The sequence below is a fragment of the Salmo salar genome, chromosome ssa17 (assembly GCF_905237065.1).
Source record: "Salmo salar chromosome ssa17, Ssal_v3.1, whole genome shotgun sequence".
NCBI lineage: Eukaryota > Metazoa > Chordata > Actinopteri > Salmoniformes > Salmonidae > Salmo > Salmo salar.
Window position 1 is genome coordinate 57690065 of NC_059458.1, and position 288358 is coordinate 57978422.

Consider the following 288358-nt stretch of genomic DNA (forward strand, 5'->3'; position numbering starts at 1 on the left):
GAAAAGAGAGAGAGAGACAATCCCAAAAAATCAATTTCCATCCAACCATGCATACAGATGACTAAACAATGTATCATCTCTGTGCTTACAGAGCATGTGCTACGGATTATTACTCTACTACACGTGTTGCATACATAACATGTATTCCCATACAGAAGCAATCGTGGCAGCATAATGCACTATTTCCGTTGACCAATTGTGTCATGCATACGAAAACTATAACAGGGCAGGTACATGATTACTCATATTCCTATAGATTGGAAGGGCAGGACATCGGAAAAGGTGGGGTGGCGCCTGTTTTGTGGCTCTATCTCCCAGGTGTGCTGTGTGGGGAGACGGAGAGGGATGGGCTCCCTGTGTCAGTCTCTCCCCGACCAAAGTGCCTGGATTTTGGGTCTCCCTCACGCTTTGTCCACCCCTCCATTGGGACTTCATTCATCCCTCTCTCCTTGCAACTCTGCCCTGGCATTTTTGTGTTTCGCTGGCGCACTGCGGAGACAATATTATCTCGGTTGAGAGGGACAATGGGTAACGCTATCCCACCCGTCTTTGCCCGCTTATGGAGAGGTGGCTGAGAGGGGTGAGTGGCGCTTGGGTTACCCACGCACCCATTCACCAGCTGGGGCGTCCCTTTCAGAGGAATGCCCTCCACCGCCCCAACTCTGCTCTCTACCTGATTAACACCCCTCCCCCTTCCCTATTCAATCACAACTGTGGTGGGCAATTGATGGTGCCTGGCTTTAAGCTCAGTTAAAACCTTTATATGTTATAGATAGTTGTGTTTCTGTTGTGGACTAAGCTAGTGAAAAGCGTCAAAGCGTCCATTTAGAGTCTCTGAGCGGTTGTTGGGATGTTTGTAGATGTTTAAATGCACGCAGTGGTGCATTGTGGGATATTGGGGGTATGTTAGGGATGACTGCAGGGTCTTAAGTTAATCTGAGAAGCTGTTCCAGCGAACGCGTAGAAAGGTCGCTTAAAAATAGTCCCTCCTTAAAGACGCCAAACAAATCCCCCCTTAGCCTAAACTTATACCTCTCCCTCTCTCGCCCTCTCACTCTGTCGTTCCTCCACCTCTCTTTCCCCGTCTTCCCTCTCTCGCCCTTGTCTACGTGTTAATTGAGTATCAGAAATATGCTGTAAGTCTCTCTACACAGGAGGAAATCCATTCTTGGAAGCCTTGACATTCCATTCAAACAACTGCAACCCTCCTCTAACCTAAGTGTGTGTGTGTGTGTGTGTGTGTGTGTGTGTGTGTGTGTGTGTGTGTGTGTGTGTGTGTGTGTGTGTGTGTGTGTGTGTGTGTGTGTGTGTGTGTGTGTGTGTGTGTGAGAGAGAGAGAGAGAGAGCTTCCTCCCTGAATGAAATGTGTGAAACATAAAGACACATCTTTGTGAGAAAGGTAATACACTGAGTGCACAAAATATTAAGGACGCCTTCCTAATATTGAGTTGCACCCCCTTTTCCCTCAATTCGTTGGGACATGGACTCTACAAGGTGTTGAAAGCGTTCCACAGGGCTGCTGCCCTGTGTTGACTCCGATGCTTACCACAGTTGTGTCAAGTTGGCTGGATGTTCTTTGAGTGGTGGACCATTCTTGATACACACAGGAAACTGTTGAGCGTGAAAAACCCAGCAGCGTTGCAGTTTTTGGCCCCCTTAAACCGGCACACTTGGCACCTACTACCATGCCCTCTTCAAAGGCACTTAAATATTTTGTCTTGCCCATTCACCCTCTGAATGGCACACATACACAATCCATGTCTCAATTGTCTCAAACTTAAAAATCCTTCTTTAACCTGTCTCCTCCCTTCATCTACAGAGATTGAAGTGGATTTAACAAGTGACATCAATAAGGGATCATAGCTTTCACCTGGATTCACCTGGTCAGTTTATGTCATGGAAAGAGCAGGTATTCTTAATGTTTTGTGCACTCAGTGTATATTGAAGCTAGAAGGGGTCAAGAGAAGTTTCATATTCTCTTCACACCTGGAAATTGTCCTTGTAGAATGGTGAAGTATTGAAGTTCTGTTTGTGTATGTTTGGTATGTGTAGGAAGGAGTGTGTTAGAGGGGGGTTGGAAGTAGAATGGTGAAGTATTGAAGTTCTGTTTGTGTATGTTTGGTATGTGTAGGAAGGAGTGTGTTAGAGGGGGGTTGGAAGTAGAATGGTGAAGTATTGAAGTTCTGTTTGTGTATGTTTGGTATGTGTAGGAAGGAGTGTGGTAGAGGGGGGTTGGAAGTAGAATGGTGAAGTATTGAAGTTCTGTTTGTGTATGTTTGGTATGTGTAGGAAGGAGTGTGTTAGAGGGGGGTTGGAAGTAGAATGGTGAAGTATTGAAGTTCTGTTTGTGTATGTTTGGTATGTGTAGGAAGGAGTGTGTTAGAGGGGGGTTGGAAGTAGAATGGTGAAGTATTGAAGTTCTGTTTGTGTATGTTTGGTATGTGTAGGAAGGAGTGTGTTAGAGGGGGGTTGGAAGTAGAATGGTGAAGTATTGAAGTTCTGTTTGTGTATGTTTGGTATGTGTAGGAAGGAGTGTGTTAGAGGGGGGTTGGAAGGGTGAAAAGGTCACACTTGGAGAGAGAAGAAGACAGGGGAGATGTTTTTGAGTGGGGAGATGAGTTTCTGGGTGAGAGGTGTGTGAGTGTGTGTGTGTCTGTGTTGTTTGGGACTGGCCTGCTCTAAATGGAGTGTAGCACTAACAAAGGCGAGGCAGAACCATCTGTCTGCCAATAATATTTACACTCCAAACAAACAGGCTGTCAGACATACCCTGTACCATTAACATGACACACACATTACTCTTCATAAGACCTGTGTGTGTGTGTGTGTGTGTGTGTGTGTGTGTGTGTGTGTGTGTGTGTGTGTGTGTGTGTGTGTGTGTGTGTGTGTGTGTGTGTGTGTGTGTGTGTGTGAGGGTGTTTGTCTGAAGTCTGAAAGATGGAACATTTTCATGTTTTTTGTTTATGTGAAATTTTGGAAATCGGTGTGTGTGTGTTGTGTGTGTGTGTGCAATGTGTGTCAGTATGTATGTGCGTGTATGTGACATGAGTGGAACAGGCGTCTGGAGATTGAAGAACATAACATCACTACTCATTGTGTGTGAAAGCACTTTCTCCCACCATGACGATCAATCACTCAGACAAGACACTACACAGTACATCTCTGTCTAGCCTCAACACTAACATGCTCTCTCTCTCTCTCTCTGTCTCTCTCTCTCTGTCTCTCTGTCTCTCTCTCTCTCTGTCTCTCTTTCACTCTCTCTCTCTATCTCTCTCTCTCTCCCCTCTCTCTCTCTCTCTCTCTCTCTCTCTCTCTCTCTCTCTCTCTGTCTCTGTCTCTCTCTGTCTCTCCCCTCTCTCTCTCTCCCTCTCTCTCTCTCTCTCTCTCTCTCTCTCTGTCTCTGTCTCTCTCTCTCTGTCTCTCCCCTCTCTCTCTCTCTCCTCTCTCTCTCTCCTCTCTCTATCTCCCTCTCTCTCTCTCTCTCTCTCTCTCTGTCTCTCTCTCTGTCTCTCTCCTTCTCTCTCCTCAGTACTTTGGCAGTCTGTTGGTGATCTTCTGTGTAGAGTTGGCCAGTGGGGTGTGGACGTATGACGAGGTGAGTGCGGCACTGATTTTCTATATGCTGTATCTCTATGCTTTAGCTCTATGCTGCAGCTCTATGTGTGGGGGCTGTCCTTATAGGCTGTCTATATTTTGTTCTGTGCTATGAATAAACATAAATGCCAGTCATGTTTTGCTCTGTTCAGAGAGCTCGCCTCTTTCTCTGCTTACTGGGGCTACCCAATAAACAACATGACCAGTGCAGGGCACAGGTCAAAGAGCACAGGGAAATGGTACTGGTGCTATATATGAACAATCAAAAAATCGAAACTGAAAGAAACGTCCAGCGTCTCAAAATTCCACAATGTCCCTAAAGCGATGTTGGGTGCAACCAGGTTCCACTGCGTTTTTTTCATTGTTCTCCTCTAATCAGGGACTGATTTAGATCTGGGACACCAGGTGGGTGCAATTAATTATCAGGTAGAACGGAAAACCAGCAGGCTCCGGACCTCGTAGGGTAAGAGTTGAATACCCCTGAGATAGGGTATAATTGTGTCCCCCGTTCCCATCCCTCCTCTCTCCCTCCTACTCGGGGTGTGGGTGTTTGAACACAATGGGCAGGGCTCTCTATTACAACAGGTTCTCCCCTACAGGGCTGCCCCTCCACTGGGCCAGGGACTTATCTCTCCACCATGAAAGAGCCCACAGTGGCTTTGATGTCCCATCACAGTAGGTGGGACTCGCTCCAACCGCGCAGGAGTGTTTGTGTCTGTGTGTGTGCAGCACCTGGTCACTGGCTAGAGCAGTGTGTATGGCAAACTGAGAAAGGTGTGTGTGTTTGGTACTTGGCTACAAGCCTGAGGATGTGTGTGTTTTTAGCACTAGCACCCGGCCTTTGAGTCCACAGTGCCACCCGCCTCCCTCTGTGTGACATACCTGCCATGCCGCAGGGGGGTTGTGGGTATTGTAGTCTTTGTGCCTTGTCCTTTATCAGAACCCTGCTAGGGTAGCACCAAGGTAGCACCAACCTGGCCTCAGGGGAATTCTGGGTAACCTGGGTCATATTATGCTTATCACAATCTCATTACAAGACTAGAGGAGAGAGGGATAAAGAGTGAAGGAGAGAGGAAGGAGGAGGGGAGGGAGGCCCAAGGGTGAGTTAGGTGGATGTTTTATTGGAAAGGAGAGGAGAGGAGAGAGGGATGAGTTATGCATGCTAAGTGTGTCATACTGTGGGTCTGCGGAACAGCTCTGGTCTGGTTCCCCAGAGCCCAGACAGGGGTAATTGTTTAGACAACAAGCCGTTGTCAACCTCAGCAACTACATACTGGAGTGTTGGAGGCCTGAGAAACACTAGAGGAGAGAGTCAGAAGTTGTGTGTTTGAAAATATTTGAGGTATGGTGAAAGGATTGGACTATATAACTAGGCTTGAAACAGAGAGCTGGTAGCTAAATATACAGCACTGTGACTGTTGCTCCAATATGGTTTCAGGGCTTTCTGTTGAGTGTCTTGTGACAATAATACATGAGCTGTACATGAAATGTTCTCAGCTGAAGTTGGGTTTAGGGCTGACCCCATTTAGAAGACTGGTCGATTGTTTGGTTGATAGGCTGTTGGTCGATCGAGATTTCTTTAGTCGAGCAGTAGCAAAAACAAATATCATGGTGTACAAGACACCTGTCTGATTCACGCCTGTCTGAGTGGACTGATCCATTGTGGAGGTCGTGGGGATGGTACAGTCCGGCACTCTAAGACATGTGCTACTGAAATTGTATATGTTTATATTAAGTAGGAACAATGGTGCAACACTAATCAAAATAATATCATTTTATAACAAATTCGGTTTCTCCCGTGTTGGATAGTGGTCGCTGTTCCCGGTTCTGAAACAGATCAGTGTGCTGTTGTCGCTATGTGCATAATAGCAAAGCTAACCAGCTTATTGGTGTTGAGAACAATGGTGTGGAGGCAGAGAAAACAGCCTTTGCCTTAATTGTCTAAGAAAAGTGAGGAGAGAGGAAATCACAACTTAATTAGGTCTATAATCAATAGCCGTTATAATACGCTTTATAAATCATCCATATATATTTACAAAAATAATACAGATCCTGCTTATATTGCCTGTTTGAGTGTTTGGTTAATAGCATACTGATTCTGTGAGCACCAAGCCTTCCTGAGCACCAACCACAACATGTCTGTTAAATCATTTAACAAATTGGCTGTTGTTTAATCTTTGCTATGCTGTAATAAAGGCTTTACACTTTTTTTATCTCGTTAAATCCGCCTCTCTGGTATTATTTATAATAAATTTAGTGTTGTTTACACTGTTCCAAATGATCAGACAAATTATATTTATTATAATAATAATTACCCTCCTTTTTCCTTGATCTCCTTCTTATTGTTGGTGTTACTATTATTGTTCTGATCATCGTTAGTATTATAATAAGTAATGTCATTATCATTAGTAGGCTTAGTATAGTAGCCTTGTATAACCACCATCGAGCTGCAGGCCTAAGAGCGCGTCCTGTTAGGACTTGATACCGTAACTTACTTAGGCCTATATTTCAATACTTATATAAGCTATAGTACTGTATCAATCAATCAATCATTCATTCGTTCATGTCATCACACAGCAAATGAGTCATTCATGATTTGAAATGCAATCAAGCATTTTCATTTTAAAATAAAATAAAGCGAACTTTGAATACTTAGCATAAACAATAAATAAACGGTTCCATTTTGGAAATTACAACAGACACTCTGTTCTGCTTATAATTTATTTAGTGTCGTTGACATTGTCCCAAACGGTCAGAGAAATGATATTGTAATCTAACAGCTCCAGTTTGGCACAGATAATATGCACACACAGCTTGCTCCTTAGCGTCTTCTTCTTGATCTCCAGTATTTTCCACAACTAGTCAAAATCATTCCACCCATTTTTTACCTCCTGAGTAACCAGTTAACATTCCCCCGTTTCGAGTTTACTTGTCACGTTCTTTGCATCCATTTTGCTGTCACGTGTGTTACAAGGGTTGAGAGAACCGGGACTGTTTTTCCTAAACAAATGAGGGATTTCGGTAACAGAACTTTTCAGTCAGAAATGGCTGGAATTATGTTGCCGCTTCAGCAACACGGACAGTGCGATAAACACTGTTGATGTTATGTGGTGGTCCTGCAGCAGGGAGAGAGAGAGTAAATAAACACTGTTGATGTTATGTGGTGGTCCTGCAGCAGGGAGAGAGAGAGTAAATAAACACTGTTGATGTTATGTGGTGGTCCTGCAGCAGGGAGAGAGAGAGTAAATAAACACTGTTGATGTTATGTGGTGGTCCTGCAGCAGGGAGAGAGAGAGTAAATAAACACTGTTGATGTTATGTGGTGGTCCTGCAGCAGGGAGAGAGAGAGTAAATAAACACTGTTGATGTTATGTGGTGGTCCTGCAGCAGGGAGAGAGAGAGTAAATAAACACTGTTGATGTTATGTGGTGGTCCTGCAGCAGGGAGAGAGAGAGTAAATAAACACTGTTGATGTTATGTGGTGGTGCTGCAGCAGGGAGAGAGAGAGTAAATAAACACTGTTGATGTTATGTGGTGGTCCTGCAGCAGGGAGAGAGAGAGTAAATCAACACTGTTGATGTTATGTGGTGGTCCTGCAGCAGGGAGAGAGAGAGTAAATCAACACTGTTGATGTTATGTGGTGGTCCTGCAGCAGGGAGAGAGAGAGTAAATAAACACTGTTGATGTTATGTGATGGTCCTGCAGCAGGGAGAGAGAGAGTAAATAAACACTGTTGATGTTATGTGGTGGTCCTGCAGCAGGGAGAGAGAGAGTAAATAAACACTGTTGATGTTATGTGGTGGTCCTGCAGCAGGGAGAGAGAGAGTAAATAAACACTGTTGATGTTATGTGGTGGTCCTGCAGCAGGGAGAGAGAGTAAATAAACACTGTTGATGTTATGTGGTGGTCCTGCAGCAGGGAGAGAGAGAGTAAATAAACACTGTTGATGTTATGTGGTGGTCGTTGCAGCAGGGAGAGAGAGGGTAAATAAACACTGTTGATGTTATGTGGTGGTCCTGCAGCAGGGAGAGAGAGAGTAAATAAACACTGTTGATGTTATGTGGTGGTCCTGCAGCAGGGAGAGAGAGAGTAAATAAACACTGTTGATGTTATGTGGTGGTCCTGCAGCAGGGAGAGAGAGAGTAAATAAACACTGTTGATGTTATGTGGTGGTCCTGCAGCAGGGAGAGAGAGAGTAAATAAACACTGTTGATGTTATGTGGTGGTCCTGCAGCAGGGAGAGAGAGAGTAAATAAACACTGTTGATGTTATGTGGTGGTCCTGCAGCAGGGAGAGAGAGAGTAAATAAACACTGTTGATGTTATGTGGTGGTCCTGCAGCAGGGAGAGAGAGAGTAAATAAACACTGTTGATGTTATGTGGTGGTCGTTGCAGCAGGGAGAGAGAGAGTAAATAAACACTGTTGATGTTATGTGGTGGTCCTGCAGCAGGGAGAGAGAGAGTAAATAAACACTGTTGATGTTATGTGGTGGTCGTTGCAGCAGGGAGAGAGAGAGTAAATAAACACTGTTGATGTTATGTGGTGGTCGTTGCAGCAGGGAGAGAGAGGGTAAATAAACACTGTTGATGTTATGTGGTGGTCCTGCAGCAGGGAGAGAGAGAGTAAATAAACACTGTTGATGTTATGTGGTGGTCCTGCAGCAGGGAGAGAGAGAGTAAATAAACACTGTTGATGTTATGTGGTGGTCCTGCAGCAGGGAGAGAGAGAGTAAATAAACACTGTTGATGTTATGTGGTGGTCCTGCAGCAGGGAGAGAGAGAGTAAATAAACACTGTTGATGTTATGTGGTGGTCCTGCAGCAGGGAGAGAGAGAGTAAATAAAAACTGTTGATGTTATGTGGTGGTCCTGCAGCAGGGAGAGAGAGAGTAAATAAACACTGTTGATGTTATGTGGTGGTCCTGCAGCAGGGAGAGAGAGAGTAAATAAACACTGTTGATGTTATGTGGTGGTCGTTGCAGCAGGGAGAGAGAGAGTAAATAAACACTGTTGATGTTATGTGGTGGTCCTGCAGCAGGGAGAGAGAGAGTAAATAAACACTGTTGATGTTATGTGGTGGTCCTGCAGCAGGGAGAGAGAGAGTAAATAAACACTGTTGATGTTATGTGGTGGTCCTGCAGCAGGGAGAGAGAGAGTAAATAAACACTGTTGATGTTATGTGGTGGTCCTGCAGCAGGGAGAGAGAGAGTAAATAAACACTGTTGATGTTATGTGGTGGTCCTGCAGCAGGGAGAGAGAGAGTAAATAAACACTGTTGATGTTATGTGGTGGTCCTGCAGCAGGGAGAGAGAGAGTAAATAAACACTGTTGATGTTATGTGGTGGTCCTGCAGCAGGGAGAGAGAGAGTAAATAAACACTGTTGATGTTATGTGGTGGTCCTGCAGCAGGGAGAGAGAGAGTAAATAAACACTGTTGATGTTATGTGGTGGTCCTGCAGCAGGGAGAGAGAGAGTAAATAAACACTGTTGATGTTATGTGGTGGTCCTGCAGCAGGGAGAGAGAGAGTAAATAAACACTGTTGATGTTATGTGGTGGTCCTGCAGCAGGGAGAGAGAGAGTAAATAAACACTGTTGATGTTATGTGGTGGTCCTGCAGCAGGGAGAGAGAGAGTAAATAAACACTGTTGATGTTATGTGGTGGTCCTGCAGCAGGGAGAGAGAGAGTAAATAAACACTGTTGATGTTATGTGGTGGTCCTGCAGCAGGGAGAGAGAGAGTAAATAAACACTGTTGACGTTATGTGGTGGTCCTGCAGCAGGGAGAGAGAGAGTAAATCAACACTGTTGACGTTATGTGGTGGTCCTGCAGCAGGGAGAGAGAGAGTAAATCAACACTGTTGACGTTATGTGGTGGTCCTGCAGCAGGGAGAGAGAGAGTAAATCAACACTGTTGACGTTATGTGGTGGTCCTGCAGCAGGGAGAGAGAGTAAATAAACACTGTTGACGTTATGTGGTGGTCCTGCAGCAGGGAGAGAGACAGTAAATAAACACTGTTGACGTTATGTGGTGGTCCTGCAGCAGGGAGAGAGAGTAAATAAACACTGTTGACGTTATGTGGTGGTCCTGCAGCAGGGAGAGAGAGAGTAAATAAACACTGTTGATGTTATGTGGTGGTCCTGCAGCAGGGAGAGAGAGAGTAAATAAACACTGTTGATGTTATGTGGTGGTCCTGCAGCAGGGAGAGAGAGAGTAAATAAACACTGTTGATGTTATGTGGTGGTCCTGCAGCAGGGAGAGAGAGAGTAAATAAACACTGCTGATGTTATGTGGTGGTCCTGCAGCAGGGAGAGAGAGAGTAAATAAACACTGCTGATGTTATGTGGTGGTCCTGCAGCAGGGAGAGAGAGAGTAAATAAACACTGTTGATGTTATGTGGTGGTCCTGCAGCAGGGAGAGAGAGAGTAAATAAACACTGTTGATGTTATGTGGTGGTCCTGCAGCAGGGAGAGAGAGAGTAAATAAACACTGTTGATGTTATGTGGTGGTCGTTGCAGCAGGGAGAGAGAGAGTAAATAAACACTGTTGATGTTATGTGGTGGTCCTGCAGCAGGGAGAGAGAGAGTAAATAAACACTGTTGATGTTATGTGGTGGTCCTGCAGCAGGGAGAGAGAGAGTAAATAAACACTGTTGATGTTATGTGGTGGTCCTGCAGCAGGGAGAGAGAGAGTAAATCAACACTGTTGATGTTATGTGGTGGTCCTGCAGCAGGGAGAGAGAGAGTAAATCAACACTGTTGATGTTATGTGGTGGTCCTGCAGCAGGGAGAGAGAGTAAATCAACACTGTTGATGTTATGTGGTGGTCCTGCAGCAGGGAGAGAGAGTAAATAAACACTGTTGATGTTATGTGGTGGTCCTGCAGCAGGGAGAGAGAGAGTAAATAAACACTGTTGATGTTATGTGGTGGTCCTGCAGCAGGGAGAGAGAGTAAATAAACACTGTTGATGTTATGTGGTGGTCCTGCAGCAGGGAGAGAGAGAGTAAATAAACACTGTTGATGTTATGTGGTGGTCCTGCAGCAGGGAGAGAGAGAGTAAATCAACACTGTTGATGTTATGTGGTGGTCCTGCAGCAGGGAGAGAGAGAGTAAATCAACACTGTTGATGTTATGTGGTGGTCCTGCAGCAGGGAGAGAGAGAGTAAATCAACACTGTTGATGTTATGTGGTGGTCCTGCAGCAGGGAGAGAGAGAGTAAATAAACACTGTTGATGTTATGTGGTGGTCCTGCAGCAGGGAGAGAGACAGTAAATAAACACTGTTGATGTTATGTGGTGGTCCTGCAGCAGGGAGAGAGAGAGTAAATAAACACTGTTGATGTTATGTGGTGGTCCTGCAGCAGGGAGAGAGAGAGTAAATAAACACTGTTGATGTTATGTGGTGGTCCTGCAGCAGGGAGAGAGAGAGTAAATAAACACTGTTGATGTTATGTGGTGGTCCTGCAGCAGGGAGAGAGAGAGTAAATAAACACTGTTGATGTTATGTGGTGGTCCTGCAGCAGGGAGAGAGAGAGTAAATAAACACTGTTGATGTTATGTGGTGGTCCTGCAGCAGGGAGAGAGAGAGTAAATAAACACTGCTGATGTTATGTGGTGGTCCTGCAGCAGGGAGAGAGAGAGTAAATAAACACTGCTGATGTTATGTGGTGGTCCTGCAGCAGGGAGAGAGAGAGTAAATAAACACTGTTGATGTTATGTGGTGGTGCTGCAGCAGGGAGAGAGAGAGTAAATAAACACTGTTGATGTTATGTGGTGGTCCTGCAGCAGGGAGAGAGAGAGTAAATAAACACTGTTGATGTTATGTGGTGTTCCTGCAGCAGGGAGAGCGAGAGTAAATAAACACTGTTGATGTTATGTGGTGTTCCTGCAGCAGGGAGAGAGAGAGTAAATAAACACTGTTGATGTTATGTGGTGGTCCTGCAGCAGGGAGAGAGAGAGTAAATAAACACTGTTGATGTTATGTGGTGGTCCTGCAGCAGGGAGAGAGAGAGTAAATAAACACTGTTGATGTTATGTGGTGGTCCTGCAGCAGGGAGAGAGAGAGTAAATAAACACTGTTGATGTTATGTGGTGGTCCTGCAGCAGGGAGAGAGAGTAAATAAACACTGTTGATGTTATGTGGTGGTCCTGCAGCAGGGAGAGAGAGAGTAAATAAACACTGTTGATGTTATGTGGTGGTCCTGCAGCAGGGAGAGAGAGAGTAAATAAACACTATTGATGTTATGTGGTGGTCCTGCAGCAGGGAGAGAGAGTAAATAAACACTGTTGATGTTATGTGGTGGTCCTGCAGCAGGGAGAGAGAGAGTAAATAAACACTGTTGATGTTATGTGGTGGTCCTGCAGCAGGGAGAGAGAGAGTAAATAAACACTGTTGACGTTATGTGGTGGTCCTGCAGCAGGGAGAGAGAGTAAATAAACACTGTTGACGTTATGTGGTGGTCCTGCAGCAGGGAGAGAGAGAGTAAATAAACACTGTTGACGTTATGTGGTGGTCCTGCAGCAGGGAGAGAGAGAGTAAATAAACACTGTTGACGTTATGTGGTGGTCCTGCAGCAGGGAGAGAGAGAGTAAATAAACACTGTTGACGTTATGTGGTGGTCCTGCAGCAGGGAGAGAGAGAGTAAATAAACACTGTTGACGTTATGTGGTGGTCCTGCAGCAGGGAGAGAGAGAGTAAATAAACACTGTTGACGTTATGTGGTGGTCCTGCAGCAGGGAGAGAGAGTAAATAAACACTGTTGACGTTATGTGGTGGTCCTGCAGCAGGGAGAGAGAGATAAATAAACACTGTTGACGTTATGTGGTGGTCCTGCAGCAGGGAGAGAGAGAGTAAATAAACACTGTTGACGTTATGTGGTGGTCCTGCAGCAGGGAGAGAGAGAGTAAATAAACACTGTTGACGTTATGTGGTGGTCCTGCAGCAGGGAGAGAGAGAGTAAATAAACACTGTTGACGTTATGTGGTGGTCCTGCAGCAGGGAGAGAGAGAGTAAATAAACACTGTTGACGTTATGTGGTGGTCCTGCAGCAGGGAGAGAGAGAGTAAATAAACACTGTTGACGTTATGTGGTGGTCCTGCAGCAGGGAGAGAGAGAGTAAATAAACACTGTTGATGTTATGTGGTGGTCCTGCAGCAGGGAGAGAGAGAGTAAATAAACACTGTTGATGTTATGTGGTGGTCCTGCAGCAGGGAGAGAGAGAGTAAATAAACACTGTTGATGTTATGTGGTGGTCCTGCAGCAGGGAGAGAGAGAGTAAATAAACACTGTTTATGTTATGTGGTGGTCCTGCAGCAGGGAGCGAGAGAGTAAATAAACACTGTTGATGTTATGTGGTGGTCCTGCAGCAGGGAGAGAGAGAGTAAATAAACACTGTTGATGTTATGTGGTGGTCCTGCAGCAGGGAGAGAGAGAGTAAATAAACACTGTTGATGTTATGTGGTGGTCCTGCAGCAGGGAGAGAGAGAGTAAATAAACACTGCTGATGTTATGTGGTGGTCCTGCAGCAGGGAGAGAGAGAGTAAATAAACACTGTTGATGTTATGTGGTGGTCCTGCAGCAGGGAGAGAGAGAGTAAATAAACACTGTTGATGTTATGTGGTGGTCCTGCAGCAGGGAGCGAGAGAGTAAATAAACACTGTTGATGTTATGTGGTGGTCCTGCAGCAGGGAGAGAGAGAGTAAATAAACACTGTTGATGTTATGTGGTGGTCCTGCAGCAGGGAGAGAGAGAGTAAATAAACACTGTTGATGTTATGTGGTGGTCCTGCAGCAGGGAGAGAGAGTAAATAAACACTGTTGATGTTATGTGGTGGTCCTGCAGCAGGGAGAGAGAGAGTAAATAAACACTGTTGATGTTATGTGGTGGTCCTGCAGCAGGGAGAGAGAGAGTAAATAAACACTGTTGATGTTATGTGGTGGTCCTGCAGCAGGGAGAGAGAGAGTAAATAAAAACTGTTGATGTTATGTGGTGGTCCTGCAGCAGGGAGAGAGAGAGTAAATAAACACTGTTGATGTTATGTGGTGGTCCTGCAGCAGGGAGAGAGAGAGTAAATAAACACTGTTGATGTTATGTGGTGGTCCTGCAGCAGGGAGAGAGAGAGTAAATAAACACTGTTGATGTTATGTGGTGGTCCTGCAGCAGGGAGAGAGAGAGTAAATAAAAACTGTTGATGTTATGTGGTGGTCCTGCAGCAGGGAGAGAGAGAGTAAATAAACACTGTTGACGTTATGTGGTGGTCCTGCAGCAGGGAGAGAGAGAGTAAATAAACACTGTTGATGTTATGTGGTGGTCGTTGCAGCAGGGAGAGAGAGAGTAAATAAACACTGTTGATGTTATGTGGTGGTCGTTGCAGCAGGGAGAGAGAGACAACAGGTGCTAGTCACTCATTTTTTTAAGACAGCGCAGAAAGTCTGAGCCCGGCCCGGCACACTCAAATAAATTGCAGTTGGACTCCTTCTAGTCATTTGTGTGGCTTAATTATTTAATCAAACAGTGCGCTTAAAGCATCAGACAAGCTCACTGCATATACAGTGCATTTGGAAAATATTCAGACCCCTTGACTTTTTCCACATTTTGTTACATTACAGCCTTATTCTAAAATGGATTAAATGTTATTTTTTCAATGATCTACACACAATACTGCATAATGACAAAAAAAAAAGGTTTTTTTTAGAAATATTTGCAAATGTATTAAAAATAAAAAGCTAATATCACATTTACATAAGTATTCAGACTGTTTACTCAGTACTTTGTTGATGTCACGGTTGTCGTAGGATGAAGGAGCGGACCAAAGCGCAGCATGTGTATCGTTCCACATTTTCTTTATTAAACTGTGAAACTATGCAATACATACAAATAAACTGAATGAACAAAACAACAAACAGTGACGAAGTGTTACAACATACACTTACTCAAAACAATCTCCCACAAACCCAGGTGGAAAAAACTACTTAAGTATGATCTCCAATTAGAGACAACGATGACCAGCTGCCTCTAATTGGAGATCATCCCAAAAAAGCCCAACATAGAAATACAAAAAATAGAACATAGCAACATAGAAAATCTAAACTAGAAAAAAAACCTGTCACGCCGTGACCTACTCTACCATAGAAAATAACAGCTTTCTATGGTCAGGACGTGACAGTTGAAGCACCTTTGGCAGCGATTATAACCTTGAGTCTTCTTGGGTACGATGCTACAAGCTTGGCACACCTGTATTTGGGGAGTTTCTCCAATTCTTCTCTGCAGATCCTCTAAAGCTCTGTCAGGTTGGATGGGGAGCGTCGCTGAACAGAGGGGATGGTGCAGGTTTTCATCAAGAATACCTCTATACTTTGCTCCGTTCATCTTTCCCTAGATCTTGACTACAGTAGTCTCCCAGTCCCGGCCGCTGAAAAACATCTCCACAGCATGATGCTGCCACCACCATGCTCCACCGTAGGGATGGTGCCAGGTTTCCTCCAGACGTGACGCTTAGCATTCAGGCCAACGAGTTCAATCTTGGTTTCATCAGACCAGAGAATCTTGTTTCTTATTGTCTGAGTGTCCTTTAGGTGCCTTTTCAGAAACTTCCAGCAGGCTGTCATGTGCGTTTTATTGAGGAGTGTGGCCACTCTTCCATAAAGGCCTGATTTGTGGCAGTGGTGTAAAGAACTTAAGTAAAAATATACTGCTCAAAAAAATAAAGGGAACACTTAAACAACACATCCTAGATCTGAATGAAATAAATAATCTTATTAAATACTTTTTTCTTTACATAGTTGAATGTGCTGACAACAAAATCACAAAAAAATAATCAATGGAAATCCAATTTATCAACCCATGGAGGTCTGGATTTGGAGTCACACTCAAAATTAAAGTGGAAAACCACACTACAGGCTGATCCAACTTTGATGTAATGTCCTTAAAACAAGTCAAAATGAGGCTCAGTAGTGTGTGTGGCCTCCACGTGCCTGTATGACCTCCCTACAACGCCTGGGCATGCTCCTGATGAGGTGGCGGATGGTCTCCTGAGGGATCTCCTCCCAGACCTGGACTAAAGCATCCGCCAACTCCTGGACAGTCTGTGGTGCAACGTGGCGTTGGTGGATGGAGCGAGACATGATGTCCCAGATGTGCTCAATTGGATTCAGGTCTGGGGAACGGGCGGGCCAGTCCATAGCATCAATGCCTTCCTCTTGTAGGAACTGCTGACACACTCCAGCCACATGAGGTCTAGCATTGTCTTGCATTAGGAGGAACCCAGGGCCAACCGCACCAGCATATGGTCTCACAAGGGGTCTGAGGATCTCATCTCGGTACCTAATGGCAGTCAGGCTACCTCTGGCGAGCACATGGAGGGCTGTGCGGCCCCCCAAAGAAATGCCACCCCACACCATGACTGACCCACCGCCAAACCGGTCATGCTGGAGGATGTTGCAGGCAGCAGAACGTTCTCCACGGCATCTCCAGACTCTGTCACGTCTGTCACGTGCTCAGTGTGAACCTGCTTTCATCTGTGAAGAGCACAGGGCGCCAGTGGCGAATTTGCCAATCTTGGTGTTCTCTGGCAAATGCCAAACGTCCTGCACGGTGTTGGGCTGTAAGTACAACCCCCACCTGTGGACGTCGGGCCCTCATACCACCCTCATGGAGTCTGTTTCTGACCTTTTGAGCAGACACATGCACATTTGTGGCCTGCTGGAGGTCATTTTGCAGGGCTCTGGCAGTGCTTCTCCTGCTCCTCCTTGCACAAAGGCGGAGGTAGCGGTCCTGCTGCTGGGTTGTTGCCCTCCTATGGCCTCCTCCACGTCTCCTGATGTACTGGCCTGTCTCCTGGTAGCGCCTCCATGCTCTGGACACTACGCTGACAGACACAGCAAACCTTCTTGCCACAGCTCGCATTAATGTGCCATCCTGGATGAGCTGCACTACTTGAGCCACTTGTGTGGGTTGTAGACTCCGTCTCATGCTACCACTAGAGTGAAAGCACCGCCAGCATTCAAAAGTGACCAAAACATCAGCCAGGAAGCATAGGAACTGAGAAGTGGTCTGTTGTCCCCACCTGCAGAACCACTCCTTTATTGGGGGTGTCTTGCTAATTGCCTATAATTTCCACCTGTTGTCTATTCCATTTGCACAACAGCATGTGAAATTTATTGTCAATCAGTGTTGCTTCCTAAGTGGACAGTTTGATTTCACAGAAGTGGGATTGACTTGGAGTTACATTGTGTTGTTTAAGTGTTCCCATTATTTTTTTGAGCAGTGTACTTTAAAGTTGTTTTTTGGGTATCTGTACTTTACTATTTATATTTTTGACAACTTTTACTTCACAACATTCCTAAAGAAAAGTTTGTACTTTCTCCATACATTTTCCCTGACACCCAAAAGTACTACTAACTTTTGAATGATTAGCAGGACAGGAAAATGGTCCAATTCACGCTCTTGAAGAGAAAATCCCTGGTCATCCCTACTGCATGTGATCTGGCGGACTCATTAAACACAAATGCTTCATTTGTAAATGATGAGTGTTGGAGAGTGCCCATGGCTATCCGTAAATAAATAAAAAAGAAAACAAGAAAATCGTGCCCTGCTGGTTTGCTTAATATAAGAAATTTGAAATGACTTATACTTTTACTTTTGATACTTAAGTATATTTTAGCAATTACATTTACTTTTGATACTTAAGTATATTTAAAAACAAATACTTTTAAACTTTTACTCAAATAGTATTTTACTGGGTGACTCACTTTTACTTGAGTCATTTTCTATTACTGTATCTTTTACATTTATTCAAGTATGACAGTTGGGTACTTTTTCCACCACTGATTGGTGGAGTGCTGCAGAAATGGTTGTCCTTCTGGAAGGTTCTCCCATCTCCACAGAGGAACTCTGGAGCTCTTTCAGAGTGACCATCGGGTTCTTGGTCACCTCCCTGACCAAGGCCCTTCTCCCCCGATTGCTCAGTTTCGCCAGTCGGCCAGCTCTAGGAAGAGTTTTGGTGGTTACAAACTTCTTCCATTTAAGAATGATGGAGGCCACTGTGTTCTTGGGGACCTTCAATACAGCAGATGTCTTTTCCTTCTCCAGATCTGTGCCTCGCCACAATGCTGTCTCTGAGCTCTACGGACAATTCTTTCGACCTCATGGCATGACTTTTGCTCTGACATGCACTGCCAACTGTGGGACCTTATATAGACAGGTGTGTGCCTTTCCAAATCATGTCCAATCTGTTGAATTTACCACAGGTGGACTCCAATCAAGTTGTAGAAACATCTCAAGGATGATCAATGATAACAGGATGCACCTGAGCTCAATTTCGAATCTCATAGCAAATGGTCTGAATACTATTTCAGTTTTTTTTATTTTATATACATTTACATAACAAATCTAAAAACCTGTTTCCACTTTGTCATAATGAGGTATTGTTTGTAGATTGATGAGAAAAAATAATAATTGAATCAATTTTAGAATAAGGCTGTAATGTAACCAGATGTGTAAAAAGTCAAAGGGTCTGAATTCTTTCCGAATGCCCTGTAGTTGATTTAATTAAAACACATAGGATGTGCCTATATATGGAAAAATCGATTGGTCGAAAGAACAGACGACTCTCGGTCGACCAAGATTTTTTTTAGTCGGGGACAGCCCTAATGGAGTTACACTGTTATGTTCTGTCCAAGCCCTCAGTTCAGAGGTCAGATATGATCAGTCTGAAGTCCAGGATGCCCAACTTTGGCCTGCAGCGTTACCAGTGGCTAACACACACCTGGAACACCTTCCAGACTGAGGTGAGAGGTCACTACCCCAGAGGTCACACACATCCTACACAAACACTTAGTGGTTTTATATCATAACCCAAGAGCAACATTTTAATAAGGTATTACATGTATTTATGAGAGGTTATTAGTGTTTTAGTGCTTGAATATGCAAGATTGCTAGTTATAAAGGGTTGCTAATGTATGTAAACTTTCTTTGACTGTGTGTTCCCCAGTTTAAGTGCTGTGGGGTCATCTACTTCACCGATTGGCTGGAGATGACAGAGATGGAATGGCCACCAGACTCCTGCTGCTCCTATCAGTATCCAGGATGTGCTCGCCACGCCCACTACCGTGACCTCAGTGACCTTTACCAAGAGGTGAGTGTCCCCAGGAGTGCCCCAGTGACCCTCTGACCTCATAGTAAGTGTTAGGTTGTGGCTTGACCTCTGGTGAACTGTTCACCTACTGAACCCTCTGACCCCACCCTGAAAAGGGTTAGGATCATTACAGGTGATCATTACGGCTCTCTGTAGTCCCAGGTGGATCTGCCAATTGCCATTGACGTACCTTCCCCTGTGACATCATCAGAAAGGGACACACAGGCTTATGTATTCCTATTCACCAACTGAGTAAACCTGTTAGTTCAGAAGAGACAGAAACAATAACAAGAAACTTTTTGAAATGGGTTACTTACATTTTTAATGGAGTGGAGATGATTTTCTTGGAGTTTGAGTTTTCCACTTAATACATTCACAACAACCTGTATCCAATGGGATGACTATTTGCAGCCTGAAATTACCTGCCGTGTTCAATGGTGGAGAGAAATCCATACAACTCAATTAGAGCCAATCACAGGCTTGATAGCATAGTGTGCCTTCTGGCTGCTGCGGTTGCCAGATTGTTGAGACAGAGTGCAGCTATTACGCCTCATCAAGCCCACCAGGGGACAAGGTATGCTGTGGTCCGGGGCTGAGGGGAACACACAAACAAAGTCTAGTAGGGGGTGAGGTACGCCAAGCAATGCCAGCTAGTCTGCCAGTAGGATACAGAGAGAATACCAAGCAAACTTTCACCCTAGAGTCTCTCTCTCTCTCTATTTCTATTTTAATATCTTACCTTTCTCTCACACACCCACACAAACACACAGGCAGGCAGGCAGGTAGGTAGACAGGCAAACAAGCAGGCAGGTAGGCAGGCAGTAGGGCAGGCAAACAGGCAGTCATGCAGGCAGGCAGGCAACAGGCAGGCAGGTAGGTAGACAGGCAAACAAGCAGGCAGGTAGGCAGGCAGTAGGGCAGGCAAACAGGCAGTCATGCAGGCAGGCAACAGGCAGGCAGGCAGGCAGGAAGGTAGGGCCGCACACACTCAGTCTTCTTTCCTCAAGGGGAAACACCCTCATCTCCCCATCTACAGCTCAATCACTGTCCTGGTCTAACCCCAAACCATCCCTGTCCTTTATCCAGTCTGACCACCTCAACATGTCTGTCTGCTGTGTTTAGTCAACACTGTTAACCCTAGCCTTAGCAACAGTTCCCCTCCCCATGGTCCAGGCCAAGTGGTGTGGCTCTAGCAGGGTTCTAGCAGGCCCGGTGTGCCCGGCGCAAACTGCCAGGCTGCCCATTGTCACCTGGGTGAGAAGTGCTGGGTGAGCAGGCTGTTCCTGCCTGACATACACATACAGGGGCTTCCAAGTGGCGCAGTGGTCTAAGATGCTTCATCTCAGGTGTCACTACAGACAACCTGGTTCGAATCCAGACTGTATCACAACGGGCCGTGATTGGTAGTCCCATAGGGCGGTGCACAATTGGCCCAGCGTCATCCAAGTTTGGCCGGTGTAGACCATCGTTGTAAATAATAAACAAAAATACACACCTGGACAGGCATGCCTGGGAAAGAGGGAGGTAGAGGGTGGTGAAAGGGGAGGTTGTGACACTGTAAAAAGAGAGGGAAATGGGGGTGGGGGAAAGGGAGCAGGAGGTAAAGAGAGTGTTGATACAGGAAAAGGGGGAGAGAGAGGCTACTAATTGTGTTAAATGTAAACTCTGAGAGGTTCTTATGAAGTGTGTGTGCTGCTGCTACGCCTCACTAAGTAGAACCAGGCATACAGAGGGACAAAGAGTTGCTGTGTGTAGTGAGGATGAGTCAGTCAGTAGAGGAGGGAGTCAAGGGAAATGTATGGAGTATCCTTTCTATCTCCTGTCTGTTTTCCCTCTCTCTCTTTATCACAGCCTCTCTCCCCCCACGTTTACTACCCTTTCTCCACAGGACTTTCCTTTCCTCATACTTTTCTCTCTCTCTCTCTCTCTCTCTCTCTCTCTCTCTCTCTGGCAGCAGTAAGGTGTAGAGCAGCTCAGTCTGGTATGTAGCACCACAGAGTGACTATCCCCCAGTCAGGAAGTAATAGACTGGCCTTTCTACACCTCCACTACTATTCCCTCTCTTTCCACACTTCTCAACCGTCTTCCTCTCTTCCCCTACATCTCTTTCTCCCACTCTCTCCCCCTCTGTTTCTTTCTCTCCATGTACATGTTGTCCATGTGATAGGATGAGAGAGCGTTTTCATTTTGTTCCTACAGCAGATGTACAGCTCACAGACTTAGTATGGGAGGTCTGCCCCTGTCGAGACAGACAGACTGAAACATTGAAACGACATGAATATTACATGAATGTAACATTAATATAACATGGATCAAACGTATGCCATATTTCAACGTGAAAAAGGTCCAACTCTTGAAGGACAAGCCCTTATTGTGTTCCTTTGTCTGTGTGTGTGTGTGTGTGTGTGTGTGTGTGTGTGTGTGTGTGTGTGTGTGTGTGTGTGTGTGTGTGTGTGTGTGTGTGTGTGTGTGTGTGTGTGTGTGTGGTGTGTGTGTGTGTGTGTACTACAGGGCTGCGGGCCGAAGATCTACAGTTTCATCCGGGGGACTAAGCAACTGCATGTGCTGCGTTTCCTGGGTGTGTCTATAGGAGTGGCCCAGATTCTGGCCATGACCCTGACCCTAACCCTGCTCTGGGCCCTCTACTACGACCGCAAGCGCACCGAGCCCACCCCGCCCGAACCCCCCCCAGGAACCGACCCTGGACCTCTAACCATCACCCACCCACCCCAAGGGGAGGCTCCTAAATCGGGTAACACTCGCCCGGCTGAGGCCTGGTCCAATACTGCGACCACATCTAACGGACATGGACACACCCAGTTTGAGATGGAGACACTGTCCTAGCGGGGGAGGGGGGGGGTACACTGTCCACCCATCTGCCCCTCACACCACCCCTCACCCCTACTTCGCAGACACTGAGAGAGGGAAAGAATAAGGGGATGAGGAGAAAGTGTGAGACTGGATGGGGGGAGAGAAAAATAGGGTAGGAGCCATGAGAGAGATTGGGCACAGTTGCAGGAGAGTGAATACCCCCCATGCCCCCCATGTCTTTCCCATTGGACAACATGACAATGACATGCTGGACTGTGGGACTTTTTAGGACTATTTTGTCACAGCTGGGATTGGAAATTGTCACAGAAACGAAATAACTCTTTAAGTCGAGGCTTGCACCTGTAGCGTCACCACTATCCGGAAGTGAGGAGGGGAGGGAATCGTTGTAGTTTTCCCAACATCCCTCCTCCTCGTTGGGAATGTTTGGGAATATCACCACTAGCACGGACTGGATGAAACCTGTTCACCAATGACAGCTGTAAGGACATGTCAACTCTTCATCTCACTCAAAACACACCGAACCAAGGAAATTGAGTTCACCTGGACATTTGGAAATATCGTATGTCTTCATTTCACAGACCTGTTGGAATCAACAAGAACCACTCAGCCATATTCATGAGCGTATGTGCAGCAGTCAGAGTGTATTATCGTTGTCTACTATAAATGGAACATGATGTTGGCTATTTATCTCTGGCTCTGTGAGAATAATGCATTTCAGCTCAAACAATAATCTGTGCATTTAATCGTTTAAGAGGGGTTGTGAAATATACTGTGTGTTTGCCAAGGAATAATAACACAACTGAGTGTTTGTTCTCTGATACAGATCACTGTCAGCATGACACTTAGGGATGAAAAATAAAATGTTCTTTCATCGCCACACAGCACGTATGCAATGGGTCCTATGTGTGGCTGGTGTAGAGAGTCAGGCGCAGGACAGCAGATATGAGTAATCAACGTACTCCTACTCAAAAATGTCAAATATACAAAGTAGCAAATACACGCACACCACGAAAGAGCGAAAATACAATAAACAATCACTCACAAAAACCCATGGGGGAACAGAGGGTTAAATAATGAAACAGTAATTGTGGGATTGAAATCAGGGTGTGTAAAACAAAGACAAAACAAATGGAAAATGAAAAGTGGATCAGCGGTGGCTAGAAGGCCCGGTGACGTTGACCACCGAACGCCGCCCGAACAAGGAGAGGGACCGACTTCGGCAGAAGTCGAAACAACGTATCATACATTTGAAGTGAACAGAATTCATTCTGGGAGAACTATGAGAATGATATGTGGAAGAGTATGGTCTTTCATTTTGAAATAACATACCCTGCTTTCAGTGGAGGCTGCTGAGGGGAGGATGACTCATAATAATATCTGGAATGGAGCAAATGGAATGGCATCAAACATATAGAAACCATGTGTTTGATGCCATTCCACTCATTCTTCTACAGCCATTACCATGAGCCCATCCTCCCCAATGAATGTTCTATTGATAATCCATAGCATTTATTGCTAGAAGGGCAGTCGATAAACTGCAGCTGTCATCACCTACTGAATGTCAGAAACTTCCCCTAAGATCCTTTAAGGCACTGGTGATTATATTTTGTGTTTGCACTCTATCTACGTGTCCCCTTGCTGTGTGTCCCCTTGCTGTGTGTCCCCTTGCTGTGTGTCCCCTTGCTGTGTGTCCCCTTGCTGTGTGTCCCCTTGCTGTGTGTCCCCTTGCTGTGTGTCCCCTTGCAGTGTGTCCCCTTGCAGTCCCTCATCAAAGGACTCTGGTCTTCCATGGCTTTCAGCAAGGATACTCCAGAGGTGTCACGCTTAAATGCAGCTGGTCCCAACCTAAGGGTTCCTTGGGGACAGAGATGTACTGTATGGGCAGGGTGAATGAAGGTAGCAGAGTCCCCTTTCAAACTATACCCTTCATTGGAGAAGCAAAGGCCGATCCCAAACTAACCCCTATGCCCATAACTATAGGCCATTGACTCCTAACTGATGCACTAAAAGTAGTAGCGAGGATTAGAAAGGTATCAGCAGTATAGTCCCAGCTACACCTAGCCCTCCAGGTTGGCAGCTTTCTGACAGTTTCACTCATTTCAGATCAGCAAGGACAAACCTGAAAGTGTGTATGGAAGTGGTTATGGGTTGGTTCAAGGTCTCAAAGAGACAGGCGAGGTGGCCAGCGTATATTGAGTAACAACTTTCTTAGATATTTTTGATGGAGGGGGAGAAAGTGCCTGTTTAGAAGAAGAGGAGGATGGATGGATGGCCCTGCTGTCTCTCTCTCCCTCCCTCCTTCTCCTTCCTCCTTCCCTCGCTCTGTTTGCTGCTTGACAATGTGAAAGATATGATTTATGAAAGAGGGAAAGGCGTGTAGCCCCGCTGTCACAGTGGGTTACAAAAGACATATTGTTTTCTTGCTGGTCGCTCTCTCTCCCCTCCTCTCTGCCTCCTACGTCAATTCACTTATTCATCCTAGTGGGATACGTCTGTCTGTCTGTCTGTCTGTCTGTCTGTCTGTCTGTCTGTCTGTCTGTCTGTCTGTCTGTCTGTCTGTCTGTCTGTCTGTCTGTCTGTCTGTCTGTCTGTCTGTCTGTCTGTCTGTCTGTCTGTCTGTCTGTCTGTCTGTCTGTCTGTCTGTCTGTCTGTCTGTCTGTCTGTCTGTCTGTCTGTCTGTCTGTGTGTGTGTGTGTGTGTGTGTGTGTGTGTGTGTGAGAGAGAAACAGTGTGGTGTACAGACAGTAAGCTTCTTCATTCCTCTTGTCTAGCACATACAGTACCAGTCAAAAGTTTGGACACACCTACTAATTCCAGTGTTTTTCTTTATTTTTACTATTTTCTACATTGTAGAATAAGAGTGAAGACATCAAAACTATAAAATAACACATATGGAATCATGTAGTAACCATAAAAGTGTTAAACAAATCTAAATATATTTTACATTTTAAACTCTTCAAAGTAGCCACCCTTTGCCTTGATGACAGCTTTGCACACTCTTGGCATTCTCTCAACCAGTTTAATGAGGAATGCTTTTCCAACAGCCTTGAAGGAGTTCGCACATATGCTGAGCACATGTTGGCTGCTTTTCCTTCCCTCTGCGGTCCAACTCATCCCAAACCATCTCAATTGGGTTGAGGTCGGGGGATTGTGGAGGCCAGGTCATCTGATGCAGCACTCGATCACTCTCCTTCTTGGTCAAATAGCCCTCGCACAGCCTGGGGGTGTGTTGGGTCATTGTCCTGTTAAAAAACAAATGATAGTCCCACTAAGCGCAAACCAGATGGGATGGCGTATTGCTACAGAATGCTGTGGTAGCCATGCTGGTTAAGTGTGCCTTCAATTCTAAATAAAGCACTGGCAGTGTCACCAGCAAAGCACCCCACACACTATCACATCTCCTCCTCCATGCTTCACGGTGGGAACTACACATACAAATCTCACATTTGGACTCATCAGACCAAAGGTCAGATTTCTACCGGTCTAATGTCCATTGCTCGTGATTTTTGGTCCAAGCAAGTCTCTTCTTAGTATTGGTGTCCTTTAGTAGTGGTTTCTTTGCAGCAAATCGACCATAAAGGCCTGATTCATGCAGTCTCCTCTGAACAGTTGATGTTGAGATGTGTCTGTTACTTGAACTCTGTGAAGCAATTATTTGGGCTGCAATTTCTGAGGCTGGTAACTCTAATGAACTCATCCTCTGCAGCAGAGGTAACTCTGGGTCTTCCTTTCCTGTGGCGGTCCTCATGAGAGCCAGTTTCATCATAGCACTTGATGGTTTTGCGACTGCACTTGAAGACTGCACATTGACTGAACTTCATGTCTTAAGGTAATGATGGACTTTCATTTCCTTTTGCTTATTTGAGCTGTTCTTGCCATAATATAGACTTGGTATTTTACCAAATAGGGCTATCTTCTGTATACCACCCCTACCTTGTCATAACACAACTGATTGGCTCAAACGCATTAAGAAGGAAAGAAATTCCACAAATGTACTTTTAACAAGGCACACCTGTTAATTGAAATGCATTCCAGGTGACTTCCTCATGAAGCTGGTTGAGAGAATGCTAAGAGTGTGCAAAGCTGTCATCAAGGCAAGGGGTGGCTGCTTTGAAGAATCTCAAATATAAAATATATTTTGGTTACTACATGATTCCATACGTGCTATTTCTTAGTTTTGATGTCTTCACTATTATTCTACAATGTAGAAAATAGTAAAAATAAAGAAAAACCCTGGAATTAGTAGGTGTGTCCAAACTTTTGACTGATGCTGCAGATATATCAGGCCTACATCCCTTTCCCTCTGTTCTTAGTATCTGTATAATTGATACAGATCTATGATATTTTGCTCTCTGGATTTAGTTTTGAGTAACAGTAGAGAAGTCATGGAGAAAGCACTGTCTCAATCCCACAAGTCTCTTTGGAGACAAGCGGGTCACTGCTTTAGGACAAATTCACAGTTGACATGGGGACAGAGGGATACAAACACATACTCTCCCTCCCCTCCCTTTCTCTCTCCCCTCCCTTTCTCTCTCAGTGTACAGTAAAAGGAGCCAGCGGCAGAAATAAAACCATTAACCTCTGACCCCTGTGTAAAAATAGCAGGGGCAGAAATAGTCTGTGTGCTGGCATGCTGCTTGGGTAATTCCCGCTTCAGTTTTCCCCCTGATGCATGTTATCTGCAATGCACCCAGGGAAGCTGATGGGACCATACATTCTCCCAAAACATCTCAATTACCAATTACTAACTCCCTGATGAGAAATATGGTAATACAGATAGACAAATATGTGCACACACACACACACACACACACACACACACACACACACACACACACACACACACACACACACACACACACACACACACACAGGCCAACTCCCTTATGAGAAATATTCTGATACATTCACAGTGCAGAGAGAAATTACCCTGGGAGATAGACTCTCCTGCTCCATATTGTATGGCTAAGATTGGACAAGACTGCACCCCCTCACCCCATCATGTCCCCACTCACAGCTATAGGACTATCATTATATAGTGTCTTCAGAAAGTATAACACCCCTTGACTTTTTCCACATTTTGTTGTGTTACAAAGTGTGATTAAAATGGATTTCATTGTCATATGAACGATCTACACAAAATAACTCTGTCAATTGTGCGACATTTGATTGTACAACATTTGCCATTATTCTTTTCGAAATTCTTCAAGCTCTGTCAAATTGGTTGTTGATCGTTGCTTGACAATCATTTTCAGGTCATGCCATAGATTTTCAAACAGATTTAAGTCAAAATTGTAACTCGGCCACTCAGGAACATTCACTGTCTTCTTGGTAAGCAACTCTAGTGTAGATTTGGCCTTGTGTTTTAGGTTATTGTCCTGCTGAAAGGTGAATTAATCTCCCAGTGTCTTTGTGGAAAGCAGACTAAACCAGGTTTTCCTCTAGGATTTTGCCTGTGCTTAGCTCTATTCCATTTCTTTTTTATCTAAAAAAACTCTACAAGCATACCCATAACATGATGCAGCGACCACTATGCTTGAAAATATGGAGAGTGGTACTCAATAATGTGTTGTATTAAATTAGCCCCAAACAAAACACTTTGTATTCAGGACAAAAAGTGAATGGCTTTGCCACAGATTTTGCAGTATTACTTTAGTGCCTTGTTGCAAACAGGATGCATGTTTTGGAATAATTTATTATGTTCAGGCTTCCTTCTTTTCACTCTGTCAATTAGTTAAGTATTGTGGAGTAAGTACAATGTTGTTGATCCATCTTTAGTTTTCTCCTGCAGCCATTAAACTCCGTAACTATTTTAAAGTCACCATTGATTGGCCTCATGGTGAAATCCCTGAGCGGTTTCCTTCCTCTCCGGAAACTAATCCATTTTAAATTCAGCCTGTTTACACAACAAAATGTGGAAAAAGTCAAGGGGTGTGAATACTTTCTGAAGGCACTATACATAGTGTATCAACAGCAATATGTGTTCTTTGGTGCAGAAGGTGGGTATACAACCTAGCGTATAAGCAGCAATACAGTACATTATATTGGTGAACAAAACAGACCGTACATTGACTTTGGAAACATTTAAATGTTGATGTCAAAAGAAGACAACCACTTATATAAGTATTTGAATAGGACAATGATTTATTCTATTTACTCAGACACTGCACCGGACGAAACAATTGAATTTTATTTTTTTAATATCTTTTCAATAATTAATATACACGAGCTGTAACAGATCAAAAGTAATCGTCATATAATTATCATTTTAATTTCCTCAATTTACATAATCTCATGTACAAGACCCAAGTACACTCCTTCACCCCAAAGGTTTTTCACTTAGCCATGGAAACTGAAAGACAGAGGCTGTGTCCCAAATGGTACCCTACTCCCTATATAGTGCACTACATTTGACCAGAGCCGTATGGCCTTATGTGCCCGGGTCAAAAGTAGTGCACTATATAGGGAATAGGGTTGGATCTGGGTGCATCTGGGATGCACCCAGAGACAACGCCTGTCCTTGTGCAACACTAAACTCAAAGTTCTCCAGCAAACGCATGCATTTTCTCAAAGAATCCCTTTACAAAAATATTAAGCCCGTTCTTAAAATGCAGTGGAGCAGAAGGCTAACTAAAATAAGACACTAGAACCTTCGGTGTAAATGATTTTTAAAAACGACTAAACCATGATGATTTTTACTACACCAAAGAACAATTTACAGCACATGTGCACTAGCAACAGTTGTAATTCTTTTTTTTCTTTTTACATGAAAAAAAAGACAGTTATAATTTTATCATTTGATATTTTAAAAAATATGTATTTGCGTTTCTCTATTGCCGCCCTCCCACTCTCTCTCCCTCTGATACAAAGCATATCTTTACCAACAAACAAAAAAATTGTTGCATATGTCACCTCATCGTCAAGCAGTGATGGTGGAGTGGACAGGCTTGGGGGGCGGGGCGGTGGGAAAGGGGCGGGGTTGGAGCAGGGGGTGTGGCATTCGCTTCAGCAGTCTCAAGAGCCACGTTCAGTTCACCGACGTCAGCCATCTTGGAAAACATAAAAGCGTAAAGAAAAATATCCATCGTCATTAGGAAAACGCCAAGTTCTCGATTAAACCTCTCGAGATCTCACAGCTGAGAAATAGAATATTGTTAAATCAGCTCGCTGGATATTAAAGTGTCATTCAATGCATTTGCATTGATTTCGTTGTACTGATTTGGAATGGTTACAGGATTCCATCCCCGCCAAGCGCTGAGAGGGTTCTAGCTACGATGATAGCTGAGCCCTATCAGTCACGACAAGATAGAATTATCATAGAGCGTCAAACCCCAACAGCCCAATAAACACTTTCAGTCAATCATGTTTGGTAGACTGGTACAGGAGCTTTCTTTACACCCCATTTGGTGGGGGTTTGTGTGGTACAAATCAGGAACAAAACAAACTTCATACTGTCTGTAGCAAACCAACATGCACTTCAAATGAACAGAGACCTTCAAAATAAAAGTCAAATCACAGTTTTATCCCCATATTCAGAAGAAAATCATCTTTGTATCAAAATGGAATGGACTCAAATATCTGTGTGTTCATATAAGACCTCTTCTAGTCCCCTCAGTCAATCTGCTTTAGCATGTCCACGCTGCATAAAACAAGACAAAACACAACATTGGAGTTTGGATAAACTCATCGATATATCTATAAAAACCTCAATAAACCCTCAATAAAAGAAACAATAAACCCATTTCAAGGTCAGGCATCATGTAGGTGCTGCTTTGAACGATAAACCACGACAAATGAAGTAGTCAACTCTGGTGGAGAGAGGATAGTTTCAAAATGGCAGCAAAGGTATTCAGTATTCACAATGGCCATTCGGTTAGAGAGGACAGGACGGACAGGAGAGGAACTATCATCTCTTTCATACAAGTAGGTACATAAGTAAGTCAGCTCTGAGAGAAAGGGAGAGTGTGATATGCTAGATCACCAATATATACAGCACACACACTGAGGACTCAACCCTTATTGCTCATGCGAATGTCACACATACGCATACAGGTGAGAGCAATGGGGTCATACACACACACACACACACACACACACACACACACACACAAAGCCCTGCCCACATACACAGTAGCCCTCCCTATTTACTTTACTATGCTTGTGGGGACCAAACCATTGATTCCCACTCAAAATCCTATTTCCTCTAACTCCTAACCCTTAACCCTAACCTTAACACTGATTAGCAATATTCAGACAGAGCAGAACGTTGCAATAGGTCCGTGCAACCCAAGGTTTGATACCAGCACAAACAGAAACCCTCTTAAACCTAACCTTAACCTGAACCCTAAATGTAACCCTAAACCTAAACCTAACCCTTAAAATAGCCTTTTTCCATGTGGGGACCGGCTAAATGTTTCCACTTGTCCGAATGTTCCTTGTTTTACTATCCTTGTGAGGACTTCTGGTCCCCACAAGAATAGTAAACTAAAAACAAACACACACAGCCACACACAAAATCCTAACCCCAAACCTTAAACCTAACCCTTAAGCCTAAAATAGCATTTCAGCAAATTCAGGACATGAAAAAAGTCCAGATTTTCAGAAATGTTCTTGTTTTCCTACCTTATCAGGCCATTCTGGTGAATTGTTAGGACATTGTGATCCTGATAAGGTTGGAAACCATGCACACACACACCCACACGCACACACTTTTCAGGACTTTTTGGGGAGTAAAATTGTATTCCAATTCAAAATCCTATTTTCCCTAACCCTCATTCAGAGTATGTGAGCGGAGTTGAGCGGTAGGAAATCCCGCTCATCGCTCATGGAGCTTCACATCCATTGTCAATTCCATCAGAAGCTAGATAAAGGTTTCTGCCATTCAACTGTATTAGGGCAAAATATTGGAGTGACAGTGGAATCAACCAATCACATTTTGACTTAAGGGGTGGGACCGTTTTTCCAAAATGTATGGAAACTTCTGCCTTCTTGAAGACCCAACAGGTTAGCACATTAGCGAGCAGTAGTTTTCCCACAGTCTATAGCTAGCTAGCATTTGTTGTTGGCTAGTTTGCAGCAGCTGCAGCAGGTGTTATCAAAGAGGATGTTGTTGCTAATTTGTTAGCTTCTCTCTTTTCAAGAATAACTGTCAACAAGAAGCTAAGTTTCAAATGATCATCATCTGGTGAGTGGAACTGTGTTTTTTATTGCAGCGTGTTTGTGGTGTTAGCCATCTTTGAAAATAACTTGGGTGTGTGAAACATTGCTGCATTTAAAGTGGAGCTGACAGCATTTTAGCAATATGAAATCTTATTCAAATCTGTTCATCTACACAATAAGGAAGAATGACACTTTTTAAAAAACATTTTCTGACAAGCGATCACATTTTTATAAATTCTTAGAATGTTTGGGAATTATGTATACTAAGGCATTTTTTAAAATTCTATAGCATTATAGAGTGGGAAAGTGGCTGTGCATTTGGACAATGCAGTAAATAAAAAAGTAAATAAAACTGAATAAAAACATCTGTCTTGTCCAGGACCGGAGTCTACACAGGCCGGTGCGCTATAGACAATCAGAGCTACAGTAGGCCTTTAAACAAACAAGCCATTTGTCACATGGGCCTGCCGTCATTCACCTTGAACTGGACTGTGTGTTTACAGGCAGTTGCAACAGTGTGACTTCAGATCATTAGAAGGCATTCGCCAAAAGCCACAAAATTGTAGCCTCCTCGTCCTTCTACAGCTTGTCTGCCAATGCATGCTTGTCCCAACCAAGCACCAAAGCTAACTGGTTAAAGTTGTCTAGCTTGCTAGCTAGCTACTTCCAAACACATATGAGAGAACAGCTCACTCTGAGCATTTTACTCACCGTAGCAGAGCTAGTTAGGCTGTTTACATGTTATCTAGAGTGTTCTTGACTAACTATAATTTTTTTTGTCTACGTTTACTGACACTGGTCATATTCAGCGGGTGTTGCGCGTTTGTAAATTAATCAGTTGTTCTACGCTCTGGCACACTCAGACGAGAGCTCTCTTATATTGGAGTAGATAGCCAGAGTGAATTTGCGAACGCAAGAGATATGCTAACTGGGTAACACTCATTCAAGTTCTTGCTAGCTAACCAAATGACACCTGCATCTCTAGCTGTGTATAGCCACCGATATGAGGAGAAAAAAGTCAGTCACTCACCCACTCCTCCAATGGCATGACATCCCGCTAGCAGCTAGCTATCTAGCTAACTTTAGGCTCCGTGTTTTTAGCCTGCTACATAAATAGATATGCTAGCCTATTAGCCATGTTATGACTGACTTGAGACAATTGCCCTTGCTAGTTTGATTGTATTGACATTCCCAGAGTTACATTTGTCCATTTTTGTCCAGAATATTGAGTCATTGAAACTGAAACAGTGCATCCAGAATGGAGGCAGCGAACAATGTACCAGGACAGCTGTGATTTACAACCTAACAGCAATATGTTTTGGACTACCAAGAAATGTATTGGTGAATTATATTAATCATGCATTGAACTGCATCCATATATTCTGCCAACAATGCCTTACTCTATGTCATGGAACGTTGATTCAAATTTAAACTATTTATAAAATATCATATAAAGTTGGTTTTGAAGCATAAACTATTTTTGACTGATATTATGATTGTCTGTTGTCATATATCTGCAAAGTAGTTCCAACGCTGTTAGTTCCACTTTAAACTTTAGGTCACCGGGGCTAAACGTGAAATGTTTGTTGCAATGGGAGGTCATAGTTGTACATTTTGATAGGGAAATGCTTAGTGGTTGTGTTTTTGTATTCTTATGATTGGGACCTACTGGTTTATTATGTCCGAGTTTATTGACTGCTTATCCTTTAACGTCATGCTGTGTGTGACTGCTGTCTTTCCAAACGGCCTGCCTAGCGAAGGAAAGGCACCCTGTGTGAAAAACCCTGTTTCCTATGTTTTTTTAATGAGTTTCCCATAGATTTATCAGATTTTCACTCAAAATCACACAATTTTTTTTTAAATAGAAAATATACTAAAATGTGATGTTCTAAGTCCACAACAATGCTTAAACCACATCAATCTGATTGGGTGGGCCTGTCAGGGCCTGGTTCCCCATTGGGTGGTCCTATGTCCACCCAGGCTCATCCATGTCTAGCCTACTAACCAACACCTTGGATTAAACTTTTTTCAATACCTGGTTTGCATACCCATTGTTGCCTTAGTTAGCACTTACTGGTAGAAAGTTGAAACGTCTTTCCTACCCTACCGGCTACCGATGTCATTGTTCTGTGAGCTGCTCCATGCCAAAACCAGTTGAGAGCTGCACACTTTTGCTGCCTGCAGATAATATTCTGCTGAAACTAGGCTATGTGTGCTGCGCGCATGTGAATATATTTCACGTGCTTTGCGATTATGTGGGCTACTTTATGCATGATTTCTCTATTGTACTACGTAACTGATAAGTCGTATACCTCCACTACACTACTTTGATACGCATCAGTAGGGATTAAGAAGTCAATAAACACAATGCCCACTGAAAAAAAAGTGTACATACGGTTTATACCTGCGTATAGCCTCCACTACACCACTGGCCCTTTGTGTTTTACTAAAAGTGCTCCCTCTTACATGAGTGCGCTGGTATTACGGTTCCTTTCAGAATCACCAACCTGTCACACACTGGAGACCTACAGGTTCACCACTGTACTAACCTGTCACACACTGAAGACCTATAGGTTCACCACTGTACTAACCTGTCACACACTGAAGGCCTACAGGTTCACCACTGTACTAACCTGTCACACACTGAAGACCTATAGGTTCACCACTGTACTAACCTGTCACACACTGAAGACCTATAGGTTCACCACTGTACTAACCTGTCACACACTGGAGACCTATAGGTTCACCACTGTACTAACCTGTCACACACTGAAGACCTATAGGTTCACCACTGTACTAACCTGTCACACACTGAAGACCTATAGGTTCACCACTGTACTAACCTGTCACACTGAAGACCTATAGGTTCACCACTGTACTAACCTGTCACACACTGAAGACCTATAGGTTCACCACTGTACTAACCTGTCACACACTGAAGACCTATAGGTTCACCACTGTACTAACCTGTCACACACTGAAGACCTATAGGTTCACCACTGTACTAACCTGTCACACACTGAAGACCTATAGGTTCACCACTGTACTAACCTGTCACACACTGAAGACCTATAGGTCCACCACTGTACTAACCTGTCACACACTGAAGACCTATAGGTTCACCACTGTACTAACCTGTCACACACTGAAGACCTATAGGTTCACCACTGTACTAACCTGTCACACACTGAAGACCTATAGGTTCACCACTGTACTAACCTGTCACACACTGAAGACCTATAGGTTCACCACTGTACTAACCTGTCACACACTGAAGACCTATAGGTTCACCACTGTACTAACCTGTCACACACTGAAGACCTATAGGTTCACCACTGTACTAACCTGTCACACACTGAAGACCTATAGGTTCACCACTGTACTAACCTGTCACACACTGAAGACCTATAGGTTCACCACTGTATTAACCTGTCACACACTGAAGGCCAACAGGTTCACCACTATACTAACCTGTCACACACTGAAGACCTATAGGTTCACCACTGTACTAACCTGTCACACACTGAAGGCCTATAGGTTCACCACTGTACTAACCTGTCACACACTGAAGACCTATAGGTTCACCACTGTACTAACCTGTCACACACTGAAGACCTATAGGTTCACCACTGTACTAACCTGTCACACACTGAAGACCTATAGGTTCACCACTGTACTAACCTGTCACACACTGAAGACCTATAGGTTCACCACTGTACTAACCTGTCACACACTGAAGACCTATAGGTTCACCACTGTACTAACCTGTCACACACTGAAGACCTATAGGTTCACCACTGTACTAACCTGTCACACACTGAAGACCTATAGGTTCACCACTGTACTAACCTGTCACACACTGAAGACCTATAGGTTCACCACTGTACTAACCTGTCACACACTGAAGACCTATAGGTTCACCACTGTATTAACCTGTCACACACTGAAGGCCAACAGGTTCACCACTATACTAACCTGTCACACACTGAAGACCTATAGGTTCACCACTGTACTAACCTGTCACACACTGAAGGCCTATAGGTTCACCACTGTACTAACCTGTCACACACTGAAGACCTATAGGTTCACCACTGTACTAACCTGTCACACACTGAAGACCTATAGGTTCACCACTGTACTAACCTGTCACACACTGAAGACCTATAGGTTCACCACTGTACTAACCTGTCACACACTGAAGACCTATAGGTTCACCACTGTACTAACCTGTCACACACTGAAGACCTATAGGTTCACCACTGTACTAACCTGTCACACACTGAAGACCTATAGGTTCACCACTGTACTAACCTGTCACACTGAAGACCTATAGGTTCACCACTGTATTAACCTGTCACACACTGAAAGCCTACAGGTTCACCACTGTACTAACCTGTCACACACTGAAGACCTATAGGTTCACCACTGTACTAACCTGTCACACACTGAAGGCCTATAGGTTCACCACTGTACTAACCTGTCACACACTGAAGACCTATAGGTTCACCACTGTACTAACCTGTCACACACTGAAGACCTATAGGTTCACCACTGTACTAACCTGTCACACACTGAAGACCTATAGGTTCACCACTGCAGAAACATGTATATTATAGATATAAAGACTGTTAACATACTGTCTTAATGTTTCCAGAAAGGAGTGTATATATTTGGCCTGGTGAAGCGGTTTTATGTTCTGACTGAATGGAAGCTGATAATTATGATTGTTTTTTACTATGCTGGTCTCGGGAAGAAATTCTGAGTCCTCACTGTCCTAGAACAAGTCAAGACCGAGTACAAATGTATCCAAGACCGATGAACTCGAGACTCGAGTACTACAAGACTGATACATATTCTAAATAGGTCAGGAGCCAGACATGGAGACTAAGAAGAAATGGAAATGAATTACTTAGGCTATATTAGTTCAATTATTTCAAGGCTATAGCCTACAAAGAAATACATTGTGAAGCATTTGCGAGTGCTACCCACTAGGCTGGTAGGGAGCCAGGGACATTAAGCGCTCAGCATTTAAACAATATTTTGTTGTATTAAATCATTATAGTCTATAAATTTCGCATTTCGACTGTGACTTACTTAGAATTAAATACAAATTCAATGAAAAATGCTAATCAAAACAGAAGGCTCCTTGAAAGTTGGAATATGCCAGGCCTATTGGGACAAAATCAATTGTGTTGTATTGTATAGATAATAGAGCAAAAACTTTTAGGAGATCTGATTTTTAGTTGATAAATACTTTGCTACAATGACACACTTTAATTAGTTACCCACCTCGTTCCTTTCTTTTAGCATGTGCCCGTAGTAAGTACACCATCATGCTTTCGGGACATGTGTCTTTTCAGATTCCACAATGATTCTTTAGTTGTGGACACTACATCACTGCACTCCCTCTCTTGATCTTGGTCCTCATCTTTGTAAGACACCTTGATTTAGCACCTGTGTGTTTATCAGTTTCTTTACAGAAATATTTTGCGAACTCAATGACAGTAGTTAAAGCAAGGGGCTTTAGCAGCACACAAGTAGACTACAAATGCATGCTGGGCCAGACATGACCTGAGTTCATGAAGTGAGCGCTACTGGAGTGAAATTGAAGCGGGCGAGAAGGATGATGCTCCAGCCTTTGGGAATCTCGCTCTGTGCTCCAGTCAAATTGGGCACTCTGCTCCACTCCACTCACATACTCTGCCCTTAACCTAACCTTAACCCTAACCTTAACCCCAAACCTCTAACCCTGAAACCTTAACTCCTAACCCTAACCTTAAACTTAACCCTAAACCTAACCCCAAACCATAAACCTAACCCTTAAGCCTAAAATTGGATTTTAACAAATTTCGTCCTGACTTTTCAAACAATTTCTTGTTTTCCTACCTTGTCAGGACATTTTGGTGACTTGTCCGGATATTCTGGTTCTGATAAGGTAGGAACATATGTACACACACATATGCACACACAGTGCATACACCCCTTGCTCTCCTTTTTGTCAAAATATTTTAAAAGTATTTTTCTTTTCTCTCCTACTCCACACATTTCAGAACATACAAATATACATCTCCTGTAGTCAAAATCACGGCCTTAACAAACAATAAAAACCAAAACAAATTCCACCTCCCCCATTTCAGTTTTAAGACATCACATTTAAAGACACACAATATAGAAAAAATAGTAATGGTGAGTTTTCTCTTGAAGAGTGTTTGGAAGGAGTAGCTGCAGTTAGTTAGCCAGGTGGCTAAATGCTCTCCATTTGTGTGTCCGTTGCTAGGCGCTAATCTCAGTCGCCATGGCAACACAGTCTCTTCCCCACCAACAAATCCAAGGCGGGGCTTTGTGCTGCAGCTTTACACTGCAGCGTTATTTCACCAAAAGAACAGACGTGTAGGGTCCTGCAGCCTTAGTTTGCCCCCTCTAAACTGTCCCCCCTAACCACCACACCTCCCCTTACCCCTTCCCCTCCTGCAAACGCCGTTCTCTGATTGGAGCAGGAAAGGATCTCGCTTCTCTATCTCTTTCTCTCTCTCTCTCCATCTTAGGATTGCCATGATGATGATGGTGGGGGGTGGGGCGAGGGGCCTAGAGGGCGGACACCCTGACGATGTTGGCCTGGGAGTAGTCTGGGGAGGAGGAGGAGCCGTCGTCCTCGGGCGTGGTGACGGGCGGCATGGGCAGCGTGATGACGGCCGCCGTGATGTAGGGTTGCTTGCAGTTCAGAGGCACCGTCTCCTCAAACTTAGCGTTTAGACTGGAGCGACTGGAGACAGAGAGGGGGGGAGGGAAGGGAGGGCGGAGAAAATGTGGACAATTGAGAAAATAGGGGATGACAAACAGGAAGGCAGGAAAGTACAGAAAAAGATGGAGAAAATAAGGCAGACATAGAGGAGGAGGAGGAGGAGGAGGAGGAGAGGTGAAAAAGACAGGGATAGAGAGAAAGAGAGGACGGCCAGCCAGAGAGAAAGTGGTCCAGTGTTTAGTAACACAGAGAGAGAAGACAACTGTCAATTCCATGGCCAGGGTTCCCAGACCAGACCAGTCGGACCACACATACACGGACACCATGCCACTGCTGGACATAGCCAGCATACCAACACACTGACTCACCATGGGAAGAAACTTGCACAGTGTGTGTTTGTGTGTGTGTGTGTGTGCCCTGCTGCCATAGCAACCACTATGAATGCATATTTGTGTGTATATTATGTGATCTATGAATATGTATAAAGTAGATGTGTGTGTGTGTGTGTACCTGTTGTCGATCGGTCCTTCATTCTATTCGTGAATATGTGTATGTGTCTGTATACAGTGTGTGTGTTTGTATACTGTTTAGTTAAGTTTATTAGGATCCCCAGTAGATACTGCAGATGTAGCAGCTACTCTTCCTGGGGTCCACATAAAACATACATCAACAAGTACAGAACAGTTCAACAAGAACATTAAATACAAATAAATAAATACATCAAATAAATAATATGAAACCAAGAGTTTTAGATGGATTTAAGGCCAATTTATTGTTAATTACTCATTCTGATACTGACTGTAAAGCCCTGCTAAGAGTCTCAGTGAGCTCGCTCGTTGTAGGTGCTGATGTGTAGCGTGTGCAATCATCAGCTTACATAGTCATTTTAGCTTCTTGTAAAACAAGTGGGAAATCATTTGTAAAAATAGAGAAGGTACTGTTCATGTGTGGGTACACTGCATGTATGTCTGTACCTGTTAGTGATGGGTCTCTCTCTGATGTGGATGGTGCTCAGCTCCTGGATGCTGTTCCTATGCCCTCCAGTCATGTTGGAGTTGGGCACGTTGAAGCTCTTCCTCTTGTTGCGTCGCGAGCAGCACGACAGGCCTTGGGAGGAGGAGCCAGAGGAGAGGGAGGGGGAGTGCTTCGCCATGGAAACCTCCAGTAGGCTGGTCTCAAACGTTTGCTCATCCACAAATTCATGATTCTGAGGGAGAGGGGGAGGATGGAATGAGAGAGAGAGATAGAGAGACCACATGTTACTTTTGTGGACAAGGATCAAGCCAAAGCAAAAGTGCCAACTACGGCATCCATATTAGGAGTTTTGCCTGAAATCTGATGACTTCCTAATATGGATACCATACTCTACTCTTAATTAATGGCTTCTGCTTTCATGAACATAGATAGATAACAGTAGTGGATACATCTCCAATTCTCCACCACAGTCATTTCTAAAGCATTGTTCTTACCGTGGTCTTCTCCAGGCAGTGCAATAGGTGATTGTGGTGCGTATCGAACATGGGGTTGGCTTTGCACACCAGCGCCTGGCCTGCTGCCTTTGATGCCTTTTGGGCACAAAAACAAAGATGGATGCATATTAACACTTTAAACAGACTACAAAACATGTCCCTCCACGGGGTAGACAGCGGACCAACCAACCAGAGCAGGAGACAGAGAGGGACGGGGCTAATGCTCTCACAACGTTATTGCAACCTTCTGCTGTGGCACAGGAACAATATGAGAACATTAGGTCTGTCCATCTCCATTGATCTCCCCCTCCAAGCTCAATGTCCTCCCATTGTTTTTGATGAATCACTCAATGGTTCAAACTCAGCCTTTCAACAACAACAAAAACATTTCAACACGTCTGTTGTTGATGTGTATACTGGTAGGCCTATTTGTCCTGATGTTTGTGTCTGTCTTTCTGTTTTTCTGTTGGTCAGTGTTGACTCAAGCCTCATTTGACCCACGAGAGACACCGTAGCCTTTCCATACTGGGCCGGATTCAATGAGACGCAGGGGAATGAACCAAGGAGAATGTCTATAAAATCCTGTTCTTCGGACATGTGGAATTTGGAACTCAGAACTTGGAACTTATGTGTGGGACATCGTCCTCCAATAAGCTTCACTGCGTCACTTTGACCCCGCCCCCGCATGTGGCGTCAGTCGCTGGCTGATGACATGCATCTCATTCCTCCATGTGATGGTAATCCATGACGCGTTCTGATGATGTCATACCCATAGCGTGCCAAAACGTGGGCAATCCAAAATGCATGTGAGAACAAAATAAACACATGGAAATGAAATAGCAGAAAAAGGAGAAGAAGACAAAGAAAATCAAGAGCAGAGAAGTAGAGATGAGGGTGGTTGCAGAGAGACCCGTTTCACCATTCGAAGGTGATGGGAGGTCGCTCTCTTCCCCCCACCCCCACCTTGGGGCCAAGCCTCATGGATTGGGTGCACTGACACCGGTGAGGAGCGGAATATGAGCCGCAGCCATTCACCCCCAGTTCCATTAGTTGGTACCAGACCCCCAGGGCAGTCTTGGTGGGGGTGAGAGAGAGAATAAGAGAAAGAGAGAGAGTGTGGGTGGTAAGTCGTGAATAGTGACGTTAGAGAGGTGGGACACCATGGAAGACGCAACAGCTCTGAATGAGAGAGAGGGGAAGGGGGAATCCCCTTGCCCCCATCGGGGTTTCGGCATGCACTAACCGGCATCTCACGGACCCCCCCCCGCAAAAAAATAAAATAAATAGAAGAAAGTTTAAAGAAGTAAAACACCACTCGGCGACGGTTACGTATCCACGGTTACCTCGTTGCTTTTATACTGCAAATAAGCGTTAGTCCCTCCACTCTTCCTTGCGGCAATTCTAGCAAGCTTGGTTTTCTGTTTGTGAACAAAACCACATGTGCATTTAGCCTGCCACTGAATGTGTGTGTGAGTGTAAGTGTGTGAGTGTGTGAGTGTGTGAGTGTGAGTGTGTGAGTGTGTGTGTGAGTGTGTGAGTGAGTGAGTGTGTGTGTGTGTGTGAATGAGTATGAAACAGAGAGACCCATAGCTCTTGAAAGACAATAAAGATGTCCCCCAGTCATAGATGTAAATTCCAAGCCTGTAAATCCCACTATCTGACAGTGGCTAGATGTAAACCTTTGTATTGCAGCTGTATTCAAACTGCTTTTTATACTGTTCAACATACCTTGTGTCAATTGAAGCTTATCCTCAATACTGACAACTAAACTAATGGTGTTTTCTAAAGCAAGAAATAGACCTCTGAACCATTCACCTATTACTACCTGTCAGGGCAAGGAGATTGAGGTTGTAACCTCATAAATATTTTGGAATTTTGATTGATGATGGCCTCTCTTTTAAAATGCATATTCAACAATTTACAAAAAAATTGAAGCTGAAATTAGGATTTTATTTTAGGAATAAGTCCTGTTTTTCTTTTGAAGCCAGAAGGAGGCTAGTATCAGCTACATTTATGCCTTTACTAGACTATGGGGATATTTTATATATGAACGCTTCCGTTCAGTGTTTGAGATCAATTGACACCCTTTAACATGGCACTTTGAGATTTATTTTAAACTGCAAAACCCTTACGCACCACTGCACTTTATATACCAGGGTTGGCTGGCCTTCTCTAGTCACTCGTAGGCTCAGTCACTGGTATACTTTTATTTGGGTTTAGCCAATTTGGGTTTACTACCATTTTATTTGGGCAATTTTATTGTTCAGAAATGTGGTGGGTACTCTCCTCGTTCGCGGAACGTTATCCTGCTAACTGTTCCAAATGTCCGAACTGAATTTGGTATAAGGGCTTTTATGTACTCCGCCCCATCGGCTTGAAACGCCTTACAAAATACTTTTAAACTGGAAGAACTTGTCCCGATTGGGGTTTTTAAATCACGGATGAAGGATCTTGAGACTGATTCCCTGACCTGTCAATGTTTTTAATTTGCTGTTTTATGATTTTGTTATACTCTTGTGAATTCTATGGTTTTTACTAGATTACTTGTAGTTTTTCATGTTGTTTGTCTGTAATTTTTGTAATGACTTGGCGCTGCCTATCTTGGCCAGGACGCTCTTGAAAAAGAGATTTTAAATCTCAATGAGCCCTTCCTGAATAAATAAAGGTTAAATAAATAAAATAAATAAATTCATCCAAGGCCACTCTCTTTTATGGTGAGTGTTGGTGAATAAAATAACTTGGTATCCACTATGTACAGACAGGCACATGCATGCGCCAGCACAGCTAGAGGACAACACAGCGAGGTTCAGTAGCGCACACACAAGCTATCCCTGTATCTCTGTCTAACATCCATGTTTCCATTCAAACCCCAGAGCTCAGTCATCATCCCTCCTAAATGGAATAACAGATTGTTGTTCTTGGGAGGGAGCTACTTACTGGACGCACAACAGGGGCTAAGTTATCTTCCTTCTCCCCCTCTCCCCCCTCTCTCTCATTCTCTCCTTCCCTCTCTCCCACCATTCTCTCTCTCATTCTCTCCTTCCCTCTCTCCCACCATTCTCTCTCTCTCTTGCTCCCTTTCTTCTCCCCTTTTCCTCGTGTCTGTCTGTCTGTCTGTCTGTCTGTCTGTCTGTCTGTCTGTCTGTCTGTCTGTCTGTCTGTCTGTCTGTCTGTCTGTCTGTCTGTCTGTCTGTCTGTCTGTCTGTCTGTCTGTCTGTCTGTCTGTCTGTCTGTCTGTCTGTCTGTCTGTCTGTCTGATGAAGTCTCCTGTGTGGATTTAGCGATCTAATTTAAAGTCCTACTCCAGTCTCCTTTTCACCTCATTTACTCAAGGGGACTGAAGAGACCGAAAAGATTTGACATAGGCCCTCAGATCCTCAAAAGGTTCTACAGCTGCACCATCGAGCGCATCCTGACTGGTTGCATCACAGCCTGGTATGGCAACTGCTCGGCCTCCGACCCATCTTTTACGCTGCTGCTACTCTCTGTTTATAATCTATGCATAGTCACTTTAACTCTACCTACATGTACATATTACCTCAATTACCCCAACTAACCGGTGCCCCCACACATTGACTCTGTACCGGTACCCCTTGTATATAGCCTCGCTTGTTATTTTAGTGCTGCTCTTTATTTATTTATTTAATTACTTTTATTTTATATTTAAAAAACATGTACTTATCTATTTTTACTTAACACTTATTTATTTTATTTTCTTAAAACTTCTTAAAGCATTGTTGGTTACGGACTTGTAAGTAAGCATTTCACTGTTGTTTTCGGCGCATCTCAATCTCAATAAGGCACATCGCAATAAGTGGTCCAGGTAAGTCATTACACAAGTGGAGGGGGCTTTCATCTTTTGTTCCTATTGCTCCTGTATTGTTCCTCAAGCAAGGGTGGAGGTCGATGACATCACAAAGTCACCATCAGACCGACTCCTGGAAGTTTGCAGTTGTGTCTAAAAGACACTAAACACATTATTTTTTTACCCTTTAGTGTGTGTACTTTTACTGTATTCATACTTGGGATAAAGGAAAAGTAATAAAATGACTGGAGGACGTCTTTAAGAGTGAGGGACCATGAATTATCTTGTAATATGATGTGTGTAGCCCACTCCTTCACACATAGAGACGTCTCTGTGTTGCTCTAATTATTGATGTGGAAGTCGGGGTGGTCCCGTATGGCCCATTACGGTTAACATACCAGAGGAAGCACACAGACACACAGACACACACACATGACCATACACTATCCCACATACACACTGAGTTTGTACACACACACACAAACACAAAAGCCTGGTTATCTTCCATGTAAACTCCACTACACTCTGTGTGTGTACCCCAACAACCCACTCTCTGCTGTTTCCATCTCTGCTGGAGTGTGTACAGTATGTATGCGTGAATAGCAGCATGTTTGCGAATTCCATTCCCTTCTTAGACCCACACAGACATCGCTTACAGCGAGAGTGATTTTTTTCCCCCTAGGATCACGCCGCCACCACATACAGCTCTGTTGGACCCTTCCAAGTCAGAGTTCATGACCTTTATGGCCCAGGACCTATGGTGTCACGGCAGGCGTGAGGGTGGGACATTGTTGGTTACCTTTTGGGCGCGTCTCTTGTCTGCCCGCTGGCTCTGGTGGTAAATGCGGCTGAAGTTGGACACGATGACGGGCACGGGCAGAGCGATGACCAACACACCGCTCAGGGAACAGACAGAACCAACGATCTTCCCTACAATGGTTTTAGGAACCATGTCTCCATATCTGTACACACAGAGAGAGAGAGACAGAGAGACAGAGAGAGAGAGAGAGAGAGAGAGAGAGGTTAGGGCATAAGGGTGGGGGTTTTATGCACATCCAAAGTGATGACTGGAGCTGGACAATAGTTATTAAATGAATAGAAAAGAAGGGACTGTCTACGGGGGCAGCAACACTGAGCATACAGGACCCATCTCCAATCAGAAAACCAACACACTTACTCAACATTGAGTGTGTCATTTTAGAGAACAGTCAACCATTTCCTAGTAGGCCATTGCCTGGTCATGGTAATCTTTACCATGCATAGATTAGAATTGGTAAACCCAGATACAGTACACTATACAACCACTTGATGGCACTAGAGAGCTATAGAGCACCCACCCCTGGCCTGCACATTATACATGATGGAAGATACTGTAGATATGAAATGTTATGATTATGGCTTATTTATTACTTATCTTATGTTTGCTGTAGTGCTGGGCTATAATGCATTGCCCCGTGGGAAATACTTTTAGGAAATTTCAAAGAGGAAAACTTCTGAAAAGGAAGAACCCACTTCATTTCAAGGTCCAAAATGACACAGAAAAATGCCAGGCACAAACCTATCTGGTGAATGGTCTCTTGGCCTAGTTTCTATTTTTCTATATCATCTTCCCTTTCCCCTCCTCCCTCTTTCTTTCCCCCTCTTTAAAAACATGTCTCATTCATTATTGGACATCTCCACGTTCCCTCCTTTCCTTTTCATCCTCTCATTCAGCCTACCTCCACTCACTGTATTCCCATTAGATGCAGGGACTCCCGAGTGGGAACACAAAGTACCGGAGTGTTTCTTTTGGAAGTGCCGGAATGTTCTTTAGAGCGAGCCTAATGACAGAGTAGCACAGTCACAAACCAACAGAGAGCCTCTAAACCATCTGTAGACTAGCAGGGAGAGAATATTTTTCTCCATCTCCCTCTTTCTCACTCTTTCTCACCACAGAGCTGTTAGAATGTGCTTAGTCAGGGATTTTGGTGGTTTTGGCCTCTAGACACTGGCCTGCACTCACACATGCTAACTAACTAACATGCAGACACACACACACGCATACACGCAGACACACACACACACACACACACACACACACACACACACACACACACACACACACACACACACACACACACACACGCAGACACACACACGCAGACACACACACGCAGACACACACACACACTCCCCTGCATGGTCTCCATAAGCCCTCTCTCTCAGTAAATGTAAATGGGGTTTCAGTAGTCTCAGGGGTTTCAGTATATCCCACCACTGTCTGTCTGCCCTCCGCTCAGTGAGTCAGCCCGCCGATTTACAACCACGGCAACCCCTGAAACCATGGCAACACACCCTCACAGCCGGGCCTGGAGACCTTCAACACACACAGAGGTTCCTGTTTGATGAGTGATGTCATCACTGCACGATCCTGAGGGTCAGTGTCGAGGTGCTTGGATATGAGTTTGTATGAGCAGTATATGAGCTCAGAGTGTGATTAGAGCCCTCCATTAGACATGACTTTGAATGAGTTTAAGAATGAGTTAGAGTCCCACCTCCTTTAGGTATGAATTTGAATATGAGTATATAGTAGGACTACTCCCCCTTTAGATACAAGTTTGAGTTTTAGATATGAGTTTTAGATATGAGTTGTAGATATGAGTTGTAGATATGAGTTTTAGATATGAGTTTTAGATATGGGTTTATAGCGCCCTTATTTTTTATCATATCTGTAACTGTTAGAGTATGAGTTTTAAATATGAGTATGATATGAGTTTTAGATATGAGTCTGTTATGAGTTTTAGATATGAGTTTTAAATATGAGTTAGAATATGAGTTTTAAATATGAGTCTGGGAGTATGAGTTTTAGATATGAGTCTGGTATGAGTTTCAGACATGAGTTTTAAATATGAGTTAGAGTATGTGTACGGGTATGAGTTTTTGATATAATTAAGGTTATGAGTTTTAGATATGAGCATGGATAGGAGTTAGTTTTAGATATGAGTATGAGTAATTAGGTATGTGGGTATGAGTTTTAGATATGAGTTCTAGTACAAGTGTATCTCCTTGTGACTGTAATTGAATTCCTAAGAAGAGCTGCAGGGCTCATCTACCCAGCACATGAAAGACTGTACCATAATTGCACGCACACAAAGAAGTAAAATTCTCCCATTAAGTTACTGTAATTAACCATGAAGAGAGAGAGAAGAAGAAGGGGCAGAAGGGCAGATTTTTCCACCTTGCCAGCTCGGGGATTCGAACCAGCAACCTTTCGTTTACTGGCCCAACGCTAGAGGGAGAGCGAGATAAAGAGGGATGAAAGAGAGGGGTATAGATAGAGAGAGAGAGGGGAGAGTGACGGAGATATATACTGTATATACACTACCATTCAAAAGGTTGCGGTCACTTAGAAATGTCCTTGTTTTTGAAAGAAAAGTACATTTTTTGTCCATTAAAATAACATAAAATTCATCATAAATACAGTGTAGACATTGTTAATGTTGTAAATGACTATTGTAGCTGGAAACGGCAGATTCTTTTTTTTAACGGAATATCTACATAGGCGTACAGAGGCCCATTATCAGCAACCATCACTCCTGTGTTCCAAGTTTATCATTTTAAAAGGCTAATTGATCATTAGAAAACCCTTTTGCAATTATGTTAGCACAGCTTAAAACTTTTGTTCTGATTAAAGAAGCAATACAACTGGCCTTCTTTAGACTAGTTGAGTATCTGGAGCATCAGCATTTGTGGTTTCAATTACAGGCTCAAAATGGCCACAAACAAAGCACTTTCTTCTGAAACTCGTCAGTCTATTCTTGTTCTGAGAAATGAAGGCAATTCCATGCGAGAAATTGCCAAGAAACTGAAGATCTCGTACAACGCTGTGTACTACTCCCTTCACAGGACAGCGCAAACTGGCTCTAACCAGAATAGAAAGAGTAGTGGGAGGCCCCGGTGCACAACTGAGCGAGAGGACAAGTACATTAGAGTGTCTAGTTTGAGAAACAGACGCCTCACAAGTCCTCAACTGGCAGCTTTCTTAAATAGTACCCGCAAAACACCAGTCTCAACGTCAACAGTGAAGAGGCGACGCTGGGGTGCTGGCCTTCTAGGTGCCTTCTAGGCCAGCACCCCAACTCTACCTATAGAGTTTTCACCTGTATTTTTCATAGCTGTTTACATACCACCACAATCAGAGGCGGGCACTAAGACAGCATTGAATGAGCTGTATTCCACCATAAGCAAAGGAGAAAACGCTCACCCAGAGGCGGCGCTCCTAGTAGCCGGGGACTTCAATGCAGGGAAACTAAAATCCATTTGATCAAATTTCTATCAGCATGCCTTTACTCCACACACAGAGATGCACACAAAGCTCTACCTCGCTCTCCATTTGGCAAATCTGACCATTATTCTATCCTCCTGATTCCTGCTTACAAGCAAAAATTAAAGCAGGAAGCACCAGTGACTAGATAAATAAAAAGTGGTCAGATGAAGCATATGCTAAGCTATAGGACTGTTTTGCTAGCACAGACTGGAAAAGGTTTCAGGATTCCTCCAATGGCATTGAGGAGTACACCACATCAGTCATTGGCTTCATCAATACGTGCATCAATGACGTCATCCCCACAGTGACCGTACGTACATACCCCAACCAGAAGCCATGGATTACAGGCAACATTTGCACTGAGCTAAAGGGTAAAGCTGCGGCTTTCAAGGAGCAGGACTCTAAACCGGAAGCTTATAAGAAATCCCGCTATATCCTCCGACGAACCATCAAACAGGCAAAGCATCAATACAGGACTAAGATCGAATTGTACTACACTGGCTCTGATGCTAGTCGGATGTGGCAGGGCTTGCAAACCATTACAGACTACAAATGGAAGCACAGCTGAGAACTGCCCAGTGGCACGAGCCTACCAGACGAGCTAAACTGCTTCTATGCTCGCTTCAAGGCAAATAAGACTGAAACATGCATGAGAGCCCCAGCTGTTCCGGAAGACTGTGTGATCACGCTCTCCGCCTATAGGGAGGAGGTCAGAGACCTGGCTGTGTGGTGCCAGGACAATAACCTCTCCCTCAACGTGATCAAGACAAAGGAGGGGATTGTGGACTACAGGAAAAAGAGGACCGAGGATGCCCCCATTCTCATCGATGGGGCTGCAGTGGAGCAGGTTGAGAGCTTCAAGTTCCTTGGTGTCTACATCACCAACAAACTAACATGGTCCAAGCACACCAAGACAGTCGTGAAGAGGGCACGACAAAACCTATTCCCCCTTGGGAGACTGAAAAGATTTGGCATTGGTCCTCAGATCCTCAAAAGGTTCTACAGCTACACCATCGAGAGCATCCTGACTGGTTGCTTCACTGCCTGGTATGGCAACTGCTCGGCCCCCGACCGCAAGCCACTACAGAGTGCAGTGCAAATGGCCAAGTACATCACTGGGGCCAAGCTTCCTGCCATCCAAGACCTCTATACCACGCGGTGTCAGAGGAAGGCCCTTAAAATTGTCAAAGACTCCAGCCACCCTAGTCATAGACTGTTCTCTCTGCTACCGCACGGCAAGCGGTACCGGAGCTCCAAGTCTAGGTTCAAGTGGCTTCTAAACAGCCTCTACCCCCAAGCCATAAGACTCCTGAACACCTAATCAAATGGCTACCCAGACTATTTGCATTGCCCCCCCCCTCCCCCTCCCCCTCTTTTACACTGCTGCTACTCTCTGTTGTTATCGTCTATGCGTAGTCACTGAAATAACTCTACCTTCATGTATATACAGTTGAAGTCGGAAGTTTAAATACATTTAGGTTGGAGTCATTAAAACTCGTTTTTCAACCACTCCACGAATTTCTTGTCAACAAACTATAGTTAGGACATCTACTTTGTGCATGACACAAGTCATTTTACCAACAATTGTTTACAAACAGATTATTTCACTTACAATTCACTGTATCATAATTCAAGTGGGTCAGAAGTTCACATACACTAAGTTGACTGTGCCTTTAAACAGCTTGGAAAATTACAGAAAATGATGGCATGGCTTTAGAAGCTTCTGATAGGCTAATTGACATAATTTGAGTCAATTGGAGGTGTACCTGTGGATGTATTTCAGGGCCTAACTTCAAACTCAGTGCCTCTTTGCTTGACATCATGGGAACATCTAAATAAATCAGCCAAGACCTCATAAAAAAATTGTAGCCCTCCACAAGTCTGGTTCATCCTTGGGAACAATTTCCAAATGCCTGAAGGTACCATGTTCATCTGTACAAACAATAGTACGCAAGTATAAACACCATGGGACCACATACAGCTCAGGAAGGAGACGCATTCTGTCTCCTAGAGATGAACGTACTTTGGTGAAAAAGTGAAAATCAATCCCAGAACAACAGCAAAGGACCTTGTGAAGACGCTGGAGGAAACAGGTACACAAGTATCTATATCCACAGTAAAAGGAGTCCTATATCGACATAACCTGAAAGGCCTCTTAGCAAGGAAGAAGCCACTGCTCCAAAACTGCCATAAAAAAGCCAGACTACGGTTTGCAACTGCACATGGGGACAAAGATCGTACTTTTTGGAGAAATGTCCTCTGGTCTGATGAAACAAAAATAGAACTGTTTGGCCATAATGACCATCGTTATGTTTGGAGGAAAAGGGGAGGCTTGCAAGCCGAAGAACACCATCCCAAACGTGAAGCACGGGGGTGGCAGCATCATGTTGTGGGGTGCTTTGTTGCAGGAGGGACCGGTGCACTTCACAAAATAGATGGTCATCATGAGGAAGGGAAATTATGTGGATGTATTGAAGCAACATCTCAAGACATCAGTCCAAATGGACAGTGACCCCAAGCATACTTCCAAAGTTGTGGCAAAATGGCTTAAGGACAACAAAGTCAAGGTTTTGGAGTGGCCATCACAAAGCCCTGACCTCAATCCCATAGAAAATTTGTGGGCAGAATTGAAAAAGCGCGTGCGAGCAAGGAGGCCTACAAACCTGACTCAGTTACACCAGCTCTGTCAGGAGGAATGGGCCAAAATTCACCAAACTTATTGTGGGATGCTTGTGGAAGGCTACCCGAAACGTTTGACCCAAGTTAAACAATTTAAAAGCAATGCTGCCAAATACTAATTGAGTGTATGTAAACTTCTGACCCACTGGGAATGTGATGAAAGAAATAAAAGCTGAAATAAATCATTCTCTCTACTATTATTCTGATGTTTCACATTCTTAAAATAACGTGTTGATCCTAACTGACCTAAGACAAGGATTTTTTACTAGGATTAAATGTCAGGAATTGTGAAAAACTGAGTTTAAATGTATTTGGCTAAGGTGTATGTAAACTTCCGACTTCAACTGTATTACCTCAACTAACCAGTGCCCCCACAGATTGACTCTGTACCGGTACCCTCTTGTATATATTCTCGCTCTTATTATTTTACCGCTGCTCTATAATTACTTGCTACTTTTATTTCATATTCTTATCTGTATTTTTTTTAAACTGTATTGTTGGTTAGGGGCTGGTAAGTAAGCGTTTCACTGTAAGGTCTATTCCTTTTATTTGATTTGATTTACAATATTAACAATGTCTACACTGTATTTCTGATCAATTTGATGTTATTTTAAATGGACAAAAAAAATTGCTTTTCTTTCAAAAACAAGGACATTTCTAAGTGCCCCCAAATGTTTGAATGGTAGTGTATATATATATATCTTTTGAGAGGGAGGGAGATAGAAAGAGAGAGACTGGAGGACAGAAGATAGAGGCATAAATACAGAAGGAGAGAGCCGACAGTCTGGGTAATGTCTGTGTCTGTAACCCTCCACCCCAATGTTCCCCCTATCAAGGTGCCACAGTTGCCTTGGACAACCAGAACAGACCGCAGTAGCAGTGTCCTTCCCCTCGCTCCTCCTTCTCTCACCCCTCCTCCATCTCTCTTCCTCCTGTGTCTGTACTAAGGCAGCATCCCTCCCGTTCTCTGGCAGCTTGCCATGCCTTTATAAGGACCACTAGGATTTGTCCTATCCTTACCACACAATGTATTCTTTAGAGAGACCATTACCACTCCAGAACACTCCACAACATGTTCTTCATGAAGACCGCCACCACTCCAGAACACTCCACAACATGTTCTTCATGAAGACCTCCACCACTCCAGAACACTCCACAACATGTTCTTCATGAAGACCTCCACCACTCCAGAACACTCCACAACATGTTCTTCATGAAGACCGCCACCACTCCAGAACACTACAAGAAGTATCGAGGGCATGGTCATTATCGGAGCCAGACAAAGGCCCCTGCCTAAGGTGGTCTAATTTGGGCTAATTAGATTTGTATTCTTACTGAATGTGTATCAGCTGCCCACTCTGTGATAACATAGGTTTGTTCATAATGAATGACTAATGCTTGATTACCTGTTAAAATGAGTCCCCGCTTCTCTGCTTCTCTGCTCTAAGCTCAATGGATGAATCAGATAGGTTCGATATTACAGTGCTGTGTGTGTGTGTGTTGGTACTAATCTCTCCCCTCTCTCTGTTGTCTGTCTCTCTCTGCTCTCTGTCTCTCTCTGCTCTCTGTCTCTCTCTGTTCCCTGTCTCTCTCTGTTCCCTGTCTCATTCTGTTCCCTGTCTCTCTCTGTTCCCTGTCTCATTCTGTTCCCTGTCTCTCTCTGTTCCCTGTCTCTCTCTGTTCCCTGTCTCTCTCTGCTCTCTGTCTCTCTCTGCTCTCTGTCTCTCTCTGCTCTCTGTGTCTCTCTGTTCCCTGTCTCTCTCTGCTCTCTGCTCCCTGTCTCTCTCTGTTCCCTCTCTCTCTCTGTTGTCTGTCTCTCTCTGTTGTCTGTCTCTCTCTGCTCTCTGTCTCTCTCTGTTCCCTGTCTCTCTCTGTTCCCTGTCTCATTCTGTTCCCTGTCTCTCTCTGTTCCCTGTCTCTCTCTGCTCTCTGTCTCTCTCTGTTCCCTGTCTCTCTCTGTTCCCTGTCTCATTCTGTTCCCTGTCTCTCTCTGTTCCCTGTCTCATTCTGTTCCCTGTCTCTCTCTGTTCCCTGTCTCTCTCTGTTCCCTGTCTCTCTCTGTTCCCTGTCTCTCTCTGTTCCCTGTCTCATTCTGTTCCCTGTCTCTCTCTGTTCCCTGTCTCTCTCTGTTCCCTGTCTCTCTCTGTTGTCTGTCTCTCTCTGTTCCCTGTCTCTCTCTGTTCCCTGTCTCATTCTGTTCCCTGTCTCTCTCTGTTCCCTGTCTCATTCTGTTCCCTGTCTCTCTCTGTTCCCTGTCTCTCTCTGTTCCCTGTCTCTCTCTGTTCCCTGTCTCTCTCTGTTCCCTGTCTCATTCTGTTCCCTGTCTCTCTCTGTTCCCTGTCTCTCTCTGTTCCCTGTCTCTCTCTGTTGTCTGTCTCTCTCTGTTGTCTGTCTCTCTCTGTTGTCTGTCTCTCTCTGTTGTCTGTCTTTCTCTGTTGTCTGTCTCTCGCTGCTCTCTGTCTCTCTCTGTTCCCTGTCTCTCTCTGTTCCCTGTCTCTCTCTGTTAACCTGTCTCTCTCTGTTAACCTGTCTCTCTCTGTTCCCTGTCGCTCTCTGTTCCCTGTCGCTCTCTGTTCCCTGTCTCTCTCTGTTCCCTGTCTCTCTCTCTCCGTTCTCTGTCTCTCTCTGTTCCCTGTCTGTCTCTCTCCGTTCCCTGTCTGTCTCTCTCCGTTCCCTGTCTCTCTCTGTTCCCTGTCTCTCTCTGTTCCCTGTCTCTCTCCGCTCTCTGTCTCTTTCTGCCCGCCGCAATTCAATATGACAGTGTGCCAATTAACCCTGCGACCCTGGCAGTTTTAACAACAGCGCAGTGACAAGTAGACAGGCGGATGGGCGGACAGACGGCCACGCTAACACAGCGGCGACGGATCAGCGCTGCTCTGCTCGCCGCGCCAGAGAGGACAGGCTCTAGCCCTTTTCCGTTTTCAACCAACAAAAGCTGTTTACTGACTGAGAGGACAGAGGAGAGAGGATTAGAGGAAAGGAGAAATGGACGACAAGGGGGAGGTGAATGGGACTGGACTGGCTGTGCGCGTGGTGGTGCTTTAATGAGGTAAACACAAAGGAAAACACAAAGGTGACCACACGCACTCTAGTGAAGGGCTCTGTCACATTGCGTATGACTCAGAGAAGATAGAGGTAAAGTGTGTGAAATTAGAAGAGGTGGACTAATGAGCGAGCACACACACACACACACACACACACACACACACACACACACACACACACACACACACACAAGGTCAAGAGTAATCTCCTTCCATTTTCCTGAGTGGTGGGTAGAGGGTGCAGCTCAAGGTTTTAGGGCGGTGACGAGGGAGATCGCTCAATGACACTAAGTTTGCCTGTCACCTTGACAACCGCACCCCCCATTACCCACCAATCAGGAGAGGAGACAGGTCATCAAAATATGCCCAATAATGCCTCTGAGAGCTCTCTGAAATAAGACTAGACACAGACTCCAAAGTTAGCTCCCTGTCTCTACAAGGATGGAGTGAGAGAGAGAGAGAAAGAGAGGGAACAGTCGTAAGCTGAAGTCAAGGAGAGACAAAGACAAACACACTTCCTGCATAGACTATTCCTAGAGCTTAAGTCTAACACCTACCACATCAACGCCTCCACAACACTACCCACAACTCTCATCCTATCCTCTCCCCAACCTCTCTCTTCGTCTCCTCTCATCTCCCCAATCATCTCTTCCCCTCTCCTCTCCTCCATGACACAGTGAGAGGGTGATTTTTCTCTATATTGTGTGAAAGACAAATCTAATCCTTCCACTGTTTCATACAGCTGCACTCTGTTTGATGCTTCTATAGCTGTTATTCTATTATGTCTGACCTTTGGCTGACTCACACGTTTTCAGCCCCATTTTTCCCCCACTGATTGTCGTACAGTTAAGAGTCTATAGCCAGTTAATAGGAGTGGTGTTGGAGTGTTTGATGATGAAGCTGTATTGAGAGAGCTGGAGAGAGAGATGAAATGGCCTTAACGATGATAGCCCTAACGATGATAGCCCTAACGATGATACCCCTAACGATGATAGCCCTAACGATGATACCCCTAACGATGATAGCCCTAACGATGATACCCCTAACGATGATACCCCTAACGATGATACCCCTAACGATGATACCCCTAACGATGATACCCCTAACGATGATACCCCTAACGATGATACCCCTAACGATGATACCCCTAACGATGAGAGCCCTAACGATGATACCCCTAACGATGATAGCCCTAACGATGAGAGCCATATTCAAAGTATGGACAGTCAGAAAGAGTTCAGGCCCAGAAAAGTGACCGTTGCATTTAAATAATTACACATAGATACACTGGCACTCAGTCTCTCTCTCTCTCTTTTTCTCCCTCTCAGTCTTTCTCAGTCTTTCTCTTGTTTTTCTTTACGTAAGTGGGGGTGGCCTTACTTAATACAAAGGAGAAAGAAAAATTAAGAAAATGACTGCAAGAACAACTCACCCTGGAGTCAGATGTTAATAGTGTAGTGAGATCTGTGACAGCCAGAGAGACTTCGTCGGCTTAACCCAGTGGTCAGGGAGAGAAAAGAAATAGGGGTTCTTTTAAAAATAAGTAGGCTTTATTGGGCAACCAAGCTACTGCAAAATGTAGTTAAATTACTAGTTGAATTACATGTAGTGGAACTACTCCCCAACACCGAGTAAAACACAGGTAGGCGAACTATGTTGGCAAGTAAATAGAAAAGCAGCAGAATGAAGAGACAGACAGACACACAACACATGGGCAGACAAGGAGACATGGCGGGTCCCTTGGCTATGCGGTATAGGGTAAAGTGCTGACCAGTATCTGTCAGTGTCACTACCCTTGTCACTGCCCCTACTCTCCTGTTTGTGCTGACAGAGGACACACACACTTACACACATCTCTGGAGACCTGGCCGGTCAATACAGTGTGCGTGTGTGCGTGAGTGTTCACGTGTTTGGTCAAACATGGAGATCTCCTCTTGATGTGTTCAGAAAGGAAACTCGGAGTCCTTGCCGATCTTAAAGTCAACATAACCTTTCTCTCTGAACCAAAGACAGGGCTGGAAATGACTGCCGTATCAGTCCATGCATTAAAACTCTCTGCATCCACCACACAATTACCTGGCAAAGAAGCACCAGAATCGAAGCCGGTGAGTAGAACGTCAGTCTTAGTTCACAGTGACAGCACAATGCCTGTTACTATCCGCTCAGTTAGAAAGATCAAATAATCAGTCCAGATCTCCACCCACACACACACACACACACACACACACACACACACACACACACACACACACACACACACACACACACACACACACACACACACACACACACCCTGCTGAGGAGGTGCTAAAATGAACATGTCCACCCCCCTTCATTTGCTGCTCTATCAGACGTGCTCTCTTGTACTGCAGTGTCTCTACGTAGTAACAGTGCTGGGTCTCCATATTATACAGAGATGATATTAGGCCTAGTCATTGTGTTTGGGAAGCCAGAAGGAGTCGTAACACAGAGACATTACCTATGTAGCAGACAACGTAAACCGTGAATCACCACGTATTATCCCATTACAATCTGTGCAAATGCAATCTGGGCTGTGTCACATTGAGAATGTCTGGGTGTATCACATTCTATTGAATATGTGGTGCTGGTGCCATAGCACTGTGTGGATGTTAGCAGGTGTGTACTGTGTAGTACATTGTGTTACGCACCGGCACGGTTGGCTGCTTCTGCTGTAGTAATCTATACTGTTTCAGCACAACGGACAGCATTGTGAACAGCCCAGTGTCAGCACCATGGACAGCACCTATCAGACACCTCCACAAAGAGAGGGAACTGGGAGGCTAGCCAGGAAAGGAACACAGATGCTGAAGGGAAAAAGAAAAGAGGATTTCTAACAAATAGCTAATCAACATTGGTGGTGTGTGTGTGTGTGTGTGTATAACATGTGTGCATCTCTGTGTGTGTTAGAAAGAGAAGTGAGTCATTCAGTGTATCTCGTGTTTTTCTCAGTAGGGGGACTGTAGTGCTTGTCATTGGATTAGCATAGCAGAGAGACGGTGGTAGAGGGCCACTACAAAACATATTAGTCCCAAAAGGAACATGATTCCTTATATAGTGCACTAACTTTGACAAGGAAATAGCATTGCACTATGGTAATAGGGTGTCATTTGGGAAGTATATGTCGTGTAATGGCTCTGTATGGTTTAGGCCTATGCTCAAAGAGCCATAATATTATAATGATAATAATCATTACTTGCTGCCTCCATAATTCTCTGTTGGTGCTGCATGCCCCAAAGTGGTTTTGTTTTGGTTGATTGGTTTCTCTTCATGGGGGTTGTAGACAGCAGAGAACTCAGAATGATGCTTACAGAACTATGATTATGACAACATTGGGCCATACTGACCCTCTCTGGTCATATACTGTAAGCATTAGAACAACTACAGTATGCACACACACACACACACACACACACACACACACACACACACACACACACACACACACACACACACACACACCCATTCTGGATATCCACATTTCTATACAGCTAATCACCATATTACCCATCATCACACTGAGCAACCCACTAGGCTCAGAACATAGCAGAGAGTTATCTAAGCACCCGTGACAGGTGTGTGTGTGTAAACCCCGCACAGGAGCACATTAATGCTCCTGGTGTTGACACGGCATGTATAACTTTCATAAACGGAGTCCATGTGGTACATTCATCACTGACTGAAACATTTCTCTCTCTCCCTCTCAGGGCTATTAGGAGAACATGCAACCCCTCTCCCCCTCCACACTTCCATTCCAACACCAGGGTGTTTAGCATTACCCAGTACATAACATGTACCTGTGTGTGTGTGTTTCTGTGGGAGATTGTGTGTGTGTGTGTGTGTGTGACAAGCATGCTAGTGTATTGTGTGTGTGTGTGTGTGTGTGTGTGCGAGCGTCCACGCTTGCGCGTCACGTATGTGGGTGTGTGTCTAAGTGTGTGACAGGATGAGAGTGGGTTCACGACGAGTGACTGATCTAGACCTGTGTGACAATAACGAGACGGGCAGGGAGGATTTGACAGGGTTGTATACATAATGAATGGCATTTGGTCACCGCTCTCAGTAAGAGGCTGTCACCTGATGGGGTTTACACGTTACCGCGGGAACAACGGCGAACAGAATGGAAGGGAACAGACAACAGAGGAAATAGTAGGCTTCCATCTGTTATGGGATCACCTGAGACCACATGCTTAGGCTCAAGGGATGGACGGATGAATGAATGAACGAACAAACAAACAAACCAAATGAATAAATACACCAACCCATTCATCCAGAGGGGGAGAGAGAGAGAGAGAGAGAGAGAGAGAAAGAGAGCGAGAGACAGTATCAAGTTTTAACTTAGACGAAGTGATGGAGGAGAGACTAACATTCATACATTCATACTGTGCATGAACTTGTCAGAAAGTCTAATCAAAATACAACCACCGCACCATATCACTGAGTCAAGCAGGCAGTGACTGATGTATCATATAAACTGGTCTTTTCAACAGCATGGAGCCATAGCGTCTCCCTCCACAGTCAGGAGAACCGGCCTTTTCTACCAATTCGATATTGAATGAAAACAACCCTGGGAGGTGAGTGACTGATTGGCAGAGAAAATAAAGGAGAAAACACATAAAGAACCTGAGAGACTTTCATTCATCTGTCTATTTATAAACATGTCAACCAACAGACTGGAGCTGCCAGGCGCCCCATCTATCTTTTACTGCAAAGGCAGACACACACGCACATGCACACACTGCCAGACAGCAGGGTCCACATTAGACACGCATCCATCACTGAGTCGAACACACACACACACGTACGCACACACACACGTACGCACACACACACACGTACGCACACACACACGTACATACACACGTACACACACACACACGTACACACACGTACACACACACACACACACACACACACACACACATGGCTGTGGCGGTCACAAAATGTTGTCAGCTGGTGATTGCCAAGCAAATAACTGTCGGTCTCACGGTAATTGACCGTTAATTAACATAAACACATTTAGCATCTCCTGGCTTCCATCAGCCACTAACGTAGACATTTGGAACATCTACTTTTTAAAAAGTCGAATAAATCCATGTAATATAGCCTACACCTTCATAATAAATCAATTATTTATTTTAGACAGGTCTAAAGAAGCATCATATTTTTGATTTATTCATATTTATTTAACCTTTATTTAATTAGGCAAGTCAGTTAAAAACAAATTCTTATTTTACAGTGATGGCCTACCCCGGCCAAACCCGGACGACACTGGGCCAATTGTGCACTGCCCTATGGAACTCCCAATCACGTCCGTTTGTGATACAGCCTGGAATCGAACCAGGGTCTTTAGAAGCTGTGCCACTCGGGATATGAAGAAAATGTAGTCTATTTCAGAAGAACAGAATAGCATACTCTGAGTTGTCCTTATGTTAGGTGCTGATCTGGCTATGCCAAATGGTTGTCGGCTACACTAGTTATTTTAGCAGACAAGATTTGCTTAGAATTCCGTGGCATTATTTTATAGTATGAAGAATACAATTGAACAAAGCTGAATAAAATAGAAAGGATATTTTCTCCAAACGATTTGAGGGAGTGCGCACAAACGGCTATTCTGTGTTGAGCGTTTAACAAAGAAATAGGTATTGCTATACACTTAATTTAGAGTTATTAATTAATGTAACTTTATTTGTTCTACAAACGGAAGAACTGTCCACATTTACTTTTCGTCATCCAACAATATGAGTAGGCCTAACAAACAGCAAAAGCACTAACGAACAGTCAATCTGCTATAACCCATAGTACAAAGGTCCCAGGTATGCTGGGCATCATTCACAAGAGATAATATATAATTCACAAGTGATAGGCTAATATTGTCACCCATCAGACTATTCCTGATTTACTCTTGTCTTTACATCTACTAAATAATATTATTTTCTATTATATTCTATGCACTTAAATATCGAATGGAGGACGCTTTTCCCCGTAGTTTATTTTCATTCCAGCCAGGTAGGCTATACTCCAATTGTAAATAGAAGCAATGTGCTTAATATTAGGAAAGTTGAGAAATAAATATAGTAGGCCTAGCCTGTAGAAAGCTGATGGGATCCTCCTTTTTTTAGTAGAGGCCATCACTCCGTTTTCTCGCGCAGTTGCATACCCTATAGAAATGTTGCGCAACATGAGCTCATGGGCTCTCATGAAGTGTTTGATTATATTTTCGATTACATTTGCATTGATGTCAGAGTAATTAGAGGGACAATAGAGTGCTGAGTACCAGGCAGTTAGCAAGTTTGGTAGGCTACTAATGACCATCCGCAGCATCAGAGCTTGGAGAAACCTAATTACTGTGACTAAACGGTCACATGGAATTTGACTGCCTTCATGACTCATGACCACCGGTGTGGCGGTAATACGGTCACCACAACAGCCATAAACACATATTTTTGTTTTACTATCCTTGTCGGAACCAAACAATTGATTCCCATAAAAACCCTATTGTCACGACTTCTGCCGAAGTCGATGCCTCTCCTTGTTTGGGCGGTGCTCGGCGGTCGACGTCACCAGTCTTCTAGCCATCATTGATCCATTTTTGATTTTCCATTGGTTTTGTCTTGTCTTCCTACACACCTGGTTCCAATCCCATTTAATACATGTTGTGTATTTAACCCTCTGTTTCCCCTCAGATTGTTTGTTGGTATGCTCGTGATTTATGGATTGGTGCGGGACGGGTTCTTGTACCCAGGTTTATTTTATGTACTTTGGTTTTGGAGTTTTTATTTTACGTTATTAAACTACTCCATATATACCAAGTTCGATTGTCATGCGCCTGACTTCCCTGCCACCTACACACACGACATGACAGCTATTTTACCTAACCCCTAATCCTGAATTTAACTCCTAAACCTAAAATAACCCTAATTGTAACATTAACCCTAAATGAACCTCTAAACCTAAAATAACCTTTTTCCTTATGTGGATCGGTGCCCACGCACATTGACTCTGTACCGGTACCCCCTGTGTATAGCCTCATTATTGTTATTTTACTGCTGCTGTTTAATTATTTGATACTTTCTTTTTTTCTACTTTATCTAATTTTTACTTAACACATTTTTCTTCTTAACTTCTTAAAGCATTGTTGGTTAAGGGCTTGTAAGTAAGCATTTGATTTGATTTGATTTGAAATGTCCCCACAATTTTCCTTGTTTTGCTATCCTTGTGAGGACTTCTGGTCCCCACAATAATAGTAAAACCAAACACACACACACACACACACACACACACACACACACACACACACACACACACCCAACCCAAAACCCCTCTAGACGTAGATTACAATCTAATCATCACAACGCAACGTTGCCTCCAGATCCCACACGTTCCCCCACTGCTTTGATGTGCTAAACAGACTGAGATACAATAGCGCCACATATTACACGCCTCATCTGAAATGAAACACATATACATTAAATTAACTTTGATAGAGAGAGAGAGGGAGAGAGAGAGGGAGAGAGTATGAATGATGAATGCAGCTATTGTTGAGTCTTATCTGGGTACATCTCCGGCAGAGCATCGAGAAGGGTGAGGTATAGACCACAGAAGTGACTGGGTCTCTGTGACATTCTGCCATATCAAAGTACTCTCCTACTCTCCCATGGGCAGAGCATTAGATAGGACAGACACTGGAGGAAGATAAAAGAAGGAAGCTACTTGTAGCCCCTTTGATCAGGAAAATGAGGCTTCTTCAGAATACCACCGGTGGAGTGGAAGAGAGTGTGAGGCTTTGATATGTCTGCTTTTGAGTAGGGTAGCATGTTAGGACACAATTCCTCCACTAGGGGTCTGGATCACACAACCAGGATGGTAAATCTGCCATTCATGCTACCAGGAACTAGACACAAGTCTTTTATGCAACATGTATTCAACCCAAAACCTTAAAACTCTAATCTGGGAAAAAAAAAACACAGAGAATTGTTACTGTGTGATTCTCTGGCAGACATGGACTGAGTCCATCTGGTAACGGGGTGAGTCAACTAAATGAAAGATTTGTCTTTCTCTTTATTCCTCATTAGACGGATTGGACTGCAGATGGAGAGAAAGCGAAAGAGAGAGAAATATGTCAGAGGACAAAAAAGTGAAATGTGTGTGTGTTGAGTTCCATGACTGGGATTGAGATGAAGATGTAGCAGCCATGTAGCAACGGCTCATAACAATGGCTGGAACGGAATGGCATCAAACACCTGGAAACCATGGAAACCATGTGTTTGATGTATTTAATATCATTCCACTGATTCCGCTCCAGTCATTACCACGAGCCCGTTCTCCGCAATTAAGGTGCCACCAACATCCTGGGATTTCATCACTACCTCTTCCTATCATAGGGCTTCATCTGCTAACAGGAAATGACTGTACAGTATACTGTGTCAATACGGTGGTAAGATGCCGTGGTTATTTCCATATACTCTTCTACGGTCCTTTTTTTTGACAAAGCTCGTTTTAGCTCAAATTGTATGGCTTATTAAACAGATGTACATGAGATTACTGTCCGTTTTCAATGTCACATTATTATTTCCGGGGGCCCTCCTCTCCATCGCTCTCTCACTCTCTTCCCTCTGTTCCTCACCTCCTTTAAATGTCATCACTGCTGTTAAATCATTTAGGCCCTGTGCTGTAATGGCGGTCCTCAATGTAGTAAGGTTGAGTGACTTGATGAGATGAAGATGGTAAATATTGTATATATACAGGTGCTCCTCCTTCCTCCTCCTTCCTCCTGTCCTCTCTACCTCTTTTAGACACTCCTCCTTCCTCCTTCTCCTTCCTCCTGTCCTCTCTACCTCTTTTAGACACTCCTCCTTCCACCTTCTCCTGTCCTCTCTACCTCTATTAGACACTCCTCCTTCCTCCTTCTTCTGTCCTCTCTACCTCTATTAGACACTCCTCCTTCCTCCTGTCCTCTCTATCTCTTTTAGACACTCCTCCTTCCTGCTCCTCCTTCCTCCTGTCCTCTCTACCTCTATTAGACACTCCTCTTTCCTCCTCCTCCTTCCTCCTGTTCTCTCTACCTCTATTAGACACTCCTCTTTCCTGCTCCTCCTTCCTCCTGTCCTCTCTACCTCTATTAGACACTCCTCCATTCTACCACATCCTTAACTCCTCTAACTCACCAGAGGGATATGGCGAACAAACCTGCTCATTAGAAAGTTATAAATGGCTTCAGACAGTTCACGTCTCCACATCACAGCAGTCTCTCTCTCTCTCTCTCTCTCTCTCTCTCTCTCTCTCATCACTTCATCCTCCTGTGAGAACCTGTTGCTGAATTAACTCTCAGTCTAATTAACACTGGCTGGTGTCTACTGGAATCAACTTACTGTCCTGTCCTATAAACGAGTAAGTGTGTGCGTGTTTGTGTGTTATGAATAATGAATCAGGTGGCAAACCTGTGGCAGAGCATATGAACAGCAGGCGTCCTTATGGTCTATCTACCGCTGGGACCACAGGTGATTTGACCCACCTGTGTGTGTGTGAGTGTGTGTGAGAGTTTGTATGGATATATTTAGATCTCTCAATACATTACAGTCGCTAGGCTAGAATCATTTATACCTTCCCCCCTTCCCCTCTCTCTCTCCCTCCTCTCATTTCCATCTGTTGCCAGAGGCTGTCTGCAGGTCTGGGCTGTTTCTGGAAAGCCCTACTTTTACCTGCTCCTCCCAGAGGAAAGGAGAGAACAGGAGAGAACAGGAGAGAATAGGAGAGAACGAGAGCGAGAGAACGAGAGAGAGAGAGAGAGCGAGAGAGAGAGAGAGAGAAGTGAGAGAGAGAGAGAGAGAGAGAAGTGAGAGAGAGAGAGAATGAAAGAGGGAGAGAGAGAAAGAGAGATAGAGAGAGCAAAGAGCGAATTGAGAAACACACACACACACACTGAAGAACTTGGCCTACTTTCACTCTGAAAGGTTCCTCCAAAACTTACCACACACACGAACCCAATGACCGGAGTCCAATACACACCACCATAATGAAGTCCATAGTCTTCTCCCATTTATTTACATTTTTATGCAGTTATGTATTCCTCATCATGTCTCTTGGCAGGGCTTCATTTTGGGTCTCTCCTTTGATATTTTTATCTAATGTGGGATAATAGCTATGCTGATTGAAAAGCTTGCCACTCCAAATCTGTGGCTGGGGCCTAATGAAAGCCCCTGAAGGCCCCCAATAAATTATAACAGTAAGGCAGCAGCCTGACGTTAACTAATATGCTTCCATTCATTTAAACACAGAGGCGCTTCGCACTGCACACTCAATGAGTCACTCTGGAGTTTAGAATTTTCCACGGGCAAAACATTTCAAATGAATCTTACCTTGAAAAAAATTGAGAGAGATGGTTGGAGAGAGAGAGGGGGAAGAGAGAGAGAGAGAGAGAGAAAGAGAGGGGAGAGAGACACACAAAAGAGTAAAGAGAGAAAGGTCTGGGAAGAGATTGAGAGGGAGAGCAATCTTTTGTCAAATGAAAAAACATGGTTTGAAGACAAGCCGTGTTGACACCCTAGTGATGCATGGAGGAGGTGGTGTACAGGGAGAACACCACAACACCTTATGCTAAAAGATGCAGTGGAGATTAATCTCTGGGGTGACAGACGAGACAAGATGCGGGACACCATACATGCATTCATGAAAAGCAAATGAGCTACATCTGAAAGAGTACAAAATGTACAAAAAGTAAGAGTACAAGGACTCATATTAAGTATTCTCTTTCCCAATCTGTCTGGATGTAAGCAGATCTGGGATCAGCATTAGGAGATCTGACACTGGGGACAGCTATATCAGCTGGGCGGATACAGGTGTACCAGGAACAGTGTTAGAACACTAGCTACCACACTTATCTGATAGATTGAGCTGTGCTCTTTACACCACCCCTCCTCTTCTTTCTCCCTTCCTTCCTCCGAACATAATTACTCCCTCGCTTCTGAAGAACAGCCTCGTGGCCCCTGATAAGAACCATCCTTCCTTCCCTCCATGTAAAGCGATCCGCTCGCTTCTGTCCTTATCTTCCAGATAATACCACACCTCTATCTTACCACAGCTTAATTACAAACCCACACTTCAATTAAAAGAGCCAGCACATCTCTTGACCCCTACATCCCCAGAGAGAAAGAGAGATAGGGAGAGACGGGGGGTTGGAGAAGGGGGTAGGTAGAGAGAGAGACAGAGAGAGTTAGTTAGAGAAAAAGTGAGGGGTGGGGGAGAAAGAGAGAGAGAAAGAGGGAGAGCAACAGACAGAGAGAGAGAGTGAAAAAGAGGGAGATAAAGAGAAAGTGAAACAGAGGAAGAGTGAAATAAGGGAAGAGAGAGGGGGGGGGGACCGGGATGATCAGAAACCATTTATCAACCACAGTACCATAACCTAACAGAGAGCTAAGCCATCGGCTCTGAAACTAATGAAAAACTGGCCCTTTTCTTTCTTCCATTCAGATTTTTGAGTGGTAGTTGTCCCCAAAGTTCATTCCAGAATAGAAAAGATAATTGAATGCTGTAAGTGCCACCCGGTTGAAGTGTACTATTTATCTTGTGCCTCTCTAGCCCCTGTTAAAAGGTGTGCCTGCTGCCAGGGAGGAACCCAGGGCCTAAAAAGCAATTTAGGAAAAGGGGATACATCTTTTATCTAAGGGAGAGTGAGATGTCTCCGTTTTAATGAAGTCTGAAGCATCTTTGCTGTGCTAAACTTCACCAACATAATAATAAATTGTTGTCACTTAGTGTGGAGTTTGATTGAAAAGTGAACTGTACAAGTAATCAACTATACAAGTGTACGCACACACACATTCAGTTCAAATGAGGCCGTGCAGACTGGCAGACTCACCTGCTGATGAAAAGCAGAGAGAGTCTTTGAAAAGATCGGACCGGGTCCATAAGGGGACAGGTCTTGTTGTCCTTTAGGTCGTTATTATTTTAAAAATGTATTTATCATTCAGATTATTCCAATTCAATCAGTGCTTAGAGAGTGATTAGAGGGACAACCTCTTCACAGGAGGTGGGTGAGATTGGTTTGGTATACCAGACTAAAAATAAATCAGTTTTATTTTGAAAATTGAGCTTCCTTTTAGAGAATTGCAGTTTGTTAATAATAGCAACCCTTTCAGACCACACCTCAGAACATCAATGAGGCCAGACCACTCAATACACACACACACACACACACACACACACACACACACACACACACACACACACACACACACACACACACACACACACACACACACACACACACACACACACACACACACACACACACACACACACACACAACCAATTCCCATTCATAAAACTGACAACAAATCCATTTACTTACATTGTCATTCATTCAGATAGTACTGATCTACGCTGACTGATATCTGTGTGTAATAACTCCCCTCTTAGCAGTGCTGGGTAAAAGCCCTGCGCTACTATAGCCAACAGTGCCAATTTACAGAGCCCAAGAACACTGCCAGCGCTAACCACTTCATATCTCATCTGGTCGATCGAAATCCCACTGACAACTCAACCACGGCCGAGAAACTGTGGCTCCAGAGCCAAAATGGCCACCATGAAGTATCTCTGCCAGGAGTAGTAGAGTGTTAATGGAATGTTGTGTGGACTATTACTTTATCATCAGGGACAGCTCTCTGTCAATAGGGATGAAGGGTAGCCTGCTGGAGGTTACTGATGCACTGCCTGTGTGAACAACCTGCTAACCACAGGGCTCTTAGTGGAAAACCTATTAGGAGAGAGGAAGAAGGAGAGAAAAAAGAGAGAAAGAGGGTTAGAAAGAAAAAATGAGAGAGAGAGTGTGAGAGCAAAATTGCAAGATTATGTTATAACGCTGTAACTGCATCAAATGGTTGTTTTATGCAACAGAATAGAGGGTTCTTATAACTCTATTGTGTCTGTGTGAACTGAAAGTGGGCCTCTGGGAGAGTTAACACTGACAGAAAATGTACGATGTCTTTTGGGTGATAAAACCTAAAGAAACCACATTCCATAGCATGAGTTAATGTTTCTGTTCTGTAAGGTACCAGGGAGAGATGACCCCAGGGCCAGACCCTGGTCCCTACACAATGAGAACAGTTTTTACAGCAGATACTGTCTACTGTGAATTATAAGTATCTTTCATACTAATCTTAACCTTGTGACCCATTCCATACATCTGTTGTTTGTCATGTAGATTGAAGGGGGTGTATCTTGGCTATAAAAAGCTATTTATTTGTACTTTTATCTCGGTGATTTGTCGACCAGCCATCATTAACGTAGAGCACTCAATCTATTCACTTTATATGTGTGTGTTGTATTGACCTGGTCCCTTATTAATAAGTGAATAAAGATTTCATTTAACTTCTTCGGGCTAGGGGGCAGTATTTGGAAGTTTGGATGAATGAGGTGCCCAAAGTAAACTGCCTGTTACTCAGGCCCAGAAGCTAGGATATGCATATAATTGGTAGTATTGGATAGAAAACACTCTAATGTTTCCAAAACTATTACAACAATGTCTGTGAGTATAACAGAACTGATATGGCAGGTGAAAACCCGAGGACAATCCATCCAGAATTGTCTTTTTTTCAGCTCACCCTTGATTACTATGGCTGTCAATGGGAATATAAAAGAAAGACATCCCAGATTGCAGTTCCTAGGGCATCCACTAGATGTCAACAGTCTGTAGAAAGAGTTTCAGGCTTGTTCGTTGAAAAATTAGCTAGAATTTGTAGTTTTAGTAAGTGGCTCCCATTTTGGCTGTAGTGTTTGTTGCGCGTTCCGGTGAGTGCACGTACTTCGTTATTTATCTCCGGTAATGGTCTCCGGTATTCTCCGTCTTAAATTTGATCATTTATTTACATATTAGGGTACCTGAGGATTGATTAGGATCGTTGTTTGATATGTTTGGAATAAGTTTATTGGTAACTTACGGGATTCATTTGTATGCATTTTGAACGAGGGAAACCGGTGGATGACTGAGTCTAGCGCGCCAATGAAACAGACTTTTTTGGGATATAAAGAAGGACTTGATCGAACAAAAGGACCATTTGTTATGTAGCTGGGACGCTTGTGATTGCAACCAGATGAAGATCTTCAAAGGTAAGTGATTTATTTTATCGCTATTTCTGACTTTCGTGATGCCTCTGCTTGGTTGGAAAATGTATGTAATGCTTTTGTGTGCAGGGCGCTGTCCTCAGATAATCGCATGGTGTGCTTTAGCCATGAAGCCTTTTTGAAATCTGACAATGCGGCTGGATTAACAAGAAGTTAAGATTTTAAATGATGTATGAGACTTGTATTTTCATGAATGTTTAATATTACGATTTCTGTCATTTGAATTTTGCGCTCTGCAATTTCACCGGATGATGTTGAGGTGAAACACTAGCGTCCCAATGATCCCTAAGAAGTTAAGTATAACTATGACTTGTATGATAAGTTTGTCTCTCCTCATTTGATAGTAAAGACATTAACCACCACGTTTGGCGATGAGGATGGGATGTGAATCTTCTCTTGGTGACCACTCCTGACGACCTGGGTAAATCGTGCAAGAGGGATCCCTCAAACTTGGGATCACAGGGAGACCACACTTTAGGAACGGAGCAGATAAACCCACCCATGACCTGAAAGGCTGCGAGCCGAGTGGATACCACATCTCAAACTTAGTTTAAAAAAAATAAAATAAAAGTGGTGAGCGAAACACGCAAAGTCGAGTTTTTAAGAAAAGCTACGTAGGCTCTGAGTGTGTATTCCTGTACATGTGTGTGTGTGTGTGTGTGTGTGTGTGTGTGTGTGGGGGGGGGGTGCACCTTGGAGGCGTAAACAGGGCCGAGTCAGTGGAGGATGATCTGAGAGTTAGTCGACTCTAAGACACCTATCACTGGTCGGTTGCGGGCGACTTAGAGCCGTCCTGACACTGAATTGATCACAGTGGGGATTGGTGCGGTTTGTAGGGGTGAGGGGCCAGGGTGACTGTGGGTTCTGTGTGAAGCACAGTACCTGGTGAAACCCTATTGGAAGAAGGACCTCATTCTGAAAAGTGTCTGTTTGACCGTCTAAGTAACCCTCAGAAGTGGTGAATTCCAATTATTTTAAATGTGCTAGCCAGGTATACCCTGGGTTTGGTCATTTAGTGTTAAATATCTAGAATCTGTGTGAACTAGTTTTGGCCCTTTAACATTAAAACATGTGTGAACTGGATGAAAACTAGAATCTATGTAAACTAGTTAAGACCATTTATGATATAGTATAAGATAGTAAGGTGCACCTGTAATTGTTTTAAACCTGTACCCAATTTTAGAAGCTTTGAAAGACGTAAATGTATGAGTTGCATTATCCTAGGAACTAACCTTGAGATAGAAATTAGAAAATATTCCTGCAGGTTAAAAATAAATTATTGTCGAAAAACAACTAAATGATTAGGTATGTTTGGGAATAGCATTGTGTGACTGTGATATGAGGGTTGTGTGAATGTAGAAATGAGTCTTAATCTGAAGTTGGGATAGTAACATATAGAAATATGCTTAATAGGCGTCCCGTCAGCGGGACACCTGTCAACAACATCCGGTGAAATTGGAGGGCACGCAATTCAAATAAATAATCGCAATATTAAACATTTATGAACATACAAGTATCTTATATCGGTTAAAAGCTTAAATTCTTGTTAACCTCTTACATCTAGATGTTCTGCTAGCGGAACACCTGCTCCAATATCCAATGATAGGTGTGGCGCGAATTACAAATTCCTCAAAAATACAAAAACTTCGATTTTTCAAACATATGACTATTTTACAGCATTTTAAAGACAAGACTCTCCTTTATCTAACCACACTGTCCGATTTCAAAAAGGCTTTACAGCGAAAGCAAAACATTAGATTATGTCAGCAGAGTACCCAGCCAGAAATAATCAGACACCCATTTTTCAAGCTAGCATATAATGTCACAAAAAACAAAACCACAGCTAAATGCAGCACTAACCTTTGATGATCTTCATCAGATGACACACCTAGGACATTATGTTATACAATACATGCATGTTTTGTTCAATCAAGTTCATATTTATATTAAAAAAACAGCTTTTTACATTAGCATGTGACGTTCAGAACTAGCAAACCTCCGGTGAATTTACTAAATTACTCACGATAAACGTTCACAAAAAACATAACAATTATTTTAAGAATTATAGATACAGAACTCCTTTGTGCAATCGAGGTGTCTGATTTTAAAATAGCTTTTCGGTGAAAGCACATTTTGCAATATTCTGAGTAGATAGCCCAGCCATCACGGCTAGCTATTTAGACACCCACCAAGTTTAGCCCTGACCAAACTCCGATTTACTATTAGAAAAGTTTGATTACCTTTGGTGTTCTTCGTCAGAATGCACTCCCAGGACTGCTACTTCAATAACAAATGTTGGTTTGGTTCAAAATAATCCATTGTTATATCCAAATAGCGGCGTTTTGTTCGTGCGTTCAAGACACTATCCGAAGTGTAAATAAGGGTCATGAGCATGGCGCATTTCGTGACAAAAGATTTCTAAATATTCCATTACCGTACTTCGAAGCATGTCAACCGCTGTTTAAAATCAATTTTTATGCCATTTTTCTCGTAAAAAAGCGATAATATTCCGACCGGGAATCTGCGTTTAGGTAAAAAGACGAAAGAAAATAAAGCATGGGGTCGACTCGGGCACGAGCCTGAGTCTCACAGTACTGTGACCAGCCACTATCCAAACGCGCTACTTTTTTTCAGCCAGAGCCTGCAAAGCCACGATTCAGCTTTTTGCCGCCTTCTGAGAGCCCATAGGAGCCGTAGGAAGTGTCACGTAACAGCAGAGATCCCCTGTATTGGATAGAGATAATCAAGAAGGGCAAGAAATTGTCAGACAGGGCACTTCCTGCATGGAATCTTCTCAGGTTTTGGCCTGCCAAATGAGTTCTGTTATACTCACAGACACCATTCAAACAGTTTTAGAAACTTTGGAGTGTTTTCTATCCAAAGCTAATAATTATATGCATATTCTAGTTTCTGGGCAGGAGTAATAATCAGATTAAATCGGGTACGTTTTTTTTCCGGCCGTGAAAATACTACCCCCTAGCCATAACAGGTTAATCTAACTGCATTGTCCGATTTACAATAGGCTTTACAGTGAAAGCATACCATGCGATTGTTTGAGGACGTCGCCCCACATCAACATATTTTTCAACCAGCACTGGCTTCATAAAATCACAAATAGCGATTAAATAAATCGCTTACTTTTGAAAATCTTCCTCTGGTTGCAATCCCAAGGGTCCCAGATATAACATGAATTGTCGTTTTGATAGATAAAATACTTCTTTATATCCCAAAAACTCTGTTTTGTTGGCGCCATCGATTTCAGTAATCGACTCGTTCAACATGCATACAAAGGAATCCAAAAAGCTACCATTAAACTTTGTACAAACAAGTCAAACTACGCTTTTATCTAATCTTCAGGTACCCTAAAATGTATATAAACTATAATATTTCATACGGAAAGAAGTATGTTCAATAGAAAAGTAAAATTAGCAGGCATGTGAACAAACTGATTTTCCACTGAGACTCTTTGTACCAAAGAAACAAGCCTGAAAGAAACAAGCCTGAAACCTTATACAAAGACTGTTGACATCTAGTGGAAGCCATAGGAATTGCAATCTGGGAGCTAGAATTGCATAGGACCCACAGCGTTCCATTAGAAGAGCCTGGGACCTTAAAAAAAATAAAAAATAAATCTGGGTTGATTTTTCTTTGGATTTTCACCTACCATACCAATTGTGTTATAGTCTCATACATTATTTTAACATTTCTCCAAACATGAAAGTGTCTTCTATCCAATGCTACCAATTATATGCATATCCTGGCTTCTGGGCCTGAGTAACAGGCAGTTTACTTTGGGCATGTCAGTCAGGCAGAAATTCAGGAAAATAGACCCTAGCCCTAAGAAGTGATCAGTGTACCGCTGGCGGTACAATTTCCGGTCAAACTGAAGGGCGCGTAATTCAAATAAATTCTAATAGTTATTATAGCGGTTAAACATTTAGGTACATATAAGTGTCTTATATCGGCTGAAAGCTTAAATTCTTGTTAATCTAACTGCTCTGTACAAATAAATTCTGGTTGGTTTTTCTTTAGATTTTCTCCTACCACATCAAGTGTGTTATATTCTCCTACATTACTTTACTTTAATATTTCTACAAACTTCGAAGTGTTTTCCATCAAATGGTACCAATAATATGCATATCCTGGCTTCAGGGCCTGTGCTACAGGCAGTTTGCTTTGGGCATGTCATTCAGGCGGAAATGGAGAAAAAGGGGCCTGATCCCTAACAAGTTTTAAGACAGCCTACCCTTAGTTAAAGGCAATTCCCTCTCCTTTTCCCCATTGGTTCAAATAAAATATGGCTAAGAACTATAAACTTCATTATAATGATCAATTTTACAAATGAACTTCAAATCAGAATTACAAATGACCTTAAATTCATCATCCAAATGGCTTTACAATGAGGGTGATTAAACCACACTGAAAAGTCAGGACAGAGGTCAGAGGTCATAAACTCAGCAAAAAAAAGTCCTCTCACTGTCAACTGCGTTTATTAACATGTGTAAATATTTGTATGAACATAACAAGATTCAACAACTGAAACATAAACTGAACAAGTTCCACAGACATGTGACTAACAGAAACGGAATAATGTGTCCCTGAACAAAGCGGGGGTCAAAATCAAAAGTAACAGTCAGTATCTGGTGTGGCCACCAGCTGCATTAACCTGTCTGGGCTAGGGGGCAATATTTTCACGGCCGGATAAAAAAGTACCCGATTTAAACTGGTTACTACTCTTGCCCAGAAACGAGAATATGCATATAATTAGGATAGAAAACACTCTAAAGGTTCTAAAACTGTTTGAATGGTGTCTGTGAGTATAACAGAACTCATATGGCAGGCAAAAACCTGAGAATATTCCATGCAGGAAGTGGCCTGTCTGACAATTTGTAGCCCTTCTGTTGCATCTCTATCGAAATTACAGCATCTGTGCTGTTACGTGACACTTTCTAAGGCTTCCATTGGCTCCCTAAAGCGTTCAGAAAGCGGAATGACGTGTCTCCTGTTTCTGGGCAAAGTACAGCAGCAGAGTTTGTAAGTGGCCTGCCTGGGGACAGTGAGACTGAGATGCGCATTCACGAGAATTCTCAATTTTTTTCTTTCAGTCTTTGAATGAATACAACGTTGTCCGGTTGGAAAATTATCACTATTTTACGAGAAAAATAGCCTAAAAATTGATTTTAAACAGCGTTTGACATGCTTCTAAGTACGGTAATGGAATATTTGGAATTTTTTTGTCACGAAATGCGCCTGCGCGTTACCCTTTGAATAGTGACCTGAACGCACGAACAAAACGGAGGTATTTGGATATAACTATGGATTATTTGGAACCAAAACAACATTTGTTGTTGAAGTAGAAGTCCTGGGAGTGCATTCTGATGAAGAACAGCAAAGTTAATCCAATTTTTTTAATAGTAATTCTGAGTTTAGGTTGCCCCAAACTTGGTGGGTGTCAAATTAGCTAGCTTGTGATGGCCGAGCTATGTACTCAGAATATTGCAAATGTGCTTTCGCCAAAAAGCTATTTTAAAATCTGACATATTGTTTGCATAAAGGAGTTCTGTATCTATAATTCTTAAAATAATTGTTATGTTTTTTGTCAACGTTTATCATGAGTAATTTAGTAAATTCATCACATGCTAATGTAAAAAGCTGGCTTTTGATATAAATATGAACTTGATTGAACAAAACATGCATGTATTGTATAACATAATGTCCTAGGAGTGTCATCTGATGAAGAGCATCAAAGGTTAGTGCTGCATTTAGCTGTGGTTTTGGTTTTTGTGACATATATGCTTGCTTTGAAAATGGCTGTGTGATTATTTTTGGCTGGGTACTCTCTTGACATAATCTAATATTTTGCTTTCGCTGTAAAGCTTTTTTGAAATCGGACAGCGTGGTTGGATTAACGAGAGTCTTATCTTTCAAATGGTGTAAAATAGTCATATGTTTGAGAAATTGAAGTTATAGCATTTTTGAGGTATTTGTATTTCCCACCACGCGATTCCACTGGCTGTTGAATAGAGTGGGACGCTAACGTCCCACCTAGCCCAGAGAGGTTTTAAGTACTGCAGTGCATCTCCTCCTCATGGACTGCACCAGATTTGCCAGTTCTTGCTGTGAGATGTTACCCCACTCTTCCACCAATGCACCTGCAAGTTCCCAGACATTTCTGGGGGGAATGGCCCTAGCCCTCACCCTCCGATCCAACAGGGGATTGAGATCCGGGCTCTTCGCTGGCCATGGCAGAACACTGACATTCCTGTCTTGCAGGAAATCTCGCACAGAATGAGCAGTATGGCTGGTGGCATTGTCATGCTGGAGGGTCAAGTCAGGATGAGCCTGCAGGAAGGGTACCACATGAGGGAGGATGATGTCTTCCCTGTAACGCACAGCGTTGAGATTGCCTGCAATGACAACAAGCTCAGTCCGATGATGCTGTGACACACCGCCCAAGACCATGATGGACCCCCCACCTCCAAATCGATCCCGCTCCAGAGTACAGGCCTTGGTGTAATGCTCATTCCTTCGACGATAAACGCGATTCCGACAATCACCCCAGGTGAGACAAAATCGCGACTCGTCAGTGAAGAGCACTTTTTGGCAGTCCTGTCTGGTCCAGCGACGGTGGGTTTGTGCCCATAGGCGACGTTATTGCCGGTGATGTCTGGTGAGGACCTGCCTTACAACAGGCCTACAAGCCCTCAGTCCAGCCTCTCTCAGCCTATTGCGGACAGTCTGAGCACTGATGGAAGGATTGTGCATTTCTGGTGTAACTTGGGCAGTTATTGTTGCCATCCTGTACCTGTCCCTTAGGTGTGATGTTCAGATGTACCGATCCTGTGCAGGTGTTGTTACACGTGGTCTGCCACTGCGAGGACGATCAGCTGTCTGTCCTGTCTCCCTGTAGCGCTGTCTTAGGCGTCTCACAGTATGGACATTGCAATTTATTGCCCTGGCCACTTCTGCAGTCCTCATGCCTCCTTGCAGCATGCCTAAGGCACGTTCACGCAGATGAGCAGGGACCCTGGGCATCTTTCTATTGGTGTTTTTCAGAGTCAGTAGAAAGGCCTCTTTAGTGTCCTAAGTTTTCATAACTGTGACCTTAAACTCAGATAAGAAAAACTTTTTCCATGTGTGTGTGTGCCCCTTTAAGATACCTTGGCACAAAAATAAATGGAAAACTCACTAAACCCAAATTAAATAGAACACTTACAATAAAATCAAACATAATATTTTAAAAACACCAACATGTAGTCATAACAAGCATGTTTTGTGTGGGTATTTGCAAACCTTAAGGTAAAAACAAACAAAAATGTTTACAGCCTCAATCTCATTCACTGCTCTCCCCAAGACCACAGCCCCGAGAAACATTTCAAAGAGAGACAATGAAACCCCCATTTTCCCAGAAAAAAACACTAAACATTTTGTTAGCATTCACTATACTACACCGAATCAGCTACCGAAAGGTTTGAAACTACAAACAAAACCTGATAATAAGTCCACTATACTCCCTCAAATCATTAATTGCTTGTTTTAATGTACTTCAACATTTATGTGAGCTTAATTTAGCATGTGTTACCTCTAGACACAGCATAATGTGAGTGTAACAATTCACTACCATGTTATATTATATGACTGGTCTCTCTTTTCCATAACCATATAACATTATCCTGGTACCATTACTAAATGTAATACTTATTTTCTGTCACAAATGTAGTCAATTTCTCAGCGTAAGGAATCAGTGATATTTGATTCCAGGCATCTATTAAAAAGTTGTTTGAGACGTGATCTCCTACTTCTACCTTAACATACATACCGTATGGGACTTCCATCAGTCCCGGAAGGAAGAATCCTACTCAAATCACATCAGATAATACAGTGTTTCTTTAAGTGGAATCGACACCTAAAATAAACAATAAACAAAAGTGTAACCCCTTTCCAGTAATCTAATCATTTCAACCTGTTACATTAATTTAGCAAAAATATAAACCTGTTGTTTAACAAATCTAGAACCTTTAAAAAGTTGGTGCTGTCTCATCAGCGTAATAGTCAAAACTAACTGTCGCCCACTCTTAGCTATGATGTGGGCGTGCCCCAAGGGTCAATACTGTTCAGCCTGTACATTAATGATCTGCCTTCTATCTGTACTGGGTCTGTAGTTCAGATGTATGCAGATGATACAGTGATATATGTGCATGCAAAGAGAAAACGACAAGCTGCACAAGAACTCACTACTGTAATGGTCCAGGTTACAAAGTGGCTCAGGGACTCATGTTTGCATCTCAATGTAAAAAAAACTGTCTGCATGTTCTTCAAAAAGAGGGCAACTGATGCCGCTGAGCCAGATGTCTATGTGTCAGGGGAAAAGCTTCAGGTGATTTTAAGTACCTTGGCATCATACTTGATTCCAACCTCTCTTTTAACCTAGCTAATTTACGATATATATATAGAAAAACTGTACTTCAAATCTATGATACTCCCCCACTTAACATACTGCTTGACTAGTTGGGCCCAAGCTTGCTGTACAACATTAAAACCCATTCAGTCTGTCTGCAAACAGGCTCTGAAAGTGCTTGATAGGAAGCCCAATAGCCATCATCACTGTTACATCCTCAGAAAACATTTACATTTACATTTAAGTAATTTAGCAGACGCTCTTATACAGAGCGACTTACAAATTGGTGGATTCACCTTAAGATATCCAGTGGAACAACCACTTTACAATAGTGCATCTAAATCTTTTAGGGGGGGGGGTAGAAGGATTACTTTATCCTATCCTAGGTATTCCTTAAAGAGGTGGGGTTTCAGGTGTCTCCGGAAGGTGGTGATTGACTCCGCTGTCCTGGCATCGTGAGGGAGCTTGTTCCACCATTGGGGTGCCAGAGCAGCGAACAGTTTTGACTGTGCTGAGCGGGAACTGTGCTTCCTCAGAGGTAGGGAGGCGAGCAGGCCAGAGGTGGATGAACGCAGTGCCCTTGTTTGGGTGTAGGGCCTGATCAGAGCCTGAAGGTACGGAGGTGCCGTTCCCCTCACATGAGCTCCTGAGTTGGAAAAATCTTGTGCAATACACCGACGCATGTCTTGTATTCAAGATCCTAAATGGCCTGGCTCCCCCTCCACTCAGTACTTTTATTAAACAGAAAACCGAAACCTATGGCAGCAGATCCACAAGGTCTGCCATGAGAGGTGACTGTATAGTTCCCTTAAGGAAAAGCACCTTTAGTCAATCTGCTTTCTCTGTGAGAGCTTCCCATGTCTGGAATACCCTGCCATCAGACACACACAACTGCACCACCTATCACACCTTCAAAAATAACATGAAGACATGGCTAAAGGCTAATCAGACTATCGAAAATAATCCTTAGCTGTACATTGCCGCTTTCCACGTTGTCTGTAGCTGGTGAGGCGTGGAAACACTTTGTTGCTTTTATGTATTTTTGTTTTGTTGCTTTTTTCGTGCTACGTGTTGCTTGTTCTATGTTGCTCTGCATGTGCTCACTGCTCATTGATTGTCTGTATTGTTATTGTAATTGTTTTTAATAACCTGACCAGGGACTGCAGTTGAAAATGAGCCGGCTGGCTAAAACCAGCACTTTTACTGAAATGTTGATTAATGTGCACTGTCCTTGTAAAAAAATAAAACTCAAACTCAAACCGCAATCCACTTTAATGACCGGACATTGTTCCACGTAATGGAAACGGATTATAATGTTTGAATACATTAACTTCCTGCTCAAATTCACTCGGGTTACCTAAACAATAAACCCAGCAACAGTAATCAGAAATTATCACAGAACGTTTCCGATTCAACTATCCAGACTTAAACTGCAAATGTCCCACTGAATCCCTTACAACCCGATATAGCCCAGCGAGCACGACTCACTTTCACCAGCTATTGTATTCTTACCAGTAGAAAAAAACGATATATTACCCATTCTCAACAACGTTCAGCGCTTATCTCTATCGTAAGGTTAAAAACAAACTTGACAACTCTCTTATCTTTCGACTTCACACTTATGAAATGTCAAAGCCTTTAAAAGTAACATGTAATATAATTTATACATTTATAAAATACATCAGTCAATCCATAAGAAAAAAAACAAATTTCGGGGGGCACAATACTACAGCCATTTACTACCCACAACTTCGATTATAGCCTAGTTTTATCATGCAACAATTAATACCCATGTTTTGTTATCAATTAGGATCAAGGGCACAGCTCTATCGCAATTACCTATCCACTATTATTAGAATTCATTAGATTTAGGTAACTGTCTCTTCTTTGATTCAGTTATTTAAATACGACTCCATTCTCAATATGTTATTCCAGCAGACCATTTAGGCAACAGACAATGTATTACATCGAAATCGCCTTGCTATTTATGTTGAATGAATTTGCCTTTCAATTGGAACTAAGCAAGCTGTTAAAACGTTTAGTTTATATCTTAAACAAACACTGGTGGCCGTATCTGTCCAGGCAAAACATACCAACAGTTGAATTACAATCCGAAACCCAGATTTGAGTCAATACCATAGACCCAATGCTATTGAAATGATGAAGAAATCCCGCAAATAACCCAATTACGAGGTTTGTAGTCTTAACATCTGGCACATAATAACGACACAATTCCCAGAAAATAGCCTCAATAAAAGGTCCAAGCGTTTCTCTGCAGAGATTCTCACATGCGCAAAAGAAATCGATTAGCAATCAACGAGTTACATCGACATTCATTGATTAGGAAACAAATCTTGTGCTTTTTAATAAAAGCAGATTGTTTTCTCATGCAAAATATTTAAATTGCTTTACTACATCACATTAATCCCGCAATGATAATTAGTTTGATGGATACCCAAGGCTTTGTACAACGGTATAAGTTACGTCAAGATTACATCTTAATTCGCACTAGCTTTATGGAAAAAGGTTTATTCAATAAATATAGCAACTCCTCTAGGACAGGAAAAATAAATAATTTCAGGACTTAAAACCTCTTCGGGCTAGGGGGCAGTATTTTCACGTCCGGATGAAAAGCGTGCCCAAAGTAAACTGCCTGTTACTCAGGCCCAGAAGCAAGGATATGCATATAATTGGTAGATTTGGAAAGAAAACATTCACTCTAGTTTCTAAAACGGTTAAAATGATGTCTGTGAGTATAATAGAACTGATATGGAAAACCCCGAGGACAAACCATCCCCCCCCCAAAAATGTAGCTTACCTCTATTTTCTATGGCTAGTACTATAATTATAAGCCCCTGTCCTCCCAAATTGCAGTTCCTAGGGCTTCCACTAGATGTCAACAGTCTTTAGAAAGAGTTCATGCTGGTTTTTGGAAAAATGACCCAGAAATTGTAGTTTTTCTAGGTGGCTCCCATTTTGACTTGTAGTGTTTCCTTGCGCATGGACAAGTGCGCGTTCTTTTGTTTATCTCCAGTAAAGACAATAACGATTCTCCGTCTTAAATTTTATCATTTATTTGCATAATAGGATACCTACGGTTTGATTATAAATGTTGTTTGACTTGTTTGGAAAAGTTTATTAGTAACGTTTGGGATTAATTTTGTATGCATCTTGACGGAGGGAAACTGAGTGGATTTTTGACTGAAGTGCGCCAGCTAAACTGAGTTATGTATATAAAGACGGACATTATCGAACAAAAGGATCATTTGTGATGTAACTGGGACATTTTGGAGTGCCAACAGAAGAAGAACATCAAAGGCATTTTTTATATCGCTATTTCTGACTTTCGTGTCGCACCTCCCTGGTTGAAAATGATTTGTTATGCATTTGTATGATGGGACACTGTCATCAGATAATCGCATGGTTTGCTTTCGCCGTAAAGCCTTTTTGAAATCTGACACGGCGGCTGGATTAACAACAAGTTAAGCTTTAATTTGATGTATTGCACTTGTGATTCCATGAAAGTTTAATATTTATAGTAATTTAATTTGAATTTAGCGCTCTGCCATTTCACCAGATGTTGTCGAGGGGTTCCGCTAGCGGAACGTCTAGCCGTAACATTAAGGGCAGCTTTACTTCAAATGTAGAACCCGGATGGAGAATATCCAATAAGCGTTTTATAGTTACATAGTTAGGGTAAGTTTTAGTTTCTGAGACAATTGCTTAAACATCACCTTTATCAAATGATCCATTAAAGAGACCAACTCAAAACCTACGTACGTCTACATATAGGTTGTTTAAGTTGCATCTCATTATATTCCCAGTATTACTTTATAAAATCTCTAGTAATTGATTATACACACATAGAATTTATCACATTTTCATATCTTCACATAATCCATATAAAATGTAAGAAATTCTTAGGTACTCACATCAACCATTCCATTTGCATTTTCAAGGACTCTCCACAGCTATGAAGCAGCTCTCCAGTGGAAGCACAAATTTACTTTTGCTTCCCGGACAATGACCGGCCCGTCATGGGATCCTTAATGGTTCTCTAACCTTCCAGAAACCACGGCAAAATCAAGCCTCTCAGGAACTATAGACCTTCCGCTGCTTTCTAAAATATCATCCCACTCTCAATACCACCCTGTGATATTATATGATGGGCAGTGAAGGAACGGAACCCCAAGATAACGTTATATCAAATCTTATTATCCAAATGTCAATCATCTGATTAAGTCTATTTTACTATGACCTTATGGCAACAATTATTTTTCTTTATGGAGTTATTAAGGGTGGTGATTCTAATTCGATTTTATTATTTGAAATTATTACATTTTATTTTTTGACTAGTAGTAGTGTTTTTTTTTTTTTACACATTGCTCACATTGTGAGTCATGTGTCAAAATGGGGGAGGTAACAGACCTCTGAGGTTTTGGAATGAAGTTTACATGCCTTGAGTGATATGTAGGAGTGTATTGAGTGATATGTGAAGGAGTGTATTGTTGTGTTGTTTGTGTTGTTTGTTCTGTTCTGTTTTGATACAAATCTCACCAGATTAGGTCTGCTGGATTGTTGGGATTTCTCCCGATGGGTGATCCTGTGGCTCTGCGATGAAGTTGACAGTGTGATGGGGAGTATAAGCCAATATGAAAAAATTGTTTCAATGTAATGTGTTGTTATTCTCTTTGACACATGTTTACACATTGGTATTAAGAATAATTGGTAAAAGTAATAATTTATCATATAGTCAATGCTTGTCTGGATTTCCTGAATCAAAAATGAACTGAACTAAACTGTTGTTCTGATCTGTCCTCTCTTGAGGTTATCATGAAAGGTGATGTCAGTCGGTGTCTTAATACATGGAAGAGATAATTGGACCGAACAGTATATGCTCCAATTGGAGCTATCAACTGTTTTTCTCTCATGTATTTTCTCTCAGGAGTGTGAAAGGAGTCCACGTGGAGTGAGCATGGGGAGAAATCTGTTCCAAACTTCTCTTATGTTGCTGGTATACTGGTTGACAAATGGACAAGACATAATGGGTGGTAAAGGTGATGGCGACTCAGGTGAGACATTGAAATTGGGACATTATCATGGGTCACCCACTTTGAACTGTAAAGCTATCTGAAGAAGACAATGAAGAAGACGCCAGAAGAATCAGTGCCTGAAAGGTCACTACCTGGATTTGTCCAACAAGATATGCTAATTTTAGTTTCTGGGACCACCATGCTGATCCATTGGAGTGTGATAGATAACTAAAGCTTATTTTATAAAACTCCATTGTTGCATACACTGCATTATACATTACATATTTGATTTTCACTGTCTATGAAGATATAGCTTTGAATCATGTACTGTATGCATCTTTTGTAATTCTTCATGGGCTCGTGCAGGTGGCTGTATCATGACCTCCCCAGACAAATTGGTAGAATGCTTAGAATATGTGTTGGAGGTTGAAATGGGAGCAAGTGCTAAGTTTCTGGGGAGAAGGCTGAGCATTGCTATAGTAGCCAGTCACGTGCAGGAACCCATGCAATGAGTTACTGCTTTTTATGCTTCTTGGTTTATGAAGAATGTATGCATTTTCTGCATGTGAATGAATGTTTTTAAATCTTGATATTTTCTTTTAAGTTGAGAGAACTCTCAAAATGGGGGAACGTGAGAGCAAAATTACAAGATTATGTTATAATGCTGTAATTATGCTGTAATTGCATTGCATTTTATGCAACAGAATAGAGGGTTCTTATAACTTTATTGTGTCTGTGAACTGAAAGTGGGCCTATGGGAGATTTAACACTGACAGAAGATTTAGGATGTATTATGGGTGATAAAACCTAAAGAGACCGCATTCCATAGCATGAGTTAATGTTTCTGTTCTATAAGGTACCAGGGACAGATGACCCCAGGGCCAGACCCTGGTCCCTACACAATGAGAACAGTTTTTACAGCAGATACTGTCTGCTGTGAATTAAGTATCTTTCATACTAATCTTAACCTTGTGACCCATTCCATACATCTGTTGTTTGTCATGTAGACTGAAGGGGGTGTATCTTGGCTATAAAAAGCGATTTATTTGTACTTTTATCTTGGTGATTTGTCGACCAGCCATCATTAACGTAGAGCACTCAATCGATTCACTTTATATGTGTGTGTTGTATTGACCTGGTCCCTTATTAATAAGTGAATAAAGATTTAGTTTAACTTCTTCGGGCTAGGGGGCAGTATTTGGAAGTTTGGATGAATGAGGTGCCCAAAGTAAACTGCCTGTTACTCAGGCCCAGAAGCTAGGATATGCATATAATTGGTAGTATTGGATAGAAAACACTCTAATGTTTCCAAAACTATTACAATAATGTCTGTGAGTATAACAGAACTGATATGGCAGGCGAAAACCCGAGGACAATCCATCCAGAATGTTCTTTTTTTCAGCTCACCCTTGATTACTATGGCTGTCAATGGGAATATTAAAGAAAGACCTCCCAGATTGCAGTTCCTAGAGCTTCCACTAGATGTCAACAGTCTTTAGAAAGAGTTTCAGGCTTGTTTTTTGAAAAATTAGCTAGAATTTGTAGTTTTAGTAAGTGGCTCCCATTTTGGCTGTAGTGTTTGTTGCGCGTTCCGGTGAGTGCGCGTACTTCGTTATTTATCTCCGGTAATGGTCTCCGGTATTCTCCGTCTTAAATTTGATCATTTATTTACATATTAGGGTACCTGAGGATTGATTAGGAATGTTGTTTGATATGTTTGGAAGAAGTTTATTGGTAACTTACAGGATTCATTTGTACGCATTTTGAACGAGGGAAACCGGTGGATGACTGAGTCTAGCGCGCCAATGAAACATACTTTTTTGGGATATAAAGAAGGACTTGATCGAACAAAAGGACCATTTGTTAAGTAGCTGGGACCCTTGTGATTGCAACCAGATGAAGATCTTCATAGGTAAGAGATTTATTTTATTGCTATTTCTGACTTTCGTGATGCCTCTGCTTGGTTGGAAAATGTATGTAATGCTTTTGTGTGCAGGGCGCTGTCCTCTGATAATCGCATATTGTGCTTTCGCCGTGAAGCCTTTTTGAAATCTGAAACAAGAATGAGAGAAATAAAAAGAGAAATATGGAGAGAGATTTAGAAACAGATCCAGAGAGAGTGATAGAAGGAGAGAGAGAAGAGAGAAAGATATGGCAAGGGGTAGATAAACGGAAAGGTAAAGGAAGCGAGAACCAGCCAGTAAGTGACTCTCCCAACACCCTGACAGCCTTAAACAGAGCTGACCACTATGCTCCTACACTGCAGCTCCACTATGTCCCTGTCTGTCCCCTGTGGCAGCTCTGTCATTGTTCCACACTAGTCATTTGTCTCCTCTGACTCCTGCCATCACTCCCTCAGGTAGCTCACATTGGGTCACCTCAGAGAATCAATTTGAACAGCCGCAGACATATCTATGTATAGAATGACATCAATCAGTGGTAGATTTTTATCCAAGTCCAATGTCCTAGTATAGACACACCGGGTGACGGATAGGGGGGTAAATACACGTAATAATGGAAACACCTGAGTAAATGAGGGATACAAAGTACATTGAAAGCTGGTGCTTCCACACAGGTGTGGTTGCTGAGTTAATTAAGTAATTAACATCCCATCATCCTTAGGGTGATTTATAAAAATGGTGGGCAGGCCATTATTTTGGCTACCATGATTATGCCCCCATAGGATGACAATGCCCCCATCCACAGGGCACGAGTGGTCACTGAATGGTTTGATAAGCATGGAAACAATGAAAACTATATGCCATAGCCATCTCAGTCATCAGATATCAACAGGTACCCAAGGTGCACTGAAGCTGTTCTGGCTGGTGGTGGCCCAACACCCTATTAAGACACTATGCTGGTGTTTCCTTTATTTTGCCAGTTATCTGTATATGGATGGGTAAACAACATGGTACTGTCGTACCATTGTAATCCTCCCTGATTGAAGTACGTCTTTCGGACTCGTTCCATACTGTGTTTGAACAGAACAACGGTATGGATTATTCCACGTTGGATGCCTTTCCTCAGCAAGCTAATTATTCTCCTCCAGGTCAGTGACTGTTAGCTATCCCGTCTCTCCCTCTGGCCTGTCGATCGCCAGGAAGACGCATGCCAGCTGGCCTGCCTGTCTGGGTGGGTTGTGTGTCGATCGATAGATGATATCGACCAAGGCGAGCAGCAGTGTTTAAATGAGGCCCCAGTGAAACCATAAGGAGAGCAGGAAGTGCTTGGTAATGTCCTCCCTCACTTCCTGCCCACGTATGTCCTTCCTAAGGGTGATGTGTCATCCATCCATCACCATCATCCTCAGGTTGCAAGGTGTGTGTGTGTATAACATGATTAGTTCCCGCTGGTTAACATCTGTAAGGTTTTAACCAGTGTGTGTGTGTGTGTGTGTGTGTGTGTGTGTGTGTGTGTGTGTGTGTGTGTGTGTGTGTGTGTGTGTGTATATGTCTCATAGAGTTCTGTCATTACTTGGTGCCCAGGATCTCTGTGGTTGTACAAATACAGTACACTCTGACTCTTTTAGCACACACACACACACACACACACACACACACACACACACACAGGAAGAAAATCGACTATTACAGGCTAAATACAATCTAGGTGAGCAGATTGCCTCCTGCTATAACAACATAACCCAGATGGAATCTGTCTGTTAGTTTAGGAGTCTGCTCCTATGGCCTCCAAGGTTGTCTCACAGAGCAGAAATGACATCTGGGATTGACTCAGATCAATGTGGCTGTCTGGGTATTTTACAAGGCCCATCAATTCACACCCTTTTCTGATTAACTCCAATCTCCGGGTGAAATACAAAGCCGGGCTGTAAGGGAGTATAACATGGGAGTAAGTCAGTGTGTGTGTGACTGTGTATGTGCGTGTGTATGTATGTGGCTGCGTCAGTTCGGTTTGTGTGTGTGTGATGGCCATACGTACGGCCCTACTAGAAATGTCCTGCCTAACGTGAAACTATTCCTGTTCGTCCCTGATAAGATCTCATTCATCAATGTCACCTCGTCCACTCAGATTTGTCACAAACAGACACACACACACACGCACAGACACAGAAACACAACCTCGGAAAATCTCCTCCTATCCTCCTATAGGCCCCGGGGATGGGGTTACACACGGATAGTATCAGGGGTCCATGAATACTGTCACTGAAATGTACACAACATGTAGAGTGCACTGACTCAGTCAATGGAAACGACCCTCTGCAGACTGTCAATCCACGGGCTGTCAGTTAGGTCAGGATGGTGATGGTGTTGGGGAGGATGAATGGGGAGTAAGAGGTAGGTCTTCCTTAGTAATTGTCATATGATACTATCTGCCATGAAGCTGCCTTCTTCTAGGAAGAATCACCTGGGACTGCTGTTTCAGAGAAAGGGAAAAAAGAGATTGGTTAAAGAAAGAGAAATGGGAAGCAGGCAGGAGAGGAGTGCCAATGTGTTGCCCTTTAATTAGGTCTGAAACGTGTATATGGCAAGCTGATACCTTACTGTCTAGGCAGCAGCTAAACAAGAGCGCCTCTGTGTGACAAAAGAAGAGGAGAAATCCTCAAAGGTGGTCTGCACACACACACACACACACACACACACACACACACACACACACACCCTGAAAGTTTAATCAGCGCAGAGAGTAGTCATGTTAATGCCTATAATCTCCCAGCCATATATTTTATTCATTAGGCAACACAAAAGGAGTTTTATGTATTTGTACGCCGTCAAAGTGTAATAACCGGAATTACTTTCAGATGTTGGCTGTGGGTTTTCCATTTTTGAGAGCCTGGTCGCAAACAGTCAAGTGCTGTAATAGAATGAAGAAACATGACCGTATGGCATTATCAATCCACCTCCTCGAACACACCATGATGTCTCTCTGCTTTTATCTAAATGGGCCAGACTGAGACGTAGGCTGAAGACAGAATGTAGCACAGCCGTAGCTTGTTTAAACGTCTCAAACTGACACTGACGTTGCCATGGTAACTCTCTGGTAACACTGGGAGATATTTGGGAGACATTTTGGGGGCAAAGAATTGTGTTTCCCATCACTGGTGGGTTGCTGCACCACGTGGGGGAGTGGGGGCTTTGAGGCTTCCTAAAACCAAACAATGAGACAGATCATTGCAAGTAGGCGGGTTGTCTGTGTTTGGAACCAGACCCTGGGTTATGATTCCCTGGCCCTAGTGACTTCCCTGGGAATGTGAGAGGTGTTCTTCAGTGTTATAGGTGTTACATCACCTCGCCTGCTTTCCCTGGAGCACACACCTGACATCCACCTGGGTAACACGGCCCAAACACACCAGGGGTCCTGGGGATCCAGGAGGAAGATGGATCAATGTCTTACCTTACGGAAAAGATCAGTAGGAACCTGTAAGAGCTAAGCTCTGGTGTGTGTGTGTGTGTGTTTTAGTAGGATTACCATGCATTTGTTTGGCTGGAGTGCTATGGGATCAGATGTGGTGATTAGCTTGCCACTAAAGGCCTTTTGGCTGCTTCATCTCTTGTAAGAGGGCCAAAGCTGGTCTCTGTTGAACAACTAACCGCAGAGGTAAACACACGCACACCGACACACATACACACACCCATACATGCCCATACACACACACACTTCTTGAATACATAAAGGTCCCCATAAAAAAAGAAATAGCTGCAGTCCGAACTCTGCACTTTAAAGCCGGCTAAATCCATCCCAATCTGGTCCTGTCTGGTCGTGCTTGTGAAAGTCTATGGGAATAACACAACAGAACATTCACTATTCACTCAGTAAGCCTAAATTGCCAAACATTGTAAGCCGCTGTATACAAACATGGGAATTACATTTCATTATAAGCATACAAGATGCCTGCTAATGCCCTGCATTATAACGTCCTTTCAGCTCAACGTCACCAATGTCAAATGTGCCTTACCAAGGCCGAAAGATCGAAAACAGGCTGTCCCTGGATCAGTTGCATTGTCATGCATCACATACTGCCTGGCTGCGAGGACGAGGTCACAACAGGTACAAGATCTGTCATATTGGAGCTGGTGCACAGCAGATGTGTGTGGTTAGAATCAATGAACTGTGAGGTGAGCTGAGCTAAACTAAGAATCAATGATGTAATGGATAGTGTGTGTGCGCGTCTGTGTGTGTACATGTGTGTGTGTGTGTCCGAGGTGTTCTGACGCCACATGGTGGGTAAATCCAATCAGTTTTTCCCTGGCCATGGGCTCATGGGTGCACTGATCTGGAAAGTTCATCTGCTCCCACATTGTGACATTGAGACGGGCCTGGCAGAAAAGACAGAATGTGACAGAACTGCTCCCCCTGACTAGTTCTGAGTGAATTAGAGCCTAAATGTGTGTGAACACTGAGTGAGGGTTATGTGGTGTGAGCAACTTGGTTTGAAATGGAACAGAGCTCTCGCTACACACTCGCCGACCTTGTACAGAGCTCCATTCCTCTCTCTAACCCCTCTCTCTCTCTCTCTCTCTCTTTTTCTAGCTGTGTCTCTCCCTCTCCCCCTTCTCTGTCTCTCCTCCTCCTCTGTTTCTCCCCCTGCCACACCCTGATCTGTTTCATCTGTCTCGTGCTTGTCTCCACCCCCCACCAAGTGTCTCCCATTTCCCCCCATTTTTCCCTGTGTACTTATACCTGCGTTTTCTGTTGGTCTGTTGCCAGCTCGTCTTGACAAGTCTTACCAGCGTGTTTTCCCATTTTCCAGTATCTCTAGTTTCTGTTTTCTAGTCCTGGTTCTGACCATTCTGCCTGCCCTGAGCCTGCTGGTCGTTCTGTCCCCGATTGATGCTGCCTTGGATTACTGTCCTCTGCCTGCCCTGAGCCTGCTGGTCGTTCTGTCCCCGATTGATGCTGCCTTGGATTACTGTCCTCTGCCTGCCCTGGACCTGCTGTTTGCCTGCCCACTGTTTCGTAATGAACATCCGAGATTCGAACTGTCTGCCTCCTGTATCTGGGTCTTGTCCTGAGTCGTGTTTCTCTCTCTATCTTCCTCTCTATCTCTCTTCCTCTCTCTTCCTCTCCTCCCCCTCTCCAATTTAAGGGGCTTTATTGGCATGGGAAACATATGTCTACATTGCCAAAGCAAGTGAAAAAGACAATATACAAAAGTGAAATAAGCAAAAAAAAAATGAACAGTAAACATTACACTCACAAAAGTTCCAAAAGAATAAAGACATTTCAAATGTTATTATGTCTATATACAGTGTTGTAATGATGTGAAAATAGTACAAAAGGGAAAATAAATAAACATGGGTTGTATTTACAATGGTGTTTGTTCTTCACTGGTTGCCCTTTTCTTGTGGCAACAGGTCACACATCTTGCTGCTGTGATTGCACACTGTGGTATTTCACCCAATAGATATGGGAGTTTATCAAAATTGGATTTGTTTTCAAATTCTTTGTGGATCTGTGTAATCTGAGGGAAATATGTGTCTCTAATATGGTCATACATTTGGCAGGAGGTTAGGAAGTGCAACTCAGTTTCCATCTCATTTTGTGGGCAGTGTGCACATAGTCTGTCTTCTCTTGAGAGCCAGGTCTGCCTTCGGCTGCCTTTCTCAATAGCAAGGCTATGCTCACTGAGTCTGTACATAGTCAAATATTGCCTTCATTTTGGGTCAGTCACAGTAGTCACGTATTCTGCAACTGTGTACTCTCTGTTTAGGGCCAAATAGCATTCTAGTGGCTCCATTTTTTTGTGAATTCTTTACAATGTGTCAAGTAATTATCTTTTTGTCTTCTCATGATTTGGTTGGGTCTAATTGTGTTGCTGTCCTGGGGCTCTGTGGGGTCTGTTTGTGTTTGTGACCAGAGACCCAGACCCAGCTTGCTTAGGGGGCTCTTCTCCAGGTTCATATCTCTGTAGGTGATGGATTTGTTAAGGAAGGTTTGGGAATCACTTCCTTTTAGGTGGTTGACAAATTTAACGTCTCTTTTCTGGATTTTGATAATTAGCCGCTATCGGCCTAATTCTGCATTATTTGGTGTTTTATGTTGTAAGCGGAGGATATGTTTGCAGAATTCTGCTTGCAGAGTCTCAATTTGGTGTTTGTCCCAATTTGTGAATCCTTGGTTGGTGAGCGGACCCCAGACCTTACAACCATAAAGGGCAATGGGTTCTATAACTGATTCAAGTATTTTTAGCCAGATCCTAATTGGTATGTTGAATTTTATGTTCCCTTTGATGGCATAGAAGGCCCTTCTTGCCTTGTCTCTCAGATCGTTCACAGCTTTGTGGAAGTTACCTGTGGTGCTGATGTTTAGGCCGAGGTATGTATCATTTTTTGTGTGCTCTAGGGCTAAGGTGTCTAGATGGAATTTGTATTTGAGGTCCTGACAACTGGACCTTTTTTGGAACACCATTATTTTTGTCTTACTGAGATTTACTGTCAGGGCCCAGGTTTGACAGAATCTGTACAGAAGATCTAGGTGACACTGTAGGCCCTCCTTGGTTGGGGACAGAAGCAGCAGATCATCAGCAAACAGTAGACATTTGACTTCAGATTCTAGTAGGGTGAGGCTAGGTGCTGCAGACTGTTCTCTCTCTCTCTTTCTTCTCTCTCCTACTTTCTCTCTCTATTTCTCTTTCTCTATTCCTCTCTCTCTCTATCTCCCCTTTTCTCTATCTCCCCATCTCTCTCCCCTCTATCTCTCGTGCTCTCTCTCTCTCACCTACCCATCATGCTCTGCTTCACAAGGAGGGAGCTAAAGAGGAGGAGAAGAAAAATAAGGTGTCTGATCAGAAGGTGGGGGGGTTGAGGCAGAACATATGCCCAGAGCCTTCCCCCTGGCCAGAGTCCATACGCCGGGCATCTATCAGAACTGACTGGCCCAGTGCTAGAGACAGGAAGAGGAAAGATACACACACCATGCATCTGTCCATAGTCTATCTATCAGGTATAGCACCACAGACTACACGCTGTTGAGTCCATTCTGAACTTCTCTCAGATGTAGCGTGTTAGAAGGGAATTAGATACTATGAACCCATCAGCTTTCTGCCCAGTGGAGTAATTCTATATTCTCTACTGTAACTATACCTCTGGAACTGGAGATCTGTGTTAAAGGATATGGAGTATTAGTTACAAAGGGGTTCATCCTCATCCTCTTATTCTTAGCTGTCTCCCTTCTCTTCCTATCTCTGCTGGTTCAGTCGTTATAAATAGTTACCTCTCTCTCCCTTTATTAGTCTGACTGACGGAGGAAGGACGGCCCATTTAACACTTAACCATGTTAACCTAACACCACTGGATCCTGACACTAACAGACGTACGTACACACACACACACACACACACACACACACACACACACACACACACACACACACACACACACACACACACACACACACACACACACACACACACACACACACACACACGAACACACACACACACACACACATTTGTTTTACTATCCTTGTGGGGATCAAACAATTATTTCCCATTCTTTAAAATCCTATTTTCCCTAACCCCTAACCCCTAACCTTAAACCTAACCCTTAAAATAACCCTAACCCTAACCTTAACCCCAAACCCTTAACCGCTAACCCTAACCCTTAACCGCTAACCCTAACCCCAAACTTAATTCTAACCATAACCCTAAACCTAATGTCTAAAATAGCCTTTTTCTTTGTGGGGACGTGGGAAATGTCCCCACGAGGGACAATTGTCCTTTTTTCACTATCCTTGTGGGGACTTTTGGGGACTTTAGTTCCCCACAAGAATAGAAGAACCAACCAACCAACCAACCAACACACACACACACACACACACACACACACACACACACACACACACACACACACACACACACACACACACACACACACACACACACACACACACACACACACACACACACACACACAATTAGGGTCCACAGTAAGTAGAATCCCTGGGTAGTTTGGTCTAATCACTATGTTCTCTCTCTTCTCTCTCTCTTACATTAACACTCACAGTAGAGAGGGAAGACAAGAAAGAAAGGAGAGGATGATGGATTGACACATTACCTCCAGAATGATGGAGGGTAATGAGAGGGTAACATTACTGAGGCTACCTGGGAACATAACGTCAATGTGTGTACATGACTGTGTGTAACGGTGCAGCATGTCGCTGTGTTAGTGATATGCCTTCCCCCTCACACAAATCAAAACCTAGACATTGTCTCTCCCTGGATGGCAAGAACAGATGTTCACACACACACACACACACACACACACACACACACACACACACACACACACACACACACACACACACGGCATAGAGGAGAGGAGGGCAGCGGCAGTATGGGGATTTCTCTCTCCTAGTCTGAGTTGACGTAACAGGGCATTGTCAGACATACCATGGTCCTAATCCAGTGTTAGCGTAGCGGAGGAGAGGAGAGACGGAGGGAGCTGTAATTGAAAACATGCTCTGCCTCTGCTGCTCTGGCTTAACCAGGGGACAGGGGGACCATAGTGTGTGTCACACTGTCTGCCTGTCTGTCCGTCTGTTTTTCAGTCTCAACTAGCAAATCAAACTCAACCTGGTCTGCTTTGCTTGTGTGTCTGTGTGTCCAGGATATGTCTTGTTCAATAACGAGTGGGTGGTGTTATGCTGATTGACTGTAAATCTATTATATCTACAGTAGGGATTAAGACGGGTAACAGGGATCCAGTGACTGTCCCGGGACTACTCTTCACATTTCCCCCAAAAAATGTAATGACAAGACTCTGGGAAATTACAACATTTTCCCCCAATGTCGCACTAATGCAATTCCCCAAAATATACATGTGCAGCAGCAGATTGGCAAAAAATCAGAACCCACACTATCCAGTCAGGTTGTTGAATGGAAGCCTTGAGCCTAGCGTATTTACTCCACACAAAGTTGCACACGCATAATTGAAACTGCTGGACTACACGCGAGACCTGAATGCAGAATAGAGTCCTAATAAAAACTGAAAATTCAATCCCGGTCCGACCCAAACCCGGTGAGCTAAAAGCCAGAGTCCAGGCCTGATCCGTCATCACAGAAATTAAATGAGCGTGGAGAGGAGGAAACAGCCATTGGCCCAGAAAAAGCGCAGAGTGAGGAAAACTCACCTTAGTTATGATCAACTGAATGATGAAAATATTGGAATAAAGTAGGCTAATGCAATTGAAGGCATGTTAAAAATTCTTGCGTATACTGAAACTACCAAAGTCATATACCGCTGTTATACTAATTTCAAGTTATAGCCATGTGTGTTCACCTACATGATCATTTCAGCACCATTTTCATTGGGACAGCGCCATCTCGCTGCTTTGAGACAAGTGTGGAGGACTACTCTAGATAAATCAATCAATGTCAAATCTTTGTTTTCACTGAATCTTCGTTTGGATATATGGTAACACTTAGGCTGGGGAAATGTTAGCTACGTTCAGGTGACTGCTAACGATCGTCTTTATTTTAGATTGCTCATATATTAGCTTAGCAGAACATTTTGCTAGCATGTTATACAAGTGGATCTTGCTCTTCACCCGTGTATTAGCCTGTCCTACTCCATTCCAAAAGCCTGTGACCTGTCTGATAATCAGTCAATTTGATTTTGTTTCACTGAAACTCTGTCTGTATATTTGTTTAATTGATCTCTGGCTGGACAAGTGAAAGTGGTAGCTAATTTATTTGTTTGCTCATCTACTGTATCACTGATCAGAAACATTTAGCATGCACTAATGTAGCCTAAATCAAGTGTATTATCTATCTATTGTCTCACGTAGTAGCCTTATATACCTTATATAGCCCCCTGGCTATTTTCCTGTCATCCAATCCCACTGAAACCCAAAATAAAGCCCCAAATCCTGAGTCCTGTATCGCATGGAAATTCCTAACTTAATTCTGTAATTCATAGGTTTCATTGTCAAAGCACGTCTCGCCAATGCATGTCAAAATACAGCTTTAACATTTCCCCTGCTTCTCTGCGCTGTCTCGTATTGCTGCCCATATGAGAGCTTCGGTAGAGAATGTATGATCAACAAAGATGAGAGTAGATATGGATATTTTTACAGAGTTGGTCCCCTTTAAGATACCTTGAAATGTAAACAATTTCCTCGCATCATCTCTCTGTTATTAATGAGCTGACCTGCTATCTGTATAATCATCAACCCGATTTAGCCAAATAGGAGATATTAGGTAATTCGTTAAAAGTTAGCCTACTCTGTGTGTCCTGAGCGTGCTGTGTCGCGATAGCTTAGCCCTCGGCCTAGCCTACTACTGAAATGCACTGAATTGATTGAGGAACATGATAACACTCTGAATTTATGAACGGCCTGTTTCGCAAAGCACAACAATGTCATTGGCGATCAAAGTTACTCTATCATTACTTAATATCAGTTTCATTTGGGAGGCCTCCGGTATTGAAACTTGGTCGATTTTCAGGAAAATGTGAATCATTAATCTACAGTCATGGCCAAAAGTTTTGAGAATGACACAAATATTATTTTTCACAAAGTCTGCTGCCTCAGTTTGTATGATGGCAATTTGCATATACTTCAGAATGTTATGAAGGGTGATCAGATGAATTGCAATTAATTGCAAAGTCCCTCTTTGCCATGCAAATGAACTGAATCCCCCAAAAACATTTCCACTGCATTTCAGCCCTGCCAAAAAAGGACCAGCTGACATCATGTCAGTGATTCTCTCATTAACCAAGGTGTGAGTGTTGACGAGGACAAGGCTGGAGATCACTCTGTCATGCTGATTGAGTTTGAATAACAGACGGGAAACTTCAAAAGGAGGGTGGTGCTTGGAATCATTGTTCTTCCTCTGTCAACCATGGTTACCTGCAAGGAAACACGTGCCGTCATCATTGATTTGCACAAAAAGGGCTTCACAGGCAAGGATATTGCTGCCAGTAAGATTGCAACTAAATCAACCATTTATCGGATCATCAAGAACTTCAAGGAGAGCGGTTCAATTGTTGTGAAGAAGGCTTCAGGGCGCCCAAAATAGTCCAGCAAGCGCCAGGACCGTCTCCTAAAGTTGATTCAGCTGCGGGATCAGGGCACCACTAGTACAGAGCTTGCTCAGGAATGGCAGCAGGCAGGTGTGAGTGCATCTGCACACACAGTGTGGCGAAGACTTTTGGAGGATGGCCTGGCGTCAAGAAGGGCAGCAAAGAAGCCACTTCTCTCCAGGAAAAACATCAGGGACAGACTGATATTCTGCGAAAGGTACAGGGATTGGACTGCTGAGGACTGGGGTAAAGTCATTTTCTCTGATGAATCCCCTTTCTGATTGTTTGGGGCATCTGGAAAAAAGCTTGTCCGGAGAAGACAAGGTGAGCACTACCATCAGTCCTGTGTCATGCCAACAGTAAAGCATCCTGAGAACATTCATGTGTGGGGTTGCTTCTCAGCCAAGGGAGTGGGCTCACTCACTATTTTGCCTAAGAACACAGCCATGAGTAAAGAATGGTACCAACACATCCTCCGAGAGCAACTTCTCCCAACCATCCAGGAACAGTTTGATGACGAACAATGCCTTTTCCAGCATGATGGAGCACCTTGCCATAAGGCAAAAGTGATATCTAAGTGGCTCGGGGAACAAAACATCGATATTTTGGGTCCATGGCCAGGAAACTCCCCAGACCTTAATCCCATTGAGAACTTGTGGTCAATCCTCAAGAGGTGGGTGGACAAACAAAAACCCACAAATTCTGACAAACTCTAAGCATTGATTATGCATGAATGGGCTGCCATCAGTCAGAATGTGGCCCAGAAGTTAATTGACAGCATGCCAGGGTGGATTGCAGAGGTCTTGAAAAAGAAGGGTCAACACTGCAAATATTGACTCTTTGCATCAACTTCATGTAATTGTCAATAAAATCCTTTGACTCTTATGAAATGCTTGTAATTATACTTCAGTATTCCATAGTAACATCTGACAAAAATATCTAAAGACACTGAAGTAGCAAACTTTGTGGAAATTAATATTTGTGACATTCAAACATTTTGGCCATGACTGTACAGGCTGATGTGGGCAAAGCAGAGTACACTGAGCCCTCTGACATCATCTCATCAACAGTTACAGCACATTCTGTGGATCTGTCTCTCTCTTTCTCTCCCCATCTCTCTCTTTGTCCCCCTCTTTTTGTCTTCTCCCATTCAACCTATATTACCTAGTGTATCTCAGTCTCTCCAACACCCTGTTTTTCACCAGTGACACCAAACCATTGAGATGGGTCCAGTGTTCTACTTTTAGCCTACGCCAGAGACACCGGTGGTGTGTGTGTGTGTGTGTGTGTGTGTGTGTGTGTGTGTATCGATGCAGGGGAAGACAGGGGATGGTGATAAAGCACATCTCTTTCTCTCCTCCACCTGTCTCCCTGTCACCCTCCAATACACACACACACACGCACACACACACACACACACACACACACACACACACACACACACACACACACACACACACACACACACACACACACACACACACACACACACACACACACACACACACACACACACACACACACTAGACTAACCAGCGTACCTTATGATTATCTAGGATGCATTGAAATGTATCTAGACACCGTGTTAAGACCATTAATTACACTTTAATCCAATTAACATAAAGCTAATTTACCGCCTACGACTGAACTACGTACACACAAACACACACGGTAATACCCTCACTCCTGATACAGTAGTCGATACCAGCGAGAGTTGTCAGAGTTACCGACGCAGCATCCTCTGCCAACACCTCATCCCTCTCGCCACCCCTCCTCCCCCTCTCTTCCTCCCCCTGTCCTTTGCTGTCTCCCAGGGCAGAGGTATGAAGGGAGAAACATGCTTCTGTGCTTGATGATAATTCAGCCTGACTCTCCCGTCGACAGTCCTCTGCCTACAGCAGCCAGCCATCAACACTGTACTGAGCACAGACCTGCAACCTCTTGTCTCCCCAATTACAGCAATCACACTGGACAACCGCTGATATCTCAGTGGGTGCGAGTGTGTGTGAGTGTATGACAGAGAAAGAGAGAGTGTGTGAGAGAGTGTGTGTTTGCATGTGTGTGTGTGTGTGACAAGGCCAATTTTGTATGTTTCCACTGGCAGTATGTATTTAGTGGGCTATAACTGGTTAGGACAGCCACGTGTCAATCATTAGAAAGAAAATAGCAATGTTATAAAACAGTAAGGCCTTGTGGTAAGACTGTCTGTCCCGAGCCACAGTACGACTGCCACGGCTAACCTATCACTCTAATTAGAGACAGGGTCAGAGACACCCTGAGCTACATAACGGTGACATATTGATGACATAGGGTGACTTAGGTTGACGTAGGGAATAAAGGTAGACCAAAAGCTACAGGTTCATAACAGGCATAAGACATTGGATTACAGAGAAAATATGGACGGTTTAACATTTCTCCTCTCATTTCGGTTATTTATTCTGCCTCCCTTTAAAAAGAGACAAGGTGCAACTGGCCCCTAACTGTAATATTTCACGTTAAACCCTGCTTCCTGTCTGGGTAGCCGGCGGTTCCCAGGGGTCAGCTGATGATCTGAGGGCTTGGTGGTTGTGGCAGGTAGACAGACATAGTGGCCCTGCTCAGGGGAGGGATGAAGAGGCAGGCACAGCGTTTTAAATGTCAGCTTTTATTTTTCATTAAGCCCTCATCTGGTACATTATCCAAACTCGAAGTCATACCGTAGCCAGACGGACGAGGGGGAGGATGACGCTGTCTCAAGACAAAGAACAGGATGGAGGGAACAGAAGAAGAGGAGAGGAGGATATGAGAGAAAGCAGGGATGGGCCGGAAGAGTAGGACAAAAACTAGAATGTCACTTCTTTAATGATGTCAGTGTTTTTAGGATTCCCTAGTCCCCCCTCTCTCTCTTACATTGTCCTTGGAAAAGGGAGTTGACTCAACGATGCTCTAATCCCCTTATCTTTGATGTGACTAATTGGCCCGTGGTGTGGGTGACCCCTCCTGGTACCTCTGTAAGGGTCATGACCTAACCCCTGGAGTCAGCTACTCCTTCTGATGGTATTAGGATCTCTAAATGAGTCAGCATTGTGTACTGTACTCTGCTGTACCGCTCAACACTCAGAAAAAAAGGTTCCAAAGGGGCTCTTTGCGGAGGGATAGGGTTATACCAAGAACCGTTTTGATCTGAAGACATCCTAAGAACTCCTTTTGGAAGAAAGGATTCTTTGATGATTCTTTGGAAGGCAAGAAGGGTTATTTGGAAGACAATAAGTGCTCTACATAGAACCCAGCATGCTCTGTTGCAGGGAGATTTTCAAAATGGTTTGTTTTAATATCTGCTACACAAAGTTAAAAAGCATTTTTCTAAACTAATCCAATGTGCTAGTAGTTGAGATGGTTACTGAGATGGTTGTTCAAGTTTTGATGATTGAGTAGTCTCATTATTTAATCTTCCCTACCCTAGCAGTCACTCTGAATTTCACTTGTTGGATAGCCTAACTCTGGCTGGATTCCAATAGGAATTATACAATCACAGGCCTCCCGAATGGCGTCACTACAGACCTTGGTTTGAACCCAGGCTGTGTCACAACCGGCCGTGACCGGGAGTCCCATAGGGTGGTGAACAATTGTCCCATCGTCGTCCGGGTTAGCGGAGGGTTTGGCCGGGGGGTGCTTTACTTGGCTCATCTTGCCTTAGCGACTCCTTGTGGCAGGCCTGGTGCCTGCAGGCTGACTTCAGTTGTCAGTTCAACAGTCAGTTTCCTCCGACACATTGGCACTGCTGGCTTCCAGGTTAAGCGGGCAGGTGTTAAGAAGCGTGGTTTGGTGAGTCATGTTTCGGAGGACGCATGACTCAACCTTCGCCACTCCCGAGCCCATTGGGGAGTTGCAGCGATGCGACAAGATCGCAATTTCATATCACAAAATTGGGAAGAAAAAATGGGTAAAAAAATTACAAATAATGGAATTACTCATCACTTTGCAAGCCAGCAAAATGTTACTTGCTGGCCTGATGTGGCCTGTTTCCTAACACCACTGTTTTAAAGTTTAAATAGGGCCTCAAAGAAATGCCTTATGAAATATATGCAATGTATTGTCATAAAGAATTTAATTTTAAAGGCTAATAAGGCTGGCAGAAGCATTCATAGAGGGTTCTAGGCAGAAAAAAGGGTTTCCCTATGGGGACAAACCGAAGAACCCTATATGGTTCTACTTAGCACCTTTTTTTCTAAGAGTATAAAACCCCATACTGTATCTAGGATCAGCTTTCCCTTCCTCAGTTTCAACCTTCACTATTAGTAGATGAGAAGCTAAACTGACGCTGGATCAGATATTCAAATCATATTCAACACATATCAGGTAAAGCTTGACTACTGCCTGAATCATTTGGATAAATTGATTGAATCTGAGTCCTGGCCAACCAATCTGTTTCTCTGCGTTTACGGCAGCTCAGTGGGACCACAGCTCATAATGGGAGATAATGGGAGATGAAGGGAGAGAGAAAAACTGAATAAAGGGAGGGAATAAAGAGTGAAGGGAGAGGAGCGAGGCGACAGCATTGTTTGATGACAGGTTGACTTGTGTGTCTGTGACTAAGTGCCTCTCCTGCTCCGCTCTCATGGCTTCTGTCTCCTCTAGCCTCTAGCCTCTCTCTCTCTCTCTCTCTCTCTCTCTTGTCTGTCATTCACCCTACCTCTCTCAGTCTTTCTCTCTCTCAGTCTCTCTCGCTCTCTCTATCTCTAATTCCCCATACATTTTCTCCCTCTACTTTTTTTTGTCCCTTTCTCTCTTTTTCGTTTTTTTTATTTCTCTCTCTATCATCTTTTCTCTCTCGATATGTGTTCTCCCTCGAAGGTTGTCTCGTGCTTAAACTCCATCTATTTCACTCTCTTATTCATCCGTGTTTTGTGCTCTTTCTATCTCTCCGTCATCTCCCTCTCTCTCATTTGCACTCATTTCATGGTACAGTAAAGGTTGGTTAATGCTAATTCTCTCTCTCTCTGTCTCTCTGGTGAACCATATAATTACAGTGGGAGACCTTGTCCTCTTCACAAAGACACTGAAGATGCCTTCACTTCTATTCAGCCTCCCCCATACTGCATACAACTAAAGATATGCCTGTGTTACATCAGAGCATAACGAACACTGTAGCATCATGTCAAACCCACCAACACACACACTTTCAACTCACTGTATCATACCCTTCACATACTCTGCTTCTTTTTATTATTTATTATTCCTGCTGCGAGGAAACCCGAGGGTGTGTGTGTGTGTGTGTGTGTGTGTGTGTGTGTTCGAAGAAAGAGTGTTCGATGAAATAGAGAAATAGAGAGAGAGAGAGGAAGAGACAGAGAGAATGGCAGAGTGAGTGAGAGACAAAAAGAGACTGAGGTAGAAACCGATACAGAGGAAGGTCAAACGCCCAAAAGCTGCATACCAGGGTGATCAGATATACAAATCATTCATTTACAATTTAGTCATACTGTACGTCGTTCTTAACTTGAGCGAAGTACAGTTTGGAGTTTACATTTGTTTTAATACATATTTTTTTATTTAACATTTATTTAACTAGGCAAGTCAGTTAAGAACAAATTCTTATTTACATTGACCGTCTACCGGGGAACAGTGGGTTAACTGCCTTGTTCACGGGGCAGAACGACAGATTTTTACCTTGTCAGCTCGGGGATTCAATCCAGCAACCTTTCGGTTACTAGTCCAACGCTCTAACCACTGTTACAGTTACAAATACTTACAGTTTATTTAGTAGCAAGTACATATTTCCTCAATAAAGCAGTTCAATATCATCCTTCCTTTATACCCGTCTCATCAAACCGCTGTCAGCCCAGAGAGGAGCGGATAAAGGAGGTTATATTGTCTGAAAGCATAATGGTTGAGGCTAGTAAAACCTAATGGACAAAATGATGTAAAAGGTTGTGACACAGACAGACATGTTAACAAGCACTCCAATTTACTCCCAGGATTCAGGAAATGTGTGTTGTGTGTGTATTTGTGCATGTGTGTGTGTGTGTGTGTGTGTGTGTGTGTGTGTGTGTGTGTGTGTGTGTGTGTGTGTGTGTGTGTGTGTGTGTGTGTGTATTTGTGCGTGTGTGTGTGTTTGTGTGTGTGTGTGTGTGTGTAACTGAGTCACAAGGTTAGCTCCTAAAATCACAAAAATTGTGCTTGTCTGTTAGACTGGTCTTTTATAGAGGAAGGAGAACTATGGTGAGATGCTCCCTGTGGAAGAAGAACAGACTTGCCCTGATTTTCTCTCTCTTTTTAAGTTCTTTTTTCGCTTTCCATCAACAGCAAAAGCAATTTATGGGAACAGTAGTAAACCCTATGGCCTTGACGAGGGAAGAGGCAGTGCAATGTCGTCCCCCCCCCCCAGCCTGTTCCACTGTACTGCTCACCTCTATAAAACACAGATGGACTGGACCACTCTCGTTAAGTAGGGTTTGTTATTAACTTCCCAGAAGGAAAGATATACCAAGCTCCTTTTGTACTGGACTGGACATTCTAATTGGTTATAATGAATGAAATCACTGGACTGTGGAGTTATGTAGTGTAGTACAAAGAGAAAACGCAAAGGGTTAAAATATGCGTTGGTTGTATAAGAATGTGTAGGGGTGTGGGAGTTGTTATCATGGTACGTGTGTGTGTAAGGGGTGAGGGAGTTCAGATGGAAGGATGTCATGTAAGGGTTGGTTATAATGGGGTGTGTGAGGGGTGAGTTTAATATCATGAAATGTGTGTGTGTGTGTGCTGTGTGTGTGTGTGTGTGTGTGTGTGCTTAGGATAGTAATCCCTCCCCCTCTCCTCGGATTCAGGAGTCAGAAGCTGTCCATCAGGAAGACTGCTCATCTCCTCCTTTCATTCCTCTACACAGATGTAGGATCTTCATTTGACCAGTATTGTCGTAGGAAAATAATCCAGCAGCGTCAGGATTTGAACGTTTAGTCCATAATGTTGCTTAATTGGTGGTTATGTTATTAACCTTTTCACACGTGAGTTCCAAATATATAACGGTCGCCCCAGCGTGAGTTGTTTTATGATGCACGTGATGTCAGAATGCGCTCACTGTTCCAAAATGGGATTATGACGCAACAGTATAGTTAACACGTGCTGCATGTTTCAATTTGTCAATTTCAAATAATTTTCAAACAAGTTGTATTTTCTAACAACAGTTTGAATTGAGGAATGTTCCGCCTCCACATTAATTCACATTCAGCACTGCGGACAATTTAAGTTTGAGGATTTACTGAGCCGGATAAACTTCTCTCTTCGAGGAGAGGCCGCAGCACTTCACTCATGTTTGCACAAGAATTGGAATATTTTCTTGCTGGCGCTCGCTTTGCTTTCCTTGTTGTTTTCCTTACAAGTAATAACTCTGGACATGTGTGCGTTCCTATCAAAGTAAGTTCCTTATTTTCTGTATATCGTGTTGTCGTTTCTACTGTAGGCTCATACTGTATGTGTCACGTCCTGACCATAGTAAGATGTTATTTTCTATGGTAGAGTAGGTCAGGGCGTGACAGGGGGTGTTTTGTGTTTTTCTATGTTTTCTATTTCTATGTTCTTAGGTTCTAGTTTTTGTATTTCTATGTTGGTTTGTTTGGGATGATCTCCAATTGGAGGCAGCTGGTCCTCGTTGTCTCTAATTGGAGATCATACTTAAGTAGGGGTTTTTCTTCCTGGGTTTTGTAGGTTATTATATTTTGAGTAGTGTTTGTTTCTCTCTGCATCACGGGTTGTTGTTGTGTCATTTCAGTTATTTATTTATTGCAAAATTTCACAGATTAAATAAAATGTGGAACTACAACCATGCTGCACTTTGGTCTGCTCCTTTCGACAGCCGTGACAGTATGTATGTATGTGTGTAACATAATTTATTTACAGTTTTATTCACATGTACTGGTGAAAAATAATGCATTTCTATTATTGCATATATTGTAATGGACACTTATGATGTGTGTAAAATAATTTTTTGAAGGTTATACTGATTATAATGAGCTAAGCTATTTGCCAGCTACGTGCGGCGCCATGTTTGTTGATATTATACAATGCATTCTGGGTGTCATCTGTCAGACAAAAGATGTTATAGTGAGGTGAAGGAACGGTTCACTCATCTTTCGGGTAAACTTCTGGAAGTGGATGATGGTAGACAACACACCCCCTTCAACATGCATACTATAAACAGACCAAACTCATCTTGTCTCCTCTTATTATCTTTGGTTGATGCGGAAAAATAAACATTCCGGCGTGCACAAACTAACCATCATCAGATTACTTTTGATTTCTAGAAAGTGTTTTACTCAATTATTTAGATCAAGGATGAGCTCACCCGTGATGTCATTAATTCTAAATACTAATTGCTGTTAGCTAATTCATATTGTAGTTTCTGTCAGCTGAGAGTTATAAGCATATGACCGCTTGTGTTATGTCAATCTTTTCTCAGTTAGCTCTAGGACAAATGTAGCCTACATTTTCCGGTTTGGATGATTGTGTTATGCTGTAGCTACTTCTGTGAACGTCTGAACATTGCATCCAAAAATAAATTGGTCACATTCTGGACATAAATTTGTTTGTGCAAAATGTTTCAGTGAAAAAAAGTATTGCCAGCTCAAATGCTGATTGTTGCGTCAATCGAAAATGGGCGTTCTAAATAAGCGTTCTAATCACACCGGTTTGATCGTACACAACAGGGACCACTATAGAATGATCACACCTGTTTGTTGGTACGTGGGAAAAGCTTAATCGGACAAAAGTTGGCCGCATGAAAAGTGCAATACTGTTAATATAACCATGTGTGTGTACAGGTTTTAAGTTAATTTATGTAAATCAGGAAGCTCATCTACATTTCCTGCAGTGCGGGGAAAATTAAGTGATCAAAATAAGATCCTATACCTGTAGCTATCTTTTATTTTCTCTTAGAAGAACGAGAGATGAAAGAGATTCACACCTTTTCCTCCCTTGTCATCACTCCATTCCCACACCTGCAATACCCTGATTGCCACTTCACTCTGTCTTCTATGTCGTTTCCTCTCTTTTTTGGTATCTCTCTTCAAGACTCATCCTGTGCTGATAGCAGGAAAATGATGACACAGATTTCTTTCCAAAGATTGGTTCAGCTCTCTCTCTCTCTCTCTCTCTCTCTCTCTCTCTCTCTCTCTCTCTCTCTCTCTCTCTCTCTCTCTCTCTCTACCTCTCTACCTCTCTACCTAACTGGCTTTTTAGTCTTCCTGACTACATTTTCCTCCTGGCTACAGTATTTTGTGTCATCAAGGTTTAATGTTCGGTTAAAGAGAGCTTAAGTTTCTAAAGAGCCCTCCAAGCCATGGATGCTTTTTGCTCAGTGAGTATTACATGGTAATGGGGGAGTCTGTGTGTGTGTGTGAGCATGTGTATGTGTGTGTGTGTGTGTGTGTGTGTGTGTGTGTGTGTGTGTGTGTGTGTGTGTGTGTGTGTGTGTGTGTGTGTGTGTGTGTGTGTGTGTGTGTGTGTGTGTGTGTGTGTGTGTGTGTGTGTGTGTGTTGACTGCAGTGATATGTGGAGCTTTGTCTAGAGAGTAGAATATCCTAAGGGGGTTGAGGCTATTCATTATACACAGGGGAGATACAGGCTGCTGGAGTGAGCTGACAGACACAGACAGACAGACAGACAGACAGACAGACAGACAGACAGACAGACAGACAGACAGACAGACAGACAGACAGACAGACAGACAGACAGACAGACAGACAGACACACACACATTGGATTTTTATGCAAAGGACTGCACAGATGTGCATTGTTATTGTTTAAAGTTATTCATAAAAGTGAAAAGAAATACATGGTGTGTAGTTGTAGAAATAACAAAAGGTCATTGTATGATTATCCTTAACAGGTGTGATTTGTCTAAGTATGCTTTTGTCTCTGTATGCTGTATAATTAGGGCTGCGAATGGTCGGAAACTTTCTAGGTAAAATTCTGGAAATTTTCCATGGGAAGTTAAGCCCTGGAATTTGGGGAATTTTGCTTAAATTCATCAAAAAAGTTTGCTTATAACAGTGAACTTTTTTGTGGGATACACATAAGGCAATTCTAGGTCTTTTGGCATATTTTGGTTAAACTATCCCCAATTCAGTGGAATTGCAACCCTCTGCATGCACAGTGCATTCTACCATCACATGTACAGCTGATTCTCAAGATCTTGCACACTAATGAGATGCTATTGAGCCCACACTACTACACTGTCTGAGCCAAGGACTACATGCTTTCAGTTTTGATTACAATACTGGGGGGGTGAATGTATTTTATATGACATACATGATTTTTTCTTAACTAGTAAATAGTAGCCTACAGCAAAGTGTGTTTAAATAATTTCTAACTTGTTAACAATTTCTGCTAGTTAGTTTTTGCTAGCATGTGGGTTTTAGCTTGCTTGAGCCTGCTATCTGGAGTGTTAATTCACCTGTTTCCATACATGTTTCATTTTAAAGGAGTTACAGGACTATTTATCTGTACATGGAATTGTATTTGACTTAAAAAAAATATTCTAATCTTTACAGGAAAATGCCACAGGCACTATCTGATGTGTGGAGACATTTCACTGCAGCTAATGTAGAAGGAAAAACTGTGTACATTTGCAAATACTGTGCCAATCATGTGTGAAGAATGAAACAAAGATGCAGAATCATCTGTCCAAGTGCATAAAGTTCCCTCAGCGCTCACAACAAGCAAAACACAAGTCCCTCTACTTTTATACTTCTATTTGAAAATGATGAATCAGACACCTTATTCGATAGCAACAGCTCATGGTCCTCCTGGAATCAGAAGTTTTTTTGACTCAATGGAGGAACGTAGTCAGAGAAATGCTGATGAATGTCTTGCCCGAGCTGTGTACGCAACTGGTTCACCTCTGATGCTCACAGGCAATGTATATTGGAAGAGATTTCTGAATGTTCTTCGCCCAGCATACACCCCTCCAACCAGACATGCTTTATCTACTCATTTGCTGGATGCAGTGTTCAACAGAGTTCAAGTGAAGGTCAAGCAAATCATAGAGAAAGCAGACTGTATTGCAATCATCTCTGATGTGTGGTTGAACGTTCATGGGCAAGGAATAATTAACTACATAATCTCCACCCTTCAACCAGTATTCTACAAGAGCACAGACACAAGGGACAACAGACACACCGGTCTCTACATTGCAGATGAGCTGAAGGCAGTCATCAATGACCTTGGACCACAGAAGGTATTCGCACTGGTGACAGACAATTCTGCAAACATAAAGGCTGCTTGGTCTAAAGTGGAGGAGTCCTAGCCTCACATCACACCCATTGGCTGTGCTGCTCATGCATTGAATATGCTCCTCAAGGACATCATGGTACTTAAAACAATGGATACACTCTACAAGAGAGCCAAGGAAATGGTTAGGTATGTGAAGGGTCGTCATATTATAGCAGCAATCTACCTCACCAGGCAAAGTGAGAAGAATAAGAGCACCACATTGAAGCTGCCCAGCAACACCGTTGGCGTGGTGTTGTCATCATGTTTGACAGTATCCTGGAGGGGAAGGAGTCTCTCCAAGAAATGGTCATATCACAGTCTGCCGATATGGACAGCCCCATCAAGAGGATCATTCTGGATGATGTATTTTGGGAGAGAGTGGTAAGCAGCCAACAACTCCTGAAAACTATAGCAGTAGTCATTGCATGGTTTGAGGGAGACAATCCTGTCTGATGTTCGGACTCTGCTTGCAGATGTAAGAGAAGAAATCCGTACTGCCCTGTCCACTTCACTGTTGCTCCATGCAGAGGAAACTGCAGTTCTGAAATACATCAAAAAGCGTGAAAACTTCTGCTTGAAGCCCATACACGCTGCAGCGTACATGTTGGACCCCAAGTATGGTGGCAAGAGCATCCTGTCTGGTGCAGAGATCAACAAGGTTTGTGGAGTCATCACTACCGTGTCTCACCACCTTGGCCTGGATGAGGGCAAGGTTCTTGGCAGTCTGGTGAAGTACACTTCCAAGCAAGGGTTTTGGGATGGAAATGCAATATGGCAGTCATGCAAACATATCTCATCAGCCACCTGGTGGAAGGGACTTTGTGGATCTGAGGCTTTTTCCCCTGTTGCCTCCATCATCCTCCAAATCCCACCAACATCAGCCACCTTAGAGCGCAACTGGTCTTTGTTTGGGAACACACACACCAAAGCACGCAACAGGCTGACCAATAGAAGGGTTGAAAAATTGGTGGCCATCCGGGCAAATTTTTGGCTTTTTGAGCCTGACAACGAGCCGTCCTCAACAAGGTTGGAAAGTGACAGTGAAGATGAGGCCTCAGAGTCTGATGTTCAAGAGGTGGACATTGAGGAGGTCCAGGTAGAAGACATGGAAGCCTGAGAGGAAGACAACCAAAGCTTTACTTTCTAGACTATCATTTTACAGATGTATGTTGAAAACGTTTTTTGGGAGATGCGATGGATCATTGGGGCTCATTCAATATTCCCTTTCTTTTGATTGTTCAGTGAAATCATCCCATGTGAAGAGTCAACTCTTTTAATTGAAGGTCAATTCGTAACTATTTTTAATTTTTTTTCTTCTATTGGATAGATTTAATAATTTGCAATTATATCTACTTATGATAAGGTAAAATGTTTATGTTTCTGTCTCCATATGATATGGTAAATATATCCAATGCAAACATCTACATCTATATTTAAAGGGTATTAATCTAAATTTGCATATATTTCCATGAATTCCCATATATTCCTGTTAATTCCCTTATTTTCCTGTTAATTCCCACGGTAAGTTTCCACCTCTGAATATTCCCCAAAATGTGCAACCCTAAGTATAATACAGATACTGGAAGACAATAGAGCTACTTTGGTGCAATTTTGAATAATCAGCTGTGACTATAGCATGCGCACACCAACACATACACACAGGCACACACACAAACAAATACCCACCTCTCCTCTCCGAAGAGATTTTCATCTGCAGAAGAAATGTTAATCTTCTCTTGACGTCTCTTAGATTGAGCACTCTCTTTATTCCGGAGAGCTTAGGCGAGACGCTCTCCCACAAATCAACACAACACAATCAAGTGAAAAGAATGTACATTTAGACAAACTGCTATTTCAGAGGAGAAAATTGCCTGTAATTGGGTGAGCAGTAAGTAGCTGTGCACCTCGACAGAGATTCTCTACATAGCTGGGAGATGTTTTTCTTTTGTGCATAGTAAACAGCTTCTTCGTCCCAAATGTGCAATGCTTTAGACTGATCCAAAAAAACATTGCATGTCTGCTCAAAATATTGTATCAAGTCTGCCCAAATGTGTCTAACTGGTTTATTAACACATTTTCAAATTCATAATTCTGCACTCTCCTCAAACAATAGCATGGTATTATTTCACTGTAATAGCTACTGTAAATTGGACAGTGCAGTTAGATTAACAAGAATTTTTGCTTTCTGCCCATATCAGATATGTCTATGTCCTGGGAAATGTTCTTGTTACTTACAACCTCATGCTAATCCCATTAGCCTACGTTAGCTCAACCGTCCTGTGAGGGGGGACACTGATCTGTAGAGGTTTTAACAGCCTGAGTCTAGAGAGGACAAGACAGAAGAGGAGGAGTCAGTGAGAAGGAGGCTATGCAGAGTTGTACATTGTGTGAGTAAGAATCTGATTGTGTGTGTGTGTGTGTGTGTGTGTGTGTGTGTGTGTGTGTGTGTGTGTGTGTGTGTGTGTGTGTGTGTGTGTGTGTGTGTGTGTGTGTGTGTGTGTGTGTGTGTGCTGTCTGACGTCCACAACAGAGCTTAAAGCTTGATTAGAAAACTCCCCATTGTTCTGGGACACACAGACATAAAATAGAACTGACTCTGGGGCATGGAGACAGAGGGAGGAGAAATGAGCTCTCTCTCCATCTCTCTTTTAAATCTGCCGTTCGTCCGGCGCTCGGACGCTCAGACACTTCGCTAGTCCGATTCTCCCTTCAGACCCTTGGGATGGACAGGGTGATGTCGCTACGCTCCCTCGTTCTTTCTCTCCACGACTGTATCCTCTCAAATCAAATCACATTTTATTGGTCACATACACATGCTTAGCAGATGTTAATGCGAGTGTAGCGAAATGCTTTTGCTTCTAGTTCCGACAGTGCAGTAATATCTAACAAGTATTCTAACAAATTCACTATGACTACACAAATGTAAAGGAATGAATAAGAATATGTACATAAAAATATATGGATGAGCGATGGCCGTGTGGCATAGGGAAGATGCAGTAGATGGTATAGAATACAGTAGCAGTGTATATATATATATATATATATATATATATATATACACACACACACACAGGCACACACAGGCACACACATATATATATACATCTCATATATATATATGAGATGAGTAATGTAGGATATGTAAACATTATTAAAGTGGCGTTATTTAAAGTGACTAGTGATACCTTTATTAAATCAATTTATTAAAGTGGCTAGAGATTTGAGTCTATATGTTCACAGCAGCCTTTCTATGTTAGTGATGGCTGTTTAACAGTCTGATGGCCTTGAGATAGAAGCTGTTTTTCAGTCTCTCGGTCCCAGCTTTGATGCACCTATACTGACCTCGCCTTCTGGATGATAGCAGGGTGAACAGGCAGTGGCTCGGGTGGCTTTTGTCCTCGATTATCTTTTTGTCCTTCCTGTGACATCGGGTGCTGTAGGTGTCCTTGAGGGCAGGTAATTTGCCCCTGGTGATGCGTTGTGCAGACCTCACTACCCTCTGGAGAGCCTTGTGGTTGAGGGCGGTGTAGTTGCCGTCCCAGATGGTGATACAGCATGACAGGATGCTCTCGATTGTGCATCTGTAAAAGTTAGTGAGTGTATTAGGTGACAAGCCAAATTACTTCAGCGTCCTGAGGTTGAAGAGGCGCTGTTGCGCCTTCTTCACCACGCTGTCTGTGTGGGTGGACCATTTCAGTTTGTCCGTGATGTGTACGCCGAGGAACTTCAAACTTTACACCTCCACTATTGTCCCTTCGATGTGGATGGGAGGGTGCCCCCTCTGCTGTTTCCTGAAGTCCACGATAATTTCCTTTGTTTGGTTGACGTTGAGTGAGAGGTTATTTTCCTGACACCACACTCCGAGGGCCCTCACCTCCTCCCTGTAGGCCGTCTCGTCGTTGTTGGTAATCAAGCCTACCACTGTTGTGTCGTCTGCAAACTTGAAGATTGAGTTGGAGGAGTGCATGGCCACGCAGTCATGGGTGAACAGGGAGTACAGGAGAGGGCTGAGAACGCACCTTTGTTGTTTCCTACCTTCCCCACCTGGGGGCGGCCCGTCAGAAAGTCCAGGACCCAGTTGTACAGGACGGGGTCGAGACACAGGGTCTCGAGCTTAATGACGTGTTTGGAGGGTACTGTGGTGTTAAATGCTGAGCTGTAGTCAATGAACAGCATTCTTACATAGGCATTCCTCTTGTCCAGATGGGATAGGGCAGTGTGATGGCGATTGCGTCATCTGTGGACCTATTGGGGCGGTAAGCAAACTGGAGTGGGTCTAGGGTGTCAGGTAGGGTGGAGGTGATACGATCCTTGACTTGTCTCTCAAAGCACTTCATGATGACAGAAGTGAGTGCTACGGGGCGATAGTCATTTAGTTCAGTTAACTTAGCTTTCTTGGGAACAAGAACAATGCTGGCCATCTTGAAGCATGTGGGGACAGCAGACTGGGATAGAGATTGATTGAACATGTCCGTAAACACACCAGCCAGCTGGTCTGCGCATGCTCTGAGGACACGGCTAGGGATGCCGTCTGGGCCAGCAGCCTTGCGAGGGTTAACACGTTTAAGTGTTTTACTCACGTTGGCCACGAAGAAGGACAGCCCACAGGCTTTGGTAGCGGGCCGTGTCAGTGGCACTGTATTGTCCTCAAAGCGAGCAAAGAATTTGTTTAATTTGTCTGGGAGCAAGACGTCTCATTATCTGCCAAGACAAAGGAATAATCCAATTCATTACACTTGTGCCCATCGCAGTCTCATCGAGACAGCTTCATACACGTGTGTCATAGACCGTGTCACATGACAGAAATGTTTCCATCTTTTGACTGTCTTCATTTGACTCTCTTTCTTTCCTCTCATCATCATCATTTCTGAGTTCTCTCATTATCACGATGGCTTAATTGCCTATTTTATTATGGTACTTGGGTGAACCATTGTAATGTCTCTCAGGAGGAACTGTGTGTGTGTGTGTGTGTGTGTGTGTGTGTGTGGTACTCCACCCAAGGGGTTAGCGAGATTAGAAGAGAAAGCATATATAAAATGAAAATAGCAGACACTTGAACAATTCTCTTAATCTCTCATTTATATGGATCCCAGGTTAATAGCCAGAGTGTATGACGTGTTTAACTGTCTGTGAACAATACGACCTGACTCAACCAGACAGCACCAGAGAGAGATCAGAGACAGAGAGGTAGAGTACTGACAGAGTAGAAAACAGAGGAGAGGAGGGGATGCTATGGGGATACCCTGAGAGAGTCTTATTAAACACAGGGTAGAAACAGAGGAGAGAAGGGGATGCTATGGGGATACCCTGAGAGACTCTTATTAAACACAGGGTAGAAACAGAGGAGAGAAGGGGATGCTATGTGGATACCCTGAGAGTCTTATTAAACACAGGGTAGTAACAGAGGAGAGAAGGGGATGCTATGTGGATACCCTGAGAGTCTTATTAAACACAGGGTAGAAACAGAGGAGAGAAGGGGATGCTATGTGGATACCCTGAGAGTCTTATTAAACACAGGGTAGTAACAGAGGAGAGAAGGGGATGCTATGGGGATACCCTGAGAGACTCTTATTAAACACAGGGTAGAAACAGAGGAGAGAAGGGGATGCTATGTGGATACCCTGAGAGACTCTTATTAAACACAGGGTAGAAACAGAGGAGAGAAGGGGATGCTATGTGGATACCCTGAGAGTCTTATTAAACACAGGGTAGAAACAGAGGAGAGAAGGGGATGCTATGTGGATACCCTGAGAGACTCTTATTAAACACAGGGTAGAAACAGAGGAAAGGAGGGGATGCTACGGGGATACCCTGAGAGTCTTATTAAACACAGGGTAGAAACAGAGGAAAGGAGGGGATGCTATGGGGATACCCTGAGAGACTCTTATTAAACACAGGGTAGAAACAGAGGAAAGGAGGGGATGCTACGGGGATACCCTGAGAGTCTTATTAAACACAGGGTAGTAACAGAGGAGAGGAGGGGATGCTATGTGGATACCCTGAGAGTCTTATTAAACACAGGGTAGTAACAGAGGAGAGGAGGGGATGCTATGGGGATACCCTGAGAGACTCTTATTAAACACAGGGTAGAAACAGAGGAGAGGAGGGGGTGCTATGTGGATACCCTGAGTGTAGTGATGTATGCTGAGAGTCGGGAAGCAAGTTCAGGGAGTGAATACATTTAATAAATAAATGAAACAAACACGTAACACAAACAGCACACCGACATGGAACAGGAACAGAAACAATGACGACTGGGGAAGAAACCAAAGGGAGTGACATATATAGGGCAGGTAATCAAGGAGGTGATGGAGTCCAGGTGAATGTCATGATGTGCCTAACACTGGTGACAGGTGTGCCCCCCTAACGAGCAGCCTGGTGACCTAGAGGCCGGAGAGGGAGCACACGTGACACTGAGAGTCTTATTAAACACAGGGTAGTAACAGAGGAGAGGAGGGGATGCTATGGGGATACCCTGAGAGTCTTATTAAACACAGAGTAGAAATAGAGGAGAGGATGGTATGGGTATACCCTGAGAGACTCTTATTAAACACACACATTCCCCAATCAAATCCTCTTGCCCTAACCCTGTCACCCTTTTGTGGAAATTAGCCCTCAAGCATCGGAAGAGAGGGATTTAAAGACGACCACATTCACCAGCTCCGGATTAACGTCTGTCTGCTTAACGGAACCCCTCCTTGCTCTCTACAACGGCCTGATGCGATTCGCCGGCACCCATGACAGATCATCCAATCAAACGCTATAAGCTGGCTGGAGAGATTAGCTTTGATGTGTGGTAGGGTCTGTTTTAAACGATGTGCTGGTATCAGAGCATCTCCAATTCATGGTCCTGGATTATCTCTCTGTCTGCCCACACATTCATGGCAGAGAACGAGGGAGAGGGGGAGATAGATATATATATAGAGAGACATGTGGGCAAGCTAGGATTTACTTTACCTAGTGTAATACCTTTGCAATGGCTTCGGAATAATGTCATTCACAAATGTGTTTAGCTCAGTCAGACAGGTAGACTCCAGTCATGCAGTCAGCGAGACACTCAGTTTGTGCTGTCAATCGTAGAACAGACATTGCATACAGTACCCAGCAGGTGAGACTGTGCAGTAGGTAGGAAACCAGTCTCTTGGTGGTAGTCCACATGCTGGATGTAATGTATACCTATATCAAACCTTCCTGTCTTCCTCTCTTGCTGAGCATGCAGTGATATGAGTGAACACTAAAAGAGAATTTCACACACCTCATTTTCTACAGTTAATAATATAATATAGTCTAATGACTAGGAGTGGATCGCCACATGGTTAAGCTGATCACATTCAAAGTCCGCTCCAATGATCTCTTGCATAGCTGCAGTGATTGTGTGTGATAGTGTGCTCCACTAGATGGTAGGATGGCCCATATTTCTAAGATTTACACACAAGATCTCCTGCCTGGTGCTAGCGTATCATAGCGTTGCGGTGTTACAGTACAGTACAGTGCAGTGAGGTGTGGTGGGTGGCGTGAACTAACTGAGATTTACTCTCCCAGGGGCCAGCTCTGAATCTTCCTATTTATGCCATCATAAGGACCACTCCTAGCACTCCCTGGGAACCCGATTTAACACACAGACACACGCACACACAAACACAAACACACACACACACACACAAACACAAACACAAACACAAACACACACACACACACACACACACACACACACACACACACACACACACACACACACACACACACACACACACACACACTAAGGAGAAGAGAAGGAGAATGGGAGAGAAAGAGATCAAAGTAATGGCAGGAGGAATGGAGAGAGGACAGAGACTGCCAATGCTGAGTGGGAGAGGAGGAGGAGAAAGAGCTAAATAAAAAGAGGGAAAGAACAAGTCAGTGAGGTTAAAGAGGGAAAGAACAAGTCAGTAGAACAAGTCAGTGAGGTTAAAGAGGGAAAGAACAAGTCAGTGAGGTTAAAGAGGGAAAGAACAAGTCAGTAGAACAAGTCAGTGAGGTTAAAGAGGGAAAGAACAAGTCAGTGAGGTTAAAGAGGAAAATATCAAGTCAGTGAGGCTAAAGAGGGAAAGAGCAAGTCAGTGAGGTTAAAGAGGGAAAGAACAAGTCAGTGAGGTTAAAGAGGGAAAGAACAAGTCAGTGAGGTTAAAGAGGGAAAGAACAAGTCAGTGAGGTTAAAGAGGGAAAGAACAAGTCAGTGAGGTTAAAGAGGAAAAGAACAAGTCAGTGAGGTTAAAGAGGAAAAGAACAAGTCAGTGAGGTTAAAGAGGGAAAGAACAAGTCAGTGAGGTTAAAGAGGGAAAGAACAAGTCAGTGAGGTTAAAGAGGAAAATAACAAGTCAGTGAGGTTAAAGAGGGAAAGAACAAGTCAGTGAGGTTAAAGAGGGAAAGAACAAGTCAGTAGAACAAGTCAGTGAGGTTAAAGAGGGAAAGAACAAGTCAGTGAGGTTAAAGAGGGAAAGAACAAGTCAGTGAGGTTAAAGAGGGAAAGAACAAGTCAGTGAGGTTAAAGAGGAAAATAACAAGTCAGTGAGGTTAAAGAGGAAAATATCAAGTCAGTGAGGCTAAAGAGGAAAATATCAAGTCAGTGAGGCTAAAGAGGGAAAGAGCAAGTCAGTGAGGTTAAAGAGGGAAATATCAAGTCAGTGAGGTTAAAGAGGGAAAGAACAAGTCAGTGAGGTTAAAGAGGGAAAGAACAAGTCAGTGAGGTTAAAGAGGGAAATATCAAGTCAGTGAGGCTAAAGAGGGAAAGAGCAAGTCAGTGAGGTTAAAGAGGGAAAGAACAAGTCAGTGAGGTTAAAGAGGAAAATATCAAGTCAGTGAGGTTAAAGAGTGAAAGAACAAGTCAGTGAGGTTAAAGAGGGAAAGAACAAGTCAGTAGAACAAGTCAGTGAGTTTAAAGAGGGAAAGAACAAGTCAGTGAGGTTAAAGAGGGAAAGAACAAGTCAGTGAGGTTAAAGAGGGAAAGAACAAGTCAGTGAGGTTAAAGAGGAAAATATCAAGTCAGTGAGGCTAAAGAGGAAAATATCAAGTCAGTGAGGCTAAAGAGGGAAAGAGCAAGTCAGTGAGGTTAAAGAGGGAAATATCAAGTCAGTGAGGTTAAAGAGGGAAAGAACAAGTCAGTGAGGTTAAAGAGGGAAAGAACAAGTCAGTGAGGTTAAAGAGGGAAATATCAAGTCAGTGAGGCTAAAGAGGGAAAGAGCAAGTCAGTGAGGTTAAAGAGGGAAAGAACAAGTCAGTGAGGTTAAAGAGGAAAATATCAAGTCAGTGAGGTTAAAGAGGGAAAGAACAAGTCAGTGAGGTTAAAGAGGGAAATATCAAGTCAGTGAGGTTAAAGAGGGAAAGAACAAGTTAGTGAGGTTAAAGAGGGAAAGAACAAGTCAGTGAGGTTAAAGAGGAAAATATCAAGTCAGTGAGGTTAAAGAGGGAAAGAACAAGTCAGTGGGGTTAAAGAGGAAAATATCAAGTCAGTGAGGTTAAAGAGGGAAAGAACAAGTCAGTGAGGTTAAAGAGGAAAATATCAAGTCAGTGAGGTTAAAGAGGGAAAGAACAAGTCAGTGAGGTTAAAGAGGGAAAGAACAAGTCAGTGAGGTTAAAGAGGAAAAGAACAAGTCAGTGAGGTTAAAGAGGGAAAGAACAAGTCAGTGAGGTTAAAGAGGGAAAGAACAAGTCAGTGAGGTTAAAGAGGAAAAGAACAAGTCAGTGAGGTTAAAGAGGGAAAGAACAAGTCAGTGAGGTTAAAGAGGGAAAGAACAAGTCAGTGAGGTTAAAGAGGGAAAGAACAAGTCAGTAGAACAAGTCAGTGAGGTTAAAGAGGGAAAGAACAAGTCAGTGAGGTTAAAGAGGGAAAGAACAAGTCAGTAGAACAAGTCAGTGAGGTTAAAGAGGGAAAGAACAAGTCAGTGAGGTTAAAGAGGAAAATATCAAGTCAGTGAGGCTAAAGAGGGAAAGAGCAAGTCAGTGAGGTTAAAGAGGGAAAGAACAAGTCAGTGAGGTTAAAGAGGGAAAGAACAAGTCAGTGAGGTTAAAGAGGGAAAGAACAAGTCAGTGAGGTTAAAGAGGAAAAGAACAAGTCAGTGAGGTTAAAGAGGAAAAGAACAAGTCAGTGAGGTTAAAGAGGAAAAGAACAAGTCAATGAGGTTAAAGAGGGAAAGAACAAGTCAGTGAGGTTAAAGAGGGAAAGAACAAGTCAGTGAGGTTAAAGAGGAAAAGAACAAGTCAGTGAGGTTAAAGAGGGAAAGAACAAGTCAGTGAGGTTAAAGAGGGAAAGAACAAGTCAGTAGAACAAGTCAGTGAGGTTAAAGAGGGAAAGAACAAGTCAGTGAGGTTAAAGAGGGAAAGAACAAGTCAGTGAGGTTAAAGAGGGAAAGAACAAGTCAGTGAGGTTAAAGAGGAAAATAACAAGTCAGTGAGGTTAAAGAGGAAAATATCAAGTCAGTGAGGCTAAAGAGGAAAATATCAAGTCAGTGAGGCTAAAGAGGGAAAGAGCAAGTCAGTGAGGTTAAAGAGGGAAATATCAAGTCAGTGAGGTTAAAGAGGGAAAGAACAAGTCAGTGAGGTTAAAGAGGGAAAGAACAAGTCAGTGAGGTTAAAGAGGGAAATATCAAGTCAGTGAGGCTAAAGAGGGAAAGAGCAAGTCAGTGAGGTTAAAGAGGGAAAGAACAAGTCAGTGAGGTTAAAGAGGAAAATATCAAGTCAGTGAGGTTAAAGAGGGAAAGAACAAGTCAGTGAGGTTAAAGAGGGAAATATCAAGTCAGTGAGGTTAAAGAGGGAAAGAACAAGTCAGTGAGGTTAAAGAGGGAAAGAACAAGTCAGTGAGGTTAAAGAGGAAAATATCAAGTCAGTGAGGTTAAAGAGGGAAAGAACAAGTCAGTGAGGTTAAAGAGGAAAATATCAAGTCAGTGAGGTTAAAGAGGGAAAGAACAAGTCAGTGAGGTTAAAGAGGAAAATATCAAGTCAGTGAGGTTAAAGAGGGAAAGAACAAGTCAGTGAGGTTAAAGAGGGAAAGAACAAGTCAGTGAGGTTAAAGAGGGAAAGAACAAGTCAGTGAGGTTAAAGAGGAAAAGAACAAGTCAGTGAGGTTAAAGAGGAAAATAACAAGTCAGTGAGGTTAAAGAGGGAAAGAACAAGTCAGTGAGGTTAAAGAGGGAAAGAACAAGTCAGTGAGGTTAAAGAGGGAAAGAACAAGTCAGTAGAACAAGTCAGTGAGGTGAAAGAGGGAAAGAACAAGTCAGTGAGGTTAAAGAGGAAAAGAACAAGTCAGTAGAACAAGTCAGTGAGGTTAAGGAGGGAAAGAAAAAGAAAGGAGATGAGAGTCTAGATGGAGAACAGTAATAAAACTGTTTCATTAAGGTTAGCAGCCACAAGCCCAGCTAAACAATCTGCAAATAAAATGGACCTCTCTTCAGGGGGTGATCAAGCTGCCTTTCGCCTCCTGCTGCTCTTCCTCTCCTGCTCCTCCTGCACTACAAATGAGCCGGGGAGCCCGGGACGGCATACTATACAGGAGAACACCATGGGAGAAACCCCCTCCTCAACCCCCCTGTCCATGAACCTCCCATATAAACCAGTACACAGCCCTCCTAACCCTGCAGCAACGTTCCACTACACTAACCCACTGGAGAGGTCTGGATACCGTAATGAATAATAATAACAACATGGCCGAACGTGACAGCTCACGTGAGCTGGAGCGGCGACAATTGAGTTGTAACACGTGGATATGGACTCTAGCTTCATGCATACATTTGTGGATGAAACGTATTGGAATGCAGTTGTACTCTGCTGCAATGCCTCAAGAAAGACCAAAACCCCAGTGACCCCACTATTTTAGCGGGCTAGTGTCATGGGCTATACAGTGTTACAAGATCATGAATTCGATTAGATGACATCAGAGTTCTAAGCGAGTTGTAAACAAGTGATCTAAGCGTAATTGTCATGGTGCTGAATAATGCACTCATGGCGGTCGTCATAGTGCTAGTCATCCCTGTTTACGCAGTGCCTGTGTGTGTATATGTGTGTCCTCGTCCTATCCTCCGAGCTCTTCTCTTCCTCTAGGCTATAAACTGATTTCCCTCTCCCCCAGCGACTCTGACACTTCAGCATCTCTGAGCATCAAACCCAGACATGCTCTTCATGAATGCAGCTCCCATCACCACGCAATGCTCCTGAGACAGAGAATAGTGAATGCACCCCCTTCGCTAACAACCACAAATGCAGCCGCAAGGGAAACACACTATAACTGGTTTCTGAAGCTGTCAAAAAAATCTGAGAAGAGAAAGACAGAGAGTGAGGAGAGGGAGATGGAGAGAAAGAGAGAGTGAGGGAAAGAAAGAGGGAGATGGGGAGAAAGTCAGAGAGTGAGGGAAAGAAAGAGGGAGATGGAGAGAAAGTCAGAGAGTGAGGGAAAGAAAGAGGGAGATGGAGAGAAAGTCAGAGAGTGAGGGAAAGAAAGAGGGAGATGGAGAGAAAGACATTTGACAAAATCCTACAGTATTCCCTTCTGAGAGTCAAACCACTGAGGAGAGGACAGGAAGAGGACAGAGGAGAGGACAGGAAGTGGAGCGGATAGCAACAAAGTACAGTCGGTTCTCTGCAAAGTACAGTTCTAGCAGAGTTAAGATTCGAGTGAAGTAGGTCTACTCTGTAACACTTAACATTTGTTACAGTGAACTGTCAACGTTTGTGTGTGTTGGTGTGTATTTAATCCCAGGCTCACAGTGTTCCCTTCAGCGAGAGCTGTTAGTTAATACAGGCCCTCACAACAACATCTGAGTGAAGTATTGTGGTAACGTGCTGACTAACGAGGAGCTAGTGATTTACAAACACAACCTGACATGATTCCAATGATTATATTGATACTGATGAGGGTGATGATAATTAGATGATTATAGAAGAGGTACATCGATGATGATGGCAATATTCCAGGAATGGAAGGATGGAAGATGAATAGCTGTCAATCGCAGGCCACATCCTCTCTGAGAAGGCACAAAAAGAAGATAAAAAATGAGCCTGCTGCACAAGAGCCTGCTGTGTGTGTGTGTGTGTGTGTGTGTGTGTGTGTGTGTGTGTGTGTGTGTGTGTGTGTGTGTGTGTGTGTGTGTGTGTGTGTGTGTGTGTGTGTGTGTGTGCCCACTACCCAGTAGGCCTGCGACGGGAGTGAGAAACACACGATTGGGATCGGAACCAACCCGCCACCAGCACCTTCCTCTCTCTCTCCCCTCTCCAGCAGCTGTTTAACAGCGCATCCATACAAATTCCCCCTCCCTTTCTGTGTGTGCAGGGGCGGAATTCACCGTTGCACCACTGCACGTTTACAGGGAATCTCTTTGGTAAAAAGAGTCAGGGGGAATTTGTCAGGGGGAGAGTCAGGGGGAGATAAACGCTGCTTTTGTTCCACATGTAAAAAAGGAAAGAGAAATAAAAGTAAATAGGGTTTAGAGAGAGAGAGAGAGAGAGAGAGAGAGAGAGAGAGAGAGAGAGAGAGAGAGAGAGAGAGAGAGAGAGAGAGAGAGAGAGAGAGAGAGAGAAGGAGTGGGGGTAAGCAGTTTGACAGTTCCGTGATGCTACAGAGTTAATACTGCATACTGTACACACTGTGTCTGTCTGTCTTCCCTTCTGAATGTCTGCATGTCTGTCAGGTCATCTATCTGACTCTTTGCATGGGTCCGTGTATGTCTCTCAACACAGTGTGTCAGCTTCTCTGAGCTGGAGAACAGTACGTGTCCCTCTGCTTCACTGTCTTTGTAAGTCTGTCTCTCTACTGTAGCTGTCTGCACAACTGCCTAGTGCTGACAGGTCTGTCTGTCTGTCTGTCTGTCTGTCTGTCTGTCTGTCTGTCTGTCTGTCTGTCTGTCTGTCTGTCTGTCTGTCTGTCTGTCTGTCTGTCTGTCTGTCTGTCTGTCTGTCTGTCTGTCTGTCTGTTATTTGTCATTCTGTTTTGTGTCTCTGCATGTTGTTCTGCATGTACTGTATATATTTGTCAGAATCCATGTCTGTGTGTGACACTGAGTCCCTTCAGTGTAGCTAGAGAGGAGAGCTCACCATGGGTCGTCAGCTCCACACACACACTAGAGGAACTGCTCCAGGCCTCTCACACACACCAGCACAATACACCATTGTACTCCAGTCACCAAAGCCCAGAGCTCCACAAAGCCAAAGTCACTTCACACTTTCTTTTTGTAAATCTCTCATGCTATCTGCTCACACACTCTACAGAGAAACTCAGTAACAGCTGCACAACGAGCTCCCTGGGAACTGTGTTCTATGATTTGTTAATGGAAAAACACAGTGTGTATACTATGTGTGTGTCTATTGTACCATCACCCCTCCTTTCATTTTTCCTTTTCTCCATACTCCCTCCACCCAGAGAGCTCAATGGGGAGGAGCCTAGGACTCTGTACACCTCAGAACAGGAAGGTAATTCATATTCATGAGATACTGAGCTGACTGGCATCAAAGTCACAACAGGGAGGGATGGAGAATATATCTGCTCTCTGTGTGTGTGTGTGTGTGTGTGTGTGTGTGTGTGTGTGTGTGTGTGTGTGTGTGTGTGTGTGTGTGTGTGTGTGTGTGTGTGTGTGTGTGTGTGTGTGTGTGTACATATGTATTATCTTAATTTGACCAGTTAATCACAGCAGGAAGATAACCCTGCAGCAACATCCTTTTTTTGTTATTGATTCGAATGAATGGACATTTTTTGTAGGGGTTGATACATTTTTCATCAGGGCAAATCAAATCAAGTCTGACAAATCAAGTCTGACATTTTAAAGTGGAAATTACATTTCTGTGGTGTATGCGCGTGAGTGTGCTTGTCTGCCTGTCTGTTATGTATATTGCATACCAATGTGATGTATAATTGAGGTAAGAAGTGTAAAATGACTCCCCTCTGCAGAGCACCGGAGGCCAGATAGATGTAGATGCATTATGCTTTACATTCTAGATGAAAGCGTTCGGTCGGTGAATGACGGCGCTGAAGACGCCATAGCAGACCCATCGGGCCCCTGTTTTGTGCCTTATAAGGTTTTACATGTTTCAATGCTCAAAGCTTCAAACGCTGATACAAATAGCCCTCCTCATCTAACATTCAGTCTACCATTCAGCTGGAAAAGGCTGAGGTGCTTCTGTAAAACAAAAGGGTGTTCACTTCCCCTAGACTACCACGTCAGGTAAAGGCGTGCGTTGGTTGCTATGGTAACTGAAGTGGGATGAGGCATGAGCAAACAATTAGATCTCAGGTTTAACACTGTCTTTAAACATGAAGAGGGGAGAGAGGTTGGTTTGACTCATTGTAGGTAGGGCTTAGCGAGAAAGACAGAGCAAGAGCAGAGAGAGAGAGAGAGAGAGAGAGAGAGAGAATGTGTAAAGAGAGAAAGAGGGTAGAGTGAGGGATAGAGAGAGAGAGATTGCTTTGGCTTTGGCAATGTAAACATATGTTTCCCATGCAAATAAAGCCCCTTAAATTGAAATTGAATTGAGAGAGAGAAAGAGAGACAATGTGGATAGAGGGAGAGAGAGAGAGAAAGAGAGGAAGTGAGGGATAGGGAGAGAAAGCATGTTTTATGTCTTCTGATTCATTAGCTTGGGGGTGAGTGCAAGATGCTGACTATTATTGATACTGCTGAAATAACAATGGAGCCCATGGCCATCCATCACCTGACCTGCTGCCATGCCCGTGGCGGCCATCTTGGAACGCTAAGTCATTCTAATTAGCCTGGTTGGCATGGCAATGGGAGGCAGGTGAGGTTTGGAAGCCCCAGTTCTGATTGGTGAGGGAGGGGAAAAAAGTGTGGGTGTGAGCGGGAGTCATTTGCTAGATGATGTCACCGGCTGTAATGTGAGAAAGAACATGTTGCGTTATGATGCTGCAATACCACTGTGTGATATTACAGGACTCATGTTAAAAGTAGTCTTGTCGGTGTTGTTCGGGGTTGCAGGTCTATTTGTTGGTCCACCAAAGGTGCAGACCCTGCTTCACGTCACATCACCTATAAACGGGAAGCCCTGGGCCCCTGAGAGCACGGATCTAAGGGTAGATTGTAGTGAACAAAAAAAAAGTCACATGTTGGTTCCAAATGTTCCATCCGCACAAAAAGCTTATTTCTCTCAAACGTTGTACACAAATTTGTTTACATCCCTGTTAGTGAACATTTCTCCTTTGCCAAGATAATCCATCCACCTGACAGGTGTGGCATATGAAGAAGCTGATTCAACAGCATGATCATTACACAGGGGCACCTTGTGCTGGGGAAAATAAAAGGCGACTCTAAAATATGCAGTTTCGTCACACAACAAACACAATGCCACATATGTCTCAAGTTTTAAGGGAGCGTGCTATTGGCATGCTGACTGCAGGAATGTTCAACAGAGTTGTTGCCAGAGAATTGAATGTTACTTTCTCTACCATAAGCCGACTCCAACGTAATTTTAGAGAATTTGGAAGTATTTCAAACCGGCCTTACAACCTCAGACCACATGTAACCATGCCAGCCCAGGACCTTCACATCCGGCTTCTTCACCTGCCGGATCGTCTGAGACCAGCCACCCGGACAGCTGATGAAACTGAGGAGTATTTCTGTCTGTAATAAAGCCCTTTTTTTGGGGGGGGGATAATTATGATTGGCTGGGCCTGGCTCCCCAGTGTATGGACCTATGCCCTCCCCTGCCCAGTCATGTGAAATCCATAGATTAGGGCTTCATTTATTTATTTCAATTGAACGATTTCCTTACATAAACTGTAACTCAGTAAAATCGCTGAAATTGTTGCATGTTGCGTTTCTATTTTAGTTCAATATACTTCTAGTTGACTCGGAAGAGTTCCGTACCGTCGCTTTTGTGAATTGAATACAGAGCATGTCGGGAGCATGTTGGGATTGCGTTGACTGAAATTCTCCCAGAGAATCTGATCGTCTGGTTGACCTCCTTTGACACTAGCAAATCACGAGCCAATCATCATAGAGAACGGGGCATTCCCAATGGCGCCCACGTTGACAGTAACCGCATGCAGTGCTGAATTTGATCAAAAGCTGGTGATATCATTATTTAATTTCTCAGAAAAATGTTCTTAGGTAACAGCGTATCAGATTAGGGGAGACCAGAGCTGTGTGTGACACTTTTTACTGGTGTGTATTTCACAACACCTGTAGGCCTACGGGCTATCTTATGAGAGTATTTTCAACAAGATTAGAAAGAGTAAGGTCTTGGGATGAAATTGGTTCCATTTTATCCTTATAGCTTATTCCAAAATGGGAGTTATTTCCTATCTGTCTACTTGAAATGAAGAAAAAATGGAGCCTACCAAGTCTTTGAAATAACCAAGCTAAGTAGGCAATTAGAGACACTGCTGAGAGTGTGTTTGCGAGATGCCGGACATAAGGCATTCCCATTATTCCTCTCCAGCCATTACCACATCCTCCCGAATGAAGTTGCCACCAACCTCCTCTGGTACAGTGGTTCCCTAACTTCAGGTTGGGGCCCCATGTGGGTTCCCCTGAGAAAATCTGTACTAATCTTATCAAACAAGTTAGGAACAAACAAAAAATATATATGTTTTAATATAAATATCTCAACATGGCCTATCTTCCCTATTTAAAATCAACCAAAATGTACTGTATATCTAATAGGCTGTGTGATTGTAGATGGACTGAGGGGCTCCCGAGTGGCGCAGCGTTCTAAGGCACTGCATCTCAGTGCTAGAGGTGTCACTACAGACACCCTGGTTTGATTCCAGGCTGTATCACAACCGGCCGTAATTGGGAGTCCCATAGGGCGGCGCACAATTGTGTCACGTCCTGACCATAGAGAGCTTGTATTTTTCTATGGTAGAGTAGGTCAGGGCGTGACTGGGGGGTTTTGTCTAGTTTAATTTTTCTATGTTGGGGTTTTCATATGATTCCCAATTAGAGGCAGCTGGTCATCGTTGTCTCTAATTGGGGGATCATATTTAAGTAGTTGTTTTTCCCACTTGTGTTTGTGGGAGATTATTTTGAGTTAGTGCATGTTGCACCTCTTCGTCATGGTTTGTTGTTTTGTTTATACTATGTCTTGCATAGTGTCACATATTAATAAAGATGTGGAACAATACCCACGCTGCACCTTGGTCTCCAGGGTCTCCTTCATATGACGAACGTGACAAATTGGCCCACTATCGTCCGGGTTTGGCCGGTGTAGGCCGTCATTGTAAATAAGAATTTGTTCTTAACTGACTTGCCTAGTTAAATAAATGTTACATTTAAAAAAATGAAGGTACAGCAGCCAAGGTGATAATGGCTGGGGTCATTTATGTTCGTTTTTGCTGTTGTCCAAGTAGAATTTTAAAGTCCATTTGCTGATTGTCTTGTTAGTATAATTCATGTGTGTGTTCGTCACTCTTCATGAGGTGAGATGATCAGAGGACAAATCACCTTGTACATACAGAACTGTTCATACACACACACACACACACACACACACACACACACACACACACACACACACACACACACACACACACACACACACACACACACACACACACACACACACACACACACACACACATGTACTTACGCCCTTGTCATCTGAATAAAGCACACTACAGAGAGTGAACACACTCAATAGGTCTATTTACAGTATGAATGACTAAAGTACTGTAGCGGTAATGTTGGAACATCAAAGCTGCAGTATTGCAAAGCCACTCTCATTATGTGTTTTCATGTGTACTGTCACTGTGTAGTCAGATGAAACATGCTGTTTTGTATACTAACTTTACAAAGAGGTGACCTCAGTGGAGGTTCATACGTTTGTACAGTGTACACAAAAGCTTATATGTGTAAATAGCTTTCAGATGATACCAGCTGTTTTGATAGAGGTGACATCAGTGTGAATTAATATAATATAGTAATATATAATTAAGCAATAAGGTCTGAGGGGGTGTGATATATGGCCAATATACCATACGCATGATGCAACATGGAAATAAATGTACACATAAATGTTTTGTTACACCCGTGGTATACCATGGCTGTCAGCCCATCAGCATTCAGGGCTCGAACCACCCAGTTTATAATATATAATATATGATATAACTCATATATATATATATGAGTGCTTTCTAACGTTTTGAACTGAACCTGACCCTATTCGACATACTGAACACACAGCTACAGAAAATAGGAACAGCTTCCTTTGTTTGGGTCCTGATCGATTGCAATGAGTTCACAACAGAAAATAGCCACCCCATCACTGGAGAAGCAAAGTTTGCATTTGAAATGACACCCTATTTCCTATATAGTGCACCACTTTTGACCAGGTCCCATACTACTTTTGACCAGGGCCCAGACTACTTTTGACCAGGTCCCATACTACTTTTGACCAGGTCCCATACTACTTTTGACCAGGTCCCATACTACTTTTGACCAGGTCCCATACTACTTTTGACCAGGGCCCATACTACTTTTGACCAGGGCCCATACTACTTTTGACCAGGGCCCATACTACTTTTGACCTGGGCCCATACTACTTTTGACCAGGGCCCATACTACTTTTGACCAGGGCCCATACTACTTTTGACCAGGGTCCATATAATTCATATATTTACACTAAAGCTTTGGGCTATGATGGAGTTATTCTGATCACAGCTGTACTCAACATTTTATGCTGATAACACAATTATTAAATCAATATATTAATAAAGATAATGTTACTGATAATCAAACACTGCTCATATCTGTGTGACCTGCCATTACCCAACGCCTGTTAGGACTACATCTGCATAACCAAGCATTTAACCTTTGAGTCCTGATAATCAAACATTCACAGTAGCACGCACACACACTCTATAAATTTAGGAAAACATTTACGACATAATATTAAACATTACAAGCTCTAAACACTCAGCCCATATAGAACAGAGCTGTGGCCCGCTCGGGCAGGCAGCCTGCATAACATCCTCATGTAATGGACAGAGAGATCTGTCAAGTCAGACAGTAGAGTACTGTGTCACATCACAGTGGATGACATCTGGTTTGCATGACACACATTTTAACTCCAGGGTGACCTCAGGACAAACTGGCTATTATTGTGATATAAACTGAGATTTTGTACACACATGCATACACAGAGACACAGAGACACAGAGACACAGAGACACAGACAGACAGACAGACAGACAGACAGAGACACAGAGACACAGAGACACAGACAGACAGACAGACAGACAGAGACACAGAGACACAGACAGACAGACAGACAGACAGACAGACAGACAGACAGACAGACAGACAGCCAGACAGACAGACAGACAGACAGACAGACAGACAGACAGACAGACAGACAGACAGACAGACAGACAGACAGACAGACAGACAGACAGACAGAGACACAGACGGAGACACAGAGACACAGACGGAGACACAGAGACACAGACAGACAGACAGACAGACAGACAGACAGACAGACAGACAGACAGACAGACAGACAGACAGACAGACAGACAGACAGACAGACAGAGACACAGACAGACAGACAGACAGAGACACAGACAGACAGACACAGAGACACAGACAGACAGACACAGAGACACAGACAGACAGACACAGAGACACAGACACAGAGACACAGAGACACAGACAGACAGACAGACAGACAGACAGACAGACAGACAGACAGACAGACAGACAGACAGACAGACAGACAGACAGACAGACAGACAGACAGACGGAGACACAGAGACACAGACAGAGACACAGAGACACAGACAGACAGACAGAGACACAGACAGACAGACAGAGACACAGACAGACAGACAGACAGACAGAGACACAGACAGACAGACAGACAGACAGACAGACAGACAGACAGACAGACAGACAGACAGACAGACAGACAGACAGACAGACAGACAGACAGACAGAGACACAGACAGACAGACACAGAGACACAGAGACACAGAGACAGACAGACAGACAGACAGACAGACAGACAGACAGACAGACAGACAGACAGACAGACAGACACAGAGACACAGAGACACAGAGACAGACAGACAGACAGACAGACAGACAGACAGACAGACAGACAGACAGACAGACAGACAGACACAGAGACACAGAGAGACAGACAGACAGACAGACAGACAGACAGACAGACAGACAGACAGACAGACAGACAGACAGACAGACAGACAGACAGACAGACAGACAGACAGACAGACAGACAGACAGACAGACAGACAGACAGACAGACAGACACAGAGACACAGAGACACAGAGACAGACAGACAGACAGACAGACAGACAGACAGACAGACAGACAGACAGACAGACAGACAGACACAGAGACACAGAGACAGACAGACAGACAGACAGACAGACAGACAGACAGACAGACAGACAGACAGACAGACAGACAGACAGACAGACAGACAGACAGACAGACAGACAGACAGACAGACACAGGTTGGATGAGGCCAGACCATAAGACTGGCACTGGCAATAGGGATTATTATTACAATTCTGTTGACCTTTCACCTCACTTCTGATTTGTTTATTCTCTCTCTCTCTCTCCCTCTCTCTTTCACCCCCTTGCACCCTCCCTCACTTGCTTGTTTGTTTGCGTTTGTTTAATTGTTTGGGCTATCCAGGGATTAACTGAAATGAGATGAGGCAGGGGGGAGACGGAGAGGAAAAGGGGTGAGGAGGACGAGGAGGAGGAGGGAGGGATGTTACGTAAACGATGAAAAAGACTTGATCACAGTGATCACTAAAAGCCGCAATCAGCAGTGGAAATAACAACAAAGCTTCTCCCCGCCCCTGGTTCGGTAAAAAGCTGAGGGATGGGGCTACAGAAATGTAACCACTCTCAAATTCATAGACAGAGCAATGAATGCAAGGACTGACCATCCATGATATCACAATGATAGTTTTAACCATTTTTTAAGGCTATATAATGTTTGTTTACATTTTCTTGGTTAACAAACGTTAGAGTAAAACAAGCCTATATTTTGTTCTGATGGGGTACGACAGATGAACTAAGCTCATGAGGCATTTATAAGTTATATTCTTCAAGAATCATTGGGGACATCCAAAAACGGATGTAGCAACTGCTGAATGCCCCTTTAAGCTCTGATGGTAAACAGAAAATGAATGACAGAGGGAAGACAAAGGTTGCACCTCAAATCACACCCTATTCCCTATATAGTACAATACTTTTGACAGAGTCTTCCCTCTATGAAGAGGTCTCAATGGAACCTCTCTCTCTCTCTCTCTCTCTCTCTCTCTCTCTCTCTCTCTCTCTCTCTCTCTCTCTCTCTCTCTCTCTCTCTCTCTCTCTCTCTCTCTCTCTCTCTCTCTCTCTCTCTCTCTCTCTCTCTCTCCTAATGGCCATGTCTTACAGTTTGAAAGTTTCCAAGTGTAAAACTCAATCTCTAGGTGTGATGTTGAATAAATGATGAGATGTCAACGCTGAGTCTACAGTTTCAATTGAGAATGTCATTTCTTGTCCACCTCCACACCTTTATGTAATGAATGGTTCCAGTGGATTAGTATGTCCTCAATAAATTGTATACTGTATATGCTATACTTAAGCAATGAGGCACGAGGGGGTGTGTGGTACTGTACATGGCCAATATACCACGGCTAAGGGCTGTTGTTAGGCATGACGCATCGCGGAGAGCTTAGACACAGCCCTTAGCCATGGGATATTGGATCCAATGTCATCTAGGTTGGATGTTCAAGGCAATGAAAACAGACATCCCAGGATGTTGACTTCAAGACAAACATCTTGAGCAGCAACAAGGAAGTACAACAAACCTGTAGGACATTCTATAGTGTTCTTCCTCCTGAGGAGCTGTAAGCTTTTTCACTTTGTACATGGACTGTTGACCTTCTGCATTTATTCTTTAGCTGAAGGACATGCCATGGTGTCCTTGTAGGAGTTCACAAACAAAACACTTCAAAACTGTGTGTCTGTGCGCAGGGAGTGTGTGCCTGTGTGCTCCTGTGCAGTTGTGTGTGTGTACATGTACGTGTGTCTGTAAATGTGTGCATGTGTCCGCATGTGTGTGTGTGTGTAAACAGGAGGGTCAGGGTGAGGAGCTGCAGTGTCAGAGGAGAGACTGCTGTACGATTGATAGCTGGAACACTCAGAATAGAGGAGAGACTGCTGTACGATTGATAGCTGGAACACTCAGAATAGAGGAGAGACTGCTGTACGATTGATTGCTGGAACACTCAGAATAGAGGAGAGACTGCTGTACGATTGATAGCTGGAACACTCAGAATAGAGGAGAGACTGCTGTACGATTGATAGCTGGAACACTCAGAATAGAGGAGAGACTGCTGTACGATTGATACCTGGAACACTCAGAATAGAGGAGAGACTGCTGTACGATTGATACCTGGAACACTCAGAATAGTGGAGAGACTGCTCTCTGGAGGAAGACGGAGAAGTGTATGTGCATGAGTGTGTCTGTGTTCTGAGTAATTGCTCATTAATGAACAGTGTGTAAGAACGTCTGTGTGTGTGCTTGTCTCTGTGTGTGCTTGTGTGTGTGTGTGTGTGTGTGTGTGTGTGTGTGTGTGTGTGTGTGTGTGTGTGTGTGTGTGTGTGTGTGTGTGTTATTGTTTTGTGATTGCTCCCCAGTCTCTTGCAGTAGTCCTGTGAAATGTGCTAACATTTGTGCTCACACGTGTGAAAGGTGTCCACATTAGACAGGAGCAGAGGGCATATTACCATCACACACCTCTTCTCCCCTGCTTCTTTACAGATGTAGGATAATAAATTGACTCAGTTTGCTACAGCAGGAAAATAATTCTGCAGCAACAGGACGTGAATTATTATGTGGATTATAATTAATGGACATTTTTGTTGGGGTTGATACATTTTTCATTAGGGCAAATTAAGTCTGAAAGTGGAAAGTACAACATTTAGAAGCCTTTTTAAAACTCAAATACACTACAAGTTTGCATTTTAAGCAAGAAAGGAAGTCTTCTACTTCCCTCTCTTATCTCTTCTCATCACTATTTTCTCCTCTCCTCCACTTCCCTATCTTACTTTGCCTCCCCATCCCCCTCTCCTAACCTCCACTCCTCTCTTCTCTTCTGCGCTTCCCTATGTCCCTCTCTTACTCTCCTCATCTCCCTCTCTTCTCCTCTCTTCTCCCCATCCCTCTCTCCTCTCCCCCTCACCTCTGTCCTGTGCTGTGCAGACAGAGTATGTTCCTTGGCGAGGTAATGGGTTTCTTTATGATTAGTGATAGGCTCTTATTGCTAATCTATAAGTCATCACTCACATGATGATTTATATCAGTGACTCAGAACACAATGTATATTGACCAGTTAACTTGTCTTGGTTTCCATGTATAATGTTTCTGATGAGCTATAGGTAATGTTCATTTGTTCTGTTTTTGTACATTTCTATATGAAAACCAGTGGCGGCAGGTAGCCTAGCGGGTTAAGCGTTGGGCCAGTAACCGAAAGGTCGCTGTTTTGAATCCCCGAGCCGACTAGGTGTAACATCTGTCTGTGCCCTTGAGCAAGGCACTTAACCCTGATTGCTCCTGTAAGTCTCTCTGGATAAGAGCGTCTGCTTGCTAAATGACCAAAATGTCAAATGTTCTCCCTATAAGAAGAGAGAGGGAGAGTGAAAACATTGAATTGGAAGGGTTGGAGTGGTTTGGAAGGTGTGTGCATTTATTCATTTATTCCACAGCCTCCCGTAAGGACCCTCTACTACTCTCTCTGTATAAATATCTCTATTCTACTCAGGGAAGACCAGCCCTGGATAGACCCTCCACAAATAAAATGTAAAAGCACATGCTAATTAGATTCAGTGTTTGTGGCGGCATCCCTCCTCCTTCCGCCTCTCCTCCCTCTCTCATCTCCTCATACCCCTTTCCTCTCCTGTTGTACATGGTAATTGAATTTGCCAGGGAAAGTGAGGGCTGATTGTATTGCCTGGGTTATCGCCATGGTGAGCCTGAGGGATGCTCGGCGTCGCTGTGGAAACCCCCCATACTATCCCCGGGTGCTCCATCTCTCTTCGAAATATGGAGGAAGACACTTTAGGGCAGGGAAAGTTTCCCAACTCGATTTAGAGTTGGAAGGTTCAGGCATGCAATGCTCGTCTATGAGAGTGATCGGTAGCAAGCTTGCATGGCGGCATCAGTGGTGAAGAGGTTATCTGAAGGAGTCAAAACATTTACGATCAACTATGATACTGTAGCGAAGTCAGGGTTAGTTCCAACCGGGGATTGAACCCTGGACCTTGCCACAGCTTACCCAACACCTTAAACGTTACACCAAGAGATTCCAGGTTGTTTAGTGTTGGGATAAGTTGGCTTTTATACCAACAAAGCAATCAGGCCGAAGCGAGATGGATAAATTCCAACCAAATGACTGCATAACCAATAGGGTGGCTGTACTGCGATGCTAAGGAATCATGTTTGTACACTAAGATCTATTACGAAACCAAAGAGAAACATCACATCCCAAAAAAGTCACCAAATCCCCAATGGAAGAGCTTTCCCTTTGCACTAAATCCAATGGACCGATGGGTTTGCGTTAATCAAGTCTGGTCACGAAAGCGCAGTAATACAAAGATTTAGGAGATTTATAATAGTCTTGTGTTTGAAGCACACAGTGTGTTATATATGCAGGATTATATGGAAGCCATAGCTCCCTATCAAAATGCCATGGAGCCGCTTACGAGAGGGGAATCAGATCTCTTATGCCCAAATCTTCCCTCCCTGCTGCTTCTGAGAGTCGCACACAGTCACGATAGAGAGGCCAGGAGAGGGGGAGAGAGAGAGAGAAAGAGAGAGGCAGACAGACAAAGACTGAAACCATTCCAAATACTCAACAGATCTGTCCCTATGTCTTTGGCCTTATCTCTTAGGCCTGTGTACAGTGGAGGGGTATAAGAGGAGCAGGAGGCTACAGAGCAGTCTCTGTGGTCTGACTCCTGGGCCGTTGACCCACCCATCCCCCTGACAGGCAGATCATGAGCAATCTGCCATGTGATTCAATTTGCAATGGCTGTCTTTGCCACCCCAAACATCTCTAACCCTCTCTAACCCGCCAATCCCCCCTTGCCCCCATAGGCCGTCCATCTCAGCACGCCACAGCAAGGAACCAAGCCCTGAATCTGGGCTTTGCTCCAATCACAATCCCCCTGTACTTCTCTTTCTATCCTCCCTCTCCCTCTCCCTCTCTCTCCTCCATGCTCCATCCAGCTCCACAGGCTGTGAATCCATCCACCACCTCCCCCTACCTCTCTCTTCCTCTCCTCTGCTATCCCCCTCTTCCTCCCTCTTTCCTCTCCTCCCTATCGCCTCTCTTCCATGCTCCAGCCAGCTCTACAGGCTGTGGCTAGCTGATACACAGGCCCATTCATCTCCTCTCTCCGATTCAGAAAGCCCACCAGCCTAGCCTGTGTGTGTGTGTGTGTGTGTGTGTGTGTGTGTGTGTGTGTGTGTGTGTGTGTGTGTGTGTGTGTGTGTGTGTGTGTGTGTGTGTGTGTGTGTGTGTGTGTGTGTGTGTGTGTGTGTGTGTGTGTGTGTGTTTAACTCAGTTCACTGACTGTCTACATATTCATAGTGTATAAAGGCTTACTCCACAAAAAGCCTGGCACAGACTGTCTGTGTGTGTTTCTGTTTGGTCACACAGTTAAATAGAGGTCATTTTAGAAGTTGGGTGCTTTGGAGGGATTGTACACCGTACACAGGGATAGCTAAAGTCTTTAGGCCCAGGAGAGTGGTGCGGAAAAGGCCTAAACTGGCAGGAGGGACATGGGCTTTGGAGAGAGAAGCGCTGGAGCTTTTAAGATGCAAATGTTCTTTTCAAGATTCTCTTCTCATCTGAGAGAGGAGAGGAGGGGAGAGGAGGGGAGGGGAGAGGAGCGGAGAGGAGGGGAGCGGAACACCGGCAGCTGGAGTGGTGTGTCACACCGAAGAAATAGCTTTTCAAAAAGAGCCGTGAGACAAACTGCAACGTTAACCATTCAAAGTTGATATTAATGTCAGCTAATATGGCATACTATGGGAGGTTGAAGACAGTATGAAGACACTGTATACGTTTACATACATGTACAGTATGTGTATGTATGTATGTATGTATGTATGTATGTATGTATGTATGTATGTATGTATGTATGTATGTATGTATGTATGTATGTATGTATGTATGTATGCATGTATGTATGTATGTATGCATGTATGTATGTATGTATGCATGTATGTATGTATGTGTGTGTGTGTGTGTGTGTGTGTGTGTATGTATGTATGTATGTATGTATGTATGTATGTGTGCATGCGTGCATGCGTGCATGCGTGCATGCGTGCATGCATGTATGTATGTATGTATGTATGTATGTATGTATGTATGTATGTATGTATGTATGTATGTATGTATGTGTGTGTGTGTGTGTGTATATATGTATGTATGTATGTATGTATGTATGTATGTATGTATGTATGTATGTATGTATGTATGTATGTATGTATGTATGTATGTATGTATGTATGTATGTATGTATGTATGTATGTATGTATGTATGATATTCCACATCTTACTCACTTAGGGCCAGCGTACTGCACTGAGCAGTGTGCGTGTGTGTGTGTGTGTCAAAGAGAGATACTATGTGCATCGTTCCAGTGTTTGAGCCTGAACACACACCGTAACCACCTCTGCTTCACACACAGTTAGAGCCAGAGCGCCAGCCTGTCTGTGTGTGAGAGATAATGGGTACAGTTTGACTTGGTACTAGGTAGAGACTTAAGGAAACATCGCCTGGCACTAACCCAGCAAGCAAGGGAAGAGAGCTCCCTATTCTCTTTGGAAGGACCTGTTTCAATACACTAGAGAGAGTCTCTTCTCCTTGTCTCCTAAATCCTTAGTGGAAGTGGTTACGCTAGTGTGGAGGGCACCTGTGGGTTTCTGTCAGTGATATCCCTCTTGGCTGCCCCAAATAGAAAAATACTACAGTTTACTATAGAATACTACAGTACTTACTAAAGAATTCTGGAGTATAGCATTTTGGAGTATACTAAATACTATAGTAAATACTAAAGTTATTATCCACACACTTTTTACTATTTACAAACACTGTAGATACTACAGAAATGTCAGCAAAATGTCAGCAAAAAAACCCGACATTTTAACTATAGTAAATACTACAGTATTTAATTAGCATTTTGAGAGTGAGATGGAAAGACTTTGAGATTCAGAGGTATGAGGGAGCAGTGAGAGAAGAATGTACCACCCGTAAATAAGACATCTACATGCCAAGTATAGACCCTATATTGTGTTCCCTACAGGTTATGGAAAAGAGCAGAAGCTCGGATGTCTCCGTTCAGAACCCAGTCCTATCGACCTACAGGTTATGGAAAAGAGCAGAAGCTCGGATGTCTCCGTTCAGAACCCAGTCCTATCGACCTACAGGTTATGGAAAAGAGCAGAAGCTCGGATGTCTCCGTTCAGAACCCAGTCCTATCGACCTACAGGTTATGGAAAAGAGCAGAAGCTCGGATGTCTCCGTTCAGAACCCAGTCCTATCGACCTACAGGTTATGGAACATTTTATTTGAGTGTTTCTCCAATAGGTTTCCTCAAGGAGAAAGCCCCCCCCCCAACTCTATGTCAAAGATAATAAAACATAACCACTAGTAAATACTACAGTAATGTCCCCAAAAACACTACAGTAAATACTACAGTATACTACAGTCCGCAAAAACAATACAGTAATTACTATAGTATTCCTTCACAGTGGAGGCTGCTGAGGGGTGGACGGCTCATAATAATGTCTGGAATGGAGTCAATGGAATGGTATCAAACACATCAAAGATGTGATTTCCATGTGGTTGATACCATTCCATTGACTCCATGCCAGACATTATTATGAGCCGTCCTCTCCTCAGCAGCCTCCACGGTTCCGACTATAGTATACACTATAGTATTTGTTCATATGTGTGCTCCACGTCTGTCATCCTGACACAGGTAGGTAAAAATAAGGAAGGGAACAGAAACATCCTCTCTCTCTCCTCTCCTTCCTTTTTCTTTCTTGCTTTCTTTCTTTCTTCCTCTCTTTCTTTCTTTCTTTCTCTCTCTCGCTCTCTCTCTCCTTCGTTTCAACCGAGCGCAGAGAGAAATGATATTGCCAAACAGAAGCTCTCCTCTTCAGGGCTGTATTAATATTTAACCAAAGTTCAGGCGCTAGAACAAGGAGTTCAGCCATGAGAGAGAGAGAGAGAGAGAGAGAGCATGAGAGAGCATGAGAGACAGAGAGAGCATGAGAGACAGAGAGAGCATGAGAGACAGAGAGAGCATGAGAGACAGAGAGAGCATGAGAGACAGAGAGAGCATGAGAGAGAGAGAGAGAGAGAGAGAGAGAGCATGAGAGACAGAGAGAGCATGAGAGACAGAGAGAGCATGAGAGACAGAGAGAGCATGAGAGACAGAGAGAGCATTAGAGAGAGAGAGAGCATGAGAGACAGAGAGAGAGAGCATGAGACAGAGAGAGCATGAGAGACAGAGAGAGCATGAGAGAGAGAGAGAGAGAGAGAGAGAGCATGAGAGACAGAGAGAGCATGAGAGAGAGCATGAGAGAGAGCATGAGAGAGAGAGAGAGAGAGAGAGAGAGAGAGAGAGAGAGAGAGAGAGAGAGAGAGAGAGAGAGAGAGAGAGAGAGAGCATGTGAGACAGAGAGAGCATGAGAGAGAGAGAATCAACCCACCCTCACTCCCCAAAATGTTGAATTACTGTAGGCAGCCTACGGGGCCGAACCTGGCACTAACTCTGCCTCTGTACTTCTGTATCAGTGTCTTTGTACCAAAGACTAACACAGAGGAAGAAAAACTTGACGACTCCCTGAGCATATTCCTAGTGACGAAGAGTAAACAGACTGCACTGCCACAGATGAAAACATTTGCTTAACCTCACCGACAGCGTAGTGTGTGTGTGTGTGTGTGTGTGTGTGTGTGTGTGTGTGTTTCACTCATTCTTGTTCCTTGGTGTCTATGTTAAATGACACCGTGCGGGTGTGGGGTGTTAGTGTTGTGTTTGTCAGCCGGGTCTATTTAACTGATATGGACCCTGGGAAAGAACGGAGAGCGTTATGGCCCATCCCATCCCACCCAGGCCCAGAGCTCAGATAGCAACAACAAATGAATGAGGCTGATTTAAATCCCATATACTGTATTCTCCCCAGGCAAAGCGCTAACTGCTAGCCGTTAGCAAAGAGAGGAGATACATACTGTAGAGATTTAGGGGAAATCTATTAAGCAGATCCCACAAGAACAACAACAACCAGACTAGACTAGACAAGCTGAGATCATACCATACCAGAAGGCCAGATAAATAAGATGATTTACTAAGAGCAGGGCACAGACTGCAAGCGTGGGCTACTTGCCCAACCTCAACTCCATAGTAGACCCATCATGTACAGACACCAGTCAGAGGCACACTGGGGAAATTAGACTTTTCTCTTGTCCCAATCAGGGAACAGATTACCTGAAATAGATACAGAGAGAGGAGGATGAGAAAAAGAGAAAGCGAGCGTGGTTTGATGCTGGAGTAAGAAATCAACAACTATTGACGACTCTGATCGACCGGCCAGGGCTGGTTTGCTGACGCAGGAATTAACTGGTGGCTAACAGGATGGAGACGGCTGATTGGTTCTTAGATGTGAGAGGGTTCTATCACCAGACCTTGCAGGAACACTTGTCCCTCTAGTAGCTTAATTAATATCACAGATCCTACATGCCCTCCATTGATTACTTATACGAGTACCGCTCCAATGAATACATTGCCAAAGACTCCAGCCACCCAAGCCATAGACTGTTTACTCTCTTACCGCCCGTCAAACGGTAGTGAAGCATCGGCTCTCGGATCAACGGGCTCCGAGACAGCTTCTTCCCCCAAGCCATAAGACTGTTAAATACCCAGACTGCTAAATAGTCAATTGATGGTACCCAAACTATCTGCACAGACTCTGTCTTTCCCTGACCCTACGCAAACTCACTAGACTTTATGTACACACCATATACACACTCACTCAAACACACGAGATCAAAACTCTCCCACACAAAACCCACACATATTCACATAAACTACCGTACACACACACACACACACACACACACACACACACACACACACACACACACACACACACACACACACACACACACACACACACACACACACACACACACACACACACACACACACACACACTTTTACATCATCGTTTGCTGCTGCTACTCTGTTCTTTATTTTACTCTTATTATTATCTATCCTGATGACTAGTCACTTTACCCTGCCTTCATGTACATATCTACCTCAAATACCTTATTATTATCTATCCTGATGACTAGTCACTTTACCCTGCCTTCATGTACATATCTACCTCAAATACCTTATTATTATCTATCCTGATGCCTAGTCACTTTACCCTGCCTTCATGTACATATCTACCTCAAATACCTTATTATTATCTATCCTGATACCTAGTCACTACACCCTGCCTTCATGTACATATCTACCTCAAATACCTTATTATTATCTATCCTGATGCCTAGTCACTTTACCCTGCCTTCATGTACATATCTACCTCAAATACCTTATTATTATCTATCCTGATGCCTAGTCACTTTACCCTGCCTTCATGTACACATCTACCTCAAATACCTTATTATTATCTATCCTGATACCTAGTCACTTTACCCTGCCTTCATGTACATATCTACCTCAAATACCTTATTATTATCTATCCTGATGCCTAGTCACTTTACCCTGCCTTCATGTACATATCTACCTCAAATACCTTATTATTATCTATCCTGATGACTAGTCACTTTACCCTGCCTTCATGTACATATCTACCTCAACTACCTTATTATTATCTATCCTGATGACTAGTCACTTTACCCTACCTTCATGTACATATCTACCTCAAATACCTTATTATTATCTATCCTGATGACTAGTCACTTTACCCTGCCTTCATCTACATATCTACCTCAAATACCTTATTATTATCTATCCTGATACCTAGTCACTTTACCCTGCCTTCATGTACATATCTACCTCAAATACCTTATTATTATCTGTCCTGATACCTAGTCACTTTACCCTGCCTTCATGTACATATCTACCTCAAATACCTTATTATTATCTATCCTGATGACTAGTCACTTTACCCTGCCTTCATGTACACATCTACCTCAACTACCTTATTATTATCTATCCTGATGACTAGTCACTTTACCCTGCCTTCATGTACATATCTACCTCAACTACCTTATTATTATCTATCCTGATGACTAGTCACTTTACCCTGCCTTCATGTACATATCTACCTCAACTACCTTATTATTATCTATCCTGATACCTAGTCACTTTACCCTGCCTTCATGTACATATCTACCTCAAATACCTTATTATTATCTATCCTGATACCTAGTCACTTTACCCTGCCTTCATGTACATATCTACCTCAAATACCTTATTATTATCTATCCTGATGACTAGTCACTTTACCCTGCCTTCATGTACATATCTACCTCAAATACCTTATTATTATCTATCCTGATGACTAGTCACTTTACCCTGCCTTCATGTACATATCTACCTCAAATACCTTATTATTATCTATCCTGATACCTAGTCACTTTACCCTGCCTTCATGTACATATCTACCTCAAATACCTTATTATTATCTATCCTGATACCTAGTCACTTTACCCTGCCTTCATGTACATATCTACCTCAAATACCTTATTATTATCTGCCCTGATGACTAGTCACTTTACCCCGCCTTCATGTACATATCTACCTCAAATACCTTATTATTATCTATCCTGATGACTAGTCACTTTACCCTGCCTTCATGTACATATCTACCTCAAATACCTTATTATTATCTATCCTGATGCCTAGTCACTTTACCCTGCCTTCATGTACATATCTACCTCAAATACCTTATTATTATCTATCCTGATACCTAGTCACTTTACCCTGCCTTCATGTACATATCTACCTCAAACACCTCGTATCTCTGCACATTGATCTAGTACTGGTACTCCCTGTATGTAGCACTGCACATTGATCTGGTACTGGTGCTCCCTGTATGTAGCCCTGCACATTGATCTGGTACTGGTACTCCCTGTATGTAGCCCTGCACATTGATCTGGTACTGGTACTCCCTGTATGTAGCCCTGCACATTGATCTGGTACTGGTACTCCCTGTATGTAGCCCTGCACATTGATCTGGTACTGGTACTCCCTGTATGTAGCACTGCACATTGATCTGCTACTGGTACTCCCTGTATGTAGCACTGCACATTGATCTGGTACTGGTGCTCCCTGTATGTAGCACTGCACATTGATCTGCTACTGGTACTCCCTGTATGTAGCCCTGCACATTGATCTGGTACTGGTGCTCCCTGTATGTAGCACTGCACATTGATCTGGTACTGGTGCTCCCTGTATGTAGCACTGCACATTGATCTGGTACTGGTACTCCCTGTATGTAGCCCTGCACATTGATCTGGTACTGGTACTCCCTGTATGTAGCCCTGCACATTGATCTGGTACTGGTACTCCCTGTATGTAGCCCTGCACATTGATCTGGTACTGGTACTCCCTGTATGTAGCCCTGCACATTGATCTGGTACTGGTGCTCCCTGTACTTATCTCCATTCTTGTGTATTTTATCATATTCTTCTTGTGTGTTACTATTTTATTTGTGTTAATATTTTTAACTCTGCAATGTTGGGAAGGGCCTGTAAGCAAGCATTTCATGGTAAAGTCTACATCAGTTGTATTCGGCGCATGTGACGAATACAATTAGATATGATTTGATAATCAATGGACATATCGTCGCCATTTGTTACACTGATTAACATCTACGCATCTCACCCCCTTTGGGAAAATCCCATTCTATTACAGTGTATGATTTTGATGCATAGGTGTGGATTATGGTCGTCGCTGTAAAGACTGCCATGTGCATAGAAGGGGGGCATGTCGGCGTGCATAATGAACTGCAGAGAGATCACCAGTCCTTCTTACATCCCTCCCATGACAGGTACAAGCGTTTCGCTGCACCTGCGATAACATCTGCAAATCTGTGTACGCGACCGATAGATATTTGTTTTGCGCAATCTATCTGCGTATGTCTCTTTCGTAATGGATATGATATGGATGCCTGCAATCGTATGCAGTGTAACATCCAGCTCATATTACCAACGGTAAGATTAAGTGAAAGCGTGAACCACTGCTTATGTCCAGATAAGGGAATGGACCTGCACAAGACAACAACCACGCACAACCATCTATCATGTCCCGTTGAAACATGATGGGCTGCAGCCAAAGGTCAAATAGAGCACAATGATCGCACACAGCAAGTAATCGTCCAGTATTCAAACCTGTTCTCAATACAACACCCACGGTGGAGGATGGTGTCACTAGAAATCAGAGGCTGTGTCCTTCCACCAGCCTCCACTGCTACACCACTACTGCAGAGCTCCTACACTACAAACATGGGATGTTTAGAGAGAGAGATATACCATTGGTGTGAGCCAGGCCCCAGACTAATGACCACTAACACAACATAGGAGGAACAGAGAGGCAGGCGAATGACAACAACCAGAAACACCCTGACCCACAGTAAAAGTGTGTGTGAGCGCGTGTGTGTGTGATATGGGTGCCAATGCAAGTAGTGTGTGTCGGGGGGTGGGGGTGGGGGGTGGGGGGGGGCAGTCAGGATTTAAGTGGAGAAAAACAAAGCAGTGAAGCAGAAAAATAGAGTGTTTCTGGTTCAACAGCTGAGTCACAGAAATACAATTTCACAGTAAGGAGACAGTGGGAATGATTCTAAATGGGTGACAGAAGTCACCGCTACACATGGCAGATAATGACAATGAGAGAGAGAGAGAGAGAGAGAGAGAGAGAGAGAGAGAGAGAGAGAGAGAGAGAGAGAGATGATTAGGTGAATGTTCCACACCCTTTGATCACTCCTTCTTCCTGCCGCATCGTCCCCATTGCTGCGGCAACAAAGTCCTGTCAGGAACGATAAGGAACTCATCCTGAGCTTGTGTCAGAAACCTGGGCTCAGTCTGCTGGGAGTTGTCTCTCTCTCTCTGTCTTCCTGAGAGCTATGGTGACATGATTCAACCTGTTATCCAGCCTTCAACAAGGCCTAACAACTCATCAAACTCACCCATAACATCAACCATGACGTTAACACAAGACCGTCAAAACTTTGGTTCTGGTAATGCATATTGATCTGTAAGCAATGTAGCAGTGAGTCTTGGAGCAATTCCCTCCCCTTAGATTCACTGTTGCTTCATTTGGCCTGATGTATTACATAGCCTCTCCTCACGTAACTCAGACTAGCCTCATGTAACACCGCATCAATGCCAGGGATCAAGAGAACCCAAACTAAGATTCCCAGAAATGTGTTGCATCACCACACAACGAGGGCAGAAACTCAATCGCAACAACACACGCCAACCTTGTGAGAGGGGTGATTAAACCATAGATCGTAGGATTAAGCTAGGGGGAATTTCAGGTATTTAAATGAGGAAACCCCCCCCCTCCCTCCCCTCCTCATCCCTCTCTCTGGACCAGACAGTTAGTGATGATCAGGGTTGCCGACATGGCGGTTCGTCGGAGCCGGTGAAGTATCAGACAGTTACGTAAAAGATAAGACCTTGGCTTAAGGAGAGGTCTTACTCTAAGCAGCTATGAGATAAAACACACAGCCAGAGCCGTGAGGCCAGACACGAGGACGTGAGACCCAATGACCCCAGTTGCAGTTATCTCTGTCCGTTTAGAATGGCCCTGTTTGTCACAGGACCTTCATTACGTGTCTGCAGAGACAACAGTTTCCCCAGGCCCCTTGTTCCACTACAGATAGGTCCATTACGTATAAAGTAGCTAGTCTTGTGGTCTGATTTAAATGGGCAAAGTGTGTATGTGTGTGTGTGTGAGTGTGTCAATATGCAATATGTATGTATTGGCCTGCCCTGAAGAAGCCCAGACAGATAGCGAGGGTACTTTAAAGCGAACAGCGATAAACACCTAGAACTGCAGCGTTTCATTGGCCGACGGAGACTTGGAGAGCTGCAATATCATTTGTCATTACTGTGTGACACTAAGGATGTGGCCCTTCTGCTCAGGGGATGCCTACATTTGAATAATGTGGAGCTATTTATGTTTTCGATTTATGTGCGCCAATAGAGTCCTCAACACACACACTCACACACTCACACACACACACAAACTCACACACACACACACACACACGCATGTACACGCACACAACATACAACATTGCATGGATGTACTAAAGGCAGCATCAGCATCGGACCTGCCATATATCTCCAGCCGTAGAGATAAAGGCCAGGTATAGGGGAAACTAATTATATTTTAGCTCAGGAAGAGCTGAAGTAAGATAAGAGATAGGCCATTACACAGTGGTTTGTCCCCTTCACTTCTTTCCATCTGAAACAGCAGAAAAGGAGGCTGGTGTGCATCCCAAATGGCACCCTATTCCCTATATAATGCACTACTTTTGAGCAGGGCCCATAGGGATCTGGGATATAAGAACCCATAAGCAGACATTATTCCAACATTTATGGGCCGGCTTATGAGAAGCAAACTTCAGCTCTGCCTCTCCCCACTACTTGGCGACAGTATGTTATGTCAACTGCGGCGCTTTAATGTCATTTCCAAGCTATAAATCTGTAAGCGATCCACCTCGGGAAAAACTAGGAAAATCCATAAAACCCATCAGTATGTTGTGCAATCTACATCCTCACTCCATACTCTGTATCATCCCTCCCTCTGTCTCCCTGTTCGCTTCCTCTCCTCTCTCTGCCCCTTAGTCCTTTCTCATCTCTCTGTTTCCTCTCTTTATCTCTTTTCCCTCTCACTCTGTCTCCTTATCTCTCACTCTCATTTTCTCTTCCTCATTATAACCTATTTTCTCCATTTCACCCTCTCTCCCTATCACCCCCCCACCTCGCTCTCCTCCCCCTTCTGTTTCTCCCCATCCCTCTCTCGCTCAGTCTCAGTGGGGTGTGAGTGGATGATGAGAGAGCAGTAATGTAGGGGCTTGGTGTGATGAATGAACGATCTAAACATGGCAGATACAATCACCTTGGATACCACCACTATATATAGCAACACACATGATGCCTAACATATCTATAATAAGTAACTTATCTGTCTCTCTGTCTCCCCTTCTGTCTGCCCCCTGTGTCTACTCACACATCCCCACTGATCTAGAAAGAAAGGTGACATATGGGTGGCTGAGACCCTGTGTGTGTGTGTGTGTGTGTGTGTGTGTGTGTCCATGTGTGTATGTGTTCATGTATGTGTGTGTGTGTGTTTAGTGTACTGCACGTAATTCTATGTGGGCATTGATGCATTATTAACTTGTTAACTGTGTGTGTGTGTGTGTGTGTGTGTGTGTGTGTGTGTGTGTGTGTGTGTGTGTGTGTGTGTGTGTGTGTGTGTGTGTGTGTGTGTGTGTGTGTGTGTGTGTGTGTGTGTGTGTGTGTGGGTCAGTGCCCCCGGCGCAACGGTCACCTTGGAAACGGTCTCCAGACTACACCATAGTCTCCATGGTGATTCTGTAGAGAAGGCAACACACTGTGGCTCATACTACCTGTATACCTCTACTATAGACCCCTACTATATACTGCAGACCCCTTACATATACTGCAGGCCACTGCATACCATATCCTCAGATTACCACACACAGTAACACCAGGATCTGACTGAGCCAGTCACTGGTCACTAAGGGCCACCTGAGTAGCACAGATGACACAGTTAGACACTAGCTAAGCGGACAGAGAGACAAGGTTCAAAGAGGAGGAGACAGGCCACACACAGGGCAGAGAGACAGCAGTGGGATCTCTCTCTTTCTCATACACCATTCACAGATCACCAAAGGCCAGGATACACAGAGATTAGAGCAGAATGTTCTGTGTCTGTGTGTGTCTTCTTCTCTGTCTCTTGTCAGTCTGAGTGTGTGTCTTCTTCTCTGTCTCTTGTCAGTCTGAGTGTGTGTCTTCTTCTCTGTCTCTTGTCAGTCTGAGTGTGTGTCTTCTTCTCTGTCTCTTGTCAGTCTGAGTGTGTGTCTTCTTCTCTGTCTCTTGTCAGTCTGAGTGTGTGTCTTCTTCTCTGTCTCTTGTCAGTCTGAGTGTGTGTCAGGCCAAGGGTTGCAAAGGGAGGGTACGTTCCTGGAAACCTTCGAAGTTTACCAGTAAACTACCAACATTTTGATATCTTTTAAGGATTTTATGTAATCTATAACAAGACGTCTAGTAGCCCTTTTGGGTACTTCAGATTATCACAGCTGTCTATAATTATCTCTGGCCCTCTGTGTGGCCTTAGCACATGAAATTAAATAAGATGCTAAAAAATAAATGTCATCACAAAGATGTAAACATTATCTTAAATATAAACCATGAACTTAGTGAATACCATTGGTGTTTAATATGAGGGTTTCAAGATGAAATATCTGTTACTGTCTCACCCTGATCTGTTTCACCTGTCTTTGTGATTGTCTCCACCCCCCTCCAGGTGTCACCCATCTTCCCAATTATCCCCTGTGTATTTATACCTGTGTTCTCTGTCTGTTGCCAGTTCATTTTGTTTCGTCAAGCTTACCAGTGGTTTCCCCTCTGTTCCTGTCTCTCGATTGTTCCTGTTTTCAACCTTTTCTGCCTGCCCTGACCCTGAGCCTGCCTGCCGTTCTGTACCTTTGTCCCACCTATCTGGATTATGGACCCCTGCCTGCCCTTGACCTGTCTTTTGCTTGACCCGGTTGGATTAATAAACTGTTATTAGATGTCTGCATCTGGGTCTTACCTTGAAACATGATGGTTATATATATATTTTTACACACATGTTTTTTACTGTTTATGTATTTAATGTTTTTCCACCAAACCGGTGGAGGCTGTGAAAAAGTCCAAAGTTGGAAGAGTTGCAGAGTTCATTGAAAATAACGTCATTGTTGATTAGATGCTTTTATTATTAATTAGGCTATTTTCTCTTGTACCATATGGTCTATCTACTAGAAACTCATGGATAATATAGACACAGATATAATAAATGAATATTACTGTCACGGCTGTCAAAAGGAGAGGACCAAGGTGCAGCGTGTGTGTAGTTCCACATTTTTATTTTCTCTGTGAAACTATGCAATACATCAAATAACTGAATAGACAAAACAACAAACCGTGATGCAGCGGAGAAACAAACACTACTCAAAATGAATCACCCACAGAACCCAGGAAGAAAAACCCCTACTTAAGTATGATCTCCAATTAGAGACAACGAGGACCAGCTGCCTCTAATTGGAGATCAACCCAAACAAACCAACATAGAAATACAAAAACTAGAACCTAAGAACATAGAAATAGAACACATAGAATAAACCCCCCTGTCACGCCCTGGCCTACTCTACCATAGAAAATAACAGCATACCATGGTCAGGACATGACAATTACGGTATATATGAACACATTTTTTAAGTATAGATTACCAAAGTTATAATAGATTGCCATAGATTTTCTGTTTATTACCAAAATGATTTAAGATTACGTTAACTTTAGTAAATTACCAGTATCTTTGCAACCCTAGTCGGGTCAGACAGGTAGATTGGACTACAGCAGTCCAATAGCAAGCCATCTGGTTGATGACATACCATTAGTCTAATCCCCTCTACAGCTCTCCTTTCTATTGACCAACAACACTGGAGGACCTCAGGCTTTCAAAATGAGCTCATTTAAATGGAGACAACATCCAGCACTCTGCAAGACTTCTGCATGTTAAACGAACAGGTCGTGTAGGGCATACTGATGTGGCTCTAATGGCCAGGCTTTGGCAGGTGCAAAGACAAAGAGAGGTGTGAGCGAGGGTTCTAGTCAGGTCTGTGAGTCGGTGCGGATGAGGATAGGTGGTGCGGTGATTGATTTGCTATGACATCTTCCAGCTCAGCGGATGGGCAAAGGCCCTGTTTTCTGCCAACTACCTAGGTGTGAATGTCAACAGCTAAATGACAAGGTGAGGACAATGGAGAGAGAGAGGGACAAGGGAGTGAGAGAGAGAGAGAGAGAGAGAGAGAGAGAGAGAGAGGGGAGAAGAGAGGACTTCAGTTCCCTGATTCAATCTATTACTTTTTGTTCTAGAATAATTTTGTAGGACATAAGTTCTGACATTATTGAAAGTCTAAGTCACCATTCCAGATATCTCCTAACCTACTAATGAGGCTGCTGGTAGATCTCTAATCATAGTGGTTAATGTGATTTTAATGTAACCCACAGACTGTGATTGATGAGGGGGCATGGGACTGAAGGAGAGGAAAGGAAAAACTTTTAGATGTAGTAGCCTGTTGAATAATCCTTTTGTTCAGAGAAGATGGGGGAAGGAGAGAGAGCGAGAGAGAGAGAGAGAGAGAGAGAGAGAGAGAGAGAGAGAGAGAGTGAGAGAGAGAGAGAAGGGTAGACAAACACAGAGAGAGAGCGAGAGAGAGACATACTCATAGAAACAGAAAGAGAGCGAGATACAGAAAAGAATTGCAAAAAAGAAGAGAGACGGCTCCTCAACTCTTCCTCCCATCCCTCCAGTGACATTTTAATATTTGTTGACATGGCCCTTTGTGAGCAGGGTGGCAGGCTTTTTAAATTCCACTCCTCTCCAAGTGACGTCCCTCCCACAGAATAAATAGAGAAAAAACAACAGAGCACAGGCATCATGCCAACTCTACCACTGTCACGCCCTGACCTTACAGAGCCGTGTTTTTTCTCTATTTGGTTAGGTCAGGGTTTGGGGTGGGCATTCTATGCATTCTATTTCTTTGTTTTGGCTGAGTATGGTTTCCAATCAGAGGCAGCTGTCTATCGTTGTCTCTGATTAGGAATCATACTTAGGCAGCCTTTTTCCCACCTGTGTTTGTGGGTAGTACCTGATGGAACTGTTGGCTTTTCATTTTGTTATTTTTGTTTGAGTGTTTTTGATAATAAAAATCATGAACACGTACCCCGCTGCGCTTTGGTCCACTCCTTCCGATGAATGCCATTACAACCACAGTGATAGCTCTCTTTTCCCCTCACCCCCCGCCACTCACGATCCCTCAACATCAGTCTACACACATGCACTTACACTCTTTTCAAATGAGTTTACTGAGTGTATCTTTTACCATCTTCCATAAATAGGACCAGGGGATAATGGCAGCCTCTGGACAATGATGAATGGTGTGCTGCTGTTATGTCTGCAGAAAGGAGTTCACTGATAAACAGCACAAAAGTGCTGAATCATGGATCTGACCATTTTCCCCTCAGGCTGTAGGGACAGAAGTAAAAAAAATGGCAGCCGTCTCTCTCCCAGGGGCCACTGGGGCTGAATGTACAGTCAGCTGTGCTACAGTAGAGGGTCTAAAATAAAAACATCACAGTTTTTGGACAAAGAGACGATACCTGGCTGACAGCCAGAGGCAGAGTCTAGACACAGACATTAAAATACTTACATAACCACCCGAGAGAGAGAGCGAGAGAGAGAGAGCGCGAGAGAGAGAGCGAGAGAGAGAGAGAGAAAGAGACTGTTTGGGACTGTTTCAACTCAGATTTCTTTATAATATTTTTATTTAAAATAGACAGAACAATTTGCTTCTTTGGGGGGGGGGGGGCTTCAAGTATATTGTTTGTTAACAGATTTTGTGATACCTGATTCAACTTGAATAGATAAATTAATAGTGCTTTGGTTTTCTGGCCCACATGCGATATCTTACCTGTGAAGACAGCTAATATAAAGGCAGGATATATAATGGTACCATCATTTGATATAGTGTACTAATTTTGACCCCTATAGGCCATGGTCAAAAGTAGTGCACTATATAGGGAACAGCATGCCATTTGGACGCAACCTTACAATAACTTTGATCCCTGCTACTTCAAAGACCTGATGGGCTATGGATTTGACTGGATACGAAGAAGAAAGGAAAAGCTTTCCACTCCTTTTACCTCTGCAATCCCTCTATCCCTTGACCCTCTTTTTTCACATTCACTTCATCCCTACTTTCCCCTCTGTTTTATCTGTCTCTCTCTGTCTTTTTTTCTCCTTCTCTAACACACTCCATTGTTCTTCTTATCTCACGTCCTCTATTCCCAACTCTCCCTTCGTCACAATGCCTCTATCCTCCTTTTGTCCTCTCATCTCTTACCTCCTCCTCTCCTCCATTTAAATCACCCCATTCCTTTCTCCTCTTTACTATCACCTTCTCTCCCTCCATGCCTCTCTCCTCGTCCTCCTCCTCCTCCTCCTTCTCCTACTCTCCTCTTGGCCGTGGTACATAACCAATGGGAGGATATGCTGCGGACAGGCTCTGTCTGGCCAGTGCAGGCCCCCACTGATGCTATCTTCCTAATTAAGACTTAAGGACAGGACAGGGCAGGAGGGGTAATGCTGGGGAGAGAGGGACTGCTCTGTTGCACAGGGACACGGTAGAGGACACTCTAGAGAACACTGTAGAGGATACTGTAGGTGTGTCTGTAGAGGACACATCTCCCAGCGCACCGTGGCCCGTGTCTCTAGCGTAGTGCTAGAGATGCTATCAGCGCTGATGGGATCTAGACTGCATCTTAAATTACACCCTATTCCTTTTATAGTGCACTACTTTTGACCAGTGCTGGTCAAAAGTAGTGCTCGCTATAGGGAAAAGGGTGTAATTTGGAACGCAGTCTAGATCCTATCAGGGCTGATAGCATCTCTAGCACTACGCTAGAGACACGGGCCACGGTGCGCTGGGAGATGTGTCCTCTACAGACACACCTACAGTGTCCTCTACAGTGTTCTCTAGAGTGTCCTCTACCGTGTCCCTGTGCAACAGAGCAGTCCCTCTCTCCCCAGCATTACCCCTCCTGCCCTGTCCTGTCCTTAAGTCTTAATTAGGAAGATAGCATCAGTGGGGGCTTTAAGTGTTTTTAGTGTGTATTTGCCCCACCCCCAAAAAGTGAATGTTCTGTTGATTTTCATCAACCTACTCCACATTTTCTCTACTTTTCTCAGACAGGTTTGGTCCGTCAACCCCGCAGGTAATATGACATGTTCTGGTCCGGGTGATATCGGTGAGTCATCAGACAGGAAGAAGGAGTCACACGGCCAGCCAGCGGAACATTCAGACAGGAAACAGCCTGCTGAAATGCTGATGTAATCATGTGATGTAATCATCACCGTGTCTGGAGCTCCTCACAGGAACCAGGAAATAGGCCAAAACAGTCCAAGCAGAGAGATCAGCCAGCAGACAGTCTTCACACACCTTACTGCACAAGTAGAATCTGCCAGGCTATATATACACACTACATGACCAAAAGTATGTGGACACCTGCTTGTTGAACAGCTCTATCCAAAAGCATGGGCATTAATATGGAGTTGGTCCCCCCTTTGCTGCTATAACAGCATCCACTCTTCTGGGAAGGCTTTGCAATAGATGTTGGAACATTGCTGCAGGGACTTGTTTCCATTTAGCCACAAGAGCATTAGTGAGGTTGGGCATTGATGTTGGGCGATTAGGCTCTCAGTCGGCGTTCCAAATCATCTCAAAGGTGTTCGGTGGGGTTAAGGTCCGGGCTCTGAGCATGCCAGTCAAGTTCTTCCACACCGATCATGACAAACCATTTCTGTATGGACCTCGCTTTGTGCACGGGGCATTGTCATGCTGAAACAGGAAAGGGCCTTCCCCAAACGGTTGCCACAAAGTTGGAAACAGAATTGTCTTGAATGTCATTGCATGCCGTAGCGTTAACATTTCCCTTCACTGGGGCCTAGCCTAAACCAGGAAAACAGCCCCTCACCATTATCCCTCCTCCCCAAACTGTACAGTATGGCACTATGCATTCGTGCAGGTAGTGTTCTCCTGGCATCCAACATACCCAAATTCATCCGTTGGACTGCCAGATGGTGAAGTCACTCCAGAGAATGCGTTTCCACCGAGCCGTTGTTGCTCCTAGACATTTCCACTTCACAATAACAGCACTTACAGTTGACCGGGGCAGCTCTAGCAGGGCAGAAAATTGACGAACTAACTTGTAGGAAAGGTGGCATCCTATGACGGTGCCACATTGAAAGTCACTGAGCTCTTCAGTAAAGCCATTCTACTGCTAATGTTTGTCTATGGAGATTGCATGGCGGTGTATTCGATTTTATACACCTGTCAGCAACAGGTGTGGCTGAAATAGCCGAAACCACATACTTTTTTATATATATAGTGTGTATATATATATATATATATATATAGGCTATTGTCAATATCTAAGCACCTCAAGCATGAACCGATGCACTGACCCACCGAGGACCTAAAATGCTTTGTTAAAACCAATGATCATATAACACTAACACAGACACCCAATACTAAGTAGAACTAATCAACCAACTATTGACAACACATAGCCTGGATCTTATATCATTGCCTCACCCTTAATACCATCCAGCCTTCCCCTTCACATTGCCTGGAGCAAATGAGAGATTACCAAATCTGGCAACAAGATTACCTCACCTATTCTATCACCTGACTAAACACTACAGTCACCTGAAATAAAAATGACAATGCACACATTTCACTGTCTGATGACTCCAGAAATCCCTGCAGATACTCCTGCATTCTGAAATCAATAATAATGCTATTACCTCTCCACCACAAAGCATTGGTATAATACTCTCCTGCATGATGTCATAATCTCCTTGACTCATCTGCAGTATTGTAGAAGATAAACAGCATAGCCTGTTTTGGTCTGTATCCAGGACAATGGGATTATTTAGTCTGTTCCTGTGTGTGGTTGTGTGTGTGTGTGCGCGTGCACGTTTGTGTACGTGTGTGTGCTTGTGCCTGTATACACGTTTGTGTGTGTGTGTGTGTGTGTGTGTGTGTGTGTGTGTGTGTGTGTGTGTGTGTGTGTGTGTGTGTGCCTGTACCTGTGCATGCACGTGTGTGTGTGTGTGTGCCACAGTGATAAGGCTGGATTTATTGAATGGGCTTATTGCGGCTGCAGGGGCAGAAATAGGCATGCTATTGAGATACAGAGCTAAGCTAGAGGGGGTGGGCTGGGTTTAATACAAGCTTATCTCAGAGCAGGTTTTCTAAAGATCACTATTACCATTATGCTAATAAGAATAATATGAAAAGTGTGTCAAAAGAGTGCAGTATTTGTGGATGTAAGGTGTCTAAATGTTTCATGAATGTATCTCTCACTTCTTTGCTTTGTACTCATGTGTTCTGTAATATACTGTCATTTGTTCTGTTGATAGCTGTATTGTCTCATGATGAATGATTATTTTTGTATGCCACTATATTATTCAGTGTTTTCCAGATGCTATGTTCTGCTCCCTTTGTGTAACTGTACTAGAAGTGTTTAGAACCGTTTGGTTTTGCTGCTGAGCTCTGTTTGCTGATGCTCTCTTTATGCTGTCTCAAGCTACCTTGTATGCCATCTGTCATTTTTGCAGGCTATTATGTAATGTAGTGTGTGTTATTGAATAAGAATAGTTGTGCAGGGACATGTATATTTTGTAGTGCACAATGTATTTTTGGTTTAGGTGCTTGTATGCTGTGTGTTTTACTGTGTTATGTTTTTTGTGTGTGTGTTGCGTGTAATCTCTTGTGGTGTTTCATATTGTTTAGTGTTGTTGTGGTGTTCAGTAATGTGCTGTTGTGTTGAAAGGACACCTCCCTCTGCAACTGGATCCTGGACTTCCTGACGGGCCGCCCCCAGGTGGTGAGGGTAGGTAGCAACACATCTGCCACGCTGATCCTCAACACTGGAGCTCCCCAGGGGTGCGTGCTCAGTCCCCTCCTGTACTCCCTGTTCACCCACGACTGCATTGCCAGGCACAACTCCAACACCATCATTAAGTTTGCAGACGACACAACAGTTGTAGGCCCAATCACCGACAACGACGAGACAGCCTATTGGGAGGAGGTCAGAGACCTGGCCGGGTGGTGCAAGAATAACAACCTATCCCTCAACGTAACCAAGACTAAGGAGATGATTGTGGACTACAGGAAAAGGAGGACCGTGCATGCCCCCATTCTCATCGACGGGGCTGTAGTGGAGCAGGTTGAGAGCTTCAAGTTCCTTGGTGTCCACATCAACAACAAACTAGAATGGTCCAAACACACCAAGACAGTCGTGAAGAGGGCACGACAAAGCCTATTCCCCCTCAGGAAACGAAAAAGATTTGGCATGGGTCCTGAGATCCTCAAAAGGTTCTACAGCTGCAACATCGAGAGCATCCTGACTGGTTGCATCACTGCCTGGTACGGCAATTGCTCGGCCTCTGACCGCAAGGCACTACAGAGGGTAGTGCATACGGCCCAGTACATCACTGGGGCTAAGCTGCCTGCCATCCAGGACCGCTACACCAGGCGATGTCAGAGGAAGGCCCTAAAAATTGTCAAAGACCCCAGCCACCCCAGTCATAGACTGTTCTCTCTACTATCGTATGGCAAGCGGTACCGGAGTGCCAAGTCTAGAACAAAAAGGCTTCTCAACAGTTTTTACCCCCAAACCATAAGACTCCTGAACAAGTAATCAAATGGCTACCCAGACTATTTGCATTGTGTGCCCCCCAACCCCTCTTTTTACGCTGCTGCTACTCTCTGTTTATCATATATGCATAGTCACTTTAACTATACATATATATATTAACTATATGTACATAGTACCTCAATTGGGCCGACCAACCAGTGCTTCCGCACATTGGCTAACCGGGCTATCTGCATTGTGTCCCACCCACCACCCGCCAACCCCTCTTTTACGCTACTGCTACTCTCTGTTCATCATATATGCATAGTCATTTTAACCATATCTACATGTACATACTACCTCAATCAGCCTGACTAACCGGTGTCTGTATGTAGCCTCGCTACTTTTATAGCCTCGCTACTGTATATAGCCTGTCTTTTTACTGTTGTTTTATTTCTTTACCTACCTATTGTTCACCTAATACCTTTTTGCACTATTGGTTAGAGCATGTAAGTAAGCATTTCACTGTAAGGTTGTATTCGGCGCACGTGACAAATAAACTTTGATTTAATTTGATCCCCCCAGGAGCTCCTCTCCCTCTCCCTCCCTCTCCCTCGCTTTCTCCTCCCCGCCCCTCCTCTCTCCTCTCATTGATGGTTTCACTCTTTTTGATCTAAAACCAGGAGCCCAGAGACTGGGAATATTAATCATGTGTATGTGTATCACATATGCCAAAGCCTAGTTTTCTAATTTCCCTCATGTGTTTTATTTTATTCATCTGTTAGTAGTACCATATTTATTACTCATGTGTGTTTTCTTCGACATTTTAATCACTATTGGCATGAACTTATTTGCTTTTCATTCAACCTTTCTATCTGAGCGTTTGTCTTTCGTGGAGTGAATGAGGGAATTCAATTGCAATTAGCACCCTGTTGGGACCAAGCCCGACACACCTGACCAGCATTGGCTTAACGAGCTGCTACTTGAATAAAGGTAGCTCATCCTACCAGCTCTCACAGTCGGTGACCTCTCATGACAGTTCCCAGCCACGGTAGCAATGGAGGAAGCGGATCTGTTGTGCGATTCTGTTGGCACGAGAATGGTTGTTGAGAATGAGTGGATGATGGTGAAGAACAGTGGAGTGAAAAGGGCTAAAGTTGGAAATGAACAGCAGTTTATGGTTGGAGTGCGATTCACGAGCAAGGATGCTTTTGGCTGACCCGTTTGCGGTCTTGAAGATGGTGAAGGACTAATTGGGAAAAGTGGAATTGGTCAGAGTGAACAGAAGTGGTATGATGTTGACTTCATGTGTGTCAAAAGCGCAGAAGGAGAAGGCTCTGTGGCTCTACAAGATATCGATGTATGATGTGGAAAGCTGGGATTTTCAGAGCACCGGTTAAAGGTGTCATCTCTGGTGTCTCATTGGACCTAGGTCATCTATATGTCTTCGCTAGGTAACGCTCCGCCTTAACTCAGCTCACTGATCACGATAACAACACCCGCCCGTAGCACGCGCTCCAGCAGGTATCTCTCACCGGTCATCCCCAAAACCAACACCTCCTTTGGCCGCCTTTCCTTCCAGTTCTCTGCTGCCAATGACTGGAACGAATTGCAAAAATCGCTGAAGTTGGAGACATATCGCCCTCACTAACTTTAAACATCAGCTAACTGATCACTGCAGCTGTACACAGCCTATCTGTAAATTGCCCATCCAATCTACCTACCTCATCCCCATAGTTTTTATTTTCTTTTTTGCTCTTTTGCACAACAGTATTTCTACTTGCCATCATCATCTGCACATCTATCACTCCAGTGTTAATTTGCTAAATTGTAATTACTTTGCTACTATGGCCTATTTATTGCTTTACCTCCTCACGCCATTTGCACACACTGTATATAGACTTAATTTTTTTTCCTATTGTGTTATTGACTGTACGTTTGTTTATTCCATGTGTAACTCTGTGTTGTTTGTGTCGCACTGCTTTGCTTTATCTTGGCCAGGTCGCAGTTGTAAATGAGAACTTGTTCTCAACTAGCCTACCTGGTTAAATAAAGGTGAAATTTAAAAAATAGTAAAAAAAACATGGAGGATGTGTGGTTTAGGGACAACATGCCAGGAGTGGTAGATGGACGTTGCTTGACTTGAATGACAGACAGAAAGAAGGAGCAAAGCCTTTTACTGTCGCTTGATTGAGTGGTTCTCCCGTCTTATGTAAACTTGGATATGTGAGAGATGCAGTGAGACCATATGGACAGAAGCCCTTACATGTGGCAAGTTTTTGTCGAAGGAATAAATATGTCATAGTTGAAGAGTCAGATGAAGCATGTTGCTGTAATTGTGATGGGAATCGAGTTCCTGGAGTGCCCTGTAAGGATGAGGGAGGTCGCAGTAGCTAGGATCAAGACTATCCAGCAAGTCTCCAATGTGGAGGCAGTGAAAATAGCTGAAGGAGTGAGTAGAGATGAGATGGTTGTGGATGTCCCACAGTCTATAGTGAATGCCATGCAGGAGAAGATCACGACAGTGAACAGTGAAGAAGGTGGACTTTGTTGCGTTTATAACGCAAGTGATAAATTGCACTAGTCAAACTAACAACAAATCTAAAGTTAGACATCATTGTGAAGGGGAAAAATAGATTTCTGGATCTCCAGGACTTTACAGCAGAAATGTCATAGGGAATACTGAATGAAGAGGTCACTCCCTCCCGTGTTCCTGAGCCTGTGTAGCGATCTGAATAGACATTTAAATCCGACTGAAAGAGTTTTGTTAGAAATTCAGAGTTAGTTATAAAAAATTCAGGGTTAGTTATTAAGAGAATATAGTGGTATAGACAGGTCGTGACGGGCCGCACACTCCAGTACAGTAGGTGGCGGTGTATGCACCTGTTTGCTGGTTGCGATCTGCCAATCAGAATTAGACGTTCATCCATGTTTCCCAAAAGTCAAATTTCAAAGTTATTCCAAATGTTGAGTGTTTCTAAGGTTAAGTTTATCCATGAACTCTGAATTTTTAAGGTTAGGGTTAATTTCAGGTATTAACTCGAAATTCTTAAGGTTAGGCATTAACTCTGAATGGTTAAGGTTTAGGATAGACTTATAACAAAAACATAAAAAACAACTTTCTATCGCTGAATTCAAAATTGCTACCTTTGGAATCAGAGGCAGATGCTTACGCCCATCCGCCATCCCATCCACAACGCCCCAGCAAAACCCAAACCTACTTGAAGGTTTCCAACGTCATCTCCCAACGACCTTAAACACGGATGGATGTCGAATACTGTGTCCCTGGTGACCTGGCTGAGCTCATCAGCCAGTTCTGGGGAAATTGAAACCAGGACTGACACAAGAAATCACACCACGGGACAGGACAGACCTCACTCAAGCCCCTGCTACTACCGCCGCCGCTGGATATCGCTGCAGCTGACCCTGAAGAGAGAGGAGCTGCTACCAGCAGAGACTGTGCACCCTGCTCAGAAAGAGCTGAACTAACCCTGCTCGAGAAAAACCAAACGAACCCTCCTCGGGAAGAGCCGAACAAACGTCACCCACCACTCTGTGTGAGTGAAGTACTACTGCATTTTGAATGATTGGAACTGATCCAGCTCCTCCTCTCTCTCCAGTGGAACCGAGCCTCGGACCGGACCGCAACGACTACCGCTCTTGGACCAGGCTGTCATCCAACCAAAGATGAACTCTGGCGTGAATATGGCGTAAGTTTGCCTGGGCCTGTTCCTGTGTTTTGGATTGTATTGTTTTTTTTATATCTTATGACCTCCTTTTAAAACTAAAGAAATTTAAGAACCGTTAAATACACTACTTGGCCAAAGGTATGTGGACACACCTTCAGATTAGTGGATTCAGCTATTTCAGTTACACCCGTTGCTGATAGGTGTATAAAATCGAGCACACCGCCATGCAATCTCCATAGACAAACATTGGCAGTAGAATGGCCTTACTGAAGAGATCAGTGACTTTCAACGTGACAGCGTCATAGGATGCCACCTTTCCAACAAGTCAGTTCGTCAAATGTCTGCCCTGCTAGAGCTGTCCCGGTCAACTGTAAGTGCTGTTTTTGTGAAGTGAAAATGACTAGGAGCAGCAATGGCCGTGAAGTGGTAGGCAACACAAGCTCACAGAATGGGCCCGCTAACGTGCGTAGCATGTAAAAATTGTCTGTCCTCGCTTGCAACACTCATTACCAAGTTCCAAACTGCCTCTGGAAGCAATGTTAGCACAATAACTGTTAGTCGGGAGCTTCATAAAATGGGTTTCCATGGCCGAGCAGCCGCACACAAGCCTAAGATCACCATGCTTAATGCCAAGCGTCAGCTGGAGTGGTGTAAACCTCGCCACCATTGGACTCTGGAGCAGTGGAAATGCATTCTCTGGAGTGATGAATCACGCTTCAACATCTGGCAGTCCGACTGACGAATCTTGGATTGGTGGATGCCAGGAAAACGCTACTTGCTCAAATGCATAGTGCCAACTGTAAAGTTGGCACTATGCATTTGTGTGGCAACAGTTTGGGGAAGGCCCTTTCCTGTTTCAGCATGAAATACCCCCATGCACGAATCGAGGTGCATACAGAAATGGTTTGTCAAGATCGGTGTGGAAGAACTCGACTAGCCTGCACAGAGCCTTGACCTCAGCCCCATCGAACATCTTTGGGATGAATTGGAACGCCAACTACGAGCCTGGCCTAATTGCCCGACCTCACTAATGCTCTCACTAATGGCCGAATGGAAGCAAATCCCCGCAGCAATGTTCCAAAATCTAGTGTAAAGCCTTCCTAGAAGAGTGGAGGCTGTTATAGCAGCGAAGGGGGAACCATCTCCATATTAATGCCCATGATTTTGGAATGAGATGTTCAACGAGCCATGTAGTGTACAGTATGACTGCCTCCCTGTGGTTTGGGATTTTAAAGGATATTGGTTTTTGACGTGTGTGTGAACTAGAAACAGAATGATCACTTGAAACAGACGGTGATTTCAGACGTCTGAAAAGGTCCCCCAGAATGTCCATTTATTAGCCTTCCTTGGCACTCACCAAAAAAATTCACAATTTCCCAGCACTGCGAGAAAACTTGTGATGCTCGGAGCCAGAACACACAGCTTAGACCACTGCTCCACCGCAGTGCACAGTGCTCTAGCAAGCCGTGATAATACTTCAAAAAACAGCACTCACTTACACATACCTGCATACATATATATACTGCTCAAAAAAATAAAGGGAACACTTAAACAACACATCCTAGATCTGAATGAAAGAAATAATCTTATTAAATACTTTTTTCTTTACATAGTTGAATGTGCTGACAACAAAATCACACAAAAATAATCAATGGAAATCCAATTTATCAACCCATGGAGGTCTGGATTTGGAGTCACACTCAAAATTAAAGTGGAAAACCACACTACAGGCTGATCCAACTTTGATGTAATGTCCTTAAAACAAGTCAAAATGAGGCTCAGTAGTGTGTGTGGCCTCCACGTGCCTGTATGACCTCCCTACAATGCCTGGGCATGCTCCTGATGAGGTGGCGGATGGTCTCCTGAGGGATCTCCTCCCAGACCTGGACTAAAGCATCCGCCAACTCCTGGACAGTCTGTGGTGCAACGTGGCATTGGTGGATGGAGCGAGACATGATGTCCCAGATGTGCTCAATTGGATTCAGGTCTGGGGAACGGGCGGGCCAGTCCACAGCATCAATGCCTTCCTCTTGCAGGAACTGCTGACACACTCCAGCCACATGAGGTCTAGCATTGTCTTGCATTAGGAGGAACCCAGGGCCAACCGCACCAGCATATGGTCTCACAAGGGGTCTGAGGATCTCATCTTGGTACCTAATGGCAGTCAGGCTACCTCTGGCGAGCACATTGAGGGCTGTGCGGCCCCCCAAAGAAATGCCACCCCACACCATGACTGACCCACCGCCAAACCGGTCATGCTGGAGGATGTTGCAGGCAGCAGAACGTTCTCCACGGTGTCTCCAAACTCTGTCACGTCTGTCACATGTGCTCAGTGTGAACCTGCTTTCATCTGTGAAGAGCACAGAGCGCCAGTGGTGAATTTGCCAATCTTGGTGTTCTCTGGCAAATGCCAAACGTCCTGCACGGTGTTGGGCTGAAAGCACAAGCCCCACCTGTGGACGTCGGGCCCCCATACCACCCTCATGGAGTCTGTTTCTGACCGTTTGAGCAGACACATGCACATTTGTGGACTGCTGGAGGTCATTTTGCAGGGCTCTGGCAGTGCTTCTCCTGCTCCTCCTTGCACAAAGGCGGAGGTAGCGGTCCTGCTGCTGGGTTGTTGCCCTCCTACGGCCTCCTCCACGTCTCCTGATGTACTGGCCTGTCTCCTGGTAGCGCCTCCATGCTCTGGACACTACGCTGACAGACACAGCAAACCTTCTTGCCACAGCTCGCATTGATGTGCCATCCTGGATGAGCTGCACTACCTGAGCCACTTGTGTGGTTTGTAGACTCCGTCTCCTGCTACCACTAGAGTGAAAGCACCGCCAGAATTCAAAAGTGACCAAAACATCAGCCAGGAAGCATAGGAACTGAGAAGTGGACTGTGGTCCCCACCTGCAGAACCACTCCTTTATTGGGGGTGTCTTGCTAATTGCCTATAATTTCCACCTGTTGTCTATTCCATTTGCACAACAGCATGTGAAATGTATTGTCAATCAGTGTTGCTTCCTAAGTGGACAGTTTGATTTCACAGAAGTGTGATTGACTTGGAGTTACATTGTGTTGTTTAAGTGTTCCCTTTATTTTTTTGAGCAGTGTATATACATACATACACACACACACACACATACATATACATATATATATATATATATATATATATATATATATATATATATATATATATATATATATACACACACCATCTTCCTCTCCCGCAAGGCGCTTCTCTCACCCTATCCCCCATCATTGTGTTTCTCAATACATACATTTTAAACAAACATACAAACAGAAATTAAACATAAAAGCTCAGTTTAAACCAAGAAGTTAGGTTCAACACATGGAATGTACAGTGTAATTCTGAAATAAATAAATCACCACCATTCTAAGAGAAACCTTGCAGCATAATAGCTGATACTTCAGGTTCTAGATCATTTAGATAAGGTTCCCATACTTTGTAGAACTGATCTGTTTTAGAATGCAATGTACATGTCAGATATTCCAGTGGCACCCATTCAAATAGTATCTTATGCCAATCTTTAATAGAAGGAACCTCATCACTAATCCACTGTAAGAGGATGTGTTTCCTCACTGCGAAGTTAAGGATGTTGTAAAGCCTCCTCTTACCCACAGAAGTAACATGGCTTCTAGGGAGACCTAACAGTAAAGAAACTGGGTCCAATTCTAGATCAACCCCTAGGATCTTTTCAATTTCTTGCAGAACACCAGACCAATATCTATGTATTTTGGTACATGACCATAAACAATGTGTTAGGGTGCCTGTATCAGTTTTACATTTAAGACACCGACGAGAAGAGGAAGAGGGGCTAAATGCATCTGTAATTTGGGGATATAGGCAATCTGTGTATTATTCTGAACTGGGTTGCTCTAGTACGATTACATATAGATATTGTTTTTGCATATCTCCAAATGTCCTCCCACATCTCTTTGTCAATAGTAACAGACAATTCTTTCTCCCACACTTGTTTCACGCTCTGTATGTCAAGAGCAGAAAATGACCTTAAATCATCATGAAACAAATTTACAGACATTTTCCTTTGTGTGGAAAAAAAACATTCTTTCAATGACAGACACATCAGGGTTGCCAATTAAGGTGGTGCTCTTCAAAATATGTCTTACTTGTTCAAAGCGGGAAAAGTCCTGCTTTGGGAGTCGGTATTTCTCAACCATCTGCTCAAATGACAATAAAATCTTATCAGCAAATAAATAATTTAGTCTGCCTATGCCCTTATTAAGCCAGAAGTTAAAGCCAGCATCCAGCAATCCTTTACCAAAATCTGGGTTGTTAAGAATTGGGTTAAGAGCAGAGGTTAGTTTGGACCTTCCCAAAAAACGTTGAACTGACCTCCATACTTTGAGTGTGTTTAGTGTAATGGGATTATTACAGTGATCTTTTACAGACTTGAAACTTCTGAAAAATAAAAGATCCTGTAAGGGGTATTTTGAAAGAGAAGTCTCAATGTCTAACCAAATAGAGGAGTCATCATTTGTGATCCAGTCTGAAATATAACATAGGTGGGCACACCACTGATAAAAACTAATATTGGGCAGATCCAAGCCGCCCATAGAACTTGGCAGCTGCAATATTGCCATCTTAGGTCTTGGCTTGCGTTTACTCCATATAAAGGAACTTAGCCATCCATTTACATCCTTTATTACCTTATTGGAGAGTAATACTGGAATCATTTGGATTGGGTAAAGTAGTCTAGGTAAAATGTTCATTTTCAAGAGGGATATTCTACCCAACCATGAAATCAGAATAGAGTTCCAGTGCTCCAAATCCTGTCTTATTGTATCAAACAAGGGAACAAAATTGGCTTTGTACATTTGCTGGAATTTAGGAGTTACAAATATACCCAGATACGTAAAACCTGAGGGAGACCATTTAAAAGGACAGGGGGAGAAGTATTAGGTACAGAATGAAGGTTACCAAGTGGCATAGCCTCTGATTTAGTTAAGTTAATCTTGTAGCCTGAGAATTCGCTGAATAATTCAACAAAATTAACAAGAGATGTAATTGAAGTCTCGGGGCTTGAGATGAATATCAGGACATCATCAGCATACAAGCTTATTTTAAGGTGAACATCACCAATGAGCAGCCCCTGTATAGCAGGTGTTACCCTGAAGGCCTCAGCCAGTGGTTCCATAGCGAGTGCAAAAAGGAGAGGGGACAAAGGACAGCCCTGTCTGGTACCTCTGTGTATAGAGAAGTTATTTGCCCTTAGCCCATTAGTAAGGACAGCAGCCTGAGGATCATCATATAAAACTTTCACCCATTTTATAAAGTTGTCCCCTAGACCAAATTTAGTCAGAGCAAAGAATAGGTAAGACCACTCCACATGGTCAAATACTTTCTCAGCATATAGGGAGAGCACATGACCATCCATAGCACTTCGTTGGTAGGCTTGAATTACATTAAGAAGCCGCCTGACATTGACATGACTTACAGCCCTTAATGAAGCCAGTTTGGTCTCCTTTCACAATTAGCGGCAGTGAGTCCTCTAATCTTGTGGCTAGAATTTTAGAAAGTAATTTTCTATCCATATTCAGAAGGGAAATGGGTCTGTACGAGGAACAAGACTCTGGGCATTTTCCCTTTTTGAGAATAAGTGATATGTTGGCTTCTCTCAGCGTTTGAGGGAGGTGGTCATTTGAAAATGAGTGGTTAAACATATCACGCAATGGCTCAATGATCAGGCCATGGAACTCTTTATAGAACTCACTACAAAACCCGCCTGGTCCTGGGGCCCTACCATTTTGCAAATTCTTAATTGCGAACATTATCTCTTCCTCGGTAATAGGGGCATTAAGGAGAGACCTCTGTTCTTCAGAGATAGTAGGGAGCTCAATCTTAGAAAATAAGTCCCCCATTAATTTGGGTGCGTCATGTGTCAGTTCTGAGGCATAGAGATTTGCATAACAGTTCTTAAATTAGTCATTTATCAATTTATTTTCATATAAATGATTGCCATCGGAATCAGTAATAGAAGCAGTTGACTGTGAGTCAGCTCTCCTTTTAGCTACAGTTGAAGTCGGAAGTTTACATACACTTAGGTTGGAGTCAATAAAACAAATTTTTCAACCACTCCACAAATTTTGGCAAGTCGGTTAGGACATCTACTTTGTACATGACACAAGTAATTTTTCCAACAATTGTTTACAGACCGATTATTTCACTTATAATTCACTGTATCACAATCCCAGTGGGTCAGAAGTTTACATACACTAAGTTGACTGTGTCTTTAAACAGCTTGGAAAATTCCCGAAAATTATGGTATGTCTTTAGAAGCTTCTGATAGGCTAATAGACATAATTTGAGTCGATTGGAGGTGTACCTGTGGATGTATTTCAAGGCCTACCTTCAAACTCAGTGCCTCTTTGCTTGACAGCATGGGAAAATCAAAAGAAATCAGCCAAGACCTCAGAAAAAAATGGTGAACCTCCACAAGTCTGTATCATCCTTGGGAGCAATTTCCAAATGCCTGAAGGTACCACGTTCATCTGGTATGCAAGTATAAACACCATGGGACCACGCAGCCATCATACCGCTCAGGAAGGAGACGCGTTCTGTCTCCTAGAGATTAACACATTTTGGTGCGAAAAGTGCAAATCAATCCCAGAACAACATCAAAGGACCTTGTGAAGATGCTGGAGGACACAGATACAAAAGTATCTACATCCACAGTAAAATGAGTCCTACATCGAACATAACCTGAAAGGCTGCTCAGCAAGGAAGAAGCCACTGCTCCAAAACCACCATAACAAATCCAGACTATGGTTTGCAACTGCACATAGGGACAAAGATCATACTTTTTGGAGAAATGTCCTCTGGTCTGATGAAACAAAAGTAGAACTGTTTGGCCATAATGACCATCGTTATGTTTGGAGGAAAAAGAGGGATGGTTGCAAGCCAAAGACACCATCCCAACCGTGAAGCATGGGGGTGGCAGCATCATGTTGTGGGGGTGCTTTGCTGCAGGAGGGACTGGTGCACTTCACAAAATAGATGGCATCATGAGGCAGGAAAATGATGTGGATATATTGAAGCGACATCTCAAGACATCAGTCAGGAAGTTAAAGCTTGGTCGCAAATGGGTCTTCCAAATGGACAATGACCCCAAGCATACTTCCAAAGTTGTGGCAAAATGGCTTAAGGACAACAAAGTCAAGGTATTGGAGTGGCCATCACAAAGCCCTGACCTCAATCCCATAGAAAATTTGTGGGAAGAACTGAAAAGTATGTGCGAGCAAGGAGGCCTACAAACCTGACTCAGTTACACCAGCTCTGTCAGGAGGAATGGGTCAAAATTCACCCAACTTATTGTGGGAAGCTTGTGGAAAGCTACCCGAAATGTTTGACCCAAGTTAAACAATTTAAAGGCAATGCTACCAAATACTAATTGAGTGTATGTAAACTTCTGACCCACTGGGAATGTGATGAAAGAAATAAAAGCTGAAATAAATCATTCTCTCTACTATTATTCTGACATTTCACATTCTTAAAATAAAGTGGTGATCCTAACTAACCTAAGACAGGGAATTTTTATTCTGATTAAATGTCAGGAGTTGTAAACTTCCGACTTCAACTGTAGGTATGCCAAATACCTTCCTGGTTTACCTCCATGTTTGTAAAGCTTTTGCCTGACAAATCTCATTTTCTTTTCAGCTCCCTATGTTAGGAAAGAGTCCAACGTTGAGCTAAGGACTGATATTTCCTTTACTAGGGCAGGAGTGGGAGTTTTAATCTTTCTCTTTAGTTCCTAATTCCTTCTCTTTAGTTCCTAATTCACCCTCTAACGTTTTTAATTTTCACGCTTTTTCCGCCTCTTAGTGGCTGCGTATGACATAATCAGACCCCTGGCGTACGCTTTACAGGTTTCCCAAAGGAGCGAGGGGTTACACTGAGGGAAAAAAGTATTTGATCCCCTGCTGATTTTGTACGTTTACCCACTGACAAATAAATTATCAGTCTATAATTTTAATGGTAGGTTTATTTGAACAGTGAGAGACAGAAAAACAGCAAAAAATCCAGAAAAAACGCATGTCAAAAATGTTATAAATTGATTTGCATTTTAATGAGGGAAATAAGTATTTGACCCCTCTGCAAAACATGACTTAGTACTTGGTGGCAAAACCCTTGTTGGCAATCACAGAGGTCAGACGTTCTTGTAGTTGGCCACCAGGTTTGCACACATCTCAGGAGGGATTTTGTCCCACTCCTCTTTGCAGATCTTCTCCAAGTCATTAAGGTTTCGAGGCTGATGGTTGGCAACTCGAAGCTTCAGCTCCCTCCACAGATTTTCTATGGGATTAAGGTCTGGAGACTGGCTAGGCCACTCCAGGACCTTAATGTGCTTCTTCTTGAGCCACTCCTTTGTTGCCTTGGCCGTGTGTTTTGGGTCATTGTCATGCTGGAATACCCATCCACGACCCATTTTCAATGCCCTGGCTGAGAGAAGGAGGTTCTCACCCAAGATTTGATGGTACATGGCCCCGTCCATTGTCCCTTTGATGCAGTGAAGTTGTCCTGTCCCCTTAGCAGAAAAACACCCCCAAAGCATAATGTTTCCACCTCCATGTTTGACGGTGGGGATAGTGTTCTTGGGGTCATAGGCAGCATTCCTCCTCCTCCAAACACGGCGAGTTGAGTTGATGCCAAAGAGCTCCATTTTGGTCTCATCTGACCACAACACTTTCACCCAGTTGTCCTCTGAATCATTCAGATGTTCTTTGGCAAACTTCAGACGGGCATGTATATGTTCTTTCTTGAGCAGGAGGACCTTGCGGGCGCTGCAGGATTTCAGTCCTTCACGGCGTAGTGTGTTACCAATTGTTTTCTTGGTGACTATGGTCCCAGCTGCCTTGAGATCATTGACAAGATCCTCCCGTGTAGTTCTGGGCTGATTCCACACCGTTCTCATGATCATTGCAACTCCACAAGGTGAGATCTTGCATGGAGCCCCAGGCCGAGGGAGATTGACAGTTCTTTTGTGTTTCTTCCATTTGCGAATAATCGCACCAACTGTTGTCACCTTCTCACCAAGCTGCTTGGCGATGGTCTTGTAGCCCATTCCAGCCTTGTGTAGGTCTACAATCTTGTCCCTGACATCCTTGGAGAGCTCTTTGGTCTTGGCCATGGTGGAGAGTTTGGAATCTGATTGATTGATTGCTTCTTTTATACAGGTAACAAGCTGAGATTAGGAGCACTCCCTTTAAGAGTGTGCTCCTAATCTCAGCTCGTTACCTGTAAAAAAGACACCTGGGAGCCAGAAATCTTTCTGATTGAGAGGGGGTCAAATACTTATTTCCCTCATTAAAATGCAAATCAATTTATAACATTTTTGACATGCGTTTTTCTGGATTTTTTTGTTGTTATTCTGTCTCTCACTGTTCAAATAAACCTACCATTAAAATTATAGACTGATAATTTCTTTGTCAGTGGGTAAACGTTAAGAATCAGCAGGAGATCAAATACTTTTTTCCCTCACTGTATCTGTTGATTGAGAGTTAGAGAAAAATGCTTTAAACTCTGTAATAAAATATGATGTAAATGTATGGTCTTTAAAAATTGTTGTATTCAACCTCCAATGTCTTGACACCTCCGCATGATCAGATATGACTATGCTTCCTATCCTAGCGGATAAAACAGACTGCAAAGACGTCCTGGGTATAAAAAAGTAATCTATTCTACTCTGACATCCATGAGGTGTAGAGAAAAAAGTGAACTCTCTGTCTGAGGGATGAAAGGTTCTCCAAACATCAGCATGCCCCAGATCATCACAAATAACTTTAAGTGACTTAGCTTGAGGAGAGAGTGAAGCTATACCGCTGGGAAACTTATCAATAAGGGGGTTCAACAAACAATTAAAATCTCCTCCTACCACTGCAGTGTCTGAGTTTAATTCTGAAAAATCTAGAAATACCTTAGTGAGGAAATCAGGGGGTTGGGCAGGGGGGGGGAAGTAAATATTCATTATGGAAATGTTCTGCCCTTGTAAAGTACCATACATTTGGTCGTTTTGTTATAATTCATCTTTCACACAATTCAACACCTTACGTGGTAGGTTCTTTTTCACAAGAATTGCTACACCTCTACTTCTAGATGTAAATTATGTGAAAAAGACTTGACCAAACCCCCCAGTTGTTTTCTGTTTCTGTTTTAACCCAGTAACCATACACACTAACCCTGTAACCACATGGAATGAATACGTCAAATAGACCTTCATCCATAATATGGCGAATTTCGAAAGGAAACAGATCTTGTTGCTAGAAAAGCCATAAAATTCAAGTGAGGCCTCTTGACAGCCCTGCATATTAAAAGAGCGCACACTGATGCAATCGTCACCGCAGATGAATACAATCTCAAAGACAATGTCGTTTTTCATCTCTCTTTATGCTAACTTCTCCGTTTATCTCCACCTAAAGCTCTCTCCATCCCCATACTCTACCCTCACCCTCTTTCTCTCTATCTCCCCATGCTCTCTGCCCCCTTCTCTCCCTCTACCCCTCTCTCCCACTCTCTCTCTCTCTTCCTCTGCAGGTGTTCTGTGCCTTTTTGAGTTGAGGAGAGGGAGATGACTGGGGAGCTTTGGACAAATACAGAATTTCAATATCTGAGGATTGGCAGCTCCCAGTAGAGGTGGTTCCAATCCAAGACACAATCACACACCGCTGGCGGGATGCAACAATCGCTCCCCACGCGTGCGCGTGTGCAAGCTTCCACTGCCAAAAGACACACAAACACACACTGAGCACCTTGCCAACTCCAGATTCTCTCACACCTGCCTACACCAAGCCTGCCCAAGTCTACTGCCCCAAGGCATGGCAGGAGCTGGCATGAAGCACTGGCGCATGGATGTGAGTTTGTTCGTGTGTGTAATGTACATAAGTGACTGTCAGCCTGTGTATGCATGTGTGTTAAATGGTACATTAGACATCCAGTACCTCCCCTTTGATACTCAAGTTCAGTGGTTTTCAAAATGTTCTTGCTCAGGGACACCCCCCCAGAAAAACCGGCAACCCAGGGACCCCGATCATATGTTAGCAAAAAAAAAATCCCATCTTGCCTTATCAGGTAAATGATAATGGCAAGTAGAAGTACTCAACATTTTAAAATGAATAGATTTAGTAGACAGTTTCATTGTTTTGACCTCCCCCCAGTTCATTGGAAGAGGAAGTGTATACTCTAACATACTCTTATCTAGTAAGGTATCTTGGAAGCGTAGATAAAATGGTGCTGTTGAAAGCACATTTTATTCAATTCTACACATTTTCCCATTGAGCTGAGATAATGTTGCAGTTTTGAAGTTAATTTCCAGCAATTCTACAATTTGGCATGGAGCTGAGAGACAATTTTGCAGTTTTAAGGCTAATTTCCTGCAATTTCCTGCATTTTGTCATGGTTAATGATTTGTTCCTCTGCTCAAACATAACAAAATCAATGGGCATGTGCCTTGATTGCCCAGTATTTGGAATTTGACTGTCTAGCTTTTATTTGATTGTTATTTCTCAAAGATGGTACTATTAAACCATTTATATAGTTTAATACATTTTCTGCATGATTTCTATCTGGTTTTGGTTATTTAAGTTGACAATGAAACTGTTTTTCCATCCCTAAAATTATCACATGACGGCCCGCCTAAGATTTATCTATACAGAACAAACCCTGTAATTAGCTCCAAGGACTGTCAAGGGATCGATGGAAATGATTTTGGAAATGAAGCCCTTTAACTGCTTTCCCAGAGTCGGATTAACAGGAACAGCTAGCATGCTAACTGTTCTGATAGAATTCCAGTCATTGCACTAGTTAGCATTGGCTTGTGAAACTACCTCTCACTTCCTTCATACTGGACGCAGAGACATACAAATGGAATCCCCAAAGGTATTCTGTTGCACTTGCAGCTAGAGATATTCATAAATAATTTCCCAAGAAATGATACAAAAGAATCACGGACGCCCTACAGTACCCCAGGTTGAAAACCCCTGCGCTAGTGTGTGTGTTTCACACCTACCAAGGTAACCCTAGCCTGGGGGATGGAAAGGCCTGGTGGGTGTCTCTCCTCAAGCCCGGCCTGGGCCACATTGCTACCTTTGCGTGCGTCAACTACACCTCTGCTCACGACACTGGCTAATTAGCCTCTGAAGCTCTACTAGGCCATCTACTGTGTAACCCAACAGACCTGACAGTAGACTGGCAGCACACACCCTTTGTCTCTGGTCCTCTGTCAACAGGCTTCAGTCATCGGCCTTGTACACGAGCTGTCACTCATGTGGTGACAGTGACATCTTAGATTGGTCATTTGAAAAGGCTATAAGGAGGGGTGACGTGTGGCTGCGTTCAAACCACCTGGCAAACAGGTGTGTGTGTGGGGAGGGGTTGCGTGTGTGAGCACAATGTTCTTTGGAGTTGTGATTTGTCCCTGGCTGCCGTGTGTTTCAAGGATTCTTCATCTCATACCAGAGCTGTTAGTACCAAGGCCCTCGGGACACTATAACAATAACACACTGCTTCTAAGGGCACTTTGCTTTGGTTAACATGATGTGAACTTTGTACATTTCCTGTTAAATCAATAGATGTACACTCCACTAGTCTACTACTTGTACCTGAACCGTTATAGGGTTGAGGTCAACTGAAAAGATTGTGTTGAATAGCAGATGAGTGGCTTGTAGGTTTTGAATGTGCGTGTGTGTGCTGTTGAGTCAATTTTATAGCCTAGGGCTAGTGTTGCTGTTTTTCGTGGGTGTCAAAATTATTAACACCCTTCTAGTGAAGCTCAAACGCTTTCAACAAGGTTATATGAGACTGCAACAGAACGTGTGCGTGCGTGTGCCTGTGGGCATGTTTGTGTGCGCAGTGCAATCATACGCTCTTTAAACTGCAAACACAACCCAATTTCACTCTCTCATTTGCAGTTCAAACACTAATCATTTTGGGGTTTTGCATAGAACTCAGTTGCTTTGAAGTCTCACAAGTTTTCAATAATTGCTACTTGCCACTTTGAGACCGGATTGTTTAGAGAATCAGGGGGACCACAGATGATATAATTTACACAATGTGCAGCAGTCATGTTACTGAGTGATTCTTTGGCATGGATAATATACCCCACCAGCTATGCTTTATGCTTGAGTGATCATCATCAAATGCTTTTCTAAATGTTGAAACAACACAAGCCCACATGCACAATCACAACGTCAGAGTGCATTTTTAGGCCAATGAGGGATTTTTATTTAGGCAACACAATTTATGCTATAAGGCCAGTGTGTGTGTGTGTGTGTGTGTGTGTGTGTGTGTGTGTGTGTGTGTGTGTGTGTGTGTGTGTGTGTGTGTGTGTGTGTGTGTGTGTGTGTGTGTGTGTATGTTGCACTTCCTCATGATGCTTATCTGGGGCTGAATAGATGCCAGCCAGGGTTTGAAAGGCTGCTAAAAATACAGTGCCAGCTGTTTGTGGGGATGCTGGATGACCCGAGCGCAGCTCATTGTTAACCAAAGACAGCAGCTCCATTAGAGTGGACCCAAGCACTAGGGTCTTTTAACAGAGCCACACACAGCACTATCCTCTGCCATACACACTGAAGACAAGCAAGGCTACGGCAGAACAGGAGCGCAAAGAACAGCAATGACAGCGATAACACAGACAGACAGCAAGCACCCAAGATAACATACAGACAGACGATTACTGTATGTCTTAATATATTCACAGCACATCTATACCCGTCAAGACACACATGTATTATACGCTTTCTGTGTGTAGAGGGTTTTATGAATAGAGCAACTATAAATAGGAATACATTGTTTTCATAAACGGCTATAAATATTCACACCCACAAACATGGGATTAGGTTTATGAAAGAAGAAAAACAATCCCTCAATTCCCACCAGCAGGGCAAGGGACTGCCTGTGACTGCCAATGAACAGAAATACAACAAACTAACTACTCACAGAGTAACCACAGGCTATATTACAATAGAATGGAGCGTGTGGTTTCCATTTCACAAGGCAGAGCCTGTTAGACACTTGGTACATGCCTGAGACGGTCAGTGTCTAGCGGTCAAACTGAGAGACCACGTGTGTTCCATGCATCAACCAAGGTTATTATATTTATGTGATTTAATATTTGTTTTTTGTTTCTATTCGTTTTTAGATTTTTATTTGAAATTTGGTTTAGTTTCAGGAAGTTTTCTTGAATTACTAGTTCTTATTTCGTTCCAGCTTGATAAAATCATTTCTAGATCGTTTTTAATTTGATTTAGTTTTAGTTTTAGTGTTAGGGACAGAAAGTAAAATATGCGTGGGAGGCTAGGAGCCATTTCTGTGTTGTAGAGTTATATATCATTTTTTGGGGATGTCACTTCTTGCCACTGGGGTAATGTGATGGGCCAGGACCATAGATTTGGATAGACACAACATCTCTGTATTATGATGGAATCTATGAGAGCATGGACAGTGCCATTGAGGCCTTCTTCATCTTAAAATAGTCAATTTTCTTCTTCACAAGTACAATTAATTGGCTGATCCCTCCTGTTGAGGCTGTCACGGCTCCAACCGGGTCATCAGGTTATGCCAACCAAGTCATCATGAGGGATCAGCCAATGAAGTTGGAGGTCCTGCCCAGTTGACTAAATCAAAAAGGCAAAAGTCCTCAATGGTGCTGCCCATGCTAACACAGGCTTTGGACCACTAGAGGACTCTGTACAACTCCATGGACAGAACGTAGGCTTGGTTAGGTGAAAAATATAAATCTATCCTAATATGACTTGGATCTAAAGGACAAGTGCCTAGACTGGTGCAAGGAATATTATGGAAGGAATCTCTTGCCCATGTTTACACCAATCCAATGTTGTTGTTTTTTACTTCATTAGTAGATGTAAGAAGAATCAAGTAACTGTACCTTTATCTGACAGAAGGAGAGGAAAAAACAACAAATTCATATTTATGTAATATTAAACATGTATCACTGACTAATCCCTTCAAATAGGGTTAATAAAAACAGCTGCAACAACAGCAAAAACATTACCAATACAACACTTTATCACAAATCTATCAGTTCACAGCCAGCCACTGTGTGTGTGTGTGTGTGTGTGTGTGTGTGTGTGTGTGTGTGTGTGTGTGTGTGTGTGTGTGTGTGTGTGTGTGTGTGTGTGTGTGTGTGTGTGTGTGTGTGTGTGTGTGTGCGTTTCTGTTCAACCAAACAAGATTTCTTGGTTTATCTTCTAGAAGACTCTACGTTCCAGAGAGGTGGTCGTTCAGTTTAGAAAAAGAAAACTAAAGCTAGACATCATTTATGATAATAAAATTAAATTGCTGTCCAAGGTAATAGTTTCAGTATAGTCTTAGTTTTTCAAATGTTTTTTTATTTCAGGTTACTTAATTGTTTTCCAAATTCTTGTTTTTATTTTAGTTAATTAACCTTCGCACCAACTTGTAGTCATGTGTGTAGTCGCTGCTGGTTTAGACTCATATATCATATCAGGCGTCGCCAAACCACCCTCGAATGTTACAATAACGCTGAGGATAGGTTACGCAGATTTTTTGGGGAAACACCTCATCTGTACTGACACACACCAGGAAAATGTCTGTCCTGGTCTAGCAATCTGCAATACAAAGTTAATGCAGCTAAACTGTCATAATAAACACTTAATTAAACACACATTTCTAACAATACCTCTGCTGCCATCTATATTGTGCTGTCCTTGACAACTTGGTTATACTCAACTACTCAACTCTAAACTATAGACAAGCTAAAAAGTATTTTGTGTTTTGCTAAACCAACAATAAGTATTTTAACATAGTTATTTTGTGTCACGCCTTGATCTGTTTCAGGGCGTGACACCCCGTGACACCCCTCCAGGTGTCGCTTATTTTCAATAAATATTGTAAGACTCCAACCATCTGCCTCCTGTGTCTGCATTTGGGTCTCGCCTTGTGCCCTGATCATTTTGTATTCAATGTATTCAACCATTCCAAATTAAAACAGTCATGACACATGAACTGTAGCCCAACTAAAGTATTTCATAGAATATCTTTCCCATTGTAAAGAGTTCTGATTGCAATGGCTCTGCCTTATAGTTTAGAAAGAAGAATAGAGATATTAGATCCTGTCTCTTCATAAAAAAAACTCCCCCTGGTCTCTAACACACTTTCACCAAACTGATAGGACGAATGAGTCAGTTATTCTCTCTCTCACAGAATTAGACGTTCATCCATGTTTACCAAACGTCAAATTTCAGGTTATGGTTAATTAAGTTCAGGCATTAAATAGAACATTCTTAAGGTTAGCCATGGTTAAGGTAAGGGTTAAGGTTTGGGATAGGCTTACATAAAAAAAAAAAAAAACTTTCTGTTGCTGGATTCAAACTTGCAACCTTTGGAATCAGATGCTTACGCCCATGCGCCATCACCATTCACAACACACAAGCAAAACCGAAACCAAATTGAAGGTATTAGCACTCACTGTTGCCCCTAGTGGCCAGTTTCCCCTTCATCTCCCAACGTCCTCAGACATGGATGGTGACCTGGTTGCTCACTTTACCCCATTCTCTTTTTCTCTCTCTTTTTCTCTCTCCGTTATCACTAGGCCGGATTAGCAGGTAAACTGTGTTGCCGTGGCAACACTGGGGACTGGAGTCCCTATGGTCCCTAAGCTCGTTAAGTCTGATAAACTTTATCTTTTAACACTGAATATTGCCAGGGTTGAGTGTGTCAGGCGATTCTGTGTGCTTACCTGCACATGCAGACTTAGTTCCCTTTGCCAAACAAGCCCCTGTTTTAATTCCACACAGAAATGTCTCTTTTCATCCCTTTAGATAAAAGAGAGGGAAGGTAGAGATCTCTTTTTTGGCTTGTTGACTTTTGGAGAAAGATAAGAGTCCCCCTCCATTACTATGAAAGCAGAAAGTGATGAAGAACCTCCTCCCAATCTAGTGAAAAGATGGCACCGAAGAACATGGCTGACGTTTTACATTCTCCCAACCAATTTTGTTCGTTTGTTTTGCATTTTGTGTAACATATTTTTTTACTAATTTTGTACATAATGTTACTGCTACCATCTCTGATGACTGCAAATAACTTCTGGACATCTGAACAGCGATTACTCACCGCGGACTGGAAGAAACTTTTTCCTTTAACGAGTCCGATGAGAAGGATATCCTGCTTTCACTGGAACAGGCCCTGATCCACGCGTTTTGCTTGAAGAAAAGACACAGGAAAAGGGGCCGCGGATCGGGCTGCCTTCTGAGAATCCGTAGGCGAGTGAGTAAACTCTCACTGCCATCCGTTCTTTTTGCTAACGTGCAATCATTGGAAAATAAAACTGATGACCTACGATTAAGATTATCCTACCAACAGGACATCAAAAACTGTAACATCTTATGTTTCACCGAGACGTGGCTGAATGACGATATGGATAATTTAGAGCTGACGGAATTTTCCATCCCCCAGCAGAACAGAGAAGCTATGTCTGGTAAGACGAGGGGTGGGGGTGTGTGTCTATTTGTCAATAACAGCTGGTGAGTGATGTCTAATATTAAAGAAGTCTCGAGGTATTGCTCGCCTGAGGTAGAGTACCTTATGATAAGCTGTAGACTACACTATCTACCAAGAGAGTTCTCATCTATATTATTCGTAGCCGTCTATTTACCACCACAGAATGAAGCTGGCACTAAGACCACTCTCAACCAACTCTATAAGGCCATAAGCAAAGAAGAAAATGCTCACCCAGAAGTGGTGCTCCTGGTGGCCGGGGACTTTAATGCAGGGAAACTTAAATACATTTTACCTAATTTTTACCAGCATGTCACATGCAACCAGAGGGGAAAAAAATCCTAGACCACCTTTACTCTACACACAGAGAGGCATACAAAGCTATCCCCCGCCCTCCATTTGGCAAATCTGACCAGAATTCTATCCTCCTGATTCCTGCTTACAAGCAAAAACTAAACCATTTTCAGTTGAATTCATCTAACTTTCTTTCATGGCAACTCATAAGCAGGCCATGCCCTATTTGTTTCATAGTCAATAAATAATCATATTTAATTCTCCGGTATGTTTGTATTTAATATAATAGAATAGTATGAACCGACACTGAATCGTAGGAGCTTACTACTAGCTATGTAGAAGTTGGACGGAAGAATGCCCTGAGATGCCATCGTCACACAGTCCTTCTTCGTAGGTGTCCGCTATGACTTTGCTTGTGTCGGAAAGAAAGGCTGAACAGTATTGGTTGTAGCTAAATTGACACACAAAAAATGGCTGACCAATGGAGAAGCATCATCCACACCTGCCACTAAAGCCCACCCACAGCTGTGGGGTCAAAAGTGCAAACGAAGAACTAGTGTTTCAATCAACAACAAAAAGGTTTCAAAAGAAAAAAAAAGAAAAACCACTGCAAGCAAAGGGGGCAGTCTAGCCAAAATGAAGGGTGGTTGATAACGAAATTGAATTGGAGTCTTGTTTTCAAATACATTTTTGGTTTTCTAAATATATTTTGGGAATAAAATGCAAAAATGTTTTGCGCTCTATTACAAAATATTTCATTGCTTTCAGAACAATTATTTTTGATTGAAAAAAAAAATTGCTCTGGATAAAATGACACATCTGTACCTCCATATGATACAATATGTATTGTGATTCCCCCATTTCCATATGTATTGCAATTCGATTCTGCAATTTTATTGCGATTTGATGTTTCAAACATATTGCTAACTATATGTCTGCGGCAGAGGGACAAGAGAGAGCATGAGAAAATTAGTTTTGATCAGTCATGGAAATAAAACTGAAAACATGTTGGCTCACTATTTAAAAAGAAGATTGAGGACAAGCTACTGTATAGGATTATAAAAAACAGCGTTTTGGTGCAGGTACAGCCGGCTAGAGCTAGCTAACGCTAACTAGCAAAAAGTATTCAGACCCCTTGACTTTTTCCACATTTTGTTATATTACAGTCTTATTCTAAAATGGATTAAATAAATGTTTTTCCTCATCAATCTACTCACAATACCCCACAATGAAAACAGAATTTTAGAAATGTTTGCAAATTTGTTAATACTGAGCCATCGGGTGACAAGGGTCTTAATCAGTGAGGTGACCAAGAACCCAGAGCTCCAGAGTTCCTCTGTGGAGATGGGGGAACCATCCAGAAGGACAACCATCTCTGCAGCACTCCACCAATCAGGCCTTTATGGTAGAGTGGCCAGACGGAAGCCACTCCACAGTAAAAGGCACATGACAGCCCACTTGGAGTTTGGCAAAAGGCAAGTAAATTACTCTTAGACCATGAGAAACAAGATTGAACACTTTGGCCTGAATGTCAAGCATCATGTCTGGAGGAAACCTGGCACCCTCCGTATGGTGAAGCATGGTGGTGGCAGCATCATGCTGTTGGGATGTTTTTCAGTGGCAGGGACTGGGAGACTAGTCAGGATCGAGGGAAAGATGAACAGAGAAAAGTACAGAGAGATCCTTGATGAAAACCTGCTCCAGAGTGCTCAGGACCTCAGACTGGGGCGAAGGTTTACCTTTCAACAGGACAACGACCCTAAGCACACAGCCAAGACAATGCAGGAGTGGCTTCGTCTCTGAATGTCCATGAGTGGCCGGGCCAGAGCCTGGACTTAAACCAGATCGAACATCTCTGGAGAGACCTGAAAATAGCTGTGCAGCGACACTCCCCATTCAATCTGACAGAGCTTGAGAGGATCTGCAGAGAAGAATGGGAGAAACTCCCATTCTCGAGGCTGTAATTGCTGCCCAAGGTGCTTCAACATAGTACTGAGTTCAGGGTCTGAATACTTATGTAAATGTGATATTTAAGTTTTTTATTTTTAAGAAATGTGCCAAAATTTCTAAAAACCTGTTTTTGCTTTGTCAAGGCTCTAACATAACAAAATGTGGAAAAAGTCAAGGGGTCTGAATACTTTCCGAATGCACTGTATACAGGTTTATATATTGTATATACAGTACATTTATTTTAATACAAAATGATCTATATAATATTGCCAAAAATAATAATGCGATATGTAACTGTATCCATTTTAATAATGCGATATGTAACTGTATACATTTTAATAATGCGATATGTAACTGTATCCATTTTTTCCCTCATCACTAACACAAACACACACACTGTCTGCCCTTCCGCAGCCCTGGTGCAGACCCCTCATTACAGAACAGGAAGAGTTTATCTGCCTCCAGAGACCAATACACAACCTACTCCTGTTCTGCTGCAGCGCAGTGGTAGGAGAGCAGTATATATGTACGTGTGTGTGTGTGTGTGTGTGTGTGTGTGTGTGTGTGTGTGTGTGTGTGTGTGTGTGTGTGTGTGTGTGTGTGTGTGTGTGTGTGTGTGTGTGTGTGTGTGTGTGTGTGTGTGTGTGTGTACGCCCTTTGCCAGCCTGCCTGTTTTCACACAGATGATGAGTCAGAGACTCTGGTCTGTTTCTCTCTGCCTTAATCACCCTAGAGAGAGAGATAATAAAGGGAGGGAGGGAGGGAGGGAGGGATAATAGAGAGAGAGAGGACAGAGAGATATAAAGTGAAACAAAGAGAAAAAAGGCCACATCCCTGTTAACTGTAGCCTTGCTAGTTAAACCTCTAATCTCCTCTCACCCATCTCTTCTCTAAACTCCTCTCTCCTCACCCTCTCATTTAGAGATCTGAATATAATAGGAAATCATTCTCCCAGCGGGAGTGGAGTGTTTAAGCCATTTGGGAGCCAGTCTCAAATGCAGATTTACGTTCAGGTTTGCTTTAAAAACTCCCCTCATTCACCCTCAGTTCAATACACTGATACACACACCCATTGTAATGCAAGTCTAATGTGACGTCAAGCCTGCAGCTTATATTGGGCAAGTTAAAATGTACTGTCTTTGGGCTACTGCTATCATTGTGTTAATGATAGGATCTGGTCATGGATAGTCGCCGTACAGACACTGATTGTTAAAGGTTTAAGATACGCTATAACACGGTCAATGGGTATATGGCTCTGAAAGTGGGGTGAAAAGGTTGGTCTGAGAGATACAGGGAATAATATTACATTTCCTCTAATACAGTTCAATCATGGACACTAATATCTTACTATTGGAGAAAAGAAGGGAGTGATTAAGGAAGAGAGAGCTGTCTGGTGGTTTGGTAAATGGTGAGTGTGAGGTAACGGTGGAGAATAAGCAGAGGGGGATCTATAGTCCAAAGTGGACCTCAATATAGAGATGTGGGCGAGGCTTTGATTCTTCACATCTCTCACTGGCTCTCACTGCATTCTAAAAGCATTGGCAGAGGAGAGAGCGGAAAGGAGAGAGGAGAGGAGGAGAGGAAAGAGGAGAGGAAAGAGGAGAGGAGGAAAAGAGCACAGAAACACACAAAGACGTAGACGACACAGAGACAGATCACACAGACAGACCACACAAGCTCTTGGAGTGGTCTGTGTGTGTTTCTGTGTGTGTGTTTCTGTGTGTGTGTGTGTTTCTCTGTGTGTGTGTGTCAGGGCTTGTGTGTGTGTGTGCTCTGAGGGCTTGAAAGATGGCACGAATACAGGCCGAAGGAAAAGAGAGAAGAGGGGTTGATAAGTGGTATCTAATGATGGTTAAACAGGGGGATGTTAGAGACAAAAGGCCCAGGGGGAGAACCACAATGAGCCCCCAGACATGGCTCAGCTCTTGCTAGGGATGAGTCATCATCTCCAGGTATAACTCCTGGACAGCTCCCCCTCTCCTACATCCATCCATCCAGGCCCCAGAGGGAGGGACAGCAGAGGGTGGTTTGTTCCCTGAGGACAGGAACAACAGTCTGGGAGGAGACACCTGATACTATGACATCATCCGCTGTGCTTCGCTGGCTACATCTCAGTGTGGTACAAGGATACCAAATACAGATGGTGGGATAAACGTAAATACACTCAAACCAAATTGTATTAGTCACATGCGCCGAATACAACAGGTATTCATTCAGGTAACAACCTCACAGTGAAATGCTTACTTACGAGCTCCTAACCATCAATGCAGTTTAAAAACAATATGAGTAAGAATAAGAATTCAAAGTAACAAGTAACTAAACAGCAGCAGTAAAATAACAATAGCGAGACTATACACAGGGTGTACCGGTACAGAGTCAATGTGCGGGGGGACCGGTTAGTTGAGGTAATATGTACATGTAGGTAGAGTTATTAAAGTGACTATGCATAGATGATAACAACAGAGAGTAGCAGCTGTGTAAAAGAAGGGGGGTGGGCCAATGCAAATAGTCTGGGTAGCCATTTGATTAGACGTTCAGGAGTCTTATGGTTTGGGGGTAGAAGCTGTTTAGAAGCCTCTTGGACCTAGACTTGGTGCTTCGGTACCGCTTGCCGTGCGGTAGCTGAGAGAACAGTCTATGACTAGGGTGGCTGGAGTCTTTGACAATTTTTAGGGCCTTCCTCTGACACCGCCTGGTGTAGAGGTCCTGTATGGCAGGAAGCACTACCATCTGTAGTGCCTTGCGGTCGGAGGCTGAGCAGTTGCCATACCAGGCAGTGATGCAACCAGTCAGGAGGCACTCGATTGTGCAGCTGTAGAACCTTTTGACGGACACCAAGGAACTTAAAGCTCTCAACCTTCTCCACTACAGCCCCATCGATAGGAATGGGGGCGTGCTTGGTCCTCTTTTTCCTGTAGTCCACAATTATCTTCTTTGTCTTGATCATGTTGAGGGATAGGTTGTTGTCCTGGCACCACACGGCCTGGTCTCTGACCTCCTCCCTATAAGCTGTCTCATCGTTGTCGGTGATCAGGCCTACCACTGTTGTGTCATTGGCAAACTTAATGATGGTGTTGGAGTCGTGCTTGGACGTGCAGTCAGAAGTGAACAGGGAGTACAGGAGGGGACTAAGCATGCACCCGTGAGGGGCCCCTGTGTTGAGGATCAGGGTGGTGGATGTGTTGTTACCTAACCTTACCACCTGGGGGCAGCCCATCAGGAAGTCCAGGATCCAGTTGCAGAGGGAGGTGTTTAGTCCCAGCGTCCTTGGCTTTTTGATGAGCTTTGAGGGCACTGTGGCGTTGAACGCTGAGCTGTAGTCAATGAATAGCATTCTCACATAGGTGTTCCTTTTGTCCAGGTGGGAAAGGGAAGTGTGGAGTGTAATAGAGATTGCATCATCTGTGGATCTGTTAGGGTGGTATGCATATTGGAGTGGGTCTAGGGTTTCTGGGATAATGACATTGATGTGAGCCATGACCAGCCTTTCAAAGCACTTCATGGATACAGACGTAAGTGCTACGGGGCGGTAGTCATTTAGGCAGGTTACCTTAGTGTTCTTAGCCACAGGGACTATGGTGGTCTGCTTAAACATGTTGGTATTACAGACTCAGACAGGGACAGGTTGAAAATGTCAGTGAAGACACTTGTCAGTTGGTCAGCACATGCAGGACATGTCCTGGTAATACGTCTGGTCCAGCAGCTTTGTGAATGTTGACCTGTTTAAAGGTTTTGTTCACATTGGCTACCGAGAGCGCTATCACACAGTCATCCAGAACAGCTGGTGCTCTCGTGCATGCTTCAGTGTTGTTTGCCTTGAAGCGAGCATAAAAGGAATTTAGCTCATCTGCTAGGCTCGCGTCACTGGGCAGCTCGCATCTGAGTTTCCTTTTGTAGTTGTAGTAATAGTTTTTTTTTACCATTGACATCCCACTGGGCACACACTGGTTGACTCAACGTTGTTTCCACATCATTTCAATTAAATTACGTTGAACCAACGTGGAATAGACGTTGAATTGACATTGCTGCCTAGTGGGATAGGTCCCTCCACCATACATGCATATGTGATTAAGAAGATCAGGCCATCAGGGTCGATCATGTGGTTGATCACGTTTGATCACACAGCCCTGCGGTGGTTCCATCTGATCTACGGCCACCAGATCTGCTCTGGTCACCCAAATGGAAATCAGGTCACATGGTTCAAGTTCGGATGTACTTATGAGGTTCTTGGCACCGGGCAAAGAGAAAGAGAAGGGAAGCAGGTTATGACCACACAATGAGGCTAAGGTACAAAGCAAAGGCCAATGACCCTTTCCTCTAATGTATTTCTATGTGCATTTACTATCTTCAAGGCATCTGACTCTGTATAGACCTGTGAACCGAGCATCTCACATGCTATATTTCTCATTCAGGAAGGAAGACAAGACAAAACAAAGTATCCCATCCAACATCCCTGCACACAGTAACGTGGTGGTGATTGATGCTATTCACAGCGGAACACCATCGACAGACCCGTTTCCCAACGCTGCTACCGCGCTCCTGTCAGGCGACGCCCACAAACCCACCCGTTGTTAGAGGAAGCGGCGCACTGCGAGACCCTAATCCATTTCCTTTTCCTGTCATTAATCTCCCCCCGGTCACAGGAACAGAGGGAAACTCAGGAAGCAGAGAAGAAAATAAGAAAAATAGAGGGGAAAAATGGCTGAGTAACGTGGAAAGGCGGCAGTCATATTTTTGGGATATTTATGAATTCCTCATAGCACATTATTCCAGTCATCAAGGGCCAGGGCCGCTCCATTTCCCTTTCAAATGCTCCTCTCGTTTAGACGCCATTACTCATTGGCTACACACGTTTTACACGTCCGTCAGCAAGCTCAGAACCCAGAAGCCAAGGGAGGAGGGAGGAGAGACACTGAGAATGAAAATAGAAGAGGAAGCCCCTTTAGATTAAAAAACGTAATACCACTGGGGCGTGTGATCTGGGAGATGAGGGATTGATAGGAAAGAGTGGTTGTTTTGTCTCTGTTCAGAGCGATCCATTACCTATCCTCGATTCAAGGCATCAAGACAAAGGGTCAAGATCTTGATGAATACTATAGCTGGGATAGGGGGACGATCCAAAAGCACTTCTGAAACAGCTGGGTTCCATAACAAACCACAAGGACGATACAGGTGTGTGAGTGTGCGTACGAGCGCTCCCATGTGTCCTCTGTACAAGAGTTGATTAACTACGGGGCACACACAGGTTTAACAGTAGCATCCACTCTCCTTCCTCTAGCTCACAGACCGTGGCCTGGTGTGCCCCACTACCCACACACATAAAACATGCCACACACCTGCTGTACCAGTCCTGGGTTCCCTCTGCCAGCTGGTAGAAAAATAGAATGTTACTGTACATGTTTCAATGTCATCTCCCTGCATATTTAACCTCCTGAAATATGCCCTGCTCGTAGTGTGAACTATGCCGGAGCTGTAACTTCAACGCAATTCACATGAAAGTGACACTGTGACATGCAGCATGCAAGTCTTTCTCCCATTGAGGATGGATGGGGCCAACACAAGCGCTGCATAGAGATAACAGACAAGCAATCAAATCCTTGACTCCCTGTGTTTCCTTCCCTGTTTGTTGCTTTTCTATGTGAGTTTGTGACAGTGGTAGCCAATCAGGTAGCAGCCTGGGGAAGACATGTCTGAAACAGGTTCTGATAACAGATAACAGACTCTTATCTACGTGATGGAGGAACCACACGACCCAGAGAGACACTAGGTACCGAAAATACAGGGGGAATGGATGGAGGCAGAGATAGACAGGGGAGAGAGAAGGTGTGTCGATGTGGATAGAGGGAGAGGAGAAGACGAGAGAGGGAGAGGAAAAAAAGAAGAAGAAGAGAGAGATACAGTGAATAAGTTTGTGTGTTTTGGATTGTACCCTGCCACCATCTCCTCACTCAGTCCTCTCTCCTGTCAATATAATGGCTTCACAATGGCAGCGTAATGACAGAAGAAACCGTTTTCATTTGGTCCCCGCGGAGAAAGCTCAAATCCCACCATTCCATCCTGCACTCTAATCTAATGATTCTTCCATCCCTCCCTCCACCTCTCCTCCTCCTCCCCTCTCTATTGGAGTTCCAGAGAGTGAGGCGGGTGAAATCTTGACATTTAAATAAGTCATTATGCCGCTAATCTCGATTGTAGCCGCAAACCCATTACTGAGAATGCATATTATCTAGCACCTCTTTGCACACACACACACACACACACACACACACACACACACACACACACACACACACACACACACACACACACACACACACACACACACACACACACACACACACACACACACACACACACACAGCAAACACACACACATTCTATCAAACACACATATATGGACAGCATGGACACACACATGCAAGCACGTGAACACGTTCGCTAAACATGCAGGCACTCACACACAAATGCAATGAGCATGCATGAGCACCTATGCAAAAGTGCAATTGCTCATCACACGTAGTCATGATGGTCCTCGAAATGTTCTCACGTCACAGTCTTAACAGCAGCACACGTTTATCTCTCTTTGTGTGTGTGTCTTGTTTCTCATAATCATAGATCAGAACATCAGACTTATCTATCCTCATCAAATCAGACATGCAAACAAGAAAGAGGAGAAAAAGTACCTTAAGCAAAAAAGGGAAGAGAGATAAAAAAAAAAAGCTTAACTCATAACAGTCATCCTCGAGGGAATTGGGAGTGGCACATGTTTAGCATGGTGAACCACAGTCATCAACCATGTCAATCACTATTCACTATGTCTCTGGAGAGAAGAGGAAGGAGAGGGAGAGGGAGAGAGAGGGAGAGAGAGAGAGAGGCTGATATAGAAAGACAGATGGGTGGTATTGACAGGGGGAAATTAAAAGTGAAAATGTGACAAAGGGGTGAGGAGAGGGAGAAAACAGAGGGGGTACACACCCTCTCATATGGGCGAGAGAGGGGGGAGTCGGGAGAACAGGAATCCCTGGCTGAACAGTGTTCTGGTTTCGATCACCCTAATGCTCGGCCCTATTCTAATAAAGGTGCCTGGTGGAACCAATGATTTACAGCCCATGATTTACTGGGGGACCGAATACCCCCGCCCCCCTGGCTGGGGCCTGCTCACACAGTCATAATAGCCGCTCTCCCCTCCCTATATCACACACCTCTAGATGGGTTTATAGACCAGCCTCTACTGGGCCATGGTTGTGACCAGACCGTAGAGCTAGAGGGAAGTAGATTGGCAGAGTATATCTCCACTGTGCTGACAAGGCTGACACATCCATATTTGATCTATGATCAGTTCCATTTCTGTGGCCGACAGAGGAGGAAGTTCTGTTGCGAATATGTGGGGTGTTTTTGGATCATGCATAAAAATGCTCATCTAATTGTTGAAGTTCCACTTTGCTTTTGCTGACACCTATTGTTCTACGGCCCAATGCGTACAGAAAAGAAGGAAGTCAGAGAGAAAGATAGAGAGAATTCCTTGTAGAAGCAGGAAAGTCTGAGCTGTATTCTCCTGCCGGTCTCTTCTGGGTGCTCTCCTGTTTGAGTGTCTCCCCCCAGTGCTCTCTGATCTAACAGAGAAGGAAGGGTGTGTGTGTGTGTGTGTGTGTGTGTGTGTGTGTGTGTGTGTGTGTGTGTGTGTGTGTGTGTGTGTGTGTGTGTGTGTGTGTGTGTGTGTGTGTGTGTGGCACTGAGGAGGAGTGTGAATGTGCCCAGAGGGAGAGAGGAGGATGGAGGAGGGATGTGGGTTCGCGTTAGGGATAGAGGAGGGTGTGTGTGTGTGTAGTGGGTCGGTGGCCGTCGAGCAGCATATTTATCTCAGGGTAATGGCACATCATTAATATTCACAGCTAGCTCCGGATCAATGATCCTTGGCAGCCTGGCTATTATTTCATTTCTTGTATCTAAAAGGCGTAGCGAGGATTCAGCTAAATTGTTTTGAGTTGTTTTGGCTGAGTCGTCACAAAGATGTACGCAGGGAAGAGTGTAGCAAGGGAAGTAGAGATGGGTTGGGATATGCTAAACTTCCCAGAGGAGACAGAGAGGGAGAAAGAGAAAGGGCAGGAGAGAGAGCGAGAGAGAGAGAGAGAGAGAGAGAGCGAGAGAGAGAGAAAGGGTAGAGCAGGAGAGGGGAAGATAGAAAGCGATATACAGTATAGTATTGCTGCGTTAGCACGACTACAACTCGAGAATACAATTGCACTTCAACTAGCGACATCACAACTCAGAGAATGTGATAGGCAGCAAATCAGAGCTCTCAGAGAGCCTGACCCAGCCAATCAAATCTCGCTTGAGACCTGACTGAAAGCTGTCTGTCCGAAACAAATTCTTCAGTGTTAACCATTCTACTGTTGGGCCAAGTCAGCCAACAGTTACTGTACCTCCAAGCCCATGATCTACCTGGCGACTGGCAGGTTGACTGGAAACACAAGGTGATTAGTCTCCCAGACAGGCTACGTCTGGCACCTAACAACATGTCTGGCACCTAACAACATGTCTGACACCTAACAACATCTCTACAACGTCCGTAAACGTAACATTGGAGATGGGGCCTGGTCACGCCAGGCTGGCCACAGATAATAAACCCTGCTGCTCAGAGACTGTTAAGTCTACACTCAAGGGAGGGGGTTGGGGGGGAGGGGGGAGCAGAGGGGATGGATTTAACAGCGGGAGGAGAAGAAAGGGGTGGAGGGAGAGAGGAGGAGGAGGAGGAGGAGGAGAAGGGAGGAAGAAAAGGAGGGAAGGAACAGGAAGGGGAAGGACAGAGAGAGACTAAGAAAGTGTAGAGAGAACGCTGAGGGAAACAGTGGGAGGAGTGTCAAGGAAAAGGGGGAAGATATGTGTGAGGGATTCCATCTCAGTCATGGTCACACCCCTTGCCCTGACACCACCTCTGGGAGCAATCGGAATGTTCTGTGTCAGTCAGCAGTGAAGCGCTGAACATAACAGTTTGAGAACAGACAGAACCCGCCAGTTAGATGGGCAGTGTAGCATCACACAGTGCAGCTAAACATATGCTGTAGGGGGACTCAAATCGGCAACCTCAGGTGGGTGGCTAAGCATTGGGCTAATGGAGGTGGCTGCCATAATGCTTTGTTCATGCGGCTGAACAACACACACACAAAATTATAGTTAAATGCACTGTGTTAGTGGGGTTAAATGGGCACATTAACGTGAATAGCTGTGTTAGTGTAGCCTACTGAGACAGTCTGTTAGTAGAGCTAACACACGCATAACGTGCTAGCTAAAAGCGCTATGTTAGGAATTAGAGAATCCCTGTTGGTATTTGTGGCTAAAACACATAGTGCTAGTTAGGCTGATCACACCACTGTAGAGGAGCTTCACTGTTAAGTTGTGTTAGTTAGCAGTCCATTAGTAAAGCCATGCATGCACAATGTTAGCATAGCTGGTCATATGCAGTAAGACAAGGTAAAACACATAGCATTATGTTTATACAGTTAAAAACACTGGTTGTACACCGGATACACACAATGTTAGCATAGTGGAACACTTATTTCCATTTGTTAGTCAAGAAGCCCAGAGTTAGCCCAAAATAGTGTTCAAGTTCCCAGAGGGTGTGTGTATGCTAGCAGCATGCTAGCTAAGTGAGATGCATTACTCCTGCCGGTCCCTGTGTTCTCATTCAGATGGGGATGAATGGTATGATGTCAGGCACGCGCTCTACTTCACTAAAAACTGTGTCAGCATTTCACTTCACTAGCCACCTACTGTACTGTACTGTACTGTACTGCTGCACCACGCACACTGAGGCACACTGAGACACACTGAACTGTACCCACACAAAATGGGGCTGGAAATAAGCAGTTGGAATCATGGAGTTCCTATGCTGCTTGAGGTTTGATAGTCCCACACACACACTCACACGCACACGCAACACACATGCAAGCGCACACTAACACACACACTTTTGACATTAGGAGGGGTACTAAAAGACGAGCGGGACCAGAGGAAGATTTATTCTCCATGGATCACATAAAACATAAATGTTGCTTAACCGAATGACTGTGAGCACGACACTGTCACACACCGCAAGAGAGGCTGCCACCACCGCTGTGTGTGTGTGTTTTTGTGTGTGTGTGTGTGTGTGAGTGTGAGTGTGTGTGTGTGTGTGTGTGTGTGTGTGTGTGTGTGTGTGTGTGTGTGTGTGTGTGTGTGTGTGTGTGTGTGTGTGTGTGTGTGTGTGCGTGCGTGTGCGCGTGTGTCTATCATGTTTGATTTAGTTAAAATGGAATCCTCAATGCATTCTTCAAACCGTCAACTGTCATTCAGCCAAAAGGTGATTTTAAAATAGATCCCTCCCTCTGAGATGCATGGGCGTATGACATTCAGATGTCTATGACAGCACGCCAGAGTATCATAGACTGTGTGACAGTGTGCAGAGGGCAGTGCTGTGGGAAGGGACAGGAGGGGATGGGATGGGAAGGGACAGTCAATGGTGGAAGTGTGCCTTGCCACCATAACGACCTCTCTCTGTCCCCTCAGCACGACCCTGTAGTCCTCTATCAGCACTGTTAAGCTACTATTAACACTGACCTCTGTACAGTATCAAACAAGAATGATTTTCCGATACAGCCAACAGAGTTGAAAGAGCACAGGGCCGCCTTATGTCATTACTAGGGTCAGGAATACAGGCTACAGCACAAAGTATCTGCTGTGGTCACTATAAAAACATTCAGATTCAAATGAAGTGTTACAGTGGAATATGGCCAGAGCTCAAGACTTCAGTCAATTTACTCTTTGGTTCAAATGTTGGGCCAGAGATTGATATTAAGCATTGCACAAAGGTAACGTACCAAATCTTTTACGTTATTATTTCAACAAGCGCTGTGTTCAAAGCTTTTCAGCATTTTTCAATGGGAAACATTCAAGGACGCTTGCAGAGCCTTTCAAGCCGAGCCGGCGAGCCAGACAGAGACAGAGGGCCCCTCTGAGATAGCTAGACAGACAGACGCTGTAGGACAATCAAAACAATCACAGATGATAGCAGGCAAAAAGAACCCTTTTTATTCAATTAAACCGCCAATGCCGGAACATCCAAGGTGAGCAGCAGCCCTGCAGAACAGACAAACAGGCCTTCCTGACTCTCCTTCTCTCCTTCCTATCTTCTTTCTCACTGTTCTTTTTCTTCGTCTCCTCTGCCTGCCTCTCGACTGCTTTTTATTGTGCTCGGGTTCCCTCCCGTGTCTGGCTGAGTGTAGAAGTCTAACAAAGCCCAGCAGGCACACATAAAGTCATGTCTTTGTGCCAGAGCAACGAATCTCCAACACTGGTGTTTACTGTTTACCTTCAATGGAGGAAAATGACATCTCTGAGTCTTTGATATGACTTGTTGATCAACAGATCAATGATTGCTGCTGAAAAAAGAGAGAAGGAAAGAAAGGGAGAATAGAAAGAGCACTGTATTTACTAACAGGGCACAATGAGCACGCTCCCGGCCCACCGTCGGTGGATCAATATTCCTGATAGATAAGAGCTCTGCAAACACTATTTAATAGAGATACTGGTGGCACACACAAGTATAAAGGGGAAGAGAGAAAGAGAGAGAGAAATAGAGGTAATTAGCATTAACCAACCTTTACTGATTTTACCCACAATTTTACCCGCTGCTACTAAGAGAGAGTGAAAGATAAAGAGTGAGAGAGAGAAAGGGACAAAGAAAATAGAAAATATGGTGTTTCTCTGACCCCAAGCACATGTTTCATTCTCCACTGGTTTTCACTTTCATTTAGAGTGCTTGTGTGTGTGTGTGTGTGTGTGTGTGTGTGTGTGTGTGTGTGTGTGTGTGTGTGTGTGTGTGTGTGTGTGTGTGTGTGTGTGTGTGTGTGTGTGTGTGTGTGTGTGTGTGTGTGCGTGCGTGCGTGAGTGTGCACGTGCGGATGCATGTGTATATTTGTGTGTATTTCTGAGTGCCTGTATGTGTTTCACTTGACATGCACCATTTGCAAGGCGCTCTACCCCCCGTTCAATTTGAGCAGACATTCTGAGAACAACAACATGTCCAGCTAGACCCTGGCTCCAAATGCACCTTGACAGCACAAAGGAATAAGCTAGGGCTCGTTCTCCTCATAGCAAAACAGCCAACACATGATAGCCTAGTCATACACAAATGAAAACAGCATGGACGAAACAACTGAAGAAGAGCTATTGTACAGTAACACAGCTCAGTAGAGGATTATTGACTCCCTGCCTGTCTCCTGTCCATCTCCTACTGCTTGTCTGGGCCACAGAGCCCACCCGTCACCGTCTGTCGCTCTCTGTTTATATTAAGACATAATCAATGGAAGAAGAGAAGAGGCCTGGATAAGTGACTGGTTGAAAGGCTGTTTAGGTGAATTAATGAACATACTGTACTGTACAGTGTATTAGGAAGCAACATAGTGCCTATCTCAATTACTGTCTATGAGTGTACAAAGCCATCGTTCACGTGACAATATCCATTCCTATGTGAATACTCAATAACGCATCGAAGCCAAATGAAGTCAGTTAAGATGGCGTCTAATATGCAGTTTGAGCTACTCCGGAAAGTGACGTTGCAGGCTAGCTCAGTGCTGCCCCCTCTCATTGAGTAACTTGAGTTGAAGGCAGACCGGGGTACTGCAGGCTGCCATTAGCAACTAAATGATCCTTATAACTTATTCTGTGTGCATTTTTTAAATAATCGGTTAAAGGACATACATCTGGTGTATTAGAAGCAATTATTGGTACCATGATTGCATAAAAAAAATATATTTACACAAAGATTGACCACGATTATTGCCATTTTCCCTTTCACTATAATGGGGGATCCTGTTTTCTGCAACCAATGCCTACAGTACTGCGGTTGGCCTTGATCTTCTGTCGCTTCAATGAAAGGGGGCAGTCGTTCTCCCCTGGCATATCTATTGTAACTTGAGTAATGTCTTGTTCTGGTTGCAAACACACGTGCGGACGGCAGACACTCAACGTTGTAAAACCGGAAATAATAAACACAGTTGAGATTTAACTTGAAAAGCTTGTCCGTCATCTCCCTGTTGCGTTCATAATATTTGGCGAGGAGGAGAAAATGCAAATCATCCCAATTATGCATAAAGTGATCCTGTATGAAGAATAAAGGTTGTAGTTTTCGTCAGATATAAAAGGCTTCTATGCAAGAGGTGTGTGAAAATATATCAGTTTTTAGGTGCTCGCTGGGTTAAGAGAAGCAAACGAAGCTAGCTGTGTTTATGGACATAACGCAATACAGGAAGCATTGCCAAACTGTATATGCCAATCTGTCAGTCAATCTCTTTCCCAAAAACAAACTGAATCACCCACTCCCTGCCACTGAAATGTCAATCTCTCTCTCCCAAAACAACTCTTTATTTCCCTACTCACTTCCCCAAAACAGTATAATGTTAGCCGTTACCATTTATGATATTATGTCACTGAGACAATTTCATCACTTTACAGAACCACCACTATGACACCACCTGTCCAACCGTCCAACAGCGCCAAAGCCAAAGCCTGGGCCAAGCTCCAAAAAGGCTGCGGCTGCAGTTGAAGCCTTCCTCAGCAATGTTCTCTTTTGTTCTCTCCTCTCTCTGGGACGAGAAGCCATCGTTTCTACTCCAGCGCGTCTCTAGGTGGCTTCATTAAAGATCCTATTTAAAATAATTACTTAGCCGCGCTATACAAGAGAGTGTGTATGTGTGTGTAGTAGCCTCAGTGTGTGTGTGTGTGTGTGTGTGTGTGTGTGTGTGTGTGTGTGTGTGTGTGTGTGTGTGTGTGTGTGTGTGTGTGTGTGTGTGCTTGATCCTAACCCATGCAGCATAACAAATTAATTAAATTAGGTCCATCCTAATCCACCATTAAAAGCATATATAAGCTACCCAGAGACAGAGAGAAAGAAGAGAGAGAGGGATGGAGGGGTAGAGAGATGGACGACACCCCAAAGGTAGACTAAAGATCACCAAGTTTCAAGTTTTATTAGTCGTATGTTCGGGATACACATGGTATACATCGTCCAATGAAATGCTTTCTTGCAGGTTCCTTCTCCACAACACAACAACAATAAGAAACAGTAACCAATAATAATGCGAACATAAAGTAAATGTCAGTAGAATAGAATAAAGATTTTAGCATAAGTATAATACAGGAAGGCACAATTTATAGTTCAATATCTACACGTGCATTGGAGAAGGAGGGGATGGGGATGGGTGGGAAAGTGTATAAATTGAGCAGAATAGTACCAGCAGTTGTGATGTGTTCTAAGGTGTGGAGAATCAGAGAAGTGTTCAGCAGTCTGATGGCTTGTAGATAGAAACTCTCTGAGCCTGTTGGTATGGGCTCATGCTTCGGTAGCGTCTGCCTGACGGTACCGGAGAGAATAGCTCCTGGCTGGGGTGTGTGGGGTCCTTGATGATGAACAGGTTTTCTGTTTACATACTACTCATCTGAGTGCAAAACCTCAATGTTCAGTGAACACTAAACACTTAAAGCTGTTGTATGGGTGTGATTTGCAACCCGCGTGGCTCGTATGAGAGGAAATCGATGCCTTTAACACCAATTGTAGCTGCTATCTCAATTTCAAATATGCATCAGAGGCTGCACTCACTTATCTTTGATTGATTCGCGTTCCTGCTGGGCTCTGAGATTGCCTCGTTGGACTGCATCTCTCTACATAATCGTCATCACTAACACTGCCACAAAGAGTCATAATTGTGGCTAAACCCCACCCATTTCTACAATTTCTAACCCTAACCTTAACGCTAACCTTAACCACACCGCTAACCTTATGCCTAACGCTAACCTTAAATGAAGACCAAAAAGTGATGTTAGCATTTTTATTGTCTGGCCCTGAATGCTGAATCAGAGAAGACAGTGGTAACAACACAACCACCTTTTAACCCAGTTGGCCTGCTCACCTGAAATCTGCTTCCTCTCTCTGTTCCTCTCTGCCGCCTGCCGCGCTGTAACTGGTGCCTGACATCTGAGTGTACTGTATGATTTGATTTGTTAATTAATTCACGCGCTCTTCCTGGATATTAAAAGCCTTCTGATGCGGACATGGGGGGGGCAGCATGGAGGAGAGACGGAGACAAAGGGAGTATTAGAGAGGGGAGGGCGGAGGGGGCGGAGGGGGAGAGAGGAAGAGAGGAAAAAGAGGGAGAGAGAGAGACGGAGAAAGGGAGGGTAGAGGGACAGAGAGAAGGAGAGAGGGGGAGAGAAATAGAGAAAGAGGGATGAAGAGCGAGATGAATAAACATGATGAATAAACATGTATAGCTCCAGAGTTCTGTTCACCCAGAGCTGAGGGTCAGTTCCACTGTAGTAGGTAGGTGGACTGTATCACATGTATAGACAGGGGACTATGCCACGACATGTCAGGTAGACACAGGAAGTCAAGCAGTTATGCTTGTTGACATACATACTGTGCACACTGCTTCGCAGCAGAACATCTCTACATCACACACACACACACACACACACACACACACACACACACGCAAGAATACAAACACAATGACATAAGCATGACTGGCGCACAGTACACACACACAGTACACACACCACAACTGTATGCACACATGCACTAATAACGATTGTTTAAATGAGAAAATGGTTTAAAAAAAAGTAATATTGTGACTCATTTATATTTCAAAACCCCAGTAGGAAGGATGAAGCAGTCATTATCAGATCAAAGTAAGGAGCAAATATTTGTTTTTTAGATTTTCAATTCTATTTCGTTGTTGTACTGTAGAAATCATTATTAGATGAATGGACAGATCATTAAACACATACACATAAAAGCAGCTCAAACAGTCTTTATACACCAAAGAAAAAAAATCCCCCCTTCCCAAAAGTAATTGCAGTTCTTTAAATCGATACATGTCTGAGCACATGCTGCACTGGAATCCAATTTCAAATCCTTAAAACTTTATTTAAACAAACAGGTGGAAAACAAAGTAGGGAAGAATCTAATTGTAATACCCCTCACTCCGGGAACCCTCCATACATTGATATATGATATAATATATAATATAATATAATATGATATATGATATAACAATATCAATGATATGGATAGAGTAAGAAAGATGTCTGCGCGTGTATGACTCCATATAGGAATGAGAGTATGATTCCACATGACACAGGGACATTAGTCCCAGCATTACCACAGAGCATTACCATAATTATGTCATCGCAACAATAGTCAAAAGTAAATCATCCTCATCTTCCAATTCCAGTCCACTCCGTTCGGGTATGTGGTCAACTGAACCGTTGCCTCTCCAGTCATAGTTCAGCCTCTCTTGTCATAGTCCCATGCTGTGACATGGTTGGTCACATGGCGGGAGCGTGTGGCGCGTGATGAGCAGAACTGCACATTTGGGCCACCGTCTGCGACATAATTGGGCAGCTACTCCGTCACGTGACTTTGAAAGAATCTGACCATTTCTGACTGATGTTTTCGACACTCATCTAGTTGATTCATCTGATTTCTTAGATTAAAAAGGCACATCCCGACAACATCTAGCATGGGTTAATCGGAAGTCTTTGTTTACCGTCTGCTGGTTCGCTTTCTCAATCTAGCTCAGTAACCTTGTTTCCCAGGTCTAAACCAGTCACTGACCAACCGTTCAGAGACAACAATCATGAAAACCAGCAGACACTGAAGCCCTCCAGGCCTCAAGTCAACTGGCCCTATATTAAAGGGAAATGTCACTAGAGTCAACCGGCCCTATATTAAAGGGAAATGTCACTAGAGTCAACCGGCCCTATATTAAAGGGAAATGTCACTAGAGTCAACCGGCCCTATATTAAAGGGAAATGTCACTAGAGTCAACCGGCCCTATATTAAAGGGAAATGTCACTAGAGTCAACCGGCCCTATATTAAAGAGAAATGTCACTAGAGTCAACCGGCCCTATATTAAAGGGAAATGTCACTAGAGTCAACCGGCCCTATATTAAAGAGAAATGTCACTAGAGTCAACCGGCCCTATATTAAAGGGAAATGTCACTAGAGTCAACCGGCCCTATATTAAAGGGAAATGTCACTAGAGTCAACCGGCCCTATATTAAAGAGAAATGTCACTAGAGTCAACCGGCCCTATATTAAAGGGAAATGTCACTAGAGTCAACCGGCCCTATATTAAAGGGAAATGTCACTAGAGTCAACCGGCCCTATATTAAAGAGAAATGTCACTAGAGTCAACCGGCCCTATATTAAAGGGAAATGTCACTAGAGTCAACCGGCCCTATATTAAAGGGAAATGTCACTAGAGTCAACCGGCCCTATATTAAAGAGAAATGTCACTAGAGTCAACCGGCCCTATATTAAAGGGAAATGTCACTAGAGTCAACCGGCCCTATATTAAAGAGAAATGTCACTAGAGTCAACCCGGCCCTATATAAAAGGGAAATGTCACTAGAGTCAACCGGCCATATATTAAAGGGAAATGTCACTAGAGTCAACGGCCCTATATTAAAGGGAAATGTCACTAGAGTCAACCGGCCCTATATTAAAGGGAAATGTCACTAGAGTCAACCGGCCCTATATTAAAGAGAAATGTCACTAGAGTCAACCGGCCCTATATTAAAGAGAAATGTCACTAGAGTCAACCGGCCCTATATTAAAGGGAAATGTCACTAGAGTCAACCGGCCCTATATAAAAGGGAAATGTCACTAGAGTCAACCGGCCCTATATAAAAGGGAAATGTCACTAGAGTCAACCGGCCCTATATTAAAGAGAAATGTCACTAGAGTCAACCGGCCCTATATTAAAGGGAAATGTCACTAGAGTCAACCTAATAGGTTGAAGGGAAATGTCACAATTTTTCTACTTCATATTCATCATCTCCAGCACCACCCCAACATCAACATATGTGACAATGACAAGGTTTTTTGTAAAAAAAAGATTGAGGAAGATAAGTGTTTCCAATTACATCATCAGCCAATTAGTAGACAATTAGTAGGTAATGTAATGAACACGATGGGAGACAGAGAGCTGGTTTCAAGCGCAGGGCACAGCAGGTGTTTACTGTAAAGGACCACAGGAGGAGGCAGGTAGCTGGGTCCAGGGGTAGGCAGCAGGTCATAAACAGGGGGTCCAAAAGGGCAACAGTACAGGCAGGGAAAAGGCTAGTAACGTAGTCCGGGAGATCAGGCAATAGGTAGATAACAGGAAATCCGATAGGCTAAAGTACATGCAGGGAATAGGCAAAACGCGTCATTAGTTAGGAAGGCAAAAACTATCATACACGGGGGGAGTAAATCATGGGGAAAACCAGCGCTCCGAAACACAAAACAAACAATACCTCACAGTGATGAGGTGCAAAGAACTGAACTAAACAGTGTGTGTTAATGACATACAGGTGTGTGAACAGGTGATTATAATTCAGGTGATTGGGATCTGGAGAGTGAGCTGCGTTCAGGGGATCTAGGGGTTTGAGAGTGTGAGCTGGAAGCAGACGTTACAAGTAAAGCCTACTCATAATTGGTCAAAATCACACAAATAACATAGGTGATGGGATTGGAAAGACTTGTCTTCCTCTATCTTTTTTACTACAAAACTTAAACGCTCCATTTTCACATATGTTGATGTTGGGGTGGTGCGAGATGAGATGATGAATATGAACAATTTTGAAGTTTCCCTTTAACCCTTTAAGCTCTGTTTATCCAGGTGACCACGCCAGTTTGTGAATAATACATGTCTCCTCCCAGGCAGCATATACTGATCCAAAGTCAGCCAGTAATGAGTGCAACCTGAGTCCGGCTCCATATTGGGCTCGAGACATACAGATCTAGGCTCAGTACGGGATGAAACCTGAGGCAGGGTTCCTACCAGGCTCCTGACATAGTAATGAAAGTCCTGATCATGCCTGTAACCCTTTTGTGACCCCAACAGACTTGACCTCTAACCCCTGCCCCTCCCCATGTGAATACTGAGTTCCTACGAGCTACCCTAGAGACAAATCCTATTCTATATGACCTCCTATTAGAATGAGTCTATGGCCTTGAGTAACATCACGCATAGCCAACATATACTATGTGTGCAACACCTTCGGCAAGTAACAAATGGTTGTCCATTGAAGCTGCAAATCCTCATGGGGCTAGGCATCCCATTCAGTCAACTGCACATATCAGAGGGTCCACATTGAGCCCTTGATTAAGGGAAAAAGGTGTCTCATTTAGTGAGTCTGCTGACTTGCCTCTCTCCCTCTGTCATTGCCCATCTTTCACTCTTCCTCTCTCCTCTGTCAGTCTATTAGTGTCTCTCCCTCTCTCCTTCACTCATTCTCTCCTCAGCATCTCCAGTAGTGACAGCTGCTTCAGTAATGGATGCTGTTTGACAGTGAATACGCCAATTAGAATGGCAGTGATGTAATTGGCCCTGGACGCTTTCACTAAATCCACAAACGAGTCAATTAGTGGGACCGTGAGGGGCCACGGGGCCAGAAGCAGGACAAGGGGGTTAAGCTGTGACACTGATTCAAGTTATTCAAGTGTCACACATTCTATAACCACTGTGGTTATTATTTGACCTTGCTGGTCATCTATGAACATTTGATTAATGATTAATTAAAGTTGTTCACCTCCCAATCGCTGATACACACAGACAAAGGCAGAGACAGGCACACACACAGGCACACACACAGGCACACACACACACACACACACACACACACACACACACACACACACACACACACACACACACACACACACACACACACACACTGCCTCTCTTCCTGGGGATAGCCAAACCACGGAAGTCTGCATGGACACACAGTGTACACAGTACAATATGAACCCCTGGGCAACTGCAGCACAGGAGCCAGACTTTATACAGCGTGATACTGCAGGTCAGAGACAGGCTGGGGATTTGAGAGAGCTAGCAACAGTAAGAGGCTGAGGTATACTTAAGCAATACGGCCTGAGGTGGTGTGCTATATGGACAATATACCATGGGAAAGGGCTGTTCTTACACACGACGCAACACAGAGTGCCTGGATACAGCCCTTAGCCGTGGTATATTGGCCATGTACCACAAACCTCCGAGGTGCCTTATTGCTATTATAAACTGGTTAACAGCCTAATAAGAACAGTGCAAATAAATGTTTTGTTATGACCCGTGGTATGCAGTCTAATATACCATGGCTCGAACCACCAAGTTTATAATGGTGAATTTGGTGCAGCCAGGGATATTGCTACAGTATATGGGTGCATTGAGCAACGTGGAGTGCTGCAGTGTGCTCATAAAAGACACAGCAGTGAGAGAAAACTCATACCTCTCTCTGCTATGACTTCTTATCTCTCTCTCTCTGAGTCTCTCTTTCTCTCTCTCTCTGAGTTTCGCTGTCTCTCTCTGAATCTCTCTGTCTCTCTCTCTCCAAGTCTCTCTGTCTCTCTCTCTGAGTCTCTCTGTCTCTCTCTCTCTCTCTGAGTCTCTCTGTCTCTCTCTCTGAGTCTCTCTGTCTCTCTCTCTCTGAGTCTCTCTCTCTCTGTCTCTCTCTCTCTGAGTCTCTCTCTCTCTGAGTCTCTCTGTCTCTCTCTCTGAGTCTCTCTGTCTCTGTCTTTCTTTCTCTCTGTCTCTCTCTCTCTGAGTCTCTCTCTCTCTCTGAGTCTCTCTGTCTCTCTCTCTGAGTCTCTCTGTCTCTGTCTTTCTTTCTCTCTGTCTCTCTCTCTCTGAGTCTCTCTGTCTCTCTCTTTCTTTCTCTCTGTCTCTCTCTCTCTGTCTTGCCACCTTTATCTCACTCCCTCTCTCTCCCTGCCCTTTCTACAAATGTCCCTATGACCTTTTCCTTCTCTTTTTCTATATCTCTTTCCCTCCCTCCTTCTCTCTCTCTTTTACCTGCTTCACTGAGCACACCTCCCTCCCCTCCCCTGCTCCCTGCAGTTCCCAGCCACAGATCCATCCCTGTCTCTGGTCCCCTGGCAAGGTAATGAGACATTAAAGAACGATAGCCTACGTCCGCTTAAGAGCTATGTCCTTGCTCAATCTACCAAAACAACTCCTCGCACGCACGTACGAGCACACACACACAGGCACACACACACACACACACACATTTGAGAGAATTGTAGGGATTTTTACAGACATGAGAACTGGACAGGTATTTATTTTTGCTAATTCGGTCCAGGGCATTTCATCATACACTCGATTCATCCAATGACTTTGTGTAAGTCACTGGGCCAATGCAATAGAATAGAAACAGATGACTGTCTGTTCGTACTCTCAAACAATGGCTAATGCAGCTGTGTAGTCACCACCTGTCAAGCCCTGGGCACAGTAAACACAGACTGGCCTCAGGTACTGCCATCGCCCGCACCCGCGCACAGACACTCACACTGGCACTGCAGCCAGAAACACACTACACACAGTAACCAGCTGATTGACACATTGGCAAAAGGAAGAGGTGAGGCTTCTATTATGAGCCAACAGAATGGCTTCTGGTTATGGATGAGAGCTTGGCTGTGTATCAGTGAGGTTACTGTGTCTGTGTGTGAGAGAAGCTTGCTTTTCTTCACTGAATTTCTTTTGTCTTAGGCCTATCTCATTAACAGAAAGGCCAAGACACACACACACACACACTCACAGAAAGAACGAGCCACTCCTACTGCGTCAGCCATTAGCTCAGTGGTGAGTGTGAACCAGTAATTGCATTTTGTTATTGATATCATCCAATCTGACAGTGGGGACATGCTACTACACAAATCACACACAATGAGGTGTGGCAATCTATTCCTCTACCTCTTTTTCTTAGCCACTATTTTCTCTCCATCTCTCCCCTTCTACACATGCAATTACAGAATAAAGTAATCAGAGCACAACAGGCCTTCCAATCAAATTCACTGGGAGACACATATAGACAAACTGTCAGGCAATAGGCTCAATAATGAACAAAACAAACCAATCAAATAGAGAAATACCAGCTCTTGACCTATGAGTAATTGAGCCTTGTGAAATCCATCATGTTAACTATGACGCTGCCACTCCACGTTTGTGTTCATGAGCCGAATGTACTTCAACGGCGCTGTGATCAAAGCGTCAGACGTGGGTTTTAGCGCTCCATTTGATTGCCACTTTAGAGGCTGATTCACACCCGTGAACTGTTGGCAGGGAACGTAACGGCAATGCTAGAGCGCGCAATGCTGAAGAGGGCCGCAACGCTTCGTTTCAGCAGCATGGAGAGCGCACTGTACTGCACTGCCATGCTTGCCGCTCCGCTTCAGCACCGCGGAGAGCGCAGTGCAACTGCTATGCTTGCGGCTCTGTTTCCCCACAGCGCGCCACTCTCTTTTCAATACCATGGAGAGCGCACAATAGGCTACTACTGCACAGCGCAGGTGGGAGAAACCGGCAAAGGCATCAATGAACAGTAGCCCCAGGACCCATTTTAATGAATGGGTGTACACATCAACAGCAATATATGCCTCTTGCGCAGATTAGACTGCAGCTCTGCAGCTGGTGCCACTTTTCAAACTGAGTATGGCTAGAGAGATGGGCTGTGTGAGACAAATCTATTGCAGTATATTCTGATTGAAATCTTGCCATTGTTCTCTCTCTGCTCCTCCCATGTTTTCTATGTATAGCTCTCTTCATTTGACTGTGGTTGAAGAGGTGTGAATCTTAATGATGAGAACTGCTGCAGTGGTTATGATATGATGACATCATATGCCTACAGCTTGGCCTGTGAATAAGGTAAATGCCTCTGAGGCCTTTGAATGTGAATGTTATTGTGAATGCCCTAAACCGTTCACTTGAAGGTGTTTCATGTAAATGGAGGATTTAGGCAGGCCTCTGAGCCATTTACCCAACCTTCCATTCACACTGCAGCTGCGTAGAGAGAACACACTCAAAGGAGAGAGCAACAGCAAACCAATGCTGCTGATTTAGGGTTGACACGACAACATACCTCCTGAGCATGTGATCACACATCTGCACTGTATGGTAAGCTGGATCAGCACCTACCCCAGAGTTGTCATGGTGACGATGGTGTACCAGAAGGCTGCTGGGATGCTGGTGAACTTGCTGGCTGAGGAGCCCTTCTCAGCATAGAACATGACAGTGGCGAAGATGATGATGGCCATGGTGAGGGAGAAGAGCAGGAAGCCCAGCTCCGAGGCGCAGCTCTTCAGCGTGTAGCCCAGGATGCGCAGCCCCGCAGAGTGGCGAGAGAATTTGAAAATCCGGAAAACCCGGAAGACCCTCAGGGTGACGAAGGCCCCGCTGACGTCCTCGTTGTCGGTCATGACCAGGCCGATGTAGTAGGGCATAATGGCCACCACGTCGATGACGCTCATCACGCTCTTGATGAAGTTCCAACGGCTGGGCGCCGCCATTAGACGCAGCAGGTACTCCACGGTGAAGATCATGACACAGGCCGTATCCAGACAGAAAAATGCCAAGGCGTACCGCTCCCCGCACGACACCTGTTTGACCCGATTTGGCAAAGTCCCGCACGGGACCGTCTCCACCACGTTGGCCATCACGGAAACCGCAATGAAGAAGCCGGTGACATAATAAAACACCAGGGCCATAGTGCTCGTGTGGGGGTTCTCGAAAGCCCTCCACATGGTTTCTCGGAATGTCATATCCGGCGGGACCATATCGTTCTGGTTCTCGCTGTCCTCGTCATCCTGGATCCTTTCCTGGTTCTCCCGCCGCCGGTCCTTGTACTCTTCATAGCAGCAGTCCCCTATGATCTCCGGTATGATCCCAAAGAAGGCCAGCTCCTCATCGTAGGCCGAGATGCACTCCTGGCGCGGGTAGTGCAGCTTCCCGGTACGGTAAAAGTTCAGAATGTGTCTGAAAATATCCGGGTCACGGTCGAAAAAGTATTCGTTTGTCTCCTCGTGGAAGAAAAATTCCCGCTCCGTGCTGCCCAGTAAAGTGTCCGGGTACCGCTCCAATGTATTCCGCCACGTCTGGAACTTCTGACCGCTGACATTGAGCAAGATGAGCCCGTCCTGTTTTCGCCGGTTGTCCGGCGGGGGCGTCGGCATGGGCGCACTGGCTACCGGCATCCATCCTATAGCAGCCGCCCGGGCGAAGGGTAACCACGCCGCCACTCCCGCTGCCATGGTGCCACTGTGTGAGACCCGGTCCTGGTGAAGAGCTCTCGACGCTCTGGTGGGCGATCACAAAACCACAGCGCGGCGAGAGGACATCTGGAGAGGCAGGAAAACAACCCAAACATTAGCCTACTCATAGGCTACACTGTAACATATCATGCATGGCTGAAATTAATATATCGTCCACATGCTGTTCATTCGGTTTCCTTCTGAAACTCAATAAATAATAACATCTAAATGCATTACACAGACATGTCCCATGTATAGCCCCACTGTCATCGATAGTGAATGTAAAGCGTGAGAACGAGTAGTCACTGAAACAATATTTAGCAGCAGAACATACATGATTCAACGGCAATAGTCTGGAAATTGAAAGCACATACAACAAACGAGTAACGTAGCCTTCTCACCTCTGCGTAAAAGTGACTGGTTTGAAAAATAAAGCTTGCAGTTCTCTTTCTAATATAAAACAATCCTCTCTGCACACAAAAGTATCCAGAAAATTATCCCCTTGGCAAAAGGGTGGAAACGAACCAGCAACAAGTTCAAAACGGGAGTGATTCCGTGCTCCAAACACGGGAAAAGACTTGGCTCCAGTCATACAAGGACAATACCGAGCGCTTTCTCTAGTCAAACAACACCCGGAAGCTCAGCTCGCAACTCCCGCTTCTTTATCGCTCCTAGAGCTCGAGCTCTTCAAGAAAAGCGCAACTGTGATACTCTTCGGAGACCGATGACTGTATGGGCCGAGTCCACACCGACAACTGTGCTCTGTGTTCGCAGCTGAAGCGCGAAAGGACATAAAATTACACACACACACACACACACACACACACACACACACACACTAACACACGCGCTCACCACAGACGCACACAAATACACAAGTGTGCTACCAGCATAACACAAGCTGCCGCTCCAGCTCAAAATGTCACCAGCGGAGGCAACCGTTGAATAATTATATAATAACCACTAGAGAGAGAAGGGGGGGATCAATAACCGAATTTGCGGAATCGTTGAAGGAGAGCAACAAATATGGAAGTTGTTGGCTCGGCTGCCTCTCCTCTCCGCCACTCTCACTGCTGTGCAGCTGCGCCGAAAAACCAAGTTCCTCTCCCCAGTTCTTTGGGGACGTGTGAAGTGCTCCGGGCATTATTTCACTTCTGTGTAATCAAATGTAGCGCTCCTCCTTGATGCCTTGCGGATACCCCGTTATCCACGCCCGTGTCAGCATTAACCAAATATCTTTCTGAAACGGACTCTGTACCACACCGTCCTGACAGAGTAGTATCACATCAAAGCAATGGCCTGCAATACGTTGTGCATAAAATGAGATTTGATTGAAAGTGTATTTGCAGGTGATTGCTAATACACAGGCCGTCATTCCAACCTCCTTGTCTCTGGGTCACTGTCACCGATGCTCAGCCGGAGCACCGCTAGATGGAGACAGTTTTCAGGTGAGAGGTGAGCCCCGAGGAGCGGAGGGCGGAGTGGAGCGCACCGCAGTCGGTGTATATGTTCTCCCCCTCAGCACTCAGCAGATGTCCACGGAGACTTTATAGACGTCATTAACATGATGGAGAGAGAGAGAGAGAGAGAGAGAGAGAGAGAGAGAGAGAGAGAGAGAGAGAGAGAGAGAGAGAGAGAGAGAGAGAGAGAGAGAGAGAGAGAGAGAGAGAGAGGAAATTATTGTGCAGCCCTGGCTATGCGGATATTGTGCTAAGAGAAATTCAGGACATTGGAGAACACAACACATGTATTTGGCTACTGCAAAAGCCACAGAGGGACAGTGGGATAGGCAAGCCTCTAACTCCCTGTTTAATAGGCTACGTTTCTCACAGCCCCAAAATGATACAAACCTAAACCTAAGAAGAAAAGTCTATACTTCCACAGTAATGTAACACATCTTTAGTTAACTTTAATCATAGTTGTAACAGGATGTTTATAGAGCAGATTTATTCTAGTAATGCTGATTGTCCGAGGGGAATAGAAAAAGGGGGATATAAATTGAAAGCAAATGAAAATGAATCAAAACCACTAAACTGTCATTATGTAGCCTACAGATACATGCAACATGTGCATTTTGTTGTTGAAGCTTGAACAGAAATACAGATGAACTCTGTAAACCATATGACCCGCCCACTAACCCCTGTGCTACCATACTTGTGAAAAGACTCAGTAATTATATGATCCATGTCTGAGGTGAGATGACCATATTCTAGTGACATTAACCCTTTACTATTGACATACAACAATCCAGCCCAGAGTTTTGCGTCGGCATTATGGTGATTTAGTGGTGCTTTAGCGGTTAAGTGGATCGCTGTTCTATGTGGTTATGATGCTGTGAAGCTGTGAAGCGCTGTCTGTCGTCACCATGGTTACTGGCGTGAAGCTATTTTGGACCCATGGGCTGTGTCATTTTAGCTGTCTATACCATAGAATACATTTTTTTTTACATTTAAACTTGAAAAGCCCATTGAGACCCAGAATCTCTTTTTCAAGGGAGACCTGGCCAAGAAGGCAGCAACAATCAATACATTACATAATTAAAACATACAAAAATACAAAATAACAACATGATCCAGTCTAAAAAAAGCATTTACACTCCTCCGTAACAGTCTCACATCAATATTTGAAATTCATTCATTGGCATTAACATATCGAGATGAAGCATGGATTGTAGATAGAATGAATAGAACAGACTTGGAAGCTCTAAGCCTGGATATTTGACTGGTAAACTCATGGGTATACTTGCAATGGCTGCCTGGTATTGTGATGCAATCATTTCAATGGTCATGTATAATGTTCATTCAAATGATGTTAACTGATGTGGCTCATGCAATGGAATGTATTTTTTTGTAATGTCAGTTGACTTGATTTAACAAATCACAGCACAGATTGATGGGTACACTTCCTGCTTTGTTCCGATGGGTACACCCGTCAGTCCACCCATTATGCCATCATTGACTTGAATGGGGATGCCCGTTCTATTCATTCTATTTCTATGGTCCATACTGTACACTGTACATACTGAGTGCGTTCGTAAATTCACTCTGACTATCTACTCCAATTTCAGAGTGCTCTCGTCTGAGTGTGCCAGATTGCAGAATAACTGATGAATTCAACGTGTGTTGAGCGTTCATAAACTTCCGTAAACGCCGGCAAAAAACCGTTATTAAATTGTTGCCAGCAGCACAGTTACAGTCACCAATGCTCTGTATAACATGAAAACAGCCTAACCAGCTCTGCAAGAGTGTGTAAAATGGTCAGAGTGAGGTGTTCTCTCATTTGTTTCTGGAAGTTGCTAGCAAGCTAGCCAACATTAGCCAGTTAGCTTGGGTGCTTGACTGCCGTTGTGAGGTCATAACGCTCAGATCAACCCTACTCCTCGGCCAGAGCGTCCAGTGTGCGCTCTGAACGCCAGAGAGCAAAACGCTCTGAATTTACGAACACTCTGGCACTCCAGATTGAATTTATAACTGCACCCACTGTATGGGCATCTCCGCAAGCTGTAGCGGGTGGGGATGATGTCATCTCTCTCCACCGAGTCACATAATTGTACTTTTCACTCCTCAACCCAGATCTCTCTCACTCTCTCTCACTTTCTCTCACACACACACATCCATCACTAATGATTCTTCACATAAGCATCTATCACTGGCCCCGTCACAGCACACAAAGGCATGGCTGTATCACTAATCAGCAAAGGTGCAGTTAAAATGAGCATGTCATAAAATAGACCCACCTTAAATCAGAGACGCACAAACAACCCAGAGGGGAAACCAGAAATGAATGGCTCAGCCTGTGTGTGTGTACTGTACTGTGTTCTTTTGGGGAGAGGGGTGGAGAAAGGGGGAAAGTAGCAAGTGTGGCTGAATAAGCAGCAGCATGTATGTACAGTTGAAGTCGAAAGTTTACATACACTTAAGTTAGAGTCATTAAAACTTATTTTTCAACCACTCCACAAATTTCTTGTTAACAAACTATAGTTTTGGCAAGTCAGTTAGGACATCTACTTTGTGCATGACACAAGTAATTTTTCCAACAATTGTTTACAGACAGATTATTTCACTTACTGTATCACAATTCCAGTGGGTCAGAAGTTCACATACACTAAGTTGACTGTGACTTTGAACAGCTTGGAAAATTCCAGAAAATGATGTCATGGCTTTAGAAGCTTCTGATAGGCTAATTGACATCATTTAAGTCAATTGGAGGTGTAACTGTGGATGTATTTCAAGGCCTACCTTCAAACTCAGTGCCTCTTTGCTTGACATCATGGGAAAATCAAAAGAAATTAGCCAAGACCTCAGAAAGTCTGGTTCATCCTTGGGAGCAATTTCCAAATGCCTGAAGGTACCACGTTCATCTGAACAAACAATAGTATGCAAGTATAACCACCATGGGACCACGCAGCTGACATACCGCTCAAGATGAACGTACTTTGGTGCGAAAAGTGCAAATCAATCCCAGAACAACAGCAAAGGACCTTGTGAAGATGCTGGAGGAAACAGGTACAAAAGTAGCTATTTCCACAGTAAAACGAGTCCTATGTCGACATAACCTGAAAGGACGCTCAGCAAAGAAGATGCCACTGCTCAAAAACCGCCATAAAAAAAGCCAGACTATGGTTTGCAACTGCACATGGGGACAAACATCGTACTTTTTGTAGAAATGTCCTCTGGTCTGATGAAACAAAAATAGAACTGTTTGGCCATAATGACCATCGTTATGTTTAGAGGAAAAAGTGGGAGGCTTGCAAGCCGAAGAACACCATCCCAACCGTGAAGCATGGGGGTGGCAGCATCATCTTGTGGGGGGTGCTTTGCTGCAGGAGGGACTGGTGCCCTTCACAAAATAGATGGCATCATGAAGAAGGGAAATTATGTGGATATATTGAAGCAACATCTCAAGACATCAGTCAGGAAGTTAAAGCTTGGTCGCAAATGGGTCTTCCAAATGGACAATGACCCCAAGCATACTTCCAAAGTTGTGGCAAAATGGCTTAAGGACAACAAAGTCAAGGTATTGGAGTGGCCATCACAAAGCCCTGACCTCAATCCCATAGAACATTTGTGGACCGAACTGAAAAGGTGTGTGCGAGCAAGGAGGCCTACAAACCTGATTCAGTTACACCAGCTCTGTCAGCAGGAATGGGCCAAAATTCACCCAACTTATTGTGGGAAGCTTGTGGAAGGCTACCCGAAATGTTTGACCCAAGTTAAATAATTTAAAGGCAATGCTACCAAATACTAATTGAGTGTATGTAAACTTCTGACCCACTGGGAATGTGATGAAAGAAATAAAAGCTGAAATAAATCATTCTCTCTAATATTATTCTGACATTTCACATTCTTAAAATAAAGTGGTGATCCTAACTGACCTAAAACAGGGAATTTTTATTCTGATTAAATGTCAGGAGTTGTGAAAAACTGAGTTTAAATGTATTTTGCTTAAGTGTATGTAAACTTCCGACTTCAACTGTATGTACTTAGTGTACTGTACATACGTAGTTGTCTGTGTGGCCACTGTGGGTGATAATAATCAATTGCATGTACTCTAAGATTGATGGCCATCTCTTGGAAGCCTTAAAGTGTGTGTGTGTGTGTGTGTGTGTGTGTGTGTGTGTGTGTGTGTGTGTGTGTGTGTGTGTGTGTGTGTGTGTGTGTGTGTGTGTGTGTGTGTGTGTGTGTGTGCGTGTGTGTGTCTATGTGTGTGTGTGTGTGTGTGTGTGTGTGAATGTTTGTGCGTGTGTGTCTGTGTGTGTGTGTGTATGTGTGTGTCTGTGTGTTTCCTGAAGGAGGGCTAAGAAGGGAAAGGAAAAAGCGAATGATAAATGGCCAAACTGTCTGTGTGGCCTTGAGACTGATTGATGAGGCTGTAAAGGGGTGAAAGGGTCCTCACATTTCAATGCTTCCCTTCTACTATGTGACCCATGGCTGTCCATACAGGTGCCTGTGAAACAGGTCCTCAGATTCCCTATAGAATGAGGGAGTCAAGCGAATAGATCAGCCATAGGAAATATTAATCTAAAGGAAGGTAGAGAAAAAACAGAAAAGGGAACGGACCACAATGGAAATAAGTCATTGACTTTATTTTGTTATCCCTGTCAGTATGTGTGTATACATATTTGTATTTGTGAAATAAAATCAATCAATCAATCGAAGACAAGGTCTCATTGATGACCATTTATGATAGCAATAATGGACTAGTGATTCTGGTGGTACAGTGGTAAATGTGTAGCATAGTATCTACTATGTGTAATGATATTATTATCCGGGCAGGGCCAAGGTAATTGATACCAAAACATCGTATCTCTTATTTCCTCAGTGCTGAAAACATCCTTTCTACACATTCAATTTCGCTCCGTTAAAAAAACGTTCCCTCAGATTCACTCACTGTATTAAAAAAAAGCACTTATACCAATAATAATCCAGCACAGCAAAGCAAAAGAAATATCAAGAATCTCTCTATATCAAGCATTATGATATCGATGACATGTTGTAATGTGAACGTATTGCAGAGCTAACCTGGTTCCAGGTCGGTTTGTACTGGCTTGCCAACATGTCGTGGCAATGACCATACAGGAGCTGACAAGACAGCGCCAACAGATCTGGGACCAGGCTATTACAGAGCCATTCCTGACTATGTATGAGTATATGAGTGGAAGAGAAAGCCTTGGAGTTGCGCAGCTCTTCCCAGATTACACCTCATACTCTGGGTCATATTAATCACGACAGACACTTCTCATGGTGACTCCATTCCTGTAATAACGCTATTACTCACTGCTGACATGGACCGCTCTCAGAGGGAACGCATTGGCAACCCGCTTCCATCTGCCTCTGTCTGTTATGTCCATCACTTACGTCTGGCCCTATAAGTTGACAACACCAAAGGTAGCAGGTTCTGTCGTTGGCGCCATTTCCACCCTGAAGCAAAGGAAATGTAAAGGGGGAGGCCAGTAGAACGCTATAGGGAACTGGTTTAGGTACAGTACAGTCATTTGCTCTTTAACTCAATTTAAAGGACATATCATCCCTTTTCACATATTAGAAATCTTCCTGCGGAAATTAAGCTATAGGGCTATGGGTCATGATCTCCACTACTGGACTGAAACAGAGTATAAAAGCAAACTCAGAGGGAAAACGACCCTCAACACATTGACCACAGCAATAATGTTAAATTATTCACACTCTGGCTATGTGCTGAATACTCTGTTTTCTTAATTACCAGTGCGTATTTTGTCCCTGGCCCACTCTGATCTACGTTCATCGATGGGACATAATGGTGTAGAAAGTTCACTCTGGGGTTTATTAAAATCCAGTTGAGCCCTTTAATTGTGGCCACAATAAGTGTGATGGAGTGATCATAAAGGAAATGACATGTTTGGCAGAAGGCAGTGGGCTCGTTTGGATGGAAGGAGAGGATTGTGGATGTAAGCACTCCCTGGCCACAGGCTTCAGTCTGCTGAACAGTACCAGCCTGGGGAATCTGGCTGTTATGATGATGGGCAGTTGGATGGGGTGCATGGTGTAGATAGGGTTCAATTATTTCAGTTCCCTGGCCTGGTCAGCCTGGCTTTGCAATTGATCATTTGAGTGGGGAAGTGTTAAGATAGATGACCCAGCAGCCAAATTGGGGCGGCAGGTAGCCTAGTGGTTAGAGCGTTGGGCCAGTAACCGTAAAGGTTGCTGGATTGAATCCCCGAGCTGACAAGGGGAACATCTCTCATTCTGCTCCTGAACAAGGCAGTTAACCCACTTTTCCTAGGCTGTCATTGTAAATAAGAATTTGACTTGCCTAGTTAAATCAAAACAAATAAAACATTTGCTGGTTCTGGAGCAACACCAGTTCATTCTGAAAATAGCTGACAAAAATACATAATTTGCAAAAATAAACATACTTACCTATATAGCAATAACTCTACTTGAGTAGGGCTACAAAAGGCAAAAAGCCTATTGATTGTCAATAGAATAAACTCATATCACTCAGTATATCTGACAGCTGGTAACTTTCTGTTACCTCACCAATAGTTCTTTCTGAATGAGGAGAAGGACCTGGCATAAATCTTTGGTGATGTTATTGCAACATTTACATATCAATGTCCAAATAGCTTCACGTTACTGAAAACAAAAGGCGTAATATGCATAAACATTAGCGTTTCAAATCAACTCTGAAAACACCCCCTAAACGGGAGAAACCAAATTGATGGCTTTGGCCAACAACAGGCAGCTAGCTATTCCTGCGGCTGCAAACCGTTGTTGATCCAGAAGACATCTCTGTTTTATTTTTTATTTTAATGCAACAGGGATACACTGGGCAGTGGACCAAACCAATAGTCTGCAAAGATATGTCAATATTGACTTGAAAGATAATATAGCATCATATAGAGCAAAATCAATTCAGAAATAAAACATTAATCTCTGAGAAACCTCTTGACCCAGTCCACTCTAAGAACACTCCTGTTTCGAAATAAAATACTCTGAGGTCAAAACACCACCACACAAACACAGAGTTGGCCTGCGCTTTATTAGCAATTCATAAGGCTGAAGTAACGGGCTGGAACCTACTGAGCATGTTAGCAGGCCAAGATGCGAGTCGAGCCTGTGGACTAAACATACAATAGGGGTGAATGTCCTATTCAACGTGCTATATAGGCACGGCACAGAAGACATGAAGATATCTGACTGATACATCCTCTTCAAGGTCAGATTCTTCCCCTTCCTTCATCACACTGGCATTGTGATGTCCAATCCCATGTGAGCGCCAATGTAACCCGTGGCCGAGTCATACCAAAGACTGTAAAAATGTCTCTGCTTGGCATTCTGCATTAAGGAGATAGATTGGGGTTCAGGCCCTGTGATAAACAAGCATCCTGTCCAGGGGGTGTACTTGTACATCAAGCTGCCTCACGCTACAGAAACAGGAGATCTATGAGCCATTCCGGCTCTTTCTATGGATGTCTCATAATATATAAACAAGTTTATGGGATGGGTAACAAGGCTGAGGTGTGTTTGGGTGTGTGGTAGAGGACTGAGGCATGGGAATTAGGGCTGGGGCTTGGATTGCGAATCCAGGTATTTGTATTTATTATGGATCCCCATTACCTCCTGCAAAGGAAGCAGCTACTCTTCCTGGGGTCGAGCTAAAATACATTCATTGTAGAATTCACAACACACTATGTATGTGCCCTCAGGCCCAAACTCCACTATAACATACTGTATACAACACAACATCCATGTGTACGTGTGTGTATAGTGTGTATGTTATCATGTGTGCGTATGCATGTGTCTGTACCTATGTTTGTGTTGCTTCACAGTCCCGCTGTTCCATAAGGTGTAATTTAAATTAAAAAATCTATTCCACATCATTTACCTGATGTGGAATAGAGTTCCATGTAGTCATTGCTCTATGTAGTACTGTGAAGAGACCTCTGGTGGGATGCCCTTGTGGGGTATGCACGGGTGTCTGAGCTGTATGCTAGTCATTTAAACAGACAGCTCGGTGCTTTCAATATGTCAGTACCTCTAACAAATACAAGTAGTGATGAACTCAATCTTTCCTCTACTTTGAGCCAGGAGAGATCGACATGCAAATGATTCATGTTTGCTCTCTGTAGTAGCTGAGGTGTATAGTGTTGAGTCATCCGCATACATAGACAAACTGTTTTTACTCAAAGCCAACGGCATGTCGTTAGTAAACATTGAAAAAGTAAGGGGCCTAGAATGCTACGCTGGAGAATTCCTAATTCTACCTGTATTATGTTGGAGAGGCTTCCATTAAAGAACACCCTCTGTGTTGTGTTAGACAGGTACAGCTTACTGGTGGAGGAGTCTGCATAGGGGTGAATGACTGTACTGTACTGTTAGTCTATTCACATACCTTTTCATGGATTTATTAAATGTGTTAATATTGGAGAGGGAATCTGTGATATTCTCTGATCATGTTATGTGGCTCAGTTGGTAGAGCATGGTGTTTGCAACACCAGGGTTGTGGGTTCGATTCCCATGGGGGACCAGTATGGAAGAAAAAAAAAACATTTATGAAATGTATGCATTCACTACTGTAAGTCGCTCTGGATAAGAGCGTCTGCTAAAATATTGTGTTCAATGATTAAAAGCGGTGTGAGCTGAAAGAAAGACATTTATATGTATGGTGAAAAATGGAAAATCAAAAAAAATGAGAAAAATAAGGTGCGTTGGGTAGAACGGCGAAGAAGCTGCGAATAAACCGACTTCAGCCCCGTAGTTGAATCTGTACCAGAGATGTTCCATGCGGTTTTGTCTGTGTGCAATATATGACAAATCTATTGATGGATAAGCTCATCTTTGCTTTTGCTGGGATACTTCTCAGCTACATAGCAATGACGATAAAAAAAAACGATTTTTCTTTGACAAAGCCAAATGCTGTTTCTTTCTTCCACGTTATCGACTGTGTCATCGACTGACAGATTGCTATAACATATGATGTGGTTAGCTGATACTTAAAATACCTATCCAGGTGTTGTAAGATCTGGCATGCGTCAGCAACACCTGGGCAGAAGTACGCACCCAAAAGCTCAACTTTCAAATAGAGTGGTGAAGACATGGAGAAGTTTTGTGGACCTTTCTTGTCTGGAAGTAATTGAACCCATTCATTGTAGTTATAGCTCATTAGAGTTGCTATTTCCTCGAAAATTTGCTTGTGTCAATTAACCCGGGACGTTCATAGATTACTCATTATATTAAGAAAGTCTAATTCAATCAACAAATACGATAGTCAGTTGAAAAAAGGTTTTGGGTACAAGACCGTGTAAGGAACTGGCTGTGTTGGGAAAATCACGACATATCCAATGGAGCCAAGCATGGAGAGGCTGCCCATGGTAACTGTTCCACACAAGGCAGAAACTTCCAGCTAACCCTACGGCAATGATGCTGATGGATCTCTAAACTGAACTTGGATCTGTGTTAAGTAGCAAGGATATCCTTTTGCGGACATCTCCATTTAATAGAAATTGCACTCAAATCAAAACTTTGTTTGCACATATTGAACATATTTTTTTATTATTCTAAGTAGTGTAATTACTACGATTTGATTTTGTTAGCAACATATTTTTTTTATGCTGTTCCATTTTTTGTTGTTACTATTTTTTATTGCTTTCTTCTATTTGAGTTCTTTGACCAGTTAGCTTCTTAGCTAGTTAGCTATCCCATGTTTTGTCAGTCGAGCTACGTTTTCAATTTAGAAAATGAGTTGGAGAAATGGGCAAGTGTTTTTTGTAACAGACTACAACCAACGCTATTGAACGCACAACTATGAGAGAGCGATAGATGATAAGGTAATTCAGCTAACCGGTACGTAATGATCATCATGTGTTTCACTTTTTCATCATAACTAGCTACATTGCTACAACATGAATCAATTAGATGATGAATCGTGTGGTTGTTGCTTTCATCTTGTATACAGCTCGCCAACTATATTCCTTGAAATGTAAAGAACTTGGTAGGCATGTGTAGCTATCACACATTCTTCCTAACATTACAAGTGATGTAAAAGTATGTCACCAAGTATTTCATTGTACAGTGCCTTGCAAAAGTATTCACCTCCCTACGTTTTTCATATTTTGTTGCATTATAACCTGTAATTTAAATTGTTTTTTTTTAAATTTGGATTTCATGTAATGGACATACACAAATAGTCCAAATTGGTGAAGTGAAATGAAAAAAATGATTTGCTTAAAAAAATTATACAAAAACTAAATAAATAGAAAAGTGGTGCGTGCATATGTATTCACTCCCTTTGCTATGAAGCCCCTAAATAAGATCTTCAGAAGTCACATAATTAGTTAAATAAAGTCCCCCTGTTTGCAATCTAAGTGTCACATGATCTGTCACATGATCTCAGTATATATACACCTGTTCCGAAAGGCCTCAGAGTCTGCAACAGCACTAAGCAAGGGGCACCACCAAGCAAGCGGCATGAAGACCAAGCAGCTCTCCAAACAGGTCAGGGACAAAGTTGTGGAGAAGTACAGATCAGGGTTGGGTTATAAAACAATATCTGAACCTTTGAACATCCCACGGAGCACCATTGAATCCATTATTAAAAAATGGAAAGAATATGGCACCACAACAAACCTGCCAAGAGATGGCCGCCCACCAAAACCCATGGACCAGGCAAGGAGGGCATTAATCAGAGAGGCAAGAAAGAGACCAAAGATAACCCTGAAGGAGCTGCAAAGCTCCACAGCGGTAGATTGGAGTGTCTGTCCATAGGACCACTTTAAGCCATACACTCCACAGAGCTGGGCTTTAGGGAAAAAGTCTTTGCTTAAAGACGTTTGGTGTTTACCAAAAGGCATGTGGGAGACTCCCCAAACATATGGAAGAAGGTACTATGGTCAGATGAGACAAAAATGTAGCTTTTTGGCCATCAAGGAAAACGCTATGTCTGACGCAAACCCAACACCTCTCATCACCCCGAGAACAACATCTCCACAGTGAAGCATGGTGGTGGCAGCATCATGTTGTGGGCATGTTTTTCATCAGCAGGGACTAGGAAACTGGTCAGAATTGAAGGAATGATGGATGGTGCTAAATACAGGGAAATTATTGCGGGAAACCTGTTTCAGTCTTCCAGAGATTTGAGACTGGGTCGGAGGTTCACCTTCCAGCAGGACAATGACCCTAAGCAAACTGCTAAAGCAACACTCGAGTGGTTTAAGGGGAAAAATGTAAATGTTTTGGAATGGCCTAGTCATTGAGAATCTGTGGGATAACTTAAAGATTGCTGTACACCAGTGGAACCCATCCAACAGTTTTGCCTTGACGAATGGGCAAAAATCCCAGTGGCTAGATGTGCCAAGCTTATAGAGACATGCCCCAAGAGACTTTCAGCTGTAATTGCTGTGAATGGTGGTTCTGTGAATGGGGGGGGAATAGTTATGCATGCTCATGTTTTCTGCTTTTTTGTCTTATTTCTTGTTTGTTTCACTGCCCAAAATATTTAGCATCTTCAAAGTGGTAGGCATGTTGTGTAAATCAAATGATACAACCCCCCCAAAAATCAATTTTAATTCCAGGTTGTAAGGCAACAAAATAGCAAAATGCCAAGGGGGGTGAATAATTTTAGAAGCCACTGTATTTCAGATGGGCTGACAGGAGGCCTAATAGTAGGGTCTCAAGGATTTGCAGCTGCCATTTTCCTTCTGGCAAAGCCACAGGACTTGTATGGTTCAACCGGAAGATGGATAAGCCGGACACAGCAGAACCAGCAGTGCCTCCACAAGCAAGTGCTGGCACAGCAGAGGCTGACAAGCTGGCAAACACTTCCACAGGCTCTGACATCAACAACCCACCACTGCCATCCACTGATGCAGGTTTGTTGCCATCCATTGTTCGGGGTATCATTCTGGAGGAAAACCAAATGGAGTTGAAGGCCTTAAAGGATAAGCAGGGGTATTTCCAGGAGAGATACTGCTTCTCCACTGTCAGATGACATAATTAGGATGGAGACTGGACTACCTGACAAGAACATCCCCCTAACTGTTGTCGGTTATATTCAGTGTTTTGAAGATTCCATTGGATGGAGGCCACAGTGGCTGTCTCTTGAGGACCACGTTTTTATTGCCCTAATGACGTTGTCAGAACTACATTAATTTGTACTAGGCCAGTCTCTTCCATTGTAGCACAAACACCACTAGTAATGTGACCATCACTCTTATTCATGTGCTGCATAAGCTGTTTTTAAAAAACTACAACATATAGACCACAGATCCAAGGAAAGAGAGGAATGCAACATGTATCCCTGCTTCTTTTAAAGTGTTTAACAATTGTAGAATGGCCATTGACTGTACCGACATAGAAATTGCTACGCCATGTCAAACGGATCAGCAGAAACACATTCTCATCTTACAGAGGGATGCACTCATTCAATCTCTTATAGGGGGTCGCTCCAATTGCAGTGATAACATACAGTAGCAATTTGTTTCCTAACTCTGTGTCCGATACGGTTATTGTGCAGGAGAGTGGAGTGTTGCATAATATTAAGTCTGGAGATGTAATCCTGGCTGACAAAGGCTTTCTCATCCAAGGAATATTGCCCGAGGGAGTTTCGGTAAACATACCTCCCTTCCTATGTCATGGAAAGTTCACAGAGACTGAAGTCAAAATGAGGAAGCAGATTGCAAGGAATCGGATCCATGTCGAAAGGGAAAATGCAAGATTGAAGGATTTCAGAATCCTGAGATTTATCCCAGCTTATCTCAGAGGCCACGCTGATGTGCTGACGCAGGTCTGTTGTGCGTTGGTTCATCTACAGAATCCCCTCATCAAAGAGTTTGCAGTTGATGGAAATGAGTAGTGCAGCTTCACCAGCCTGTCCTCTCTGCTGTCATCACCAGCCTGTCCTCTCTTCAGTAATCAGCAGCCTGTCCTCTCTGCTGTTATCACCCTGAAAACCCTCTGCTGTCTGAGTGAACAATGGAAACATTCTGCTGTCTGAGTGAACAATGGAAACATTCTGCTGTCTGAGTGAACAATGGAAACATTCTGCTGTCTGAGTGAACAATGGAAACACTCTGCTGTCTGAGTGAACAATGGAAACATTCTGCTGTCTGAGTGAACAATGGAAACATTCTGCTGTCTGAGTGAACAATGGAAACATTCTGCTGTCTGAGTGAACAATGGAAACATTCTGCTGTCTGAGTGAACAATGGAAACATTCTGCTGTCTGAGTGAACAATGGAAACATTCTGCTGTCTGAGTGAACAATGGAAACATTCTGCTGTCTGAGTGAACAATGGAAACATTCTGCTGTCTGAGTGAACAATGGAAACATTCTGCTGTCTGAGTGAACAATGGAAACATTCTGCTGTCTGAGTGAACAATGGAAACATTCTGCTGTCTGAGTGAACAATGGAAACATTCTGCTGTCTGAGTGAACAATGGAAACATTCTGCTGTCTGAGTGAACAATGGAAACATTCTGCTGTCTGAGTGAACAATGGAAACATTCTGCTGTCTGAGTGAACAATGGAAACATTCTGCTGTCTGAGTGAACAATGGAAACATTCTGCTGTCTGAGTGAACAATGGAAACATTCTGCTGTCTGAGTGAACAATGGAAACATTCTGCTGTCTGAGTGAACAATGGAAACATTCTGCTGTCTGAGTGAACAATGGAAACATTCTGCTGTCTGAGTGAACAATGGAAACATTCTGCTGTCTGAGTGAACAATGGAAACATTCTGCTGTCTGAGTGAACAATGGAAACATTCTGCTGTCTGAGTGAACAATGGAAACATTCTGCTGTCTGAGTGAACAATGGAAACATTCTGCTGTCTGAGTGAACAATGGAAACATTCTGCTGTCTGAGTGAACAATGGAAACATTCTGCTGTCTGAGTGAACAATGGAAACATTCTGTTTCCCAGCTGTAAGGGAGTGTACTTATTACTATGAAATTATTAATGGGGCACCAGTTCTTTGTTGGACAAAATGGTATTCTTAGAAGGCCTGACTCATGAGTTATTTACAATAACTCTATCAGCAGCGAGAACATCATCAAGGTAATTTGGCACCGTCAAATTTTAGAAGGTTAGCCTAATCATTTAAACCACCTAAATATATTCACATTCACTAACCCTAATCGTAACATTTAGTATTTGAAACTCAAACATTCATTTCCCAACTGCTTTTTCCATAATCCTGCAGACTGTTTATCATTCTCTTTACCTAATATTCCAATGTAGTCAACATTATGCGTGCCCACCATGGTATTGGGCAGCTGCTGACATTTGACAACTCATCTGGTTTAGAAATCAAACTCCGGTCATCTTATTGCAGAGCATATTGTTTACATTTTGCCCAGCTGTTTTTAGAGAATATTGTTTTGAAAGGTATCCATGTTGGATATCTCATGTTGGCTAATATTCATATGCAGCTGTTGTTTTTAAACCTCCGTTCCAGCATAGTGTTGGGGTTCGTTTCCTTGTTCCTTGTCAATCATTGGCTCATTAGTGAAATTAGCATTATGACAATATCTTTAATTAAATCATTCAAAAACCTTTATTAATGCAATTGCAGACAGAAGTTGACAACAGGAACAAAACGCATGTTTCCGAGTAAGTTCTGCATCAAAGAAAAGGTCCCAAGTTATTTTATTAACCCTAGTGATGTCACTGCCTACGTCATTATCTTCTACTTATGAGACCAACACCATGCCTACTCAACACTAAAACTCTTGTTTATATAGCTATCGCAAAGCTTAGCAGTAAATGTACAAGTTGATTTATAGTGGAATGTCTGACTAATCTCTTATCTCTTACACTCCCCTGCAGAGTTCTGTCTTCACAGTCACACATTTCTCAGACAATTTCTTCATAATAGGGAGAGAGACTAGAAAAGTACTGTGGAACAATATTAAACCTCATAATGTATATATATTGTTCATCTGTAGTCTAGGACCCTATAAATGTAAGGAGAGAGGGGTCTTATAACCCCTCCCCTTCTATTAATACAACATAAGCATAATCAATTATTATAATACATCAAACATTTGGTACAGCCCCTATCATGACCCCTAGGTGAACCCCTTTCAGTACATGGCACACACACACATCTTTCCATTTACATGCTTTTATTTGGGTTTCTATGCAAATGATATGATTGAATGTTTCTTTAAGCCTGCAGCTTGTTACTTGAAATGAGACATATAACCATGCCAACGCATGATTCAAAACTTGAATTCACAGACAGAGAGGAAGACAGAGAGAATGAAACACTAGCTTCCTGGGCAGGCAAGTTGGCATTTACATTAGCTGGCTGGGCTAGTCAAACTGTAACATTGGCTGGCTTTCAATAAATTGGCTAAGGGGTCAACAAAGTTAGACAGTTTGCATTGCATTCTGCATATTTCAGGTGCACTCGAAAATAGATATTTATCTTATTTCAGCCTTCATCACAACAGGTTTTACATGAGGAGACACAGTGTTGAAATATAACCGTTATGAGAAAATGTGTACGAATTGAAGGTACCAACAAATGTTATAGTCATCATTAAATAAAAGGTTAAAAAATGTAACAAGAATGTTTTACTGTCATTTTCAAAAAATCAGCTCCTCCCTCGCAGGGATCAATCAACTTCATTTTTGGGGCTTTGGCCCACCACCTACGGTTAACGAAACGTATTTTAAACAGTGAAAAGAATATGGTGAAAAACAGCGTGTGGCGCTTGTCAAAGTCCTCCAACATATCCATGTTAGTCTTCTAAGTCTCATCATGAAGATGGGGATGATGACGGCCTGCTTTGTTGTCCAAACATCAAAGAAGCTGGTGTCCCTCTGTGTTAGGTGGAGCTGCCCGTGGACTTGGTGTCAGTAGAGGTGTTCTTCTTTTAGACAGAAGGTCCCACCCTCCCGAACAAGCGAACTCTAGAGTAGATTAGCCAGCGCTACTATTAGCCCCCTGTGCTAACCTCTGTGAGTGAGATGTGATTAAGAAATACTGATACTTGAATGGTGAAAAGAAAATCTGTAAACTTCAGCTAGTTCTTCTCTCTCTCTCCAACTCACCATGCCAACGGATAACGCATTTAGACACATGAATATAATTAGTCAGAGCGAGGGAGGAGAGGAAGGAGGGAAAGAGAGAGAGAGAAACACCATCTGTGGTAAACCATGATGTTGACTTTATTTTAAAGGACAAGTAAGGAGGTGTGGGTTGGAGCTGCACATGCCAACTAGTCACATAAACAGATGAAAATCTTACTACCTGCCCAGGGATTGTGGTAGGCTAAAACCAGCACTTTTAGTAAAACGTTGATTCATGTCCACTGTCCATTTTTTTTTTGAAAAATAAATAAAAACTATTTCAGAGAATAAATTGTATTTAATAATATTTTCCTGTGCAGCAACCATTGATTTACTGCAGGGATAACGTTTTACTACCAACCCGAACCCCTATGTGAGGTAACACACAGGTTACTGTTGATCCCACATCAAGAACATCTCAGTAGTATTCTGAAATAAACAGAACACAGTATAGTGACTAATGTTTCCCACACTTTATTATGCCTGTAATGACATATTGTATTTGCCTATATTGTACATACAATACATAGGAAGAACAGACAGCTTTCATTATACTGTGGATCAATCATCCATATTCCTCGGCATCATTGCTATAGGGATTTATACCCACCAATACTAAAAATCCCCAGAGGCTAAACAGATGCAGCCCACTACATACAATTACATCGTGAGTACTAAATGGACGGCTAGAGAGGCCTCTCTCCATCCCAGCACCAATACTGCTACCACAGCCATCTGCCTAGATCAGATACTTCACTCGCTCTTTCCAGCTAATTTACCGTACCAATCAGCACACACAACTGTTTCCTCTTCCTCTCACTCGCTCTTGGAGTAGTGTATGTATGATGATGATGATGTGTGTGTGTGTGTGCACAGTGGGCTCGGGAAAGGGAGAGAGGGATAGAGTGAATGAGAGTGAGCTTGCAATGTGTGAGAGGCTGCAGCTGGCACAGGGGTGCACCCATTAGCCCCAGTCCAGCCTGCCTGAGTTGACAGGGGGAGGGAGAGGTGATAGATAGATTGAAGGCCAGAGAGAGCGAGAGGGAAAGAGGGTGATGGCAAAAGGGGAAAAAGACAGAAAGAGAAATGGTGAACAGAAACGGTGAGGTCAGTTTGACGTGTGAAGGTTTCACACAGAAGGAGAGAAGTGTGGTGTACTATAATATACTGTGTATAATGCATTGGTCTCAGGTGTGGTGGTTTATAGAAGTACTTATTTATGTTGGAGATGGTCAGGAAAACACTGGATACACTAACACAGCAGATAATACAATCAGACAGAGGGAGAAAAGAGAGTGAGGGAGAAGAAAGGTACAGGAATAGAAAGAAAGTACAGTAAAGAGAGAGAAGAATGAGACCAGAGAGGAACAGAGCAGATAAAAAGAGAAGAAATACAATGAGAGAAGAGCAAAGGAAGTCAGCGTGCATTTGACAGATGGACAGAGAGCAAGTGAGAAAGAGAGAAAGAGACAGAGAGAGGTTGCTACAATCTTTCTCTCTTCCCTCTGTTCTCTCAGTCTGTGGTGGTCACACTCTGAAGGAGCTCCTCACGACGCAGTGACATCGCCCGGGACGACCTGGCAGAGTGAGGTGATTGTCTGAGGCCATGTCTCAGGAGGCTCACAGGGCGAGGCCAGATAGAGAGGACGCTGGGATAGGAACCGACTCCGCCCACCTGCTGCCACCTCCGGCCCTGGTCACTGGTGCCATCTGCTCTAGGAGAAAAACACACACACGCATAAAGATGCAGACACACACACATTAGGACGCACACACATTTGTAGCTATACACACACACAAACACACACCTTCTTAATATTCTTGACACAGGTTGAAATATGGAAGGTCAGATTTTTATCCAAGCTCTGGCCTGCACCTCTGACATGAAAAATGTATTATCTTATATGCCTCCAAACCCTGCTGTTTCATTAACACAGACCAAATGCATTATACTGATAATATAATTCATGTGTGATGATATCCCAGCTTGCACATAACGTTCTGAGAACCACTTGTTTCTTAGAGCTTGGTGAGTGTGTAGTTGTCCTATGGTTATTTTGCATACAACCTTCCCACAACTTTCTGGGAATGATGCAAGATAGTTGCCTGTCTTTGGAACATTCTCAGCACATTTAATTAAGGAACTTGACAGAAGAAAAAAAAATCGTGGTATTTCATTACTTTAATGGAACGTTTCCTAAAATGTCAAACATGGTTACATTTACATTTTGGTAATGTTCTAGGAATGTTCTCCAACTGGTTTGAAATTGGGATTTTCTCAAGCAGTTCAGAGAACGTTCTTCTGTGGGAAATTCCTACAGGTTTCCTCATGGTTCTATTTACAATCATGTTCTTGAATTGTTCCAAGGACGTTATGAAACAACGCTCTTTTGTGGGAATCTCAGTACTTCAGCATAATGTTTTCCTCATGGTTCTATTTAAAGTCATGTTCTCAGAATGTTCAGAGAATGTTAAAAAACAACATTCTTCTGTGGGAATTTCAGTACTTCAGCATAACATTTTCTGCAGGTTTCCTCATGGTTCTATTTAATGTCATGTTCTCAGAACATTAAGAAAACTTTCCATAAAAACCACACGAAAACATTAATAACGTTCAAAGAACGTTCTAAGAATGATCATTTGAAAACATACACATTCCTTTCTCAGCGTCAACAAAACTCTATCCTCTATCAGTGTGTGTTCAGGTGTGTTGGCCACGCCCACTAATTGGCCACACATGATCTTAATGAGTGCTTCTTCCCTTTGAATGGGGTCTGTTTGAGTAGACTAAAATAATCAGCTTGGTATGAGTTTAAAAAAAAAACATGGCATGCTGGCTCCATCTTGGTGGCGCAGTGGACTAATTTCATGGAAATGAATCTCACTGAAGCCGAGCCACAATAAAAAAAGACATATTTGCATGATTAATGCCTAAGCAAATTCATTTCCATGTGTCCTATCTGTGCTTTGAGTTCAAAACAGTTAACCTAAGCTAGCATTGTTATTAAAAGTCTTAATGATATATTCAGTGAAAGTTCTAAGGAAGTTATTCAAAAATCTCCAAATAACCTTTACATTTAGTTCAAAACATTCAAAATATTTAGAGAATGTTTTCAGAACGTTATTTGATTACCTTCAAATAACCTACCATTTCTGATCTCAGAACGTTAACCTCTAGAAGACCCCTTCGAGATAAAATCCCGTTAACGGGATTGGTTGGACAACAACCAGTGAGATAGCACAGCGCGAAATGTTTTTTTTTTTTTAAATCTAAAAATTAATATTCAAGTATTATACGGCATTTTAAAGATACTCTACTCGTTAATCCAATCACATTGTCCGATTTCAAAAATGCTTTACGGTGAAAGCAAAACATTAGATTATTTTAGCATAGCACATTAGCAAAAAAATAAATAAAAGCCATTTTCCAAGCACGGATAGCCGTCACAAAACCAGATATACAGCTAAAATTAAGCACTAACCTTTGACAATCTTCATCAGATGACACTCCTAGGACATCATGTTAGACAATACATGCATTTTTTGTTTGATCAAGTTCATATTTATATCCAAAAACCCAATTTTTACATTGGCGCGTGATGTTCAGAAAATGTTTTCTCCCCATAACAAACGGTGAATAGGCACATACATTTACAGAAGAACTCATAAACGTTGACAAAATGTATAACAATTATTTAAAGAATTAGAGATAATCTACTCCTTTATGCAACCACTTTGTCAGATTTCAAAAGAACTTTACGGAAAAAGCACATTGTTCAATATTCTGAGTACAGAACTTAGCCTTCGATGCTACGCTATACAGTTAGTCTACAACCACGGCGTCGACAAATCTCTAAAAATATGTTCGAAATATTTTCTTACCTTTGCTGATCGTCGGCGGAATGCACTCGGAAGGGCACCTACTTCCACAAGAAATTTTCATTTGTTCTGCAAAGTCCATAATTTATGTCCAAATACATCCGTTTTGTTGACCCATCCAGAACACTTTACAATGCCATGTGGCGTGGATGCAAATCCATAGACGAAATGGTCAAAAGTTTCATTACCATTTGTAGAAACACGTCAAACGATGTTTACAATCAATCCTTTAGGGTATTTTTTTACGTAAAATTGCGATAATTTTACAACCGGGCAATAGGTATTCATCCCAGAAGAAAAATAAAAAACAACGAAGTCACGTGCATGCGCGTCATAAGACACCTGTCCTCAGACTGGCCAGTGATTGACTGAGCCATAATTTTCTGCCCGGTAACAGGTGACGGATGAAACCAGTTCCTAAAGATTGTTGACAGCCAATGGAAGAGTTAGGAGGTGCAACGTAAATCCTATGTCACTGTAGTTTTTCAAGGGATTCAAAAGAAAAACTAAATGTCTAATTTCTCCCACTTCCTGATTAAATTTTTCGCAGGTTTTTGCCTGCCATATGAGTTCTGTTATACTCACAGACACCATTCAAACAGTTTTAGAAACTTCTGAGTATTTTCTATCCAAATCTACTAATAATATGCATATTCTATTTTCTGGGCCAGAGTAGTAACCTGTTTAAATTGGGTACGTTTTTCATCCGGCCGTGAAAATACTGCCCCCTAGCCTCAACATCAGAGGAAAAATGTCAGGGAACCATAGTAAAACGTTCTCAGAACCTCCCTGCAACCTAAAAATTTACATTCCCAGAAGAGGCAAAATTTTTACTTCCGTTCTCAGAATGTTTAAAATGTTCAGTTTTACCAGTCAGAAAACGTATGACTTTGTTCCCAAAACCAATGGGCAACCAAAAACATACGCTCCCACAATTTCCAAGCGACCAAATGTGCTAGCTGGAATATTTCACATTACACCTACAAATCCCATGATGGATATGTGTGTTGTAGCACCTCATCTGTCAGATTTTTTTATTTAACCTTCATTTAACTAGGCAAGTCAGTTAAGAACCAAATCTTATTTACAATGACAGCCTACCCCGTCCATACCCTAACCCAGACAACTCTGGGCCAATTGTGCGCCACCCTATGGGACTCCCAATCACGGCTAGTTATGATACAGTCTGGATTTGAAGCAGGGTCTGTAATGACCTCTCTAGCACTGAGATGCAGTGCCTCAGACCACTGCGCCACTTGGGAGCCCCTGTGTCATGAGACTTCAGAGTTGATGTATTACCTTCCATAATAGCTCTCTAGTCCTCCCCCTTTGTCCTTCTTTTCACCTTGTCCATCACTTTCTCCTCTCTTCTCACCTCCACCTTTCCCCTTCTTTCCAGCCAACCATAATATTATTCCACCTCTTGCCCTTCCTCCTTCTGTGTGTGTGTGTGTGTGTGTGTGTGTGTGTGTGTGTGTGTGTGTGTGTGTGTGTGTGTGTGTGTGTGTGTGTGGAGGGGGTGTAATGGGGTCTATTGGCTCTTCTAAAGAGTTATTGACTCCCCTGTGGAGATTTAATGAAGTACTCAGTACAGGCCTGCCACAGCACCATAGTGTTTGGCACACGAGTGTGTATGTATGCACGTGCATGCATTCGTGCGTTTGTGCCATGTGTGCGTGCTTGTGTGTGTGTGTCTGGTAGAATAGGGTCAGGGGTTGTCCTCTCTAGTGTTATGCTCCCTCCACATTCGTCAATGTTTCTCTCTCACTGGGACTGGTGTGGAATCCATGTCCCAAGAATGTATTTCTGGCTCTAGGTCAATATACATTAAATGCGTAATATTTTTGAAGGTAAGTAACACTGAACCAAGCAACACTGAACTATGCATGAGAGCACCAGCAGATCCGGATGACTGTGTGATCTCGCTTCCCATAGCCGATATGAGTAGGACCTTTACACAGGACCAGACCAATTACCAGGATGAGTACTCTGAGCATGCACTGACCAGCTAGTGGTTGTCTTCACTGATATTTTCAACCTCTCTTTGACCCAGTTTGTAATACCTACATGTTTCAAGCAGACCACCTTTGTTCCTGTGACCAAGAAAGCCAAGGTAACCTGTCTAAATGACTATGTCCCCATAGCACTCACATTTGCAGCCATGAAATGCTTAGAAAGGCTGGTCATGGCTCACATCTCTTTTTATTGAACCCTTATTTTACCAGCTAAGTTGACTGAGAACACATTCTCAATTACAGCAACGACCTGGGGAATAGTTACAGGGGAGATGAATGTGCCAATTGTAACCTGGGGATGATTAAGTGAACATGATGGTATGGGGGTCAGATTGAGAATTTAGCTAGGACACCAGGGTTAACACCCCTACTCTTATGATAAGTGCCATGGGATCTTAGTGACCACAGAGAGTCAGGACACCCGTTTAACATCCCATCTGAAAGACAGCGCCCTATACAGGGTAATGTCACCAATCACTGCCCTGAGGCATTATGATCTTTTTTTTTAGACCAGAGGAAAAGGTGCCTCCTACTGGCCCTCCAACACCACTTCCAGCAGCATCTGGTCTCCCATCCATGAACCAACCCTGCTTAGCTTCAGAAGCAAGCCAGCAGGGGGATGCAGGGCGGTATGCTGCTGACATGAACACCATCATCCCAGACACCCTGGACCCACTCCATTTTGCATACCGCCCCAACAGATCCACAGATAACACAATCTCTGTTGCACTTCAGACTGCCCTCTCCTACCTGGACAAGAGGAACACCTACTTGTATGTGAGAAGGCTGTTCATTGACTACAGCTCAGTGTTCAACACCATAGCGCCACCCAAGCTCATCACTAAGCTCAGGATCCTGGGACTGAACACTAGGGGTGTGCTGATATGGAAATACTAGTATTATATCCTTAAATTGACAGTTGATAGTGGGATCAGATCAGATGATACTTGTGATTGTAAAAAACAGAAGTGTTTTAATAAGCCTAAGTAGATGTTGGTAAAATACCTCCCTGCACATCCTCCCTGCAATAAAAGTTGCAGATTAGGAGCAGCGCATAGAGGGGTGTGTGTGTGTGTGTCTGTGTGTCCTCAACTTGCAGCCAAGTTTGTGGTCACTCAGTCAGAATGCACATTTCATCTTTTTCCCTACCCTTGTCCCGCTTGTTAGATACTATGCACATTTATATCTTGATAACAAACGTCCTCGGAATGTGATTTATCATAGTAGCAGGTAGCAGGAATCTAAATGACCGAAAACATTAGAGGAAAACTGATCGGCTGAAATTATGAAGCGTGTGGAAAAGAGAAATATAGCTTCACTCTATCCAATCAGAGCAGCAGAATCAACCTTCAGCCCTTCTCTTTACAGACAGGCAAACTAGCCAGTTGAGTTATTTAGACCACATAGAACCTCGCACATGACCTGAATGACATGTGAAATATGCTTGCTGGCACCCCAAAAAAATATTTTGGGATAATGAATGATTAGAAAAAAATACTCAGATCACGATTGCATCCAGAAAATTTCCCATATCCGTTACGATACTTGTTTTATCCGACTACTCGGCACACCCCTACTGAACACCTTCCTGACGGGCCACCCCTGGTGGTGAACGGTAGGCGACAACACATTCCCCACGCTGACCCTCAACACGGGGGCCCCTAAGGGGTGCGAGCTTAGTCCCCTCTTGTACTCCCTGTTCACCCAGGACTGCGTGGTCGCGCATGACTCCAACACCACCCTTAAGTTTGCTGATGGCACTATGGTTTTAGGTCTGATCACTGACGATGATGAGACCGCTTATAGAGAGGAGGCCACTGACCTGTCGGTGTGGTGCAAGGACAGCAACCTCTCCCTCAACATCAGCAAGACAAAGGAGCTGATCGTATACTACAGGAAACGGAGGACCGAGTGCGCCCCCATCCACATCGTCGGGCTGTAGTGGAGTTGGTCGAGAGCTTCAAGTTCCTCGGTCTCCACATCATTAAGGAATTAACATGGTCCACACACACCAACACAGTCGTGAACAAGGCACGACAATGCTTTTTCCCCCTCAGGAGACTGAAAAGATTTTGCATGGGCCCTCAGATCCTCAAAAAGTTCTACAGCTGCACCCTTGACAGCATGTTGACTAGCTGCATCACCGCTTGGTATGGCAACTGCTTGACATCCGACTGCAAGGCGTCAGAGGGTAGTGCGTACGACCCAGTACATCACTGGGGCCGAACTCCCTGCCATCCAGGACCTCTATACCAGACGGTATCAGAGGAATTCCCCAATAATTAAAAAAAACTCCAGCCATCCAAGTCACAGACTATTCTCTCTGCTACTGCATGGCAAGCGGTACCAATGCACCAAGTCTGGAACCAACAGGACCCCGAACAGCTTCTACCCCCAAGCCATAAGAATACTAAAGAGTTAACCAAATAGCTACTCGGACTGTCTGCATTGGCCCTCTTTGCACTAACTCTTTTGACTCATCACATACCCTGCTGCTACTGTTTATTATCTATGCTGTTGTCTAGTCACTTTACCCCTACCTATATCTACCTCAATTACTTCGTTCCTCTACACATCGACTTGGTACTGGTACCCCGTATATATAGCCAAGTTATCCTTACTCATTATGTGTTCATTCTGACTTGCTTAGTTAAATAAAGGTTAAATAAAATGAAATATTTAAACATTTGAATTATTCCTATTTTTTCTATATGTTCTCTCAGTATTGTTGGGAAGTAAGCATTTCAGTGTTAGTCAACACCTGTTGTTAATGAAGCATGTGACAAATAACATTTGATTGATGTGATTTGACCTGAAGAAGTGTGTAGGTGTATGTTTTTGGGTGGGCGTCATGTGTACCTGCTGTCCTTATCACTATTCTCTTGTGTCCTACAGACTGGGCTTTCTCATTTACATCAGGGTCCGGGGATATGCTACCCAGCTTCCCAGCTTCAGAACCACAAGTCTGACCAGCCATACATTTACAAGGTGCGACATTCCAATTTCCAAATCAAATGCTCCATGGTTTGTGTGAAGAAAAAGAAGAGGGCTCTAAAATGGCAGTTTGACGCGTTGACTCCATAAATGGACTTTGGAAATAACACACGCACATACACTCTGACACACAGATCTGGCATGACTGAGGTTTACCCTGCAGTTCACAAACTCATTCTTTCCCTTAATAACACATCACAGCAGGCTAACACTGAAAATTACACACCATCCACTCATATCCACTTTACCAACCCATTTTCCATTCAGAGCCTCTGTGTAACTGGAAATTGACATTATCCCAGTGTTTTCTCCATCCATCTTCATCCTGTCTTGTTTTCTCTCTTTCCACGCATCAGGTTCGTTCCCCTTTTCACCTGTCCTGACTTTCAGATTATCTATATCAATCCCTCGTTTTTTGATACATCAGTTTCACCCCTTTATTCTCCCTTCATCCTTCCATCTATCCCCTTCCCTCGCTCTCTCTCTCTCCCACTCTCACTCGCTCTCACTCACTCTCACTCCATCTCTCTCACTCTGCATCCCTCTCTCTCTCCATTTCTCCATCTCTTTTTCTCCTGTTCTATCTACCCTCAGTATTGTCTGTTTTGCCAGATGTTGTGACAGAGTATTTACACAGATTGCTCCCCAGTTTAAAAAGAGAAAGTGAAGGTTTTAAATTGCTAGCCTAAACCCCGCCGAACATGAGTGTTTTTATGCTAGCTTTTGATACATAAAGAAGGGGCTACTCATCAATCTTTCATTCAGCCCTTTTCTCTCCCCTCCCTCTCCCTCATGCCCTCTCTCCTAACCTCTACCGCTATCTACCTTTCCCCTCAACTGACCTTTTCTCTCCCCTCCCTCTCCCTCATGCCCTCTCTCCTAACCTCTACCGCTATCTACCTTTCCCCTCAACTGACCTTTTCTCTCCCCTCCCTCTCCCTCATGCCCTCTCTCCTAACCTCTACCGCTATCTACCTTTCCCCTCAACTGACCTTTTCTCTCCCCTCCCTCTCCCTCATGCCCTCTCTCCTAACCTCTACCGCTATCTACCTTTCCCCTCAACTGACCTTTTCTCTCCCCTCCCTCTCCCTCATACCCTCTCTCCTAACCTCTACCGCTATCTACCTTTCCCCTCAACTGACCTTTTCTCTCATTCCTCCCTTACTTTCCTTCCCTCCATATAATGTCAAAACAACGTGTTTGTTACAGTGTTGTGAGTTTTGGGAGCTAGCTCCAGTGAGCTCTACATTGATACTCCTTCCCTTATGAAACACTAAGCCGTAGCCCTCAACAGATGCTGTTCTTACCGTTGTAGCTTAGCACCATCTGCTCACAGAATGTAGGACAACAAAAGAAAATTAGATAGAAACTAAATGAGACTTTTCTCACTCATGCTGTAGCTCATATAAAGTTTAAGTCGGAAGTTTACATACATACACGAGTCAATTAAACTCGTTTTTCAACCGCTCCACAAATTTCTTGTTAACAAACTATAGTTTGGCAAGTCGGTTAGGACATCTACTTTGTCCATGACACAAGTAATCTTACCAACAGACAGATTATTTAACTTATAATTCACTGTATCACAATTCCAGTGGGTCAGAAGTTCACATACACTCAGTAGACTGTGCCTTTAAACATCTTGGAAAATTCCAGAAAATTATTTAATGGCTTTAGAAGCTTCTGATAGGCTAATTGACATCATTTCAGTCAATTGGAGGTGTACCTGTGGATGCATTTCAAGGCCTACCTTCAAACTCAGTGCCTCTTTGCTTGACATCATGGGAAAATCAAAAGAAATCAACCAAGACCTCAGGTTTTTCTTTTTAGACCTCCACAAGTCTGTTTCATCCTTGGGAGCAATTTCCAAACGCCTGAAGGTACCACGTTCATCTGTACAAACAATAGTACGCAAGTATAAACACCATGGGACCATGGGACCTGAAAGGCCGCTCAGCAAGGAAGAAGCCACTGCTGCAAAACTGCCATAAAAAGCCAGACTACGGTTTGCGAAGATCGTACTTTTTGGAGAAATGTCCTCTGGTCTAATGACACAATAATAGAACTGTTTGGCCATAATGACCATTGTTATGTTTGGAGGAAAAGGGCGAGGCTTGCAAGCTGAAGAACACCATCCCAACCATGAAGCACAGGGGTGGCAGCATCATCTTGTGGGGGTGCTTTGCTGCAGGATGGACTGGTGCACTTTGCAAAATAGATTGTGTCATGAAGAAGGGAAATTATGTGGATATATTGAAGCAACGTCTCAAGACATCAGTCAGGAAGTTAAAGCTTGGTCGCAAATGGGTCTTCCAAATGGACAATGACCCCAAGCATACTTCCAAAGTTGTGGCAAAATGGCTTAAGGACAACAAAGTCAAGGTATTGGAGTGGCCATCACAAAGCCCTGACCTCAATCCTATTGAAAATTTGTTTGCAGAACTGAAAAAGTGTGTGCAAGCAAGGAGGCCTACAAACCTGACTAAGTTACACCAGCTCTGTCAGCAGGAATGGGCCAAAATTCACCCAACTTATTGTGGGAAGCTTGTGGAAGGCTACCCAAAACATTTGACCCGAGTTAAACAATTTAAATGCAATGCTAACAAATACTAATTGAATGTATGTAAACTTCTGACCCACTGGGAATGTGATGAAAGAAAATAAAGCTGAAATAAATCATTCTCTCTACTATTATTCTGACATTTCACATTCTTAAAATAAAGTGGTGATCCTAACTGACTTAAGACAGGGAATACAGTCGTGGCCAAAAGGTTTTGAGTGACACAAATATTCATTTTCACAAAGTCTGCTGCCTCAGTTTGTATGATGGCAATTTGCATATACTCCAGAATGTTATGAAGAGTGATCAGATGAATTGCAATTAAATGCAAAGTCTCTCTTCGCCATGCAAATGAACTGAATCTCAAAAAACATTTCCACTGCATTTCAGCCCTGCCACAAAAGGACCAGCTGACATCATGTCAGTGATTCTCTCGTTAACACAGGTGTGATTGTTGACGAGGAAAGGCTGGAGATCACTCTGTCATGGTGATTGAGTTAGAATAACAGACTGGAAGCTTCAAAAGGAGTGTGGTGCTTGGAATCATTGTTCTTCATCTGTTCAATCATGGTTACCTTCAAGGAAACACGTACCGTCATCATTGCTTTGCAGAAAAAGGGCTTCACAGGCAAGGATATTGCTGCCAGTAAGATTGCACCTAAATCAACCATTTATCGGATCATCAAGAACTTCAAAGAGAGCGGTTCAATTGTTGTGAAGAAGGCTTCAGGGTGCCCAAGAAAGTCCAGCAAGCGCCAGGACCGTCTCCTAAAGTTGATTCAGCTGCGGGTACGGGGCACCACCAGTACAGAGCTTGCTCAGGAATGGCAGCAGGCAGGTGTGAGTGCATCTCAATGCACAGTGAGGCGAAGACTTTTGGAGGATGGCCTGGTGTCATGAAGGACAGCAAAGAAGCCACTTTTCTCCAGGAAAAACATCAGGGACAGACTGATATTCTGATAATGGTACAGGGATTATACTGCTGAGGACTGGGGTAAAGTCATTTTCTTTGGGGCATCCGTTTGGGGCATCCGGAAAAAAGCTTGTCCGGAGAAGACAAGGTGAGCGCTACCATCAGTCCTGTGTCATGCCAACAGTAAAGCGTCCTGAGACCATTCATGTGTGGGGTTACTTCTCAGCCAAGGGAGTGGGCTCACTCACAATTTTGCCAAAGAACACATCCATGAATAAAGAATGGTACCAACACATCCTCCGAGAGCAACTTCTCCCAACCATCCAGGAACAGTTTGGTGACGAACAATGCCTTTTCCAGCATGATGGAGCACCTTGCCATAAGGCAAAAGTGATAACTAAGTGGCTCGGGGAGCAAAACATCGATATTTTGGGTCCATGGCCAGGAAACTCCCCAGACCTTAATCCCATTGGGAACTTGTGGTCAATCCTCAAGAAGTGGGTGGACAAACAAAAACCCATAAATGCTGACAAACTCCAAGCATTGATTATGCAAGAATGGGCTGCCATCAGTCAGAATGTGTCCCAGAAGTTAATTGACAGCATGCCAGGGCGGATTGCAGAGGTCTTGAAAAAGAAGGGTCAACACTGCAAATATTGACTCTGCATCAACTTCATGTAATTGTCAATAAAGACATTTGACACTTATGAAATGCTTGTAATTATACTTCAGTATTCCATAGTAACATCTGACAAAAATATCCAAAGACACTGAAGCAGCAAACTTTGTGAAAATTAATACTTGTGTCATTCTCAAAACTTTTGGCCACGACTGTATTTTCTAGGATTAAATGTCAGGAATTGTGAAAAACTGAGTGTAAGGGCTGTCTGAAGAGAGAGTGGACTAAAACGCAGCGGAGTTAGTGTTCATCCTTTAATATTTAATTCAAACAACGTGAACACTATACAAAAACAAGAAAAGAGAAAACCGACAGCCAACAGTCCTGTCAGGTGCAAACACTAACAGAAACAATTACCCACAAAACCCAAAGGAAAAACATGCTCCTTATGTGTGACTCCCAATCAGCAACAACGAGCTTCAGCTGTGCCTGATTGGGAGCCACACACGGCCCAAAACAAAGAAATACAAAAACATAGAAAAAGGAACATTGAACGTCCACCCAATGTAACAACCTGGCCTTACCAAAATAAAGAACAAAAAACCCCTCTCTATGGCCAGGGCGTTACACTGAGTTTAAATGTATTTGGCTAAGGTGTATGTAAACTTCCGACTTCAACTGTAGAAAGTAGTGTAGTATGTTAGTTTGTGTGCTTGCATGCCTGCTCTGTGGGTGTTATACCTTTGTGCTATAACCAGGCCCAAATGGAATCCGCGCACACAGAACTACGAAGGAATTCCAATGTAATTCTGTGGCGCCTCAGTCCAATGCGCAGAATGATCTGCTTTTGATTCAAAGCACAATAGAGAGGCACTGAATTAAAAGCAATTGCAACTCACATGTTATTGTATTGCATTAGATCGATACACACATCAACCCATATGTTATTGTATTGCATTAGATCAATAAATACATAAGCCCACATGTTATTGTATTGCATTAGATCGATACATACATCTACTTCTGCACTTCTCCGAGAGGGACATCATCTCTTTTCCTTCAATGGGATTTGAGATTGGGGTGGGAGGGAAAGAAAGATGTGAGGTGACAGACAGACAGCGGTGACGGTCGCTCATCACGTCAGTCAGTGATAATTGAAAGTAAAATGTGAAAGAATGCAAAGATTGTCAACAGAGGAGCTTACGAGAATACATCTCGCGACCAGCAGTGATTTTAACATGTACATTTTGGTGGGACAAACTCAATATTTTTTTTAAGATACAGCAAAGCCACTACACAACACAACACTAAACAATACATTAATTGCACTTTAACGGTGACATACGGTGCCCACAAACTGTTAGGGCCTACATAAAGCTGTCCCAACAGCAGAGCTTTCTTTTCACCAACATCTATCAGCAGAGCCTTGCCTGGCAGAGAAACAGTTCATTCAGCCGCATTGACTGCCTTTTTAAAAAAACAGCTGATGTGGCTGACTTGCTTTAAAAAAATTGGTTTCTACTGACAATTGAGATGTACAAACTATGGGATAAGGGAATGACGAGTGGATAAAAGGCAATCCGTAATTTCGATTAAGACATTAATGAGCGATCTAAGACGGACATTGTCAATATAACTATTTGTTCAGCACTTTTGAAATGTACAGTCAAAGAATTCAGAATAAGGGCCGTTCTCACAGTATTCTCCCTGAACACCAAGTCAGAACCATAGGATAAATAAAAGGGGCATATAAGCAGACAATGAAAACTCTTACAATATTTGATGATAACATTTCTCTAAAACAGGCTATAGGCTACATGTGCACCATCAAGTCAAAACAGTAGGCTAAGTTATGAGGGGGAAATGGACCAAATTATTAGGGTGAGGCATATGGGCTACTAGCAGCTTACATACACTTAGTCTAACTTTCTTAGCTACAGTATTCATATCTCCCTGGCATATTACATCATTAATGCAGTAGCATACAATACATTTTTGGACTCACCTTGTTGTGCTGTGCTCACATGAACAGGAAGGTGGCGCGGCGGTCCTTCTTGTGGCAAATGTTGTCGTTAAACTTTGTCATCAAAGTCTGTAATTCTCTGGATTTATGGTGACAACTGGGAACTCTGGAGAAAAAACAAGGTTGAATCATGCAGTCAGTGATATTCAGGTCCTAGCTCTAAAAAGAGGCCCGAGTTCCAGACTTGGATGACATTCAAAATGTATTTTCCCAGTCGGGGCTCGTTTATTTCTGTTCCCAGTTGTCTTGAACTCACTGAAGTCTGAGATTTCCTAGTACTGATTTCCCAGTTGTTTTGAACACGGCAGAAGTCATGCTGGATTGACAGTATGGCCAATGTATTCAACCTTTTCTGGCCCATGGTATTGCATGTGAATGTTTAATTAATTTGTAAAGCGTGCAAACACTGTCGACCAGAGAAGAACGCAAACGGTGGTCAAGCACCTGAGATCCATTCAGCACCAGACGCGAAAGGCAAGCTAACAACCAGGTAAGTATTATGATGTAGCTAAATAATCTGGTTATTTTACTTATTTTGATATTAAGGTAACAAAGTTGCCCACTCGTTATGTTGCATTGTATAAGCTATCTTTACCAGTGGCAAACTGAGGTAAACTTTGCAGGCTGGCTAGCTACGTTAGCATACTAGCTTATTGCAATCTAGGAATTGCTGAGGTAAAAGTTGACTAGCTGTGGTGTGTGTGTGTGTGTGTGTGAACTCTGTGGTGTGTGTGTGTGAACTCTGTGGTGTGTGTGTGTGTGTGAACTCTGTGTTGTGTGTGTGTGTGTGTGTGTGTGTGAACTCTGTGGTGTGTGTGTGTGTGTGTGTGTGTGTGTGTGTGTGTGTGTGTGTGTGTGTGTGTGTGTGTGTGTGTGTGTGTGTGTGTGTGTGTGTGTGAACTCTGTGGTGTGTGTGTGTGAACTCTGTGGTGTGTGTGTGTGAACTCTGTGGTGTGTGTGTGTGTGTGAACTCTGTGGTGTGTGTGTGAACTCTGTGGTGTGTGTGTGTGTGAACTCTGTGGTGTGTGTGTGTGTGTGTGTGTGTGTGTGTGTGTGTGTGTGTGTGTGTGTGTGTGTGTGTGTGTGTGTGTGTGTGTGTGTGTGTGTGTGTGTTTGTCTGTGTATGAACTCTGTGGTGTGTCTGTGTGTGAACTCTGTGGTGTGTGTGTGTGAACTCTGTGGTGTGTGTGTATGAACTCTGTAGTGTGTGTGTGAACTCTGTGGTGTGTGTGTGTGTGTGAACTCTGTGGTGTGTGTGTATTAACTCTGTAGTGTGTGTGTGAACTCTGTGGTGTGTGTGTATGAACTCTGTGGTGTGTGTGTGTGAACTCTGTGGTGTGTGTGTGAACTCTGTGGTGTGTGTCTGTGTGTGTGTGTGTGTGTGTGTGTGTGTGTGTGTGTGTGTGTGTGTGTGTGTGTGTGTGTGTGTGTGTGTGTGTGTGTGTGTGTGTGTGTATGTGTGAACTCTGTGGTGTGTGTGTGTGTGTGAACTCTGTGGTGTGTGTGTGTGTGTGTGAACTCTGTGGTGTGTGTGTGTGTGAACTCTGTGGTGTGTGTGTGTGAACTCTGTGGTGTGTGTGTATCAACTCTGTAGTGTGTGTGTGAACTCTGTGGTGTGTGTATGAACTCTGTGGTGTGTGTGTGTGTGTGAACTCTGTGGTGTGTGTCTGTGTGTGTGTGTGTGTGAGTGTGTGTGTGTGAACTCTGTGGTGTGTGTGTGTGTATGAACTCTGTAGTGTGTGTGTGTGTGTGTGTGTGTGTGAACTCTGTGGTGTGTGTGTGTGTGTGTGTGAACTCTGTGGTGTGTGTGTGTGTGTGTGTGTGTGTGTGTGTGTGTGTGTGTGTGAACTCTTTGGTGTGTGAGGGGGTGTTGGGTTCTGCCCGTGTATGTGAGAGGGAGAGAGTGTTACACACATCTTTGTAAAAGTTGTCTAGCTGTGGTGTTGTGTGTGTGGGGAGGGGGGTGTTGGGTTCTGTCTGCGTGTGTGAGAGTGAGAAAGAGTGCTATGCGCAGCTTTGTGGCACACTGATCAAAGGCAACAGTGGCCAATGTTGCTACCTTTACAATCCTGTATTTACTCACTGGCCTAAATAGGATTAGCATTGAGGAAACACTGACCAGAACAATAAATAGGCTTATGTTATGAAAAGAAAATGAATAAAGGGGCGTCCATTCGTGTGCTGTGTGTGAGGTTGGGGGTGTTGGTATCTCTCTCTCTGTGTGTGTGTGTGTGTGTGTGTGTGTGTGTGTGTGTGTGTGTGTGTGTGTGTGTGTGTGTGTGTGTGTGTGTGTGTGTGTGTGTGTGCATGTGTGTGGACAATGTGTGCTGTACGTGTGTGAGAGAGGGAACGAGTCTGTTTTGCCAAAACCAGATTATTGCTTTACGTTATCCTTCAGTTGCCATTTATATGTATTGTTATCCTACATGTCAACCAAGAATTCAGAGTTTGGCACAGTGTTTTGCCAAGACACCCACTACATCGGAGAGGAAGGAGTTTGTCCTGGACTTTGTGAAAACACTGAGGCAGATGTTCCGCTGGAGAAGGCATCGAAGATCTACATGTTTCTAAAAAAAAACACTCCAAGCAAGGAGGGAGTGTTCCTGCAGCATCCCATCTGCGCAATGAACACCTACCTGAGCTCTACCTGCACTACATGCAGGATATTAAAAATGCAATGAAGGGCAAGGATCTCTATGAGACCACCGACGCCTGTGGGAGGTGTGCCCTGTACATTCTACTACAGCCAGTAGAGGAGAGAGCCATAATGGCAGACACAACCTTTTTGGACAGTATCAACTTTAGAACAATCAAATTCAATAAATCAAATGTATTTGTAAATCCCTTTATACATCAGCCAATGTCACAAAGTGCTATACAGAAACCCAGCCTAATACCCCAAAACAGCGAGCAATGCAGATGTAGAAGCACGGTGGCTAGGAAAAACTCCATAGAAAGGCAAGAACCTAGGAAGAAACCTAGAGAGGAACCAGGCTCTGAGGGGTGGCCAGTCCTCTTCTGGCTGTGCTGGGTTGAGATTATAACAGTTCATGGCCAAGATGTTCAAACGTTCATAGATGACCAGCAGGGTCAAATAATAATAATAATCACAGTGGTTGTAGAGGGTGCAACAGGTCAGCACCTCAGGAGTAAATGTCAGTTGGCTTTAAAAAAAATTTTTTTCTTACAGTGACTTTCGAAAGTATTCACCCCCCTTGGCATTTTTCCTATTTTGTTGCCGTACAACCTGGAATTAAAATATTTTTTTTTCAGCGGGGTTGTACCATTTGATCAACACAACATGCACACTTTGAAGATAAAAAATATTTTTTTATTGTGAAACAAACAAGAAATAAGACAAAAAAACTGAAAACATGAGCATGAATAACTATTCACCTCCCCCAAAGTCAATACTTTGTAGAGCCACCTTTTGCAGCAATTACAGCTGCAAGTCTTTTGGGGTATGTCTCTATAAGCTTGGCACACCCAGCCACTGGGATTTTTGCCCATTCTTCAAGGCAAAACTGCTCCAGCTCCTTCAAGATGGATGGGTTCCACTGGTGTACAGCAATCTTTAAGTCATATGCACTGCACTGAGGATAGGAAACTCTGTCACCTCCGATAAATCCACTACAATTGAGAATTTCAATAAGCATTTTTCTAAGGCTGGCCATGCTTTCCACCTGGCTACCCCTACCGCGGTCAACAGCACTGCACCCCCCACAGCTACTCGCCTAAGTATGCTTAGGGTCATTGTCCTGCTGGAAGGTGAACCTCCGTCCCAGTCTCAAAAATCTCTGCAAGACTGAAACAGGTTTCCCTCAAGAATTTCCCTTTATTTAGCGGCATCCATCATTCCTTCTTTTCTGACCAGTTTCTCAGTCCCTGCCGATGAAAAACATCATGGTTTTCTCGGGGTGATGAGAGGTGTTGGGTCTGCGTCAAACATAGCGATGTTTGGGGAGTCTCCCACATGCCTTTTGGCGAACACCAAACGTGTTTGCTTATTTTTTTCTTTAAGCAATGGATTTTTTTCTGGCCACTCTTCGGAAAAGCCCAGCTCTGTGGAGCGTACGGCTTAAAGTGGTCTTATGGACAGATACTCCAATATCCGCTGTGGAACTTTGCAGCTCATTCAGAGTTATCTTTGGTCTCTTTGTTGCCTCTCTGATTAATGCCCTCCTTGCCTGGTCCGTGAGTTTTGGTGGGCGGCCCTGTTTGGAGAACTCCTTGGTCTTCATGGTGCCACTTGCTTGGTGGTGCCCCTTGCTTTGTGGTGTTGCAGACTCTGGAGTCTTTCAGAACAGGTGTATATATGCTGAGATCATGTGACAGATCATGTGACACTTACACTGAACACAGGTGGACTTTATTGAACTAATTATGTAACTTCTGAAGGTAATTGGTTGCACCAGATCTTATTTAGGGACTTCATAGTAAAGGGGGTGAATACATATGCATGCACCACTTTTAAGTTATTTTTTTCATTTCACTTCACCAATTTGGACTCTTTTGTGTATGTCCATTACATGAAATCCAAATCCATTTAAATTACAGGTTGTATTGCAACAAAATAGGAAAAACGCCAAGGGGGATGAATACTTTTGGAAGGCACTGTGAGTTCATACATACAAAAAAATATGTTATTGAATTCAAGTTTACTGTCTCAGTTGTATAGTCTACATTCATTCATTATTGTTTTTTCTTTGAATTTGAAATATACTGAACAAAAATATAAACACAACATGTAAAGTGTTGGTCCCATGTTTCATGAGCTAAAATAAAAGATCCCAGAATTGTTCCATTTGCACAAAAAACCTACTTCTCGCAAATTTTGTGCACAAATTTGTTTACGTCCCTGTTAGTGAGCATTTATTTCTCCTTTGCCACGATAATCCCTCCACCTGACAGGTGTGGCATATCAAGAAGCTGATTAAACAGCATGATCATTACACAGGTGCACCTTGTGCTGGTTACAATAAAAGGTCACTCTAAAATGTACAGTTTTGTCACACAACACAATGCCACATATGTCTCAAGTTTTGAAGGTGTGTGCAATTGGCATGCTGACTGCAGGAATGTCCAACAGAGCTGTTGCCAGAGAATTGAGTGTTAATTTATCTTCCATAAGCTGCCTCCAACTTTGTTTAAGAGAATTTAGCAGTATGTCTAACCGGCCTCACAACTGCAGACCACATGTAACCATGCCAGCCTAGGACCTCCGCATCTTCTTCACCTGCGGGATCGTTTGAGTCCAGCTACCTGGACAGCTGGTGGGTTTGCACAAGTAAAGAATTTCTGCACAAACTGTCAGAGACCATCTCAGGGAAGCTCATCTGCATGCTCATTGTCCTCACCAGAGCATGCAGATGAGCTTCCCTGAGATGGTTTCTGACAGTTTGTGCAGAAATTCTTTACTTGTGCAAACCCACCAGCTGTCCAGGTGACCTGACCAGAGTTTGGCGTCGTGACCAACTTCAGTGGGCAAATTCTCACCTTCAATGGCCACTGGCACACTGGAGAAGTCTGCTCTTCATGGATGAATCCCAGTTTTAAATATACCGAGCAGATGGCAGACAGTGTGTATGGCGTCCTGTGGGTGAGCGGTTTGCTGATGTCAATGTTTTGAACGGAGTGCCCCATGGTGGCGGTGGAGTTATGGTATGGTGAAAAATATGGGTTGTTTATGAATTTGAAGGACCAATAAAAGGGATAAAAAACATAGGTGCTGGATTTTAGGCCGGTAGCAACAACCACAGGGTGCCCGTTCAGAACACGGTGCAGCAATAGTTGCATCGCAACTCAGTTCAAGGGTTTAATGAAGATCCACGCACACACATACAACACTACTCTCTGATACTAAAGAAAAGAGCAGAACTTAGGCAATAGCACAAAATGGGAAAAATATGCCTATTTGCATGTCAACAACTAAACAGGCTATGTGGACCCAAACACATGTTAGATGCACAAAGAACAATAAAGTAATGTAGAAATATCCACACATTATAAAACATAATAAGCATGAGTGATCTACCACTGAAAATAGCCTTGCACCTCCACTCTGATGACCAACCTGTTTTTCTCTCCAGCTTATTATACCTCCTTAGAAGATATTACTTTAATTTCTGATATTTATTGTGCATGCAGCTAAATGTAAGTGCCAAAATCCTGATGTCTTGTTATTTGGAGCTAAATAGCTTGTGTTGTAAATATGTATCATTTGTGTTAAACTTGCTAGCTCCTGCTAGTGTTAGCATTATCATCCAGAATGCATCACTATTTAGCATGCTTATTTGTCTGCAGAGTAGAAACTACAGACTGCCTGAGGCCCTGCCTGGTAAGGTATTACGCAAAGTCCCGGGAAAAAAGGCTCCTGATTGGCTAGTAAAATGATGATGATTGGTATGACCTTATTCCAATAGGAAAACCAAAAGAAAGTTTGGAAAGGAGATCAGCTGTCCGTTTGTACATATGAGCAGGCATAAACTATGGACAACAAACACAATTTCATTTTATCAATAGCAATTTGAATGCACAGAGATACCGTGACGCAATCCTGAAGCCCATTGTCGTGTCATTCATCCACCGCCATCACCTCATGTTTCAGCATGTTTGTCACACCCTGATCTGTTTCACCAGTCCTTGTGATTGTCTCCACCCCTGATCTGTTTCACCTGTCCTTGTGATTGTCTACCCCCCCTCCAGGTGTCGCCCATCTTCCCCATTATCCCTTGTGTATTTATATCTGTGTTCTCTGTTTGTCCGTTACCACGTCGTCTAGTTTGTCAAGTCAACCAGCGTTTCTCTCAGCTTCTGCTTTTTCCCCCCAGTCTCTCTTTTTCTCACCCCCATGGTTTTGCCTGTCCTGTCTCTGAGCCCGCCTGCCCGACTACTCTGCCTGTCCTGACCCTGAGCCCGCCTGTCGTCCTGTACCTTTGCCCCACCTCTGGATTACCAGTCTCTGCCTGACCTGACCCTGAGCCTGTCTGCCGTCCTGTACCTTTGCCCCTATACTCTAGATTAGCGACCTCTGCCTGCCTTCACCTGCCGTTGCCTGCCCGTTGCTGTAATAAACATTGTTACTTCGACAGTCTGCATCTGGGTTTTACCTTGATTCCTGATAATGATAATGCACGGCCCCATGTCACAAGGATCTGTACACAACTCCTGGAAGCTGAAAATGTCCCAGTTCTTTTATGTCCTGCATACCACAACATGTCACCCATTGAGTATGTTTGGGATGCTCTGGATCGACGTGTACGACAGTGAATTCCAGTTCCCGCCAATATCCAGCAACTTTGCACAGCCACTGAAGAGGAGTGGGGCAACATTTCACAGGCCATAATGAACAGCCTGATGAACTCTGTGAAGGAGATGTGACACGCTGCATGAGGAAAATGATGGTGAAACCAGATACTGACTGGTTTTCTGATCCACGCACCGACCTTTATTTTGAAGGTATCTTTGACCAACAGAAGATGCATATCTGTAATCCCAGTCATGTGAAATCCATAGATTAGGGCCTAATGAATTTATTTAAATTGACTGATTTCCTTATATGAACTGTAACTCAGTAAAAGCTTTGAAATTGTTGCATGTTGAGTTTATATTTTGTTTAGTGAAGGTATATCCTCCAGGCAGAAAAGAGCTGACTCTTCCCACAGCACAATTATCTCTCTCTCACACACACTCTCAGAAAAAGCATCTTATTCATGACACTTTATATGACACTGTTTCTATCTTATATTTATTATAATTAACTTACTGTTTTCATATCTGTTTACACTGGTTGTACTGAAAGAAATGTTATGTGATCTAAGTCCTTTTACATGTAACAGACTTGTATAAAATTGTGTCCCATTCAACTGCATGGTGTACACATACACCAGGGATAATACAACAAACGAAGCTTTCCACAGAATTCTGCAGATTGTCAACAGTAAATCTCTGCAGAAAATAGAAACAATTCCAGAAGTTTCTGTTTAGGCCTAGCTATAACGTTTTGTATGTATACATATTTGAGATGCCATAACATGTCCTTGTGCTGAGAGCACTCATAGAGGCCTTCCTGTCAGACAAACACAACGACTCAGCAGGTCTCAGTAAGTGGATGAATACACGTACAGTATGTGCATGTGTGTATGCACATGAGTGCGTGAAGGAGCATATGTGTGGGTGTATGTGTCACACCCTGATCTATTTCACTTGTCATTGTGGTTGTCTCCACCCCCTCTAGGTGTCACCCATCTTCCCCATTATCCCCTGGGTATTTATACCTGTGTTTTCTGTCTTCGTGCCAGTTCGTCTTGTTATTTCAAGTCAACCAGCGTGTTACTCCATGCTCCTGCTTTTTCCGTCTCTCTGTTTTGCTAGTCCTCCCGGTTTTGACCCTTGCCTGCCTTGACTCCGAACCCTTCTGCCTGACCATACTGCCTGCCCTGACCTCGAGCCTGCCTGTCACTCTGTACCTCCAGGACGCTGACCTTGTTATGATCTTTTGCCTGTCTATGACCATTCTCTTGCCTGCCTCATGGATTATAATAAATATCAGAGACTCAAACCATCGGCCTCCCAAGTCTGCATCTGGGTCTCGCCCTGTGCCCTTATAGTATGGTTGTATGTGAGCACTGAGCAGAGATGGAGAGGTAGAGAAGAGGTAGACAAAGTGAAGGTAAGTGGAGCAGACACCAGCCCTCTGTTCAGTGATTGTGTGAAACTAAAGGAGCTCTTCTCTGTCTGAGAGCACACTGGGGTCTCCTTCAACACCTATGCTCTCTAACACACTCTCTCTGTTTATAACATCCCTCCTTCATCTCCTCCATCTCTCTCTCTCTCTCTCTCCTATTATCCTTCTCTCTTATTCTCTCTCTCTCCTATTCTCCTTCTCTCTTTCTCTTATTCTCTCTCTCAGCCAATCACCTCATTCTGACAGGTCGTCATGGACGATGTCACTGCGTCATGCGGAGCTCCACCACAGACAGAGGGAAGAGGCGAAGAGTGTAGCAACCTCTCTGTCTCTATCACTATCTCTCTTTCACTTCCCTCCAACCTCTATCCCTGTCACCTTGTTGCGGATGGTTGCTAGCTCCTACCTTCTCAATGTTTCTCCTGTTCTCTGTAGTCTGGCTTTTTTATGGCGGTTTTAGAACAGTGGCTTCTTCCTTGCTGAGCGGCCTTTCAGGTTATGTTGATATAGGACTCGTTTCACTGTGGATATAGATACTTTTGTACCTGTTTCCTCCAGCATCTTCACAAGGTCCTTTGCTGTTGTTCTGGGATTGATTTGAACTTTTCGCACCAAAGTACGTTCATCTCTAGGAAACAGAACGCGTCTCCTTCCTGAGCGGTATGACGGCTGCGTGGTCCCATGGTGTTTATACTTGCGTACTATTGTTTGTACAGATGAACGTGGTACCTTCAGGCATTTGGAAATTGCTCCCAAGGATGAAACAGACTTGTGGAGGTCTACAATTTCTTTTCTGAGGTCTTGGCTGATTTCTTTAGATTTTCCCATGATGTCAAGCAAAGAGGCACTGAGTTTGAAGGGAGGCCTTGAAATACATCCACAGATACACCTCCAATTGACTCAAATGATATCAATTAGCCTATCAGAAGCTTCTAAAGCCATGACATCATTTTCAGGAATTTTCCAAGATGTTTAAAGGCACAGTCAATTTAGCATATGTAAACTTCTGACCCACTGGAATTGTGATACAGTGAATTATAAGTGAAATAATCTGTCTGTAAACATTTGTTGGAAAAATTACTTGTGTCATGCACAAAGTAGATGTCCTAACCGACCTGCCAAAACTATAGTTTGTTTAACAAGAAATTTGAGGAGTGGTTGGAAAAACAAGATTTAATGACTCCAACCTATGTGTATGTAAACTCACGACTTCAACTGTGCGTGTGTGTGTGTGTGTGTGTGTGTGTGTGTGTGTTGTGAGTGTGTGTGTGTGTGTATATATATATATACACACACACACACACAGAGATCTACAGTCGCACAAGACAAAACCGCTACATCTGCAGCCCCTCAGCCAAACACACCACCCCTGCATGTAGTAAAAGCTGTAGTTGTCACACCCTGATCTGTTTCACCTGTCTTCGTGATTGTCTTCACCACACTCCAGGTGTTGCCCATCTTCCCCTGTGTATTTATACCTGTGTTCTCTGTTTGTCTATGGCCAGTTTGTCAAGTCAACCAGAGTTTGTCTCAGCGCCTGCTTTTCCCAGTCTCTATTTCTCGCCCTCCTGGTTTTGACCCTTGCCTGTCCTGACTCTGAGCCCGCCTGCCTGACCACTCTGCCTGACCCTGAGCCTGCCTGCCGACCTGTACCTTTTCCCCACCCCTGCATTATTGACCTCTGCCTACCCTGAGCCTGCCTAACATCCGGTACCGTTGCCCCACCTCTGGTTTATGACCCCTGCCTGCCTTGACCTGTCTATTGCCTGCCCCTGTTGGATTATTAAACCATTGTTAATTCGATGTTGTTTGCACCTGGGTCTTACCTTCATACCTGATAGTAGCCCCATCTATCATTCAATCTATCAGTCTTTCTATCCCTCCATCTCCAGACCTCTATAGATCACTATGAATTGCTCTGCTCATCAAAGTGTCACTCTCCCATCGACAACTAGCTTTTACTACACTTGATACCGGGGGGTCGCTGGGCCGGGAATGTGCTGTGTGAGGATAGAGCTTTCAGCCAGAGGACGGACAGTATCACTTGTCACAGTCGAAAGCCTGCTATTTTTATGATTGGACTGTGATAGCAGTCTCTCTCTCCCCCTTCCCCTCCCTCCAGGTCCCTTTCCCTCTATGGGTTGACTTTGCAGTCACCAGCGGCCTAACCAGAAAAGGAACACTGGGCCTCGAGGCCCGGGTTGAGCCCATCCAACTCAGAAGGTCATGCTCTGCAGTTTAGCCACAGCTCCCACACATGACCAACCTCTGACCCCCTAAGGGCTGCCACAAGTTGACATGTGAACCACCAGTGGAAGATAGAGGGTGTGAGGGTGACAGAAAAGGAGAGATAGACAATGAGAGAGAAAGTGAGAGAAATGAGGACAGAGAGAAGAGAGAGTGTCTGCCACAGGAGTGAGTTGGAGGCTACAGTTGAAGTCGGAAGTTTACATACACTTACATTGGAATCATTAAAACTCGTTTTTCAACCACTCCACAAATTTCTTGTTAACAAATTATAGTTTTGGCAGGTCGGTTAGGACATCTACTTTGTGAATGACACATTTTCCAACATTTGTTTACAGACAGATTATTTCACAATTCCAGTGGGTCAGAAGTTTAAATACACTAAGTTGACTGTGCCTTTAAACAGCTTGGAAAATTCCAGAAAATGATCTCATGGCTTTAAATGCTTCTGTCTCCTAGAGATGAACGTACTTTGTTGCGGAAAAGCGCAAATCAGTCCCAGAACAGCAAAGGACCTTGTGAAGATGCTAGAGGAAACAGCTACAAAAGTATCTACATCAACAGTAAAACGAGTCCTATATTGAGATAACCTGAAAGGCCGCCCGGCAAGGAAGAAGCCACTGCTCCAAAACAGCCATAAAAAAGCCAGACTACGATCTGCAACTGCACATGGGGACAAAGATCATACTTTTTGGAGAAATTTCCTCTGGTCTGATAAAACAAAACAATGGAATTGTTTGGCCATAATGACCATCGTTATGTTTGGAGGAAAAAGGGAGAGGCTTGCAAGCCGAAGAACACCATCCCAACCATGAAGCAGGACAACAAAGTCAAATTATTGGAGTGGTCATCACAAAGCCCTGACCTCAATCCTATAGAAAATTTGTTTGCAGAACTGAAAATGCGTGTGCGAGCAAGGAGGTCTACAAACCTGACTCAATTACTCCAGCTCTTTCAGGAGGAATGGCCCAAAATTAAACCCAACTTATTGTGGGGAGCTTGTGGAAGGCTACGCAAAACGTTTGACCCAAGTTAAACAATTTAAAGGCAATGCTACCAAATACTAATTGAGTTTATGTAAACTTCTGACCCACTGGGAATGTGATGAAAGGAATAAAAGCTGAAATAAATGATTCTCTCTACTATTATTCTGACATTTCACATTCTTAAAATAAAGTGGTGATCATAACTGACCTAAAACAGGGAATTTTTACTAGGATTAAATGTCAGGAATTGTGAAACTGAGTTTAAATATATTTGGCTAAGGTGTATGTAAACTTCCGACTTCAACGCTGATATGTTTAGGTGTGTGTGTGAGGTCTAAGTTATTCAGTGGTATGTGGTTGAACAGTGCTGTGCATCTGCTAGGCTGGGGGCTATGGGACATATATAGGTGTAATACATGTGTGTGTTTGTGTGGGTTTGGACCCCCCACGATGAAGAAAAGTATCTCGGATCACTGTGACAAGAAGAGGTACTAATGGAAGCTACGGTGAAGAAAGACCTGAGGTACTGTAAATGTGATGGATACTTGACTGAGCTGTGAATGACACCTGAGGGGTTGAGTGGGTGAAAGCCTTCATGTGGGATGTAGTATAGCTGTTACAGCTACATAGGCTGAAGTCTTTCTTACTCTAATGCCGACAGGCTTCTACACTATATATACAAAAGTATGTGGACGCCCCTTCAAATTTGCGTTGCTGAAAGGTGTAAAAAATTGAGCAAACTGCCATGCAATCTCCATAGACAAACATTGGGAGTGGAAGAGCTCAGTGACTTTCAACGTGGCACTGTCATAGGATGCCACCATTCCAACAAGTCAGTTAGTCAAATTTCTGCCATGCTAGAGCTGCCCCAGGTCAACTGTAAGTGCCGTTATTGTGAAGTGGAAATGTCTAGGAGCTACAACGGCTTAGCCGCGAAGTGGTAGGCCACACAAACTCACAGAACGGGACCACCGAGTGCTGAAGTGTTTAGCACGTAAAAATCATCTGTCCTTGGTTGCAACAATCACTATCGAGTTCCAAACTGCCTTTGGAAGCAAGGTCAGCGCAATAACTGTTTGTCGGGAGCTTCATGAAATGGGTTTCCACGTCTGAGCAGCCGCACACAAGCCTAATATCACCATGCGCAAAGCCAAGCGTTGGCTGGAGTGGTGGGAAGTCGCCATTGGACTATGAATCAGTGGAAACGCGTTCTCTGGAGTGATGAATCACGCTTCACCATCTGGCAGTCCGATGAACTAATCTAGGTTTAACGGATGCCAGGAAAACGCTACCTGCCTGAATGCATAATGCCAACTGTAAAATCTTAACGCTGCAGCATACAATTACATTTTAGATTATTCTGTGCTTCCAACTTTGTGGCAACAGTTTCGAGAATGTCCTTTCCTGTTTTGGCACGACAATGCCCCCGTGAACAAAGTGAGTGTCACGGCTGTCTGAAGAATGGGACCAAGGCGCAGCGTCTCAGGGGGCTCCGGACTGTGGGCCGTCTCAGGAGGCTCCGGACTGTGGGCCGTCTCAGGGGGTTCAGGACTGTGGGCCGTCTCAGGAGGTTCCGGACTGTGGGCCGTCTCAGGAGGTTCCGGACTGTGGGCCGTCTCCGGAGGTTCCGGACTGTGGGCCGTCTCGTCTCTGGACTGGGAACTGTAGCCGGAAGCTCTGGACTGGGAATGCGCACTGGAGGCCTGATGCGTGGGGCTGGCACAGGTGGCGCCAGACTGGTAACACGCACCTCAGGGCGAGTGCGGGGAGCAGGAACAGGACACCCCGGACTGGGCAGGCGCACTGGAGGCCTGATGCGTGGGGCTGGCACAGGTGGCGTCAGACTGGTGACACGCACTTCAGGGCGAGTACGAGGAGCAGGCACAGGGCGTACTGGGCTGTGGAGGCACACTGGAGGTCTGGAGCGTAGGGCTGGCACAATCCGTCCTGGCTGGATGCTCACTTTAGCCCGGCAAGTGCGGGGCGCTGGCACAGGACGCACTGGGCTGTGAATGCGCACTGGAGACACCGTGCGTATCACCGCAAAACATGGTGCCTGACAGGTCACACGCTCCCTCAAGCGAGTGCGTGGAGGAGACACAGGATGTACCAGACTGGGGAGGCGCACTGAAGGCCAGATGCGTGAAACTGGTGCAAATGACACCGGACTGGTGTCACGTTCCTCAGCACGCCCGCTCTGCAGCGCTCTCAATGCTAACACCTCTCTCTGGAATCTTGCATCGAGTTCCTCACTCGTCTCCCTGACTGGCTCTGGTTCACCCCTCAGCTCTCCACGGTAAGCACGAGGAGTTGGCTCAGGTCCCAAACCTGACTCCACCAAACTCCCCGTGTGCCCCCCGAATTTTTTTGTTGTTGGGGGGGGCGCTGCCTTGCTGTCTCCGCCTGCTTGTCTTGATGGTATAACGCCTTGTAATATCGTCGTTCTGCTCTCACTGCTTCAATATCCTCCTTTGGAAGGCGATACTCCCCGGGCCTTGTCCAGGGTCCTGCTCCATCCAGGATTTCCTCCCATGTCCAGTCCTCCTGACTACGCTGGTCCGTTGGTGGTGGGAGATTCTGTCACGGCTGTCTGAAGAATGGGACCACGGTGCAGCGTATATATTGTTCCACATTTTATTATAACAGTGAAACTATGCAAGACATATAAATAACTAAATAAACAAAACAACAAACCGTGACGAGGAGGTGCAACATACACTAGCTCAAAACACAATCTCCTACAAACCCAGGTGGGAAAAACAGCTACTTAAGTATGATATAGATCGTCCCAAAAAAACCTACATAGAAATACTGAAACAAGAACATGACAACATAGAAAATCTAAACTAGACACAACCCCGTCACGCCCTGACCTACTCTACCATAGAAAATAAAAGCTTCTATGGTCAGGATGTGACAGTGAGGTCCATACAGAAATGGTTTGTCAAGATCGGTGTGCAAGAACTTGACTGGCCTGCACAGAACCCTGACCTCAACCACATACAGTAGAACACCTTTTGATATTAATTGGAACGCTGATTCCAGGCCTTATTGCCCAACCTCACTATTGCTCTTGTGGCTGAATGGAAGCAAATCCCCGCAGCAATGTTCCAACATCTAGTGGAAAGCCTTCTCAGAAGAGTGAAGGTTGTTATAGCAGGCAAACGAGGACCAACTCCATAATAATGCCCATGACTTTGGAATAAGATGTTCGACGAGCAGGTGTCCACATACTTTTGGTCATGTAGTGTATCTATACAATAGGAGGAGACTGGCATCTTTCCATCTTTCTTCCCTTTCTCGCTGACTCACTCTCGCTTTGTCCTCGTTAAATATCTTCATTCTCTTATCTTCTGATTTTCTTTGATCCCCTTTCTCTTTTTTCTGTCTCTGTAGTATTATTGTTATTTATCCCCCCCCCCCACCTCTCCACCTCCACTGATATGTTATTTATTGTCTTTCTCCTGTGATTGACAGTTGTGCTAGAGGGGTCACAGTGGATGGCTCTGTTTGTGTGAAATAACATCATAATCCTTTTAAGTTCACTCATCCAATAACCTATTTCTGAAATTTGGAAACAAACTTGCGAAATCCGTTAGATTTGACCCAAAGCATCAATGTTATGAAAGATAAACGTTTAACTTCTGGCCTTTGGGATACAATTATTTTCTGGTGTGTGTGTGTGTGTGTGTGTGTGTGTGTGTGTGTGTGTGTGTGTGTGTGTGTGTGTGTGTGTGTGTGTGTGTGTGTGTGTGTGTGTGTGTGTGTGTGTGTGTGTGTGCGTGTGCATGCTCACTAACCCCAAAAAGTCATTGATGAAAGAATTGAGCGACAAAAATAAATGATATCATCCCAAAGCTCCCAGGAATACTGCAAGCTTCCAATTTGACCAGACACAAGGAGAATGCAGTGAGCATTATGACCAGAGAAGGACAGAAGTCAAGACAATGTCATCGCTATAATCCAAAATAAGATTACCAGGTTACATAATCTCCGATTGTTTGTTCCATTGTGAGTAATGTCTGCCATTGACACACTCACAAACTCTTGATGTACATGTGCACACACACATCTACATGTGCCTGGATAGACGGACCAACGGTTAGAGAGAAAGACGAGAGAGAGAGTAGAGGTTGTATGGCCAGAGGTAGTTGGAATGAGCGAAGGAGAGTTGAACTGTTTTTAGGTTCAATCCTAGGATTTATCCACTATGCCACTACTCCACAGTGTTAGGCTCAGCCGTACCCATATTGATGGCTGTGTGTGTGTGTGTGTGTGTGTGTGTGTGTGTGTGTGTGTGTGTGTGTGTGTGTGTGTGTGTGTGTGTGTGTGTGTGTGTGTGTGTGTGTGTGTGTGTGTGTGTGTGTGTGCTGCTGTGTCTCCCTCACACACAACCACATACAAGTACACACACACACACACACACAAACACAAACAAGTACACACACACACACACAAACACATGCACACAGATATGCAAATACCAGCCAGGTCACTCAAGATCCACTGGGAAATTCGAAGTCTGTCCAGGTAAGCAGAACGTTGGGAGACGACTTCAAAACCGGCCAATAGGGGCAACTGTGAACGCTATTAGCATCAAGTAGGTTTGGGATTTGCTAGGGCATTGTGGACGGGGACGGTGGATGGACGTAAGCCACGAGCTCTGGCTCCGAGGGTTCTGTGTTCAATCTCAGTGCTAGACACCTGTTTTTTCTTGGATTTGTTTTGGCCCTATCCCAAACCTTAGCTCTCGTGCGGTGGAGGAGATCTCCGTGGGCTATACTCAGTCTTGGCTCAGTGTAGTGAGTTGGTGGTCTGTTGATATCCCTCTAGTGGTGTGGGGGGGCTGTGCTTTAGCAAAGTGGGTGGGGTTATATCTTGCCACAGTGTCCCCCGACCCACCCCTGTCTCAGTCTCCAGTATCTATGCTGCAATAGTCTATGTGCCGGGGGGCTAGGGTCAGTCTGTTATATCTGGTGTAATTCTCCTGTCTTGTCTGGTGTCCTGCGTGAATGCTCCCTCTAATTCTCTCTCTTTCCCTCCCCTCCCAGAGGACCTGAGCCCTAGGATCATGCCTCAGGACTACCTGGCCTGATGACTCCTTGCTGTCCCCAGTCCACCTGGTCGTGCTGCTGCTCCAGTTTCAACTGTTCTGCCTGCGGCTAGGGAACCATGAACTGTTCACCGGACGTGTTACCTTGTCCCGGACCTGCTTTTTTCGAATCTCTCTCTCTACCGGACCTACTGTCTTTACCTCTGAAATCTTGGCTATGAAAAGCCAACTGACATTTACTACTGACCTATTGCACCCTCTACAACCACAGTGATTATTATTTCACCCTGCTGGTCATCTTTGAACATTTTGTAGAACAATCTGGCCTTAAATAGCCATGTACTCTTATAATCTCTACCTGAGGAGTTTTTCCTAGCCACCATGCTTCTACATCTGCATTGCTTGCTGTTTGGGGTTTTAGGTTGGGTTTCTGTATAGCACTTTCTGACATCTGCTGATGTAAAAATGGCTTTATAAATACATTTGATTGATTGAACTTAACAATTGAGAATGAAAACCTAAACTTAACTGTTAACATTTGACGTTTCTGAATTCTGCATTGAGACTGTGAGAGCTTGTTGGCACACACACACACACACACACACACACACACACACACACACACACACACACACACACACACACACACACACACACACACACACACACACACACACACACACACACACACACACACACACACACACACACACACACACCATCCCTGAAGAGGAGAAAGGACCTGGGTTGCTTTCAGTAGCGTGTCAGTGTGTGTCACAGTGAAAAAGCAGTCCGGCCTGCGGAAGGCTGTAAAAGTGTCAACAGAGTGATGTGGCTGAGGGGGTCATTGTCAGGGTAACCAGGGGTGATATAGGGCCATGAGTTAGGACCTGTGGTTAAGATACAGGACCAGGAAGTGGAAACAAACAGTGTTCATCATCTAATGCAATGAGTGGCAATAAACAGTATCATGCAGGTCAAAATAACTGGCTGCACATGTACACATATCTTAGCCTAACACCATTTTTTTTTTTTTTGCCATAGCACTATATTATCAGCCATCTCTAGATTGTCGGAGTCTATAATCATCACCTCAATGGTGGTATTGAATGTTGTATTACAGTCATAATGAAACTGTCCAAAACTACAGTGTGATCACACATAGCTGTTTTCTCAACCCAATCATACATTTCTTTTATGTCAGCTCCTCGTTTTTTTGGGATCTATCTGTTGAGAGATTGAGTGTTCGAGCGGGTCCTTGGGGACGAGGGGCGAGTTTTCAAACGAGTCCCCGCACCGTGGGGTGCCAACACACACCCCAACAAAACGGCTAAAAATAAAAGTGTGATGCTTCACTGCAACTTAGTCTAGCTCTAATTGGGCGGCTTTAGGTGTGTGAGAGTGTGTCATGTAAGGCTGGGAATTGCCAGAGAGCTCACGATGCGATATTATCACCATATTTTTCTCTACCTTTTCACTATCCTTTCTTCACCCTCCTCTCTCTCCCTGTTCACTCTCCTTTCTTCACCCTCCTTTCTCTCCCTGTTCACTCTCCTTTCTTCACCCTCCTTTCTCTCCCTGTTCACTCTCCTTTCTTCACTCTCCCTCTTTCACTGATTGTCAATAAGTGATTTACACCTATCATGTCAGGTTTTACACACAACCACCCTCCTCTGATTGACACACCACGCCCCCCTCCCTTGCTCTCTCCTCCACTCAGGCTTTTTATTCCTCCGTTCAGACCCTTATCATGCACTGCAGCATATCCAGGATCCCTTATCGATCAAACAGGACACTCAGACAGAACGTGACTGACCTATTATGACCTAGCAGTAGCCTTCAGGAGCGTGTCTCAATAGAATGGCTCCCTCTCCTGTTCGTCTTGCCTTCATCTGGACATAGAAATATAGAAAGACAAGAATAGAATAGGTGAGAAACTCTCATCAGTTTGAACAAATGTTGAGACAAGTAGAAAAACCCATTTCCACCTCATTTATGCCATCAGCCGGCACCAGTGACAGGTCACAATCTATCCCCCGCTCCGTACCAAGGTCACTCCGCCTCCTCTGGACGACCTTCCGGCTCCCACCTGCAAGGCCCAGAAAACCAGCTCTGACACAAACCTTCATACCAGCTCTAAAAGGGCAGGAATACCAATAAATCAGTCTAAACTCCTATCCCGTCCACCTTCACAGATCTGATGGTGGGTGGCCTCTGACCACCATGTTTAATTTATTTCCCAGGTGTTTCCTTTAGCTGTGGATGGCGCAAGATGTGGGGGCTAGTGCTAGTCAGGTATTATGAGAGGAAGGGGCTGACTGGTTAGTGATGGGAGCTGGTATTGGTCAGCAGTAATGGTCAGCTATAGGGGCTTGGACTAAAACTGGTCGTTTTAAAGCTAGTAGTGGTTGGACAATGCAAATGTCATACAGTTCATTCCCATTTTCATATCATGCAAAGAAGCAAATGGTAGCACAAAATTGGAGTATATTGACCTACACTGTACGATACTGAAGTATCTTCAACTGGAAATCAGTTGGGAATCAAAACCACAAAGGTATTACCATATCAAGTGCAATTGAGGAAACCTGACTACTTTTGTGAGGGATGTGTGTGTAGAAACATTCTGTCTGTTGATTTGAAAGAGAAAACCGTGGTAATGGGGCGGAGCTTTATATTCATAGATCTGAAGGACACAGATGCACTGAGGGTGATGGACACAGATGTTTTGCGAGGCTGTGTCTGGCATGGCTTGGCAGAGACTGTGTCAGTCCAGGACTGGTCACATACAAACATCTGGAGCCTGATGAAGGCTAATCATTGAGTCGCAGACACACGTACACACACACAGTCACTGACGCTGTAAACGACGCTGGTAATCACAGGAGGGAGCTGGGGGCCTATCAGCCATTACCATTGAAACCAGGAAAAACAGACATTAGAAAAAATACATTCCGAGATTAGGTTTCTATATATGTGTAGATTGAAATGATTGACAGCTTCTATAGAAACGGTAATAATGTCACAGACAATGTTGTCTGCCACAGCTGGATACTTTAATGTCAGTCTAAACATGTGTGTGTGTCTGTATCGATAGGGGAAGGGGCTGTTATGGAACTCTATGGATCTTAACGAACTTATTGCTAGCTACCTCTGACAATGTCAGCTCCAACTACCATCACACTCATCGTCTACTTTTAGCCTGCCAAAGGTGGGTTGTGAAACGCTGGTTGTAAAATTGTGCCAAAGCGAGGTGTTTTTCTCGCCTCCACTTGCATGGGCGTGTGCATGTGTGCGTGTGTATGTGAAATATCTCTCTGACACAAAGACACACACACATTGTACTTTGCTGAGTATGAAAAGAGAGAGGGAGGGGGAGAGCGGTGCAGCCTGTAAATTGACACTGACGGACGCACAAGCGCTTGCACGCATGCACACACAAGCAAACAAGCAAATACGCACACACTAACACACACACATATATACACACAAACAGAGGATCAGTGTGTGTTTTTCCACGTCTCCCTCTTCTCCTGCGTACTGAGGTCTTTGTTGTTCTTGACAGATGGTGATAATCAGTATTGTCTGTGGGAGACAGAGGTCGGACCATTTATTACCCATACAGCACACGTCAACAACGCCCAAACACCAAACCTTACCCTGTGTGTTTGTGTGTGTGTGTGTGTGTGTGTGTGTGTGTGTGTGTGTGTGTGTGTGTGTGTGTGTGTGTGTGTGTGTGTGTCTGTGTCCATAAAATACAGCCAAATAAAGCCTCATATTCTGATATACTCAGTATATGAGGGGGGAGAGAGAGAGCATAGACAAAGGAGAGAAAGGATGAGTATATTAAAACAAGAGAAGTCGTGTTCAAGCCTTGTCTGTTGAGTGTGTGTCCTGTGGGTAGCCCTTTAGTTTCAGAAACGTTTGAATGAAACATACTGTAGGCCTGCAGGCAGTTGGTTTTCATTTAGGCAACACAAAATATGCTATCTAGTTCCCTAAAATGGTATCACATGTCATTGTGTCATTGTTTTTGTCAGAGAACTGTGTCTATATATTCCCATAATAAATGTTTACATTAAATGTCACATTTTCCTGTGTATGCTTATGCAATAACCACAGGCTTTGATCCAATAACAACAGCATTCTTCTCAGTGTCACAGATCCAATGAATGAAAAAAAAGAAACTATGTGTGTGTGTGTGTTTGGGCGCGTGCACATGCAGTTGCGTGTTTTGTGTGTGGGCTTGTGTATTAGCACGGAGCTCTTTGACCGGCGAACAGACACTGCGATGTTTATCTGAGAAATGAGGTGCGGTGTGCTTGTTGCGTTTACTCACCCCCTCGTGTATTTGAATGTTCAAAAAAAGGTGATAGAAGCATGTATTAAGTGAAAATGAAAGAAAGATCCATCATGTGAAGACTTGTAAACAGTCTAAGGCCGTTACTTACCATCCAGAGACAACGGCTCGTAAAAGTGATGAATGTTCTAGCAACACCATGCCCTCCGACCTGCAAAAGACACGCTGCATCTTCCTGAGTCTCTCTGGAGAGCTCGTGCTAATGAAACCTCCGAAATGTTGCCCGTACATTTCCTGTGGTAGACTTATCAAACAGCATAGTTGATCTAGTGTTGGATATATTTCAGGGTTGGGGGTTGGTTGTGGTCAAGGTTAGGGTCAGTTACAGTAGTAATGAGGTTGTCAGATTGACCCCAGGGACTTGGCCTTGGGTCCAACACCATGCAGTAGGGTTGTGTGGGTAAAATCACTAGGGAAGCCAAGCCATCCAGCAAAAAAAGCCATATTGCATCCTATACTCGGCCTTGTCTCAGGGTAGTAAGTTGGTGGTTGAAGATATCCCTCTAGTGCTGTGGGGGCTGTGCTTTGGCATAGTGGGCGGGTTATATCCTGCCTTGTTGGCCTTGTCTGGGGGTATAGTCGGATGGGGCCACAGTGTCTCCCAACCCCTCCTTTCTCAGCCTTCAGTAATTATGCTGCAATAGTTTGTTGGGGGACTAGAGTCAGTCTGTTATATCTGGAGTAATCCTCCTGTGTTATCTTGTGTGAATTTAAGTATGCTCCCTCTAATTCTCTCTTACTCTTTTCTCGGAGGACCTGAGCTATAGGACCATGCCTCAGGACTACCTTGCTGTCCCCAGTCCACCTGTTTGTGCTGCTGCTCCAGTTTCAACTGTTCTGCCTGCGGCTATGGAACCCTGACCTGTTCACTGGACGTGCTACCTTGCTCCGGACCTGCTGTTTTCGACTCTCTCTCTCTCTACCGCACCAGCTGTTTCTAATTCTGAATGAAGCCAACTGTTATCTACTCTTGAAGTGCTGACCTGTTGCACACTCTACAACCACTGTGATTATTATTACTGGACTCTGCTGGTCATCTATGAACATTTGAACATCTTGGCCATGTTCTGTTATAATCTCCACCCGGCACAGCCTGAAGAGGACTGGCCACCCCTCGTAGCCTGGTTCCTCTCTAGGTTTCTTCCTAGGTTCCTGCCTTTCTTGGGAGTTTTCCTAGCTTGCTGTTTGGGGTTTTAGGCTGGGTTTCTGTATAGCACTTTGTTACATTGGCTTTATAAAAAGGGCTTTATAAATACATTTGATTGATAATTGCATTGTTTGCTCTATGACCTATTACTTCATATGCCTTGCCTTGGCCTAAGGCCAAGAAATGGCGCCGAAGGAGATGGCTGCCGTTTTACAATCCCATAACCAATTGTGCTATTGTGTATGGTTTTTTTTGCGTCATTTGCAAGTTATTTTGTACATAATGTTTCTGCCAGTGTCTTATGACTGAAAAAAGCTTTTAGATATCAGGACAGCGATCACTCACCCCGTACTGGAGGAATACTTTTTCTTCAACGAGACGAATAAGAAGGATTTACTTCAGACGCCAACAAGGCCCTCATCCCCGTCATTCGCAGGAAAAAGAGACAGAGGTATCGTGGACGAAGGTCTGGATGCCTTCTATCCATTGCCGAGAGGGTAATCTACCTTTACAAACAATCGATCACGTATATCCTACCAACGGGACATTAAAAAGTGTAATATCTTACATTTCACTGAGTCGTGGATGAACGACGATATGGATAACATACAGCTGGTGGGTTTTAAGCTTTTTCAGCAGGATAGAACAGCAGCCTCTGGTACAAGGGGTGGCAGTCTATGTATACTTGTAAACAACAGCTGGTGCACGAAATCTAAAGAAGTCTCGAGGTTTTGCTCACCTGAGGTAGAGTATCTCATCATAAGATGTAGACAATATTATTTACCAAGAGAGTTTTCATCTGTATTTTCCATAGCTGTCTATCACCACAAACCGATGCTGGCACTAACACCGCACTCAATGAGCTGTATATGACCATAAGCCTACAGGGAAACGCACATCCAGAGGCGGCGCTCCTAGTGGCTGGGGACTTTAATCCATGGAAACTCAAATCCATTTAAATTCATTTCTACCAGCATGTTAAATGTGCAACCAGAGGGACAAAAACTCTAGACCACCTTTACTCCACACACAGAGACACGTACAAAGCTCTCACTCCATTTGACAAATCTGACCTTAATTCTATCCTGATTCCTGCTTACAAGCTAAAACTAAAGCAGGAAGCACCAGTGACTCGGTCAATAAGAAAGTGGTCAGATGAAGCAGATGCTAAGCTACAGGACTGTTTTTCTAGCACACTGGAATATGTTCTGGGAATCTTCCGATGGCATTGATGAGTACACCTCATCAGTCACTGGCTTCATCAATAAGTGCATTGATGACGTCGTTCCCAGAGTGAACGTACATACATACCCCAACCAGAAGCCATGGATTGCAGGCAACATCCGCACTGAGCTAAAGGGTAGAGCTGCCGCTTTCAAGGAGCAAGACTCTAACCCGGAAGCTTATAAGAAATCCCGCTATGCCCTCCAACGATCCATCAAAACAGGCAAAGCATCAATACATAACTAAGATTGAATCGTACTACACCGGCTAATATGCTCGTCGGATGTGGCAGGGCTTGCAAACTATTACAGACTACAAAGGGAAGCACAGCCACGAGATGCCCAGTGACTCGAGCCTATCAGACGAGCTAAATTACTTCAATGCTCGCTTCGAGGAAAGCAACACTGATGCATAAGAGCATCAGCTGTTCCGGAAGACTGTGATCACGCCGTTCGTAGCCGATGTGAGTAAGACCTTTAAACAAGTCAACATTCACAAGGCCGCAGGGCCAGACGGATTACCAGGATGTGTACTCCGAGCAAGCGCTGACCAACTGGCAAGTGTCTTCACTAACATTTTCAACCTGTCCCTAACTGGGTCTGTAATGCCAACATGTTTCAAGCAGACCACCATAGTCCTTGTGCCCAAGAACACTAAGGTAACTTCCCTAAATGACTACCGACCCGTAGCACTCACGTTTATAGCCATGAAGTGCTTTGAAAGGCTGGTCATGGCTCACATCAACACCAATATCCCAGAATCCCTAGACCATCTCCAATTTCTATACCTCCACAACAGATCCACAGATGATGCAATCTCTATTGCACTCAACACTGCCTATTCCCACCTGGACAAAAGCAACACCTATGTGAGAATGCTATTCATTGACTACAGCACAGCATTCAACAACATAGTGCCCTCAAAGCTCAGCACTAAGCTAAAGACCCTGGGACTAAACATCTCCCTCTGCAATTGGATCCTGGACTTTCTGACAGGCCGCTCCCAGGTGGTAAGGGTAGGTAACAACACATCCACCACGCTGATCCTCAACAGGGGTGCGTGCTCAGACTTGAAAATAAGAAGACACATTGGCAGAATAAATTCAACCACATGTTTGTTTCATCACAAAACTGGAGAACTACTTCTGTCCGGTGAAGTCCACAAAACATATTGCATGTAACAAACAGCATGACCTACAGCATAGTCGAGCAAGTTAATGTTTCCAACATTTTCAGACTACTAAACAACTATTAATTCAGAACCACGGAGAGTTAATGCAAGTCGCAAGGAAAACAGGAGCTGCCGCCACTATTCCAGCACCATTTCAACTTCAACATTTCAACATCATCTAATCACCTTTGGTTACTATATGATTCCATGTGTTATTTCATGGTTTTGATGTCTTCACTATTATTCTACAATGTAGAAAATAGTAAAAATAAAGAAAAACCCTTGAATGAGTAGGTGTGTCCACACTTTTGACTGGTACTGTATAATATCAACATACACACTTACATATGGTACTAACCTACATATGGTACTAAAACCCTGAGTATCTCTCTGTTCTCCTCCCATCACCGACGTTCCGGGTCATTCTATGTTCCATGTTTTCCATCTCTCTCTACTTAGAGAGCCTCTCCATCTCTTCCACTGCGGGTACAGTCTTTTCTCATTTAATGATTGCATCAGGGAGGTAATAACCCCAACTCAAGCGCTCATTTCCCCTCACCGCCTTACACATCTTATGCTTGCCTCTGGAGCACTTTAGTTTCAGTGCTGAAATAACAGGGTAACACACGGAAAGTAACAGGAAACAACAGGGAAATAAGACTTCAACAACCAGGTAAGAATGTGGTAATAACCCGTTAGTATGTAGCTGCTAAATACTAATATAAAGTGAAAAACGATCAATAACAGAGGCTAATCAGCAACATTTAAGTAGTAAGTATTTAAGGCAATTTCACCTCTTATTTGCAGCACCGTCTACACTTATTACGAATATACTTGGAACTTTTGTAAACACTGTTTAAATAAACGTTTGAGAAACTACATCATACTTATACTGAATGTGCGCCAACCTCAACTTACCTTTGGGTCTTTGCTTGTAGCTGGGTCTTTGCTTGTAGCTGGGTCTTTGCTTGTAGCTGGGTCTTTGCTTTTAGCTGGGTCTTTGCTTGTAGCTGGGTCTTTGCTTGTAGCTGGGTCTTTGCTTGTAGCTGGGTCTTTGCTTGTAGCTGGGTCTTTGCTTGTAGCTGGGTCTTTGCTTGTAGCTGGGTCTCTGCTTGTAGCTGGGTCTTTGCTTGTAGCTGGGTCTTTGCTTGTAGCTGGGTCTTTGCTTGTAGCTGGGTCTTTGCTTGTAGCTGGGGCTTTGCTTGTAGCTGGGGCTTTGCTTGTAGCTGGGTCTTTGCTGTCTTGTTTACATTTGTTTCTGTCTTGTTTCCCTGTTGTTTCCTATTGCGGTCATTACCCAGTTATTTCAGCACTGTACTTAAGCAATTATTATGTAACTTATAATTACTTTCTTTACAGTTTCGCCATAGTTTCAGGACTTGTCACTGTATTACAAAGCAAAGATTTGTTCCCCTGTTACCATGTAAATTACTATTACTTTCTTAATAGATTCATCATAGTTTCTGTTTACTGTTAATTTCCTTACAACTTTACAGTTATGTACACTTGACTTCATTTCATGCAATTTCTACCCAGACAGATTAACACGATCACAAGTAATTAAACTACTATGTTCATTAATGTAACTTAGTTGATTGTTAGTGTATCCGGTCGGGGCCTATGTGTGAATGCGCTAGCTACTGCATTCTAGCTTCATTTCTGCGTTGTGTTGCGGTGCATGTCCATCGGCGACACAGGACACACTGCTGCTGGTTCTGGTATTTTAATGAATACTGGATGAGAATAACCACAGTGAATAAATGCAGTAAAAAGCAATGACTTGAGCACACACCAATGACATGAGCACACAGCAATGACATGAGCACACACCAATGACTTGAGCACACACCAATGACATGAGCACACACCAGTGACATGAGCACACAACAATGACATGAACACACCCCAATGACATGAGCACACACCTCTCCTCAGCAAGCGCCAAAGCAGACTCATAATACATTCATTAGAAAACAGTAAAACACAAGTACTATTATTCAAAAGTTATCAGTCATATTTTCCTTTTACATAGTCTGAATAAAATAGTTCTGAATCAGAAACAAAAACCCACAAGGATAAACCAGCAGATCAGTTGATCTTTCGTTGTTATCGTGTCAAGTCATTATGATACCAGACAGCTGTTCTAGATTTACTCTTGCACCCAATGAAATATCAACCTATCAGGAGCATTGGGAAGGAAACTTTAAGGCTTATTTGGGTACACTCAACAGACAAGGCTTGAACACGGCATCTCTTGTTTTAATATACCCATCCTTTCTCTCCTTTGTCTATATGACCCTCTCTCTCTCTCTTTCACATTCTCTCTCTCTTTCTCTCTCTCTCTCTCACACTCTCTCTCTCTCTCTCTCTCACTCTTCTCTCTCTCTCTCACTTCTTTCTCCATATCTCCCATTTTCTCTCTCTAACTCACTCTCCTCTCCTTTTCTCTCAATTTTTTCTCCATCTCTCTCTCTCCTCTCTCTCACTCTCTTTGAGCTATATCCCCCTTCATTGTTATTCAATGACAGAGACCTGTCCTTGTCGATTGTTGTATCGTCACCGGGGAGCGAGGTTGACAGGAGGGCCGGGAGAGGATGATGTTTTCATTGGTAATCGCAGAAAAAGCAGCAAGGCTAATTGAATATGCTGTACACCAGTGGATTGGTGTTCATTTTGCACACACAAGCAACCCTCCATCTCCCAACCCCAACGTGCGTGAACACATGATCACATACACCCACATATATTCATTATTTTGGACGTTATGTTGTCTTTGGTCTAAATGCTAAGGCCTCACACACATGGCCTCCAGAGACTGTTAAATGTCACACATGACGTATGTGTCAGTGAATGCTCAGTACTCTATGAGCAACAGTATGTAGGGGGAGAGACAGTGAAGCTAAAGTGATGCTTGGATTACAGTAATGGTGCTTTAATATCGCCAGCAGATCATGAACACAAAGCGGGCCATGGTCAGAGCACACCATTCACGTAAATTCATTGTGCGTTGCATTACATCTCCTTACTCAAGGACCACAGTGTGTGTGAGCGTGCATGCATGTGTGTGCAAGCGTGGGCATGTGTGAATGTGTGACATTTGTCGTCCCGCCATGCGATGGCCTCTGTGCTTTGTACTTTGGTGACAGATGGTGTCAGCCGCAGAGGCAACCACCTCTTTCTCCCCAAAATCATATTGACACACAGTGACAGACAGACAGATGGAAAAATACACACAGACATACATCTTAGAATTGTACAGATGCATGTATGTTCATATTAAAACACACACAATTACAAAAATCCCCTACACATTGATAGCCTCCCACGTTACACTAGCCATTGACCTTCAGTCTCTGCTTGCTGGGATAGAATAACAGGCTAGACTTGGAAACAGATCATAAAAATGAGCTGACATTGAAAACATGAAATACAGAGGACAATAGTCATCATTTGAGCAAGTCCTTCAATTAGTAATTCAGTTGGTTGTGGAGAGTTTGTGTCATCTTTCCAACAGGCTTTCATCATTGCTCTCTTTGTCCCTCCCTCTGTCATTCTCTCTCATACATACACACACAGCATGATGAGGGCCAGAAGTCTGAGCTAGTAGGTGTATGGTATAGAAGGAGGGTGGGAGGGAGAACAGACAGATATCAAAAGACAGAAATCAGAATGACAAGAATAGTGAGCTTCAGCCTCTCTAACGATGGCTGCCAACTACAACTTACCTCTGCAACATTCTACCCCCTCCCTCCCCTCCCTCCCCCCTCTCTCCTTCCTCCCTCCCCTCCCTCCCCCTCCCCCTCTCCTACCTCCCTCCCACCCCCCCTCCCTCCCCCCTCTCTCCTTCCTCCCTCCCCTCCCTCCCCTCCCCCTCTCCTCCCCCTCCCACCCCCTCTCTCCTACCTCCCTCCCCTCCCATCCCGCTCATCCATCGACTCCCTCCCCTCCCTCCCCCTCCCCCCTCTCCTACCTCCCTCCCACCCCCCTCCCTCCCCCCTCTCTCCTTCCTCCCTCCCCTCCCTCCCCTCCCCCTCTCCTCCCCCCTCCCACCCCCCCCTCTCCTACCTCCCTCCCCTCCCATCCCTCTCATCCATCGACTCCCTCCCCACTTTCTCCTGCCTCCCTCCCCTCCCTCCCATCCATTGACTCCCTCTCCCCTCTCTCCTACCTCCCTCCCATCCATTGACTCCCTCCCCCCTCTCTCCTACCTCCCTCCCCTCCCTCCCCTCCCCTCCCTCCCATCCCTCCCCCTCTCTCCTACCTCCCTCCCCCTCCACTCCCTCCTACCTCCCTCCACTCCCTCCCATCCCTCCCTCTCTCTCCAACCTCCCTCCCTCCCGTCCATCGACTCCCTCCCCCCTCTCTCCTACCTCCCTCCCTCCCCTCCCTCCCATCCCTCCCGTGCCTAAGTGAGTCACACAAGTTGGCTTCCCAGCCAGAGAGGAGCAGTGTGTCTATGTTTAACACGAGTAACTGATTCAAATAAGGGATTAGCAGACAGACTGCCTAAAATTGGCCTTCTCTTTCATACACAGTCAAATGTATACAGGCTTGGACACACACACACACACACACCTGCAGGCACACAAACCCACAGACCGAAAGTACAGGCCATACACATATTTTTCCCTTTCCCTCTAACATTTTATCCTATTCTCCCTCATTGCCATTTCAAATCTTATTTTCCCTCTCTTCTTTTGGAGATCCAATCTATTTCAGTCCTGAGCGCAATAAGAATGTCTCTATCTGGTGGGCTAATTCCGGGCCAGCAGTGAGGTGGGCAACCTGTAAGCTCCATTGAGAAATGCACTAATATTCTTATCATCTGGTGAACACACACACACACACACACACACACACACACACACACACACACACACACACACACACACACACACACACACACACACACACACACACACACACACACACACACACACACACACACACACACACACACACAGGAGAAGTAAGGAGGGGGGGGGTTCATAGCGAGAAAGGGGCTTCATTGACCTCATCGAATTAGGTTCTTGCACACCAACACACTCAAAAAGACACACCCACACTCTGATATACCTGTCACTGCAGCCCTTGTGCATTTTAAACAGTTGTGAGTTGACTGGTACACACACAGAGAGCATTCTCAATGTTTACTGATGCTCATAGACAACACATTTCTATGCAATTCATCTTTCTCTCTTTTCAGCCTCCAAAGGGATATGGATGTAAATGAACAACCAGCACCCTTGCAGATACACACACATTCAGACATTTACACAATTCCTTCCACAAACAAGCTAGATGAAGACACACATACCCTTCTCTGTTATGCGGTCTACACGGTCTGTGTCTATGTAACCTAACGTAGCAAACATAACAGTGTACTAGGATGAATATTTTCTTCATGAAAACTACTACTCCCTTCAGCCCAGCGTCCCAGGTAGCCTAGCTCTTGGCTTGATTTCTCTTGTGAATGATTTAATTTCTTTCTAGAGAAATGGTGCGTTGGGCAAAAAAAAAAAAAAAAAAAAAAAACTGGAATTCACGAAATTGAACCGAAGTCAGTCAATTAGTTGCTTATCAATAATAATAAAAAAAAAAAATGTTGGTTAATCGCTCTAACACTAACACACACACACAGCAATCGACATGAGATGTTCGGTTGTGTGTTCTACCCTAATGGTTCTAAAAGAAGGATAATGAAACCTTGTTTTCTAAAAAATATGGAGCGAACGTGACAAGTGAAAAAAAGGCAGAAAATTATCCCTTAGAATAAACAACAAATAAAATAAACCTTCAAACAAAATGTGTAAATGACTACAGGATCTCATTTACATTTCTATTCTCACATCAGACCTAGTGATGTGTGAGCTTGAGTTCCACTGACAGAAAGCTTGCGAATTTCCCCTCATGACTTCTTAAAACAGCGCTGGCATCTGTGAACATGCTATCAGACAGATGATAGTAACTTAAGGACGTGGCCAGAAAAAAATTCCCTCCAATTCAAAATAAATCCCTGGTGAATGGGGAGCGGCAGGGTTTTTTGAAAATGAACAATCAGAGAGGGAAATGGATTTCACTCCTGAGAAAGAGAGATACACAAGAGGAGGCAGAAAATGAACGATATCACTCAAAAAGTAAGAATGCAAGCAGAGACAAAATAAGATATGGGGCTGGCTGATGTAATTTATATATAAATTGCCACAGTAGGTTTCGAAGGTGTCTCTCTGTGTGTGTGTGTGCGTGGACAGTCGTGGCCAAAAGTTTTGAGAATTAATTTTCACAAAGTCTGCTGCCTCAGGTTTGTATGATGGCAATTTGCATATACTCCAGAATGTTATGAAGAGTGATCAGATGAATTGCAATTAATTGCAAAGTCCCTCTTTGCCATGCAAATGAACTAAATCCCCCCAAAACATTTCCACTGCATTTCAGCCCTGCCACAAAAGGACCAGCTGACATCATGTCAGTGATTCTCTCATTAACCAAGGTGTGAGTGTTGACGAGGACAAGGTTGGAGATCACTCTGTCATGCTGATTGAGTTCGAATAACAGACTGGAAGCTTCAAAAGGAGGGTGGTGCTTGGAATCATTGTTCTTCCTCTGTCAATCATGGTTACCTGCAAGGAAACACGTGCCGTCATCTTTGCTTTGCATAAAAAGGGCTTCACAGGCAAGGATATTGCTGCCAGTAAGATTGCACCTGAATCAACCATTTATCGGATCATCAAGAACATCAAGGAGAGCGGTTCAATTGTTGTGAAGAAGGCTTCAGGGCGCCCAAGAAAGTCCAGCAAGTGCCAGGACCGTCTCCTAAAGCTGATTCAGCTGCGGGATCGGGGCACCACCAGTACAGAGCTTGCTCAGGAATGGCAGCAGGCAGGTGTGAGTGCAGCTGCATGCACAGTAAGGCGAATACTTTTGGAGGATGGCCTGGTGTCAAGAAGGGCAGCAAAGAAGCCATTTTTCTCCAGGAAAAACATCAGGGACCGACTGATATTCTGCAAAAGGTACAGGGATTGGACTGCTGAGGACTGGGGTAAAGTCATTTTCTCTGATGAATCCTCTTTCTGATTGTTTGGGGCATCCGGAAAAAAACTTGTCCGGAGAAGACAAGGTGAGCGCTACCATCAGTCCTGTGTCATGCCAACAGTAAAGCACCCTGAGACCATTCATGTGTGGGGTTGCTTCTCAGCCAAGGGAGTGGGCTCACTCACAATTTTGCCCAAGAACACAGCCATGAATAAAGAATGGTACCAACACATCCTCCGAGAACAACTTCTCCCAAACATCCAGGAACAGTTTGATGACGAACAATGCCTTTTCCAGCATGATTGAGCACCTTGCCATAAGGCAAATGTGATAACTAAGTGGCTTGGGGAACAAAACATCAATATTTTGGGTCCATGGCCAGGAAACTCCCCAGACCTTAATCCCATTGTGGTCAATCCTCAAGAGGCGGGTGGACAAACAAAATCCCACAAATTCTGACAAACTCCAAGCATTGATTATGCAAGAATGGGCTGCCATCAGTCAGAATGTGTCCCAGAAGTTAATTGACAGCATGCCAGGGCGGATTGCAGAGGTCTTGAAAAAGAAGGGTCAACACTGCAAATATTGACTCTTTGCATCAACTTCATGTAATTGTCAATAAAAGCCTTTGACACTTATGAAATGCTTGTAATTATACTTTAGTATTCCATAGTAACATCTGACAAAAATATCTAAAGACACTGAAGCAGCAACCTTTGTGAAAATTAATATTTGTGTCATTCTCAAAACGTTTGGCCACAACTGTAGATGCTCATCAGTCCACCTCTTCTAATGTAATTCACTGTACACAGACAGAATAGTTCTGCTATTTGAGGATAATTTACTACTGTCTAAATTCAAAAACATAAGTGTGATGTCAACCAAACCCACCACATCAACCTAGATTGTTCATCTTACATATAATTTCTATGTATTTAACGTACTGTTTTACATCAATCATGATCGATAATCCAGACAGCACAATCTCTCTTTTGGCTCTGTGGGATATTTCAGAATCTCACAATTCTTTTCTATTTCTCTTTTTCCAGCTCGCCCTCTCTTTTGTGTTCTCCATCTCTATTCTCCACACTTATATTTCACTCTCACCTTAGAGTGCTACTGTCATTTCCGTATAGTCATGGAAGGCTCTGCCTGCGGTCTGAAGGACACTGCACACGCGCACATGCACGCACATGCACACAGTATGGGGACTCTGTGAGACCCCGACCATAGCTTACAATCAGCCTACAGCATAATAGAAGCACTTGTTTACTTATTAATGATGCTTTCAGTATGTAATTTTTTCCAATCAGAGCTGAATTCATAATCTCTCACTACTTGCCTGGACTCATTAGTACAAAATCTGTTCCATTAAAGGGGTTCTGTGTGTGTGTGTGTGTGTGTGTGTGTGTGTGTGTGTGTGTGTGTGTGTGTGTGTGGTTTTCTAGTTTTTGTAGTTACTACTACATCCAGAGCCTAAATTTATAATGACCGAGCAATCTACACTAAATACAGCCACAAACACACTGATAATGCATGTCAAGAGCTGCAGCATGAACTGAGAATGGAAAACAAACACTCACACAAGCACAATTCACATAACACGTTCTCATAACATGATTTGCCTCAGCCAAATCTGATTGCATAATCCAAATATCAAAAAGCCATTATTTCTCATAATACAGATCTCCAGATGTCTACAGAGACCTCTGTATTTAATCAAACCTCTTCTATTTTCTGTTACATCAGGTTCCTGGTGAGCCGAGCCCCTTTCATCCATCGTGTAAAAGAAACCTAATAAATAAGAGCTCATTAATATCTCTCCCATGGTTCTGGCTAAGACAGAAAATCATTATTGTCACGCCCTGACCATAGAGAGCCCTTGGTTCTCTATGGTGTAGCAGGTCAGGGCGTGACTAGGGGATGTTCTAGGTTATATATTTATATGTTGGTGCTCTTGGTATGGTTCCCAATTAGAGGCAGCTGATGTTCGTTGTCTCTAATTGGGGATCATACTTAAGGGTTCCCTGTTCCCACCTGCTTTGTGGGATATTGTTTTGAGTGAGTGCATGTAGCACTACGTTTGTTCACGGTCGGTGTTTGTATCTTGTTTTGTTTAAAGTTTCACCTAAATAAAGATGTGGAACTCCAATCACACTGCACCTTGGTCCGTCTCTCCACACGATCATGAAAATTTTAGAGCTGAGTAGAGCCCATAGTATGCCGAGTTGCAGCTCGCCTTGTTGAAACACCAATGGCAGCCAACCCTATAAGACACTCTGTATCAGTACAGTAAAACAATACTGAGAACAGTGATACTTCAGCTTTGGTCTAGCTTTCATTCCAAAATAATTCATGCTTTATTTGCAATCTTGTGGACACAGGTTCTCTGTAAGGTACGAGTGGTAATAATTCAGCTTCATCATGCTTTTATCCTTATGTTACTTACTTCTTCATTCCAACCTTGTGGACGCGTCATCCTTGCATCCTTCCTTTCCTCCTCCTTTACCTAAGAAGAAAACAGGTTACCTGGTGCATTGTCTCCTATCCTTTTGACTCCATGATACTTCAGTTGAATTGTTGAACTGCCCGACACATGGCATACAGAGTACGTCCATGATATCATAGTCATGAGCTCAAAGACCCAAGTAGGTTTCTTCACCGTTTGTCTCTTGCGGTCCTCCACTATCTGAGTTAATGAAAAAAAAGACTATAAACTCTATGAGTCCAGAAAATGTTTCCCCAATTGAATATTCCAGTCTCTGGGAACAAAACATTAATAAACTGTAAGTCAGAAATGAACACCGATAATAATGTATTCCTTATACACAGGGATTGCTGGCGGTTTCAACTTTGTTGATTATATTTGTTGATTTTAATTAATTGATGCTATGAAGGTTGCATGTAAAGCATTTGTTTACATTCTCATTTTGTGATATCACACTCATGCACTCACACACACACACACACACACACACACACACACACACACACACACACACACACACACACACACACACACACACACACACACACACACACACACACACACACACACACACACACACACACACCAAGGGCCAACTGATCTCTGACTGACAAAAGCCAAACATACTTCCTAAAATGAAGTCCAGCAACAGCAGCAGATTATGTTTTTGTGCTCTATTTATGAAAACAAATACAACCCAAAAGCCTGAAAACGCACCCGGTGCCTGCTTCCATCTTTGTGATATGCTATTGTCTGTGTGTTTCGGAGAGGCAGTCGCCTCAGGGTGTGCAGTCTTCTCCTCTGAGTGTTGCTTTGGGGCCAAGCACACAACGCTCGGCACCAGCACATTAATAAACCGAAACAGACTCTGGATATTCAAATAAAACAAATACCAAACACACAAGTACCCCAGGGGGTAGCCATGGCCCTGTCATGACCCCACAGCCTGAGGGATGTTTGCTGTTAACCCTGCCTCGCCTTGTCAGCTGTTTGGCACAACTACTTTAACGCAGTGGCGGGGGAGGCCTGAACCAGCGTCCCATGGCTCAGAGGCTTAAGTCCTTTTGCATGGTAACCTGGCACCTCTCAAAAAAAAACAGACCTGCTAATCCTCACACATGGCACCAAAATATATCCACTGAAATTAAGAGATGAGAGGGGATGTGGGGAGAAGAGAGAAAACAAAGGGAGAGGAGAAATGGAAAGACACAGGGAAAGAGAGAAGGAAAGAAGCAACATACACCAAACCAACGTCCAGAGAGAAAAACGGATACGTGACACTGAACAGCAGTGGGCGGATTTGTTCTTAGAACTCACACCACACGTGTCTTTGTTGTCTCCACCATCAGGACTTCTCAGAACCATGTTTAAATATGATATATGTGTATGTCACTTGAGTTGTTTGGAATCAGAATTAGAACATTGACACCGGTTTTAAAAATAAGCCGCCTGGATCTCAGTTGTCCTGCGAGGGAGTTTAGAAGTTACAGATAGTGAGGGATGGGGAGAGGTGACAAATGTAGCTCATCTATCTCTATCTCAAACCCCTATAAATCACATACAAATCCTGACAGAGAAAATAGATATGGAATAAACAGAAACAGAGAAAATAAACACACTACAGCATCATAACCAACTCCAGTCCTAACCCTTGGAGAGGGAGAGTGAGAGTGTTAGAGTTATAGAAGAGCGGTGCCATGGCGTGCATAGTGAGCTATCACATGAAAAACTGGGCCTCTGGCAGAACCAGATCTACCTGGGGAGAGACTGACACAGAGACACACACACAGAGAGAGGTCTCTCATCATATCTCACTGCTATGAGATGAGACGATCCCATCCCAAACCCTGGAGTAATTTAGGGAAGGAGGGAGATAAAAGGGGAGAGGTAGAGAGATCACAGCATGGGAGGTAGGGGGTCCGATTCTCTTCCATGAAACCCCTTAGCATACGGTGCTCTGTACTGCATACTTTAGGTGCATCTGCATACTGCATTTCTTCTGGACTAGCACCATTCAACTTGTACTGTAGCTAACCAGAGAGTTCAACTATGTTTTGCCATGCACTCCGCGACCTGTACTGTATGGCTAATCTCGGTTAACTCAGAATTAAAGTCTCATGTAAGTTGTCAGCTGCTCGCGTAAGTTCTGGGTCTGTACGTGTGAAGAGAAGAGATGAAGAGATGCTAGAACGAGGAGCGGATCCCTCTCTCTTTGCAAGTTGACAGGCTAAATGTCTGCTCCCCTTCTGAAGTTCCAAACACGCTAACACCTGAGAAATCAGCAGTGACAAAAAACCCAAACACCAGAACTAATGCTGCTCGTTATCCGACACAACCCATTCCATCCCAACAGATTGACTTATGTTTACGTAGATCTGTCCATGAGAGATTACTGCATGGCTAACTATTCCCATCGTGCTGTGTGTACGGTACAGCTTGAGTGATTGATTTTATTCAGAAGTGAAGAGAATAGTGAGCGTATAAAGGAATCGAAGCCATGACGGTCAATAAAAAGAGCCTAGACAAAGCCCTCAAGATTCCACTAGACTTTGCATTTCAAATTGTTTGACATTTTACTTCTTATTATGTACGAAGGAAGAAAATGAAACAGCCCAACAGATAATAATCGGTTGTCTGAAATGGAAAGTTATCTTTCTGTCCATGTTTGTAACAAAGGTCTTCAGGCATGCATACCGAGACATCTCAAAATAACTTCTCTATCTACTCCCTGGGGATAATTATTATCATTGTCATATTGTTTCTGTGACACTACTTTCAAAATAGATTACACTTGAGTAAGGAAACACCAGCCTGCCTTCACATGTCATTAGAGGGAACTGCAAAAGGCATCCTGTCAAATTGGAAAGAGCCTCTCTCCTCCATTGATCTCTCTCTCTCTTTCTCCCTCTCTCTTTTCTCTCTCTCTCTCTCTCTCTCTCTCTCTCTCTCTCTCTCTCTCTCTTTCTCTCTCTCGCTCACTTTCTCTCTCTCTCGCTCTCGTTCTCTCTCTCTCTCTCTGGAAAACAACCTCTTATCCATCCAGTTCTCTCTCCACAAAGTATTAGTGAGCTTTCACATTGATTGTGTGTGTCCATATAGCCATCTGACAACTGTTAGGGTATAGAAATCACACCCACAGAGATACTTCAAAAATCCTATTTTCAGAGAAATCAAATTTCACCTTGCTGGCTGCACTAAATACTTAGCTTAGCTGTTGTCATATATAAGAAGATTGACTTAACAGTGATATAGGCTTATCTAAACCACACAGAAGGATTTGGATCTCAATGCCATCTGTGTTAACTTTGTGAATGAGAGTCTTAATCAGATTAGAGTATGTGGACCTATCAGCACCTGTTCAAATACTATTTCACCATCATCAATCTATAACCTTTCAGCTGAATTCTTCCTGTGTTTCTAGAATACACTTTGGTTAATTCTTCAACCCCATACTCCAATCTATGTCTAATCTATAATCCATTCTCTGTACTCAGTGTGACCTTAGTACAGTATATTCTGTACATTCTGTACTCAGTATGACCTCAGTATATTCTGTACATTCTTTACTCAGTGTGACCTTAGTATATCCTGTACTCATTAGACTGTATATTCTGTACATTCTGTACTCAGTATGACCTTAGTATATCCTGTACATTCTGTACTCAGTATGACCTTAGTATATACTGTACATTCTGTACTCAGTATGACCTTAGTATATCCTGTACATTCTGTACTCAGTGTGACCTTAGTATAAATGTGTTCAGTATGACCTTAGTATATACTGTATTCAGTATGACCTTAGTATATTCTGTACATTCTGTACTCAGTATGACCTTAGTATGTACTGTATTCAGTATATCCTGTACATTCTGTACTCAGTATGACCTTAGTATATCCTGTACATTCTGTACTCAGTATGACCTTAGTATATCCTGTACATTCTGTACTCAATGTGACCTTAGTATATACTGTACTCAGTATGACCTTAGTATATCCTGTACATTCTGTACTCAGTATGACCTTAGTATATCCTGTACGTTCTGTACTCAATATGACCTTATTACAGAATATCCTGTACATTCTGTACTTAATATGACCTTAGTACAGTATATCCTGTACTCAGTATGACCTCAGTATATCCTGTACATTCTGTACTCAGTATGACCTTAGTATATCCTGTACTCAGTATGACTGTATATTCTGTACATTCTTTACTCAGTATGATCTTAGTACAGCACATTCTGTTCATTCTCTTCTCAGTATGACCTCAGTATATCCTATACATTCTGTACTCAGTATGACCTTAGTATATCCTGTACATTATGTACTCAGTATGACCTTAGTATATCCTATACATTCTGTACTCTATACTATCTATTTAGTCTATTTATTCTCTGCCTTCATCTACTAATCCAAGCATCTTCATTTACAGTATCTAAAAACAACTTTTATCCTGTAATACAGTCATCCTACTCAGATGAACGAGGTATAAACACATGAAGGCAGACAGCAGCCACTACCAGATGCTGATACATAATACTCTTGATCAGTACATTTGAGTCTGTGAAAGAACCAGATTAAACTCCTAACATATTCACACACACACACACACACACACACACACACACACACACACACACACACACACACACACACACACACACACACACACACACACACACACACACACACACACACACACAGAGAGAGAGAAACACCCGCAGCAATGCCTAACTGTCAGGTAAAGACCTGCAGCTGGTTTGAATGCAATTATAAACCTATTTGGTTGTATTGATTTGTACATGTGTGTGTTTATTCGTAAAAGATTTCTGTATAACAATAGCTATGCGCTATGTGGTGATGACGGCTTCATCAAGCCGGTGACAGCCACTGCTGAAGCATGGTAATCTTATTTTACTCTGCTGTCCCACCTCCCCCAAATGAGCACGGGGCCGGGGCTCTCAGAAAGGGAATTATGTAGGTTTTTATAAGAAAAGTTCCATACGCAGCATCAGCCGCTAACAAATGATCAAAGATTCCATCTCTGGTGGCGGGGGACTGGGAAAAGGAGGAGGTCCAGGTGTGTGTGTTTCTACCTCAGTCCTGATGAATATCCCGGAGGCCCAATCTCCTGATGTATTTACTACATATTGTTATGGATCTCAGTCAGGCCTGCTGAGGCACTTCCTCACTACTAGATTACATTACAGTATACACACCACCTCTCCCAGAGGTCACAGAGCAACACCACCAGGGAGATAATGATCTGTGTGTGCTGTCTGTGTCTGTGTGTGCTCTATCAACATCAAAGACTACTCAATCCCTTTGAGTGTATGTATGTATGTATGTATGTATGTATGTATGTATGTATGTATGTATGTATGTATGTATGTATGTATGTATGTATGTATGTATGTATGTATGTATGTATGTATGTATGTATGTATGTGTGTGTGTGTGTGTGTGTGTGTGTGTGTGTGTGTGTGTGTGTGTGTGTGTGTGTGTATGTATGTATGTATGTATGTATGTATGTATGTATGTATGTATGTATGTATGTGTATGTGTGTGTGTGTGTGTGTGTATTTCTCCATGTATGTACACATATGCAGCATAGCCTGGCCTTATCTGTCAAATTGCCCCGCTTCGTATAGATGAATACTATGCTTCCAGATCAATGCATGGTTTTATACTGAATATAAATCAGTGTGATGGATGAGCAGTCTATGCATCTAATGACAACTTGCAGTCAGCCTAATTAACCATTACCATCTGATTGATAGCCATTTGATATGGTTACTATGTGCTAACTGCCCGTTTATTACATGAAGAACCATTTAAGTCTCATTGAGTCATATTCAAAGAAGCAATGAAAAATATGTTTATGAAAGAACAGGCACATTATGACCACAACAGACCTGGCACAATGTGCTCAACGTGCAATAAATCATGTCCCAACTTGCAGTGAAACTGAGGTAAACTGCCCCTTCATGAATTATTCACAATGACTAAGTGACTAATGTGTTCCCTTCGTAATGAGCACTCGTTATTATGAAGTGTCACTGAGGCTTTTTATGGCAAACATTGTTATTTTCCTCCATCAAAATGCAGCCTCTGACCTCTCGCCCTCCATTCTCCCTACCTCCTTCCTCCCTACCTCCTTCCTCCCTTCTTCTCTGAGACACAGGATTAATACCAGTGGAGGCTCCTCAGAGGAGAAAGGAGGACCATCTTACTCAGTGAATTTCATAAAAATAAAAAGTGAAACATTAAAAAAGTTATCCTTTTTAGATAAAACTATACTGCATACTTTAACGTTACCAAATAAAGGATTAAAACACATTGTTTTGCAACGAAGATCTATAGTAACACAGTAATTCTGACAACTTCCGGAGGACATCCTCCAACCTATCAAAGCTCTTGTAGCATGAACTGTCATGTTGTCCACCCAATCAAAGTAATGAATCCAATGAAGCCAATGAATCCAGTAAGCATAAGCTACAGCTAGCTAGCATTGCAGTGCATAAAATATGGTGAATAGTGTCATGGAAATGTTGAATCAAATATTTCTCAGATACCGGAGCTTGTGAGTTCAAATAGACTTTATTACAAAAAGTAACAAGCCGAGCAATTCCATGGAACAACTGCACTCTTGTTACAGACCTCAGGATTTATAAGTTTCACCTTCAGGCAACACACATGGTCACTCCACTCTATGTAGATGATTAACACCCATTGGCCTCTCGCCACAATTATCTTTCTGTCTCAGTTCTTGCTTGTTTACAGATTCTTGCTTGTTTACAGATTCTATTGGTGGCGTAACCATAGCAATGATACAAAATACAGACACACACACACACACATAACATGGCTTCTCTTTAAGACTATGATTTTGCTTACTACTCCTGAAGTGCATAATATATGTACTGGAAAATCACCCATAGTCATGAATTTTCTCCTACAATAGTTGACTCTAAGAGAAAGACAACAGTTGAACAGTCATCCAATAAACTGTAATAGAAAGAAGGCCATGCTCATTATAGAAAATAATCCTCCCTAATCTTAAACGGCACCGTCCGCCACTGATTAATACCCCTGGCCAGAAGGATTATTGCTTTCTGTGGGAAATAAATTCCTCTTTAGGTAATGACCTGCTATCACAAACTCAGGCTGCTGTAATTGCTAGCAAGCTAATCGCTAGCATTACCTACGGCTCTTAACTGTGAAGGCTAAGGGGGAACATTCTTTCATTTTATTCCTCCCTCTCTCTGAACAGGTCACCATACCACTGCATTATTTTATTAGTGAGCCATTCAGCGATGTTTCTAGCTACTGGCCAGTATTTATGACTCGGGAGAGACAACGGTTCCCCCCTGAGAAAAAAGTGTTTGCTTTCAATTGCTTTTTAATGAGAGACATTTGCCTGAGTACTTTCACACTACTGAGCGGATTGCTTAGGTCTAAGCAGAGGAAGAGGAGGGGACAGATTCTTGGCCGCGGTACAACACAGAAGGATGAAGGAAAGAGATGTTTGGGGGAGGTAAGGATGGGACTCTGGAGGTAGGGAGGAGATGAGAAAGTGAAGAGGGTTTCTCCTGTTAACTTCAGTGTAGTTTGCCAAAAACAAAGACATGGAGGTCCATTGAGGCTGTGCTATTAAGGGTGTCACGTATACTCCCTCTCCAGCCTCTAGGTCATCAGGCTGCTGATTATCCCGCACACCTGTCACCATCGTCTCGCGCAACTGCACCTCATGACACTCACCTGAACTCCATCACCTCCTTGATTAACTTCCCTATATCTGTCACTCCCCTTGGTTCTTTCCTCAGGGGTTATTGACTCTGTTTTCATGTCGGTGCGTTGTTAGTGTTTCGTGTTCATCGTTTCTTTTATTTATTAAAACACTCACTCCCTAAACTTGCCTCCCGACTGTCAGCGCACTCGTTACAAAAGGGAATCAAAATATGTATTTAATTCACCACTACTTATCATAATCATAGTCATTAACCCTCCTGCTGTGTTTCGGTCGAAATGGACCGATTTACAAGTTCTCTCTCTGAAAAATGTAGTTCATTTAATCTGATTGTCATAAGGTTCCATGACTTTGTCCACACAGGGCATCTGAACACACAAAATACATTTTGATGATTTTCATTCAGTTTGTGGTGTTAACTTTTGTACACCTGTTATGTTCCCGGCCAAAAATGACCGGTCTTTAGAAATGAATGGGTGAGACTGCAATTAGTGTATAAAATTGAGTTCAGGCACATGCCCATTCATCAGATGGACACAGTTCCTCTCCCAGACCCCTACATGCATGTGTGTTTGAGTGCGTGCACACACACACACACACACACACACACACACACACACACACACACACACACACACACACACACACACACACACACACACACACACACACACACACACACACACACACACACCTCACTCCCCTTCTTGGCTTCCATGGCAACCCCCACGGGAACCTTTCCCCAATAGAACCTTTCCCCCACAGGAACCACACCTGTTGGTATTCTCACAAACAATCGCAACATTGTTTCAATAATATATAGAACTTTTCTCAAAGCTCTGGTATATAAAGCTTTTTTGAGGCCTTGCTCACAATTCATTCTATGGCAGCACAATGACCAAACAATATACTGTATGTGAGGCTCTTGATCATATCTTTGATCATGACACTGGTGAGGAGGAGAGAGTCCTTGTTAAACTTTGACACAAAGTAGTCTGTGATAAATAGCACAATATGTTTCATCTGAGTATTTGTTAAAGTCAAAATAATCCATACATTATGTGTTATTTTTACTCAAAAATGAGTTGTATGAGCTCAGGTCAATGAGGCCTACAGGCCATAAATATCAAATACAAGTTCAAAACGTGTAATGTTCACAAGAACTTCAGTTGATGAAAAGATCTAACACAACATTAGGTGATAATATATGTATTATTATTGATTTATAATCAGCTATAATGGGGCGGTCATTTTGGACCGGGAACACAGAATTAATTAACATGAAATGAACACAACAGGAGGGTTAAAAGGATGAATATAATACAAAGATCAGACAGAGACATGAGTTTGCTCAGCCCTCAAAATATGGTTTTAGATTAAACACTGATTCAAGTACAGTTTTGTACATGGTCTGGATTAGAGGAGGGGTAATCAGTGATTTAACCCAGGGCCCTAATTATCGGTATCCCAGTGGTCCTTCTTGTGTATGACATACATATTAAACACCACATCGCTGGTTTACAAGGGTTAACCTATTTCCTGGTTCTTACCCACCTGACCTGGTGACCGATGACGTGTCTGGAGGAGGGGGCAACCCCTAGGCCTGATGAGTCCTGGAATGTGAGGAGGAGGGGTCAGCCGGGAGCAAGGTAATTTGTACAATGCCTCATGCCATAGATTGTGGTGGATAAATGATTAAGTGGTTGGTGCTGTGCGTGGGCCGATTCTCTAATGGACTAGCTCTATCTCGGTCTGCCTGCCTGGTAAACACCACAGCAGAAGGGGATGCTAGCTATAAACGGACAGAGAGGAGGAGAGGGCAGGAGGCGGCTGGTCTTAAACTAATACAAGTGTGCCTGTTTGAGCCCAGACCAAGCTCAGATATTTTCCTGCTCTAGTTTGTAATGAAGTTGTAAGACACAATGTGCATCTTTTCAGGAATTAGACTATTAAAATTGTTACTTTACAAGGTACATCCTCAGGGCTGTACACAATGGGATAACAATTCTCACAGTTCACAATGTGGATAAGAACCGTTCAGCTGCTGTAAAGAGCCTTTCAGCATTGGAGTGCATGCTTTAAATAATGAAGAAAGAGGGATGATGAGTCTGCTGCTGTCTATAGAAGAGAGGAAACAGGAGGAGTGCATAGAGAGAGAGTGGATTAAAGGAGGTGTTTTGGAAACCCTTCAGTATTTTCTCCTCTGTTTAGCGAAACTTTACTCTCTTCTTCACACCTATGCCTTCTCTGTCGCCTCAGATGAATAGCATGATTGTGATAGAGGAGAACCATACAATAAAAAAAGTTAATGTGGGGTTCTTTGTCAGTGGTGATGGTGATACTGTATGCGTAACCCTTTTTTTTGCAAATCAGGTAGGGTTCTTTACTGCTGTGATGGTTGTGAACAACAATCCTGTTATTTTATGTTTTCCTTAACCTCTTTGGGCTAGGGGGCGTCTGGATGAAAAGCGTGCCCAAAGTAAACTGCCTGTTACTCAGGCCCAGAAGCTAGGATATGCATATAATTGGTAGATTTGGATAGAAAACACTCTAAAGTTTCTAAAACTGTTAAAATAATGTCTGTAAGTATAACAAAACTGATATGGGAGGCAAAACCCGAGGACAAACCATAAAAAACAAATTCAGCCTACCACTGTTTCCAATGGCTGTCATGTTTAATGTGAGGCGAAAACCTCCCAGATTGCCGTTCCTAGGGCTTCCACTAGATGTCAACAGTCTTTAGAAAGAGTTTCAGGCTTGTTTTTGGAAAAATTAGATAGAATTTGTAGTTTTTCTAAGTGGCTCCCATTTTGGCTCTAGTGTTTTCATGCCCGTGGATGAGAGTGCGTTCTTTGTTGTTTATCTCTGGTAAAGACAGTAACGTTTCTCCATCTTAAATCTGATCATTTATTTACGTATTAGGGTACCTGAGGTTTGATTATAAACGTTGTTTGACTTGTTTGGAGAAGTTTATTGGTAACGTTTGGGATTCATTTTGTATGCATTTTGAAGGAGGGAAACCGGTGGAATATTGAATGAAGCGCGCCAGCTAAACTGAGTTTTTGGGGATATAAAGAAGGACTTTATCGAACAAAGGACCATTTGTGATGTAGCTGGGACCTTTTGGAGTGCCAACAGAAGAAGATCTTCAAAGGTAAGGCATTTATTTTATCGCTATTTCTGACTTTCGTGGCGCACCTGCCTAGTTGAAAAATGTTTTTAATGCCATGAAAATGTCACTGTTAAAATCTCAAAGTCTAAGCCTTTGTTTTAAGATTGGAATTGTTTTAAGATGGTCTTACCATTTAGCTATTTGATTTGGAATTTTAGGAACCCAGTAGGTATAAAAAATGAATATTCAAAAATGATTTGATAAAAAATTTAATTTGGCCTTTATGCATCGAATAACACATTCATAAATGGAAAAACAGACAGTCAAAGAATTAATCATAAGGAATAAGGTTTTGAAGTGTCTTTCCTATATCTAGGAGATATAAGAAAGCTAAGGAAATATTTGTGTTTTTTGGACACATATTTAACCCCTTTTTTTTGTTGCCCAAACGGTTTGGACGCTACAGACAGAAGTTGGCACATTGGCGGTACCAACTTCCGACGAGTCCCGTGGAGCTTGTGGGGGTCGTAGGCCAAACAGTTCAGATGCTACAGATGTTTTTGTGAGAAGACAGGTTTTTTGGATGTCTCATGGTCTGACAAACATGCTGTAGCCCGGCCACCTTCCACCGTAAATGCAGAAGGCCGACATAGGCGGATGTGGTTGATTGAGACGCAGCCCATGACAAAAAATACATATCTCTTGCTTAAACTGATGGATTTTGATGTAGATTTTTTAATCATGTTACTTAGATTGATGCGCAGGAGCGTCAATATACTCTTACATTTACGTCATTTAGCAGACGCTCTTATCCAGAGCGACTTACAGTAGTGAATGCATAGATTTCATACATTTTTCTTTCCTGTGCTTACCCCCCGTGGGAATCGAACCCACAACCCTGGCGTTGCAAACACCATGTGTTTCAAACACCATGTTCTACCAACTGTGCTACAGGGAAGGCCTGTAGCTCAGTTGGTTTCTAGGATTTTAAAAAGTTCCTGTAATTTTACGTTAACTTTACGCTTATAGCTTTGCTTTAGCTAATGGATACATGTTTATTGGTAGGCCTAATTGGTTGTCATTTTCTCATGTTAAGCCTAACAAGCTACACACAGTGTCTGCTGGCTGATGGCTGGCTGGTGGCTATAATGTAATTACTTGTTCATTATTTAAAGTCGGAAATTCAAACACTGCAGATTGTATTTTTGATGCAACAGCATACTAATCAGCTACCAATATATTTCTAGAATATTCAACTGTCCTGTATAGTTTACCTGAACCTGCATGACATGAGCCGTCCTCTCTTGGATAGAAAGTTGTTGTGCGTAAAACTAGTCTATTCATGCCAATTATATCACAGCGTTGTTGAATACTCATTTCTGATTGGGTTAGAAGGGCATTCTAGAATGGACATTAAAACCAGATAATGGGACCGTTGTAAAAGTTATGAGACTCCATGCAATCATGATGCAATAAGCACCTACACATGCAGACCGTACTTGCTACAAAGTTACAGAAAGCTAAACCAACAACCACTCAAACTGAAATTGTATATATTGTAAACGCAGGTCCAACGAGGAAAAAAATGATCTTCCTAGCTAGCATAGATTTTTTTTGCTGAGACATATTTTTGGAGCATCTGATGACCTAACGTGGTGAGTGATGAACATGCATTTCTCTGGTCCCTATGTTGTAGTCATGAGTGGCACTACGCTGTCAAATCCTCCCACATGTTACTATTTTGACCAACTGTTTTCAGTAACTGGTATATTTAAATTCAGTTGTCAAATTGGCAGGTTTGCTAGCAACAAACTATTTAGCTAGCTTCTAGCTTAGTGTTTGATATGCAATGCGATCTCCTCGTAATGAACAGGATCGAGTGTCCTGATGAAAAAGCAAGCTTTTGTAGCAATGCCAGGCAAAATCGGGCATCATCAGCCCATTGATATGGATGTATCAAAATGAATGTCAATAGAAAACAGCTTAAACAAATGCAAATGCAGCTACTTTGCTGTTATTCTGGCTGCAGAGGTCGTGACTGTGTTAGCCGTAGATAGTTGGCTAGCTAACAATCAACGAACGACTGGGTTGCGTCTCTAATTTCCAAAAGAACAACTGGGTCGCATCCATGAATATCGAACTAATCAAACAAACGACTGGGTTGCGTCTCTAGCAACCAAAATATGAGAAAGTATGAATTCTCTTATAAAAATGAAAATATCAACAAATGTTTTATTTAAATGTGCTTTAGTATTGTTTTCTTTGGCAACTGTGTTATAAGCGGGATCAACATCTTCGTTCTGCACATTACCTTGGAAAAATGAACTCTACAAAGGGACTCGGCTCCACCTCGTTCTGCTGCATCGTCTATTATTTCCAAGGTAATGTACAGAACATCGGCATTTATCCCTTACATCGGGGTTTCCCAAACTTGGTCCTGATGTTGCTATGGAAATTTACCTTGAATATTGCAGCCCATTTCTCTAGGCTATTAACCAGTTAAAAAAATAAATAGTTGCTGCATTTATCCTCAAGCTGACTACTTTTTTCCTCATTGTTAGGCTATTTGATGTGTAATTTTTATAAAAAGTTTAGAAATAGCAGCTAAATAGCAGTTTAATACCGTATATAGCTATAGATAGTGGTTACACTGCATAATGAAACAATTCCTAGTAAGCTAGTGTTTTGAGGGTGGACTGACTGTATTATGTAAGGCAGAGTTTCCCAAACTCGGTCCTGGGCCCCTGGACTCCGAGCCAGACCGAGGCCCCTGCAGTGGACGAGTGGTTCCGATGCTCAGAGGAGGTATGGAACGCCACCCAAATGAGGCTCCAACACGCTATCCGGCATCAGAACGATCAGGTGGACCACCACCGCACTTAGGCTCCCGTGTTTCATCCTAGTGATGGCGTCTGGCTCTCCACCAGGAACCTCTCACTCTGCCTGCCCTGAGCCCCCGGTTTGTGGGGCCCTTCAAGGTCCTCCTGAGGGTTAATGAGATAACCTACCATTTACAACTCCCCACCAACTACCGGATCTCACCCTCTTTTCATGTTTCCCTCAGGGCATTGGTTCCTGGTCCCCTTGCTGATGCCGTCCCTCACGACACCCCTCCACCTCCCCTGGACATCGATGGGTCCCGTGCCTATACCGTTAGGTCCCTACTGTACCCCAACATTGTCCGGGGTTTCCTTCTCCACCGTCTGGAACGGCTGAGCTCCCCGCTCTCGGCGCTATCCTCCTGTTACCGTACTCCCGGCACTCGATGTCACAGGCCTACTAACCCCCGGTCCTGGCAACCCACATTACGCACACCTACTCCCCATCATTATAAACACACCTGGACTTCATCATTACCTTGATTACTTCCCCTTTATTTAGCCCTGAGTAGCCGCAGTCTTCAGGCAGTATTGGTTTTGTTCATGTTCAGTACGCTTCTCCTGTTTTATCTGCTTTTTCTCATTATTAAACTCACCTTCTGCACCTGGTTCCTGACTCCTAGCACATACGTTACAATCATGATGAGGTAGTCCTGCCTGTGACTTAAAATGAGTGTCATCCTCAGTCCAAGGGGGAATTTCCACTTTGTCTAATTTCCTCTGAGACCGGGGTTCAGATCCCAATAGTTACACTTTCATGTTTCCCAAACTGATGTGAATTTTGGAGACTGACTGGCACTGACCTCTGGGATGCCCTGAGCACCCAAATCAAGACAGGAGCCACATAGTACAATATAACAGAAAGCATACCAACTGTGTCTGGTGTTGTGTCTCTGCTGTCCCACAGTGCACAGGTTGGTGGCAACTTAATTGGGAAGGACGGGCTTGTGGTAATGGCTGTAGCGGAATTGGTTGAATGACATAAAAGACATGGCTTCAATGTGTTTGATGCCATTCCATTTGATCCATTCCACCCATTTTTGTGAGTCGTCCTCCCCTCAGCAGCCTCCACTGCCACAGTGATAGTGTCATCAGTCTGAGCTGGTCAAGGTCACTAGCTCAAGCCTTTCTCCCCAACGTGGCCGACATCTATTCCCCATCATCAATCATTCATTAAACTAGCATGTCCTTTCCCCACCCTGGTGTGTGAGTTCTGTGTTAGCGGTCAGGGCACAACACTCCACACACACACACACACACACACACACACACACACACACACACACACACACACACACACACACACACACACACACACACACACACACACACACACACACACACACACACACACACAAACAGCTAGCTTGCAGCGAGGGAAATAATACACTCTACGAACCCACACATAACCCCAAGAACTGTGATAATTTCTGGCTTCAACTTTAATAACTACTCCATATGAATTCAAAACTGAAAAGAAAAACAGAACATTGCCAGTCTAGGCCCATCACCGTTCAACTGACAGAGACAGGAATCATTAACATTCCAAGCATGTTCTACACAAAACTGCTGTTGGTACCAACCCAACTGAGAAACAACCTCCATAGATAACCTTTGGGTATTGGTTGTCGGAATACAGTTTGTATGAACTCATAAACAACCTTTCACCACAGACAGATGCAGTCCTCTCTTTCCCCCTCTCTTCTCCTCCCTCCTCTCCTCCTCCTACTGCCACTTGGTGTCACCTGGAAGTGAACTTCAGAGCAAGTTGTCTACTGTGCAACTAGAGGCGAAAAAAAAACTCTAGATCACCTCACCTCTACACACTGAGACGCATACAAAGGTCTCCCTCCATTTGACAAATCTGACTAGAACTCCATCCTCTAAATTCCTGCTTGCAATGAAAAAGTCAAACATGAAGTACCAGTGATGCGCTCAATACAGAAGTGGTCCAATGAAGCGGATGCTACGCTACAGGACTGTTTCACCTGCACAGATTGTATTATGTTCTGGGATTCATCCGATGGCATTAAGGAGTTTACCACATCAATCACCGGCTTCATTATTAAGTTCATTGACGATGTAGTCCCCACAGCGACCGTACGTACATATCCTAACCAGAAACCATGGATTAAAGGCAACATCCGCACTGAGCTAAAGGCAAGAGCTGCCACTTTCAAGGAGCGTGACACAAATATGGACACTGATAAAAAAAATCCTGCTATGCCCTTTGATCAGCCATCAAACAGGCAACGCGTCAATACAGGATTAAGATTGAATCCTACTTCACGGCTCTGATGCTCGCAATCAACACTGAACCATGCATGAGAGCACCAGCTGTTCTGGACCACTGTGTGATTATGCTTTATGTAGCCAATGCGAGTAATACCTTTAAACATGTTAACATTCACAAGGCCACAGGGCCAGATTAATTACCACGATGCGTATGATGTGCATGCACTGATCAGCTAGCAAGTGTTTTCACTGATATTTCAACATCTCCCTGACCCAGGGTAGGCCTGATCACCGACGGTGATGAGACAGCCCACAGGGAGGGGGTCAGAGACGTGCCAGTGTGGTGCCAGGACAATAACCTCTCCCTTAATGTCAGCAAGACAAAGGAGCTGATCGTGGACTACAGAAATTGGAGGGCCGAGTACGCCCCCATTCACATAGAGGGGGCTGTAGTGGAGGAAGGCCATAAAAATTGTCAAAGACTCCAGCCACACTAGTCATAGATCTGATATCTTTTTTTTCTGGCACATATTCCAACAGATTCATTGGGAATAAAAGGGAATTGTTTAAAGTGTTTCTTGCTTTGGATAATGTCATGTTTTCGTTCCCTTGCTGTTTTTGTTTCTGATGTTTCTGATGATTTTCTTCACATTTACTACATAGTTAATGAGGGACTGATCAAAACCACAGAACAACAAATATTTGTTCAGCAGAAATTAAAGAGACAAACCCTTTCATAAAATATTTAGAACTGGGAATATAACATCTCCCTATACGTAGTAGTAGGCTACAAAGAACATTATTTTTTGTATTTTATTTATTTTTTACATCAAGGCACCATTTAATCTTGTGATCACAGTTGTAACCACGTCTGACTACTAAAACCTAACATGTTGTAATGTATCTTCAAGTAAAATCCTTTGTAAAATTAAAATTAAAAAAGCAAATCATGAAAGAAATAGGAAAGATCCAGGGTATGGCTAATTTGTTTCGGTCTGCAACCAAGTTGGATTTTTAGTCCTTTAAAGAACTGTGTGGCTCACTGAATCTCGCGCAATTAATTAATGCGCCTACAAGACCAAATCCTAGAGCACCTAACAAATCCACGCTATTGGACATTATACTAACGAATACCCCTCACAAATACACATCGACTGGGATATTCTATAATGATGTCAGTGATCACTGTGCAATTGCTTGTGTTAGAAATACAAAAATGACCAAAGCCAAACCCAGTTATATTTTCAAAAAACATTTTAGATAGTTTGATGAGCAAGCGTTCTTACATGATCTGTACCATAATATTGAGTAAGTCTGATTCCCGATGTTGACTTTGCCTGGGACTATTTTTATATGACATTTGTGTCCACTTGTGATAAGCATGCGCCTGTGAAGAAATGTAGAATCAGTGGAAGGGACAATGGTTTTCAGATAACATGGCAGAATTAATTAGAAAGAGATATATCTTGGGCTCAAGCTAGACGTACAAATGATCCTGTTGACAGGGCCTCCTTCAGAGCGCTAAGAAGCAAATGCACAGGTTTGATCAGGAAGTCCAAGTCAGACCCTACCAAGTTCTGGAAGCTAATCAAATCAGTGTCAGGTTCTAATGTATCCTCTGGCCTTCCTGACCATTTAATGATGGATTCTAATGAAGTGATAGATAAAGCTGATATTGTAGGTTTTTTTTAACGAGCACTTCATATCTGCTGGTTCAGTTTTTAATAATTGTGGGGCACAGGCCTCTAATGTAAGCTCAGTTACAGTCAAATATGATATAGGCCCTCATGAGAACTATTTTAACTTTGAGCCTGTTTTTTATACTGATGTCTATAAAGCACTAAAGGCTATAGACACTAAACAGTCTGCAGGTCCAGACAACCTGGACCCCTAGCTCTTAAAGATAGCAGCTGGTATTATTACTGAACCTGTGGCTCACCTTTTCAACTTGAGTCTCTTGACCAATTCCATACCCAGCATTTGGAAATCAGCTTATGTCCTCCCACTGCTGAAGGGTGGAGATCCCTCAGATGCTAATAACTATCGTCCCATCTCCAAACTCCCTATCCTGGCCAAAGTCTATGAATCCCTAGTGAACTCACAGTTAACAAACTTCTTAATTGAAAAGAACATACTGAGCGGAGTTCAGTCTGGCATTAGATCGGGGCACAGCACCACAACTGCAGCTATGGCAGTGGAAAACAACATCATTAATGCACTTGATAAAAAGCAACATTGTGCTGCTCTGTTTGTGGATTTATCAAAGGCCTTTGATTCAGTTGACCATCAATTGTTGCTAGCTAGATTCAAAAACATTGGTCTTAGTGAAGGGACAGTAAATTGGTTTAGGAATTATCTTTCTGACAGAACACAATGTGTACATACTGACAATCACAAGTCTAGCTTTCTTGAGATTAATATAGGTGTGCCCCAGGGTTCCATTTTAGCTCCAGTGTTGTTCTCAAATTTCATTAATGATTTGGGAAATGGGATGCAACCAGTAAAGTTACCTCTATATGCAGATGATACAGTTATATATTCATGTACTAGAACTCTGCCAGAGAAGGTTAACATTGTTACATCTGGTGGCTTATCCATTGAAAAGTGTCGTCCTACAAATACCTAGGTATTTGGTTGGATGACAAGTTGTCCTTCAATGTTCATGTGAATAATCTTGCAACAAAGCTTAAATTGAAATTGGGTTTTTATTTTTGTAATAAGGCTTGCTTCTCTCTTATGGCTAGAAAGAAGCGTGTTCAGGCCACTTTTCTCTCTGTAATTGATTATGGTGATTTGTTGTATATGCATGCAGCCTCCTCTGTCTTACAGAGACTGGACTCTGTTTATCATGCATCCTTGCGCTTTATTACAAATGCCAAGTCACTCACCCACCATTGCTCCTTGTACCAAATGGTAGGTTGGACCTCACTTTATATGCGCAGAAAGATACATTTGTGTGTTCATCTACAAAGCCAGTTTGGGTAAACTCCCTCTTTACCACTGTAGTCTGGTCTCCTTCCCCACCAGCAGTTACCATACCCGGTCTACTAGGTGGTTGATACTTAAAGTCCCCAGGACATTCACAGTATTAGGAAAGACTGCCTTCTCTTCTTGTGCAACAGAGGCATGGAATAGTCTACAACCCATGCTTCATCTAGATATGTTAGTGCCACTGAATGAATTTAAAATATTGATGGGAGACTGTTACGGAGGAGTGTAAACCCTTTTTTTAGGCTGGATCATGTTGTGTTGTATTGTTGTATATTTTAATTATGTAATGTACTGATTGTTGCTGCCTTCTTGGCCAGGTCTCCCTTGAAAAATAGACTTTGGGACTCAGTGGGTTTTTTCTGATTAAATAAAGGTTAAATAAAAAGTACATCAAATTCGACCTCCCAATTAGGATCTGGCTAAAAATACTTTAATCCGTTTTGGGTTCCGCTCACCAACCAAGAATTCACTAAATGAGACAAACACCAAATTGAGGCTCTGCATGCTGAATTCTGCAAAAACATCCTACATGTACAACATAAAACACCAAATAATGCATGCAGAGCAGAATTAGGAAGAGACACGCTAATTATCAAAATCCAGAAAAGAGAAAACAAAAAGATAATTACTTGACGCATTGGAAAGAACTGAGCAAACTGGAATGCTATTTGGCCCTAAACAGACTGACCCAAAAGTAAGAATTTTTTTGACTATGTACAGACCCAGTGACCATAGCCTTGCTATTGAGAGAGGCCGCCGAAGGCAGACCTGGCTCTCAAGAGAAGACAGGCTGTCACGTCCTGACCAGTAAGGGGTCATTTTGTTATTATAGTATGGTCAGGACGTGGCAGGGGTGTGTTTGATTTATTTGTCTTGGGTTTTTGGGTAATGTTCCATGTATAGCTGTGTAGCCTTACAGGACTGTTTTTCGTCGTTGTTTGTTATTTTTGTTAAGTGTTCACATTTATCCAAATAAAAAAGGAAGATGAGCACGATACCCGCTGCGCCTTGGTCCACTTTTTATGATGCACCTGACACAGGCTATGTGCACACTGCCCACAAAGTGAGGTGGAATCTAAGCTGAATTTCCTAACCTCTTGCCAAATGTATGACCATATTAGAAAAACATATTTCTCTCAGATTACAAGGAACCACAAAAAATTCTAAAACAAAACCCATATCTATTAGGTCAAATACCAGCGTGACATCACAGCAGAAAATATGGGGGACCTGTTGATACAAGAAAAGGGCAACCAGTGAAGAACAAACACCATTGTAAATACAACCCATATTTATGTTTATATATTTTCTCTTTTTTACTGTGTACTATTTGCACATTGTTATAACACTGTACATAGCCATAGATACGACATTTGAAATGTCTCTATTGCTTTGAAACTTTTGTGAGTGTAATGTTTACTGTTGATTTCTGATTGTTTATTTATTTTTCTTGCTTTGGCAATGTAAACATACAGTTGAAGTCAGAAGTTTACATACACTTAGGTTGGAGTCATTAAAACTTGTTTTTCAACCACTCCACAAATTTCTTGTTAACAAACTATAGTTTTGGCAAATCAGTTAGGACATCTGCTTTGTGCATGACATAAGTAATTTTTCCAGCAATTGTTTACAGACAGATTATTTCACTTATCATTCACTGTATCACAATTCCAGTGTGTCAGAAGTTTACATACACTAAGTAGACTGTGCCTTTAAACAGCTTGGAAAATTCCAAAAAAATGATGTCATGGCTTTAGAAGCTTCTGACAGGCTAATGGACATCATTTGAGTCAATTGGAGGTGTACCTGTGGATGTATTTCAAGGCCTACTTTCAGACACAGTGCCTCTTTGCTTGACACCATGGGAAAATCAAAAGAAATCAGCCAAGACCTCAGAAAGTCAAGGTATTGGAGTGGCCACCACAAAGCCCTGACCTCAATCCAATAGAAAATTTGTGGACAGCACTGAAAAAGCGTGTGCGAGCAAGGAGGCCTACAAACCTGACTCAGTTACACCAGCTCTGTCAGGAGGAATGGGCCAAAATTCACCCAACTTATTGTGGGAAGCTTGTGGAAAGTTACCCGGAACGTTTAACCCAAGTTAAACAATTTAAAGGCAATGCTACCAAATACTAATTGAGTGTATGTAAACTTCTGACCCACTGGAAATCTGATGAAATAAATGAAAGCTGAAATAAATGATTCTCTCTACTATTATTCTGACATTTCACATTCTTAAAATAAAGTGGTGATCCTAACTGACCTAAGTCAGGGATTTTTTACTAGGATTAAATGTCAGAAATTGTGAAAAACTGAGTTTAAATGTAGTTGGCTAAGGTGTATGTAAACTTCCGACTTCAACTGTACGTTTACCAGAGAGAACGAGAGAGCTGTTACGTAAAAAAATGTGACAATGTGATAACATGTAAAAGCAACGTGATAACATGAAACTACACATGTGATAACATGATCTTAGGTGGGAGTACGCTGATCTTTCTGCTGCACCATATAGTCTGTAGCATGCTCAGAAGCATGGGTGGGACCAAGTCATTGATTTACAAGTCACAAATAAGTCTCAAGTCTTAGCACTCAAGTCCCAAGGCAAGTCCCAAGTCAAGACAGGTAAGTCTGAGTCAAGTTTCAAGTCAAGACTGTCAAGTATCAAGTCAAGTCTCAAGTCCTAAACTTTGAGTTTCGAGTCCTAAACAAGTCATAATGTTCTCCTCACCAAATGTAATACCATTTAGTATTTTTAACAAGAGTAATAGTATAATACATTTACGCAAATCATGAATGCTTTTAAAAAGATCTATATATTTATTACTTTCCAAATAAACGTTATATTTCCATGGAAATACATGGGTAGCCATGAGAAAGACCCCCCCCCCATAGTGATCGACTATCGAGGATCGCTATGGGGCGCAATCGGGCGGTGTAGGCTTGTACACAATCGCCCAACACACACACAAACACACACACACACACACTGTGTGGTTACAGTAGGCTAACGTATGTCAATGGTTTTAGGAACAGCAGTAACATCAGGCAGGATTTAGGCTACCAACTGCCTAGCCTGTTGTAGCTCAATCTTGGTTGCAATGACTGACTGTGTGGAGGCTGATTGATTTAACATTACGTTAGCCTACATGATACACCAGTAAAGTAATAAAATATATAGCTGTCGGCTATATTAGCCATGACTTACCGTTCTTTGTGCAGCTTCAAATGTCGGACAAAGTTGGAAATTGTTGCGCCTCTGTCTGTAATTTTCTTCCCGCATGTTTTGCAAGTTGCAATCCGTTTTTTGTTGATACAACGTTGTCTTTATATCCGAAAATAATAATTTGGGGTATCATCTTTCCAAGGGCTCCATCTGAATTCACCCGCCGACGTTCCTCTGCACTGCCACGCACAACTTTTTCTCAGCTGGCACAATTTGAATGGCTGCTGTCTGATTCAAACTTTAATCTGTTAAATGAAGAGTTGATGCGCTGCACACTTTTTTTAATATCATCATTTTTAATGTTCAGGCTTGGGGAGGGTATCAAGTCAGGTCGAGTCATAAGGCTCAAGTTCAAGTCAAGTCACGAGTCATTGGTGTTAAAGTCAAAGTCGAGTTGCAAGTCATCGTATTTGTGACTCGAGTCTGACTTGAGTCCAAGTCATGTGACTCGAGTCCACCCCTCTGCTCAGAAGTCCCCTACACATTCATTACCTATAATACATCTCTGCCCTTAGCGAAAGTGTGCCATCTGCACTGCTATTTTAGTTAAGACAGTTAATCTGACTATTCTCTCATCATCATTCATTATTCTGCTTTA

General features: G+C 43.5%; 2 protein-coding genes across 3 annotated transcripts in view; one reads left to right on the forward strand and one right to left on the reverse strand.

Annotated features, from left to right (window-relative positions):
* Positions 1–22436, forward strand: part of LOC106576173 (tetraspanin-12) — a 25571-nt gene extending 3135 nt beyond the window's left edge. For both annotated transcript variants that reach the window (XM_014153138.2, XM_014153139.2), the window contains 4 exons: positions 3530–3595; positions 18269–18376; positions 18580–18723; positions 21235–22436. In XM_014153138.2, the coding sequence (XP_014008613.1) occupies positions 3530–3595; positions 18269–18376; positions 18580–18723; positions 21235–21567 (651 nt within the window). In that variant the 3' untranslated portion in view covers positions 21568–22436. The remainder of the gene's footprint in view (positions 1–3529; positions 3596–18268; positions 18377–18579; positions 18724–21234) is intronic.
* A 12784-nt stretch (positions 22437–35220) lies between these two features.
* On the reverse strand, positions 35221–199542 carry LOC106576204 (potassium voltage-gated channel subfamily D member 2). The gene is made up of 6 exons (XM_045699791.1): positions 199019–199542; positions 197506–198704; positions 43530–43692; positions 38926–39021; positions 38431–38663; positions 35221–37477 (listed from the first exon to the last, which is right to left on the reverse strand). The coding sequence occupies exons 2-6, from the start codon at positions 198615–198617 to the stop codon at positions 37300–37302; spliced, it is 1782 nt and encodes a 593-aa protein (XP_045555747.1). The 5' UTR covers positions 198618–198704; positions 199019–199542; the 3' UTR covers positions 35221–37299.
* Between the last annotated feature and the right edge of the window lie 88816 nt (positions 199543–288358).

Coding starts and splice junctions, on each gene's coding strand:
- LOC106576204 (XM_045699791.1), bottom strand. CDS start 198,617: ATGGCAGCGGGAGTGGCGGCGTGGTTACCCTTCGCCCGGGCGGCTGCT. Junction 38,664..38,925: donor ACTGCCTGGAGAAGACCACG/GTAAGAACAATG, acceptor CCTCTCCCTCAG/AATCATGAATTTGTGGATGA. Junction 37,478..38,430: donor GAGAGACCCATCACTAACAG/GTACAGACATAC, acceptor CTCTGTCTCCAG/TCGCTCCAGTCTAAACGCTA.